This window comes from Mobula hypostoma, chromosome 9 (genome assembly GCF_963921235.1).
Source record: "Mobula hypostoma chromosome 9, sMobHyp1.1, whole genome shotgun sequence".
NCBI classification, from domain to species: Eukaryota; Metazoa; Chordata; class Chondrichthyes; order Myliobatiformes; family Myliobatidae; genus Mobula; species Mobula hypostoma.
Window position 1 is genome coordinate 55,483,426 of NC_086105.1, and position 288,358 is coordinate 55,771,783.

The 288,358-nt window shown below is 41.9% G+C and overlaps 2 protein-coding genes and 1 long non-coding RNA gene across 5 annotated transcripts in view; 2 read left to right on the plus strand and 1 right to left on the minus strand.

Annotated features, from left to right (window-relative positions):
- The first annotated feature begins 18,490 nt into the window (after positions 1 to 18,490).
- On the plus strand, positions 18,491 to 187,243 carry kdm5a (lysine demethylase 5A). Its single transcript, XM_063058334.1, has 28 exons — positions 18,491 to 18,963; positions 32,171 to 32,248; positions 35,214 to 35,336; positions 49,148 to 49,318; positions 50,380 to 50,436; positions 59,062 to 59,173; positions 69,682 to 69,785; positions 73,765 to 73,923; positions 81,093 to 81,212; positions 86,168 to 86,326; positions 100,962 to 101,143; positions 102,945 to 103,107; positions 104,340 to 104,459; positions 106,468 to 106,662; positions 114,341 to 114,522; positions 115,756 to 115,880; positions 120,869 to 121,019; positions 132,741 to 132,855; positions 142,689 to 143,044; positions 145,629 to 145,767; positions 148,757 to 148,936; positions 154,598 to 154,750; positions 156,425 to 156,976; positions 158,960 to 159,103; positions 166,271 to 166,433; positions 172,472 to 172,692; positions 173,977 to 174,372; positions 185,449 to 187,243. The coding sequence occupies exons 1-28, from the start codon at positions 18,817 to 18,819 to the stop codon at positions 185,647 to 185,649; spliced, it is 4,968 nt and encodes a 1,655-aa protein (XP_062914404.1). The 5' UTR covers positions 18,491 to 18,816; the 3' UTR covers positions 185,650 to 187,243.
- Positions 187,244 to 231,426: 44,183 nt separating this feature from the next.
- Positions 231,427 to 288,358, minus strand: part of yaf2 (YY1 associated factor 2) — a 161,475-nt gene continuing 104,543 nt past the window's right edge. For all 3 annotated transcript variants that reach the window (XM_063058336.1, XM_063058335.1, XM_063058337.1), the window contains exons 3-4: positions 241,382 to 241,534; positions 231,427 to 233,198 (exon numbers count right to left, since the gene is read on the minus strand). In XM_063058336.1, the coding sequence (XP_062914406.1) occupies positions 232,955 to 233,198; positions 241,382 to 241,534 (397 nt within the window). In that variant the 3' untranslated portion in view covers positions 231,427 to 232,954. The remainder of the gene's footprint in view (positions 233,199 to 241,381; positions 241,535 to 288,358) is intronic.
- LOC134351741 (uncharacterized) overlaps positions 276,256 to 288,358 on the plus strand; it is a 34,855-nt gene continuing 22,752 nt past the window's right edge. Inside the window, exon 1 of the long non-coding RNA XR_010019247.1 lies at positions 276,256 to 279,010. This is a non-coding gene — a long non-coding RNA (uncharacterized LOC134351741). The remainder of the gene's footprint in view (positions 279,011 to 288,358) is intronic.

Here is a 288,358-nt window from a genome sequence, read left to right on the forward strand (position 1 = left end):
TTTATTCTTGGCCCGAAACGTCGTTTGTACTATTTTCCATAGATACTGCCTGGCCTTCTAGGTCCTCCAGCATTTTGTGTGTGTTGTTATCTGCAGAATCTCTTTTGCTTCTGAGATGTTTTCGTGGTTTTGGAGGATGTGAAAATGTGGTTGGGCTAGCGGCAGCTGACTAAAAGCGGATGTGTTCTTAACAATCCACCTGGTGTTGTTGATCATCTTTGAAAACAGTTTGTTTATGCTTGACATAGATTCGTGATCAGCTCAATTGTCCTTCATCATAATTTAATTTCTACTTGTTAGCTGTTCGCTTAGCTGAACTTTCCCATTTCTCTGTTAATACGTGGGGTCCTAAATGAATGCTTTTCAACTGTATTCACCAAGGAGGAGGACACTGGGGATAGTTCAAGGAGGAGTATATATTTAATCTGGAGCAAATCAATATTAAGGAGGAGAAGGTATTAGATGATGTGGTATGCATAGGGGTTCATAGATCTCACTCCCAGAGCTGAGTGAAATCTATGCCAGGTTGTTATGGGAGCAAAGCAGGAGATAGCTGAGGCTTGACATAGATTTTTAAATTTTCATTAGACACAGGTGAAATAGCAGAAGACTGAGTTAATGTTCAAAGCTCAGGGTAAACTTAGCTATCAAAGTACACATATGTTACCATATACTTGAGATTCATTTTCTTGTAGGCCTTTACTGGAAAACAAAGAAATATGATGGAATTTATGAAAAACTATACACAAAGACTGACAAACAACCATTGTGCAAAAGAAGACAAACTATCCAAATATGAAAAAATACTGAGAATATGAGTTATGAAAAGTCCTTGAAGTGCCAGTCGTAGAATCAGTTCAGAGTTGTGCTGTGTGAAGTTACCCACACTGGTTCAGGACCCTGTTGTTACTTTAATTGAGAAAGGGCAGGTATAAACCAGATAACCATAAGCAGGTGAACTTCATGTCAGTGGTAAGGAAATGATTGGAAAAATCCTAACAGATGGGATTTGCATACATTAGGCAAGGTGGAGCTTTCATCTTGGAGAAGGACACTGGAGATCGGTCAGGAAGAGGTAGGTGGAGAGACAGATTTTGGCCATGCTTTTGAACGATGTGTGGACAGTACAGAAAGATTGACCAGAATATGTACAGTATCGGGATGAAGGATTTCAGTGCGAGGTTAGGCTGCTCATTCTTACGGAAGCAAATAAAATGGTAGATTTGATGGAGATATAGAAGATTACAAGTGAGTTACTGTAGATGGGTTAGACAATAGTTCATTGATCAATTTGGGGGCAAAGGTTAGAAGGGAAATGTGAGGAAATAAAATAGCAGAGGTGGTTATCTGGAATTCACCACCTTTAATGGTGGTGGAAACAATCTGACTTCGGAAAGAAATTAATATGACGCTGGAGAGACTAACTTGCAATGCTACCAGGAAAGAGAAGAAGATGAGACTAATGGCTTTATTATCCTCTGAGCCGGCACAGATTCAGTGGGCCAAATGGCCTCCATCTGTGCTGTAAACGAATATGACTCCATATTGGCACTTGTCCAATGTCAGTATAGGTATGAGGTGTGCAGGGCTGGGGTGGGGGGAGAATAGTGCCGAGGGGCTGTGGAGAGGAGTGGCTGATGTATGCAGTGGTGGTGGGATGGGTTAGTGGGTGGAGGTGTTGATCAGCCTTACGGCTTGGGGGAAGTAACTGTTTTACTTCCCTCTACTGTGCCTACTGTCTTGTTTATTATTTATTGTAGTGCCTGTACTGTTTTGTGCACTTTATGGAGTTCTGGATAGGTCTGTAGTCTAGTGTAGTTTTTGTGTTTTTTCTTATGTAGTTCATTGTAGTTTTTGTATTGTTTCATGTAGCACCATGGTCCTGGAAAACGTTGTCTCATTTTTACTCTGTTCTGTACCAGCAGTTACGGTTGAAATGACAATAAAAAGTGACTTGACGACTTTTGAGCCCAGCAGCTCTGGCGTGGATGCTCTTCCCTGATGGGAGTGAGACAAACAGCCCATGAGCAGATTGGGCTAGAATTTTGTCGATACAGCACGCCTTTTTCCGGCACCTTTCTGAAAATGTGTCCTTGATGGCAGGTAGGCTGGTGCGGGCGATGCATTGGGCATTGTCCACGACATTGCGTACTGCACAGTGATGCAGCATGTCGGGATGCTCACAACCGTGCATACGGAGAAGGTCGTGAGTATTAGTGTGCATAGACCAGCTCTCTTTAGCCTCCTCAGAAAGCAGAGGCATTACTGAGCTTTGGGGGATGTGTTCAGGACCACGGGCAGCTGTGTGTGATGTGCACTCCCAGGAGTTTGAAACCGCTTGCAGTTTCCACTGCTTTAGGCTTACCCTGTCCTCTGATGGAGCTGAGGAGAGCCATTTTGCTTGATGGCAGTTAAACTAACACACCTGATTTCAAAACGTGTCAAAAGCACTGCCACACTTTGAGTTACAAACTCAGTCCTTACTCATGTTAGTCCCTGCTCTGACTCTCTCCTGAACTTAGTGACTCCAACCATTCCAGGTCCCAGACAATGAATTCAAATACCTCTAAGAAAGAATAATATACAACTGAAGTAAAACAAAACCTGGAAAAGGAGGAAATCTGAAACAAAATAGCTAAGTTGCTCAACTACTGTAGGATTTATTACAATTTGAAGGGTCTGATTCTGTGCTTTGGTGCTTTATGACTCCAACTTAATCGGCAATGAGACATTGGATTTCATCAGAAGATAAGGAAATACAGAACCTTCTGAGCGGATTCATCAATTCACATGATGAGGTGCTGTAATTATGCTTGATATCTAGTTGGATAAAGAGGTTTGGTAGCTGTTGGAAGACGGATTGCATTTACTTTGTCAGATGAAGCAAAGCTGCAGCCACTTTGAAGAAGAGGTTCCATATCCAGTGGGAAGATGAAGCATCCAATTTAGGAGCAGCATCCAATTGGAAGATGAAGTGCAATGTTTTATTAAAGACATTAATATTATACTTTATTGAATTGAGAGCTACTGCATCTCATCAGAAGATGCCTTTTATCCTGTCACCTGCTGAATGAAGTTGGAAGAAAGTATTCTTTCTCCAATTGGAAACTGAGGTTCAGATTCTTGTCAGATGGTGAGGCACCGCATCTGATCAGAGAAATAGGTAATGTCAGAAGATGCCTTTTATCCTGTCACCTGCTGAATGAAGTTGGAAGAAAGTATTCTTTCTCCAATTGGAAACTGAGGTTCAGATTCTTGTCAGATGGTGAGGCACCGCATCTGATCAGAGAAATAGGTAATGAATCTGATCATAAAATACATAGCAACACACACAATGCTGGAGGAACTCAATAGATCAGCCAGCATCCGGGGGGCGGGGGGCGGGGGGGGGGGTAATAAACACTCGATATTTCCAGCTGACCTTTCATCAGGACTGGAAGGAAAAGGGGAAGAAGCCGGAATAAGAAGGTGGGGGAGAGGAAGGCGTACAAGTGGTGGGTAACAGGTGAGACCAGATGAGGCGGAAGGTGGGTGGGTGGGGTGAGGGATATGGTGTAAGAAGCTGGAAGGTGATTGGTGGAAGAAGTAAATGGCTGAAGAAGGAATCTGATAGGAGAGGAGAGTAGACCATGAGAAAAGGGAAGGAGGAGGGGCACCAGAGGGAAGTGATGGACAGAAGAGAAAAAGAGAAAGGATAAGAGGAGTGCCAGATGGGAAATTGAAAAAGAGAGAAGGGGAAAGAGGGAATAGTTACCAGAAATCAGAGAAATCAATGGTCATGCCATCAGGTTGGGGGCAACCCAGACAGAATATGAGGTATTAATCCTTCAACCTGAGAGTGGCTTCATGGTGGCTGTAGGGGAGGCCATGGATTGACATTGTGGAGTGAGAATGGGAAGTAAAATGGGTGGTCACTATGTATTTATTAATACATAAATCCATGTCCTATTTATCCAGGAGCTGAGATTCTGTGTTTGCTGTGAACATAAGGTTCTGTATGTGGTCAGAAGAGATTGCTGAATCTCTATGGAGGATAACGTATATGGTCTAGTCAGAGGTACAGCGGCTGTAAGTAGGCTCTGCACTCCTAGGTAGGCAAAGAGGTGTTCTGCCTCCTTGGGAGATGAATTATATTTGAAAAATCCCGCCTCCGGTTGAAAGATCATGTACTGTAGCTTACTCCTATACCTTTGGTCCCACACCAGCAGGTTCAGGAAGTTTTATTACCCTTCAAGTATCAGGCTCCTGAACCAGCATGGATAACGACATTCACCACAATTCTGAACCAACTCTCTGACTTACAGATTCTCTTCAAGGTTTCTTAGCAACTCATGTTCTCAGTATTATTTGTATCCGCGCAGTTTCTCTTCTTTTGCACATTGGTTGTGTGTCAGTTTTGTCTGTTTATGTAAAGTTCTTCATGGAATTCTATTGTCTTTTTTACCTGTAAGTGCCTGCAAGAAAATGTATCTGAAGGTAGTGTCTGAACATTGGTAATAAATTTACTTTGATCTTTGAACTTTAGGAGCTGAGGGGCTGCACCTTGTTGAAGGATAAGGTGCAGTATCTTATCATGAGTGGATAAGGCTTTGCATCCTTTTGGAAGGCAACTGCTGCATGTGATTGGAACATTCCATGACATTTTAACTCGGGAGGTCAGATGCAGCATCACTAGAGAGGGAGTTGCTGTACCTGTGTGGAGGATGAGGGACTGCACCTATTCCAAAGATGGTATCTGGCAGCTGGATGGACGTTGAAGTACAATCACTAGTCAGTAAACAAGTTAGTTTCTGATCAGCAGAGGAGATGCTGCTTGTGGTGTGAGAGTGAGATCCCATTCTTAATTTGGAGATGCGGTGCTGGATCCTCGATGACTAAATGCTTTGTCCAGTTTGGAGGAGTGGCGCACAGTTAACTTATTGGATCTCAGGAAAAGATTTTGGGGCAGCTCAGTGCTACAGCTATTGGAGTTGTTGTCTCACGGTGCCAGGGACCTGGGTTCAAGCCTGACCTCAGTGCAGTCCATGCGGGGGTCTGCAGATTCCTCCTGTGAACACCTGGGTGGCCCGTTTCCTCTGACATCCCCACTGTGGGGGCTGTTGGCCAGTCAGCCACTATAAACTCCCCCGAGTGTCAGTGGTAGGATCTGTGCAGAGTTGATGGGAAAGTGAGGAGATGGTGGGATTAATGTAAACACAAAAGGCAGCATCTCATTGGACAATGAGGGACTCCAGTACATCTATTTTGCAGATGAGGTTCCTTATCCAGACTGCTGCTGGATCACGGCAGAACAGAAAATGCTGCAAAGGACTGGTAGGTTAAATGCCGCTTAGAACGTGAAATGTTTTAGTTGATCAAAAGAAAAGGTAGGCTCCCCGATCTTTACACTTGTGGCTATACCTTCCATTTTCATTGTTTTATGTTTGAACTGTTTTCAATTGCCTTGTCCACGTTGATTTACACCCCACCGCATACATCGCTTCTCTCACCCTCGTCCCCAACCCTACAAGGTCAGCATGATTGTCTTCTTGTTTCTCCATTTCCGATGAAGAGTCCTCCACATGAAATGTTGGGTCTGCTTCTCTCCCCGTTGATACTGAGTGTTCCAACATTCTTTACTTTTATTACATCTCGAGGCATTTATTTATGTTTGTGTCCTACATATCAGGCTTGGCATTATTATCAACACAGCATAAAGTGCTTCAATCACAGCAGTATCTTGTTCAGTCCAAATAGCTTGTACATATCACAGTTCCCTCCATTGGATGAAAAGTGGCTGATATCTTGAGAAATTTTCACTCCAGAATGTTTGAGTCTGTAAGATTTGTCATTGCCAATTTGTCATTAATTTAACTTAATTCAAAATACCTGTTTGGACAAGAACAAATTGCTATAGATATTGGCTAGAGCCAATTATTATCCAGTTGCATCCAGTACCTGGAAGCTATATTGAACAAAGATGATAATGCCCAAAACTGAGAGGCTCCCCCTCTGTATGACTGTGACATGTCCCTCTTGAGAGGACCAGCTTAGCCTCAGCTCTCCACCATCCAGGTACTTTCCTCTGCTCTCGCCAGAGACAGAAGGAGTTTAGCTCAGATAAACATGAGATATTGCATTTGGTAAGAGAAACGAGGGCAGGACTTGCATAGTTAGCAGTAGCACTGGGAAGCTTTGTAGTACCTATAAACACATACACAGTTCCCTGAAAGCGGTGAAGAAGGCTTTTGGCATGCTGGCCTTCAATGAGTACAAATGTTGGGGCATCAAGGACATGCTTGCTTCTTATTACTGCCATCAGGGAGGGGTACAGGAGCCTGAAGACCCACACTCAATGATTCAGGATCAGCTTCGTCCCCTCTGCCATCAGATCTCTGAGCAGTTCATGAATACAGTTTTGTTATTCATTTCTTTCATGCAATTTATTTATTTATTTTTGTGATTGATTTTTAAAAAATGTCTTGCTGCTGGAAAACAACAAATTTCAACGTCATTATGTCAGTGATTAGTCCTGGGTATGACTCTAAACTGCAACCGGTGATGAGGCTCTGATTGGGGACTTTCAGAGCTTTGGGGAAAGTGGAGTTACCCCTTAGTCATTCATTGCTGCTTGGAACGTAAGAGCCCTATATCGAGCAGGAAGATTGGACAATGTGATAAATGAAATGGAAAGACTAAAGATTAACATCATGGGAATTAGCAAAGTTCGTTGAACAGGTGCTGGAACATGTCAGAATAGAAATAAAACACTAGTTTATTCTTGTGGAACATCCCATACTAATGGAGTAGGAATTCTTACGGATGAAAACATGCAAAAAGTGTTTTAGGACATTGGGCAATATCAGAAAGAGTGCTCCTTGTTAGATTCAGAGGACAACCATTTGATTTAGCAATTATACAGGTATATGCACCAACAATAGATGGAACAAATGAGGACATAGATAAATTCTATGAAGAGCTTGAACAAGCAAAGAATGGATGCAAATCTCAAGATATTGTTATTGTCATGGGAGATCTAAATGCTAAAGTAGGACAAGGTGCTGATGGAAATACTATAGGAAAATTTGGACTAGGGGAAAGAAATGAAAGAGGTGAGAAATGGGTAGAATGGTGCAAGATGAATAATCAGGTCATTATGAATACCTACTTTAAAAACCATTCAAGACACTTGTGGACCTGGAAAAGTCCAGGTGATAACACCAGAAATCAAATTGACTTTATTACTATAAACCAAAGATTTAGAAACTCAGTGACTCAATGCAAAACATATCCAAGTGCAGACTGTAATAGTGACCATAACCCAGTAATATATCATGTCAAAGTAAAACTTTAAAAACTAAAGAAACGAAAACCTGAATAATCCCTTGACTACTTGCAATTAATTAAAGAAGAAAACTTAAGACAAAAATTTACAATTGAAGTAAGGAATAGATTTCAAAGTCTAGAAATAGAATCTGTTGAAGATGATAACAATCATGTAGAAATGAAGCTTAACTCTCTAAAGGATGACTTGGTAGAATCAGCAAAAAGAAAAAAGCACAAAGAATAAATGGATGACAGATGAAATCTAAAATCTAATGGAAGAAAGGAGATGGAAGAAAGAAAATCATATAGAATATAAGTCCATAGATAAAAAAGTTAAAAGCTTATGTCAAAAAGCCAAAGAAGAATGGTTAAACCAGGAATGTGAGCAATTAGAAGGAATCCCTATTACTGATCAAAAAGGTTACATCAATAAATCAAGATTATCATTGGTAAAAAGCACCTCTGTTCTTCAGGTGGATGTTTGAAAGCAAAGGACGGTGTCATTATCATGGAAAAAGGTGAAATTATGAATATATGGACTGAGTATATTCAGGAATTGTTTGAAGACGATCAAGGCGAAAAACCAGAAATTAAGAAGAACATTGAAGGTCCAAGCATTTTAAAATCTGAAGTTTGTAATGCAATAAATAAGATGAAGAAAGGAAAGGCAGCAGGTCCTGATGAATTAGTAATAGAACAAATTATTGCCCTTGAAGATTATGGAATTGAACAACTTACTGATTTAATCAATGACATTTATGAGACTAGAATAATACCAGAAGAGATGAAAAAATCAGTATTTATCACTCTTCCTAAAAAAAACCCTCCCCTCTCCACCCATCTCCCCCTCCCTCTCCTCCTCTCTCTGTCTCCTCTCTCTCTTCTCTCCCCTCTCCCCCCCCCCACATCACTTCTAATTGATCTTAACTATTAGCTACATTTATTTCCCAGCGGTATCACTGTTCTTTTCAAAGATATATCTCATTCTTCAGTTATTATTGTGTTTCTCATCATCCCTGTTTTCTTTCCTGCTAATTCAGTTGCTCCTTGAATGGAAGGTACCCTTATACTATGGTTGAGAATTCTGTGGCGCAGGTTGCTTGTATCAGTAAACAGGCCCTTTGAATATTTCAACCCCTCCTCTGTTTTCATTATCTCTTAGCTGTGTTTCTGTCTCTGTTTCCTGTTTCTCAGTTAGCATGTTGCTGGTAGATTAAAGGCAGCCCTTCTGTCTCAGGGTGTCTGTTTCAAGTACAAGTTCAAAGTAAATTTATTGTCAAAATATGTATTTGTCAAGATTCATTTTCTTGCAGGCATTCACAATAGAATAAAAAAATGCAATAAAATCAATTGAAAAAACTATATACAGACAAGATTCTCAAACAACCTATGTGCAAAAGAAGACAAACTGTGCAAATGCTATAAATAAGTAAATAATACGGAGAAAATGAGTTGCGGAGGCACTGACAAGTCTGTCGGTTGTGGAATCAGTTCTGTGTTGCAGTGAGTGACGTTATCCACACTAGCTCAGGAGCCTGATAGTTGAAGGGTAATAACTGTTCCTGAACCTGGAGATGTGGGATCTAAGGTTCCTGTTTCTCCTTCTTGATGGCAGCAGGGAGAAGAGAGCATTGCCTGCATTGTGAGGACAATACTATAGTCCTACATAGACACAAGAAATTCTGCAGATGCTGGAAATCCACAACAAAACACACAAAATGCCAGAGGAACTCAGAAGGTCCGGCAGCATCTATGGAAATAACTAAACAGTCAAAGTTTCAGGCTGGGAAGGGCTAGAGAGGAAAGTATTTAACAGAAGAGGAGAGTGGTCCAGAGGAGATAGGAGAGGAGGAGGGGATCCAGGGATAGGTGATAGTCAGGTGAGAAGAGGTAAGACCCAGAGTGGGGAATAGAAAAAGAGAGGAGTGGGAGGGATTTTTTTTTGCTGGAAGGAGAAATCGATATTTATGCCATCAGGTTGGAGGCGACCCAGACAGAATATAAGGTGTTGCTCCTCTTCCCTGAGGGTGACCTCATCGTGGCACAAGAGGAGGCCATGGACCGACATGCTGGAACGGGAATGGGAATCGAAATTAAAATATTTGGCCACTGGGAAAAAGTGAATGTACAAGTGTAGAACTTTGGCCACTTGCAGGGAAGAGAGCCAGGAGAGAGGTGAGTGGGGAGGGATGAATGGACAAGGGAATCATGAAGGGAGCGATCCTTGCGGAAAGCAGAGAGAAGGGTGTAGGTAAAGATACGTTTGGTGGTGGGGTCCATTTGCAGATGGTGGAAGCTGTGGAGAATGATGTGTTTAATGCAGAGGCTCTTGGGGTGGGAGGTAAGGACAAGAGGAACTCTATCACGGATAAGGTGGCAGGAAGATGGGTTGAGCTTGGATGTTCGGGAAATGTGGGCGGGGGGGTAGATGCGGGTGAGGGCAGCATCAGTGGTGGAAGAAGGGAAACCCCATTCTTTGAAAGAGGAGGACATCTCTGATGTCCTGGAAAGGAAAGCCTCATCCTGGGAACAGATGCGGCAGAGACAAAGGAACTGAGAAAAGGGAATAGCATTTTTACAGGAGACATAGTGGGAAGTATAGTCAAGATAGCCATGTGAGTCAGTAGGTTTATGTTGGGTGACAGTTAGTCTCCAGAGAGATCGTGAAAGGGGAGGGAGGTGTCAGAAATGCATGGTGAATTTAAGGGCGGAGTGGAAGCTGTTCCCAGGGTGCAGCTTTCCTTTCACCCCACCACATCATTCTCCGAACCTCTGCCATCTCCAAAAGGATCCTACCACAAAAGTCCTGACGAAGGGTCTCGACCCGAAATATCGACTGTACTTCTTCCTATAGATGCTGCCTGGCCTGCTGCATTCCACCGGCATTTTGTGTGTGTTGCTTAAAATTCCAGCATCTGCAGATTTTCTCGTGTTTACCTACCACAAAACACATCTTTATCTCCCCCCCCACACCTTTCTGCTTTTCACAGGGATCTCTCCCTCTGTGATTTCCTTATCCATTTGTCCCTCCTCTCTAATCGCCCTCCTAGCACCTGTCTCTTCACCTCCTCCCACACCTCCATTTAGGGCCCTAAACAGTCCCTCCAGGTGAGGTAACATTTCAACTGCGAATCTGCTGGGGTAGTCTGTTGTGTCCAGTGCTCCCGGTGGGGCCTCCTCTACATTGGTGAGACCCGCCGTAAATTGGGGGGACTGCTTCATTGAGCGCCTCCGCTCCAGCTGCCGAAAGTGGAACTTCCCAGTGGCCAAATATGGATTTCTCCTTCTGGTAAAAAAATCTCTCTTTCCCCTCTTCTTCTATTCCCCAGTCTGACTTCTCACCTGCCCCTCGGTCCCCTCCTCCTTCCCTTTCTTCCTTGGTTCACTCTCCTCTCCTATCAGATTCCTTCCTCTCCAGCTCTTTACCTTTCCTACCCACATGCCTTCACCTATCAGCTCCTAACTATCCCCTTTCCCCTCCACCCATCTTTTCATTCTGTCATCTTCCCCCCCCTTTTCAGTCCTGAAGAAGGGTGTCAGCTGAAAACATTACCTGCTTATTCATTTCCATCGACACTGCATTATGCACAGTTCCTTTTCAGCATACTGTATTATTTGCAGTTACCATCATTTACTGTCTCAGGAGATGTGTTTGTGACTACAGCAACAAGCTTTGTTTCTCAATCTTGCACTGTGTTGTAATAACCTTCACAACATTGTTCCTTTGAGGTTACAATTTAGAATACTGAGACACATCAGGTACATCTTAAATTAAACTTACAATTTAAAAATATAATGCTCCTTATTTAAGCCACCATTTTCACTTTCTGGACCAACGCAATACCCTGCATTGTAACAAAATGTTAAAACTATTGCTTCCTCAAGAAAAAGAGCAGGTTGTGGTTTACTTGAGAAAGTCTGTTTGTACACTGTGAAGAAGCTTTGTGGTGATAATAAGCAATATTTTACCCAAAGTCCACAAGAGAAATTCTACACTTATTTTGATGGATTTAAGGACCTGATTTGCTTTGGAACTTTGAATAAGTGAGGATTGTATTCCCTGGAGTGCAAGAGAATGAGGGGAGATCTTACAGAAGTATACACAATTATGAAGGTACTGTAAACACATATAGGCTTTTTCCATTGAGGTGTGTGAGACTAGAACCAGGTGACATGCGTTAAGGGTGAAAGGTGAAATGTTTAACGGGAACATGAGGGGGAACATCTTTACTTGAAGGGTGGTGTGGGTATGGTAAGAGCTACCAGTGGAAGTGGTTTAGTTGTTATGTTTAAGAAAGATTTGGATAGCTACATGAATGGGAGGGTTATGGAAAGCTGTTGTTCATGTGCACATAGTTAGGACTAGGCAGAAGATCAGGCTGGTCTGGACTAGATGGGTCAAGGGTCCTGATTCTGTGCTGTTGTATTCAATGATTCTAAGTAAAAAGAACCTTCACAGCAGATTTTGAATGTCTTCATCAAAGCTGAGTATAGATCATGCTTCTTCAGCAAAGCAGCATTTCCATGTTGTTTCTCCTATCAGAGAGCATGTGTTTGGGCTCTCACTTTTAGGAAACTGTTTTGAATGCTGAAGTATTGGCACTACTGCTTTGGCACACAGATTAGGGAACACTAGTCTGAGCATTCCCATTTGGTCTCTTCTGCTTTCAAACATCAGAATCAGGTTAAATATCACAGGAATACGTCAAGAAACATGTTGTTTTCCAGCAGCAGTACATTGCAATACATAGTAATAAAAACCATAAATTACAGTAATGTGACGGGGTCCTGAATTACCCCTATGAACTGTGGTTTTGAAGAGAGAGAGAGAGAGAGAGTTATTTAACACCGACACCTTGTTAAAAAGAGAGAGAAAGAAAAAGAGAGAGAGGCGAAGACTGCTCACAGTTTGTTTACACTTTTGCAAGTACACTGGCAGCTTCCAAGTTCTTACAGAGAGAGAAAGGAGGAGCTGCTTGATCAACAGTTGGTATTCAGCATGGTGAGATAAATAGAAGGTCAGCTGTTAGACCTACAGACACATGGTTTTGGACACTGAAGGAGCATTTTTGTGCCCACAGAAAAGGTGGGTTTTTGGAGGATCGATCAGTGGCTCTCGCAGTGTGAAGAGGGTGTGACCGGTGGGGAGTTATTTGTGTGTCCAACCCTCGCCTGGGTTGATAATTCCACCCCAGAAGAATGGTCCCCTTTGTTGTGGTCATAGTTGGTGACTTCTAAAGGATTTTGGAGACAATGGGGAGATCGACAGAGTCAGCTCACCTGAAGACTCAAATCTCTCCCTCTCTCTCTCTCCATCACTACTCAACTAAATACCACGAACTGAACTGAACTTTACCCATCATTGTAAGACTGTATTCATTTACCCCTAGATTTGAAGAAGCTTGGTTTTCATATATTTCCACACTTATACATAACTAATCATTGCTAACCTGCTTGATAAATCTGATTTTATATTACTGTATTGCATAGTTACTAAGAAATACCATTAGTTAATAGCAATACCTCTGCTGGTTCTTTAACCCATCACGGGGTACATGACAGTAAGAAGAATACATAAAAATAAATTATTTAAATATTGCAAAAAGGATGAAAAAATACTGAGCAAGTGTTCATGGGTTCATTGTCCATTTAGAAGTCTAATGGCGTAGGGGAAAAACTGTTACTGAAACTTTGAGGGTGTGTCTTCAGGGTCCTGTACCTCCTCCTTGATGGCAGGATTGAGAAGAGGGTGATGGAGGTCCTGAGTGGTGGATGCTGCCTTTTTGAGGCATCGCTCTTTGACAGTGTCCGAGATGCTGGGGAGGCTAGTGTCCCTGAGGGAGCTGGCTGAGTTTACAAGTTTCTGCAGCTTTTTCCAGTCCTGTGCAGTGGCCCCTCCACACCAGGCGACCATGCTGGACTGCTCTCCATGGTATGCCTGTAGAAACTCGTGAGTGTCTTTGGTGACATACCAATGCTCCTCAAACTCCTAATGAAATATAGCCGTTGTTGTTCCTTATTTGTAATTGCTCTGGTACGTTGGGTCCAGGATAGATCTTTGAGATGTTGACACTCAGGAATTTGAAGCTGCTCACCCCTTTCGCTTCTGATCCGTCGAAGTGGACTGATGTGTGCTGAAGCAGGTGAGAACCTCTGACTGCAGCAGTGAGAGATTGAAGATGTCCTTGAACGTGCCAGTCAATTGGTTGGCACAGGTTTTCAGAGCCTTACCAGCTACACTGCCAGGGCCTGACGCCTAGCGAGGGCTGACCCTCTTGAAAGATGTTCTGAGTTCAGTTTCTGAGACAGGGTCACTGAATGCTGCCGGGATTTGCAGAGATTTAGTTTTATTCTTCCTTTCAAAGGTGTTGAGCTCATCTGGGAGTGAAGCATCACAGCCATTCATGATGTTAGGCTTTGCTTTGTAGGAAGGAATGGCCTGCAAACGCTGGCACAGCTGATATGCATCTGATTCCATCTCTAACTTCAATAAGAATTGTTTGTTTGCTCTTAAGACAGTCTTCTGAAGGTTACCTGGACTTCTAGTACAGTTCTTGATCACTGGTCTCGAATGCCATAGATCTAGCCCTCAGCAGACTACAAATCTGGTTCATCTATGACCTGATTTGGATATGTCCGATGTGTTCTCAAAGCCACACACTCATCCACACAGGTTTTGATAAGGTCGGTGACAAACGTGGCACTTTCATTCAGACGCAAAAAAAAAATCCCTGAATATTCCCCGAATACTAAAAGGATGTTGCCTGGATTGGGGAGCATGCCTTAATAGAATAGGTTGAGTGAACTCGGCCTCTTTTCCTTGGAGCGACGGAGGATGAGAGGTGACCTGATAGAGGTGTATAAGATGATGAGAGGCATTGATCGTGTGGATAGTCAGAGGCTTTTTCCCCAGGGCTGAAATGGCTAGCACAAGAGGGCACAGTTTTAAGGTGCTCGGAAGGAGATACAGAGGAGATGTCAGGGGTAAGTTTTTTACGCAGAGAGTGGTGAGTGCGTGGAATGGGCTGCCAGCGACGGCGGTGGAGGCGGATATGATAGGGTCTTTTAAGAGACTGCTGGACAGGTACATGGAGCTCAGAAAAATAGAGGGCTATGGGTAACCCTAGGTAATTTCTAAGGTAAGGACATGTTCGGCACAGCATTGTAGGCCGGAGGGCCTGTACTGTGCTGTAGGTTTTTCTATGTTTCTATTCATAGTTAACTGACTCAAAGCAGTCCTGTAAGTACTCCTCTACCTCCCTTGACCATACCTTCTTGGTCCTCACCACTGGAGCAGTGGTTGCCTATACGTTGGATGTAGAAGTACAGCCAAGTGATTTGGACTTTCCAAAGTGTGGGTGTGGGATGGCAAGGTAAGCATTCTTGATGGTGGTATAACAGTGGTCAAGTATGTTGGCTCCTCTAGTTGCACAAGTGATATGTTGGTCATAATTGTTCAGAGGCTTCTTCCAGCTGGCCTGGTTGAATTCCCCTGCAATGATAGGGAAGGCACCTGGGTGCTCCTCTCTTTGACCACTCCAGATTGAAGGACATTCACACAAGGGCTGTGGGCTTCACAGGCTGAGCTATCATTTAGCAGCCCAACCTTAGTGGCCCTTGAGAAGTAGCTGGTGAGCTCCCTTCTTGAAATATTGTCATTCTGGCCTTGAAAGGGTCATAGGTTCTGGAAGAGTAACTGAAAAAAGAGTTGAGAGCAAGTTGCAAATGTTTATGTTAAATACTTCGGAGGTCAGATTTAACCTGCAGTAATATGCCTGGTTCTGTGCAACACGTTTTGAAACTATCCAGAGGCCTGAGATGCATGTGAGGTAGTCTGGAATTCGGAATGAGGAGCTTAAGTTATCTAATAGTAACAAAAAAGCAAAAAAAAATTGCAGATGTTGAAATCAGCTGAAAATATTATCTGAAGTGTTTACCCCTTTTCTCTTATAACGTCTGCTGTGCTGAGTATTGTGGTGGTATCATGTGTCAAGTGTAAGAACGTGATTGGACAGAGTCAGGAGCATGGCAGAAATGACAATGATCTAGAAAGCATGGCTGTAAGAAATGTGGTTGCTGTTTGCTGTTGTAAATAAAAGTCCTAGTTCTTCTTCTTACAGAATATGGTTTGTTCTTAGTAACCCACGGTACGTGTAAAGAACATAACATGGTGTCAGAAGTCGGTCTGGAAGGATAATACGTTTCCCTAACACAGGAGAAGCGAAGATAATCGAAAAAAAAGACTGTAAACTTTTTCATTGTTTGCTAACAGCTTTAAAAATGAAAGTTTGCAACCCCCATCGACGCTTCAGCTGACTGGAAACGTAGCTGAAAACTGGAAAAGATTTAAACAGCATTTTGAAATTTATTTGTTGGCAATCGGAGCAGATAATAAAATGGAGAAAACAAAAGCTGCAATTCTACTCCATGTGATAGGGGACTATGCAATTGAGGTATATAACCATTTTACTTTTGAAAATGGAGATAATTTGAATCGAAAAGCGATAATGGACAAATTTGACGCATTTTGTATACCCAAGTGCAATGTGACGTATGAATGGTACAATTTTTTCAAATGTCGGCATAGACCTGGTCAACTGATTGATCAATTTGTTACGGAGTTGAGAAACCACAGTAAAAGATGCAAGTTTGCAGAGCTTACAGACTCTCGCATTAAAGACAAAATTGCTTGCGGCATTATGGTCTGAGAGAAAGACTGTTAGAACAAGGTTTGAATTTGGAAAAAGCTGTGGCACTCTGCAAAGCTTCTGAGACCTTGACATCGCAGGCAAAAGAGCTTTTTATCGAGAACAGCTGTGTAGATGCTGTAAAGCGTGAACATATTAGAAAAAATAATGCAGTGGCAACTAAACCGACAGAGAGCAAGATGTCATCTGAAAGAAGAAAACTTTGTGATTGCTGTGGGTGGCAACATCATCTAAAAAAGTGTCCAGCATATTGGAAAATGTGCAACAACTGTGGTAAGAGTAATCATTTTTCATGCTGTTGCAGAAGTAGAAAGGAAATAAAACACGTAAATGCAGTGTTTGAAAATGAACGCGAGGAGTTTTATATAGATGTGCTTTGTGAAAACAAACAAAGTAAGAATGACTGGACTATGCCATTGCAAGTGAACCAAAACATTATTCTGTTTAAATTGGATACTGGAGCACAAGTAAATGTTCTTGCAGAATCTTAGTTTAATGCATTAAAGCCAAGACCAAAGTTACATCAGACAAATATAGAAGTGACTGGGTATTCAGGTGCAGACATTCCAGTTAAAGGAACATGTGTGGCAAAAGTATCACACAAAAATATAATGCATATTCTTTCATTTGTGGTGGTGCCAAAGAATGTACAGTCAATACTGGGTTTATCTGCTTGTGAGAGACTGAATTTGGTGAAAAGAATCTTAGTCCTGGACAGTGACACAGAGTTAGAATACAGTGACTTGATGAAAGAGTATGAAGTCATACAGAGACCAAACCTGCCAGCACAGTACAATACTGATCTGAAGCCAAAGAGTGACAAGAATCAGGATCCAATTGAAGAAGTGAAAGCACAAGTGAAGGAATTGAGAAGTTTTATTGAAATGATGAAGTCTCAGCATAAAAAAGAGATTACACAGTTAATGAATGAATTAGATGAAGAAAGGAAGATTCATATTTCATTATAAATGGAAGTGGAAGGAATTAAGAAAGCTGCAGTACTTGAAGAAGTACAACCCAGATCATACATGGTCCAAACAGAAGAAGGAGCAGTGTTAAGGAATCGCAAAGACCTGAAGAAATAGCCAACTTCAGAGTTTCAGTTAACTGATGCAGACCAGATAAAACATGAAAATAACAACGAAACACAAGAACTGTGTGAACCACTTAGAAGGTCTACTCCTGTTCGTAAACCCCCAGAGAGACTGATAGAGACATGTTAAATTATGTATTTGTTTTGATCAATGTTGCTAATTGTTTTTCTTTTTAAGGAAAGGAAGATGTGGTGATATCACGTGTCACGTGTAAGAACGTGATTGGACAGAGTCGGGAGTATGGCAGAAATGACAGAATGACCTAGAAAGCATGGCTGTAAGAAATGTGGTTGCTGTTTGCTGTTGTCAATATAAGTTCTAGTTCTTCTTCTTACAGAATATGGTTTGTTCTTAGTAACCCACCGTACATATAAATAACACAATGAGTATCTCCAACGTTTTTGTTTGTATTTCATAATATAGTTATTTCTTCTGAGGCCAAAAGGCACTGAAGAAGTTTGAGAGATGAGTGATATGTTTCTGTGGATTCCTGAAAATCCAACACCGTCTATTTGCAGAACAAGCAAATTGAGATCAAAACAACCTGGGTCCTTGTTATTCAAGTGACTGTCACAAAATCCCTTCCTGCAACCAAGCCTCCCCATGTTTAGCATTACATATGATTTCAAAGGAATAAATTAGGAAAAAAACTGCATCCACTAGTCATTGACAAAGAGTCAGAGGGGATTAATAGGAATGTTTTACCGCAATTTGTTTTGATTTAGAATATGCTGTTGAAAAGGTTGAGGTTCCAAAGGGAATTTGAAAAAAAAATTGAAAAACTGCTAACAATTAGGCGGACTCTTGATTCTTGATCCTCCAAAATATTCCGCATGGAATTTAAATTGGAGGTGGCGAAGGGTGGATTTAAGAACGATCTCACCCTGAAACGTCGAATGTTTATTCCTCTCCATTGATGCTACCTGAGCCACTGAGTTCCTCCAAGATTTTATGTGTGTTCCTCTGCGTGTGTAACTACCTGGACCACCCCTTCAGTGGGTGGCCGTGACCAATCAAGTGGTGCATTTCGTGGATGGGCTCTGAAGGTACCAATGGGAAGACACATTCTCAATCAATGAAGGGCTTTGTTTTTGCCAGCGAGTCCAATAGGCATCGAGCAGGTACAGCCAATAACATTGCACCTTTGCGGAGTCGGCCAATCGGCGCAATAACGAGATCTTTAAACCGCACACGGGAGCACAACGCCTGATCCTTCCGCCGTTTTGAAAACATGAACTCTGGTGCCTCAGTGCATGTACCGTAACCGCCATCCCCCCCCGTGGGTTCATCCACACGTCTAACAGGAGTGTGTGTTGCGGCGGTGGGGTTGGGGGGCTAGCGCGCTGGGAGGGAGGCGAGGCGTCGGTGGGACTAATTTTCACGCGGCTGGCTTTGTGTTGGTGAGGCGGCGCGAGGCTCGGTGGAGCTCGGGTCCGCTCGTTCCTTGTCCGCCGCCGTCTTCAGACTGGGCTGGAGGGCAGTCCGGAGGGAGGGACGGAGGAGCGGTCGGCCCGCCTCCTACTCATCCCTGCTCCAGTGTGCGTGTGCGCGGCTGTCGGAGGCCTGGCCGTGCTGAGGGGCGGTGGCGATAGCGGCGGCCGACGCTGGGATTGCCCCGGCCCCCTCCCCCCCCCAGACCCCTAACCCCCCTCCCGGCCCACTCTTTGTGTCCGGATTGCTCGCTCGCTGGCCCCTGTCAGGCCGCAGTCATGTGGGTCTTCTCTGAGTTCATCCCGCCGCCCGAGTGTCCGGTGTTCGAGCCCAGCTGGGAGGAATTCAACGAGCCGCTCGCCTACATCAACAAGATCAGGCCCATCGCCCAGAGGAGCGGTATCTGCAAAATACGCCCGCCTAAGGTGAGCCTCGCTCCCTCCCCCTCCCCTCCCCCTCACCCCCGAAGTTGGGTACAAGTGCTGGGTTGATGTGGTCGGGCCTGGCCTCCTGGTCACGGTCCCCTTCGGTAGGCAGCAGGAGCTGGCCAGTTGGCCCTGTGCTACAGGCACGAACAGCACTAGGCCATTCGGCCCGGAGCCTGCTTCGCCATTCTGCTAGATCATGGTTCATCGCCTGCTGCGGCACCGTTTTTGTGAACCATCCCTTTAACTTCGTCAGTCGCTGTTTTGAATGCAGTCGGTGTCTTAATTCTCTACTGCCGTGGTTAGAGAATTCAAAGGGTTCACAACCCCCATTTCAGTCCTTTACCCCGTATTCTGCGACTGACCCCTAACTTTAGACTGGAGAATTAGCCTCCATGTCTCCATCCTGTTCAGTCCTTGAAAAAAATTGTCTGCTCAATGAAATCACCTCTTATTTTTCAAAACTTCTGGGGAATACAGGCCCGGGCTATTTCAATCTTCCTTCGTGAGGCTGATTTACTATCCTGAGAAACGGGTGTATTTTCACTGCTTGCTTTATCAATAGCCTGTAGGTCATTCTGGGGAATGCATTGTGGGAAGGCAAATGGAGGAGAGTGTTTGAAGGGTAGATGTGTTACCTATCTAAGTCTTGACAAAGAGCTGTGGAAGTTGCCTCCGATGTCAGTGTCCTGGACTCCATGGTCAAAATCATGTTTTAACCAGTGTGAGCATCAAATCTGCACGGTGATAAATGCAGTTTAGATACAATCCATGCTATGGATTCCGAAAAGTAGAGCAAATCAGAAAAGCAAAGAACCATATTCCATGCTGGAAATACTCAGCAAATTGTGCATCTTCTGTGGAGAGAAAAACAGCTGATGTTTCACATTGATGACCTCTCATCATGAGATGCTGCCTGAGCTGCTTATGATTTCTATAATTTTCTATTGTGTAAAAAGCTTCAGCTCCCAGTGCAGCTTTATGGTTTTGAGGGTTACACGTCTATGGCTAAGTTTGAATAGAAGTGTAATGTGATAACTTGGTATTGTTTTGGCGATGATTGTCATGGGTACTGGTGATATTGCTCTGCTGTTTTATGAGTGTGTTGTTGATCAGTCTTTACTAATATTCTTTTACCATTAAAGGAGGAGTTAGCATTCTTCCCTTAGGTTGCTGAAGGAAAATTAGTTTGGCAAGTGCTTTTCAGCTCAAGGTCCCCCTGCCTGGCAGCATTTTCAAAGATGTTCTCTGGAGTGTCTCTGTTGTCACATCCAGAAATGGTTCTATTGCCAAGATTGAACTGTGTATTTTTGATATGAGCTCTCAACAAATAAAATTATCTTCCTTGCCTCCTAAGTCTCCTTATGTGTTGGTTCATGTGAGGAGACCAAGGAGAGATTTTAACAACATTCAAAAAATGCTTTAACACAGTCCTTCAGAGTAATTAAAACATGACATCTTTGTGTGGTTTTGATTTTTTTTTGTGTGTCTGCTTTATTTTATGGAGTTGGGCTTGAATGTTTAAGGTTCTGACTTGGGTGAGAGCTTGATTTACTGGGCAGCAGCATCTCACAGTGGCATGAAAATAGTTTATTAGGATTATTAAGCTGATGCTAGCTCTTTCCAATGAACTATTCGATCTGTACCATCCTCTGCCTTTCCTCAGGGTCTTGCAAATATTCTGATGGACTTGATTCATTGCTTTGAAACAAATTCTCTCATGCCTCCAGTTCAGAATAATCTATGATTTCATTCCTGGGGAAAATTGTACCTGACACTTCCATTGTTCTGTTTTAATTTGAATAAATCTGTTAGTTACTTTTGTAGTGGAAGTAATTTCTGCTTGGGTATTTTGAATCATAAAATTGTTGTGATCATTTGGTCTGAGTCACAATCAAATAATACTGTTTCATTCTATTGCTCTTTTCCAAAAAGCTCTCAAAATTATTTCTGCTCAGATCAAATTCCCCCATTGAAAATTGTTGAAGATTCCTTTTTCTCTGCTCTTGAGTTTATGTCCTGGCATTTGCTTTCTATTATATGCCCTTAGCTAACCAAACTACTTGGGGCACGCCACAATTCCTGGTATCACTTTGCTAAATCTTGTTTGAAAACACTCAAAGGCATTGATATTCTAAGTCAAAAATTGGAAACAATGGTAAAGGAAATTTAAAAAAAAACTCCCCATGCTAGAAATCAGCATAAACAAAAAAATGTTGCAAGTGCTCAGAAGGTCAGATGGCATCTCTGGAAAGGTCAAAATGATAACTCAAGATTTTGTCCAGCCTACAAAGTATTTCCAGCATTCGCTCTGTTTTGAATAGGATGCAGTAGCCCAGATGAAGCCATACCAATAATTTACCAAGGTTTAGCTCAATTTTCTTTGTTTTTCAACTGTCCCTACTAATGAACCCAAACATGCACAAGTTTATTTTTCTAACTCTGCAACATCTGACACCTGGAAATATTTTATCATCCCCCGTGTCCATTTTCCTTGCAACCCACTAAGTGCCATTTAGTTTATTATCCCTCTTTTTCCTGCTGAAAGATATTTTTACTGCATAAAAGAACATCAATCTGTAACCATTTTGTGAACTTATTAACACTCCTGATCTGTTACTATGTTTTTCATTTATTATATTTTTAAATCTTTGTGTCATCTGCAGAATTTAATATTTGGTTTTTTATACCCAAGAACATTTTGGGGATGCTTCTGCCCAGCCTGAAATGGAATTTTCTCCATTGTGCCTCAAGACAGTTTTTATTCACATAGCCATTGTCAATCTCCCTCCCCCCCCCAAATTTTCTGCCAAGTTTTGTGTATTATTAAATGCCTTTTATTGTCACTGCTTCAGTCAAGTTTGTAAAATAGAATTTGCCTTTTAATTCTAAGCAATTATCATTGTGAGATCTCAAGTTTTCTCTGCACTGGGTATTCTGTCAGAGTTCATGCCTTTGAACAGTTCTCCGACATTGTTCTGATGTTTAGGAAGGGTGTGAATAGGTTAGACTATAAATTAGTTAGTAACTCAGACTAATTTGAGATTATCTTTAGAGTTTATGCAGTTATGACAATAACATAAGTGTGTTGAAACAGTTGTGTGGCCTATGACAAGTATAACATTAGATACTGTATTAGATAGGTGTGCATTTGTGCCTTTTCTGACATTTTGCTGACAGCATTGAAAAACATTTGGAATCTGTTCCACCATTCAGATGGCAGGGAGCGTTAGGCTAAAATATTTTGTCTCTTTAAACTTTATTTCTAAAACAGACATCCCTTTTTTAAGTGCTTAAATGAATCACAAACCATTAGACCACACAAAGCCAAGTAACAAGCTGATTTTTGCATTTCCAAACTCCTGTCATAATTCCTGAAAGCCCCTTGTGTGTCTTTTCGTGTAAAGTTCTTGTTCATGTGTTTAAATATCATTCTGGTATGTTTTAGTATCAAAGAATTAAGGCTGAAGTGGGCATTTCGGCTCATCTAGATGAGAGGGATTGGTTAGACACAAATTACTTTACTTTCCTCCATATGCCTACAGACTATGTTTCCCCTCAAGCTCACAGTGACCATTTTCACCACTCCTTCGAGTAGCTTGGAATATATCCACTCTACAAATGTGTTTTTTTTTCTTCTCATGTGAATCTTTGACTTTTGAGCTGTTTGATCTGTGAAAAGACTTTTCTGTTTTTCCTGTCCTAAATTGGTCATAGATTGTACATCTTGTAAATGTCTATTCAACTTTCATAACTGTACCCTGGTAAATCTCATCTGTACCCTCTGGCTCGTCAGATTTTTAAAATCTTGGATGAGAAAGTTCAAAGATTGGTTTATTATCAAAGTATACAACTCTGAAATTCTTATTCTCTGTGAAGACAACAAACTCGGCTTCAGTTGTCAAAACTGATATCTGTTATCACTGCAACCATTTTCAATGTCCTAAGGATATTTCACATATTTCCTAATTGGGCTGAGTGACTAAAACATATTTTAAATTTCAATATAACTTTTTTTTTGCTCAGTACAGAAGGTTTCTCCAAAGATTTATGCTTGTAATTGCATGTTACTGTTGGCTGACCTGGTATAATTTTGTAATTAGTAATTGGTTTATTAATGTCACTCATATTGGAAAAACTATGTTGGCATACCATCCATACAGATTGCTCAATATGTAAGTACATTGAGGGATAAGAATAATGTGGATTATAGTGTTATAGTTACAGAAAATGCAGTAGACAAAGTTGCAAGACTGTGATGTGGTCGATTGAGAGATAAGTTGCTCATCTTTATCATGAGGTCCATTCAAGAGTCTTGTAACTGTGGGTTAGAAGCCTGGTCTCTCTTTTTCAAGATTTCATAGCTTCTCCTTGATGGAAGGTTAGAGAAGTAAAATTTACTGGAGTGGAAGGGGTTATTTGGTTATGCTTTCCCCAGGCGGCTGAAAGTGTAGACAGTCAATGGAGGGGAGGCTGTTTTCCTTGATAGAATGGGCTGTGTACATAACTTTACAATTTCTTGCTGAGTTGGGTAAAGTAGTCGCCGTAGATACTGGGTAAGTGAAGACCATTGCAGAAACGCCAATTTTCTTGGCCTTCTGAGGAGGTTGGTGTGCTGGTATTGCCTTTGCTCAGTAATCTTCAGTTTCTCTTTGCTCTTTTTACCAAAGCTTATAATTTCATGTCATTCAATTTTGTTTTTCAATTAGGTCCTCTCATAGCCCCTTGCTCAAAGGAAAAACACACATGTTTTTCATCCAGTCTCTCATTACTGGAACCTGGTAAATTTTGTCTCTGTGTAATATGGTGATCAAAATTACAATACTCTAGCTATGACTAGTCAGAGCTTTAGTGCTTGGATTTTATAGTCCAACTTTATATTCATGCTCTGACAGATGAAGGTCTGTATCCCAATTGCTTTTATCACTGGCTTGTCTTCCTGTGCTGCTATCTTTGGGGATCTCTGGGCTTGTACTCTGGCTTTTGTACTTTTACTAAGGCTTTTCTGTGGTACTTCCCGGAGTCCTGCCATAAACAGCAACATCAATTTTTGTCTGATCTACAAACTTATTAATTATGTATACTTTATTGTCACCAAACAATTGATACTAGAATGTACAATCATCACAGCGATATTTGATTTTGCGCTTCCTGCTCCCTGGATTACAAATCAATAGTAAATATTAAAAATTTGAATTATAAATTATAAATAGAAAATGGAAAGTAAGGTAGTGCAAAAAAACCCGAGAGGCAGGTCCGGATATTTGGAGGGTATGGCCCAGATCCGGGTCAGGATCCGTTCAGCAGTCTTATCACAGTTGGAAAGAAGCTGTTCCCAAATCTGGCCGTATGAGTCTTTACATTAATGAGCCATATTAATGTAAATTTTATCCTGAGAAGTGCAAAGTGATGCATTTTAAGAAGTTAAACCATGCCAGGACACCTGGGAGGTGTTGTAAAGCAGAGATTTGGGGGTAGAAGTACATAATTACCAGAGAGTGGTGACACAGACAAAATGGCGAAGAAGGCTGATGACATGCTTGCTTTCATCAGTCAGGCACTAAGTTCAAGAATTGGGACAACATGTTACAGCTGTACAAGATGTTGGTGAGACTTCACCTGGAACATTTTGTCCTTCTGGTTGCCATACTGTAGAGGAATATGGCTAAATTAAGAAAAATGGTAATTTTCTTGCACAGAAGGTGGAGGCATGTGTAACAAGCTGACAGAGGAATTGTTAGAGGTAGTTGTAATTAGAATGCTTAAAAGACATAACAGAAGTTTATAGGGAAGGTTTAGAAACAAATGCATGTGCAAGTGGGACCCTGACAAATGCATGTGCAAGTGAGTCAGTCAGGCACCCTGGTTGGCATGGCTAGGACTGGCCAACGGCATGCTGCCATGCTATATGGCTGCAGGAGTCTGGTACATCGTTGGTCACAGGCTTCCAATTACAAAAACAACCCTCCATTCTCATCTCCCTCCACCCCCCGTCACCAAACCAATTTGTCAGCTGGCTGTTGATTCTGTGGACTGCAACGTTCTGTACCAATTTCCCATGTTGGAATTTGTCAAAGGCCTGAATGAAATTTGTATATGAACTACACCACCTTCTACAATATATTTTGTTACTCTTTCAACAAACAATGTGATCAAATACAACCAGATATCCCATCAACAAAGCTCTGCGGATTATGTGTGATGAATTGCTGTATTTTTAAGTGTACATTAATTCTTAGCATTGGAGTATTATTGAATTAGTGGTGTTGTGGTATCTGCACTGGACTTCGAGGCAGTGGTCCTGGGTTTGAATCGGGCTGGCTCTGGGCATGCTTTCTATCTGTGCTAGATTGAGCATCAAGCTGGCAACTCTATCTCATTTAAAAAAAATACATTGCTAGAATAAATGGCTCAGTTGTCCCCCGAAGTGCCGCAAGGCTCAGAAAGGAGCAGCGATATTATCTAATGACTTTGCTGGCACTGAGGTTTGACTCAACAGTGTTTAATTATCTGGATTGTCCCTGCTTCCTTTTTTGAATAAAGATATTACATTTGCTGTCCTCTGGTCATCAGGCATCTCACCTGTCAGGGCCCTGGTGATCTCCCTTCCCCCCACCCCCTCCCCGTTAGTGTGAGTAATATCTCTTTAGTCCTGGTTAATTTCTCCTTTATACCCAACAAAACATAAACATCACCCTTTTTAATGATGCCATACTCTTGAATATCAGCAACTGTGAGTGAATACAAATTGAAAGTATTCATTAAAGTTTTAACCCATGTTTTTCAGCTGTGTAAATAGATTATCCCTTTTGTCCTCAACAAGTCTCACTCTTTGCCTGGTTATCTTATAAACTGCTTTGGGATTATTTCTAACCTTATAATCTCTCTTTGGGCATTCAGCTGGGTCCACGTATTCCACCTCGACCAAGAAAAGTTTATGCATCATATCCGCTGGGAAAACACTAGATCCTTTTTCATCTCTAACCTTCTTTTCCAATGATACTTTGTGGCTATCTTTCATTTCATTCTATACTGACATTATGGTATATGCCATTACAAAAAATAGCCAGACCTTTTTCTATATTTTCTAGTCATTTTTTTCCCAGATCTAATTGCTTATTTTGACTTCCCAGTTTTATTTTCCTTAATGAATCTATGCTCAATGTTCTAGTTCTTTGCCAGTTTAAACCCTCCCCTACAGGAAATTACCTCTGAGTAAGTTGGTCCTGGCCCCACGGAGCCTTTTTTCCCCTATGCAAATCCCACTATTTAGAGTAGATCCAATACACCAGGAAACTAAAACACTCCCTCCTCCATATCCAGCTATGCATTCACTTACATTTTTATTCTCATGGGTGTATGGCACTGGGAGTAATCTGGATATTACTGGTCTGAGGTTGTGTTTTGTAATTATTTCCCAACTGGATTAATCCTGTTTTTTTTATTTAAGAAGCTATATTAGTATTGATATGGACCACTTCATTTGACTGTTCATCTGTTGCCCCGTGATGATACCTTTAACCTTGCCACCAGGGAGGCAGCAAACCATTCTAGATTTCTATCATAGAGATGTTTGCTTCTGTCCAACAATAAAATTCTCAGTAACTTTTGGTCTCTGGCTTTTCTGCTCCCTCCCAGTAAACTGTACTCTAGCTACACACTCCAAGGAAACACTCTATTCAGAACCAAAAAAGCTGATTTCAGTGAGATGCTCTTGGGTCATCTGAAATAACTGCCCTGCTTTTTATCACTCTACCAGTTGCCTATTGTTCTTGCTGCACTCTTGAACAGCTGAAATGTTATAATGCAATACTTGGCCTTGTGGATGAAATGCACTGTCACCAGCTGTTGCTTGGGTCTCTCCATTGAAGACATTGCACCTGTGGTTGTCCAAGATATAGGAAATGAGTTGGCTTTCACATGTAGCATAGGACCTTGCATTCCATGGCTCTGAGTTGCTTGCTATGCTTCCTTTTGCTTTGTACACCCAGCAGACATCAGAATTTTATAAACTAAATTTAAATCCGATCCAATTCTCGTGAATGAATGCTATCAACTTTAATACCCCATTCCTATTCCCCCACTGCTCATTTTCCGTCTCTGTCCTTATTTGAATAATAAGATATCCTGTGTCATCTGCACGTCAAGAAATGTGTTGGGGGAATTTTATTGACGATTTTTATTCTCCCCACAAAAATTCTTCATATTTCAAATTTTGGGTAGTGATATGCGAAATATATAAGGGTGAAATTCTGTAACCCAAATGGTCATAATGCAGAAGTTGACTGTTTCTTGGAGGCAAGAATCATAACTGAACAATCTTCTGTTGGGATGGGAATCTGTTCTTGCCACACTTGTATTCCACATGTCAATTTATGCCTACAACTCAAACTTAGTTTTAATTCCTTCTTGGTTAGGGCCACATCGCTTCCAATCCCCTTTTTATGTTTATTTAGCCAGAGGGTGGTAAATCTGTTGAACTTGTTGCAACAGGCAGCTGTGGAAGCCTGGTCATTTAGGTGTATTTAAGGCATCGCGAAAGGTTATGGAGAGAAGTCAGGAGAATGGGGTTAAGAGGGAAATGGATCAGCCATGATAAAATGGTGGAGTAGACTTGATGGATTGAATGGCTTAATTTTGCTCCTATATCTTGTGCTTGAACGTAGTTTAGACCAAAAAGGCTCTGGCATGTTATTTAAGGCATTGCTTTTCTATGTGATACTGTTTTTGAAACTGAATAATGTGAGAATTTCTTTAAGTATGCTTTCACTTTGAGTTCAAGTAAGACAAATTATGGAAGAAATCTGATAAACCTTCGTATTTGGGTACTGGATTTGCTAATTTCGTGGACTATTTGATGTTCACAGTGATGTACTTTATAATATTTTAATTCACTTTTCTTAGCTATCACACTATTATAATAGATTTCCTATTGAACCATTTATCCTGAAAGAGAGAATGGGAACTGGAGCCAGGATTGATAGCAATACTCTAATGACCTAACTAGAGTTCTATGAAGTTGCAATGTAATTCCATGACTTTTTAAACTGTCTTGATTAATATAGACAAGCATGTCATACACTTTATTTTTACCATGCTTTCAACATTGTGGCCATTTTCAGGGAGCTCAATGAACATTTCCTGGTTTTTCAGGTACAGGTTGTACAGTGGATGGTGTTTGTGGTTTGCTGTATTTTGTGCTCCTTTGCGAGGGAACAGTGCAAAACAATTTTTCAGCTGATGAAATGGGGCAGTGACAAGTGTTAGCAAATGAACAATTGATGTTTATTCTATTGTGACCTTTGTTTCATTGGGCTAGGTGATCAGTCATAAGTCAGTAGGTCACCTAAAATATGCTTTTGTTTTGTTGCAAAGGCAAAATTTGGTGAGAATGTACTTTTGAAGAACAGTAGAAAAAACACATTCCCTTGAAATGGGAAGTATGTAGTCTGCATGTGGTTGATGTTTCATGTGCAAAGCTGCAGTTTGGAGGTTCTAGTCTTGTATACTATAAGTTGTTTATTGCAACAGGCAAGTGAACAAGCGCTGCTGACAGTTAACAAGTAAGGAGAGGTGTTGTAAAAAGGTAAACTAAAATACTAATGAAACTAACAGAATCCTGAACAAAGAAGAATAAAACTTGGAAGTGAAATCAGGAAGCTGTCATTATAAAAAGATGAAAATCTAGGACACCTGAATCACTCAGCATTTTCAAAGGTGACATTTCTAGATTCTTTTCAGGTATTTAGATTGAGGTGCAAGGCAGTATGCTTTAACCAAAGAACACAACGGTCTTGAGTTGAATCATGTTACTAATCTCATGTTGTAATCTCACATTTTGATCACTTTTTGTTATTGATGAATTCCATCTGCTTATTTTTTTTCACAGCCCAGGTATTCTGCTTAAGTCAGCATGAGTCCTCTCCTTCAGTAATAAGACATGTACATCATTGGAGCAGCAGAACACTAGTCAGCTTGAGTGTACGGTTGAGTTTTGTTGCCAAGCATGTTGGCTACTAGCCTTGTGTTATCCTTTTTCTGCTTTAAAAATGAAACTGGGCATTAGGCAGATACTGGTATGTTATCTCAGTTTAATATTTAGTATTTCTGTTGTATCCTCTGTGTTCATTGGATCAATTAGCACAGACAAAATCTTCCATTAGGATTGCATGTTCATACAACTTGGAGGCTGGCTGCTTTCTTTTGAACTGGAGATCTAATACGTCTGGAATTTGTTGGTGGTTTGAGAATAAATTTGCCTGCTTCTGTTTGTATTGCTGTGAGCACTAAGGCTTTTTGCCTGTACATTGAATTTCTTAAAACACAAGATATTCTGCAGATTCTGCAGATTCTGGAAATCTAGAGCAACACTCACAAAATGCTGGAAGAACTCAGCAGTTCAGGCAGCATCAATGGTTGATACTGGGTTTCAGAAATCCCATTTATGGGGGAAAGGTACAGACAGCCTTTGTTGTTTAATGGCTTGGTGGGCTATTTTGATAGTCACTGTAAGATGAGCTGTGTTACTGCAGACTTGAAATCACCTATAAATTATAAAGAACAAATATGGACTTCCTTCCAGAAATGTTTAGTTTATTATCTAATAGCTTTGTAACTTAAGTTAAAATGCATGGATATTTTACAGTTGATATTTAATATAGTTAAAAATAATTTCAAATGGTATTATTTGATTGTGTGGGGTTTGCTTTATTTATAGTGTGCTGTCACATTAAATGAGTTACTTATTGTGACTGTTTTGCCTGTGAATGTTGCATACAATTTACACAACACAAATTCATACAAAGCGTGCAAGATAAATGGAGAGTGATTACAAACGTGTTCAATTGTGCGATAGAGCTATTAGTCTGGGGCACTGAGGATTTCACCATCTTTGGCATTGTGGTGAGGTGACAAATAGTGTTGTCCTGCACACTAATTATATTGTCTATTGTCCACAAGTATCTACCAGAGACAGAATTTTGTTTCTATATAATGCCAAATTATAATAATTATCAGCATGCAATTACCTGTGTGCCCACCCGCCCCCAGCTTCTTAGCTAAATTTCAGCTCTTTATTGTTTCCAGAACTCGACATTCTTCCAATTATAAGCTCTAGTACATTTGTCCGTCTGTTTGAGTGTGCCATAGGGGACTTGGCATTTTCTCTGCAATGTTCTCACTAAAGCCCTCTCCCTTCGTGTGACCATGTTGAGAAAAGCAGTTTTGAAGAGTTCAGTGATTCGCTCCGATGGATTTTTAAAAAATGTTTCTATCTTTCTCGAGACTGTCATTGAAGGATTTAACTAATAAGTATTGTGGTCCTGTGACCTTATTTTTAGTTTGCAGTAGCGTTAATAATGTGACAGTGGAGTGCTTTGGGATCTTGGACTATATTAAAGATGCTATAGGACAAGTCAAATAATATCATATGGCCTCAGTACAGTTTATCTTAAACCATTACGGATTTTGGATCACACATATTTTAAAAATATTCAGATAACATACCACTGAGGTTAGGGAAGTATTATGGAAGGTGTTGGAAGTGGGTGTGCAATTTTAAAGACCTTTTTGCACCACAAAGCTCTAGAAACCGTGAAGTTTTTATTTATATTGTGATATGTAGAGCATGACAATATATACATAATAAACTCTATACAAAGTAATGAGAAAATAACAATTTAAGGTGTTAGTTTTGATGTATAAATATTAACCAGAACTGCAGAGCTAACTCTTTTCAGCATTTGTGTCAAAGGATGATGCCATCTCAGAAAGAAGCATCTCACGTCACACCATTCATTCAACAAGCACTGATCTGTCAGTCAAGATTATCTACTCTGCATTGGGATTCAAGCTTAAGCTGTCTGATTTAGAAAGGAGTGTGCCACTAAGTAGCAACTGACAACTTAATATGGAATGCTGTGTTATTGATTGAATTGCGGAGTTAAGTTTAAGGAACTTGGGGCTCCAGCATGTGCATGTCCCCCTTCCATCAAGGACGCCTTCAAAAGGCTTGCCTAAAGAAGGTGGCGTCCATCATTAAGGATTCCCACCACCCAGGTCATGCTGTCTGCTCTTTACTGCTATTAGGCTACAGGAACCTGAAGATCCACACTCAATGTTCCAGTAACAGCTTCTTCACCTCTGACATCAGATTTCTGAATGCACAATGAATCCATCCACTATTTTTGCTCTCTTTTTGCACTACTGATTCAAAACATTTAATACATATTAATATATTTACTGTAATTTATTGTATATTTTATGTATTGCACTGTATAGCTGCCATAAAACAACAACTTTCCTGACATATGCCGGCGCGCTCAGACACTGACTTCAACAGGTCCAACCAAAGGTGTTATTGTCTGTTGTAAATGTAATTAGTTACGATTGCAAGTCCCTGCTGTGCATTAAGAACTTACAGTACTGTAGGTTTACCAATCAATGAGCTGCTCTTTGGAGAAACTGAAGGAGCTAGACATGGTGCGGACTATGTTGCTGCATGCTACAGAGGGTGTTAGAGTCAGTGTGTGGAGTGGTGTGCAGTCTAACAGTGAGTGATTGTCTTGGTTGCTTTTCTTGTGATTGCGAGGACCTGTTGGACATTGGTATTGTGGAATGCTACAAGTTTGGTTCACTTGTTTATTGGCGGGGTCAATGGTGGGGGAGTTGCGTGCCCTTGGTTGTAGTGAGGTCTTGGCCTCAAGCTGTGGTATCACCTGTTTGCAGCTGCCCTGGAGAGAGGCATCAGAGTTGGTGCTGGAGGTGTTGTGGCATGGCATCAATAGTGGTGGTGTCGGTGCTGCCCTCCAGTATTTGCTTGGCATAGATGAGCTTTATTATGTTGAATTGCAGACAGCTACAATATTCATGGACTCGGGGACTTGGACTAGTTTTTTGTGTGAGTGACTGAATTTTGCAACTATCTTATATGTGCCTTTTGCTATGTATGACTGTTAGTACTGTTTTGTGTACCATGGCCTTAGAGTAATGCTTTTTCATTTGGCTGTATTCATGGATATTCCTATATGGTTGAATGACAATTAAACTTAAACTAGATGTCAGTGATAAGTCTGATTCTGAAATAATATACAGTGAACTTGACAATTGATAAATGCTGAGAATTGAATATTATTATATTTTCTGTTTGGCATTTGAAGATATGTGGTAATTTTTGCTCAAGATTGAAGTTTCAATTCTTGTTTTTCAGGACTGGCAACCGCCTTTTGCTTGTGAGGTGAAAAATTTTCACTTCACACCAAGAATTCAACGACTCAATGAGCTGGAGGTGAGAGGGACTTTGCATTTCTGGGGAAGTCTGAACAGATTGTTGTCGTATAATTTTTTCCTTCACTTAAACGTGTATGTTGCCTGTTCCTTTTCTTCATCTGCTTCTTGTAAGTCAGCTCCATTATTAGGAGCCTCTTTCAGAGAGGGGTGGGGATGGATGCTGGTAAGGTAGACTAGTTCAAAGAGGAGAGAGAATAGTTAACAGCATTAACTCTTGTAACAAAGTTGAATGGTCAGTAAGTAGTTCAGTGGGAGTAGGGGGTCTCTTGGAGAATATGCATTTGTAGAGAGTTTGGGAGCAAGACAGAAGAGAACTAAAGTTTGGGACTACAGCTGTGAAGAACTTGTAAGTTTGCCACAGTGGCCAAGGAGTGAAAATACAGAAATGGGCTATTTAGCCTAGGTGTTTTATGCTGGTATCTATGCTCACACAGCCTCCTATTTCCTCCTTGCACTGAAACATCCCAATATGTTCTCTTGTGCTCATCTTCCTTTCCCATGCTAATCTAGCTTAACCTGAAATATAATTATACAAGTTAGATCAATATTCTTCATAGCTGTGGCTCACATTCTTACCAGTAATGTCATTGAATTATATAGCATGGTTGCAGGATATTTACCCATCTGATGCTGGCTGTGGTTTGTATAGGTAGCAGACCACACAGTTTCATTTGCCTAATCTTTTCCCATGGCCCTGCATAATTGATTCCCTTGAGTACGTAAGTATTTCCTTTCACCACTTGTGGGCAGCAAGTTCCGGATCATCACTATGTAAAATAAGTTCTTTGCATCACTTTGTATCTCTTGTCCAGCCTTCTTAAATGTCCCTAACTCTTGGTATCATCCAGTGCTTTTTATTGATTTCTCAGGCTTTTTGTTCCCATCCTTTTCTGTCATTAAGGTGACAGCGAACCAACTTCTTGAACCACCGAAGTCCGTCTGCTAATAGAGAAAGTTTCTCTTAGCTTCATTTTTGCTCTGCATCTTGATCAAATCATTCAACTTCTTTGATCCAAGGTGTAGCATGTTCCACATGTAATTTGACAGAATATCTTCACTCTTCCAGTTTTGTTCTCCTGTACATCGCCAAATTTACTGTTTCACCATTGGCAGCTACCCTTGAACTGCCAGTGCCATAAGCTTTGGAATTCCTTTCCTTACTTCATCTCTGGCACTTCCCTCATTAAAGTATTCTCTAAAATGTTTCTGCCATGGACCTTTCCAATTTTCTGTATTTTTCTTAATGTGTGGCTTGGAAGCATTTTTTTTTGTTTTTATAACATTTCCTGTGAAGTATGTATCTTAATGCCAAAGATGATAAGAGAAAGTTGTGGCATTAAGATCTTCTGGGTAAAGATGTAGGACTGTCTAGTTGTGGAGTAAAGATGTAGGGTTGTTGAATAACTTTAGCTAAAATGTATGAAGAATACTTCTTATAATACTGTAATCGTGCTTGTTCATATCTAAGCACATTTTCTTTAACGAAAGAAAGTCCAACGTGCATTGGATTTTGCAGGCAGTGTTCTGACTTGGTTTTAAAATCCACTGTTTCAAACTTGATTTAATCTTGTGATCCTGAAGTTTACTCTATTGAATGTGTTTAAAATCTGATTTGTTATGTAAAACTCAGCAGTCATTAAAACACAATTGATGCTTATGGGGGTATTGCAAATTAATAAATGAGTTAATTTTGCTCATTGCTTATAAGGACATTAATGAATACGTTGCTTTGTGGATGGTTAGTACTTTCACAGTCAAGGTGACAGGTTCTTGTATGTTGGGTCATTGAGAAAAGCTTATGAAAAGAGTGGTCCTGTTCATGTTTGCTCTTGTTAACTACTTCTAACCCTGTCAGTTTGAGTGTGTCTTAGTGGCCTGCTCCTATGATTAAGTTCAGCTCAATGAAGGAATTTAGGTTAGAAATTACAGTATTCAGTTTCACAACTGAAACATCAGTAGACTTGAATATTTGGCCTCGCATCCAACATGTTCAGCTGGGGTTTCTGTAGGGTGCCAAAGTCAATATTGAGGTAGAGTGGGAGTCAAAGGAGATGGTGATATGTAGTGAGGTCTATGGAGATTGAATCAGGCACCAGGACTTTACTCCCTTCACTGAAATCCAAAGGGTGGCTTGATCCTCTGTTCCAATGTGTTCCTCTGGCTTCTGGTAATACAAGCTTTGAGTAGTTCCACTGGCAGAAGGATTGGTGGTAAATGATTCTACTCTAGATCTGCAGCTCTGCCTGAATCATTTGAACTATTTCATTCGCAGTGCTCTAAAACTGACTCATAATAAGTCAGCAACAGCACCAGGAACAGGTGGAGAGTAAGAAATGGCAAAGCCCAGATCCCCTCACTGCTTTTGTATTGCATCTGAAGAAAAATATTTTGTGCACACAGTTGCCAGTGGTGGGGTAAAGGAAATTTAGTGTATGCAAGAGGTTGGAATGGGAACACTAGAAATCAGAGTTGTATGTCTGGTTGAAATTGAAGATTGGAGTTGAAAAGCACATGGAATGCTGTTATAAAAAGAAAAAAACATTTTCCACCCGAAAATGAGTGAATATTGCAGTAATTAAATGCTGATTAAAGTAAAATTGACTAACCTTTCAGTTGTTTAATATCCTTCATGTAAGTTGTATGTAGAAAATACAATATTAAAAGTAATGTTGGTAGGAATTGATCTGTCATATAATAGCTGAGTGTTGCATCTTGCTTTGTGTTATGTTATGAACCAACTGACTTTAATGTCCAAAATAATAAACAAAAATGAATAATCTTGTTTCAATTCTTCAACGTAATGATTTCTTTTGTGTTTTTGTCAATTTTAGATTATGCTATATGCTCATGACTTCATAACAAAAATGTTTTCTGGAAATTAATGTAACATTTTAAGGAATGACATGGTATTTAGATTTTCAGTTATATTCTTTACTGAACAATATTATGTTGTATGCTTTCAGGCACAGACCCGGGTGAAGTTGAACTTTCTAGATCATATTTCAAAATTCTGGGAACTGCAGGGATCCACTCTGAAAATCCCACATGTTGAGAGGAAAATGTTGGATTTGTACACACTCAGTAAGGTCAGGCATTCATCCCACTTCAAAGAAATAGTTTGTATTTTTTCTCTGAACTGTCTATATGATTACAGCAAAATTAAAACACTGAAGTTTAGTACCTTGTTCCAACCCACCCATGGCCTTATTTATCCACATAAGGTAGGCTATTTCCCTTAATTCTCATTTGGCCACCTTTGCAACTCATTCTTATTTCCTTCCAGTTTCAGTCCTATTCCAGTGTGACTGCTGACAGACTAAATTTTCTTTGGCACCCTCATGCTATTTTTTTTTTTTTACAATAAGCTGTTTCCACTTGGCTATTTGGCTCGCTCCCCACCCCATTACAAATCCATCATTGATGAGCAAGGAGGTTGAAGTTTACCATGACTAGAAGGGTAGGCAGCATTAAAATTCCTGCAAGTTCAGCTGCGATCTCAAATGTCAGTCAAATTGAGGGGTCCTCACATAAATGCAAGATGGTGTGCGAGGCAGATGAATTGAAGGCAGAATTAAATGTGGAAGTAGATTTTTGGCCAGTATTGAAACATGTCTTAGAGAGGCAGCCCTTGTTGCTTAATGTGCCTAGTTACAGAATTTTCAGATGAGTTTGAGGATAAAAACAGTGGTGAGTGGCAGTAAAAATTAAATAAATAAATTCATAGCTGTCAGAAGGGATGGTCTGTTAGAAATATGCTGGTCTAGAGTTAGGTAAGGAGTTAAATCCTGTTTCTAGGACATCTCCCTTCTATTTCAACTGTTCTTTAATGAAACGGTGCCACATTGATCATCCAGTCCAGGTCCAGTTCTTTTCATCCTCTAACCTGTTGCTGCTGGACTATTGGTTGCCACTGTATCATCTGTTTTCTACTTCACTATGTGTGTGGCATGTTCGTACTCAGTAATTAGCTCACTTGGGTACAGAGGAGAGTGGAATTGATTGGTCCCATTCATTCATAGAAGAACTTCAATCCCTACATGGGGTCTGTGGGCTAATCAATGAGGTTTTTCTCTCTCTAAAACCAATACTCTTAATTTTATGGTAACAATCATTTTCTGTGCATGCTGAGCCAAGTTGCTGTTGGAGATGTCTTGGGGTGGACCCATTCCTCCTTATCTCAGCTTGTCTGTCAATTGTAATTTTATTTTTGTTGAGACCTTGGCTCTTAGAAAAGCAAACTTAGATTCCCTTCCCAAGGAAGGATCCTTGATCCATTCCCTTTTTCACAGATGTTGCATGACTAGTTGTTCTTCCAGCATTTTCTGTACTTGTTCTCAAATTATGCATATTAGTAGTGAAGCTGAGAAGGTGATCTCCTATACCCCATGGTCTAGATACATAGAATAGCACAGGAATAAGCCATTCGTCTCATGATGCCTGTGCCAACCATGATGCAAATTTAAATTATCCCATCTACTTGCACATAGTCCATACTTATCCATTCCCAGCCTCTTAAACATTGCTATTGTATCCACTTGTACCACCTCTCCTGACAGTGCTTTCTACACTTACCTTCTACATTTAAAAAAAAAATAAAAATATGCCTCAAATTCTGTTAGTCCTGACGAAGGGTCTCGGCCTGAAACGTCGACTGCGCCTCTTCCTATAGATGCTGCTTGGCCTGCTGCGTTCACCAGCAACTTTGATGTATGTTGCTTGAATTTCCAGCATCTGCAGAATTCCTGTTGTTTGCCTCAAATTCTGTTTTGCTTTTCCCCTCTCAGCAATAATGGGAGTGCTAGGGGACTCTTCACCTGCCACTTTTCCTTCCTTCCTTCCTTCCTTCCCTATTTCCCATGGCCCACTCTCCTCTCCTATCCGATGCCATCTTCTCCAGCACTTTTCCTTTCACATCCACGTGGTCTTACCTGTCACCTTCTACTTGTCCTCCTTCCCCTTCCCCTTTTTATTCAGATGTCTTCCCCCTTATTTTCCGGTCCTGATGAAGGGTTTTGACTCAAGATGTTGACTGTTTATTCATTTCCATAAATGCTGCCTGACCTGCTGAATTCCTCCAGCATTTTGTAGTATGTAGTTCTAGAAGCTGATGTGTTTATTTTATGGTATCAGTCAATCCTGTATATTGGTTCCTTTAGTTACTCCTTCATTTTGCTTATTTTTCATTATCCTCAGAGGTTCAGAGACCATTAATCACTTCTATGTGGTCACCTTCCATTCTTTAATTCTGTGATGGTTGTTTTAATCCTCTGACTACCACAGTTCAGTAGAAACATTTTCCAAAAAGAGGAAAAAAAAGATTGTGTGACAACTCAGTCTAGAACTCCTTGTGGGACGCAATGCACAGAAGCAGAAAAGGAAACGTGAAAACTTGAGAGCACTACAAAGAGCTGTGGCCTCAAGAAGCATGAAATTAAAATAGTGATTATGATAGCTAAGAAAATGAGTGAGTGATTGGCCAAATAAAACTGAAGGGAAAACCGGTGTTGGTTCATGAGTACACAAAAAGCGAGAGGATAACTAAAAGAGTAGGGCTGGGTGGAGACAAAAAAGGAAGCTAGTGCATAGAGTTTGAAGGTAAGGGTCTTGCTGCATATTCCCAATAATGGGATATGGTGCTCATGTTCTGGTTAAGGAATTCATGTGAATAGCTGGATGGGATAAATGTAGTCAAAGAAGGAAGTATTAAGAAAGCTTAGCATTATTGGAAGTATGTGTTTAAAAAGAAAAAAAAACTGGCTCGAGTTGTTTTACTAAAGAGGACAGGTGAAAATTCCGCTGGGTCTGACTACAATTTTTTAATCTACCCAAATGGTAGGAATGGTGCCAGGATAGGAAGGCTGAACACTATTTAAAAAGAAAGAAAGGACTGATAAACTTGGAACTTCAAAGCTTGTGGGTTTAACTAGTGGTTAAAAGTTACTGGGTTCCATTCCAAGGAGCAGTATGAACCATGCAGAAAAGCAAGAATTAAATCAGGAATGTCAGCATAGTTCCATTAAAGAAGGTCACATCTTATTAACTTTCTGGTAACGAGTATTTGGATTTGAGCAAAGCTTTTGACATGTCTTACAAGCTTGTTTTTTTTTAAATATGGAAATAGCATGGTATCTAAAGGAGAGTGGTAGATGGGGTCCAAAACTCATTTAGTGTTGAGTGACAGAAGGTAGTAGTTCACAATTGCTTTAGTGATTGGAAGATGCTTCCAGAAGCGTTCCACAGAGCTCAGTGCACTATTCCTTGAATATTCTAATCCTTGTTAATGACAAAAAAAATCTGAATTGGAGAGGCTATGATTTTTAAAAAAGTTGCTGATATTGTAAAAATATTGTAAAAAGGTTTTATTGGGAAAATTTATAATTTACTATTACAACAGTACAATTATCCTTCACTTAAGATTAAGCAAGATTGGGAAAGAGAGCTTAACATGACCTTGATAACAGAGGATTGGTTGCGAATTTTGAAGTTGGTTAACTCTTCTTCAATCTGTGCCAGTCACTCTTTAATTCAATTTAAAATTGTACATCGTTACTATTTGACAAAGGAGAGACTGTCTAAAATATTTCCTAATGTTGATAGTCAGCGTGATAGATGTAAAACTGAGATGGCTACATTGACACGTATGTTTTGGTCTTGTTCTGTATTGAAACAGTTTTGGAAATCTATTTTCTCTACAATTTCTAAAGCTTTAAAAATTAATTTACAACCTAATAAATTGACAGTTTTGTTTGGTATAATCCCTCCACATATTCATGGTATTTCTATATCAGACCAACATGTAATTGCATTTGTTACATTATTGGCCAGAAGGGCTATTTTATTGAAATGGAAAGATGCCTCTGCTCCCACTTTGATACAATGGTTCTCTCAGGTGATGCTATGTCTTAGTTTGGGAAAATCAGAAGTCAAACTTTTGATCCTAGATTTGACTTTGAGAAAAGGTGGGGTTCTTTTGCCCACTACTATCATCTGATTTGAGTTAATTAAGATGGTTCCATTCTGATTCTTGTTTAAATGGTTTTGAGTTGGCGATTGATGTTTTTCTTTTATGGAAGCTTGTATGGTGTATAGCTCCGGGTTTGTGCTCCCAGTGGGTTTTTTTTTCGGTTTTTTTGTTAGCAGGGTTTTTTTTTGTTTTTAGTTAGTAGGAGTTCTTTTTTTCCTCCTTTCTTTTTTTCCTCCTTTCTTTTTTTCCTCCTTTCTTTTTTTCCTCCTTTCTTTTTTTCCTCCTTTCTTTTTTTCCTCCTTTCTTTTTTTCCTCCTTTCTTTTTTTCCTCCTTTTTTTCCTCCTTCCTTTTTTTCCTCCTTTCTTTTTTTCTCCTTTCTTTTTTTCTCCTTTCTTTTTTTCTCCTTTCTTTTTTTCTCCTTTCTTTTTTTCTCCTTTCTTTTTTTCTCCTTTCTTTTTTTCTCCTTTCTTTTTTTCTCCCTTTCTTTTTTTCCTCCTTTCTTTTTTTCCTTCCTTTTTTTCCTCTTTTCCTCTTTCCCTTTTTTTCCTCTTTTTCCTCCTCCTCTTCTTTTTTCCTTCTTCCTTCCTTCTCCTTTTTCCTTTTTTTCCTTTCCTCCTTTTTTCCTCCTTTTTTCCTCCTTTTTTCCTCCTTTTTTCCTCCTTTTTTCCTCCTTTTTTCCTCCTTTTTTCCTCCTTTTTTCCTCCTTTTTTCCTCCTTTTTTCCTCCTTTTTTCCTCCTTTTTTTCCTCCTTTTCCTTTCCTTTTCCTCCTTTCCTTTCCTCCTTCTTTCCTCCTTTTTTCCTCCTTTTTTCCTCCTTTCCTTTTCCCCCCCCTTTTCCCCCCTTTTCCCCCTCTTCCCCCCTTTTTTCCTCTTTTTTTCCTCCTTTCTTTTTTTCCTCCTTTCTTTTTTCCCCCCAAAAAATTTAGTTTTAACACTTTATTTTTTCTTATTATTATTGAGATATTAATCGGTTATTTGGTAATTTAGTTCCTTGTACATATTGACATGTTGACCTGATTACTTTAATGCATTTTTTTGTTGATCTTCAGTAATAATTAATAATAAAAAAGATTTTAAAATGAAATGATATTGTAAAAATAAGCTGTTTTTGGCATTGAGGACAAATGTGAGATTGTAGACACATACAAGATTGTCACTTGGGCAGAAAAATGACAAGGGGATTCGTTGTGGATTCATATTTAGAGTACGGAAATGTCAACTATTTATTTCCATCCAAAGATGCTCCCTGACCTGCTGAGTTCCTCCAGCATTTTGTGTGTTGCTTAAAATGTTTCCTTTTGCCCATTCCCAGAATATGCCGTACTCAGGCAAATGATATTGTAAATTTAAGGCAATTGCTTTCATTGGTAGTATATTTCGATCAAGATGCCTAGGGTAATGAGGTTTGGAGCAAAAGATCAGAAGAAAGGATAGGCTGTCCTATTCCTCAAGACCGCCCTACCATTCAATATTGTGGCTGATCTGTTACCACTGCCTTCCGTGCCCTTAATACCTCAGGAATTAATGTATCTCTTCTTTAAATTGCTATAATGCCCTGTTCTCCACAAGAAGACATCCCTATATACTTCAGTTTTAAATGTCCCCTTGCTTGAGATTATCCTACAAGTGGAAACTTCTCAACATTTCCTCCCTGAAGATTTTCTGTTTCAATAAGATTCTTCTGAACTCCAAAGAACACTGATGTAATTTTTTTCTTTAGCTGTTTGAGAGTCAGGAATTTTCAGCTTTATGAAACTCCAGGCTGTATCTGGAGTATTGTATCCAGTTCTGGTTGCTTCATGAAGGATGTGGAGGCTTTCCAGAGGGTGTAGAAGGGGTTTACCAGAATGTGCCTGGATTAGAGAGCATGTTCTGTAAGGAGCAGTTGGGTTGTTTTCTCTAGAATGGGAAAGGCTGATGGAGACCTGATAGAAGTTTATAACATTATAAGAAGTATCATATTTTTCTCAGGGTCAAGATATCTAATACTCGAGGGTATGCATTTAAGGCAAGAGAGGTTAAGTTTAAAGGAGACTTCTGGGTCAAGTTTTTTGACACAGAGCGGTGGGTGCCAGGAATGCTCTTCTAGGGATGGTGGAGGAGGAAAATGCGATAGAAGGATGAAAAGGCTCTTAATTAGGCACGTTAATGTGTATGGAATAGAGGGATGTAGACGTTGTTCAAACAAAAGGGACAAGTTTAATTACCAATTTAATTAGTTCTGCATAACAGCATAGGCTGAAGGGCCTGTTCCTGTGCTGTACTAGCACGTGTTTGTGACAGACAACTTTCTTAACCCAAAAATTAGCCAAGTAATGCTGCCAATCAACACACAAAATGCTGAAGAAACTCAGTAGGCCAGTCTGCATCTAAACAAAAGAGTACAGTCAATCTTTCAGGCCGAGACCCTTCACCTGGACTCACCAGTTCAGTTAGTGTTCAGTAGCTGTTCAGACCAAACATCAGAATGGAGAAATGTGATCTAAGTGACGTTGAGCATAGAATGATTGATGGTGCCAGGTGGGGTAGTTTGAGTATGTCGGAAACTGCTGATCTCCTGGGATTTTCATGCACATCTCTAGAGTTTGCAGAGAACGCTGCAAAAAAAAAAGAAAAACATCCAGTGAGCAGCAGTTCTGTGGGTGAAAACGCCTCGTCAATGAGAGGAGTCAGAGGAGAATGGCCAGACTGGTTTAAGCTGACTGGAAGGTGACTAGCTCAAATAACCTTACATTACAGAACAGCATTTGTGAATGCACAACATGCCGAACCTTGAAGTGAATAGGCTACAGCAGCCGACGACTACACCGGGTACCACTCCTGTACCTAATAATGTGGCTTCTGGGTCTGTATAAATTATACAGTGCAGGTTGGGCTGGGACTGACTTTGTTTGCCTCAAGCCACCTTTGGGACACAGTAGCAGATTTCCTCCCTGATGGGCGTCAGTGAATCAGCTGAATTTAGATCATAAGACTTTTAGACCATTCAGCCCATTGAGTCTCTTCTGCCATTCTATCATGGCTGATCATTATCATTCTTAACAGCATTCCCTTGCCTTCTCCCCTAACTAACAAAGAACTATCAATCTGCTTTAAATGTACTTACTGACTTGGCCTCCACAGCCATCCATGGCAATGAATTCAACAGATTCACCACCCTCTGGCTAAAGAAATTAATTCTCATCTCTGTTCCAAATGATTATCTCTCTATTTTGACGCTGTGCCATCTGGTCCTAGACTCACCCACTATTGGAAGCATCCTCTCCACATCCACTTTGTCTTGGCCTTTTAGCATCCAATAGGCTTCAATGAGATTCTTCCCTCATTCATCTAAACTCCAGCGAGTACAGACCCAGAGCCATCAAATGCTTCTCGTGTGTTTAATTCTTTAATTCCTGGAGTAATTTTTGTGAACCACCTGTGGATCCTCTCCAATGCCAGCACATCTTTCAGGTAAGGGGCCCAAAGCTGCTCACAATACTTTGTGCGGTCTGACCATTGCCTTATAAAGCCTCAGCATCACATCATTGCTTTTATATTCCAGCCCTCTTGAAATAAATGCTAACATTGCATTTGCCTTCCCTATCAACAACTCATCCTGCAAGTTAATCTTGAGGAAATCCGCATGGGACTCCTTTGTACCTCTGATTTTTGAAATTCTCTCAGTTTAGAAAATAGTCTACACTCTTATTCCATCCAACAAAATGCATGACCGTACATTGCCTTCCACTATGTTCCATCTGCCATTTCTTTACCCATTCTCCCAATCTGTCCAAGTACTTCTGCAAACTCCCTGCTTCCTAACACTACCTACCTTTGTATCCTCTGCAAAATTGGCCTCAAAATCATCAATTCATTTGTCCAAATCATTGACATACAGTGACATAGAAGTATTCAGTCCCAATCCTTTGTTCACATAAATTAATATTACAACCAAAGATTTTGATCAATTTAACTGAGAATTTTTATTTGTGAATCACATGCTCCTTTTTTCCCCACAGTAAACCCAAAAACAAGAAATTGTAAAGCATGAAAAAAATTCAAAAACTGAAACATCAGTTCAAAAATATTCATCTCATTCAGTACTTAGTTGAACCACCTCACACAGCTATTACACCCAGTAGTCTTTTTCGGATAAATCTCCATTAGCTTTGCACAACCTTAAGGAGCAAGATTTTCCCATTTCTCCTTGCTAAATTTCTCAAGCTGTACCAGGTTAGTGGGGTAGCAAGTGGTGGGAAGCAATGTTGAGGTCTTGCCAGAGATGCTTGATCAGGTTAAGGTCAGGACTCTGGCTGGGACACTCAAGGACATTAATTTTCTTTTTTTCAAGCTACTCCACTCTGGCAGTGTGCTTTGGGTAGTTGTTCTGTTGAAAGATTAATTGCCTCTCCATCTTAAGCTTCCTGGCAGAGGCTAACAAGTTATTATCCAGGGTCTCTCTGTATTTAGCAGCATTTTTCCTTCCATCAATCTTGTCCAGATTTGTTGCTGAAAAGCATCCCCCCCATAGCATGATGCTACCTCCACCATATTTTACAGGAGGGATGGTATTACCTGGCGATGTACAGTATCAGATATATGCCACATATACTGCTTAGTGCTGAGGCCAAAATGTTCCACTTTCGTCTTATCTAACTATAAGACCTTCTTCCACATCTTTACAGAATCTTCTAAGTGATGCTTTGCAGAGTCTTTATGGGCAAGTATATGCTTTTAACCAGGGCTTCTTCCTTGCCATTTTTTCATAAATACCCTTTTTGTGCAAGGCCTTGGAGATTGTGGAGCCATGAACTTCATCTCCAGTTGCAGCCACTGACTTCTGCAGGTCACTCAGAATGACTGTTGGCTTCACAGTAGCTTCTCTTAGTAGGTAACAGTCTTCTTTGGAAATTAGATTTAGAGGGGTGGTCTGACCTTGGCAGAGTGGCTGTGGTTTCAAATTTTTTCCACTTTTTATGATGGACCGCACTGAGCTCCATGGTATGTTCAGTGCCTTTGAGATGGCCTTGCACTCTTCCCAGATTTGTGCTTCTCTATTATCATTTCACTGACTTGTCTTGAACGGATTTTTGTTTTGGTTTGGTTTGTTGAAAATCTATCATACTGTTGGACTTTATAGAGAGTAGGTACTTATTCTTATGAATTCATTGACAATAGATGATCCCCCAGTTTTCTACATCAACAAATTGGGTGAGTTGGTAGGATAATATACAGTATTGCACCTGATGAAAGTTGGTGTAATATTTACAAAGGGGATGAATACTTTTTCAGTGTCACAATTTTGGTTTTTAATTTTTAGTAAACTGTTCACAGGTTTTTGGAATGTTTCTTTTGATTTGATATGATGCACAGTATTTTGTAGATTAGCTCAAAAATCCTACTTCTATATTTAAAATTTAGAAAGTGTAAAGGTAGTTGTGGGGGCTGAATAGTTTCTGAAGGTACTGGGTAATGTGAAAAGAAATGGGCTCAATTCCGATCCTCCTCGGAGCAGCACTAGTCACCAGCAGCCAATCAGAAAAGGTCTCCTTTATTCCCACACTTTGCCTCCTGCCAATCAGTCAATCTTCTATCCATGCTATTATCTTTCCTGTAATGCCATGGGCTCTTGTTTAGCTGCCTCACCTGGTCGAAGGCCTTCTAGAAATCCAAGAAAACAACATTCACTGACTCTCCTTTGTCTATCATGCCTTTTATTTTCTCAAATAATTCTAATAGTTTTGTCAGACAAGATTGCCCCTTAAGGAAACCATTCTGGCTTTGGCCTTTTTTTTTAACATGCATCTCTCAAGTACACTGAAACTTCATTCTAAATAATGGACTCCAATATCTTCCCAACAAATGAAGTCTGTAATTGGCCTATAATTTCCTATCTTCTGTATCCCTGCATTCCTAGAGTGGAGTGACGTTTGCAATTTTCCACTCCTCTGGAACCATTCTGGAATCTAGTGATCCTTGAAAGATCATTACTGATGCCTCCACAATCTCTTCAGCTACCTCTTTCAGAATCTTATCAGGTAACTCACCTGCTTTCAAACCTTTCAGCTTCCTAAGCACCTTCTCCTTAGTAATAGCAACTACACTAACTTCTGCCCCCTGACAGTCTCGAACATCTGGCACGCTGCTAGTGTCTTCCACAGTAAAGACTGACATAACATACTTGTTCTGTTTGTTCGCCATTCCCCCCCCCCCCACCTCTTGAGAATTATTTTCTAGAGGTTCATTATCCATTCTCGCCTTTCTTTTGCTCTTTATATATCTGAAAAAATTCTTTTGGTATCCTCTTTGATATTATTGGCTAGCTTACCTTCATATTTTATCTTTTCTCTCCTTAATAGTTTTTTTATTATTTGCCTTCTGATTTTTAAAAGCTTCCCTATCCTCTAATGTTCCCACTAATTTTTACTATGTTATATGCCACCTCTTTTGCTTTTATGCTGTTTTTACCCACAGTTGCTTCACCTCCCTTTTGAATGCTTACTTGTCTTTGGGATGCATTTATCTTGCACCTTCTGAATTGCCCCCAGAAACTCTGGTCATTGCTGTTCTGCTGTCATCCCTGCTAGTGTCCCCTTCTGAACAACTTCGGCCAACTCTCTCTCATGCCTCTGTAATTCCCTTTACTCCTCTGTAATACTGATACATCTGTCTTTATCTTCTCCCTCTCAAACTGCAGGGTGAATATCTGATTATGATCGCTGCTTCCCAGGGGTTCCTTTACCTTAAGCTTAATCAAATCTGGTTCATTACACAATCCAGAATTACCTTTCCCCTAGTGGACTCAACCACAAGCTGCTGTAAAAAGCCATCTCATAGGCATTCTACAAATTCCCCCTCTTGCAATCCAGCAGCAACCTATTTTCCAACTCTACCTGCATATTGAAATTGCCCATGACTATCATAATATTGCTCTTATTACATGTCTTTTCTATCTCCCGTTGTAATTTATAACCCACATCCTGGCTGTTGTTCAGGGGCTTGTATATAACACCCATCAGGATCCTTTTACCCTTGCAGTTTCTTAATTCTACCCTCAAGGATTCTATGACTTCAGATCCTAAGTCACCGCTTTCTAAAGATTTGATTTCATTTTTACCAACAGAGCCACCCGCCCCCCCCATGCCTATCTGCCTGTTCTTTTGATACAATGTGTATCATTGGATGCTAAGCTCCCAATGATGATCATCTTTTAGTCATGGCGTCATATCTGCCAATCTTTAACTATGCCTGCATCTGTGGGTTACCGGTGTGATCACTTAGCCACTGTGCTGCCACGCTCTGGAAAATGAGTGTGTTATTAACGTTATAAATCCAGACTGATTAAAAATAGTTTAGGAGGGAAGTTGAGAACAGATCTCTTTAATCGGATTTCTGTAGAAAAATAGGCCATCCAGCTTTTTAAGCCCTCTCTTTCTATTTATTACCATAAGGGTTGATTTATGTGCTTGTGCCATTTTCCAGGGTTATCCCATATTGCCCTTAATGTCCTGTTAGTGAATTCAAAAGGGTCACCACTCACTGAATGATGAAACTGTCTGCTACTTGTGATCAAACCGTTTCTTCTGATCTTTGGCCGATCTGCCAGGAAAACATCCTGCAGCTGCCTCATTAGGCTCTGAGACTTTTAAGTTCAATGAGGTGTCGTTCTTCAGCACTTGAGAATGCAGGCCTATTTTTACCTTGTTTTTCCTCATATGGCAAACTGACCATCTGTGGGATTTGATGAGTAAATCATTGCTGTATTCCCTCAATGGGAAGTTTAATACGGGGCCAAAGCTAAACATGCGTCCAAGTGCTGTTTTGCCAAGGCCCTTAAATCAGTGTCTTTCTTACTCCTGCTGTCTAATCCTCTTGTAATATGAGCTATCAAAACATTTAACTTTATTATCTGAACGTTGGCCTTCAATATCTTGTGCACAAGCACACCAAGAACATCAACACTCGCCAATATCTCAGCATGCAGTGAATACTGTGCTCTTTTTTTTTGTTTTGTACATCAAAATGAATGATCTTACATTATAATTTATTTCATCTGACAGTGTTCTCCCTCACACGCCTCACTTGTCCATAGCTGCCTGAATTCTCTTTATATCCTTCTCCACACTGTAAATCTCACTTAGTGTGGTCATCAAAGTTGGGCATATGATGGCTAGTAGATAATTTGTCACGTGGGTGTAATTGGGAATGCAGACTCTTTGGGCCAGAAAAGCCTATTACCACACTGTATCTTAAAATAAATCCCCTCTGCCAAATGGTTGATACAGATTATGAATAGCTAGGGCCTTAAGTATTGATCCCTATTGTACTCTATTAGTGATGGTCTCCCATCCTGAAATGAATTGATAGGTGGGAACTGATTCAATACATAATTGTGAAAGGGAGTTGTACAGTACTTGTTAAGAAATCCACCTAATTAAGGAGGGGAAAAGTAAGGAGTCACTTGGGAATATGTTTTTCAAAGAGGTGCACAAGATGGTCTTGTCCAATTATTGCTTTACATGTATTGCTTTATATGTTGGAAGAAGTTCGAGTAATTGGAGGCCAAGCTAATAGAATCTATGGGAGTATAGCAATAGATTGAAGCTTCAAAATTCAGAAGGTATGTGAGGGGCAAGTTTCTTTTTACACGTTGTGGGTGCCTGGAATGCGCTGCTCGGGATGGTGGTAGAAGCAGATACATTAGGGTTTTTTAAGAGATATTTAGATAGGCACGTGAATGTGAGGAGAGTGGAAGGATCTGGACATTGTGTAGGCAGAAGGGTTTAATTTAGTTGGCCATTTGACTACAAATTGGGTTGACACAACATTGTGGGCCGAAGAGCTTGTTTCTGTGCTGTATTGTATATTCTGTCTGCTCTGCTCTTGCAATACAAAGGATTAAGAAAGTTAAAGTGTATTGAATTATTGGCATGTATTTCGCGCTTGGCCAAGTTTGTTCAACTCTGGTAAGAGTAGGTAAAATAAATATATGTAAGATAATTTGGCCAAATGGCTGCTTTCTGTGTGGTAAGTTTCAATGATTCCATGAATAATAAAAAATCATAGGTTGTAAGTATGATAACCGAAAGTAGAATCAGGATGGACAAACTTGGGGGTTATGAGTCCTTCTGACTGCACCTCTTAGGTAATGATCTGCAAGGCCACTTAACTCTATAGGTGGAAAAACTAGTCCTTGTAAATTGGAGCTACAGTTAAAATATTCAGATAGCATTGAATGTTTTATGCAATTAATGAGATCTGCAATAAATTGCCATATTAACTGGCACTGCATTGTGAGCAGGTGCTGAAACCTAGGTTTTCTGAGCACAGAACTTGGGTCTAATTTGCAGTCGTCTTGTCTCTTGTGACTTAGGAACCTCATTACTGATGCATTATGGAAATGGACTTTGTTTAATTTAGACCATAAGATTTAGGAGCAGAAGTAGGCCATTTGGCCCATTGAGTCTGCTCCACCATTCAATCGTGGGCTGATCCAATTCTTCCAGTTATCCCCACTCTCCTCCCTTCACCCCATACCCTTTGATGCCCTGGCTAATCAAGAACCTATCTATCTTTGCCTTAAATACACCCAATGACTTGGTCTCCACAGCCGCTCATGGCAACAAATTCCACAGATTTACCACCCTCTAAACTAAAGTAATTTCTCCACATCTCAGTTCTAAACGGGCATCCTTCAATCCTGATGTTGTGCCCTCTTGTCCTAGAATCCTCTACCATGGGAAATAACTTTGCCATATCTAATCTATTCAGGCCTTTTAACATTTGGAATGTTTCTATGAGATCCTTCCTCATTCTCCTCAACTCCAGAGAAAACAGCCCAAGAGCTGCCAGGCGTTCCTCATGTGGTAACCCTTTCATTCCTGGATTCATCTTGATTGATTTTGTTTTTGCATTAATATATTAACAAAGGCTGTAATTTCCTCCTCTAGGTTGTTGCAAGTGAGGGTGGATTTGACCTGGTGTGTAAAGAAAAAAAATGGGCTAAAGTGGCCAACCGGATGAACTACCCCCAAGGAAAGGGCATCGGCTCACTTTTACGATCCCACTATGAGAGGATTTTATATCCATACGAATTGTTTCAGTCAGGTGCCAGTCTACTGGTAAGATCAATCAACATAAAATTTGCTGACTTAATTACACAATACTAGTAAGATGTTTCTCCAGAGCTTGTGATGTGGATGTTTTTATTGGAGGCTATCAAATCTTTATTAAATTGCAGTTAATAGTGAGATTTTCAACTCTGTTCTTGAATGGATAGTACTTAGGCATTGAAGGTTCAGTAGAAAATATTTTCTCAGCCTCCAATTTTAGAATTTAATATTCTCATCAAATCAGTTTCTATTGTGAATTTGCCATTATCCTTTTGTTCTTCTTAGATCTCTGCAATTCTGTTTTTTACTTATTGCTATATTCTTTGTTCTTCTGTAAATGACTTAAGTCCCAAAATCTAATGGCTTTTGTACACTGACTGTTCAGTTTGTAAAATAAGAATGGCTTTCCTTTTGGATGATATAATGCAGGATAAGGGGGAAGCAAGGCTTCTGGGAATAGGAATGAGGAGGCAGGCATGTTAGCTAGTATGCGTTCTTTTGTTGATGATCCTGATTGAGTCAAATGAGTGTCATTGTGGGGTGAGGGACATAATGAGGGGAATTCTTGGTGGGGGAGGGGAGACAGGAGCAAGAAGGATCAGAGGTTAACAAAAAGGGTGAGATGTCAGGGAGGTGAGAAAGTTAGAGCAAGTGATGAGGGAAAGGGAGGGAGCAAGGTTTAGAGAAGTGGCAAGTTAAGACTGTGCTTGGATAGAAGAAGAGATGGGTGATGGCGTGATTGAATGTAGTGAGGGTATGTTCCACTAGCCTCAGTGCTATCATTCTTGTGGTTGAGTAAATAGGTGGTGAGGTCATTGTTCTGACAATATAGTTTCTGGTTATTATCCTGGAAGTGGTAGGCATGTCAGCTGCTTCTCCTGCAACATGCAGTACATTCCCAGCAGATATGTGTATTCAAATATGTTCACTTAAAAAAACAGTGCAGCTACCTAATTGTTTAAGATCCTGAACAATTCTGCAATCATTCCCAAATGTGTTGGTACCATGATATTGAGTATCTCGTGCTTTGTTTATATTTAATTAGCTCTACTATTATTTGTTGCCTTTAGACTCCTGGAAATGCATCTGTGCGAATCTTCCCTGACTCTGTGAAAACCTTGAATCAGGTTAGTAAGCTGCTTCAGTGCATGGTCTGTCCCTGTTGAGTGCTGAATTGTTAAAGCACTCTTGGTCCTCCAATCCAAACATTCACAGCTCTACGTTAGTTCTAAAGTGGCTGCTAGGGCTAAGTAGCATGAATCCCTGTCCTTGGCTTTTATTTAAACCCTTTGTGCATTTTTATGTCACACTTGCGAGGGGCCACTCCAATCACTATCCCAGTGGTAGTAAATACCTGCTGGTGCCCTCACAGCAGAGAGTTGCCCACAACACTGGGGCAATGCGGCTTGAAGGTTGGTGTTAACTGGGTTGTGCTGAGATATGGGGTTCAGGGTTCAACCCAGTTGGTTGAATGCAAGCCATTGTTGGAAACTGGCAGCATTTGATCTCTATGTTGATGTGCTGCAGGGATTCCGCAGTCTCAATACCTCCTGTCAACCAGACTTCAGATTTCCCAATAGAAATGAGCTCAACAGTGGTTGTTGCCCATTGAATGTGAACCGAAGAGAAATCTTTGAGCTAGGGAGAGCTGTGCTGCCAAATGAAGCAATGGGATGACAATAGCTTTCTTGTCCAACGGTCGGCGATGAAGGAGACCATATGGTTTGGGTAGTCAATCAACAGGTAGCAGGTCCTTGAAGGTGGTCCCCAGCCTCAGGCCCTTTGTCCTGGTGCTGTATGACTGCACCACTTTCCCCTGTCTTCACAGACAGCCTTTCTACACCAGGCTGTGGGGTGATTCTCCCCAGGTTTCTGGACAAGATGGGAATTCATCCCAGGTTCCTACCAGAGCATCGGGGAGGGCAAGAATTTGCATGCAGTTTTCACCATTGCTATTAGTTGTGCACTTCTTAGTTAAAGTAAATATTATTAATAGTTACTCCTTTCAGAGCTGATTCTAGTTGCGCTCTCATTCCTGATAATGCATCCTGTGCACTAGGTGACAAACCAATGTATCTTTTCCTCAGCCTTATTATCCCCTGCTTTGCACCCCTGTTTAATTGTACATTTTTAATATCTGAACCATTTACTGATTATTGTCCAGATTTCTAGCTTAAATTCTCTGGAAGCTGTTGATACAGGCTATGTTTTGGTTTTGTCTTTCTGTAATGCCTCTCATTGTGGAAAATATTAAACTAATTTTTGTTGTGGTGAAGGAGGTGGCTACAGAAAGGTTGAATTATTCTTGATGGCGCAGTGACATAACTGGGAAGTTCTCTTGCCCGATAATTTCAATGACCCGTGTTCACTCTTGACCTCCGGTATGTCTGAAGTTTGCATGTTCTCTCTGACCAAGTGGGTTTCCTTCAGGTGCTCTGATTTCCTCCCACATCTCAAAGATGTGCAGGTCACTAGTCCTGATTAGTCACTGTGAGTTGTCCTTGGTGTGTAGGCAAGTGCTAGAATCTGGGAGAGTTGATGGAAATGAAGTAGAATGAAATGGGATGACTGTAAAGGGTATGTGAAGGTCGAAGCAGTCTCAATTACCATGCTGCAAGGCTCTATTTCAAAGTTTTATCTATTCCCTTGTCAGGAAGAGCTGGTTTTAAGATAATAGTGCTATTATATGAATGTAGAAAATTGGGGTTTAGGGAAGGAACTTTGACTTCATTTTGGATACAAGAACTGTAGAAAACAATGTTTCATAACAATCTTCTGAACTGTCTTCAGAAAAGATTTTATTCACTTCAACTACAATAAATATAATTTATCTAATCTGTCAGTAACTCGGGCTCATTACTTGGCTAATTTTACAAGTTTATCATGCGTGTATCTTGAGCTTGGAAACCTTGGGGATACATCCCAGAAACCTATTAAACAGCCAGACATACTCAGAACCATGTGCTTACAGCTGATGTTTTAAACTCTTCCAAACATCATTGCTGCTTATGTCTAGTCCCACTGGAAAGGTAGATCATGAGAGGTGGGAAACCAGTGGTATACAATCTTTAACATGACATTCAGTATTAGATGAGCAAAATCTTTTTCCAGCTGAATATTAAAAATGCTGAACCCATTGATTTAACTAGCCTACTTACCAACCCACTTTTCTCCTGTCACAAATGAGCTGAACTGAATCTGACTCCACTATTTTGGCATTATTACTCATTTTTTTTCAAAATTGACTATTTGGTCCTTTGAGTTGATACCAGCTCCTGGTGCATTCCCATCAGCCTGGTCCCCCCTCTTTTAATTTCTGTAACATATTTTCTCTTGCATTCCCATTAGCTACCTCAATTTTCTCTTCATCTCAGCTGCCAACAATTTTATAACCCAGCTGCAGTGGAGTATATATCGTGGCCAACAACCTGTTGCCTTGGGAGATGTGAGTGGAGAATCCAAAGGAAGCCCACATGGTTACTCCACACAGACTGTACTGGAGATCATGATTGAAGCAAAGTCATTGGAACTGTGAAGCATTGACTCTGTTAGTGCACTACTCTGACACCTGAGTTAGGAATAATCACAAATCAGCATCAACAAAGGCTTCCTGTTTTTTTACGTTGTCGTATTTTGTCCATGATTCAGTTTATCTGCTGCTGGTGCTCTTGCCCATCCTTAATTACTTCTAGACATGACTATTTCAGTGCTGCTCCCCGTTATTCTAAGTAACCAAAATGTCAGTGACTAAATGCTCATTGTTTATCTTTGTTGATGAACTTGCATTACCTTGGATAAATTGACATCATTTCAAGATTTGGATCTCTACTTTTGGATTCATTAGAAATCTGGTTCTGCCTTGTCCCTCCCTCTGTATTTCATCTAGCCTCATCATTGAGAGAGTCCCCCTTTTCCTTTGATCATCTCTGAATTGGGGTCCTGTGGTTAAAACATCTCCACCCAAATGGTTTCATTTGTTCAATTACGGTTCGTCTTAGATGGCCTGACTCATTTCCCAAAACCCAATCTAGGAAGGCCGTCACATTTTTTGGGCCAGAATTGCTCTAACCAAGGAACCGCTGAGCACTCTTCAGAAATGCCTCTGCTTCTTTTTCTCTTATACCATTATTCCATTCTGTATTTACTTACCTCTAACCAATATTCTATTTTTAGCATTTCTTGGCAATTTCCTATAGATTTTCTCCTCTATCATTTCTACTAGTTATGACCTACAGGAGAGTAATTATATTCGGAAGGCACCGCTGGAGCTACTCAGCAAGCTAAGCAGTATCTGTGGAGGCAGAGGGACATCCAGTGTTTCGCGATGAGAAACCTGTGTTGGGACTGAGGGTGTAGATGGAAGATTGATGGTATAAAAAGATGAGAGGGAGTCTTGAGACAGGCTGTTAGATGATGGGTGGAATCAAGTGAGATGGGAGAGGGAGAAGGCAGAGACAGAAGCTGGAAGGTTATTACGGATGGATGTTGAGCTGATAGAACTAGGTGGGGGAAGGGGTAGGCCAATGGAGAAGAAATTCAAGGGGGTAAGTGTGAAGTCAATGGGCAGATGGAATCAAGTGGGGAAGAGTAACAACTTGGGTATTGGGGACAGAGTAAACAAAAGGGTGAAAGAACACAAGGTTAGTCTGAAATGGAAAAATTTAATGTCATACCTCAGTTATAGGTTACCAGTGCAGAATATGAAGTAGCGTTGTTGCACAATAAGAAAACTTTGCCTCCTATTACCAAGCCAATTTTGAACCAACTTTGCCAACAAACCTTGGATCAAATAGGCTCTAACCATTTGGATCAGTTTCCCATCTGAGTCCTGGTCAAAAGCCTTATGGCAGTCCATGTAAACAACATCAATCACACTATTATCACCAATATATTTTGTTAAGAGTTTGAAAAAATTACATCAAATTGTTCAGGCTGTGTTCCAATTCTACTCTGGTTTTCATCAAGATCATACCAATCTTATCAGAAGATGTATAACATTTTGCTTTTTCCAAGGTTCTTTAAAGAAAATCCATCTCTTCGTTTAAATCCAGTGCTTGTTTAAACTTCCTGTGACTTTTTCTGCTGGGCCTCGTAGCTTGTTGCTGGTGCTCAGCTTGCTAGGTTTTATTTTTGCTTGCAGCTCCAAATCTCAAAATAAACTTTGTTCAACAGCCTGTGTGTTATATGCTCCCATGCTATCTGCAACTGAAATACTTCAGTTTTTTCCCCAATTTTTTTTTGTTTACATGTATTCCCAAAAAATGCTCGTATATTTTTGAGAAATCTGCTTTCACTTGATGGCATTTGGGACAAATTGATAGTATTGTCGCTCTCTGTGTCCTCTTCCTCCTCATCACATGTCCCTTACCTCCGTTCTCATCCCAGTCGTCATAGAAACATAGAAAATAGGTTCAGGAATAGGCCATTCGGCCCTTTGAGCCTGCACCACCATTCAGTACGATCATGGCTGATCATCCAACTCAGAACCCTGTACCTGCCTTCTCTCCATACCCCCGATCCCTTTAGCTACAAGGGCCATATCTAACTCCCTCTTAAATATAGCCAATGAACTGGCCTCAGCTGTTTCCTTTGGCAGAGAATTCCACAGATTCACCACTTTGTGTGAAGAAGTTTTTCCTCATCTCGGTCCTAAAGGGCTTCCCCTTTATCCTCAAATTGTGACCCCTCGTTCTGGACTTCCCCAACATCGGGAGCAATCTTCCTATATCTAGCCTGTCCAATCCCTTTAGAATCTTATACGTTTCAATAAGATCCCCCCTCAATCTTCTAAATTCCAGAGAGTATAAGCCTAGCTGATCCAGTCATGCCTGTCTACACCAATTTCATTGCCTACATTAGACCCTTCTCCCCCCTCTCGGGGGGGGGGAAAACTTGCCCTCAGATCTTTTAAATTTCTCCCTTCTTGATTTAAACCTGAGCCTTGTAGATCTTTGCTCCCTTGCCCTTTGGGGAAAAAGTCTGGATATTCTACCCTATCCATGCCCCTCATGATTTTATAAACCCCTCTCCTCTCAGACACCTACACCCAGCCTGTCCAATCTTTTATTGTTGGTAAAGCCCTCCAATCAGGACATTCTAAGCCAGCAAGATTAGCTTCTGGATCTGCTAAGGCAAATTGCAGATGACTATAGCACACATGCAGTGTAAGGACCATATATTTCTGATGCATTCAGGGCTTTTGTTTCCAGCCTCTGAATCAGATTCTGTACACTGAATTTTATCAAAATGAACAATTATTATTCCTGAGGATAATATTTCAAGTCTCCAATCTGAAAAGCATGTCATTTAATTTTGATGTGGCACTATCCCTTTAGTCTTATCTACAATCCTGCCTGCTAAATAATTTAGCAATTTATTGAATGCACTCTGAAAGTCTATTTGAACATCAGCTGTACTGCTTTCATTACCTCTCCCTCTGCACTCCATCCAAGTCTTATTGATACCTGATTTTCTCTTAACAAGCACTTTATCTCAATTTCTTCCAAATGATAACTTATCTTGTGTAGGATTATGATCTCTTAAGGTTTTTCCACCAGTGACATCTGTTCTATCATTCCTAGATTTTTCATTGAACAAAGATGGAATCTTTGCAGTCTTGAAGCTAATTGGCACCATTTCTATATTTCAGTTTGGAAAGGTTATGGCTAGAGACTCTATCATTTCCATTTTTGTTTACCTGGCAAAATTGGATGCATTTGATCTGGAATGGATCACATTGCGCTTCTTTCAGTTCTGAAGAGTATATGGTCAATTTGCTTAATCTGGTCTTGAAACAATTTCTGTCTCCCAGCTACAACTCTGGAATCGGTCTGGTGCTCCTTTGTGCACTCTCTCCATCACAAGTGTATCATTCCTTACAATATTCCAGTTATGGTCACACTGAAGTCTGATTAATATTTCAAGAGAGATGACTTTACTCTTGCACATGCATTCTTTTGCCACTTGTTATTCTAACTGCTGCAGAAGCGTATTATCCTTGTAATTAATGTAAAAGGCACTGTAAACACCAACACTATAAGACCAGGAGCAGATTTAGGCCATTTGGCCATTGAGTCTGCTGCACCATTGCTGATTTATTATTCTTGTCAGTCCAGTTCTCCTGCCTTTTCCCCGTAACCTTTGATGCTCTGGCTAATCAAGAACCTATCAACCTCTGCTTTAAAGATAGCTTTAAAGATTCCACAGCAGTCTGCAATGAATTCCATAAATTCATTACCCTCTGGCTAAAGAAGTTCCTCCTCATTTGCATTCTAAATGGACATCCTTCTAGTCTGAGGTTGTGCCCTCTGGTCCTGGATTCCCTCACTATAGGAAACATCCTCTCCGCATCCACTCTATCTAGGCTTTTTAATAGTTGATAGGTGTCAGTGAGATCCTCAACCCCCTCGTGCTTCTAAACTCCAGCAAGTACAGACCCAGAGCTATCAAGTGCTCTGCATAGGTTAACTTATTCATTTCTGGAATAATTCTCATGAACCTTTTCTAGACCCCTCTAATGCCAGCACATCTTTTAGATAAGAGGCCCAAAAATGCTCTCAATACTCTTGAGGTCTCATCAGTGCTTTATAGAACTTTATTAGCATTACATCATTTCATATTCTAGTCCTCTCAAAATGAATGCTGACATTGCATTTGTCTTCCTTACCACTGACTCAACCTGCAAATTAACACCCAAAGAATTCTGCGCAAAGACTCCCGATTCCCTTTGCAATTCTGATTTTTGAATTTTCTCCATGTTTAGAAATAATCTCAGCTTTTATTCCTTCTACCAAAGTGCATGGCGATACACCTCCAATTTACCACTTTGTCCATTCGTCCAATCTGTCTAACTCTTTCTGCCGACCTGCAGCTTCCTCAACACTACCTACCCCTTCACCTATCTTATTTTTGTCCACAAACTAGACTACAAAGACATCCATTCCGATGCCTAAATCATTGACATATAACAAGAAAAGCAGCAGTCCCAACAGTGACCCCTGCTGAACACCACTAGTCATCAACAGCCAATCAGGAAAAGGCCCCCTTTATTCCCACCATTTGCCTCCTGCCGGTTGGCCAATCTTCTGTCCATGCTATTATCTTCCCTGTAATACCATGGGCTCTTAATCTTGTTAAGCAGCCCCATGTGCGAAACCTTATCAAAGGCCTACTGAAAATCCAAGTAAACAACATCCACTGACTCTTTGTCTATCCTATTTGTTATTTCTCCAAAGAATTCCAACAGATCTGCCAGGCAAGATTTTTCCCTTAAGGAAACCATACTGAATTTGGCCTATTTTATCATGTGCCTCCAAGTACCCCGAAACTTCATCCTTAAAAAATGGACTCCATCTTCCCAACCACTAGTCAGGCTAACAGGCCTATAATTTCTTTTCTTGGATCATTTCTCATTTTTAGCAATATGTTCCATTCTGTCACCCACTCAGTTGGCCTGTTTTTGCATCATTCTCACAATTCAGTCTTACTGCCCAGTTGTTTCTCTGCATTTGCATTTTCCTTGTTTTCTTTTGTATTGTGATGTAATTATTTATCTAGAGCCTCCTGCTCAATTTCTCTTTAATATAAATTACCTGTTCTCATTCAGTGACCTCTTTTGACTGGATTGCCTTTTGTCCTCATAGATCTGTATGTAGTCAGCATACTAATTATTTATTTGACTGTTCAGTTATTACAGCTGGTAGCACTAGATAACAGATTTTGTTTCCTGAATACCTTTGCGTGTATCTTAAGGATTTTGGGCTGCAGATCATGAAAATCGCCATGAAATTTCCCTTACACGTACCATTTATTTGAAATTGCCTATATTTGTTATTTCAATTCATAATTCAAGTCAGGAATAACTGATGCCAAGATTAAGTAAGGCATTTTTTGTTGGTCTACAAATCGAACAGAATATCAACAGGCAATTCGAAGAACTTCTAGTAGGACCAGAAAAAAATTGCATGGAAGGCATTGAAGGATGTTGAAATTTTTTTTGGGAACTACAGGGCACCAAACTACAACATGTCACTAAAGATTCATTGTCTGCATTCCCATATAGACTTCTTTCCTGCAAATGTCGGCACTGTCAGTGATGAGCGTGGTGAAAGGTTTCATCAGGAATTGAACTCATGGAAATGCAGTATCAGGGAACTGGAATCCATTGAAAATAGAGGACTATGTGGTAGGAAAATTCTAGGCAGTTTCTAGGATAGGTTACACGGTTGGCACAACATTGTGGCCGAAGGGCCTGTAATGTGCTGTAGATTTCTTGCGCTTTTATGATTATTGTTGGACATTTAAGCGAGAAGTCTCAGACCCTGGGTACAAATGAAAATCATCAACAGTACGCTTTTAGCTCAGTTGAACTATTGCAAAGCATCAGGATCATTATGCAATAAAATGCATTATATTCAGTAAAAGTATATTTCTTCTTTCTCCAAATTCCTAAGTGATACATATAGTCTGAAGTTATATTTGTGTTCAGCTTCAAACGGTCTATCATAAACAAAAAAAAATTCTGAGTAAGCAACACTTTCAGGAAAAAATTGTTGTCCAGTGTAATTTTTGTTTCCTTTCTGCCTTATCTGATGCCTCATCAACTGCAAGTAATTTGATAAGTCCATGGCTTTTAATTATCAAATACTGTAACAATATCTACGTAATAAACATATCTGCATTGGTAACTGCAGCTCACTATTGATATTTTTCTTTCTTTGGTTCAAAAAAATCAGCAATATCTTTTCTTACAGGGTGATTCTTCTGAAGATGATTTTGCCAAAAACCCAGAGCTGAGGAAGCTTCAGATCTTTGGTGCTGGTCCCAAAATGTTGGGCCTCGGACTCAGGATGAAGGATAGAGAGGGTAAGAGAAATAAGGTGGAGATGATGTGCTGGGCCTTAAAATAGTGTTCTCTAGCTGCATCATTTCAAAAGTATGGCTTAATGGATTATGTTTTGAATACAGTACTTTCATTTGAGTAGCTTTTGGAAGTTGAGCAGCAATGTTACATGTGTTGCCATGGAGTATTATACACTCTGGACCCTTTGTTAGGTACTGCCTGTTTTTAATAAAGTGGCCACTAGGTGTGTATTCGTGGCCTTCTGCTGTAGGCAATCCACTTCAAGGTTCAATGTTTTGTGCTTTCAGAAATGCTCTTCTGCACAACACTGTTGTGTTATTTGAGTTACTGTCTCCTTCCTGTCAGCTTAAATCAGTCTGGCCATTCTCCTCTGTCCTCTCACATTAACAAGGCATTTTCGCCCACAGAACTACCACTCACTAGATTTTATTTTTATCTTTCGCACTATTCTCTATAAACTCTTGAGTCTATTGTGCAAAGAAATCCCAGGAGATCGGCAGTTTCTGAGATGCTCAAACCACCCTGTCTGCCACAGCAATCATTACATGGTCAAAGTCACTTGGATCATTTTTTCCTCAATCTGATGTTTGGTCTAAACACCAACTGAACTTCTTGGTCATATCTGCATGCTTTTATGCATTGAGTTGCTGCCACATGATTGGATAATTAGAAATTTGCATTGTTGATATACATTGAGTGTATATCATAATGCATTATGTTTGGTTTGGCTAGTGATTAGGAAGCTTGATAGATAATTCTTACATATTTAAAGACTATGCTTTTAATGTTCAGTTGTTTATTTTATATTAAGTGTTGTTCAGTACATTGTGTATGGATGGATCTACGTGCCATTCCAGTACAAGAATGCAACACTATTGACGGCATGGCTGATAAGTGTGGTCGATGTGTCCTTGTGTTTGGTGGAATGAATAACTGGAACGCTGTTGCGGAGAAACCCAAATCGTCTAAGCATGAGGGTTTGTTTACTGCTGTACTCCTGAAGTTCAGTTTTGGTTGTCTGATGATGCACTTGATTTGCAACAAGTAAAAATTTGAGAAGGCCTATTAGATCTATCTATCTGTTTTACCCTAATATTCTTGCCGCTGTGTCCTTTTATGCAAAAGAAATCCCCCTAGTGATCTTTTTACTTTGTTGTGACTCATTAAAGCCAGACATTTCTCTTCCAATATTTTTATTAGTTTCTACATAGAAGAATACAGAGTACAAGAAAGTATATATAAAAGGTCAAAAAAAACTACCAATTACATTATGCCTATTCATAATAACAATCTCATTACCCTGTATTCATGTAGATTAGTCAAAGTTATATTGAAATACAGTTTTTTATTACAAAAGAAGAGTCTAACCCCTACCAAGACCGAAGCTGTTTATTAATGAGGAAAAAAAGGTAAAATACCTTCTCATATAATAAAAATTAATAATAGCCGACATCTAAATTTAAACAATGAATTGAGAGTTTTGAAAGTTTTGAAAAAAATTCAGAAAGGTCTCCACAATGTTTGAAAGTCTTGGTGAGATTCAGAAATTGAACAACGAATCTTCTCTAAATCTAAGCATGACATAACCATTGAGCATGAGTAGGAGGAGAAACGTCTTTCCATTTAAACAAAAGCGCCCTCCTAGCTATAAGAGAACTAAAGGCCAAAATTTGTAAATCAGATGTCTTCAGCTTGATATCTTGTCCTGCAACAATACCGAATAGGCCGTCAGAGGATTAAGCTTAAAATTGACTTTGAAAAGTAAAGAAAAAGTTTGAAAACCTTCCTTCCAATATTTTTCAAGACACGGACAAGTCCAAAACATATGAATTAATGAAGCTCCTCCATTATTACACCTGTCACCGTAGGGAGATGTATCAGAATAAAAACGAGATAGCTTATCTTTAGTCATATGGGCTCTATGTACCACCTTAAATTGTATGAGGGAATGGCGAGCATATAGCGATGAAGTATGAACCAGTTAAAAAATTTCATTCCAAATTTCCTCAGATATTGATGTCTGTAAATCTTATTCCCAGAGATTCTTAATTTTGTCTAAGTGAACATTCCTTGTCTCCAGTAACATACCATAAATATTAGATATTGACCCATTATGAAAAGGTGTCAAATTAAAAATTACGTCTAGTAAGTTTTTAATCTGAGTTTATAGGAAATGTGCATAATTGAGATCTTAGAAAGTCTCTGATTTGTAGATATCTAAAAAAGTAAGTTTTGGGTAAGCTATATTTAGTTGACAATTGCTCAAATGAGAAAAGATTTCCTCCAACAAACAGATCCCAAAAACATTTAATACCCAACCTGTCCCATTCTTTAAAAACTAAATCAGTCATGGAGGGTTTAAAAAAAAAATTAGAATAAATGGGACTAGAAAGGAAAAATCTCAATAAACCAAATTGTTTTCTAAATTGTATCCAGCTCCTCAGAGTATGTTTAACTATTAAATTATCAGTTAGTTTACTTACAAATAAAGGAAGTGAGGATCCAAGAAGAGAAATAATAGAAAATTTATTAACAGAGTTAGCTTCTAAAGAAACCCATACTGGACAGTCTACACGATTAATACAATATAGCCAAAATGTAAGATATCGTATATTAACTGCCCAATAATAAAACCTAAAATTAGGTAAGGCTAAACCTCCAGACTTTTTAGGTTTTTGAAGATGAACTTTATTTAAACGAGGACGTTTATTTTTCCATATATAGGAGGATAAAATAGATTCAAAAGAGTCAAAAAAGGATTTAGGAATAAAAACTGGTAAAGCCTGAAAAAGATATAAATTTAGGTAGTATATTCATTTTCATAGAATTAATTCGTCCAATCAACGATATTGAAAGAGATGACCAATTTAATAATCTTTTTTACATGGTTCAATAAAGTAAGAAAGTTTTCTTTAAACAGGTGTTTGTAATTCTCAGTGATTGTTACACCCAAATAAGTAAATTGATTCCTTACAATTTTAAAAGGGAGATTAGTATTAATTGATACCAAACTATTTAAAGGAAATAATTCACTCTTATGTAGGTTCAATTTATATCCTGAAAACTGGCTAAAACGGGAGAATAAAGGAAGTACGCAAGGTAATGAGGTCTCAACATTAGAGATAAAAAGCAATATATCATCAGCGTAAAGCGATATTTTGTGGGTGATACCTCTCCCTAAAATACCACGGATATCATTAGATTCTTGAAAAGCAATGGCAAGGGGTTCTAAAGTTAGATCGAAAAGGACTCAATGGACATCCTTGTCTAGTTCCGCGGTGAAGTTTAAAGGGTTTGGAATTTTGAAAATTAGTAAGAACCCGAGCAGAAGGAGATAGGTAAAGTAATTTAATCCATTGAATAAAATCTGGTCCAAAATTAAATTTTTCTAAGGTTTTAAATAAATAATTCCATTCAATCCGATCAAAGGCCTTCTCAGCATTTAAGGATATCACACATTCCGATATCTCCTGAGAAGGAGAGTAAGTAACATTTAATACACGGCGTATATTAAAATGGGAATGTCAGTTTTTAATAAATCCAGTCTAGTTATCAGAAGTAATAGAAGGTAAAATATTTTCAATCCTATGAACCAGAACTTTAGAAAGAATTTTAGTATCAACATTGAGTAATGAAATTGGCGTATATGAAGAGCATTCAGTTGGATCCTTGTTCTTTCTTAGGATAAGCGAAGTAGAAGCTTCATAAAAAGATTGAGGCAAACTACCCAATTTGAAAGAATCCAAAAAGACTAAGTGTAACCACGGTATAATTAATGAAGAAAAAGCCTTGTAAAATTCTCCAGAAAATCCATCTGGACCTGGAGCCTTCCCCGAGTGTAATGAACGTATAGCCTCGGCGATTTCCTCATAAGAAATAGGTTGATCCATCTGTTTGCAATTATCTGCAGAAAGTGCAGGCATATTTAATTGATCTAGAAAATTATTCATTACAGTATTATCTTTAGGGGAATCAGAACTATAAAGTTTAGAGTAGAATTCTCTAAAGGTATCATTTACACCCTGTCCTCGTTATATGCAGGGGATATGTTCCTCGCAGTTGACGCATAATGTGAATAATTATTTAAATGGAGAAAATAGAGATGTGTTCCAGAGGGCTTCCTAAATATGTTTTATCTGTAATTTATTCACATTTTCATACCAATACGACATAAAAGCAGTACCACAAGGCAACATTCATATTATATTTCATCAATTTCAGGTAATATTCAATGTAATAAATCATAGAAAGTTAACATACTAGGGTGTACAGTACTCTCCAACAGTGGCAGGTGTGTTCGCTCTGGGAGATGAGTGGTTGTTGTAGTGTCAGGCAGCTTTACATGGATAAGGTGGATGGTTGTGGTCGTCAGGATCATATCAAGCACAGCAAGGGGTGAAGGAAGACTTTCAGAACTCTCAGAACTGCCGGCAGCAGGAGATGACACAGGTTTGAAGAAAGTGGTGAGGGTTGTTTGCTTGGCAGCATTTTGTTTTTCAGCATAAATTTGCTTGTAGGGAAGAAGGGTTGATGGCAGGGAACGACTGAAATACTGACTCCGTTCTAAACTTGGGTCCGTGTCCATCGACATTTGTTCCAAGTGTTCCGACTTCCACCATTCCCTCACCGTTGGTAAACTCCCGGGATTTTCAAAATCGTCTGTTGCTTGCAGCATCTGAGAGATAGTTCGCCGTTTGAAAAAAAAAGCCTTGAATGTGGATCACACCTTGGTCGAGTGGTTGAATCAGCGATGTTGTGTTAGGCGGCAGGAAATGCACTGTTATGTTAGAAACATAGAAAATAGGTGCAGGAGTAGGCCATTCGGCCCTTCGAGCCTGCATCGCCATTTATTATGATCATGGCTGATCATCCAACTCAGAACCCCGCCCCAGCCTTCCCTCCATACCCCCTGACCCCTGTAGCCACAAGGGCCATATCTAACTCCCTCTTAAACATAGCCAATGAACTGGCCTCAACAGTTTGCTGTGGCAGAGAATTCCACAGATTCACCACTCTCTGTGTGAAGAAGTTTTTCCTAATCTCGGTCCTAAAAGGCTTCCCCTCTATCCTCAAACTGTGACCCCTCGGTCTGGACCTCCCCAACATCGGGAACAATCTTCCTGCATCTAGCCTGTCCAATCCCTTTAGGATCTTATACGTTTCAATCAGATCCCCCCTCAATCTTCTAAATTCCAACGAGTGCAAGCCCAGTTCATCCAGTCTTTCTTCATATGAAAGACCTGCCATCCCAGGAATCAATCCGGTGAACCTTCTTTGTACTCCCTCTATGTCAAAGATGTCTTTCCTCAGATTAGGGGACCAAAACTGCACACAATACTCCAGGTGTGGTCTCACCAAGGCCTTGTACAACTGCAGTAGTACCTCCCTGCTCCTGTACTCGAATCCTCTCGCTATAAGTGCCAGCATACCATTCGCCTTTTTCACCGCCTGCTGTACCTGCATGCCCACTTTCAATGACTGGTGTATAATGACACCCAGGTCTCGTTGCACCTCCCCTTTTCCTAATCGGCCACCATTCAGATAATAATCTGTTTTCCTATTTTTGCCACCAAAGTGGATAACTTCACATTTATCCACATTAAATTGCATCTGCCTTGAGTTTGCCCACTCACCCAACCTATCCAAGTCACCCTGCATCCTCTTAGCATCCTCCTCACAGCTAACACTGCCACCCAGCTTCGTGTCATCCGCAAACTTGGAGATGCTGCATTTAATTCCCTCATCCAAGTCATTAATATATATTGTAAGGATGAATGCTGTCCAAATGCTTAGGATGGGCTGGCGCATAGTCAAGCAACGAAAGAACTTTAAAGGCAAGATTCTGTTCCCGACAGTAGCGTCCCAGAGCTGTGTTACTTTCAGCTGATGCCGCTCTGTTTATAATTTCCAACTTTTTTTCCCCCAAGTGTTAAAGTGGTTCTCTGCCACTTGGCTGATGGCCCAGTACTTGACATCGGATGCTTAGGAGGAATAGTTAAATATTTCAAGCACAAAATCACTGCAGTAGGTAAAACCAATAAATGTTTAAGAGCGCAAGATCGCACATCCACACCTTGCCAAAACCAATGCGAGACTGGCGGGAGTGAGACTGTGAGGCAGGCGCACCTGACTTGTATTGGCGGGAAAGTAGTGCTCCTCACATAACTGGGTTTTGGATGCATATAAGGAGACGTAGGTAAAAATTGGTTCCTCACATAACTGTGAAACCGCATTGTCTGAAGACGCATATAACAAGGATAGGGTGTATTTCAGAGTAATCAGTTGTCCTGTCACTATTAGTTTTGCATATTTCTTTAATTTGTAATTTAACTACAGAAGTTTTTAATTGGTTGGCCAATACTTTGCCTGATTTATCACCGTAAATGTAAAATTGAGTTTTATCTTTAAGAAGTTGTGTTTCAATTGAATATGTTAACAGAAGATCATATTTAGTTTTAACTTCAACACATCTTTTATATAAAACAGGATCTGGAGCTATAGCATATTTTTGATTTAATTGTTTCAATTGATTGGCTAATTCAATTTTTTCTTTATTAGCTTTATTCTTAACACGCACAGTATAAGAAATAATTTGTCCTCTAATATAGGCATTGAAAGTATCCCATACAATAAGATTAGAAGTCTCTTCCTTTTTATTCTCTTCAAAAAACAAAATAATATGCTTCTCTAAAAATTTAAAAAATTCCTTATCAGATAGCAAAGTTGTATTAAAACGGCAAAATCTGTTGGTTTGAGGAAGACCAGAGAGTTTACAGATAGAAATACAGGAGCATGATCTGAAATAGCAATCTCTTTATATTCACAGGAACAAACTGATGAAATCGTTTGACTATTGATTTAAAAAAAAATCAATCCTGGAATATGTATGATGAACATGGGAAAAAACGAATACTCCCTATCTAAAGGATGTAAAAAAAAACAAAAAAAAACGCCAAACATCAACTATACCACACTTCAATAAAAAGGATTGAATAAACAAAGCTGATTTATTAAGAGACGCTGGTTTAGAAGATGATCTGTCTAAAATTGGGTATAGCCAACAGTTAAAATCTCCTCCCATCACCAAGGAATAAAGATTCAGATCTGGTAAAAACGGGGGGGGAAAAAACGCTCAAAGAATCTTGGATCATCTACACGTACATTTGGGGCATACACATTGGCAACTACTATTAATTTATTATCTAGTTTTCCTGAAACTGTAACAAAACGTCCATTAGTATCAGGCACTACTTTATGTTGGCCAAAGGAGAGTGTATTATCTATAAGAATTGAAACTCCTCTAGATTTGGCCTGAAAAGAAGAATGAAAGCAAAGTCCATTCCAAAAGCTTAAAAAACGTAGATTATCACATTTGTGTATGTGAGTTTCTTGTTTAAAAAAAAATAATAGGGACCTTAAATTTCTTAATATAAGCAAAAATCTTATTACGTTTAACAGGGTGATTTAACCCTTTTACGTTAAAACTGAGTAAATTAATAGGTTGATCCATTTTTAATATTATTTAAAGGAAGGGTTAAAATGTAAGTTAAAAACCAAGCCATAAACCTTGAGAAATGGTAACCAAGCAACAAGTTGGCTAAAAATTCGAATACAGCTTCTGGGGTAAGAAAAAACCATACCCCCGCCCACCTCCCAAAGAAAGAAAGCCGACCAATAGAAAGTCGGCATCTACAACTACGGACAACCCCCCCCAAAAAATCCTGGTGATCGCTCCAATTAGTTTCAAGGTTAGTTATATTCCAACCTAGACTAAACAATACCCAAACAAGAGATCCAATTCTCGTATTATCAAAAATACAGTATTAAAAAAATATGAAAGGAAATTAGTTACAAAGGTTTACCAAAAGTAGAAGATACAATTATTCATACAGATAGACATTAAACATTAATCTTCGTGGAGAAACAGACTAAGCAGTTAGCCTTCAAATTTAAAAAATCTTTGTGCTTCAGCATTCAAACAAAACAATTGGAAGGATCCATCTTTAATGAGATACTCAGTCAAACTGGGTAGCCAAGGGACAGGTTAAAACACTTATTTAAAAAAAAATTCCAACAGAGCTTGTTTAAACTTAGCACGTTCTTCCATAACCTCAAGCGAAAAATCTTCGAGAATCTTAATATTCCACCCTATAATCAATCATGCCCCTTTGACAGGATTTGTGAATTAAAAGTTTCTCATTTCATCTTGTGTCTTCATGTAAGGAGAAACTAAACAGCCAGCCTTCGGATTTAGCCTTCGGATTTTAAAAACTTTTGTGCTTCAACAGTTGAGCGGAACTATTCGAAAGAACTATTTTAAGTGTGATTCTGAGTTGGGCTCGGTAGCGAAGGGAAGGCTTGAAACCCTTATTAAAAAGTTCGGACATAACATCTTTGAATTTGACACATTCCTGCATAACCTCAGGTGAATAATCTTCGACAACTCTAACCTTGCGACCATTATAGTCAATCATGCCTTTTTGACGAGATTCGCGAATTAAGAGTTCCTTTGTTTTAAATTCCTGAAAACAGATTGTTACTGATCTTGGTCTCTGACTGTTAGAAGGTCTAAACGCAGGAGATCTGTGAACTCGATCGATCATAGGCACAGAGGTCAAAATCTCCAGAAATAATTCTTGCAAAAAACTCCATAGGGTGATTACCTTCGATTAATTCTTTGAGACCCAGAACCCGTAGGTTGTTTCTTCTACTTCTGTTTTCTAGGTTGATAGTCTTCTGTCTTAACTTTTCGTGGAACTTTGATTGTTTTTCACAAAGCTTCTGCAATTCATCCACTTTCGTTTCCAGAGCCAACAACATTTCCTCATTATTTTTAATACGTTTATTATGTTCATTAAGAGTTTGCTGAACAGAATCCAATTTACCCTGTAATTGCTTAAATTCAGTGCTGAATTGTTGAAACTTCTTGGAGGCTTCTCATGTATGACTTTGCAGCAAATCTATAACAGAATCCAAAGAGGCAGAAAAATCATCCTTGGTACCTCTGGCACTCCTTCCAGCCATAATGAAAGAATATCACACTTAAAAAAGAAGTTTCAAGACAGGTTGGAAATAGTAAGATAATTAGAGCTGGAGCAATGGCAATTGCTGTTATTTCATCAGCCACCACCAGGAAATCCAGACATTTCTATTTAAGCTTGTATCTTATTTTTAGTAATTGAATCTGTTAGTATAGGTTGTTCTGTCCTTTGGATGGACATGACCTCTGACTGCATCTTCAACTCTCCTTGATATTTTTGAGCAGCAGAGTACACGTTAAAAACTCAGTGTGCTATTTTAATTGATGAATGACATTTACTGGTTGCTGCCTCCTGTTGCCTCTGGATCTTAGCAGTTACTTGTTTGCTTATCATCCACTTTTGATACTGTATGGTAATTTGTTTTCAGCCTGTCAAGTGTCGATGTGTGAGCCCTGACTCTTAGAAACAGGTTCACTGAAATTTTCAGGTTATTCACAGGTATTTGTGGGCTTGGGTGGTGGAAAAATGGCTAACTTCAGTTTTGGAAGCGTTGTTAATTTTCTTTCTATTTACTAATTATGTTAACAATTTCCGCAGAATGTTTCAACTCTGAGCTTGTTCTACATCTGCGTTCATCAGTGATGTAGTATGGCAGCTTAATTTTATATACGTTATGTAATTGATAAGTAATCCTGTTCCTATATCAACTGCAGGATATTATACTGTTAAATTTGCTATATTTGCCTTGGAACTACTTCCACTCATAATTAATTTTTGAAATTGCTACTTTTAACAGTAATCAAGTGGTCAGTATGTCAAGAGTGGAAACATTAGTTTTGTTTCTCATAATAGATTGTGGACTGGCCTGCTAAATACTTCCAGTTCTTTGTAACAGCCAAACTTGAGTACCTTTGAACCCAATCCCAGACCAAGCTCATTCTTGCCTGATGTACATACATTCAAGTGCAGGTACAGGTTTCTACAGAGTGATCTGTCAGTGGAGTTTCTTTACAGACAGACATGTATTGCTAAACCAGTCTCTTTGGCCCACTGTTTCCATGCTAACCATTAAGTGCTATGTCCTGTGATGTGGGTGATAATGGTCATTGACCATGATTGTTCTTGACAAATTTTTCTACAGAAATGGTTTGCCATTGCCATCTTCTGGGCAATGCCTTTACAAGAGACTGTCTGCCTGCCTGGCATCAGTAGTTGCAGAACATATGACCATCCACCATCTCTTTCCATGGCTTTTCATGACCCTGGTTGGTGAGGTGGGGTTAAGCAGGTACTGTACCTTGCCCAAGGGTGAGTTGTAGGCTTGCAGAGGGAAGGAGCACCTTGTACCTCCTTTGTTAGAGGAGCATCTGTACCCCACCACCCAGATTCAAATATATTAAACCTAATTATCCATAGCCTTTGCCCAAGATGATGTTCAGCAGATACAGACATAAAGATTTTGTCTGCATTTATGGTACAGAAATGAAGATTTTATTTTAATTTTCTTATTGGGTGGATTTTCATTTCAGATGAAGAGTTCTCAGTGAAATCAATGGGACATAAGAAGAGTGCAGAATCACAATTGCCTCGCATGCAGATGAGACAGCGGAAAGGAGCATTGGCTGTAAACTTCGTAAGTTTTTACAGATGCTGTCCTTTTGCAGTGTTTTAAAACTTATTACTACAGTAAAACTGATCCTGCATTTAGTTGTTTAGAAAACATGGTGGTTTGGAAACTGGCTTGTTCATTCATCTGGATTATCAGCTGGGAGTACAGAATGTAAACCAACTTTCTCACTCCCAAATAAGGGACAAAAGTAGCAGTCAAATACAGGGCACTTGTGTTTACCCCGAGAAAGACTACCATGACCATGAAGCCTTGCACGGGCACCTGTGTGCGCATGTGTCTACATGCCAATTTTTTTTCCCCTACAAGTCGGTTTTGGCTTAATCTTTCCGATTCTGTTAAGTGAAACTCCACTGTACATACATTATTTCTACTTTATATAGGCTATGTATTTATCATATCATTCCTGTTTTTACTATATGTTAGTGTTATTTTAGTTTTTTTGTGTCATTTGGTATGATTTGGTAGGTTATTTTTTGGGTCTGGGAACGCTCAAAAAGTTTTCCCATATAAATTAACGGCAATTGCTTCTTCGCTTTGCGCCATTTCGGCTTACAAACGGTTTCATAGGAACGCTCTGCCTTAGTGGGGGAAATATGGGACAAGAGCGGTCCCGTATGGGACAAACCAATTTAGCCCAATATATGGGATGTCCCGGCTAATACGGGACAGTTGGCAACCCTATGTTCACGTTCAACAGTGCGTAACAGGGAATGAGGACAGGTGCAGCTGACTCATATCATTTCATATCGCCAAATCATATCACTTCCGCATGACCCGATAGCACATGCTTTGCGGTCCCTTACCAGTCCGTGGCCCGGTGGTTGGGGACCACTGTCTTAAATATTACTTGAATCTTAGTATTACTTAGTTAATATATGTCTGTACTACAGATCCAAAACTAGCTGGACCACTGGAGTTGTCAGTCCACTGAATGCCATCTGGAGGGTTTCAGCTGCACTAGGAAAGAGAGAAAACAGTTTAGTCTTAAGTTGCAGGGGATGGGGTAGGAATGGATCGGATAAAATTGTCTTATAGCATGAGATCAGTGTTGCTGTAGAGATGAGCTATTAATGAAGCAATTTGGTTTGCAGGTTATTGAGGCTAGTTAAAGAGAGCAAGAGAATACAATAAAAGAACATAAGCTATAAAATGATCTATAAGAAATGCTCAGCAGAACAGGAGGATGGGATACCACGAATGGAGAAAGATAAACTAAGCCAATATTACAGACAGACAACCTATAGAATAGGGGTTCCCATGTCTACGGACCCCTTGGTTAATGGTAGGGGTCCATGGCATAAAAAAGGCTGGGAACTTCTGCTACAGAATAACTGGCCAAAGACGCAAAGCAAGTTATCTGAATGTTTGTCCGAGACAAGATGGAGTTGTATCTTAAGCCTGTAACCCTTGTTATATCTGCAGAAGGCCACTTACAGGTAAATCAGAGCATGAGTGGAGTACAGACTTGAAGTGGTAGGCAACAGGATAGTCAAGGTTGCCCCTGTGTACTGAATGCAGATGCTCTGTCTTGCAGTTGTACAATTGCATTTGATTTCTCAAGTGCAGGAGAGACTACATTGTTAACACTGAATGCGTTAGACTAATTTAGAAGTGAAAAGATGTATCGCCTGTAAGGACTGTTTAGTTCCCTGGATGGTGGAAAAATAGGAAAAGGACAGTGGTTGCATGGGAAAATGCTAGAATAAACAGGGTGTTTGGTGGAGACAGAAGGGTCACGGATTGGTCCCTTTGAAATGTTGGGTGGAGATACCAGGGGAACATTGTCTGGTGATGGAATCTCGTTGAATGTAGTGGAAATTGGAAGGGATCTGTTGAGTGAAGAGGCTGGTGTAGTGGACGGTGAGAACCTTGAATTCTTTTCTCCCTCTGTTCAGAGGGAAATAGATGAGACCAGAAATGGGGGACGTAGATGATTTATGATCAAGGGCTCTTCTAACTATGCTAGAAGGGGTGTCATGGTTCGTGAAAAAAGAAGATAGCTCAAAGGCATGTGTGTAGAAAGTCTTAACAATCTGGTGGATGTGGCGGAGATACATCTCCATCATGTAATTGATAAAGTGAAATGGAGTCCTTGTCCAAGGCAGAGTGGAAGGAAGTATTGTTTATGCTGCCTGACCTGCTGAGTTTTCCAGAGTTTTGTGTTTTTATTTCAGCTCTGCAGTATGTGCAGTTTTTTATTTTCAAACTTTGTCCTTTGCCATTTTCCTTTTTGTCTATTCCAGTTGCAGTTCCTGAAGTAAGTGCTGCAGAATAATTTTAAGAGGCTGCCAGGCCTGCGGGAGATGAATTGCATGACTAAAAGCAGTTAAATCTGGGTTTTAATTGCACTATTAGATTATAGAACACCAGTATTCTTAGTCCACAGCTATATGCCTGTCTTTAATTTTGAATGGTTCAGTAAAATACTTCGCTGTAATGACCTTTAATAATATTTATAATTCTTGTATCCAGATCCTTACTTCGGATGCATGTCTGACCCATCTGCCTGACCCTGCCCTGTCCCCTTCCCCACCTTGTCTTTCTAGCCCTGCCTTACCCTGTCTCTCAGGTCAATTGATTGTACTGTTATTTTTTTTTCTAAACTCGGATGTTGCCTGACTTGATGTTTCAAGCAGTTTTTATTTCTACCTCAGATTTCCATCATTTGTGCAATTTTTTGCTCTTAATTTGGACTTTGTTTAGCATCACTGAATTCTGTTGTAGTTACTCAATAACACCCAATTATACTTCTGATGTTTGTCGTAGGTTTTTACTGTTTTGTAAAGTATTTAAATTGTAAGTCATTCAAAACAAATTTATTTTGAGAGAAATGAGATTAGTGATATAGAAAAGACTGCAAATGTTGGAAAGCTGAAATAAAATCTCAACATGCTAGAAATACTCAGTGGATCAAGCATCATCTGTGGAGAGAAATAATTAATTCCTCAGGTTGATGACTGGATGAAACATTTATTGAGAGAGGTAGCAACAGGCTCTTGTGGTCCAATGAGCCCATGCTGCCCAGTTGCTCCAATGTGACCAGTTAGCGTACTGACCCATACATCTTCAGAATATGGGAGGAAACTGCAGCACCTGGAGGAAACCCATGCAGTTATGGGGAGAATATACAAACTCCTTACTGACCGTGGTAGAATTGAACCTGGATCATGATAGCATTGTGCTAACCGCTACTCTACCGTGCCACCTAAATGAAAATACAGTTGCAGGTGGCCGTGAGAAAGTTTATAATGAATCTGTTTGTCGCTGAAAGTTATCATTGTCATGTTCAGTATATTCTAAGCCAGAGTATGAAAGTGGTGGGATTCAGACCTTTTCCCAGTTAAAAAACCAATAAGCAAAAACATGGAAGTCACACCCAAGCAAGTATCAATAGGATTGCAATAAGCAGACCCTTAAGGACTTTATATTAAGAATAAAGCTTAAGCTGGTGTTTTGACCGTGGGTGCCATTTAAGTGTGCTAATTTAATCTACACTGATACTTGATGGAAAAAAGTGCAGGGGATTGGCTGAAAAAGTAAATGTTTGATGCAGCCTTTCTGCTCAATTATAGTTCTCAATTTTCTAAGGCCTTTTAATGTTAAGGCATTGATGTTTCTATTTGGATCTTGAGTTTTGAGGAGGATCATTGCATTTTTACCACACTTATCTGATGTGTTTTATTGATCATATGAAGACCAGCTACTCGTCTTACTTACAGGCTGATCAATATGTTGCTTGAAGTAGCTGGCTTGTGTACATTTCAATAATTCTATTCACTTGTTGTTTCTGGATATTTACAAGTGGAATGAAGCTATTTTCCTAATTTTAGCGCTGGTTCTTCCATTTTTTTCACGTTGCCAGGTTGGGTCAATTAATTCGTTTTCTAAAGATACAAAAATGCAAAAGTTATCTGAATGTTTCTTCAGAATGTGGTTAGCTTATAAGTATTCACATTCACTAGTACCTATCCATCTCTTGCAGATTGACTTGTATGTTTGCCTTGTATGTGCACGTGGCGATGACGAAGACCGTTTACTTTTATGTGATGGATGTGATGACAGTTACCACACTTTTTGTCTCATTCCCCCCCTCATGGATGTGCCGAAGGGAGATTGGAGATGTCCCAAGTGTGTGGCTGAGGTAAGGAACTAATGTAGTTTAATATTTTCTTAAATATTCTTTTTGCAACTGGTTTGAAGAGATGCAGCTTTTGTTGAATGGGGGTTGGAATTTAATATCGGGTCAAAGATTAGATTTTGGCTCTAAGATCGATATTGAAATTTCTTTCGTATATGGATTAGGTCTAGCAGTTACTGTAGGATATTTTTCTATTATTCCTCGCACCCCCCCTGCCCCCCCCCCCAACCTCTGTTTACCTACTCTGAAGTTGCCAGCTCCTAATGTTGTCTGGTTTCAAAGATGCCACTGGGTTTAAGGTTAAGGCAGAGCATGGACAGTGAAGACTGCTCCTGTTTGCATGGAATAAACTTGGTGACTTCTTAATCTAAACCTAAGATTTTAGAATATACAGTACAGTATCTTCAGCACATTGTTGTGCCGGACCTTTTAACCAACTTCTAGATTGCCAGTGAAAGTGGAGTTGGAACTTAACATTCTAGTTTCAATTTAATTTAATTCTGTTAACCTGAGTTAAATTTGGGTTAAGTATGAATGGATGTTTTCTCTGAACTTTAGCCAAGATGTGACTGAACAGCAGAGGGAAGAATTTAATATTGACAGATGAGATCTTGATCAAGCAACATGGAACTTCACTCATGACAAACCTGAACTTTATTGCACAACACAAAGGGAGTTTTATGTATGGTTGGATATGCATTTATTGGAGCAATGTTGGGAATTTTATTCAGGAATAGTTGTACTTGATGGAGCAGCATGAAGAGCTATCACACGGGTTGATAACATTTGGAGTGACATGGGTAATATTCACATCAGATAATGGAGAAATTATACTTCATGCCATTGCAGCCCTGTGCATTGATAGTCTGACAGCTTCCTTTGTTTTAGCAATAGTGCATCTAATGTAGAAAATGTAATTGGATATGGAGATGTCAAAACTTTCCAAAGAAAATTCATGTTTGTAAAGAACAGAATGCATTGCCTCACTGCACCATGCCATCTCCAGTGATGCTTTGTAATAAGTCCCACTGCTGTGATCTTTCAATATAACAATGTAAATCGCATTGATCTACTTCTCTTTTGTCACCTCTTCAATTCTCTTCTGTCACAGATCACAACAGAGTGCAAGAATAATGCTCCTAACTCAATTGTAATTGGTATAGAATGCAAAATGAAGCCTAATTTTGCAGTGTCTCTGAATGGTTGCAACATTCAAGCAGTCTGTTCTGGTATTTTAATAAGACGCGTCAGCACTGAGAACAAGAACTGGGCCTCGGCAACAACCAGTTCTGGAAAGACTTACCTATGCGGAATGATTGCTGAGAAAGATCCAGATGTAAACACTGCCTGTCAACTAAATAAGTTTAGCTGATGAAAGTCAATAATATTCAGCAAAAATTGGAATTACAGGCAGTTCCCAGGTTATGAAGAAGTTCTGTTCCTAAGTCCGTCTTTAAGTCTGATTTGTATGCAAGTCAGAACAAGTACATCTGGTATTATTTAGCGTCAGATGTTTCGTCATTTTCGTCAAATGTTTGTCTTAGTATATAGTATATATTTTACCTTTCTATGCATATAAAACACTTAAGAAACGTATGTATTTCAATAATTAAACCACTGTGTTGCTTAGTAATAATTGTAGCTTTCATCGGGGCAGGGCCTTTCACGTGCTCCGTTATTCTCACCTTATCCTTCAGAATTGTTCCGATCATTGACCAACTGTAGCCTAACGCTTTTCCAATGACCAATGGCGTTTCACCTCTTTCCAATCACTTTATTTTTTCCACTTTGTTTTCAATCGTGATCGTTTTCTGTCAACTGAACAATAACACTGCGGCAGCCGCGGGTGGCGGGTCCTGAGGTCCACCTGCACTGAGACAGATTAAATGGGACAAGTGGGGGCGGTGCTGATTGGAAAAATGGGGGGGAGGGGGTCAGGGTGAATCTTGCTAAGAAAAATTTCAGCCAAATACAAAGTTACACACTCAACATGGTGTTAATGGCAACTTGATCGGACTTAAAATGGCAGACGGTGTTCTCCTTCCTCGAGCTGACGAATTTTTAATATAATAGGCTTTATGGCAGGCCGTTCGTAAGTACAAGTTGTTCGTAAGTTGGATGTTTGTAACTCAGGGAATAACTGTATTGCGTTCTGGGCCCTTGTGTGGTAGGAGTAGTTTATGCATAAAATGGATTGTAATTCCAAGGCTAACATCAGATAAAAGGTATTAAACTATACACAACTAACATGGCAACCCAGTGATTTGGGGAGCCACATGGTTAACATGATGCTATTACAGCTCAGGCATCAGTGTTCAAAGTTTAATTCCAGGTCCTCTTTTTAAAAAAAAGTTAGTATGTTCTTCCTGTATGCATGTAAGTTTCCTCCCAAAGTCTGAGGGTTAATAGATTAATTGGTCATTGTAAATTATCCTGTGATTATGCTAGGGTGAAAAAGGGTTAGTGGTTGGTGCAGCTCAATGGGCCAGAAGGGCCTCTTCCATGCTGTATCTCTAAATAACTAAAATAATTTTGCCAGGTTCTGTTTTAATTATTGTAATCAGCCTTCCTTGTATTTAAGACCTTAATTTCTGAACCATCTATAGCAATCTGGAAACTTGAAGAATTATGATCACGTTCCTCAAAATACTGGTTTTATTTATCCATCCAAAACAGTTTTGCGTCCTTTTCCTCAAATCAGTGCTTTATCCTTGCTAATTAGTTAAAACTTTTCTCAGCACCCTGTTTCTTCCTCCCCAAACCATCCTTAAGAGTGGCAGAAGCTTTGTGTGTCTGGTACAATCTCTCAACGTAATCATGTACATTTTGTTTATTATGTGGCTCAACTGTCTTAACAGTTGTTTAATACTTGAGTTTCTTTAATTCTGAGCCAGTAGGAACTTTACCCCATTTTGTCTGTTGCTTTTCATCTTTCCTGCTAAAATGTATCATTGAACACAATGACAGCTTAAAAAATGTCATTCATCTGTCTACTTAACTTTATTTCTCTGAGGTTCCCAGGTGTAGTTGTTATTTAATTAGTAGTTTAATATTATTTGTATATTCAAGTCCAGGTTGTTATTTTATCAGAAAGACTGCTGATACATGCATCAACCTCTGGAGGACACTCCTGCACCTCTCCATTCTGGAAAAACAATTATTTGTGTGAACAAACTGTTGAATGCAACACTGCTATAGTCTTTTGGCTCCAGTGAGCTATCTGACAGCACTGTTCCTGCCAGTTGGCTTCCTTCACTGTTACACTTGCTCTCCCTCACTGTCTTTCCCACATTTGGTTCCAGGCAACTCATTCCCTGTTGGTTCTTCAATGCTGTTCCCATCAACTATGCCCCATTTACTGTCTGAAATACACAGCTCCAGGAAATCATTTCCATATAACTGTCAACCTCCACAGGATCTCTGAGGGTTTATGCCTCTTTTTCTGCTCACTCACTGTTTTCTCAGTCATTTCCCACTGACTTTTTCTATCCTTTCTCTCACTTTACCTTCATGCTGCCTGCCCTTCAGTCTTTTTCTATCCAATGTTATATGCTGGTTTCCCCCTTCTGTTTTTCTTCTTTATGTTGTTCCAACTCTCATAATTGCTCTACTGCTACCTGCAGCCTACTCCCCCACCACTTTCTTTGATCCATCAGTTTTCCTTGTTGCCTCGTCTGCAGTGCTTTGAAGCAAGATTTATGAATGATATTCATGTATTAGGAGCTGTTTTGGGAAGGATGATGCCTAGAATGGCCGAGTTGTCTTATGAGTTAAGGTTGACCCTGTATTGCTGGAGTTTAGAAGATGGAGAGGATTGATTGAAACATGAGATTCTGAGGGGTCATGCAGAAATTCTTTCCTCTTGAAATCTAGAACAAAATGTAATTGTTAAAATAAGGGGCTGCCTAAGACATAAGGCAAATCTTTTTTTGGGCTTAGGAGTTTTTAATAATGTCCCTTTGAGTCCATGCAAACATCCTTCCTCACTCTCCCACTCCCCTCTCCCCAAATTAAAAAAAGATTAAAATAATTGGCACATTTCTTTTGGGGGTGGAGGTAGGGTGAGATTTAAGGTTGCAGAAAGCTTCCATATAAAAAGATAACTGTGAATAGGTCTTGCTGTTCTGTATGTAGTAATCTGTGCATCTTTGTTGTGTGTGTTACTTTGAGATGGTTATCTGAATACACACTTGAAGGATTAATACAAATATACACAAGGACAATGTTTTGCCATATCGTTGTGTAGTGCCCTGGTTAAGATTTCTACTGCTGTGTTGTGAGGTATTTTCTTTAAGCAGTTTCTGTAAAAGCAGTGTGTCCTGCTGGCAAGAGTGTTTTGGTTCCGCCAAAGTTAAGGAGCTATGTTGTCCAACTTAGGAATGTTGTGTCAGCCAATCAGGCTTGTGGGATGGGTGAGAAGGTTCTGGAGAGCTGGGCGGGAAGGGATTTCTGAAGGACAGTGGTTTAGTTTGGAGTTTTCTGGCAGGAGTTGCGGGGAGAAGAGCACCGGCGAAGACGCCTAGAGGATCCCATCCGAAGGAGAGACCCTATTTCAAGGAGTACTTCGTGAGATGAAGGATTCCTAGAAGGGAAGTTCTACACGTGGTTGGTGATGAGAGTTCACACCATGAGTAAAGTGATACACCCAGCTACTGCTGAAATGAGCTCCAACGTTTGTGTACATTTAGACTGGTTTAACTGTAATTGGCCCTTTTGAAATTTTTCTTTCTCTGTTAACTGATAAAGTTGAAAATTGGTAAATATACTTTCATAACTTTATGTTGGTGTACGATCTGTAGTTTTTGGGCTACTGATACCTGTGTTTGGCCAGTATTTACACAGCAATCGCTCACTCAAATCGAAGTTCCTTTAATCGGACCATCCCATCATTCCTGTTTGATTGAATCCCAATTCATACCAGCCCTAAATGTTTATTGCTTATGGAAGATGGTCGCCTCACCGCTGAGTCATATGGCTGTTAACAGAGTTCGCTTATGAGCTATGTTGGTGTACGAGTCCCGGTGAGAGGGTTACAATTGCTAACCCTGCGGGAGAGAAAATTATGGTTTATTTTGTGAATATCAATTGCTTCTTCAACAATAGATCCTGCTGCCTTTTCTTTGTTGCAATTTATGTGAGAGTTTATGCACATTTTTTATTATAATTTCAGGCTCCCTGCCTTGGCAGGGCTGGGGAATCCTGAAATTTTGAACATCAAGAATCCCAAGTCTGCCAAATGTATAACAGACTCAGCAGAGGCAACTAACTACTTGCAACAAATGCTTGCTAGCTTTACCACAGAAGCCTTTATGGGCAGTGTTACTAACATGAAGTATTTTTGGCAATCTTTGAGCCTGTTAACTTTTGGGGTTCAAATGTACTTGATATTTGTACAGTCTAGGCACTGATGTTTGTAATTGCTATCTCAAGGCTTAGTGACCTTCATAGATTTTGGCTTTCATTGTCCCAAAATAGAACTTGTGGGAGAGAGTGTGGGTTGTCTTAAATGTCATAAAAATCAAAATGCTTGTGCCCCACATACTACCTTTCATTCTCTCATGCTGAATTGAGCCATAGTCTTTATGGATTCTGTCACTTGAGCTTCTCCTTTCATCCTTCAGAAAGTTTATCTCATTTATTTGGTAGCAGTACAGTTTTTTCTTTCAATTCTGGCAGTAGTCCTAGAGTCAGTCATTTCAACAAATACTACTTCAATTTTGATCTCTATGGAAGCATGCCATGTGGTAAAGAGGCTGTGCTGGTTTGCATTTTGGAGATCATTTTTCATGCAGTTAATAAGTTCTTATTTCCTTCTCCACATCCTTAATCTGAAAAACATGAACAGAACAAAAGAAACCTCCCCCCCGCACCACCACTTCATGATCCTATTTCCTCCCAACTTTCTGTTACTTAGTATGGTGATTTGGGCTTGCTCTTCAAGCTTTAATACTGAGTTAGCAGAGTTGGGCATCAAGTGTCATCCAGGTGAAACCTGACCATTTGGAGTTGTAATTGGTCAGCGCATGCTACCAAATAGGTCATTAGGCTCTCAGCCTTTTCACTGATTGGGGTTCCTGAGAATTACACAGTACCCTTTTGTGGATTGATTGAGATTTTGATGCTTGGCAGCTTTGATTAATCGTTTATGAACAGTTTGGTCTCTTGTTTAATGATAAATATGAAGGGAAGTTGTCCAGATTGAAATATGACACAAAAAGACAAGCAATCTCTTGTATAAATCTCTCAGTATTGTTAACTTGTAGATTGAGTTTGCTGGTGCTGATTAACGTTATAGATAACCCTATTATTTTGAAATAGATGTTAAATATTAAGTAATCATGACTTGTCTTGATGTGCTATTTTTTTGCTCATGTACATTGATTCTTTGCATAATTTTTGAAATGAATTGTATACAAACTATTTCAGGGTAATTATCTTTATATCGATCAGACAGACAAATAATAACACTCAATTAAACACAAGCAGTGAGTGTCTCATCGGTGGGTAATGGTCCCCAGCAAATTGTTAGGTTTCTATGTTGGTCGTGTACGGTTGACTATCTTTTGTTGATGTTAACCTTGGAATTATATCGTTATGTAAAAATTACCCTTGCCGCACAAGGATGCAGAGCACAATACTTTGTGCTTTCGCTGCACATTGTTGACTTGCACAAGCCAACCTTAGTTAGTTGACAGGCTGCATTTACTGCTTCTGATTATCCTTGATCTTTTAAAGCAATCATTCCTCATTGCTAACTCTTTTGAGAACAGGTTGTTTCTGAGGCCCTTCTCTTGTGCCTTATTCAAACATATGTTTCAACATATAGTTATAGATCACAATAAAAATGTCAAAAATGTGCTTATCTTTAGAAGTAAGGTTAATGTCATTAGATTTTATCTTCTAAGATCCCAGGACATTAGATATACTCTATGATCCCAAGATATTGTCTTGAGTTTGGATCTCTGCTGCTCGTCATTTTATGGTCAGATATAGTGCAACTTTATAAAGAATTGTCTTCAGATATATATATTTGGACGTAAGGGGTAAAAGTATCTGAAGTGAATATAAACTGTCTTTTGAAGTTTTACTGGATTTCTTTTCTCCACTCCTCTCTCCCCACTACCCCCCCCCTCCACCCCCCACCTGCACATCTCTCTTCTCTGCAATCACAGGCATGCAGTAAGCCACCAGAGGCATTTGGCTTTGAGCAGGCAGTCAGGGAGTACACTCTCCAGAGCTTTGGTGAGATGGCAGATAACTTCAAGTCAGATTACTTCAACATGCCAGTACATGTAAGTATGTTTGCTAACGCTTAACTGCTTCTGGTGTGGAATCAGTTCAATCAGATCAGGATTGTTTTGTGTGTTATAAGCAAACTCAAAATCTTCCCACAGCACATTGCTGTTATTCTTAGTAGAATAAGATAATTATGATTTATTAATACTTAACTAAGTGCAAACTAGCATATAGATTAGAAATAAAAATTTTAATGCTGATATATAGACCAAGTCCCTATTATGGACAAATGAACTATTTCCTCCTCATTCTCTTGTTGAGCATAGGCTGTATTAGTACTTCTAGGCCAATACCACTGTGCTTGAGCAAGGAATTTAGGAAAGGAACCACTGAATTAATTTATAGAGCCAAGGAGCACTACACCACAGAAATAGGCTCTTCGGCTGATCTAGTCTGTGCTGACCTATTTTTCTGCCCAGTCCCATCTACCTGTACCTAGATTATAGCCCTCCATATGCCTCTCATCTATTTTAAACTTAAATGTTATTAAAACCACATCCAGCACCTCTGCTAGCAGCTCATTCTACACTTGCACCATCCTCTGGGTAAAGAAGTTCCCCCTTGGGTTCCCCTTAAATATCTCACGTTTCACTTTAAACCTATGACATCTTGGTCTGGTCCCCCCCAGCCTAAGGGGGGAAAACCTGCAAGTATATACCCTGTCTGTGCGCCTCATAATTTCTGAGATTTCCCTTCATTCTTCAACACTCGCCTAACCTATTCAACCTTTAGCTATAACTCAGGTTCTCAATTCCTGCCAACATCCTTGTGAATTTAATCTACACTCTTTCAATTTTAGTTATTTGTTTTGTATATAATTAATTCATTCTTCCCCTCCCTTAGTTCCCAAATCTACAAAATTCCATGTGGAAACAGTATGACCTTGAAGTCTTGGGTTTAAAAGCACTACTAACACGGGCACAGTTAAAGATGCTGAAAAATAATTGAAATTATTAGTAAAAGGGATTTTCAATTCAGAGCAAAAGCTCTTCAAATTTCTTTGGCTTTTGCAAAGCTTCACTCCTCGCACCACTTTATATGTCTCTGTGCAGCCAGTAGGAGCACCTTCATAGAAACAGATTGTGTCAGGATTGATGGTGCAGAAAGTAAATGCATGTTTGTATGTACTGCAGCTATTGAGAAATGGAAGGGTTGACTCGACACCAGGTAGAAAATGGCTCAAGGTGCAAGTTCTCTAATATAAGACTGAGCAAATTAAGCAGTATCTGTGGAGAGCTGATGTTTAATCATTTCTGATGAAAGGTCATGCCTCTGAAATATGAACTGTTTTGCTCTCTACAGCATCTGTGAATCTGCTGGATATTTCTCGCAGTTTCTGTTCTAACCCTGTTTCCAGTAATTGTAGTGTTACTGTCTCAGATTTTCCCGAATTCTGATCTGCATTGCAGAAATGATGACATTTCCCATGGGGAATGGAAGGAGGTAGGCATGAGGTTGGTTTAGATTTAATTAAACCAGTAAATAGTAACTGAGTATGTCTAAAGTGGCCTTATTTTTTCAGTCATGTGTTCAAGCTATGTGTGTTCTGGATGGCAATAATGTTTTTGTGGAGACTTTCTGATTCTTGTATTTGCTAGTTAAACCTACACTGTAGTTTTAAGCTGTATAATTCAAGTGTGTAGTAAAGATCGATTTTATCATAGAAATAGAAAATGGGGAAATAAACAATCAATGGTTTGGGTTAATGACCCTTCAGTACAAAAAGCCAACAATAATGTATGATCGTATGATCCATGATAGGATATTTTATAAATGCTTTCTGATTATTTTTAATTGGAGAAGAATGTCAGCTTATCAAACGAAGTATTCCATGGGACTTTTAATTATCGAAACAAGTTTGTAGATCTTAATATTTCAAAATTCTGCTTCAAGTACTCCTCCAGGTGGTAAATTTGTTGCAGTCTTTGCTGAGATGTCCATCACACAGTGTCACTGCCAGGCTTCTTTGCAGCTGCGTTTATCGCTCTCTTTTTGTAAATTCTCTCCTCATCGTCCCTCTGTGCCCTCGGTACATATTGTGCCCATCTATCTTTTTGCCCCTTGTGAACACTGTTTAGTCACTCTGCCTTACCTGTATGCCTCCAAAACTTCAACCCATCATAAGTACAATGTACAAACATGGCCCTTTACCTTTGATATTCTCAAGCACACTGTACCTCCCATTGTCTCTTCCCCCACCCCCCCCCACTGTATCAATCATTGTATGCCTGTGGCCACATGTAGTAATTGAGATCTTTCTATTTCAATCCACCATGGGATTGGAGGTGTATGGAGGACTATTGTTCAGGTGCAGGTTGATGGGACTAGGCAGAATAATATGACTTTGATACCCTGAAGCCTTTGTCGTGGCAACGGAGACTGAGTAGATGATTACATCCCCCCCCCCCACCCCCACCAACCAAAGGATGCTGCACTTTATCACTCCAGGCTTCCTGCCTTATGGAGATTTCACATTCTCTGTGTGAGCACCTGGGTTCTTTCTCTGAGTGCATCCCAAGGACATGCTGGTTGGTATGTTAATTGGATATTCTAAATTGTCCCTAACGTGCAGGTGGAGATGGAGAGTCAAGGTGAAGTTGAAGGGTGTGTGTGAGAGACTAGATTATAACGAAACAAGTGGAGAACAGGGACTGATGTGATTACTCTGGGAACCAACAGAGATTCAAAGCAAGTTGCCATTTGGCTCCATGTCAAGAACAAATACAAGGATGTTTGTGGTCATGTAGATTTGGAGCCATGTGTTGTGCTGTTCTAATTCTTCCGCCACGGTGTTGATGTTGGGAATTTCTATGGGGTTGGAAGGAGAAATTGTGAAGGATGGGAGAGTTCTCCCATTCAGTATCTGTAGTAACCGCAGAAATATCATTGTATGGTGTTTCTGAGGAGAAATAATGGAAAAATTCTGGTCTGTATCTTTGAAATGGAACTCTGTCAGTTCAAAGTAATTGCTTTGTCATTTGGATCTATAAATTTCTAAATGCACTGGTGGGTGGAATATTTGTTTTTGGCACTTTGCGGCTCTATTTCAGAAGAGATCTTTAATCTTTTTGTTAATCTATTTGTAAACTTCCTAGGTTAAGTTTAGAAAACTTGGTCTCTAAGGTGGTGGTGGTGAGGGTGTGGGGTTGGTAAAGATAACGTGTATGGCAAGGCAAAAATTTGATGTACAAGGCAAAAAGAAACTCTACATGTTCAGACTTTTCACTAACATGATTTAGAGAGAATTAAAACAGAACATTTTCCATGGTCAGAAAGGGGTTGAGTCTTGGCTAGTGGAGAAGTGCTTTGGTACGTTTGTAATAATTCAAATTCAATTTCAGTTACAATTAAGTTCACATTTAGTTTGGCAGAGTTCAAAAATTGGGCAAGATAAGGGGGAAGAGATGTAAAAGGGACCCAGGAGGTAACTTCTTTACACAGATGGTATTGAGTACCTGGAATGAACTGCCAGAGGATGTAGTTGATACAGTTACAGCATTTAAGAGGTATTTGGAGGGCAGAGGCTTGCAGACAACTGAATTTAGAAGGATGAAGGGGTATTTCATTGAAACCTTTGGAATGTTTAAAGACGTAGACAGAGTAGATATGGAAAGGATGGGAGAGTCTAGGACAAGAGGGCACAGCCTCAGGGTAGAGGGGTGTCTATTTAAAACAGGGATGCGGAGAAATTTCTTCAGCCAGAGGGTGGTGAATTTATGGAATCTGTTACTACAGGCAGCTGTGGAGGCCTGGTCTTTGGTTGTATTTAAGTCTGAGATTGATGGTTCTTGATTGGACATGGCATCAAAGGTTATGGAGAGAAGTCCGGGGAGTGGGGCTGAGGAGGGGAAGAAAAGGATCAGCCATGATTGAATTTCAATTGGCCTAATGGCCTAATTCTGCTCCTATGTCTTACAGTCTGTGGTCTAACTAGGAGGATACTGTGGTCAGCGTGGACTGATGGGCCAAAAGACTTGTTTCTGTGCTGTATTACTCTGTGCAAAGTACAGGATATTTTAAAGGTTTTGTATAGGGATTTGAGTCTATTAAATCATCATTGCTGTCAAATCACTTGGACTAATGAAGTCGAAGAGCATTTTCAAACAAATTCTGCTGTCAAACACAAATCCACAAGTAGGTTCTTTGCAGTTTAAATTGGCTTACTGTTTGGTATCCATCTGAGTGTTGTTATTCTTGAACATCTCTACTTGATTTACATGGCTAGATGTATCAATACCTGGTAACGAAGAGTATGATTTATTAATCTGACCGTTCTTTGTCTCACCACCAAGAAGCTGTGCTTCACTAATATCTATCACATGCACCTTTACCTTCTTGATGTCAGACATCCTCAGAACCACATGTGCATCCTGTCCATCTCTGCTGACTGTCCCTCCCAGCAATCCATCTCAGCATATGTTACTCCATCCCTTATCACATCTCCTTTGCTTGATCTTCATCTTTCCTCTTACAATAGCCTCTCTCGTGTGTGTTGTACCTAGTCCTCTTAACTCCCTGATGGGTACATACCCTCCCTGTGTAGTCTTTGAGTCAGTCAGTCACTCCTAGATTCGCCTCCCATCTACACTGAGACCATGCACCTCATCATCTTTGAGCATAGATGTCTTCCTGCAGCCACCAAGTAGGCCTTTCCTTTCCTTCCCAGTTCTCCTCAGCATTTTGTACTTGCAAACCCTGAAACGCGTTACTCTTACTAATGTCATTATTCTGTCCTTTCCCTACCCACAATGTTTTGTGTTGTTCCCTCCATTATTTCTGTCATTCTCATCATTTCTCCTTTCTTTGTCACCCGGAATGTGTGTCGCACAGCTTGGTTTGCTCTTGCTTCTGACCTACTGCCTGCTCACTCTGATCCAGGCACTGTCTTGCTCTGACCCTGTTGTGCTCCTTCACTCTGGCCTTATGCTTGTCTTTCTCCCTTCTTATGCAGATGGTCCCAACAGAGCTAGTGGAGAAGGAATTCTGGCGACTTGTCAGTAGCATTGAGGAGGATGTTATTGTGGAGTATGGTGCTGACATCACATCAAAGGAATTTGGCAGTGGATTCCCAGTCAAGGAGACCAAAAGGAGGCTGCTTCCTGAAGAGGAGGTGAGACTTTGTTGTTCTTCCACTTTCTCCATTTGCATCACATTAACAAATATCAACTTCCCAAAAGAAAAAATGCACCTCCAGAACAAGATTGAATTGTGCTGATTTCTTCAGTGCTGTGTTGGAGAAACAATTCAACCTGGAGTACCTTTCAGTTGCTACTGTCTCCAAATTGCACCTCACCAATTGTGAAATGTTCTGAGCATTTGCCATTTGTTGCAGAAGCACACATGGTATAATTCAGTTTGCATACATTGTCAACATAAATCAAAGCTCCCGTCTCCATTATGTAACAACTTTTAGTGCATTATGCACAAGGCTACCCAAATTCCTTTGAACATTAGCATCTTGCGGGGATCTCTCACCATTTAAAAAATACTTCGCTTTCTTTTGTTTTGATATGCTTGATCACAGTAATATTCCATTTATCCTGTCCTTCCCCAGTAACTGAGGCTGTTTAAATCTCCCTGAAGCCTTTTTATGTCTTTCTCAAACCCACATTGCTATCTAGCTTTGTATCTTCAGCAGACTTGGAGATATTATATCTGTTCAGCTCATCTGAACCATTGATATAGAATGTTAACAATTGGTGACCCAGGATTCATCTATGCAGCACTTGGTTGCTCATAGCCTTCCAACCCAAGAAAATAATTTTTCTATTTTTCTCTATATCCATTAACTAATCTTCAATCCATCTCTATATGTTACCAACAGTTATGTGCCTTTGTGTTGAATAATCTGTGCAACATCGTATCAGAGATCTTCTGAATATCCAGATAGGAATGCTATCTACTCTCCTAGTTAAAATCTCAGAAAGCATTTAAATAGATTTGTCAGACTTTATGGAAATTTAATTTCCATTTCATTTGATACTATCAAGTCTTTTGTTCCCATTCCTTAAATCAGAAATTTGGAAGTTGATAAACTTCTGTTCACTCCGTTGTCACATACTTCATAGATTATCAGGCCCAGGGGATTCATTGCAAGTTCAGTACCATTAATTTCACCAATACCAGTTTTCACTATTTCTAATTTCTTTAAGCACCATCTTTACCCCATACCTTAGTGCTGACATTTTTGGGAGGGTTTCCCATACGGACAGGAACAAGGTGGTTGTTTAACTTTTCTGTCATTTCTCTATTCCCAATATAATTTCTCCTGTATGCCTGTAAGGGATCCAAATCAACTCTTGTTTGTTCTGTTTTTTGTACAGGTCTATGTAAGCTCTTATTTGCTGCCTTGATATTGTATTTAGTGTCTATTTCCTTATCAATGCCTTGGAGGTTCTTTGCCGAATTCAGAATTTTTTCCATACTCATAGGCATACTGTTTTGGCAATGTAAGAGTTTGTTCCTTTATTTGAATACTGTCCTAATTCCTGTAAGTCATAGCTGGACTATTTTTCCTTTTGCAATATAAGGCTTAATATTTCTTGTAAACCATATTACAACTCCAGGATGGTATATTGTCATGCTTGCAGAGAACTCTGAAGATTACTAGCCAGTGTTCATCTTTTTGTATTTCAAAATCAGACATTTATAACACGGGTAATTGTTCAATGAACCCTAATGGTTGGACAACTACCAAGCCCACCTTCCAGCAGTTTATCTATAGACCTATATGTCATGGCCCTTCAGGTCCAGTACTGTGCAAAAGTCTTGGGTTTCTGTGGCAGAGGAGTGTGGGGTGGGGGTGGGGGGGTGGCATGGGTGTAGACACACCCAGCCCTGAGATGCCAGGCAATGTTATTTGATTCCAAGCAATTGGTTTATTGATCATTACAGAATGTTTCTCTGGTGCTTCCCGCTCTCTCCACTCTCCCTTCCCTTTTCACAACCATGATTTCCCTTTCCTGCCTTCTTCCCACTCTCAGTCCACAATGGAGCCATTTCAGAAGCAAGTTTATAATCACTTACATATGTCATGAATTTTTTTTGTGGCAGCAATACAGTGCAATGCATAAAATTACAGTACTGTACAAAAGTCTTGGTCCCCCTCCCCCTCCCCCTCCCCCTCCCCCTCCCCCTCCCCCTCCCCCTCCCCCTCCCCCTCCCCCTCCCCCTCCCCCTCCCCCTCCCCCTCCCCCTCCCCCTCCCCCTCCCCCTCCCCCTCCCCCTCCCCCTCCCCCTCCCCCTCCCCCTCCCCCTCCCCCTCCCGTGTATACTCTAGTATTTTCAAAATATGCCACCACTATCTTGTACGGCTGTGAGTTCAAGATCCCCCGACCTTTCCATCTTTCTACTGCATCTATTAATTTAAATGTTCCCCTGAATTTTGACCTATTTTAAGGGAAATAAAAGTCTCCTATTTAGTCCATTTGTGTGCTTCATAATTTTATGCACCTCCATTGTCTCCTTTCTCTGTTCCAAAGAAAGCATTCCCATCATTTCTAACTTGCTGTCATAGCTAAAGCTGCAGACTCTAGATACCTGAAGCAGAAAATATTGGAATCTATTGAACAGCAAGATATTGAAAGCTACAAGCCAATTGCTGATTATTAGGATGAATACTGATGGATACGCGATGGTCAGTCAGGAAATGTATGCTGAAGAGCCTGTAGGGCTGGGTGACTAAGATTTTATGGTTCTCAACAGGTCAAGCAGCATCTGTGAAGAGGGGAGAAAAAAAAGAGATCAATGACTTATCAGAATAAGGAAAAGTTTGAAAGTTAGCGTACCTTACTCTGCGGAACAGGAGGAGGAATGGAGGGAATAAAGGTATTGTCTGTGGATGCGGGAGTCCATGGAAAGGGGATTATATTGACAAACAAGAAAATTTGCAGATCCTGGCCAAAAGTGTTGGTGTGTTGTTAGTAAGTTTGCAGGTGCCACAAAAATATGTTGGGGTTACTGACAGTGAAGATAGTTAGCAGGATTTACAGTGGGATCTTGATCATCTGGGTAAGTGTGCTGAGGAATGACAAATTTAGATAAGTGGGAGGTATTTCATTTTTGGATGACAGCTAAGTGTATAATTTTCACAGTGAATGATGGGTCCTAAAAGAGTGTTGCAGGACGGGGCGCTTGAAGTACTTTTCCTTGAAAATGGTGGTGTAGTGTGGTGAAGTCCATCTTTAGCATGCTGACCTTCAGTCAGGGTATTGAGTATTGAAGTTGGGAGATTATGTTGCAGATGTACAAAGCATGGGTATGGCCACATTTGGAATATTGTGTTTAGTTTTGGTCACCCTGCTTTCAGAAAGATGCTGTTAAACTGGAAGGAGTGTCGAGATTTAAGAGGAAGCTGCTGGGATTCTAGGGACTGAGTTATGGAGAGAGGTTGAGCAGGTTGGGACTTTATTGATTGGCATGAGAGGTGAGCTGAAAAGGTGCATAAATTTATGAGAGGTGTAGATAGGAAAAATGTGCAGCTTTTTCCCAGGGTTGGTGAATCCAGAACTAGAGGGCATAGGTTTAATGTGAAAGGGGAGAGATTTAATGGGAACTTTGGACAACTTTTTCACCAAAGAAAGTGGACAGTGTATAGAATGAGCTGCCAGAGGAAGTGATCAAGGTAGGCATATTAACAATATTTAAGTCGTCTTTGGACAGGTATGTGGATAGGAAAGGTTGAAAGGGATGTGAACCAAACACAGGAAAATGAGACTAGTTTAAATGGGAATATTGGTTGTCATGGACCAGTTGGGCCAAAGGGCCCAGTTCAGTGCTGTACGACTCTATTGATTACTGCCCTGTCTTGGAGGAAATGTAAATTGAGGAAAATGGTTGATAAGAGAAGTGGATAGAAATGATGCTGGAATTTGCGATAACCTGTAAATCTGAAACATTCGCAGGCTGGGCAGCATCTATGGAAAGTGAACTTCTTGAGTTAACATAAATGTTGATGACCTTGCATCAGGCACTGACTTTCTCTGACAGCTGCAGTTTTCCAATCTTGCCTGCCCACTATAAATCTCAGCAGGTCTGGCAGCTTTTATGGTGAGAGAAACAGGTTGATTATCTATTGTCAGAACTAAAAGATTAAATCTTTTTCTGTGTGTAAGACTCTGCCTGGCCTACTATCTCCAACATTTCTATTTTTATTTTGGGTTTCCATTATTTGCAGTTCCTTGCTACTTGATCCTCTCCAATTCTATTACATTCACCCTTCAGTTCAGCAACCAGAAATAAATGCTGGGTTTTAATAGTTGTCTAACTAGCATTGTATATTATTCCAGAACAGCGCCTCTGCTCTTGTTAGAGTAGAGGTTTGTTCTGAAACAATATGCAATACTAGTCAGACAACAATGTACGGTGATATTAATGACCATTGCCATTGATCAGAAGGAAAATATCTGCTTGCCTTTTTAACCACCTTATTCACCTTTCTGGCTGCATTTAAAAATCTGCTTATGTATATATAGGCTCTTCCCCCAGGTAATAGATACGTTTCATTTTTACAGACTTCCATAAGTCAGTTTTGCCCATAAGGTGGAAGACATGGAACAAACACTGGGTCAAGTCCTGACCCCTTTGAGCTCCATGATCACAGCTATTCAGTGACAAACATGCATAGCCATTACTATTAGCTTCCTGCCATTAGTTTAGTTTTGAATCCAATTTGCCACTTTCTTGGATCCCATTGGATCACTTTTTTAACCAGACAGCCACATTGTGTGTCAAAAGTCTTTAGTCCATTTTCAATTGATTTTTGTCAGTCTTCCTAATCAAACAATTCAATCATTAGGCATGATCTTTGATTTACAAAAGTCAATCCTTGGCTATCCCTGACTAGCAAGTGCCTTTATGAATTGAGGTATATGAATTATACTGTTCCTTGCAAAAATTTTCAAAAATTTTCTTGTGATGGAAGTTAAATTTCTGGCTCAAAAGTTTTGCTTTATTCTTGCGATCTATTTTGAAGGACGGTGCAATGTTGGCAGTCCTTCACACCTTTCACTACATTCCTCTATTCAGAGAGGATTAAAAAATGTCAGGCAGAGCCCCTTTGTTTCCTCCCTTGCTGCTCTTGGTGGTCTGGGTTTGGATATTTATTAGCTTTCAAAGTACTAAGGACCATTAAACTTGCTAATATGTTTGTTTTCCAGTGGGCTATATCTTAGCCAGTCCCATCCTTTTACTTCCTGAGAACAGGTAACTTGAGCCCCTTCATTTGTCATCTTGAATGTCTCCCAGTTCTCTGAGGTTGACTTGCTTTCAGGTGACTGTTTCCACTCCAATTCAGCCAAATCCAGAGTCCCCTTTCCCTTTTACCACACACTATAAAGTTTTTCTGGAATGCAATTGAAGATTCATGTGCCCTCAATGCTTTTTACTAGCTGTTGCCCATTAATAGCAATTGAAATAACTCAAACTACTCTTGTATTTTTGCATTTAACAGAACTTTGCAAACCAATGTGCTTTTTCTGTCACCCAGCAGCATGATTGCTGTTTTTGTTGTTCAGTCAACCATGTAGCCTCATGAAATAACATTCCCTTTCACACCTGTGTTTCTTGAACTAATTGTCATCCCCCCTCCTTTTTAATTCCTTTATCCATCTTGTCTAAAAACATTATAAACAGAATATGGAGCTTGCCTCTCTTTAAGCCATGTTTTAGAAACAGCTGAAATATTATATCCACAATTGTCTCAGCTCAACTGCTGTACTTAGTAAACTGCTTGCATACCACTAAGTATACCCAGACCATTTTGTCTTGTTTACCAGCTTTTGAAAACGAGTAAGTTTCAAAGAGCAAACAGTAATTTTTTTTGTAATTTATTTTTTATTGAATTTCATCATCTAACATTTCCATAAGATGTATTTCAGATACTGTACATAATATGTCATATAATATCTGAGGTATACACATATAGAAAGGAGAGGAAAGAAAGAATAATCGAAAGAAGAAAACTATGTACAGAGTAGGGAGTGATCTTTTTTTTTAAACAACATAGTCATTGACTTGTGAGAATAAAATCAGGTCTATGAGGTGTTATGTAGTTAAACCATTTTTTCCAGTATGAATAAAATTGTTCCAACTTATGATTAACAGATGCTGTTATCTTCTCCATTTTGTAAATGTCCATTGTAATTTCCATCCATACATTTAAAGTTGGGCTCTCCTGTGATAACCATTTCCTGGTAAGGGTCTTTTTACCAGCCATCAATATTTATCTCTTTTCAACCATTCTTGAGGTATATACCCAAAATATATGGTCTTACTCTCTAAGGGTATTTCACATTTAAAGATGTCTTGTAGGACATTATGTATCCCACTCCAATAGTCTTTGATCATGGGGCATTCCCAGAAAATATGATAGTTGCATTTTGATTTCCACAATTTCTCCAGCAAGCAGGGGGGTTACTATCATAATGGGATTTCTGAGAGTGTGTAATAAAATACCTTATCAAGTTTTTCCACCTGAATTCCTTCCATTTCTGTGAACTGGTACACTTCCATTGATACCTCTATATTATTGTCCAGTCTTCCTCAGATATTATTATCCCTCCTTCCTTCTCCCATTTTGTTTTAATGTATGAAGTCGAATGTGTCTTAAGATTTGACAAACCCTTATACACGCTTGAAATTATTCTACTACCGCTGTCTGAATTATATGCTTTTCTAAATAGTTCTATCAGACATGTACTTGCCTTGGTTACGTTTTTAACTGTCCTATTAACATACTGTCGCATCAGTAAATACCGGTAAAAGTCTTGTTTTTCTATTTGTTTCTCTTTGAGCATTTCAAAACTGAACAATGTTCCTTCTTTCATTATATTGCAAATAGCTGTTATTCCTTTAGCTGTCCGGTCCTTAAATCTAGCATCCAGTTTATTTGGCGTAAAATCCAAGTCATATGCACACCATTTAAGAATTGCAATGTCTCTCTAGTTTATATTCTTTTATAATAGTTTTCCATATTTTAAGAGTCCATTTCACCCATGGGTTGTCAGTATTATTTATGTAACTTTGTAGGTTGTTATCACCCCCAAAATTGCCTGTATGGGGGTGGAAAGTATCCTCTCCTCAATGTTTTTCCATTGAGTGTCATGTGATGGGTTCCACCAGCATATCACGGCTCTCAACTGTGCTGCAAAATAGTAATCTCTAAGAGAAGGTAGACCCCATCCCCTTTTTCCTTGGCTAATTGCAAAGTTTTGAGATGAACCCTAGGCTTTTTACCATGCCATATATATTTTGATAGCATCTTGTTCCTTTCATTGAATTGATTTTGGTTAATCTCTGTTGGTAGGGTCTGAAAGAGATATAGTAGTCTGAGCAGTATATTCATTTTAATAGATTCAATCCTTGAACTGAGACCAAGAAAAGGAATTGGGTTCCATCTTGTTATATTTTCCTTAATTTTTTATATATAGGCTGATAGTTACATTCTGATAATTTTGCCAAATCTTTTAGCATAATGATACCCAAATATTTGATGGACTCTGAGCAAGCAGTATTCTATATCCATTTCTGTTTTCCTCCTGTTTGAGTTCTTTATTCAGCTTTTCATCCCCAGTCAAGCTGATTTTTAACCTTTAACCTTTCTGAGCTATAAACCATTTGGCTTGTATTGATCCATTTTCCCCAGTTAGCATTCTTTCTCTAGCTTGCTAAAATCTTGTGGAGGAAACCATACATGAATTAAACTCTGCTGTATTAATGATTTGAGTCTCAGATAACTAGTTCTAGCTGGCCACATAAATAACCATATAACCAACACTCCACGAAGTTTGTTTGTCATTATCAGTATCAATGATGCAGGTGGAAAGAAGGATGAGGTCCTACAGGCAGAGCTAGAGAGATTGAAAGCAGGGCCTCTATGATAATTTCCAGATTACTGCCTTCCATGTACCACTAAGTATAAAAGTAGAAAGCTAGTGCAAATTAACATGGTCAAATGGATCCCAGTTCCTTCCAGAGGGAAGGTTTCAGACACCTGGGACTGATTCTGGGAAAAGTGGGACCTGCAAAACTCTGGTTAGACGGTAGATCAAAAGAGTGCTAGAAAAGAACCTGGATCTTACTCAATTCATGCTAACCATCAACTACTCTTTTGTATTCATCCCATTTTAAGCAATTGGCCTGTAGTTTTCTCTGTCATGGCAATTAAGTATTCTAGATATTTCTTGAATGTGAATGTGTGCCTCTGCAAGCTTGTGTTCAAGATCCTAACCACTATCTTCAGATCTGCTCTCAACCACTTAACCCTTGTTGACTCTTGTTTTGGACACATGCTATAGGGAAGAGTTTCTTGTTATCCATCCTAATTATGCTCCTCAACTTTGAATGTCTCAATCATCTTCAGCCTCTTCCACAAACCATTCTCTATTCATCATTGAACCACTCAGCCAGTGCACCACCCTGCTGAAATTCCTCCCTAGTGCAATCACAACCTTCTAAAACCATCTGACAAAACCATGGACAAAAGGTGAGGCAGTGGAATTGACCTAAATTGTCCATTTTTGGCTGGTACAATGACAATATTATATGCTGGTGGTTTATATTCTCCTATATTGCTCAGTACTATTACTGAATTAGTGTTAAACTTCAATTTTTAAAAATTTAGATACAAGTCTAAATCAAGAATCTATGGCCCCATACTGAAGAAGCAGACATTGTTATTTAAATTTAATGGAAAACCAATTAGAGTAAATGCAAGGGCTTTTGACTAATTCTTAAGTGACCTATAAGAATATAATTAAATTTAAAGCACTTGATGTTAAACCAATGTATCTGCATGGATCTTTATTGTGATCTCTTTCCAAGTAGGCGATCAGCATCAAGAGAATTTGTTCTAGATTTTTTAAGCAATTGTGTAGGAGAGTGCAGGATGTAAAGGATAGCTGAGTAAGTTAATAGTTAACATTCAAAGTAGTCATTTGTTTAGTTAGTCTTGTCTCCAAGGTGCAGCCACAGAGTGTCACATCTGGTTGCTGACTCCCACTGGTGCGTGCAGGAGATCATGTGCCCAGTGTTTGCATATTCTGATGATAGTCTTAAAGGTGTCCGCCACTTGTCCAAAAATACATTTTTCAATTAGTTGTAACTTTCCTCCTTTTTAAAAAAAAATCAATTCACAAGGTACAAGAAGAGTCTGAAGATATGACATTATACTTTTATGTTTTATGTATGATATTACAGTAAATTCTGGTGTATAAGCGGCCCCCCCCCCCCCATTTTCAAGGTTAAAAAAGTGACTTTTTCATGTTACCTTTGTATAAGCCGACCCCTTTTGTAGAGGTTTTGGATCAGGGAGGGAAGTTTTGGATTAGGTTCCCAATGGTAAAGAATCCTCTGAAATGTAACCCCCGTGAAACCATTTAGCACCCATCGTAATCTTGTTAAAACATAACACCGGGTGGTGGGATCAGTACGTGTACTCAGTATTGAGTTTGCGACCACCATGTACAAAAGATTAAAATGAATGCGATATGATGCTGGCTTCAAGCTGAAGGTTGTTGATTTTGCTAAAGGAACGAATAATTCTGCAGCTGCTAAAAAGTTTAGTGTAAACGAGAAACTAGTGATAGTGGAGAAAGGCAGAGGACATGCTGAGGGCAGTGCCAAATCAAAATGTTTAAACCACAGGAAAACATTGCCAGTGGCCAGAACTGGAAGGAAAAGGTTTTAGAGTGGGTGAATCACCAGCGATCATCTGGATGTATTGTTACCAGAGAAATGATTCGAGTTCAAGCATTGAAATGGGCTGAAAAACACCGTGAGGTTAGCAAAAATTTCAAAGCTATGCGAAGTCGGTGCACCCAATTTATGAGTAGACGTGATCTTGTGTTGAGACAAAAAACAAAGATTGCTCAGAAGTTGCCGAGCGACCTTGAGAATAAGATTACGGCCTTCCAATCATTTGTAATCAAGCATCGAAAGGCACATTCTTACCCGCTCTCACTGATTGGTAACTTGGATGAGACGCCAACGTTCTTTGATTTTGCTGGCAACCGCACTGTCAATCAGAAGGAGGAGAAAACAGACCTTGTCAAAACAACTGGACACGAGAAGCAACATTTTACTGTCGTGTTAATGTGTATGGCTGATGGGACCAAACTACCACCGATGGTTAGAGGAAAACATTCCCAAAGAAAGAAAAGTTCCCACTGGGTATTGTTTACATTCAAGAACATGGCTGGATGGACGAAGCAGGTTGCTTGAAGTGGGTTAAAGAGGTGTGGCATCGATGTCCCGAAGGTTTCAGGAAGGAAAAGTCTGGGACATATTTAAAGCGCACTTGTCAGGTGAGATAAAAGCAGCACTGAAAGCTGAAAATATGGACATTGCAGTCATCCCCGGTGGTTTGATGTCCGTGCTCTAGCCACGAGATGTGATTTTAAATAAACCATTCAAAGAATTCGTGCGCTGAAGAATGGGACGCGATTCTCGGAGAGTCAGATAATGAAGGGTGTGAGAGTTTCAAGCTCTGAACGTTTGACGACAACAGTGTGTACAAGTAAATTGAGAAACAGAATGTTTTGTATCTTTTTCTTTTGTGTAGATTTCATAAGCATTTGTATTTTCTTTTGTATCTGACTCAAACAGCCAATAAATACGACCTGCCTTCTGTGTATTCGTTTTTCCAAACTTGGTACCCTCTGTATAAGCCGACCCCCTAATTTTAGGACCAAAATTTAGGGCCAAGTTCTCAGTTTATACACCAGAATTTACGGTAGTTTAATAATGAGTCCACATTCTCAGTGGTGAGCATGGTTTAATCAAGGCTATCTTAACTTTCTCAAACTATAAAATGTTGCAAATTTCTGGGCAAGTATTTTACTCCTGTCCCATAGTTTTCAAGATGTTAGAGAAAATCTCTTTATGTACATTATCAAGAAATTTCTTCAAACAAATCTGAAATTAGACTTTTTGCTGTTGTGTTAGGCAGTCAGTTTAGCCATAACTTTGGAAAAACTTGTTTTCTATTGTTGGCAGGAGTTGATTTGATTTTTTTTTAAGTATGAAGAAATTGAAATTTGTAACTGTATTTGTATCTTTTTCATCAATTTTTTAAAAAAAATTGCCCACTAGCTCTGCATATTAAAATTTAATAAGTAAAAAGTGGAGTTAGCCACAGCTCTATGCTAGTCACTTTTACTTTGCATTTTAATTTAAGTAAATATAGTTGCAAGAGAAAGTTTATGAACCTAGTTTTCTGCATTAATTACTCATAAAATGTGATCTGGTCTTCATCTGAATCACAATAATAGAGAAACACGATCTGCCTAGCTGAATAACACACAGACAATTGTACTTTTCAATTCTTTCCTGAACATATTGTTCAATCATTCACATTCCAGGCTGGAAAAAGTATATAATCCCATGTATTTAATAACTGGTAAAACCTCCTTTAGCAGCAATAACCTCCACCAAACTTTTCCTGTAGCTGCTGATCACACTTGCACAATGGTTAGGAGGAATTTTAGACCATTCCTCCATACTAAACTGTTTCAGTTCATCATTATTTCTGGGATGTCTTGCATGAACAGCCTCTTCAGGGAATGCCACACGTTCTCAATTGGGCTAAGGGCTGGATTCTGACTTGGCCATTCCAAAACACTAATTTTCTTCTTTTAAAACCATTCAGTTGATCTACTCTTGTAAAATGTCTTGATACAATTTTGAATTCAATGTTCCCTCAATGATGGCAAGCTGTCCAGGCCCTGAGGTAGCAAAGCAGTCCCAAACCATGATGCTTCTTCCACTATGCTTCACGGTTGGGATGAGGTTTTGGTGTTGGTGTGCAGTTCCCTCTTTGCTCCAAACATAGTGGTGTGCATTTCTGTCAAAAAATTCAACTTTTGTCTTAACTATCCACAAAACATTGTCCCAGAAGCATTGAGGAATATCCAGGCGGTCTTTTGCAAACTTGAGACGTTCGGCAATGTTTGTTTTGGAGAGCAATGGTTTCTTCCGGTGGTGTCTTTCCATGAACACAATTCTTGTTTAGTGTTTTTCTTATAGTGGACACATGTACAGAGACATTAGCAAGTTCTAGAGTTTTCTACAGGTCTGCTGTTACCCTTGGGTTCTTTTTCACCTCCTTCAGCATTGTATGTTGTGCTCTTTGTGTGATCTTTGCAGAATACCCACTTCTAGTGAGAGTAGCAACAGTTCTGAATTTCCTCCGTTTGAGACAGTGTCTCTTCCTGTGGACTGACGAGCACTCAGGTTGTTAGAAATACTCTTGTAGCCTTTTCCAGCTTTATGCATCTACAATTCTTCTAAGGTCCTCTGAAAGTTGTTTTGATCAAGGCTAAGTGCACATAAACAATTTTCTTAAGAAGAGCAGGCTCTGTCAGTAACCTGAATTAGTGTCTCTATAGGACAGGGCACCTCTCCAACCCACCCCTGCAATCTTGTATCATTGATTGGAACACCTGACTCCAAATAGCTATTGTCACAGGCATTACCCCAGAGGTTCACGTACTTCTTTGAACCAAGACTGTGATTGTTTAAATGGTGTACTCGGTATTGACAAGAAGTACAATTGTTTGTGTGTTATTAGATTAGTCAGATTGTGTTTGTCTATTATTGTGACTTGGGTGAAGATCAGACCAAATTTTATGAATAATTAATGCAGAAAACTAGGTAATTACAAAGGGTTCACAAACTACTTCTTGCAACTGTATATACGAAATCAACCCAGAATTGAAGCATTAACTTTAAAGATAGACTTGCGGCTTCTACTTCCCTTTCACCATGAATCACAGACAGCACCAGAGATCCTGTTTCAGATCCGGCGTCCATCCTAAAGTTTTGGGATGCAGTATATTCCAGTTAATTGGGCCATCGGCTAATCGGGGCAACCACTTTTTTGGGGCAACTCTTACAGAACAACAAATTGATAAAATAGCTAGATTTCCCTTTGTTTATTCGGGACACCATGCTGCTTAATTTGGGCAGGAGACTGTTGGTGAACAGCTTCTAACTGGTGACAGTCGTGTGCAGTTGTATGGCTGTTACCCACTACACTATGGTGAGAGTGAACAGTTGTGTGTTTTTTATAAGTAGTGAAGTGATTTTTGTCACTGGTGGGAAGTAAGCACCAAGACAATTCAGAACTGATTTGCTCACTGTGGTTTCAAGCATTCAGGCTTGAAGATGCCACAAGTGGCCGGGAATGAAAATGAAATGATTTCACAACATCAATTTAGGAGCCATGAAGAATTTAAAGTATCAACAATCATCTTGAATCATGAAAGTGAAGATTTGGAGGACGCAGTTGTTGATAGTGTATGAAGGTTATTTCTACTAGGCGTCTGCGCTGATTTTGTTCACTCCATACACTGCATGAATTCCTCTAGCTATTAGGAAATAATACAAGTTTTATAGGATTATAGTGCTATTGGTAGTGTTCTAATTTGTTCTGTATTACATTTAAGTACATAGTTTGTTGCTCAGTTTGTCTCTTTTTACCTTTTTAACTATTTCCAAAAAACTTCGGCTAATGAGGCAGCTGCTGTATTGGGCCAAAATGTACTGGTCGCGATGTGTCCCAATTAACCGATACCCATTGTATTTGGAAGCACATGATAAAATAGGCCCAAGTCAACATGGTTTCTTTAAGAAAAGATCTTGCTTGATGAAGCTGTTGGAATTCTGAGGAAATAACAGACAGGATAGGCAAAGGAGAGTCAGTGGATGTTGTTTACTTGGATTTTCAGAAGGCCTTTGACAAGCTGCTGCAAATGAGTCTGCTTAACAAGATACGAGCCCATGTTAATTCAGGAAAGGTACTGGCTTGGGTAGAAGGTTGATTGATTGACAGATGGCAAAGAGTGGGAATAAGTGGGGCCTTTTCTGGTTAGTGGTATTGGCATCTGTATTGGGACCACTTCTTTCCATGTTACATGTTAATCATCTGCATGGTGGAATTGATGGCTTTGTGGCCAAGTTGGTGAATGATACAAGGAGGTACAGGTGATTTTGAGGAAAAGGTCTGTAGGAAGACAAACAGGTTGGGAGAATGGGCAAAGAAATGACAGATAGAATACAGCATAGGGAAGTGTATAGTCATGAGCTTTGGTAGGAAGAATAAAGATGCAGGCCATTAACTCCCAATGATTGCACAGTGAGAAACTGGCGCAAATGGCTGGTACCTAGCTGAATTGTCGATAATATTGGCTTTGTCCCTCCATCCTCTCGTGACCTACATGAAGGTTTGCTGGCACTTTACAGCTGTAAGTGCTGACAGGTGGTTTGGATTCAAACTTTTTTTTAAGTTCCTTACTGCTTCACAGACAAGGATTACAGTTTTATTTGCTTAGCTGGTTGAAGATGTCACTGGGAGATGTCTACTGCAGCATTCAATGGAAATTAAAATCCCGAAAAGAGTCTTGCTTGGGTAATGGAGAGTAACCCAGATAAATAGTTTTAACTTGTGCTCCTACATCAATGCGTTCTGCTTTTTTTTTCCTGCTATATTCATGTTATAACTTGATAGTGATAAAATAACTTTGCAGATTGTATTTAACCACAACCACATGGCAGCTAGAAAAGGATTAACAATTTTTACTTTTTGTCCCCCATTTATTCGCCCTTTTTCTGCCCGCCACTATAACCAACCCACTTCTCTTTCACCCTCCACTTCTCTTCCTATTCCTTCCTTCTGACCTCTCCACATTCTCTCTGCACCTACCTCTTCTCCATCTAACCCTTTGGTTTTATAATGCTTGCTATCTAAGGAATATGCTAATTCTGGTTGGAACTTGAACAACATGCCGGTCTTGGAGCAGTCCGTATTGACACACATCAACGCTGACATCTCTGGAATGAAGGTCCCTTGGCTCTACGTGGGGATGTGCTTCTCTTCATTCTGCTGGCATATCGAAGACCACTGGAGCTACTCTATTAACTTTCTGCACTGGTTTGTAAATATTTTGGTTATGGTCTATTGGATTGTATGATTTTTCTTCAAATCAGTCCATAATTTAATAAGTTTAAGTGCAGGCATTAAAAATGTAACATCGGATATTATACCGGCCAGAGTTAGCATCCCAAAGATATTTGTTATTGTCATGTTCTGATAGACACTTGAGTGATGTATTCATTGTACACAAATTAACTTGTGTGCAAGTTTTGCTGTTGAATCATACTAAGTAACGTCCTTCAGCTGTAGTTGTTCATGCCTGTCTAAGTTAGTTTTTAATTCCCAACCCTGGAGAAAAGTCTATGTGCATTGACCCATGGTTTCAGAATAAAGGATTGCCAACTTGTGTCACAGATGATGAGGAATTTCTTTATGAAGGTAATGCTTGTCTGGAATTCTCTATTTCACAGAGTTGTGGAACTCTTCACTAAAAATATCCAACACCTATTTTAGAATTGGAGTGGAATCAAATGTTAAGGGTATGGCTTGGAAAGTGGAGATAAGGCCATCATCTTATCCTGTGAGAGAGGCCATATGTTGGTATTGGTTTATTACTGTCACATGTACTGAGATACAGTGAAAAGCTTGTCTTGCATACTGTTCATGCAGATTAAATCATTACACAATGCATTGAACTAGAATTTGGTGCAACATGTACTGTTTATTTTGTTTTTGGCATTTTTTTTTCCTGATATCTTTTTAATATCTTTTAGTAAGCCATTTAATCACTGCTATACAGGCTTTTTCTTGTGTGGCAAACCAGTCTGCAGTACTAATATGGGATTTGATACTTTACAGAGTAGCAGTGGTGCTGATAAGAGAAACTGCACTGGCTTGTATTGTTGTGACCACACCAGTCCAAGTGGAGAGAATTCCAGCATCCTTGTACTTGAACCAAATTAGTGTAATTCTCTTGCCTAATAATTGCATGGAGCAATATATTTTGGAAAAAAATGTGCCTGCTTCAACTATGTAGATGTAATCTTTTCCAACATGAAGAAGTGCATTTCCGCCAGGCATTCTATCCAAGAATAGGTCCAAGGAACAATTGAGTTCATGGGTTGAGTCAGTGACAGTCATTAACCTATGAGAGCCATGATGTGTGAGAGCTTGAATAGTTTGGATATCAAGGATAGGTAAATTATCTGAGGGATGGGATGAACTCACAAAGAGCTAGAATCATAGCAGTTTAATTATGATGTCTCAAGAATTAACATCAGATGTTCATGCATTTTGTACCTACCAAAAAAATCCCTGTTTCTATTTTCTTGTGTGTTGCATTGTAATATTAACACAGAACGATTGTGGTAGGATTGTATGGCATAAGAAAGGTGCCTCAGTCAGCTGTTTGAAAGAGTGATGCAGTTTCTTTCACTCTTACTCTCTGATTATTGCCATGCAAGTTCCTCCCTCCCAAGTATTTATCTAATTTCCTCTTCAAGGTACTCTGAGTTGCATTCCAGATCTCTGATCATGGCACAAAGAATATTCTTATCGTACCTCTGATCTTTCGGCCTTGAACTTAAATCTGTGTCCTCTCATTTCTGATCCCATTATCTCCCAGCCCTATGGTGGAAACAGTGAAGTTTTGAAACTTGTTATGTGGAATGTTACATTATCTGTTTGGTGCATTTACCCTGCTTTTTCATTGAACCACGTGCTGTTTCTATTTTTTTTTGAAGCATTGTGTTTTTGTAGAGGGGTTTGTGGTTATTGCTAAAACTGTGTAAGTTGAGATAGTTAAGTTTTTTTATGATATGAAGCTGAAAAGAATGTACATTTTGTGACTATTTCACAGGGGTGAACCAAAGACATGGTATGGGGTACCTGGATATGCGGCTGAACAACTTGAGCTTGTCATGAGGAAGCTGGCTCCAGAGCTCTTCCATTCTCAGCCAGATCTACTGCATCAGCTAGTGACCATCATGAATCCTAATATTTTGATGGAGCACGGTGTTCCAGTATGTTTTTCCTCATCTCTTTCCAATTTGCTCAGCTGCTGAAATTGAGTTTTTGCTGCAAGAAATTAGAAGTTGTTCTGCATTTCTTGTTAAGCTCTGCAGCATGGAAAAGCTGCTGTCAATAGCAAGTAACCAACTTGTCAATTTTATTCTTTAAAACTAAATAGCTTATAGTAATGAAATTCTCCAAATATTTGTAAATGAAAACAGAAAATGACCTGTAGCTTAATTTATTAATGCATGATGCTGTATAATGATTTTTATACATGTAATTTTCCCCCCACAGTATCTTGTGAGTTTTCAGAACCTGTTGGGCATTTAACCAGTGTGAACATAGACTGTGAAACTTGGGTGCATAGTAATCTTATCCATTTGTCTTGTCTGTTCCTGCCTTCACCGTCCAAATGTAAGCGCAGACTGCTTAGATAGAGCCATTGGAGAGTTCTTAGAAATTCTTCCTTAATGGCAGAGTTGGTAGCATCATTTTTTTGTAACCAAATTATGTAGAATTGATGGTCTGTTACATAAGAACACAAGGAATAAGAGCAGGAGAAAGACTTCTGGTCTTTTGACCCTCCTGGTTTCCTTCTAATCCCTTAATTTTCAGGAATTTTTTGTGAACAACTCAAAGGCTGTAACTCCAGAACCCTTTGTGGTAGAGAATTTTCAAGGTTCATCCCTTTCTATAATAAGAAAATTCTCCTTGCATCAGTCCTACATGCCCTACCCCTCTGTCTGAGACTGTAACCTGGTTTGCTCAGCTAGTGGAAGCATCTTCTCTGCAGACCCTGTTGAGCCCAATCAGAATATCTTAGGTCACAGTGAGATCATTTTCTTTCTTTTGTTTGAGAATACAAACTATCCTCTTTAAAAGCAAATCAGTATTTCCTAAACTGGTCTGGTGATTCTTCGTTTTCTCTCTTTCTCTCCTCTTTCCCCTCCCCCCCCCCAAAGGTAAGTATATCTATTTTTAAAAAGGAACCAAAGCGCTTAACGAAGTACTCAAAGTGCAAACTTACCAAGGTTTTACATAATTGCATTAAGACATCTTTGTTCCTATTTGTAAATCCTGTCATTATAAAGGTCAGCATACCATTTCATTTTCTAATCACTTGTTGCATGCCGGTGCTCAGTGACTTATTAATATTCACTTTGTTGACCTCTAGTTGACAGAAGTAGACCAAAGTTTTGATTACATCTTCAATCATTTTTTGTTGTTTCCTCATTCTCAGGTGTTCCGAACAAATCAATGTGCTGGTGAATTTGTGGTTACTTTCCCAAGAGCTTATCACAGTGGATTCAACCAGGGATACAACTTTGCAGAAGCAGTGAATTTCTGTACTGCAGACTGGGTATGTCTTGCCACTAAAAACTTCCAGTGAATCAGAATTTCAGGTATTTGTGTGATATTTTCCACATTTTGTAGTAGTGGAAATAAAGATGTGTGTTGAGTAGAATTTTCCAAGATGCCATAGTTCTGTGAAATTCACAATTGCAGGATGTAGAACCCAATGATGTGTGATTTTGGAGGATAGCCTGCAGATTTTTCTAAGGCAACTGCTGTCATTGTTTTTATTTGTGGTCATGATTGGGAAGATGGTGTCCAAGTGGTTTAGGCTGAGTACTTTGTAGATGCTGTGCACACTAGCATAGTGAAAGGAGTAGATGATTTTATTTGGATGGCAGTAAAGCAGACTTCTTGCTCCTGATTATTATCTTGAACATTGTTGGAGCCATTTTCATCCAGATGACAGAAAATGTGTTGGAGAATGAAATAATGAATTAGAGGATTTCTAGCTTTGGACCTGCTATTATTAGGTGGTTGGCAGGGGATTGACATGATACATTGTTTGTGAAATTGCTTAGCTCCATTGCAAGGAGTTTTGATGTTTGTATGTAGCTCTGTATTGTATGGCCTCTTTCTTTTGCTGAATCCACTATTCCCGTGTGCTGTTTTACATTCCTCATTGAACCAGGTCGCCAGGCAGCAGTAATGAGTGAATTGCCAGGCCGATTGTTGCCTGATGGCGTATCTGAGTATGTTGGGTTGCAGGCACCCTTTCTCCACAGATGAGTTCCCAAATTGACCAGAAATCAGGAACAAAAACTGCAGAGTAATAAGGCAGAGCTCCCACTAGGAGCCAGCACATTATGATAGGTAGTTAGGTGTACCTAAGTTTGGTGTGATGTCCAGTGTTGCAGCAGCAAATTCCACGTTGCTGTAATTGTTTTTATTGCTGCAATGGATCTTTCACATGCATTCTTCTGCAACATTAACCTGCAAAGGCTGCCTGCTGAGCCTGTGAATGGTTAAGCCAGGTGCTAGTGCAACAGTGCCTTTCAGGTGAATGGGAGATGACAAGTTCTTGAGGGAAAGTTAAGTGGTTACTTTTATACATTTAAATTACTTCATTTATTACATTGATTTTCTGTTAATGTATGGCTTAAAAGTTAATGTATGTATTAAAAGTGAAAAATGTTTGTTTTTATCTTTGAACTTATCTAAGTATTAGTCAGTGCTTTTAAATGTCAAAGATACTGATATTTTTGGCAGCCCATGAGTCCGAGGGAGTGGAAAGTCTCCAATTGTCAAAGTGCTTCAGCCAGTCCCGTGGTGGAGTGCTGAGAACTGGGCTTCCAGTGGAATACTGCTCAGGACACCAAGCTGGAGAAGGGTCAGGTTGGGCAGCAGAACATCTGTGTTTGGATTAGATTGTGGAAGGAATTCACTGAGAGGTCACTTTATCTACCGTATCCAGCTTAATTACATGCTTTAATCTGCTGGTTCACTTTACAACATCATCAAAACACACACCATCCACTCTTATCGTAATAACTCAGAGCATAATGTAGTTTGCCCTATAACTGCACAATACCAACCCCGATCCCAGTTCATCTGACCCTAAACAAACATGGGTATAACAACATACTCTTAATACCTCATTGTTCAAAGAGCACATGCCCTTCTTTACCTCTTGACCCGTTCCTGTCACTGCCTTGGGTAATGGAAATCTCCAGCTGAATCATGCGGAAAGTGAGGTGCATCAGTGAAGGAATGGAAGAGGTGCTGCACACTTTACCTTGAAGGATATAGTGCACATTTCTAGAATCAGTGAATTTGTTCCATTATCACTAATCATCGCTCCTCCATAAATGGTCTGTGGTCTAATAACATTTCCAAATTGTGTTTTGGAACTGGGCATCTTCTGAGAAGGTTGCTTTGCTGTATTGTAAGGGATACCATCTTATGCCCGTAAATGGTGCTGTCTTTGAAGTCATAAATAGTAGAACTGGGAGCACATTATTGATTGGTGGACTGTCACTTTCTGGAATTTATTCCTCAGTTTAATTGATTTTTAGCTCCCCATGGGTCGGCAATGTGTCAGCCATTATCGGCGCCTGCACCGTTACTGTGTGTTTTCACATGAAGAGCTGATCTGCAAGATGGCAGCTGATCCAGAGGGTTTGGATGTTGAGCTGGCTGCTGCTGTCTACAAAGAGATGCTGACCATGATTGAGGAAGAGAGACAACTGAGGAAGACCGTCTTCCAAGTGGTATGCATGCATTTGTAGAATAAAGCTGTAGTGGTGGCCTGTTTGGCAATTGTGCTCGTTCTGGCTCTTTGAAAATAGTGTCTAATTAGTTATAATTTTCTCCAGTTCCCCTTGCTGCCCCCATCTTTCCCCATAATGTTACAGATGATTTTTCCCTGAATTATTTACTTGTATTCCTTTGGATTCATTTCAATCATGGAAATCCAAACATTTCACTTTTTGCTCACGTCAAATCTTTGTCTTCTGGTCGTGATGCAGATGGAAACAACTTATCCAAATCAAAGCCATCAAATGCCTTAATAAATCTCTACTTAGCTGCTTCTGCTCAGAGGAAGGCCTTTCTAAATTTCCCCCTGTCCCCACACAGGACCATTTATCAAAAGCCTTGACATCCTGTTTAAATTGTACATAATACATCATTTGGAGCTATAATCGTTGGTTTATAAAGCATTGACTTCCCTTGTCTGGCTTTGAATTCTGTTCATATCCCCTCATTTCCTTTGGCATAATTGTTACATTGGTTCACAAATGTATTGTTGCAAGAAAAGGTTTGTGACCCCTTTGCAATTACCTGGTTTTCTACATTAATTACTCAAAGTGTGGTCTGATCTTCAGAGTCAAAATAATAGACAAACGCAATCTGCCTAAACTAATAATACACAAATAATTGCATTTTTCATGTCTTTATTGAACAAATTGTTTAATCATTCACAGTCCAGGCTGGAAAATATGTGTGAACCCTTGTACTAAACAACTGGTAGAACCTCTTTAAGCAGCAATAACCTGCACCAAAATGTTTTCTGTAGTTGCTGATCAGACTTGCACAACAGCAAGGAGGAATTTTAGACCATTTCTCCATACAAAACTGATGAACTGAAGCAATATTTCTGGGATACATTTCTTATTTTTAAACCAATGTGTTGATTTACGCACATGCTTTGAAAAATCCTTGCATGCATCATCCTCAACAGACTGATTCCAACAGTGTCAGAAGAGAACCTTCCCGAGTTGCAATGCGACTTTCGTCCCGAATGCAGCACTGTCAACACAATCCTCGCAGTGAGGCAGATACAGGAGAAGTGCCTGGAACAGAACATGACAATTATACTCTGTCTTCATTGATCTGATGAAGGCGTTTGACACGGTCAACAGAAATGCGCTGTGGATCATCCTTAGAAAGCTTGGCTGCCCGCAGAAATTCACTACACTCATCCGCCTGCTCCACGATGGCATGACAGTAGAAGTGTTCTCAGATGGTTCCCCATCTGAGACTTTCAACATCTCAAATGGCGTGAAGCAAGGGTGCGTTCTAGCACCAGTGTTCTTCAACCTCTTCTTCACCCAAATGCTGAAGCATGCTGTTAAGGACCTAGATCTGGGTATTTACATAAGATATTGCCTAGACGGATCGATTTTTGACCTGAGACGCCTTGCTGCAAAGACCAAAACGTTGAGGCTCATCACTGAAGCCCTGTTTGCTGAAGACTGTGTCCTCATGGCCCACCAGGAGAGCCACCTGCAGACGATTGTCGACAAGTTCTCCACAGCCTCAAAGCTGTTCGGCCTGACAATCAGCCTCGGTAAGACAGAAGTTCTCCTACAACCTGCACCAAACAGTCACCCTCCTCAGCCATGCATCACCGACGGCACTGTCCTGAAGAATGTGGAGAGCTTCAAGTATCTAGGAAGCACCATCTCCAGTGACAGATCCCTTGACAAAGAGATCGTAGCAAGGATTCAGAAAGCCAGCCTGGCACTCGGGAAACTCCGTGTCAAAGTTCTGGAGCACAAGGACATTCAGCTTTCATCTAAGCTCAAGGTGTACAAGGCTGTGGTCCTCACCTCTCTCCTGTACGGCTGCGAAACCTGGACCCTGTACCGCAGGCACATCAAACAGCTGGAGCAGTTTCACATGCGCTCTCTGCGGTCGATCATGAGGATTCGATGGCAGGACCGAATCACCAACTAGGAAGTCCTTGACAGCCAACAGCACAAGCATTGAGGCAAGGATCCTCCAGGCCCAGCTACGCTGGACTGGTCATGTAATCCGGATGGGTGAAACAAGAATCCCCAGGCAGCTGCTGTACGGTGAGCTTCAGCATGGCAGTCGCAATCAGGGCTGCCCCAAAAAAAGATTCAAAGACAATCTGAAATCGTACATCAAATGGGCAGACCTCCAGCCTCGACAACTTGAGGAGTCTGCAGCTGACAGGGCTGTGTGGCGCGGCCCGACCGGAAAAGCTGCATCTGACTTTGAGACATGACCGAAATCAGCGCCTTGCAGCAGCATGAGACCGACGCCACAAAGCTGTGTATGCACCTGTTCTAACAACCGCCATTCCATGTCCAGCCTGCAACCGCATGTGTGTTTTGGCCTTCGGCCTCCGAAACCACATGTGTATCCACAGATGACCGCACAAAGTTTAGTCTTCCCCGGACCCCGAGAGACAACCACCTTGTTGCATCATTCAACTTCTATTAAGCTCAGGTGACAGACCACTAACGTGACATTCTGCTGTAAAATGTCTTGATACAATTTTGAACTCATTGTTTCCTCAACAATTACAAGCTTTGTAAGCCCCAAGGCAGCAAAGTAGCCCCGATCATGATGCTCCTTCCACCATGCTGAAATTAGGTTGAGGTGTTGGTGTGTAGTGTCCCTTTCCCTCCAAATATAGTGATGTGGATTTCTGCCAAAAAGTTCAACTTTTGTCTCATCTATCTACGTAACATTGTCCCAGAAACATTGTGGAACATCCAGGTGATCTTTTGAAAACATGAGACATGCAACAGTATTTTTTTGGACAGCAGTAGTTTCCTCTGTGGTATATTTCCATGTATACCATTCTTCAGTGTTTTTCTTATAGTGGACACATGAACAGAAACTTTAGTAAGTTCGAGAGATTTCTGCAGATCTTCTGCTGTTACCCTTAGTTTTTTTTTCACCTCCTTCAGCATTGTATGTTGTGCTCTTGGTGTGATCTTTGCAGGATGCTCACTCCTAGGGAGAGTAGCAGCAGTATTGAATTCCTTCATTTGTAGACAGTTTCTCTTACTGTGGACTGATGAACACTCAGGTCTTTAGAATGTAGCTTTTTCCAGCTTGATGAATCTCTACATTTCTTCTAAGGTCCTCCTGAAAGTTGTTTTGATTGAGACATGGAGCACATAAACAGATCGATCTTGAGAAGAGCAGGCTCTGTTAGTAACCTGACTTTGTGTGTCTTTTTATAGGGTAGGGTACCTCTACAACTCACCCCTCCAATCTCATCTTATTGATTGGAACACCTGACTCCAAATAGCTTTTGTAGAAGGCATTACCCCAGAGGTGCAAATACTACCTTGAATCTGGACTGTTCAAAGTCCAGTAATATTGTACTTATTAATGACAAGAAGTAAAAATTGTTTGTGTGTTATTAGTTTAGGCACATTGTGTTTGTCTATTATTGTGACGTGGATGAAAATCAGACCACATTTTGAGTAATTAATGCAGAAAACTAGGTAATTGCAAAGGGTTCTCTAATTTTTTCTTGCAACTATAGCTCATCACCAGTTTCTCAAGGGCAATTAAGAATTCTGGAATAACAGAGCACTGAAATGGTCTTTTGGTCTAACTTGTCCATACTGATAGTGATCGTGATATATTATTTGCATGCAACAGACTTTGGCCTCTAAATCTTTCCTATCTAAATACAGTAATTCCCAAATGGATCCAGTGCTTTCCGGGCATATATGATGAATAAACTCTTCTTGGGCTTCCTGCCGGGTGCTGATATCAATTTTAACCAACATTTCAATAACAGACTTTGCTATCTTCATCAGGGATGATGCCTAAGCATGTCTAGTCCGGTGGTATATATCACCGTCGTCCATCCCTCCTGATTGGTTAGTCCTCACCCAATCAGGTATCCATGTCCTACCTTGTTTACGATCAAATTCCAGTTCTTACTCAGAGCGAGACCTTCGTCTGTGTTAGTTCTTTTTCTCCAGTGTGACTTCAATGGCTTCCTTCACCAGGTGATCTCAAAAGCCATTGGAGTAGCACAGTGGTTTGTGTCGTTGAAGTCAATTCTATGGCCATTGTTCTACTGTGCAGCGCCAATGGAGGAGAAACCTCTCCTGTCCTGCCTTCACCAGTCTTCCATATTGCCATCTTAAAAATTATAATTAAATTTAGTGAGACAGGATTTCAAATACCGAAAACTCAATGCTGCTGAAAGGTAAGGAGATTATCAAAAATGTAAAAGCAAAATTGAAAGCAATTGGAAAGCGGAAAAGGTTATGTAAAATGCAGGCAAGCAAAATCAAAATCGGAAGTCTATAATGAGCAAGAGGTAACTGAGGTAAGGGACGAGTCTTACAAGACCTGGAAGTTAGCTGAGGCAGAAAATTTGGGTAGAGTTCTTAATATTTTGTATCTGTAAATGGTTGTGTTTGATGATGGGATAAAAATAGTAAAAGAGATGATTAAAAGGGTTAAATGCTCTGAAAGTGTATAGATCACCAGGACCTGATAATGTATATGCATCGCTGTTTTAAAAAAAGACCAAGACAGGAAATGGAGAGCCTCATTTAATCATTTTTTTTATCAGTCCTTCTGTAGGAGTGGAGCTGGAAGACTGATGACATTATACTGCTCTTTTTAAATGGGAGAAGTGTTAAACTGAATAATTGCAGGCCAGTTAATTTAGTGTCAGGGATGTAAAAATGATGAGAATCAATTCTGAGGATAGTGTATATCTTTATTTAGAAAATTTATTGATAAGGCTAGCATGTTGGATTTATTTTAATGTCATCTCTAATTAAATCAGTTGAATTTTCTTTATGGGGTCACTGAGTGCAATGTATTTGATGTTAACTGCATGGATTTCAGTAAAGCCTTTGTCAAGGTCCATGTGGAAAACAAAATGTAGAATCCAATGGAGAGTGATAAATTTGATCCGGCCTTTTCTTTCTTTATTCTGTTCCCTTTTATCTCTTCCATTTAAATCTCCTCCAGACAGATGATGTGCAGTTAACAAGCCTTAACCACCCTTTCTAGCTGGCACCATTGCAATCATTCATCCTTTCTTTGTATCCATCCTATTACTACTACCTTTGGAATTTAAAGTAACCTCGTTCCTCACCGTTGATTTTCTCCCTCCACAGCTGTGCTTGATCTGCTGAGTTTCCAGCAATTTCGGCATTTATTTTAAGATTTGCGTATCTTCTTATACCAAATTTGGGATGGGGGTGGCACAGGGTGAGGGGTAGGTGTTGCCAGAAGAGTGAAAACAGAGACTACACATCCTGTTTCAATAAAGTTACAAAGATAGATCTGGATAGACCAATTACTTTCTCAACAACTCTTGGGTAATATTTGAAGTAATGTTAGGGAAAATTTGGATTGATGAAAAACAATGTAATAGCATTTATCAAAGCTGATAATGTTTTTGGATTATGTAACTTGTGAGGTTAACAAAGGGAATGTATTTCGCAATACATTTTATTGGTGAGCAAAATTGAAGCTCCAAGGATAAATAGGCTATTAGTGGTGTGGGATAGAACTTGGCTTGCAGTCAGTTCTAATTGTCTGTTTTTCAGACTGGAGGATGGTAATTGATCGTTCTTCTCAGGGATTGGAATTGAGATAACTACTTTCATAATGTGACTTGTACACAGCTGTATAGGGTAAAAAAAATTTCCAAAATTCCGGGTGAAACAAAAATCTGGTGAACTGTACCAAGTGTAGGATTGGGCTGCAAGAGGATATTGATATACTGACAAAATAATTAAACCAGTGGAAGGTGAATTTAAGTATAGTGAAGTATTAAGTGAAATAAAGATTGTAGACAGTGGAAATGGGAAATAGAACATAGAAATCTACAGCACATTACAGGCCCTTTGGCCCACGATGTTGTGCCGACCATGTAACCTATTCTAGAAACTGCCTAGAATTTCCCTAGCACATAGCCCTCTATTTTTGTAAGTTACATGTACCTATCTAAGAGGCTCTTAAAAAGATGTATCCGCTTCCACCACCACTACTGGCAGTGCATTCCACGCACCTACCACTCTCTGAAAAATTTACTCCTGGCATCCCCTTGGTACTTATTTCCAAGCACCTTAAAGCTATGCCCCCTTGTGTTAGCCATTTCAGCCCTGGGAAAAAGCCTCTGTCTATCCACAAGGACAATGTTCCTCATCATCTTGTATAGGTCTATCAGGTCACCTTTCGTCCGCCGTCGCTCCAAGAAGCAAAGACCATGTTTACTCAACCTATTCTCGTAAGATATGCCTTCCAATCCAGGCAACATCCTTGTAAATCTCCTCTGCACTCTATAGTATCCACATCCTTCCTGTTCTGAGGTGACCAGAACTGATCACAGTACTGCAAGTGGGGTCTGACCAAGGTCTTGTATAGCTCTAACATTACCTCACGGCTCTTGAACTGAATCCCACGGTTGATGAATGCCAACACACCATAGGCCTTCTTAACAACAGTCAACCTGCACAGCAGCTTTGAGGGTCTTTTGGACACAGATTCCAAGATCTCTCAGGTCCTCCACTCTGCCGAGAGTCTTGCCATTAATAATATATCCTGAATATATTAAATGAAAACAGGAATGCTGGAAGCACTGTGTGTCAGGCATATGTGGACAGGGAAACATTTAATAGTTCAAGATCAATGAATTTTTATTAGAACTCAGCTGTAAGTAATCAAGCCACATGAATGTGCTTCTAAAGGTGGCAATTATACTTTAAAAATAAGAGGTATACAAATCAAAGCTGGTAAGAGATCAAGAATATTCGGACTAAATTAGTTTATTATTGGCACTTTCATCGATATACGATGAAAAGCTTTTGTTTGCATGCCATCCAGTGATCATTCCCTACACATGTACATCAAGGTAGTACATTAACACAGTGTGGAATGAATTTTTTGAAATAAATAATGCCATTATAAATGATGCATTTAAAGGAAGTGTAACATCAGAGATCTGAGGTTGTATGTGCACAAGTTCATGAAGGCACTGGGCAACCTTGACATGAAGGAAACTCAAACTGATTCTTGGCTTGATGTAATAAATATGTAGTGTGTGGAAAGCAAAAAGCTTTGCTGAATCTTCATAATGCATTTGTTTCATCACAGCTGGAGAATTTTGTCTAATTCAGATGACAAGGCATGTCAAGAATGACCCCAGGGCTAAAGTTACTGAGATATTAGAAGCTGGCAATCTTGTCCCTTAAAATGAAAATTAAGAGTTTAATAAGAGATTAGATGTAAATTATGTTAAGGAGCTTTTGGCAACTGACAAAAGAATCGAAGAGGTGCTGGAGGGAATTTGTGTCTTGTATAGTAATCCCTGAAATATATTGCTTGAAAGAGTTGTGGAAATTTGTTCATCAGGTTTTGCAAGGAAATTTGATTAAAAACCTGTGAAGGTAGAAAACTGCAGGGCTATGGGGACAAGAGTAGGATAATGAGACTGGGAACCTTATTCAAAGAGTGTAATGTGCCAAATGGCCTTCACCTGTGGATAATTGAATTCTATTGCTGTCATAGTATTTGATGTTTTTATGTGTGCCGTCCACAAAGATTTGTTTATCATGCTCCCAAAAAGTTTGTTGTCTTGTTCTCACTTTCTTGTGATTAGAGCTGCAACATTTAATAAATAATGTTTTTGTGTAATTACAGGGTGTAGTTGATTCTGAACAGGAGGCATTTGAGTTGTTGCCTGATGATGAACGGCAGTGCGAGACATGTAAGACAACCTGTTTCTTGTCTGCTGTTACGTGCATCTGTGACCCCAGTAGGCTCGTGTGCCTTTATCATGTTAAAGATCTTTGCAACTGCCCAATGAAAAAACGCTGTCTCAGGTAAGATGGATAATTTTAACATAACTATTTATTTTAACATAACTAATAAATATACCAAGAAAGCTTCTGGCACATTTTATCAACTACTGAAATTTTTTCAGAAAATTTCCTCTTGTAAGTTATACGCACTTTAATTATGAAGAATCTTTAGTGGCTGTAAGGTTGTATGATAAGTGGCACAAAACCGATATTGGATTTGTGGTACAGTAATATATTTATTGATTAGGAAAAAAATTGTAGTTTGGAGATGGATTAATTTCAGAAAAAATGTTTTTACCTGAATTAAAAAGACTCCCAAGGGTTATAGAACTCAATAATTGGTAGCTTCAGAAAATTTTATTTAAAGCTTGAAGTTCCCAATCGGCTTGGCTGTGATGTTACAAAATAATCTCAAAAGAAAGAAATTTCATTGCTATGTAAGCATTTTACTTTGTTCACAATCTTAAACTGGCTTTTGTCCTAAAGATAAAAGGCTAATCATAGATGCAGTTCAGGAGTCCTCACTGAAGGTGTAATTTTTCTGTCCTTTTGTATGGATGCCATCTTGTTGGCTTTGTGTACAACAAATATATTTCTGGAGCTAAATACAGACAGTTCATTGGAAGGAGGTAGGTTTTACTGTAAGCATTCATCCCTTGATGCAGATAATTTGGATATGTAGCCAGCTGCTCCCAGTTTTAAAATCATACTTGTCAATCAGTGTAGATAAGTAGTAGCATCCCCTTGCTAGTTAATTACACATGCACACCTTGGACGATTTAGCCCACTGTCGTACTCTCTCTACACTCACATCTGTGTGAGTAAGCACAGCTGAAAGGCCAGCAACAAATTTGCCAATTGTTGGTAGAATCTCAGATGATGAGTGGCTTATCAGGCTGGTTGAGTGCTGTTGCAACAGCAGCCTTGCACTCATTGTCAGCAAGACCAGTGAATTGGTTTCTAGCAATCGAGTGTTGGAGTTGGTGTAATCTTTGTCCACATTGGTTTTGGATTAAAATACATAAGTTGAATTTAGGTTGTAGGAATATTTTTTGATTGCATTAAAGGAGGTTTGATGAAAATAAGGTGGGGTACAAGTCTTGAAGACACAGATATTTCACATGTATCAGCATGGTAACTGATAGAAGTAGTTCAATGTCGAAATATGTGAGATGATAAATTTCAGGAATAAAGCTGAGTGAGAATTTACACACAGCTACTGATGCTGAAGGTTTTACCTCTCATCAAAACTAGGTACCGTTACACACTGGATGAGCTACCTTCTATGCTTTATGGTGTGAAAGAGCGAGCCCAGTCTTATGATACCTGGGTGAGTAAAGTGAGAGAAGCCTTGGAAGCGGAACTTAATCACAAGAAAGGTGTGTACTTTTAACTAGTTTTTTCCTTCATCTTGCCGCCTTTCCCACCTCCACACATATATTGTCCCTTTACGAATTGTTGTGCTGCATTTTTCTGGTGAAATTCAAATTCATGAAATCTGACCAACATGGCTTTCTCAAATATGGATAGTCTTTAGCAAAAAAAAAACCAGGCAATTAAAAATCTATGATAGTCTAAAGTGATCAAAATTAATAAATTTTCAAGGTAAATGCTGTTGTCCTTGATGAGGAAGGATATTTATGAAACATCTGATGACTATGGAACGCTTGACAGCAGTTACATGGTAGTAACTGGACCGGTAGGAATGCGCCATTGGATTAGGAATGCTTCAAATATGTTAAAATCAACAAGGATTGGTAAAGCCAGCACATAAACTGCTAGGGAAATGGATGCTGACCATACCTCAGAACAGAAACCCCATGGAAGATGGTACAATGAGATGAAATAGTCTGCATGATTACACAGAATTTGTTAACATCAAGAAGCTTTGCTGTTAAATGCCTGAGCTCACCTTACAAGATCCACGAAGGGGACCAGCTTGTACGGAATGGACATTTTACGGAGGCATTGTAAAGGATAAGGTGCTTCCATGAAGTTTTCCTCCCACGTGCATAATCGGCTTTAAAAACATTCTCAATGAAATCCATGTACTTAAAAGGCCACGTCACTTTTTTCTGAGAAGGGAAATCATTAAAGTCCAGAAAACTAATTACTCCCACTGATATCAGTTGATGGCATATCTTTATTCAATTTGAGTCACATTAATAATGACTTGAGTCCTACAAATCCCGTACATCTCTATGATGAGCAAGGATCCATGAGAAATTGGACTTGCAATGTACTTAACAGAACAGAATTCTGTGCTGTTGTAAGAATGGAATACAACTAATGAACTTGGGACCCTTATTTTTATAGTGTGTGATTGCTGGGACTGGGGCTTGGTTATAAATAGCTCAGGGAATATTGTTCAGTCGTTATAGTAATATATAGAGCGGGGTGTCAAACTCATTTTAGGTCACGGGCCGGATTGGGCAAAATGCGACTTCATGCGGGCCGGATCAATTGTGCGTGCGTGCTGCTCCCACAGCTTTCGTTGCCTTCGTTTTTTCAACCTGCTCTCATGCGTCTCAGTCTCTGCTATAACTACAAAGTGTTTCACTTTACGAATTTAGTTTCTTATGAAAAAGATTGCCTAGCAAGCATTATTTTTATGATTGGTAGTAACTTACAGTCGCAGGCTACAAGAAAGTTGTGATGAGAGAGAAAAAAACGATGCTATTTTGGCTAAGATTGTTTTGAGAGCCACACCCTTTCCATTAATAAACCATTTGAAGTCGAAAATTAGCAGACAGAAATGTAGACCTAACAAAACAAATTGTAAATGTAGGCTATACAACTGCACCTAATTTTTATTAGCCTGCTTCCAGCAATCGAAAAGACAATGAACACAGTTAGCCTCTAGTTTTTATTGAAGTGATCACATTTACAATAATAGAAGTCAGAAAATGAATCACAATATTATGGTACTCAGTATTTCATAATGCATTTTGCTTACATGTTGCAGTGCATCGAACAGTGTCACTCATTTTTCACTTGCTGCTTCCAGACACCTGACATCTCTTGGCTTTAACCAGCCTGTTTCTGGGCAGTTGTGGTTTTCATAATGTCATTTAGGTGTCAGTGTGTCAGCTGTGAGCGCAGTTTGGATTTGTTAATGTTCATTATGGAGAACGTCTATGTTGTCCCAAACATGCAAAGGATCTTTGAGGCAAAGTCTGTCATCTTGGGGTACATCAGTCCCAGGTGTTGATAGAATGAGTCCAGACCCACAGTCTCAAATTTATATTTCAAAGCCAAGTTACGATGAATTTCAGTTAATTCCATTTGGAGTTCCTCGGCACATCTGATGCTGCGTTGACAACTAACAGCGAGCAAAATAGTGAGAATTCCTTCTTGAGCTGAGTGAAGACTTGGAAACGATTCTGAAACTCACTTTTCAGCCGTGATATTTTGTCCTTGTACCTGTCCATGTTGTCATTTGTTCCCATGAGTGGCACACACAGACTGCAAAGAGGGGAAATGAGCTGTGTTGCTCCGGGATAGTTGCATCTCCCACAGCCTGATTTAATTTGAAAGGTATGAATGCTGTCATAGTATTCTGTATAGGTTTGTTGTGGCCTTGCATGTTGACATTAAGCACATTTAAGTGCTCTGTTATATCCACCAAAAATCATGAAGCCAGTCTGGGTCATCCAACTCCGCCACTGGCTTCCCTTTCTTGTTCATGAATAGTCCAATTTCCACACGTAACTGAAAAAAAATGTTTGAGCACAACCCCTCTGCTCAACCAGCAGATTTCAGTGTGGTAGGGTAGGCCATGTCCAGTATTACGTTCAGACAAAAGAGTGTCAAATTGCTGATGGTTGAGTCCCTTGGCTCTAATAAAATTAACCGTTTTGATGACTACATCCATGACATTGTCCATGCTACTGCTACATAATGCCTCTTGGTGTATAATACAATGAAAATTCCAGAATTCCTGCTCCGGATTCTCTGTCTGAACTTTCTGAGTTTCTCAACAATATCTGCCTTTTACCCTGACCATAGATGGTGCACCATCTGTTGCCACGCTGACAGCGTGACTCCAGTCAACCCCCGGTCTGTCCAAGGTCTCGATGAGGCTGGAGAAAACGTTCGCCATTGTGTTTGTCATGGGCACCATCTCCACAAACTTCTCGGTGACGGTCAAAAATGCATCAACACCATGAATAAATATTCCCAATTGAGCTACATCAGTCACTTCGGTGCTCTCATCAATTGCAATAGAGAAGACAATAAATGACTTCACTTTGTCTTTTAATTGACTGTTCAAATGTCCTGCAAGGTCCCCGATTCTCTGCCACAGTATTTCTTGACAAGCTGATATTACCAAAAGCCTGTCTCTTCTCAGGGCACACCAACTCAGCGGCCTTCAGCATGCATGCTTTGATGAATTCCCCCTCTGAGTATGGCTTCGACACAGTAGCTATTTTGTTGGCAATAATATAGCTGGCCTTGACAGCTCCATCGTGAGTCGCTCGACTTTTGGTGAACACTGCTGTTTTTTCAGAGCTGCTTCAAGCTCGTTTACCTTTTGCATTCTGTGTCATCCTGCGTACTTGTCATATTTTTCTCCGTGTGACGTCTCATAGTGTCGTTTGATATTGTACTTTTTTGCCATAGCCACTTGTGAGCATATCAGACACACAGGTTTGCCATTGACCTCACAGAAGAAAAAAACTATCTTTCCAATTATTGAATATCCGACCTTCGATGTCAACTTTTCTTGGAAAACATTTTGAACCACAGCAGCAAACAGTCTCACCCTTGCTACAGGTGTTACTTACCTGAGTACTCTGTGTTTATACTGTGACGACGTAAGTGGGGCCCTAGTAGTCCTCAGTGCAGGGTGGTAGGTGCTTATGCACAGCGGGTGGTTAACTGCCGCCTATTGTTTTCTAAGTGCACACAACAAGCTGCCGGTACAGCAGGCGGCACAGACAGCGGTGGGAGAGAGAGTGGCTGCCGTACAGATGCATAATAAATGGTCGTGAATATACTTTTTTTTCCCCCAAATCATCCCGCGGGCCAGAAGTTTGGCACCCCTGATATAGAGGGAGAAAGTAGAGTGATGCAGTTAGTGACACTGAAATGAGTGTATCCTCATGGGTAGGGGAGCATTTATAATATTCCGAAGTCAGTGGTATTTACAGTCTGTTTGCCATTATCTCAGCAGTGTTTGTTAGGAAACTATAGAATTATCTGAAGGGAACAGTCATTTCTCCCCATAACAGGTTCTTCTCTTCCCCCCTGCCCTGCAGCACTATTGTGGTAAATCTCTTCTGCATATCAACTATTGTATTATTTTGTATTATTATTCTGGATTTCTTTGTCATGAAAGGCATTAAGACCTTTAAAAATAATTATGTAAGCAATTTTAATGAGGATTTTGAACTGCTAATGCCAGTATCTTGAAAAAGTTGCAAACATTCTCCTCAGATTTCTGCACCACCCTGACAAATACCACTAACCCTAGGGCAAACAGACTGTAAATGCCACTGACATGGTCATAGAACACAATAGGACAGAAGCAGGCTCTTCAGCGGAACCATTAATCTACCTAGTTCCACCTAGACCATAGCCCTCCATATCCGTCACATCCATGTACCTATCCAAATTTCTCTTGTAATGAAATCGATCCCACATCACCACTTGTGTTGGCAGCTTGTTCTACACTCTCACTACCCTCTGAGAAGTTTCCCCTCATTTTCTCCTTAAACTTTCACCTTTCACCCTTAACCCATGACCTCCACTTGCATCATCCAACTTCAGTGGAAAAAGCCTGCTTGCACTTACCTTAACGCTGTTAATGTTGAGATCCATGAATTTATCAAGTGCAGCTGATTGTGCCTCACTTATTGCAATACAATTTTGTTTCCTAATTCCCATGAGATAGAAATGTTTAAGGCAACGTGGTAGAGTTGAACGTAACTATAGATGACATCTATGTTGGTCATTCAGGTTACAAATCACTACTTGAGATAGAAATGAAAATTCATTATCAGAATTTATTTTGGGGGAGAGAAAAGTAAACAATTCAGCACAATTTTCTTTCAACTTTCATTTCTTGAGACGTGCGCAGGTGATGCACTCACATTACAGATTATTATAATATAACCCTTCTACCTGGAGTGCAATCAACCCTCCCACTACCTGAGCCAATAATTCATGGGTTGCTAGTGTATAAATGAGGTTTATATTGTTACAATTTAGAAATTAGTTAAGTTTGCTTGTGAGACTTGTCACAGTTCTGGAAGATGTCTGACTGCCTCAAGCATAACCAAGGCTCTTGTGGTTTCACCAGCAGTTGGTGACTGGCATTTTCTGTGGAGTTGAAATCCTAACATGTAATCTTGCTTCTGACCAGATCTTTCTGAACTGAAAGCTCGGCTGGAAGAAGCAGAAGAGAAGAAATTCCCTGAGAATGACCTGCTGCGACAGCTCCGGGCTGCTGTCAAAGAAGCAGAAACTTGTGCTTCTATCGCCCAATTACTCGTCAGCAGAAAGCAGCGCAGCAGGTAAGTAGCCTGAAACTAAGAGCAGCTATTAATTGGGCCAGGTAATGGAAGTTTTAACAAATGGCAATATTTAATGAACACACTGAAGCTCCATTGTAATGCTGATTTGAGAACATGATGTTTAACTTGGTAGTCCAATGTTGCACAGAGCAAGTAATTACTTGAATTCGATTTTGGATACGGCAGAGGGACAGAAGTATTAGAAATAATAAACAAGGATATTCTGAATATTTACCAGCCAATTCCATTGGAGATGAAACACAACATACTGTGAATAGCAAGGATGCTAGGAGAGAGGGAATTTCTATTCTGGTTTGGTGACCTTTCATCATACTTGGTTCAAATGTGAGCAGGCAAGATAGTGCAGGAGTTCTCTGATCCAATTGCACTCTCCAGTGAGGTGGTGAGGTACAGATAGTGGTAGGAGAATGGCTAATCAAGTGATTTTGCAGCATGGGAAGGGAGGGAAAAGAGTAAATGAGCAATGCTGATCAGGGATTCAGTAGAGAGACAGACAGGTGGGTGTGTTGCTCCATTGGTGCCATGGACAAGTATATCACTAAACAGCTTTCGATTGTCCTTAAAGAGCATAGTGAACAGTCAAGAGGTTTGTGGTTCAATCAGTACCAATGACATAAGCCTAGAAAGTGATGCATTTCTGCAGGCAGAGATTATGGAGCTAGGGAAGGTTAAAGAACTGAACCTCAAATGTGCTTATCATAGGATATTGCTTCATTGCCGTCAAGGGAAACAGGAAGTTAAAACAGATGAGTGTATGGCTAGACTGGTGTTTCAGGAGAGAGGACTTTAGATTACTGAGATATTTGAACCAATTCTCAAAGTTCAAAGTAAATTTATTATCAGAGTACATGTTTGTCACCACATACAACCCTGAGATTCATTTTCTTGTGGGCATACTCAGTAAATCCAATAACCATAATAGAATCAATGAAAGACAACACTGACGAACGAATTTGAGGCATGTGGGACCTGTATAAATTGGCATGTTGCATCTCCAGCAGGGACAGGGCCAATATCCTTATAGAAGGCTTTACCATTACTGCTGGGGAGGATTTAAACCAGCTTGGTCAGGGGATGGAACCTCAGAGGGAATCCTGGAACAAGGTAAACAAAATGTGAAGGGATAAAAACAGTGTAAATGAAATAAAGGAACAGCAAAAGTAAAGTGGACCAATGGTGGGCAGAGGGTCAGTACAGAAAATGGCAAATTAGTGATGCTTTATTTGTATCACTGCAGCTTTTGCAGTGGCAAATAAATTAATGATGCCAAGGTATGCATGCTGATATGATGTCATTCCCTTCCTGGAAATACAGCTGTAGGAAAACCAAAGCCAGGAGATGGGTATAACAGCACAGTATTTAATATTTGGGAAGAATAGACAAAAAGGAAATGATGTGGCACTGTTAATTTTTATTTATTGAAATACAGTGCAGAATAGACCCTTCTCACCACTCGGCAATCCCCCGATTTAACCCTTGCCTAATCACGGGACAATGAGTAATTAACCTACCAAATAGTGTGCCTTTGGACTTGGGAGGAAACCGGAGAACCTGGAGGAAACGCGCAGTCATGGGAAGAATCATGCAGTCGTGAAAATATAATCTTGGCACCAATAAATTATGATGTAGAATTGGAACCAATTTAGATTGATCTAAGAAATAGTAAAGAAAACACTGGTGGTTGTTGCATATGGACCACTAGATAATAGTTATAATATTGAGTGCTGCATAAATGAGGAAATCGGTGTGTGTAACACAGGTAATATACTGATGTGCACAAAATGCTGGCAGAGCTCAGCACATCAGGCAGCACAAATAAAGTAAATCCATGGAAGGGAACGAGCAGTCAATGTTTTGGGCTGACTCTCAATCAGGACTGGAAAGGAAGAGAGAAGAAGCCTCAATAAGAAGGTGGAGGGAGGGGAAGGTGAAAGATGATGGGTAAATCCAAGTGAGGGGGAAGGTAGGTGGGTGGAGGAGGGAGGTGAAGTGAGAAACTGGGAGGTGATGGGTGGAAGAAGTAAAGGGCTAAAGGAGGAATCTGATAGGAGATGAGTAAACCATGGAAAAAAAGGGAAGGAGGAGTGATACCAGAGGAAGGTGATGGGCAGGTAAGGGAAAGAAGGGGTAAAAGGGGATCGAGAGTGAGGAATTGAAAAAGAGAAGTGGAAAGGGGAGGACTTGCCCTATGATAGAGAAGTAGATGTTCGTGCTGTCAAGTTGGAGTCCATCCAGATGGAATATGAGATGTTAGTCTTCTAACCTGAGAGTTGCCTCATCGTGGCCAAGAGGCCATGGACTGGCATATCGGAATGTGAATGAAAGATAGTAATGTAGTAATTATGTGACTCTTCAATACCCATTTAGACTGGACAAATCAAATTTGCTGCAAAAAGATGCAAGTCAGAGCATGAATGTAGATTGGTGAGAAACTGAAAAACAGAGTTATTATAAGTGCATAAAGTGGAAATGACCAGTGAAAGCAAATGTTGGAACCCATGATAGAGGCAGGAGAAATTACAAGGAAATGGTAGAACAAGTTGCAGACCTTCTGCCTCAGTTCCACAGACCTAGTTTCATCTCTGAAGATGAAGATTAGCTTATTTGTCTATGTACATCGAAACGTGCAGTGAATTGCGTTGTGTGTGTCAATGACTAACACAGTCCAAGGATGTACTGAGGACAGCCCCCAAATGTCAACGTACTAACTGTAACCCATGCATCTTTAGAATGTGGGAAGAAACCCATACAGTCATAGGGAGAATGTATAAGCTCCTTACAGACAGTGATTTGAATTGAACCCCCATGTTGTGATCACTGGTGCTGTAAAATGTTATGCTAACTGCTATGCTGCCATGCAGCTCTATCTGCCACAGTAGCGTAGCAGTTAGTCTGATGCTATTAGGGGCTTGGTACGTTTTGGAGTTTGGAGTTCAATTCCGCCATCATCTTTAAAGAAGCTGCGTGTCCTCCCTGTGGAATGCGAGGTTTTTTCCCAAGAGTTCCATTTTCCTCCCACAGTCCAAGGATGTACTGGGTAGGTTAATTGGTCATTGTAATTTGTCCTGTGATAAGGTTTGGGTTAATTGGGGGGTTGCTGGAGCGGTGTGGCTCGAAGGGTTGGAAGAGCCTACTCCATGCTGTTTGGCTAAGTAAATAAAACCTGTAGTGCTGTTGCTTGGAGTTTGCAATGATAGCATGGGTTTCTTTGGAGAGCTTCACTTTCCTCCTGCATCCCAGTTTGGCAGGTTAAATGGTCACTGTAAATGATCTTGAGTGTGTAGGTGGTAGATAAGAATCTGAGTGGAGTTGGTAGGTATGTGGGGAAAATAAAATAGGATTGATGGAAATGGATACTTATGATTGGCAAGGATTCAGTAGGCCAAAGGGCCATGTGATTCCTTGAATAACCCTCAGATGAGGTTGTTAGACTGACAAGGGCAAAAGACTTCAGTTCATTGTCACTGCAGACAAAGTTAGTGAGTCCAAAATTAATAAATCACAGGCTGAGTCTTCTGTAAATGATGGGTATAAACTCCCTTTTGCGCTTAGACTGAGGATAAGGCAAATGTTTTGGGCACATGGGATGTTGATGCAACTGGTGACGAATGTTGAATAGAGCAAATGAATCTGTCCTATGAAACAGGTCACAGCTGGTTTCTCTAATTAAACTGAACTATAGATGAGAGCAAACGGGTGGAAATTTATAACAAAACTTAATTAACCCACTGTTGACAAATGGACAACCCCTCTGGATTGCTTTACATGATGTAAAGAGACCACAGACTTTTTCACAAAACAATTAACTACAATGGGAAAATGGGGAGAAGTGACTGGTACTTCCTTAGTGCTGGAGGCTTGGATGGGATAGAATTTGGTGTATCTGGGAGGATTTCTTAAAATAGTATGTGGATTTTGCTGTGTTGGGAAACAAGCCTGACCAAGTGGTCAAAATTTCGGTGAGGGTGCCTCTTGGGAACCTTAACTGTAATTCCATAAGCTTATGTTACTGGATAAGGATAAGACCATTTCTCAAGAGAAAATATAAAATTGTGGAAAGGTGAATAACAAGCGTGTTAGACAGGAATTGGGAAAAGTAGATTGAAGTCAACAGTTTAAGGGTAAGTCGCAAAGGAGAGGGCATACAAGAAAACAAAAATTAGTGGAAAGACAGAAGATTGGGAAGTTTTTAAAACCTTACAAAAGGAAACCAAGAAGGTTATTAAGAAGGAAAAGATTAACTATGAAAGGAAGCTAGCAAATAATATCAAAGAGGATACTAAAAGCTTTTTCAAGTATATAAAGAGTAAAAGACAGGTGGGAGTAGATATAGGACCAATAGAAAATGATGCTGGAGAAATTGTAATGGGAGATGGCAGAGGAACTGAACGAGTATTTTGCATCAGTCTTCACTGAGGAAGACATCAGCAGTATACTAGACACTCAAGGGTGGCAGGGAAGAGAAGTGTGCGCAGTCACAATTACGACAGAGAAAGTACTCAGGAAGCTGAATAGTCTAAAGGTAGATAAATCTCCCGGACCAGATGGAATGCACCCTCGTGTTCTGAAGGAAGTAGCTGTGAGGATTGCGGAGGCATTAGCGATGATCTTTCAAAAGTTGATAGATTCTGGCATGGTTCCGGAGGACTGGAAGATTGCAAATGTCACTCCGCTATTTAAGAAGGGGGCAAGGAAGCAAAAAGGAAATTATAGACCTGTTAGCTTGACATCGATGGTTGAGAAGTTGTTGGAGTCGATTGTCAAGGATGAGGTTACAGAGTACCTGGAGGCATATGACAAGATAGGCAGAACTCAGCATGGATTCCTTTAAAGGAAAATCCTGCCTAACAAACCTATTACAATTTTTTGAGGAAATTACCAGTAGGCTAGACAAGAGAGATGCAGTGGATGTTGTATATTTGGATTTTCAGAAGGCCTTTGACAAGGTGCCACACATGAGGCTACTTAACAAGATAAGAGCCCATGGAATTACAGGAAAGTTACATACGTGGATAGAGCGTTGGCTGATTGGCAGGAAACAGAGTGGGAATAAAGGGATCCTATTCTGGTTAGCTGTCGGTTACCAGTGGTGTTCCACAGGGGTCTGTGTTGGGGCTGCTTCTTTTTACATTGTACATCAACGATTTGGATTATGGAATAGATGGCTTTGTGGCTAAGTTTGCTGACAATATGAAGATAGGTGGAGGGACCGGTAGTGCTGAGGAAACAGTCTGCAGAGAGACTTGGATAGATTGGAAGAATGGGCAGAGAAGTGGCAAATGAAGTACAATGTTGGACAGTGTATGGTTATGCACTTCAGCTGAAGAAATAAACGGGCAGACTATTATTTAAATGGGGAAAGAATTCAAAGAGATGCAACAGGACTTGGGAGTCCTCGTACAGGATACCCTTAAAGTTAACCTCCAGGTTGAGTCAGTAGTGAAGAAGGCGAATGCAATGTTGGCATTCATTTCTAGAGGAATAGAATATAGGAGCAGGGATGTGATGTTGAGGCTCTATAAGGCGCTGGTGAGACCTCACTTGTGGAGTACTGTGGGCAGTTTTGGTCTCCTTATTTAAGAAAGGATGTGCTGACGTTGGAGAGGGTACAGAGAAGATTCACTAGAATGACTCTGGGAATGAGAGGGTTAACATTATGAGGAACGTTTGTCTGCTCTTGGACTGTATTCCTTGGAGTTTAGAAGAATGAGGGGAGACCTCATAGAAACATTTTGTATTTGAAAGGCATGGACAGAGTGGATGTGGCAAAGTTGTTTCCCATGATGGGGGAGTCTAGTACGAGAGGGCATGACTTAAGGATTGAAAGGCGTCCATTCAGAACAGAAATGCGAAGAAACTTTTTTAGTCAGAGGGTGGTGAATCTATGGAATTTGTTGCCACAGGCAGCAGTGGAGGCCAAGTCATTGGGTGTATTTAAGGCAGAGAGGATAGGTATTTGAGTAACCAGGGCATCAAAGGTTATGGTGAGAATGTGGGGGAGTGGGACTAGATGGGAGAATGGATCAGCTCATGATAAAATGGCGGAGCAGACTTGATGGGCCAAATGGCCGATTTCTGCTCCTTTGTCTTAAAATGGTCTTATGGTCTAAATTCATTCAAGAACTTCTATAGATGTATCATGGAGAGCATTCTGACAGGCTGCGTCACTGTCTGGTATGGCGGGGGGAAGTAGTGGCTACTGCACAGGATTGAAAGAAGCTGCAGAGGGTTGTAAATTTAGTTGGCATCATCTTGGGTACCAGCCTACAAAGTATCCAAGATATCTTCAAGGAGCTGTATCTTAGAAAGGTAGCGACCATTATTAAGGACCTCCAAAATCCAGGGCATGCCCTTTTCTCACTGTTACCATCAGGTAGAAGGTACAGAAGCCTGAAGGCACACACTCAGCGATTCAGGAATAGCTTCTTCCCCTCTGCCATCTAATTCTAAAATGGGCATTGAACCTGTGAACGCTACCCCACTTTTTAAATATATTATTTGTTTTTTTTTTGCATGATTTTTAATCTATTCAATATATGTATATTGTAATTGATTTACTCTTATTAGTATTTTTCCTTCTATATTATGGATTGCATTGAATAGTTGCTGCTAAGTAAGCAAATGTCAGGAAACGTGCTGGTGATAATAAACCTGATTCTGATTTTGACCAGTGATGTTCTGCAAGAATCGGTGCTGGGACTTGTCATTTATTTATGTATTGTGTGTGTATGTGCAAGTGTGAGGTGGTACATTTTGGGAGGTCAAATGCAAGAGTGTGCTGCAGGTGTCATGATCCTCAAGAGATGTACAGAGGGATTTTGAGATGCAAATCCTTAGCTTCTCTGAAAGAATCAACACAAGTGGATAGATTTGTAAAGAAGGTATATGGCTTGTCTTCCTTCATTCGTTGGGGTATTGAGAATAAAAGCTATGTTGCAGATGTATAAAACTTCGGTTAGGCCACAGCTGGATTATTGTGTGCAGTTCTGATTGCCACATGGGACAGAGTTGGAGGCTTTGGAATAGATGCAGAAGAGGATCACCAGGAACTTGGCTAGATTGGGGTGTATTAGCTACAAGGAAAGGTTAGACAATTTGGATTGTTTTCTCTGGAGCACTGGAAGTTGAGGGTTGGTTTGAGGCATAGGGAAGTTAGATGGTGAAGAGTTTTTTTCACTAGGGTAGAAATATCAAATACAAGAAGCATAGGTTTTAGGTGAGAGGGAGCGTGTTTTGCGGAGATTATAGAGAGTTAAATGGATTTGTTAGAATGTGATAGCAACTATAGCTTTTTTTTTAGAGACTTTATGGTCAGCGCAGACATAATGGGCTGAAGGGCCTGTTCTTGTGTTGTACTTTTCTGTTTTCTATGTGACAGCTTTAAGAAGATCTGGTCACAAGAGGAAATGTGATTTCTAAAAACAAGCCTGTTAAAGTACAAATGACTTTTAGAGGACTGTGATTTAGGTTGTTGATTAGATCTGATGAATGTTTTGTTATGATTAGGTCCTGAATCCAGGGTCAAAGTCTGAGATGAATTTTGGGATTGGTCAAAAATAAACAGTTACAAGTGCTAGGGATTGGTTCAGAAAATGTTCATCTGAAAATCATTACTTTGTGACTGTCTAATTCAAATCCCATTCTACGTTGCTGAGGATATAATAGTTACTACATGAGTTGTAATTTTTAAGTCATCCTGGCATTGTTCCTTGATGACTTCCGTGCATAAGCTAGAATAAACATTCCAAAAGAGGGTGTGACTTTCAACTGATAACTGCAGGGTACTGGTGGGGATTAGTAATAGCACAGAACTCCCTAATCTACTGATGGGCATTCTTTACTTTATGATACCATTAATTGGCGTGAACACTGACACTCCTTGAGGAGAAGTCACGTCTTCATTCTGAGGGCACATTCCTCCATATTTGGTGGCACAAATGCTGTACCAAATAGGATAGAATAAAAACACAATCATAAGTGTACGAGATTCTGCAGATGCTGGAAAATTTCAGCAACGCACGCAAAATGCTGGGTGAACTCAGCAAGTCTGGCATCATCTATGGAGGGGAATAAACAATCTATCACAGCCTGAAATGTCAACTATTTATTAACCTCCATATGTACAGCTTGACTTGCAATATTTCCTCCCAATATTTTGTGTGTTGATATAAACACAAATGCATGTCAGGCAACACCACTGTGAACAATGGTCAACAATCTGAAACTTGGTCAACTGAAAAATGGTCAACAATCTGGAACTTGAACTTAGCAGTGCCTGCAACTATTGTGGCCAGGCCTGCGTAAAGCATCTTCTGTTTTCTTTTCAAGTTTCCATCATCTGCAGTATTTTTTCTTTCCCATTAGATGACGAGTTGATTGGACATCTACCTAAGTATCCATTTTGTGCTTTAGGGCATCAGCTTCAGCAGAATTGTATTACTGTATGATCCTGCATGTTATTTCTCACTTTGCCAGCAATGTTAAGCAAAGGGAACAAACTTGCTTGAATGAGGAATGTAAAAATGTCAGAGGCAGCACTGACTTTCCTCAAGGAAGAAATTGAACTTCCAGCCAGAAGTTCTAAGTGGGTAATTTACCTTGATTTCTGCCTGAGCTAGCCACAATGTTTTCAGTCAGACAAGTACTCTCTATGTGACATAAATAAACAGCCAGGAGCACTGAACACAGCAAAGCCTATGAAAACTGACAACATCCAGCTATAGTAAAGTGTTCTGCTCAGTTAGCTGTGTCTCAATCCAAGCTATTCCATTACAGTTCCAACAGTGACATTAACACAATAATGTGAAAAACTGCCAATATATCTTATCTGCAAAAAGCAAATACACAAATTATTGCCAGTTAGTCTACTGTGTGCCACCTGTAAAATAATTAAAGATTCATCAGCATTACCAGCAACATCCTGCTAGTTCATGCCCAGTTTGTTTTCTCCTGGACCATTTAGCTCTTGTATGTCATTACCAAACAGGAATCAAAGATCTGAGTTTTGGAGATAAATTGAGAATGACTGTTCTTGACATCAGGGCACTATTTGACCAAGTGAGGCATGAAAGAATGGAAAACAAATAAAATTGAAGATGCTGAAATATGAAAATAGAACAATTGCTGGGAGAATTCAGCCAAACAATCAGCATGTGGAAAGAAAAAAAATCAATCACCATTTCAGAGCAAACACGAGGAATTTCAGAGTAATGGCCTATAAAGTATAGAAGAGTACAGTATAGGAGCAGGGCCTTCTGCCCATAGTGTCAGTGCCAACCATAGTACCAAATTAAAGTAAAACCACATGTCTGTATATTGTGTATATCCCTCCACTCCCTACATGCTCATGTGCCTATCTAACTTCCTCTTCAACGTTGCCATCATCACCTCCATAAGCATGCTCCACCATTCAATCATGACTGATATTTCTAACCCCATTCTCTTACCATTTCTCCTTAGCCCTCTTACTAATAAAGAACCTATCAATCTTTGGCGTAAGTTTACCCAATGACTTGTCCTCCATAGCCCTCTATGGCAATGAATTCCACAGATTCTCCACTATCTAGCTGAAAAAAATTCCTCCTCATCTTATTTTCCTTTATTTTGGGGGTGGGATGGAGATGTGTCTCTACCAAAGGAGGTGTAAGGCATTCCTTCCCTCCGCTAGGCTGCAGGCCATCCTTGGGCAAGATGTAATGCCTGCTTAGCCACTGCCACCCACTCCTTACCCCCCTGGATCAAGGTCACGTGAAGCCATGGGAGCAGATGGTGGATGGCCATATGAGCAGCTGGTGCATATCACAAGTCCTGGTTATGCAACCACTGACACCAGGCAGAAAGTCTGCCGTAGAGACACTGCCCAGAAGAAGGCAATGGCAAACCACTTCTGTTTATAAATAAATACTGTAAATTGTCAAGAACAATTGTGGTCGAAGATCATAGTTGCCCACACCATATGATATGGCACATAATGATGATGATCACTTTATTCTGAGGACGTGTCCTTGGATCCAAGGCTCTTCTTGTGGGAACGTTCCCTCCTAAGTCCACTCTATTTAGGGTTTTCAGTATTTCAGTGAAGTCTTTCCCCATCCTTCTGAACTCTATTGAGAACAGGCACTGAGGCAATATTCCATATATGGTCTGCAGAACTCAGTCCAGGTAGATCTTTGCTTTTAGTTGTAGCCCTCTCAAAATAAATCTTGACATTGCATTTGCTTTCTTTGCTACTGACTTAACCTGCAAGTTAATCTTAAGGGAATGCTGAACCAGGACTTCAAAGTCCTGTTGCACTTCTGATTTCTGCATTCTCTCCCTATTTAGTAAATAGTACAGTCGGCCCTCCTCATCCGCGAGTTCTGCATGCGCGAATTCAACCAACCACGAATCAAGAAAACCCGGAAGTGCTCTTCCAGCACTTGCTGTTCGAGCATGTACAGACTTTTTTTTGTCATTATTCACTAAACAATGCAGTGTAACAACTATTTTACATAGCATTTACATTGTATTAGGTATTATAAGTAATCTAGAGATGATTTGAAGTATATGGGAGGATGTGCGTAGGTTATCGTGGATTGGGATCGAAAAAAACTGGAAGTTCTCTTACTAAGTAAGTCGGAACAGGTACATCCGGTATTATTTAGCGTCAGTTAGTCAAACGTTTGTCTTAGCATATAGTATATATTTTACCTTTCTGTGCATATAAAATACTTAAGAAATGTATGTTTCAGCGCCGGGCTCGGGAACGGAAGTTACTGAGTTCGATCCAATGACAGATCGTTCCCGAGATCGATCCAGTGACAGATCGCTCCCGAGTGTGCTGACCATCCCTGCCGGGTTGATGTGAAGGATCAAAAATCCAAAACCCAATAATTAAACCATTGCGTTGCTTAGTAATAATTGTAGCTTTAATTGGGCAGGGCCTTTCTCATTTTATCCTTTAAAATTGTACCGATCGTTGACCGACTGTAGCCTAACGCTTTTCCAATGACCGATGACGTTTCATCTCTTTCTGATCGCTTTATTGTTTGCACTTTATTTTAAATCGTGATCATGATTATTTTCGTGAACAGAACTTCTGTGGATTCAGAGCTCTGCCGCCAGGTCCTAATGTCCACCGCACTGAGACAGGTTAAATAAGGTCTGGGGTTCCGCTGGGTCCTAAGGTCCACCGTATTGAGACAGGTTGAATAAGGGACTTGAGCATCCGCATTTTTTGGTATCCGCGAGGGGTCCCGGAACCAATCCCTCGTGGATAAGGAGGGCCGACTGTATACACCTTTATTCTTTCTCCCAAAAGGCAGAACTCCACTCTTCCTTGCACTAAATTCTATCTGACACTTTACCCATTCTTTAAACCTGTCCAAATCATATAGACAGTTTGTTCAAGTTTTATGAACCTTCGGGAGATATTCAGATTCATTTAATACATGATGTTAGCACATATTAAATTTCTCAGCTTGATCTGAGTCCTGTCAGTCCCAACTTGTCTTGCTGCCTGATGTCATTACTGTTCTTACCAGTGCAACCTGTAGATAAGAGCTTTGACATGTAACAATAATTTGGGGTTCAAAAGCTTAAAGGTCAAAATATGAGTTTTGTGTGAAATGTTTACAAGCTACAAACCTTTCAAATAAATCATAATATAATATAAACTTTTGGTAATATCCTCTTTTTTTTTCTTCTGTTGTTGCGGTTTAGACCTAAACCAGAAGGTGGAAAAACTCGAACAAAGCTTACTGTTCATGAGTTGAAAGCATTTGTGCACCAGTTGTACAGCCTGCCTTGTGTCATCAGCCAAACTCGACTGGTTAAGGTAAGCATTTAATGAAGGCAAGTGTCCCTATGTCATATCTGACTCCAGGTATAATAATCTTGCAATTTATTTATGAATAATTTGGAACAACATACTAATCCAACCCCAATCTGCCAAGCTTCACTTTAGATAGAGTGTATTTTAATATCTTTTCGGATCTTAAAATTCACAGGACAAGAAGCAACAAAGTGTGCAAGCTAGCCAAAAGTATTTTTGAAATTAATCACTTGAGTTTTTCTGCAAGTTTCAGTGTGCTTTCAAGCGAATTGTATTTAAACCTGTTTCAGCTGTTTCCATTCAGAATTAGAAGAGAGGATACTGAAAGAGTTCACAGCTAATTCATGGTTTGAGATGTGTTGAGAATTCAGATTACTAGGGTAATTCTCTGCAGTGCTTTTACCTAGCTTGAGTTGTTAGCTTTGTACCACTTGTGTGATGGGCAAATGAACAGTCCAGCAGTATGCATCTGCAATTGGTGCTTCAAACAGCAGTGCGGATCTTGTGGTTTGAACTTCATATTTTGGGGGTTATCATTAAATTGAACAATAAAGATATTAGAGAGGGTCAATCTTGATGGCATTTGGAAGGAAATTTGTACCAACCAGATCTTATTTCTGCCTTGTGGTTAAAAATCTATCTTTGACAGATCCACTCTTCAATATTCTCTTCCCCCTTGTGTAAGCAAACAAGCTCATCCTGCTTCTCTTCTTTGCATGACTCTGTTACTTGAAATTTCTCATGTTTCTTGGTTAATTTCTTACTGATTTCCCTACAGCCACAGATTCATTCTGAGCTTTTTCTCAGTGGTCTCTGATTCCACTGAAACGTTAATTATTCTTCACTTTTTGCTGTTCCCCAGCTCTTGGCTCCCCTTTGTGTCTCTAAGCCTACTTGTTGTGTAACTGAGCTTGTCTATTCCTCGGCAGCACATGATACAGTAGTTTCAACATAGCCAAGTTCCCCTAGGGTGATGAATGACAAATAACAATTGCAGAGCCAAATAAATCACAATTAGCTAAGATCAGTAAGTCAGGAAGTTATGTTGCAGTTGTATTAAACTTAGGTTGGACCGTATTTGGAGTGTTTGCAGTTCTGGCTGCATTACAGGAAGGATGTGGAGGTTTTGGATTAGAGAATTCACTGTAAGGAGAGGTTGGTAGAGATTTGTCAGTCTTTAGCCTAGACATCCCACCTCCCCCGGAAGTTCTGGGAGTCTTCCGCATAGTGATAGCGGCTCCCTGACGCCTGCAAATTATGTACAATATCCCGAAAATTGATTTTTTTTTTTTTTTTTTGAGAAGGAGAGGGAGATTGGACTCTCTTTGTGCTCAGTAGACCTATCAATTTTCTCTGTGAGCGGGCTTTACAGTTGACCTTAAAAATAATGACAGTGTTGCTGGCTGCACTGTTTGCAACAGTGACATTTCTATTGCCCATGGTGGGTTAAAATGTAAAAGACATGTTGAGGTGAGTTTAACAGATGTCATTCGTTCATTAGCATAGCTAGTATTATTTAAACTAGCTGGCTAGCTGCTAAGGAGCTACTGTGTTGATGTCCTACGTTAGGGGTCGCCAACCCGTCGATTGCGATCGACTGGTCGATCTTTGAGACTTTCACAGTAGATCCCGAAGAAAAATCAAAAATAAATACACAAATACTGTTGTAATGTGAGCATTATAAAAGTAAGTAATACTAATTAGGATACTAATAAGTAATACTAATTAAAAGCTGGTTCTAAAGAGAGATTGTTTCCAGGTTGCGGGGGTTTAGTTCCGTTCTTTCTGCCGAGTGCGCATATGTGTAGTTCCCCTGCCATGCACCACGTTTTCAGCATAGCCCGTGCTGCATCAAAGTGACCAATCAGATTAGTTAAGAGTACAGACTGTCGCAAATATCAATATGCGGCAGTGTCCCCAACCTCTGAGCCGCGAAACATGCAGGGGTGCAGCGGTAGTCGGGACGCACCCAGCACACCTTTAAGAAAAAAAAAAAGCCGAAATAAACCAGCTAATTAATTAGGTGCGGCACGTGAATGTCGGCCCAGATCAGAGGCGACACAATTGGCAATCGCTCATGATATCCTGATAGCATTGTGGAGGCTCCATGAAGGAAGGTGAAAACATACAAATTCCATCCAGAATGGGAAGCGGAATTTCTATTTACCTTGGGGAAAGACAAGTGTGTATGTATGTTGTGCCACCAAACACAAGCACTGACTAAAAGAAGGAATCTGGAGCGGCACCACAATACCAACCACCAGGAATTTAGACACCTACCCCCCAAAGAGCGCAATTCATGCCTGGAAAGTTGAGCTGAAATTGGGTTGAAGGCCCAGCAAACGTTTTCCACAAAACATGCTGCTCAAAATAAGGCTGCTGTTGAAGCATCATTTCGTGTAAGTCACCTTTTGGCTAAACACAAAGAAGCCTTTTACAGATGACGATTTATTGAAGGAAGCAATGGTCATTACAGCAGAGACTGTTTTTAATGACTTTAAAAGCAAAAACAGCATCACAACCGCAGTACATAACATACCGCTTGGTCCTGCAACAGTGACAAGGAGGGTAGAGTCACCGTCAGAGGACGTGAATATTTTTCACTACAGTTCGATGAATCCCTGGATGTAATGCAAACAGCTCAGTTTGTTGTATTTGTCAGAATGGCTTTCCAGGACTTTACAGCAAAGGAGGACTTCCTCACTCTTTTGCAATTAAAGGAAAGAACGTGAGGTGAGGATATTTACAATGAGTTTAAAAAAATATGTCCGTGAAAATGACATCCCCATTCATAAACTGGTGGCAATTACTTCTGATGCAATGCGCAGTGTGTGCGTTAGTTTTATTGCACTAAAAGTCAGTGCCTACTTCGGGTCAACTTACCTATGTGAAATTGCATTTTCACAGGTGAAAATTGTTAAATCTAAGTACAGGAGCTGACTTATTGACAGACATCTCACGTGTTGCCAACTGTCTCACTCCCAAATAAGGGGCAGAAGTAGCAGTCAAATCCTGGGACATTTGTGTTTACTCCGAGAAAGACTACCATGACCATGAAGCTTTGCGTGGGCACCTGTGTGCGCATGCGCGTACGTGCCGATTTTTTTTTTACCCCACGAATCGGTTTTGGCTTGGTTTTCATCATTATTTCTACATTATATAGGCTGTGTATTTATCATATCATTCCTGCTTTTACTATATGTTAGTGTTATTTTAGGTTTCATGTGTTATTTGGTAGGTTATTTTTTTTTGGGTCTAGGAACGCTCAAAATTTTTTTTCCATATAAATTGCTTCTTTGGCGTAAAGCATTTCAGCACGAACGGTTTAATAGGCACGCTCTACCTTAGCGGGGGGAATACGTGACATTTGGCAACCCTACACCTCACAGACTGACTCAGACTGGCTGTCTGTAGTTGTGAGCCAAATTTCACAGAACTAGCAGAAAGTATTCAGCCCCAGTCATCACACTGAGTGCAACAGTCAATATTTATTCATTTATTTTTCGTGTTGAAATGAAATTAAATAATGAAACTTAGAATTAAAGGTGTGAAGTGTTGTAATATTCTTAAAGCAAGACAGCTATGGCCTGTTTGATATGCTGGTTAGTGTTTTCTTGTTTGAATTAATTTGAAAGTTTGACAAAAGTATTTTGTGTAATTCAAATACAATTCGCCCAAATAAAAGGCCTCAAATTGGAAGTACAATCTGAGCTGTTTTTTCTCTAAATGATTTAGTAGGTGGATCTTGCTTTTCACTGAGGTCGAGGGAGGGGACCTTGGACTGATAGTTGGTGATTGATGGTTGGTGACCACTATCCTACGTGATGAGGCCAAACTCCCTGTAGACTTAAAGTTGTAATAGAATAAAAAACGACTCCATGATATAATATAATATAAGTACATATTTAATGTCACATTTTCTGCATATACCCAACTTGGTTTACAGATTAGACAAAATCACTAAACAAAGTATTACATACACCCTTGGAGCTCGACCGGGGAGGGGATGCTACCTCCCTGAAATGAGTTTTTGCAGGGTGGGATGTCTGTTAGCCCCATTGTTCTCTGTAGCACTATTTCTTTACTAATGCTTATTTCCTTCAGTCCCTTCATCACTCTGAAATTTCGGTTTTTTAACATGGCTGGGAGGTTGTTGTGTTTTCTTAAGTTTGAACCAAAGTTTGTCTGCCATTTCTTTGTTCTCATCATAACTGCCCCAATTTCTGATAATAGAGGTCACACTTGCTTATACTAACCTTTGTCTTTTCATATTTATAGATGTTTTTACTGTCAGATTTTGCTTCCTGCAACCTTATTCTCAATTCCAACTTCACTCCCATTAATTTATCTTTGTTCCTCTTTGCTGATTTCCGAACTGCTCCTGATCTTCAATCTTGGTACTTTGTCTAGCAATTCTTTTTGTCTCCTCATTCTATTTAATACAGTCTTTAATTTCCTTATAAGCTATGGTTTAACACTTTCTTGACTTGTATACTTGATGAGAATATTGTAATTCACCATCTAAATAAAAAATTCCGATAGTTACGGTTGCTATGTCATATTGGGTTCGGCAGAATGAGTATGATTTAACTGTCCTCCTCCTGAATTGTTAATTCTTTCTGTAAATTCTCAGATTGTATGTCACAATCCCTTTTTATTTTTAATATCAGTGAGTAAATATGATTTTTTAATACTGCAAATTTGTTCTTAATCTATTTGTCCTCAGTCTTTAAGATAATTATGTGAAATGTTTCAATACCTGTCTTTGCCTATCTACTGGCAAACTTTTCAAACTAATATCTCAAGGATTTCTTAAATCAGGAATCTTTGTATACATTATACTGGTCATTTATAGTCCTATACGTGACTTCCTGTGTAGAGGTATGGGAAAATACGTACAAAACAAATACAAACTTAATTTTTCTACTCCAAAAGAAAGTCATTTGAATTGTAAATAAGACAAGTTATTATAAGCCAACCAATCCACTACTTATTCAACTAAACACTTTAAAATTCAGAGATTCTGTAGATTTTTAAATAATACAAATTATGTATAAGAGTAAAATATGGACAGCTACCACAAAGTACCCAAGGTTTTTAAAACGAGAGAAAGTCAACATGATTTGAGAGGAACATGTACATTTCAAAAACAAAGGATAAGAACAAATGTAAAAAATCATTGTATTTCAGTCAGGGGCTGAATCTATGGAACAGTTGAAGTGAGAATTTAAAAACATGCACCACACTTAAGTTTAAAAAATTATTTAAAAATAATTTAATGAATAAATATAAAATACATGACTTGAGACGAATGTGAGTAATGTAAATGATACTTGGAATTGGATTTTGTGTTAAAAGATTATGAAATTTTTTGTTTTGATGTGATAATTAATGCGAAATATGTTGTTGTATAAGTAAGAGGGGTAGGCATAATAAGCTGTAGCTTCATTCTACACCCTTGCAGTCTGTTTTAAAGAATATCTATGTTTTTTGTTGTAATTTTGTCCTATGAAATCATGGTTATGAAATCATCGTTGAAAATGATACCTTTTGTTATGTTCGTACTGACCGAAATAAATTTCATTCATTCATTCATTCAAAGCAGGAAAATTAACAAGGAGTATCTCCATTGCTTTCGTGCTGCTGTGACTTCCTGCATCCACTGACAATATGGTTTATAATATGTTATCAGCATTTTTCTAAAGACACTTTAATATGTTTTGATTACTACTTGTACAACTAATATAAGGCTCTGAAGTCCATAAATGTCTCCAAATTCAGAAGGAAAAGCTTGCTACTTGTGACTTTCAGGTACCACAAAACAAGTGTACTACATGTTTACAGTGCGGAAACATGCCATTCAGTTAGTGTGCCAAGCCTGCTCCTCTTTATTTAAATTCATTTTCGAATTTTATATTCCATTTCTCCTCATGCTATCCAGCCTTCCCTCGGATTCACCTTTAATTATCTGTGGTTGTGAGCCTCACATTCTTATGGGGTGGGGGGGGGGTTCCTGAGGGGCCTGCAGCCTGAGCAGAACAGTGCCTCCCAAAGAGGCAAGGGGTGTTGAGCGAAATCCCTCTGACCCCACCACCTATAGTGATGTTGTAGAGCCACACACTACGCAGCTAGTCTCATCTACCCATGTTTCACCCCTGCAATTCTCAGCTGATGCTTCATAAAACATTGGTGAGCCTGTATTTGCAATATTCCAGTTTTGGGACCCATATCTAAGAAATGATGCGCTGGCGAGGGTTCAGAGAAGGTTATGAGAATGATCCTGGAAATAAAAGTGTTGACATATACAGTATGAGGGGTGTTTGATGCCATTATGCTTGTCCTCGCTGGAGGTTAGAAGAGTAACAGGGAATCTTACAGTAACCTATCAAATATTGAAAAGCCTAGATAGGGGGTATGTGCAGAGGATGTTTAGGACTAGGACCAGAGGACACGGCTTTAGAATAGAAGGACATCTATTTAAGAATAGAGATGCGGAAAAAAAATTCTTCAACTTGAAGATGGGGAGTCTGTGGAATTCATTGCTACAATCTTGCTGTGGAGGCTAAGTCAATGGGTATATTTAAAGAGCAAGTTGATAGTTTCTTGATTATTTAAAAACGCAAACAACAGGAATTCTGCAGATGCTGGAAATTCAAGCAACACACATAAAAGTTGCTGGTGAACACAGTTCACCAGTTTCTTGATTAGTAATGTTGTGAAACATTACAGGGAGAAGGTAGGAGTACGGGTTTCCCCCACCATCCGAAGGTAGAGCATTCCTATGAAACGGTTTGTAAGCCGAAATGTTGTAAAGCGAAGAAGCAATTACCATTTATTCATATGGGAAAATTCTGTGAGCGTTCGCAGACCCAAAACTAACCTACCAAATCATGCCAAATAACATACAAAACCTAAAATAACAGTAACATATAGTAAAAGCAGGAATGATATAAATACACAGCCTATATAAAGTAGAAATACTTTTCCACAATCATTACTGAACTGTTCTCCGTAGCGAAAATATCGCGCAAGCGCTGTCGATAGAAAATCTCACGCAAGCGCTGTTGGCAAAAACACGGCACAAGTGCTCTCCAGTAATCTTTAAGCTATGAAGCTGCCAAATCTTACCAAATAACACGTAAAAATACACAGCCTATATAAAGTAGAAATAGTGTACGTACAGTGTAGTATCACTTACTGGAATCGGGAAGACAGCACCAAGCACACGTATGATGGTGTGTTAGACTGAGTCGTCGCGGGTTGGGTGGTGCAGTGGCCCCCACCCTCCAGGCCGCCGACCGATACATTGCCGCGAAGCATGCAGGGGTGCAGCGGTAGCCGGGAGGCACACAGCACATCTTTAAGAAAAAAGCTGAAACAAACATGCTAATTAATTAGGTGCTGCCGGGCATGTAATTGTCGACCCAGATCAGTGGCGATTTCCGATTGCATCGTCTCTGATCTGGGCCGACAATTACGTGTCGGGCGGCACCTAATTAATTAGCATGTTTATTTCGGATTTTTTCTTAAAGATGTGCTGTGTGCCTCCCGGCTACCGTTGCATTCTCTGCGAATTGGTATCTGTCCATGACCTGGAGGTTGGGGTGGTGGGACACTGGGGTGTCGTCTGTTTCCATTAGAGCAGACAGCTCATCTTCTCCTATGACTGCTCGCCTCGATGTCAAAGGTCGTGGTTTGTCGTCTGCTGTGGCTGATATGGAAGGCTTGCTTGACTGCTGAGCCTCGCGTATTTTTCTATCACACAATTCTTTGTAAAGACTCAAACCATCCTGCAAATATCCCCTAAACCGATGTACCCGTTCAAAATTAAAGCCGTACTTTATCATTACTCATTCGATTTCGATTGTTACCCTTTTTTCTTCCAATTGCATCAGCTCTTCATCTGTCAGTTCTTGGTCATGGGATGCCAAAACCCCTTCAACATCATCTTTGTCAGCTTCCACAGCCAAACTCCTTACTTCGTTCACCACGATCGAAACACTTAATTAATGTCTAGTTTTACGCTAAGTGTAACACCCTTATGAGCTCTTTTAGGCTTTTCCAATACCATAGAACTCATCTTGCAAACGGCTGCTCACAGGCATGTGTTAAAGCAATGCCGTTCCGAATCTGGGGGAGAGCGGCTGCTCGGGGCGCGCGCTGCCTTTTTTTGCGCGCTGATTTTTTTTTATCATGCGCTGCTTTTTTTTCGTAACAGTGAAAACACCTTCTGAAAGTGAAAACAGGGTACTAATGTAAGTCTTTCGTAACAGTGAGGTTTTGTAAAGCGAACGTTCGAAAAGTGGGAGACAGCTGTATGGGGTTGCAACAGAAAATAAATCGACCATAATCAAATGGTAGAGCAGACTTGATGGGCTGAATACTCTAATTCTTCTGCTATGTCTTACAGTCTCTGATAGTGAGATGGAAAGACTCGGACTCTGATTTTGATTTATTCATTACATGTACGTTGAAACATACAATGAAATGTATTGTTTGTGTTAACAACCAATGCTTAGGAATTTCTTGCCAAGCAAACTGGCACCAATATAGGTAGTCTCCAGGGGAATGTAGGTAGGACAATCACTCAGGATGTAAGATTTTATTGTAGTGAAGTATAATGTAAGGTCTTTATTACAACCAGAGAAGAGAACGGAGAAGTAGTAGGGTAACAAGTCATATGGCAGAACAAAGGGACTGTTGAATGTATGTCTGCAAATCCTTAAATAATTTTAGCAACATACATCAAAGTTGCTGGTGAACGCAGCAGGCCAAGCAGCATCTATAGGAAGAGGAGAGGTCGACGTTTCAGGCTGCTTGGCCTGCTGCGTTCACCAGCAACTTTGATGTATGTTGCTTGAATTTCCAGCATCTGCAGAATTCCTGTTGTTTGCGCTTAAATAATTTTAAGTGATTTCTTCTTTAATAAGTGTAGAATACGTGTAAGGCAGTTAAACCATAGTTGAGTACAATGCTAGTTAGTACTTTGACATACTGTAGCTTAACTTTGAGTTTAGTTTGGAAGAGTGCAGGAACTGAAGGTGTTAACATTTTAATTTTTATTTGTTTAACTTCAGAGATTTTCATCAGGTTCAGAGTGAAAGTTCAACATGGAAGTGTCAAATAATCAATTAGGTAATGTGTTTGAATTCAGAATCAGGTTTAATATTACTGGCATATATTGTGAAATGTTGTTTTGCAACAGCAGTATAGTGCAATATACAGTAAAAAAAAACTATAAATTACAAAAATCTTATTTTGTATATAAGCTCTTGTTGAAGTCTTTCCCTGCCCTGTCTTTATACACTCCAAAGCATGTTAGATAGGAAATAAAGCTGCATAATAAACAAATTCACAGGCTGCAGTGCATTAAGTGTGACTTTGTATCTGAAACATTCCCTTGGTCTTCCACCGATCAGTCATTGTCATTGTTTCCTTCACCCTGTCCTCTTTGCAATGTAAAATAAGCTTGATTTCTAAGTTTATCCAGCTTTAATGAAATGTTAACAATGTAAAACATTGGTTGTGATCTTGTTTCCACATATTCTGTCTGACTTGCTTAAATACTTACAGCATTTTCTGTTTTTAGGTTTTTAAAAATTATAAAACGCCTTCCCTCCTCGCACTTAATTCAGAGTGAGTGTTGTCACTTGCCAGTCAGTGCAGGGAGAGTTGTTTCTGTGATGAGACTTGTTGAAATAGCATGCTTACTTGCCCATGCTGCAGTTTACATACAGGACGCCTGTTCACCCTTCTGGTTTAGTAATCTTGCAGTGAAAACAAGATTATGGATAATGAAAAGTTAAATATTAATGAATCCTTTTATTTCATGTTAGGAACTGCTGGACAGTGTTGAAGAATTCAATGAACGAGGCAAGGAGGCTTTATCAGATAAAATTCCTGATTCCTCTAAGTTGCAACTGTTAATAGAACTGGGTTCTGAATTGGACGTGGAGTTGCAAGAACTACCCAAGCTGAAACAACATCTCCAGCAGGCTCGTTGGCTTGATGAAGTTAACCTCACCCTGTCAGACCCTGATAGAGTCACACTGGACACAATGAAGAAGCTTATAGACTCTGGCATTGCTCTGGCACCTCATCCTGCAGTGGAAAAGGCAATGGCTAATTTACAGGAGCTCTTGACAGTATCTGAACGGTGGGAAGAGAAGGCCAAGGTCTGTCTACAAGCCAGGTATGAAATGATGTGTTCAGGCTATTGATCTGGTTTTGAAATTTAAACATACTGCAGAGCTGAGCATATTCCCTGTGGATATTTGAACATTCTTGTTATAATTGATTACAGGTTGCATTATTTATTTAGAGTCATACAGCAGGGACACAGGCCTTTCAGCCCAACTAGTCCATGCTGATTTAGATGCTAGTGCCAATTGTCCATAACCACCTAAGCCTTTACAATTGATATAGCTTGGGAAAGGCCAGCATTTTAAAAGAATTAAATATCATTGTTACTTCCATACATGCATTGAAATTCAATAAGAAGTCTACACGTGTTTCTGATTATATTAAAATAGTTCCACCTCATTGAGATCATTACATTCTTGAGCTGTATTTCTTCCTCATAAATTGGGGTTCAGAAACTTATCTTTCTTTGTTCCTGGATCAGTAGGATGTTCACTACAAATACATATTGAATCTTATCTTTAGATTAAGATTCTATACAGTTCTTAACTATTATTAAATATTGAAGCTCAACTGGAATGCAATGTCCGATTGTGGGCATTGTCCTTCCAGAAGAATGAGATGGGCTAAGAAACTGTGCTGAGGAAATCTTACAGAATCATATAGAATTTACAATACCCAAAATATACTTGGGGCCATGGTGCCCAAACTATAGTGTCAAACTATTATCTTTATTTATTCTGTATTTATTCAGTTCTTTGAATTTGTTCCTCACCTGCCATGGTGAAATTTCCAATATTCCAAAGCTCTTGCAGGTATTTCAAAAACTTGCCACAAGCTGCCATATCTGCATTAACTGTAAACTGCTTTATCAAGCTGCAACAGGAAATATGGAAATACTCAGCCGGTCAGGCAGCAACTGTGGAGGGGAAACCAAATTAAAATTTAGGGTCAATGACATTTTATCAAAACCCAAAGTCTTGAGTTCCGAACTTTGCGGTGCCCCATTGGAAACAGTCTTAAAACACTCATCACTCTTTATACTGTGTCCTGCCGTTGAGCTAATTTTAGATCTAGTTTGTCACTTTCTTCAATTCTATATACCTTTATTTTTTGGGTAGCCCTATCATACTAGACCTCGTGAAAAGCCTCGCAGACATCCACATAGACAGTCAAACTAACCGCCTTTACTTATCCTCTTTGTTATACCCTCAAAATTTAAAATTAAATATGTTAAGGGTAACTTAAGAAACATGTACTTGATTCACTTCTATCTTTCTAAATGAATGGTTTGACTGTTCTGTAACTACTCACTTTATCTCTTCTATTTTAAATTATGATACAACAGTAGAAGTGCTTCAGTCCTCTTGAGCTCGACTCCAGTAGCTTGGAATGACTGAAAAATGATTAGTGCCTCTTCCATGCTTTTTCATAACCAAATAGATATTCCACCCGGCTTGGTGATTTATCCATTTTCAAACATGCTAAAACCTTTGAAACTTTCTGCTATGTTGATCATATTTCTTGCATTTTACACATTATTTTGATTGTTTTCAATATCAGCATCGCCCTCCACCTGCAAGGTGGTTATGTAAAACCCTGTTTGAACCCTTTACCTGTGCACATCAGTTACTTTTTTAGTTCCTACTATTTCCTTATTCTCTTGCTTCTTGTTAAGTATTAGAACAAGACCTCATTTGCAGGCAGAGTCAGAAAGATGGGATTGCTCTTCCAAAAGAAGGGCAATTAGGCAGAGCCAGGTTTTGTCAGGGAGAAACTGCAGTAGCAGAAGAGTCAGTACTGAAGGACTCTGGTTCGAGCCAATTAGTAAAATAGACACATGAGAAGGAAATATTTTTACTTTTACACAGTTGATAGTTAAAAATCAGTACCTTCAGTGGTGATGGAAGGTGACTCAGTAATTATATTCAAAGGGGAAATTGAATAAATTACAGTAATGAGCTTTTGCAGGATTATGGGAAAATGGCCAGGGATTGGGAATGCTTGTCTCTCAAAGATGCAGGACAGGAACAGTGAGCCACATGACAGTCATTTGCATCGTAACATTTAATGTTTGTGACTGTTACACAAGTCAGCGACTTGTTTTAAGTTTTGATTTTATTTTTTTTGCATTCGATCATCTTTGGCTTATGCGCAGGATGGAGGGGAGCTGGGGGACTTTGGGGTTCTTATGTTTATCTGTTCATTCTTTGGGGGACTTCCCTGTTTTCGTGGATGTTTGTGAAGTAAAAGCATTTCAGGATGTATATTGTATACATTTCTCTGACATTAAATTGAAGAATTTTTTTTAAAAAAAGGAACAGTGATAAGCTGTTTTGCTGTTTGTGCTTGTTCCATCATCATTCAGTATGATCATGAATCTATTGATAAGCTAAAATATACCGGTCTCTCTTTTAAATTGACTTTGTGAATGTTTCCTTCAAAGCTCTCCTAGTATCTGGGTGAAGATATCAGGCTATAATGGCAAAGGTTATAAAACTTTGATCTTGTTAATCACAGTGACATTTGTGTTTCTGAGATTATTGAAGTCAGTTTTACTTCTGAGATATTTTGCTTTGGTGGATAAACTGAATTCCGTTTAAGCTAGCTGTAGTAACACTTTATTTTGTTTGTAGGCCGAGACATGGTATGGCAACACTGGATGGTATTATAAATGAGGCAAAGAATATTCCTGCATATCTGCCGAATGTCCTGGTTCTTAAGGAAGCTCTCCAGAAAGCCAAAGACTGGATGGCAAAAGTGGAAGTTATACAGGCAGGTTTGAAGAATTTGAATTAGTAGAAACTGACCATTTTAAGTGTACAGGCTTTTGCCACCTTAATAGAAGATTACTTCTCTCTTGTTCCCTGTTCCCTGGTCTAACCAGAGGGCAGACAGTTCACCATATCCATAATTATCTGTTTTGTGCAAATGAATTGCCTTTCAAGCCCAGAATGACTATCTGATTTGAATTTGTTTCTTTTGCCTGACTGTGAATGTGTATTTGGTCTCCCCCTGCTGCTTTTCATGTACACAGGATACACAGACTTCTTAAATTGTTAGGAAGCAAGTGGTATATTTTCATCAACCAAGCTGCAAGACACATAATTTTCCGTGGTAAAATGAATCTGCAGTCAGTGTTAAAATTGATTCTTTATAAAAGGATTACAATCTGACTAATGCCTGCAGGATTTGATCATTTGCTTTGACATCAATGTTTCTATTGTGTAAGCAGGATTAGTGAAATGTAATTATAGCTTCAGCTATTTTGCAAATTCTTTTAAAGTTTAAGTATCTTTAATGTGAAAATTGGATCTGTGGTATAATATTTATAAGCTACTTCTCACCTTTTCCATTATAAGAGCTTTCTGATTGGTACCTCAAAACACAAGCTAACTTTATAAACTTTTCTGTTTGGCTTTTGTGATGGATACTGCAGAGTTTAAGGAGGAATAAGGCACTGATATCATGAATGGACTAATTCAATCTGGGAGTGTCTTTGAAAAGGGGACAACAGCTAGTTTCAAGACCATGTTGCATATATTTGCCAGGTAGTGAAAGTGAGATGGTAGCATTTCAAGTGTTTCAGTGGATTGAATCCAATACAGATGTTCATGAAAATTGTCTGACTGCAATGCTGTAGTGGATAGGAAAGGCAGAAGTTTTCTTAAGGGCTCGTACTTCAGATATGAAAACTATTATGGTGCTTGATGTGAATATATATAAGGGTCAATAGTTCAATGGAAAACAGTGCAATATAGGGTCACAAGAGAATGGACAGGACATGAAGCAAAATAGAGCTTGTAGAGAAAGCTGCTCGGGGGAATTGGGATTATAGGTAATGGGAAGTTTAGGAAACAGTTGAAGCAGCTGAATGTGCTTTTAATCTGAGTTATGAGGAAGGTCCTCACATTTGATTTTGGAGCTATAGCAGGAAGAGTGTTTAAGGAAATAGTCAACAAGCAAGTAAAGAAGTTGAGACATTTGTCATTCTTGGGGCAAACAGCAGCAGTGAATGGCTTTGGCAGAAAAAGAAGTTTGCTGGGAAGTGCTTGTTCAGCCAGATCTGATGGTAAATAATTAGGATGACCTGATGGAGATCATTTTAAAATGATTTTTAAAGTTGATCAATTGCTTACAGAGAAAATGTTTCAACATGGAGGAAAACATAACTAGAAACCATTATTATAGGAGAATCATCAAGAAATCACTTGGGGAATTTAGGAAAATCTGTGTGTAGTGCGAATATAACCTTTGTACCAGCTAGGTAATGGCTGAAGTGAATAGCATAGATGCCTTTTAAGGGGGGGGGGGGCTAAACAAGTATGAGAAAGATGGAAATAGAGGATTACAATAAAACTTTTAGGTAAGGAAACTTGGAAGGAGGCATTAGTAAAACCCGAAGGTTGTTACATTTATTTTTTTCTTTTTAACAAATCCTTTTCCATGTCCTTAAATTGATATAGGAAACGAAACAAACAGAGCAGTTTTAAAAAATTTTAATCTGTTGTGTCATTTGGTTTTCAATATTTGTACATTTCCGTCATATGGTAGGTTAATTGGTCGTTGTAAATTGTCCAGTGATTAGGCTAAAATTAAATTGAGAGTTGCTGGGTGACACGGCTCGAAGGACCAGGAGGGCCTATTCTGCGCTGTATCTCAATAAATAAAGCAGCTGTGTAGAGGATGTGCTCGGGTTTGTACCCCTTGTGCTTGAGGCAATGATATGGCAAAAGGGAATAGTTTTTATTGCAGAAATCAAAAAATTCAATACAGTATTTTTGAGGATTAGAATGGCCGCAGGATTGTGGAGATTATCTTGAACATGGGTACATTGATGTGAACGGAAAGTTTAGAGCAAAGTGTATAAATTAATATAGAGAAAAGTGAACTGCATTGTAGTTTGAAATCAGCAAGTATTTGTTTAATGCAGCAGGTAATGGATCTCCAGAGGAAAATTTAACCTGGAGTAGTGTATAAAGAGTTTCAGGTAACTAAAGGTGGGACTGGAAGAATAAGCAGGATATGAACATAAGAAATAGAAATGTGAGTAGGCTACTTGGCCCTAATACTTGCTCCATTATTCAATCAGATTGTGACAGATCTTTTACTTCAGTAAACCATACACCTTAATTGCCTTGATACCTTCTGCATAAATGATCATTAGAAATTATTAATATTATGATCTTTCATTGATCCCGCTGCTCACAGCCCTACAGCCTCTTCTAATTTATCCTTCTGGTCTAATCCAATCCTCTGCACATGCCAGTCTGACTCTCAATGCCAAATATCTTAGTGTTCAATAACCATTTTATTGAAAGCCTTCAGATAGATAAATGACTTGATTATGCTGGTTAATGGAAGGGAATGCCTGTTGGATATTATAAAACATATTAGAACATAGGCCTTGTGGATATTGTAAAATACATTAGAACGTGCAACTGGACAACACAGGAACAGACCCTGTGGCCCACAATGTCTGTGCCGAGTGTGGTGCCAAATTAGATTCATCACTTTAACCTGTTCTTGTCCTTCTGTTCTCTACATATTCAAGCGCCTATATAAAAGCCAATTGAACACCACGTTAAAAGGTACAAACTGTGTTGCCTAATACTTTAATAAGAAAATTACTTTCGTCTGAGTTGTTTTACAATAGAACCTTTATCCAACTTCTCTTTAGTCTCCTATAATAGCTGTAGCCTTGTCCTGCAGGCGTAGAAGTGTTTTTTTGTAAAGCTGCCTTACTATTATATTTTTGATGCAGAAGGGATCTTGCAATGCATATCTGGATCAGCTGGAAAGTCTGTTAGCAAAAGGTCGCCCCATCCCAGTACGGCTTGATCCCCTTCCTCAAGTGGAGTCCCAAGTAACTGCTGCTCGTGCCTGGAGAGAACGAACTGCTAGAACCTTCTTGAAGAAGAACTCTACCTACACATTATTACAGGTAAAACTTGGAAAACAATCTTCATCATCTTGGATCTGCCTGGATTAGAGAGCATGTCTTGTGAGGAGTGAAGGAGGATGAGAGGCTTATAAAATGGTAAGAAGCATAAATTGAGTAGACACCCAGAAACTTTCTCCCAGGGTTCAAATGGCTGATATGAGAGCATAATTTTAATGTGATTGGAGGAAAGCATAGAGGGAAATCAGACAGTGGTGAATGCATGGAGCATGCTGCCAGAGCTGGTAGTAGACACAGATATGTTAGGAACATTTAAGAGACTCTTAATATAGATAGAAAAATGGAGTGTTATGTAGGAGGAAGGAGTTAGATTGATCGTAGAATTTGGCATGACACCATTGGCTAAAGGGCTGTAGTGTTCTGTATTCTTCCCTGCACCCAGGAATTATGACTTTAAGCACATTTGTAGAAGCTTGTAAATAAGATGTACATAATCAATGGACTGAAGATCAAAATTGTCGTACTTGGCATTCTCAATTTAAATTGCAGATGGAAGGACTCAGCATTTATAGACAAGGTTGCAGATGGGAGTGGAAGTCAGGGTGAGTCACCAGAAGAGTGGAGAAATCAGAGTGGGAACATCAGGAAGCTGGGAAGAGTATTGGGATAATTGGTGTGGAGATTGGAGAGAGTATCTTTGGGCAACTGATTGGCAGAGGAAAGGGAAGAACTTGTTGGGTGGGTGATTAATGGGATGAGTTGGAGGGTGAAGATATTGTCAACATACTGGTGTAGGATCAGCAATGACAGAATATTAAGAGTACATGGGCTTGCTCAGCTGGTGATGCAGGCCCAAACTCATCAGTTAAGATGTGATTTGGTTTACAAAGCCTTTCGTATAAAAGTTCCATTTGATGGTAGCCTCTATGCACTAATAGATCAGAGCCTGACAAGTACACAAAGTCCAGCCCATCAGACCTTTTCACTGACCTATTAATGGTCTTCCATATACAAAACCTTAGATATCCCGTTATCACTGATAGGAAAGGAAGACTGAGTTAGGGTGTGCTTTTAGTTTATCAGTGACCCATGCATTTAGAAAGAAAACTGGAGATCGGTAGAGTTGCACTTGGGAGGCTAGTTAGATTGTGTGTGCTTGCCCAATTATGGGGTAGAGAACATCAGGGAAATTGGATGTACTAAATCCAAACAGTGGAATTTGTGCACAAGGCTGATGACTTTGAAATTGGTGCACCAGTGAAAATTTTAGTTGAACAATAACATGCATGGAGACTGTAGATTGAATCCTGGCTTAATTGAAAATTAATAGTCTGAGAAAATCATTGGTGAAGTTAAAGTCCAAGGCTGCATGTGTGACCATCATTCAACTAAGATCTTCATGGTTAAAACTTCAGAACATGAGAGGTGGAAGTTTATGATGAGGAACACAAAAGTTGACAGTTATGGTCCCAATTTGTAGGCTTTCTGGTTTGAGATTTGTAATGACATTTCTTTTGGTTTGGCGCAGGTGGAAATACAAGTTTTATTCAGTATAGCAGAATGGCCTTGCTCAAGCAGATGTGAGAAAGTTCTGAGTCATTGGTGACTTGATGTAAATCAGATAGGCAAGCAGGGATGAAAGTTGTTCAGACAGATGTAGGAGTTGATGTATGTGGCAAGATAGGAAGTTGAAAATGAGGGAATGGAGTGACAAAGTAAGAGGCTTGAATATTCACAGCCTGCAAAGCTTAGAGCTTAAAGGGAATGTAGTGATAATGTTGCCATGAAAAAAACTGCAGATGTAAGATAAGTTGTAAGAAATAACAAGTCAACACTTCATGATAGATTTTTCTTGGGGACCACAATAGGAATTTGTTACAACTTTATTAATGCATTCTAAATGCTTGCTTATTGAGATAGATTTTCTGGTAATTGTGGTTGGATTACATTGTTTTGGTTAATTTTTAATGTTATAAATTCCTCCAGTGAGGGAATGAAGTGATAAGGTACAAGACTTAAGTATTCACAGGCTGCAAAGCTTGGAGAGCTTAAAGGGAATGTGGTGATAATGTTACAATGAAAAAAGTTGTAGGTGTAAGATGTTTTGTAAGGGAAATTTGTGTTAAGTTTTGATGCATTTTCAACTGCTCAGCTGATCCTTTAACAATTCTCTTAAAGGCAATTACTTTTCTGCTTCTGTAAGTTACCAAATATCTTCGCTGTTCTGCCTTTGAACAGAAATCAGAGAAAGGCGTAGAGCAGACATGGAAGCAGAGCTTGCCTCCTATGAAGTGATTTGGATAGTCCACTTCAGCTGTGAGATTTACAGGAAGCTGCCTGCCACACCTCCAACAATGCCCTTGGGTCAGCTGCAGGGTCATCAACCAGGGACCACTATTCATTGATGTTTCACTGGTACATCTGGTGGCAGAGCAGCGGCAGGGATGTCTCCCTGCCACCCCTGCAGCTTTCAGTGGAGTTAGTCGGTCCCCCAATTTGTGTCCTTCCTCCTTAGCCACAGCCAAAATTTACCCTTTCCTGCCTCTTCAGTCAATTCTGTGGTGGCCCTCATGAGCATCGCTTCAATCGCTGCCATATCACGGAGTAACCCTGTCGTTGGAGTGCCAATGAAGCCTCGGCATCCTACTTACACAGGGTAGATGATGGTCCTCCAGCCTGCTTCCTTACACTTAGCTTCCAGGTCTGAGTACTTAAGCCTCTTCAGTTCATGGGCAGCCTCCACTCCTTCCTCCCATGGGATGGTTAACTCAATGAGGACGATTGTTTTGGTGGCCATGGACCATAGTTCTATGTCTGGGCAGAGAGATGTGGTAGTGAATTCTATGGGAAACTGTAGCTGTCTGCTGAGTTCTGCATTTATGTTCCACTCCTTGCCTATGGAGAGGAGTCCTGAAGGAGCAGGTGAATTTAGTGCACTTCCCAGCCTTAAATGGAATAAGTTGCCGTCCCACTGGGGAAAGGCTGCTTCTCACATCCTGCCTACAGGTCTCTAGGAAGTCTATCAGCCTCTTTAGGACCCGGTTATGCCACTATTTGTCGTGCCCTTGTGACAGCGCAGGTCTTGCATTTTGCCAGGATGTGTTGGAGGTTTTGGGGGCAAGGCCAGGTTTCATAGGTTGCCCTGATGAGGAAGCTGAGTCTAGCTTGTAGGACCTTCCACAAGTCAGACCAGTTGAATGACTTGTTGATGGTACCTTCCCATGTTGTCCATCTTCACTGGTGGCCACGGCTTTCACCCTGTAGTGCTCTTGCTCTGTCATTATCACCTACATTACCATGGCTTTCCTCTCTTTCTGTGAGGCCTCAGACCAGAATTGTTCTGCCTTCCCCCAGTCAAGTCGTGCATTTTCAGCTTGGACTCTGCTGACAACCTCTTGGTGTTGCAACCTGCTGATGGCCTGGTCTACTTCAGCTTGTGCTCTCCATTTATGGCAGGTATGGATTGGGGCATTGGCACTCCTCGCCAGCAGGCTATGGACTCCTTCAGCTCAATGGCTATGGTTTTCTGCTGCTTGTACCCCAGCCTAATGGATCTTAATGGCAGTTGCAACATGTTCTTTCCAAAGAGGCTGGTAACCAAGAAACACCAAGGTAGCCCCAGGCATTTCCAGATGTATGTGGGCTATCCTATCCATTCTATTTGCTGTTGAAGGAATTTTACACTTTCAGGGGCCATATCACCCTTTGGTACAGTGTGAACTAGTAACATCACACTTTATACTTTTGAGTAGTTGGCTTTGGTCAACCCTGGCCAGTGCCTCTGTGAACTGATTCTGTGCTACTTTTCCCATCTGCCTATCAGAGAGCTCTGCGGCGTACTGCCTCCCAAGGCTCTGTCAGGCCAACAATGGGATTTCCTTATCCCCTACAACAAAAGTGATGTTGTCGTTTTTGACTCATTTCAAAAGCATCTGCTTTGTGGCTTGATCTTCATCCAGCCTCTTCAGTAGCTGCTTTGTGTATGCAGCCATCTGAAGAATGCTTGTGGCATCCATGTGTAGCTTCTCAGTAGAGGAAGCTTCTGTCCTGACTCTAGCTTTATCCCACGAACCACATGCTCCAATAAGGATGATCTCGAAGGCTGCCACAAACAAGATGGCAGAGATGGAATGCCCCATTGTAATGCCTACTTCGAGCTGCTGCCACCCTGTTGTAAAGTCTTAAAAAGAAACCCATCTGGAGGTCACTGAAGTAATTGGAAACCAGGGCTGTAATGCAGTTGGGAATGTAAAAATTCCCATCGCAAAGTTGATGAGCAAATGAGGTACTTAAGGGCCCTTGTGTGCTTTCTAAAGCTTGGTGATTAGAAGGAGAAAGGATGGTGCAGGCAAAACATGAATGGATATAAAAGGGAAAACAGAATCATTAACTACAGTTGTTGTTTGAAAAGAGAAAGCTAAGAATCAGGTCTGAAATTGAACTTGTACTTTGTCTCAAAGGCTATGAAGTATACAATTTCAAAGATGAGGCATTTGTTTCCTATAGGGTGAACTTCACTTTTATCACCCCATAAAACGTTCCAGAGATCTGAGTGGGAGTGAAATAGATTTAAAATAATGGGTATCTGGAAACTTGTGCTTTCAGACCAAACAAAATATTCTTGGTGTGGTGTGAATCCATTGTATGTGGAGAGTTCTGGGGAGGAAGGGGACCCTCCTCTGTAACAGCAGGTAGATGGAGAAGGGGTGAGTGCAGATATGTGAAGGTCACATGTTATCTACTCTATTGTGGATGGATGCAGAGTAACAGTTTCAAAATGCTGGCCCAGTCCTGATAAAGGGCCTCACCCTGAAACATTGATTGTTTATTCCTTTCCATTGAGTCTGTCTGACCTGCTGAATATCCAGTATCTGCAGAAGCCAGTGTGTTTAGGCATGCTGTAAGTTCTGATAGGGAAGTTGCCATCATTGCGCCCCATGTAATAGTGACATAGAAACTGGGTGAATGGAATCCAGTTCCTATGGGATGTGGTTATGTAGTTGGATGAACTGTGGAGTAATTTTACGATGCTTTCCTATATAAAGGAAGATGGGTAGTTTAGTATTAGCATTGTGCTCAGATAAGTGGGATGTTGTAATTTACACTTTGAAGCAAGAACTGAAGTCGGTACCCAGAGACTGATCAATGTACTGGAAAAGATGTGGGGGAAGGTATCAGAGAGGATATGGTATAAAGAATATTCTGTATATTTCACAAAAATAGCATATAGATTATCATGGCAACACCTTGGAGGGAGTAGAGTTACTGTTCACTTGACAGGCAGGAAATGGTGGGAACTAATTGAGGGGACCTCTGTTCTTGGAAGAAGGAGGGGTTAATGCATTGGAGGAGCATGTTGTTGAAATGCACTGGATGTCAATGCTGACAAAAAAAGGATGAGACAGCCTTAAACAACCACTTTAATAGTTTCCACTTTCCTTGCCCTGTGCAAATAATCAACTCTCTGTGCTCTTCCTGGCTTAATTTAACTGCACTTTTGAGACAACAGAATGTAAGCCTGATTTGTAAAGATCAGATTAATCAAAAGGATTCAGGAAGCATTTGGCAGATAAGTAAGCTATGGTTATAGTAGAATTAATAATGGAAATATATGTAAATATTTTTAAAAATCAGTCTTATGATGGAACAACAAATTGGAATTAATTTTTTTCATCTCAGAATATGATTGCTAATCCACTTTAGGTGCTGAGTCCCAGGACAAATATCGGAATATACAGTAGTGGGAAGAATAAACGGAAAAAAATGAAAGCATTAGTGAAAGACAGAGAGCTAGATTTGGAAAGCATAAGTGACTTGGAAGAGGTGACTGAACAATCCAGTGATCCAAATGCAGTTGTAAGTATTGAGCATCTTGGTTTTCTGAACTTCCAGCCTTCATTGGAATAATTGTATATTTAAAATAATTAAATTGTTTCAAATAATTAATATCTTGTAAGTAACCAGGCTTTTTAGTGGAATGAGAAATGACATTCAACTTGACAAGCCCCGACTGTTCACGCAGGCATGCACAAGCTTCACCTCAGTCCAATCCAGTAGCACTGAAGAAGCTCATCACCACCAGTATAAGGCGGCCACATTTGTGACTTCACCATCGACCACTTTAAGCAGTTATTCCCTCCACCAATCTGCTGCTTCAAATGTTAACAAAATGCTCCATAATTACTTAGGCTGACAATGCCTCTCAAACTCACAATCTCTAATCAAGGAGGACTGAGCATTGGTCATATGGAACACTGTGTCATATTTCTTTCCAAGTCACTCATCATCCTGACTTGGAAATATATCCTTCATCCTACATTGTTGGTGGGTGTAAATCCTGGAAACCTTTGCCCAACAACATTAAGAGAATGCTTTCACCTGAATGACTGCATTGGTTCAAGTAAGTGGCTCATTGCCTTCTCAAGAGCGATTTGAAGTGAGCAACATGTTCTGGCTATGTTAATGATGCTGATGTCCTAAAAATAATTTGAAAGCATAGCTGATAACTTTTTTTTTACCTGACCTAATAACAATCGCGCTTCTTGTAGACAGTATCTATTTTCACAACCATCAGTTTTGGTTTCTACAATTCATTCTGATTACCAATTTTCCATTGTGTTCAACAGACTGGAAGAATTTTGGAATGAGTTATTCAGTAAAAGGAAACCAAAAAGTAAAAAGAAAAATTGAAGATGTTTTAAGATGAGTATCATTCAATGGAATGATTAATGTACAGTGAAGCAGCTGCTTCCTTTACTGTCACACTTCAGCTGCAGTTTATTCTGGTTCTCCACTGTCTCCAGAAACTCAAAATGGAGAATAGTTTGAAGTGAAAATAAATATTTTAATTCAGTATTTATCCTGGATACCTTTAAGTGGAACAGTAGCTTCACATTATAATGAAATTACATGGAGGTAGATCCATTCAGTCCGCACACTGTCCAGCTGCTGTATTTTTCAGTGTATCATCTTGATGCAAATGGTGGATCTCATCAGTGCAGTCATTTTAGCCCTATATAGTTGAAAAAGACTGAGATCATTATGTACGAAGTAGAATTGAAATTGCCTGTACTCATGGAAGAAGATTTGACATCTGAGTTTTTAAAATTGGTAATACTACCAAGTTGAAGTTCATACTCAGCAGGCTGTTAACATACTCAATGAAAACATTATGATAAAATGTTCACTTGACTCATTGTGAACTGCCAAAAGAAAATTACAGTTGACTAAAATATTTAAAATTGCTTAACTACTAGATAAGACATAACTCCCATTTATACACAATAAATCATTGGACTAGTGAATGTAACAGCTCAATGTTATTTGCTGTTTTTGAAGGTATTGTGCAACTGCAATTTACTGTAATTGATGTTTTATTGAGGGTTGGTGTGGTCTTCATGAGCACACTGATCATTCCACATTGATACCCTGTTGAGATTTAAATGTCATTCAGTGTTTTTGTCCCAAGCATTACTGTTTTGATTTGCAATTTAAGTGACGTATAATTAAATAGTGTTAATTTATCTTCAGATTGCAAGCTTTCGAGTAATGGAACAGAAAGAATGTGAAGCCATGCATTCTTTGAGGGCAGCAAATTTAGCTAAAATGACATTGGTGGACCGTATCGAAGAGGTGAAGTTCTGTGTATGTCGGAAGATAGCCAGTGGGTTTATGCTTCAGTGTGAACTTTGTAAAGACTGGTTTCACAGCACTTGCGTTACACTTCCAAAAACTGGTACACAGAAGAAAGGACTAGGTTGGCAAACTAAGGAAGTGAAGTTCTTGTGTCCATTGTGCATGCGATCCCGACGACCAAGACTTGAGACCATCTTGTCGCTCCTCGTTTCCCTTCAGAAGCTTTCAGTTCGTTTGCCAGAAGGAGATGCCTTGCAATGCCTGACAGAGAGAGCAATGAGTTGGCAAGACCGAGCTAGACAAGCCCTAGCTACAGAGGAACTGTCTTCTGCACTTGCCAAGTTGTCTGTACTAAGCCAACGCATGGTGGAGCAGGCAGCTAGGGAAAAGACAGAGAAGATTATTAGTGCTGAATTACAAAAGGCAGCAGCTAATCCAGATTTACAGGTAAGACCATCATCAAAAGCATTGGAAGAGTTGTGCGTTGAGAATAACTACAATAGTGGAAAACTAATCTTAAAAGAAGGAGAGAATGATATATTCAAGGTCCCAGGCCCCAGCTTTCCTGCACATAATGTGGTCCAAATCTATTATTATTATATATTGAAAGGTTAGCTTGTATACCAAGAAGTAGAATTGTTCATATTTATCTCAGCAGTTCACACTGGTTACATCATGTCACTAGAAAATATTCATGACTTTTATAGAGGTATTAACTGTAGCTGTTGAGATCTGAATTGATAATCAGTGTTCTGACAAAGGGTTGTTGCCCTGAAGCATTAAGTGATTGCCTCTGCATGATTGCTGCATGACCTCCTCAGTATTTCTAGCACCTCATGTTGTTATTTTGGATATCCAGCATCTGCAGCTTTTTTGCTTTTCAATTGAGGAAAAAACGGCCAATATATTAAGTAACACTGTGTCTTCAAAGGATAAACTTCAGAAAGTAGTAAAGAACAGCTGATCTTGAGATGTGCAGCTGAAAGATTTGCATGTTGATAGATTAATTAGCCACATAGTTACCCATAATGTATGGGTGAGTGGTAAAATCTGGAGATGATTGGGAATGAATGGGAATAAAGCAAGATCAATGTAATTGGGTGTTTGATGAGCAGCATGGGTGGTGGCTGAAAGCTAAGTTTCTGACTATCAATGAACCCTTCTCCCATAATATCGTCAGTGATATTTTCTAATCTTTGAGGAGCCTGCTCAGTGAACTGCACTGCACCGTAGCTGGTGCACCTTGCTGTTCTGCTGGAGGAGAGAGTGAATATTTTGTGTGATGGATGCCAGTCCAGTAAGCTACTTTGCTTTTGTTGTTGCCATGTTTCCTGAAAGTTGTTGGAATCATGCTCATTCATGCAAACAAAGGGTGTTCCATTGCAATCTATATTTTTTCTCAAGATATTCTTCACAAGATTTGTCTCCCTACGAATAAAAAAAATGATTTGCTCATTTCAAAGACCAACTAGATCTCTGTTAAGGGGAAAATTTCTGCTTCAGCCAGAATTTTGTATGTTTCAATGAGACCTAAAGCCTAAATACGGGCTTAATCAATTTCTGCTTGTATGATCTTCCTGCCTTCCCAGAATCAGCCTGATGAACATTTGTTATATTACCTCTGTGACAAGTGTATCTTTTGGGTAAGGAGAACACCTGCACACAGCTCTCCAGGAGTTGTTTCATCAAGGCTCTGTATAATGGTTATAAGACTTTTACTCAAAACGCCTCCCTGTGAAAGCTAATTTGCTGTTTGCTTTAACTGCACGTTAACCCTCTGCTTCATGGCTTTGGTAGAGTTGGAAATATTTCGCCCCGTGCTGAGCTTCTTGTATCATTGCTTGCCTTCATGCATCATGTTCTTTCATCTTATGTTGCCTGCTACAAACCCTGCTTCGTCATACCTATAGAATCTCTTGATTAAATGGTTCAGTGCCATTTCCAATTGTCCTCCAACCTCCATCCTTCATAAACTTCAACTAGTTCAACTTTGCTGCCTGAACCACACTGGCTCCCATCAGGCATACTTCCAACTTAAAATTACTTTCCTAGTATTCACATCCTTCCATCGGTCCTCCAGCCAACCCTACAAAACGACATCATTCTCTCATGTTCAGTTATACTACCTCTCTGTTGGCAGCTGTGTGCATGGAAGTATTCCAGTTGTCACTTTCACCGTTCCTCTGAGACATTCCCAGAGTCTGTCTCTGAGCAAATTCCTTCACATCAGTCCAAAGTTGCTATTTCAATCACTGCTAAATCTCATCTGGTTAGTGATATTTTGAAGTACTTTGGGATATTTTACTCTGTTAAAAGGCATATACAAATCAAGTTGGTTACTTTGCAGGGAAGTATCTGATGGTAGAGGTAGTCCAAATTTTCTCTGTAAAGTGATATTTGATTAAGCTGTTGAATTTAATCTCTTCACAGGAACATTTACAGAGTGTTCAGCAGTCTGCCTTCAGCAGGGCCATGGGGAATCTGGCATCCTCACCCAGAAAATCTCTTGATTTAGATGAGGAGGAAACAGACTCTGATGATGATGTCAGGGAAGCATATTGCTATGAGAAAAAAGTGAGTAATTTTTATGTAGATCTTCTCTTCAGAGAGATTCGTCGTAAGTCTAAAATATTTCTCCTGGGTGAATTTGTACATTGTTCACTTATTATACATTTTTTTTTTTAAATTTTATTTTTATTTGGATAAGGAATTCACAATTATCATGTATTTTTTTCACACATATAACCTTTTCCACTGCTTTCATTCACGCTGTTCTTCCTGAGAATAACAGGTAATCCGTATTACTTCCATTTAGTTTTATTGTAACTTCTAAAGGGATGAGGGTGGAATGGTTACAAAGAGTATTGAATGATAAAGAGATTTGAATGATTGAGTGATCAATGGAGATCTGCAAAGGTAATTTGAAGACGGTCTGGACTTGAGGACCATAAGAAGGGTAACTGATGCTGGGGCTCCATGGATGACTCAAGATAATACACTGGGTGAAGAACTCTTTGATAGTGTTCTCCTGAAGACATATTAATCAATATATAACAATCCCTAGGAGTGTACAATTCAGGACTGGAGCTTTGGAATGGAACTCTTTGGTGGGAGAAGTAGCAGTAGGAGAAATTTTGGAGGTTGTAAGCATTTAGCATGGACATAGTTGAGAGTACAGTAACCCAGGAGTCAAAGTTTGCAATTGGGGTCAGGCCATTTTTGATCAGTCGAAGCAAAACTAAATTACAAGCAAGTAATTGTTTGCAGTGAGCGAGGAGAGAACAATATATATGCAGAACAAATGTGTTCTCTATCTAAAAAACGTTCCCAACAGCGAAAACAAAAGAGGGTGAAATTTGAAAGAAAATTGGAGAGGCACAGAATGATGCAGTTATTGGTTCAATATGATAAAGGCTTCATTAATAAAACAAAAGTCTCAGATTTGTTAGTGACCAAGAAAGGTAAAAGGGATTGTGGACGTGGAGAATACTGGAATACTTCCAAGTAGATGCGTTGTCTTCTGTTTTCACAAAATGGGAGGACAGTAATTAAAGCTGAGGAGAAAATGTGAATAATTGAAAATGATAGTTAAATGAATTTTAAGATATCCATCACCTGTAGAAGTAGATAAGTTGGTAGGGCAAGATCTGTCTGCTATAAGAAGCAAGAATGGAAAAAAGAAATCTTTGTATTTAAGTCCTGTTTGGCCACTTTTGGTAGCTAAAGAACCAATACCTTTGTTTAATAAGGGAGAAAGTGATGTTCTAGATAGGTCACACTGGAGGCAGACAAGTTATTGAAAGGAGCGCATGTTCTCATTACCCTGAGGGTAGCAGAGTTAGATAAGGTATCTTAAAAAAGTATTTACTGACTGAGGCATAGTATGCAAAAGTAAGGATTTGTGTTGGAATTGTATAAGACGATAGACTTACAGCTGCACTACAAGAAGCATGTGATAGTGAAGAGGTAGATTAGGAAAATGTTACTTGAACGTCAGATGGCATGGGGGGGTTAGGGAGATGTATTAATGTCTGGGGCAGCAGGGTAGGGGATAAGTTTGTAAACAGATATCCAGAGACTTTACAGCATAAAAGCATGAGGGAACATATAGCAAAAAATAGTGGGAAGGTAGAGGATTGGGAAGCTTTTTAAAAACCAACAGAAGGCAAGTTTTTTAAAAAAAAAAAAGCCCTAAGCAGAGAAAAGATGAAATATGGAGGTAAGATAGCCAATAGTTTGAAGGAGAATGCAATTTTTTTCCCCAACGTGTATATTGGACCATTGGGAAATGACGCTGGAGAGGTAGTAAAGTGGGGGTGGTCAAAGAACTGGTGGACAAACTTGAGTATTTTGTGTTAGTCTTCACCATGAAAGACACTAGCAGAATGCCGGATGTTCAAGAGTGTTGGGGGCAGAAGTGCATGCAGTTGCCATTACTAAGAAGCTGCTGCTGGGGAGCAGAAAGGTCTGAAGGGTAGATAAGTCACCTGGACCAGATAGATGACAATCCAGGGTTCTGAAAGAGATAGCTGAAGAGATTGTGGAGACATTAGAATTGACCTTTCAAGAATCACTGGACTCTAGAATGCTTACTGTGGTATGAAAATTTGCAAATGTCATCCCACTCTTTAAAAAGGGAGGGAGGCAGAAGAAAGGAAATTGTAGACCAGTTAGACTGGCTTCAGTGGTTGGAAAGATGTTGGAGTGTATTTTTAAGGATGAGGTTTTGGGGTACTTGAGGCACATGATGTAATGGGTCGTAGTCAGCAGGGAAAATCTTGCCTGAGAAATCTGTTGAAACTCTTTGGAGAAATAACAGACAGCATTGTCAAAGGAGAGTCAGTGAATGTTGCTTACATAGATTTTCAGAAGGCATTTGTCAAGATGTTGCACATGAGGCTGCTTAACAAGATAAGAGCCCATGGTATTACAGGAAAGATACTAGCATACATAGGTGAGTGGCTGACTGGAAGGCGGAGAATGGGAATAAAGGGAACATGTTCTGATTGGTTGCCGGTTACTAGTGGTGTGCCAAAGGGGTTGGTATTGGGACCGCTTCTTTTCATCTTATATGTCAGTGATTTGGATGAAGGGATCGATGGCTTAGTGCCCATGTTTACAGACAATACGAAGGTAGGTGGAGGGGCTGGAAGTGTTGAGGAAGTGGGGTGTCTGCAGGAGGAATGAGGCACATTGGGGGAATGGGCAAAGAAATGGTAGATGGAATATAGTGCAGGGAAGTGCATGGTCATGCTCTTTGGCAGAAGGAATAAAGGCATGGACTATTTTCTAATGGGGAGAAAATTCAAAAATTTGAGGTGCGAAGGGACTTGGGAGTCTTTGTGTAGGATTCCTTGAAGGTAAACTTACAGGTTGAGTCAGTGGTAAGGAAGGCAAATGCAATGTTAGCATTCATTTCGAGAGGACTAGAATACAAAAGCCAGGATGTAATGCTGAGGCTTTATAAGTCATTGTGAGCAGTTTTGGACCCCTGAATCTAAGAAAATATGAGCTGGCGTGGGAGAAGGTTCAGAGGAAGTTCACTGGAATGACCCCAGAATGAGTGACTCTGGGCCTGTACTTGAGTTTAGAAGAATGGGGGGGGGGCAGGGGGGGGAATCTCATTGAAACTCGTTGAATATTGAAAGGCCTAGGCAGAGTGGAAATGGAGAGAATGATACCTATAGTGCGGGAATCTAGGGTCAGAGGGATTAGCCTCAGAAATGAGAGACATTCATTTATTGCAGAGATGAGAAGGAATGGTTTTATTCAGAGGGTGGTGAATGTGTGGAATTCTTTGCCACAGACAGCTGTGCAGGCCAAGTCATAGGGTATATTTAAGCTGGAGGATGATAGGTTCTTGAGTAACGAGGGCATCATAGGTTATGGGGAGAAGGGGAGAAGGCAGGGGAGTGGGTTTGAGAGTGATATTAAATCAGCCATAATGGAATAGTGGAGCAAACTCAATGGGCTGAATAACTATTTCTGCTCATTTGTCTTATAGTCTTATGGACTTGGATTATGTTAAAATTTACTATTTGAGGAAAAAGTTGAAATAAAAAGCTTGGTAATGTTGGTTGTGAAGTGAACAGGATGTTGTAAAAAAAACAATTGTGACTCAGTAATGGAATTCAGGAAACCTTTTTTAAAAAAACCTTGTCTATATGTGATCTCTGTTTTCTGTGGTGAATGAGCAGATGAATTGAAAGGACATTTAAGAATAGATAATGATAGCCTTGTTTTATGATTTCACATTCCATGAACAGAAAACAAAAATATTAACAAAAATTTAATTGAAGTGTAATTTCAGAGGTCTGGGCAAGTTTTAACAGAAAACACCTTTTATCCCTAGCAACACACACAAAGTGCTGGAGGAACTCAGCAGGTCAGCGTATATGAAAATGAATAAACAGTTGAAGTTTTGCGCCAAGACCCTTCATCACAACTGGAAAGGGAAGTTGAAGACACCAGGATAAAAACATGAGGGGGAGAGGGGAAGGAGGATAGCTAAAAGGTGATAAGTGAAGCCAGATGAGTGAGAAAGGTAAAGGGCTGGAGAAGGAGGAATCTGATGGGGAAGGAAAGTGGACCTTCGGAGAAAGGGAATGTAGAGGTTGGATGCAAAGTTGATAAAATTGAGATCAGCATGGGTGCTTAAAGCAGCACCAATGTAGTCAGTGTAGTGCAGTAAGAGTTGGGGAACATTACTACAGGAGACTTGGAATATGGACTGCTTCACGTACCCAACAAAAAGGCAGGCAAAGCTGGACCCTTGGGAGTGCCCATGGGTACTTGTTGAGTTTGGATAAAGTGGGAAGAGCCAAAGGAGAAATTGTTGAGGGTGAGGACAATTTCTGCCAGACCAAAGAGAGTGGTGCTGGAGAAGAACTGGTTGGGTCTCTTGTCAAGAAAGTAGCAGAGAGCTGTAATGCCTTCGTATGAGGGATAGAAGTGTATAGGGACTGGGTATCCATGGTGAAAATGAGGTGGTCAGGGCCAGGTAATTGAACGTTGAGATTGAGAGCATGTGAAATGTCATGGATGTAGGTGGGAAGGGACTGAATCATGGGATAGAATAGAGTATGTGGACACCAGTTCAGTCGGGCAGGATCAGGCAGAGACAGTGGACCTACCCAGATAGTCAGGTTTGTGACCTTGGGTAGGAGGTAGAAATAAGCAGTGCGGGGTAAGGGAACTGAGTTTGGTGGCAGTGGATGGGAGATCTCCAGATTTGATGAGGTTAGTGATGCTGTGGGAGACAGTGGCCTGATGGTGCTTTTAATCCCTTTTTGATAATTAATAAATAGGAAACATAGATTTAAGGTAGTTTGTGAAACGATTAGTGAAAAGTTTGAGGGAAGTTATTTCACTTAATGTTAGTTGTGGGTCTGGAACTCACTGTTTGAAAGAGTGGTGAAGGCAGAAAATCCAGTCCCATTTACAAAGTATTTGAAGTTCACAACTAACAAAAGGTGAAAAGTGGAATGAGTCAGTTTTTTTATTTTGAACAGCTTTCATGCATATGGAAGTGTCCTGAACTTTAAATTTCACTGATTCTTTTGATAGTCACACAATTCAACAATGATGCAGATTTTTGTTTAGCGTTAATCAGAAAAATATCATTTTGGAAATATAGATTTGTAAAATTAAGAAGGCCAATAATAGAGGTAAATTTTGTGATGAAGGAATGGGGAAAGTTGAAGGTATTTGTTGATGGTATATAGGAACTTGAAAAATGCTAGAGTTTAACACAATTGTATATGGAAGTTACAGGTTCCTTGAAGGATTTTGTGCTCAGGATTCATTGCATTACTTCAGATGTAGTCTTACTATGGTTCTCTGTAGCAGTAGTGAAACATCGGCATCCTTTTGAGCAACCTGTTGTCTAGTTTCAATGTCAGCCTTCTGTCAGCATGATGTGAAGTGATACATTGGCCATTTTGGAATATTCAGAGAAGCTGCTTCTTAATAGGATTGTAAGTCTTCAGAGGGCTGTAGTAGGTACCTAATTATTGATTGTATTCAACTTCAGATTGATAAATTTCTGTAGAGAAAACTAAGGTTGGACAGATTAGTGGATTTGAAATTTTGGATTGGCGTAAAAGGCAAAGCCTTTGCAGTTTTTGCCCCAGCTTCAATTTCCTATATGTTCTAGCCCTCATTACATCTTGTCCAAACCCACTGGAATCAAAATTTATTCTGATTCTGTACTAGCCATCCTTGAAAGACTGTTTTGTATTGTTGCACTGTCCTAATCTGAAAGTTCTGTAGCTGAGTTCACTTCCTTGTATTATATTTAAAAATTCAAAGTAAATTTATTATCTAAGTGCATATATCACCTGCTGGCATTCACAATAAATACAAAAATCATAGAATCATTGAAAGACTACACCCAATAAAATGGACAAATGACCAATATGCAAAAGACAAACTCTGCAAATACAAAGTGAGAAAAAAGAATAATAATAGAGATGAGATGAAGAGTCCCTGGAAGTGAGTCCATAGGTTGTAGTAACAGTTTCGTGATTGGGTGAGTGAAGTTATCCCCTCTGGTTCAAGAGTCTGATGGTTGAGGGATAATAAGTGTTCCTGAACCGGGTGGTGAGGACCCTTGATGTTGGATGCTTCTTTCCTGCGACAGCACTCCATGTGGGTGTGCTCAGTGGTGGGGAAGGCTTTACCCATGATGTACTGGGCTGTATCTACTAGATTTTTGTAGACTTTTTCCATTCATGAACATTGGTGTTTCCGTACCAGTCCATGATGCAACCAGTCAATATACACTCCACCACACATCTATAGAAGTTTGTTAAAGTTTTAGATGGTCTGCTGAATCTTAGCAAACTTGTAGGAAAGTAGAGTTTGCTGTATTGATCTCTTTGTAATGGCACATACGTGCAAGGCCTAGTGCATTTCCTCTGAAATAGTAACACTGAGGAATTTAAAGTTGCTGATTCTCTCCACCTCCAATCCCCCGATGAGAATTGTCTCATGGACTTCTAGTTTCCTCCTGAAGTTAATCATCAACCCCTTGGTCTTGCTGACATTGAATGAGAGGTTGTTGATGTGACACCACTCAGCCAGATTTTCAATCTCCCTCCTATATGCTAATTTGTCACCACTTCTGTTTCAGCCAACGTCAGTGGTGTCAGCAAACTTAAAAATGGCATTGGAGTTGTGCTTACCTCACAGTCATAAGTATAAAGCAAGTAGAGCAGGAGGCTAAACACAGCCTTGAGGTGCACCTGTGCTGATGGTGATTGTGGAGGAAATGCTGTTGCCAATCTGAACTGACTGGGGTCTGCAAGTGAAGAAATAATAGGATCCAGTTGCACAAGGTGGCATTGAGGTCTAGGTCTTGAAGCTTATTGAATTTTTAAGGGGTTGATGGTATTGAATGCTGAACTGAAATCAGTGAAGAGCATCCTGATGTCTGCATCTTCGCTGTCCAGGTGTTCTATGGTTGAGTGAAGAGCCAGAGATGGCATCTGCTGTTGGCATTGCATGAAATTTAATGTTGCTATGCAAGATATTTTAGTAGTTCTGTACAAAAGCAACTCTACACTTCCAATTTGAAGTTACTTAACACTCTCCTTTGTATCATGATTTTAATTCCTCATTCTGTGTTACTCATGCTGAATTTGTATTATGTTCTTTGATCCATTTTGTAACAAGCAATGAATAACATGTGATTTAGGTTGCATTGGTCTCAAACTGTGAAAGTTGTCTTTTGTTTGCCAGGATGGTGCAAGCAGCGTGTCCTCTGGTAGCATGGAGCCAAACCTGTTCTGTGATGAAGAAATTCCGATAAAAGCAGAGGAAGTGGTGTCACATGTATGGCCAGCTGCACCTTCTTTCTGTGCAGAACATGCTTATTCTTCAGCATCAAAGTCCTGTTCACAAGGTCAGTCTGGTACTTCTCTACAGTGTCTTCTTTCTCACTCTTCTCTCTTGTAGCTTTGGAGTACTATCTCCAACTATTGGTGGCTCTGTCTAAGATATCCCACTGCCCTAATCTTTCCCTCTAACCTACCTGTTTTGTTTTCCTTTTTAAAGTGATAATTTTTGATTTTCAGAGATATTTTTGAATTGTTATTGAGTTATGCCATAGAAGGAAGCCACTCAATGGGACTCTTAACAAAAGAATAAAAGCAGAAAGCAACCTGATTTTTACGCACTGGAGAAACTGGTTTTCAAGATGTTCCATGAGAGCTATATCACGCCGAGAGGGAAGGTGGGACATTGATCTGGAATCTTACATTGGGCCTCACTGTGAGAGGCTAAAGAGGCAGCAGGGTAGAAGTGGGAAGAAGACCTGAAGTAGCATGACAACAAGGATATCTGAGGTTACTGTCAAAAATAGAGGACTTCTGCAAAGCAGTCACCCAATCTGTGTTTTGTTTTCTAATGTTGATCACTCCCAATTAAACCGTTATTTTTATCCTATCCTGTAAATTATTTCCCCTCAAATGCCAGTCACTGTCCTTTCATAACCCTGATTGTGTCTGCTTACCCCACCCTTGCTGGTAATACATTCCAGATCATAACTACTACCTGCATGAAAGGTTTTCTTTGCATCACTTTTGTGTCCTGTACGTGAAATGGGAACAGCAGCAGTTTTTTTTTCACAATCATCTTGCATTGGATTCCGTCATCTCTGGGACAATTCTAATAAATCCTAATGGCAGCTTATCTGTTTGGAGGAGGTGTAAATGGAAGAGAGAAAGAACAAAATGACACAATGGAATTGTGAAATAGAGCACAGTAGTTGCTAGATATATGACAAGGGAGAATGGTAGTAAATCTTTTTTTTTGTGTCCTCTCTGCAGCCTCTCTAATGTATCTTTGGATTTTACTCTTAAAACTCACCAAACAGAAAATACCATATATCTGCAATTCAAACAGGTGTAGCGTTGATTTCTATGTGACCAATTATTATCTATAATCCTTCTGGACTCTTGTATCTTTCAGTTATGAAGTGTGCAAAATAGTGTATTATAATTAATAGGACCGAGAGTAATTGCACCGGACATCAATTTTTTTCTGAAAGTGTTGATTCGTCAGAGTTTTTCTTTGTTTATGATAGACCACTTGAAGCTGAACACAAACATAATTTCAGACTACTTGTATCATGTAGGAATTTGGAGAAACAAGAAATTTACTTTTATTGAATATAATGCATTTGATTGAATGGTGCTTGCACTTTGCAATAGGTCAGCTAAGCTAAAATGTTCTATTGATTATTTTCAGTTGAGTTTGAGGCTGAGGCTTCTCACTTAAGTGTCCAACAATAATCTGCCAACATTGGTGGATTCTCATTGCTCTGATAGTGTTTTTCTATGACTGCAATGTCCTGGTGAAACCTTTCACCATGCTCGTCACTGACAGTGCCAAGGTTTGCAGGGAAGAAGTCCAAATGGGAACGCAGAAAATGAACCTTTCATGACATGTTGAACTTCATGGTTTTGTCTGCTTGATGCATATTTTCAACCAGCTGAATGTAGTTTGATGCTCTGTAGTTGCCAAGAACATTTTCAACAAAATCCTTGAATGCCTTCCATGAGATTTTCTCCAGTCCCACTAGAAGTTCTTCAGATTGCCTGTTACCGATGACTGGTTTGATTTGTGGACCAACAAAAAGCCTTCCCTAATCTGGGCATCAGGTATTATGACTTGAATTATGAATTGAAATAACAAATGCAAGCGATTTAAAAAGAAATGGTGTGTGATAGGGAAATTTCATGGCGATTTTTCATGATCAGCACCCCAAAATCGATAAGATCCACCAAAAAGTATTCAGGAAGCAAAATCTTTGTTGTCCAGAGTTATTTATCTGCTCTCACTTCTCGTTTTACAAATCTCCATTCCGTTCTCCACTCGTCTTGACTCTTAATCTTTCTTTTCCCTAATTTCCCTTTCCCAAATTTCCCCTTCCCTAAAATAAAATTGACAAAGAGCTATCTCTGCCTATTTTGACTTTCTCCCAACATAATGAATGGACATAAAGCTGTAAAATATCTATTTCCTACTGATGAGCATTTGATATGCACCCATTGAACATTTGTTTTCATCTCTTAAATCTTCTGGTCAATGGTAACCCCAATCACGGTGATAGTGGGGGACTCAGTTGCTCTTAAGCCATGTCAGTGATATTTGATTAGATCGATCTTGTTGGTGATGTTGCCTGATATGTGCTCCTGAGGACATTGTTCCGAGGAACATCTGCACCAATATTGTAGAGCTGGCGTGATTGACATCCAACAGACAACCACTTGAGCAGTATGATAAACCAGTGGACAGATTTTTGTCTGAAGTCCATTGGCCCCAGTTTACCAAGGTATGGCACTCAGTGAACTGATGCAGTCAGTTAAAATCAAGGGGAGGGCAGCCACAGTTTGGAATTTGGCTCTTGAGTCAATATTTTGAGCTTGGCTCTGGCCAAATTGAACATCAGTAAACTGGATATTGGTGAGCAAGAATCGATTCATAGCTGTTCCTGCCACTTCTCTGATAGTAGAGTGAATGACTACTGCTTTCAAGTAACTTTAGAAACAGAAGCTGTCATACATTTTTTAAACCAAGATACCGAGCAAATCCAATGAGTAAATGTACCTTCGAGCCATATCAAATGGCAGAGCAGTCTCCGTGGGCCAAATGGCCTCATTCTGTTCCTGTGTGTTATAGTCTTAAGTTGCCCAGGAACAGTTAATGGGGCTGAATGTTATTATGTGTCCATAGCTGGATCAGGGTTTTCACAAATTGCAGCCAGGCAAAGCTTCAAGGTGCCATCTGTGCACCAGGGTAGCTTGACTGATAGTTGCCATCCTGCATGGGGTTTGTCCATATGTTCTGCAGCAGATTGAAATTTAGTTTTTGGGTCAATACACAGTGCTTATTTGTAAAGATATGTCCTGACCAGATTTTCCTCCAAGATTCTAAGAGGAAATGGAGCAGTAATGATCCAGATTTGATTTGCCTTGTCAAATAAACAAGCAGAACATACTTGGGTAATTTCCCACATTGTATTCAGAATTGAAACTGGATTATCTTGAGTCTTGTGACAGTAATACAGGGCTGGTGAGACTAAAAGTGGAGTGTTGGTTGCATCAAAGGGAAACCTCATCCCTGCATCTGTCTCATCACTAAGAATTTTGTGTTCCAATGAGAATATCTCTAAATATGCAAAATAAGCTTGTTACCCCCCCCCCCACCCAAGTTCCAGTAATGGAACAGTGCGGTTGGAAGTAGAGAGAGTTCTGCAATACAAAATTTTTGCACTTCGTTGGTCATATTGTTTGACCCCATAGCCTTTGGAATTCTAGTGCTTGCAGCTTTTTCAGGGCACAGCAAGTGAATTAACTAACTGAAGACCAGCTTCTGTGATGAGTCCTTAGGAGGACGCCAGGGTGAACCCTTCATGTGGCTTTCTCATAGAAGATGGCTGTAAATACTTGAGCCTTTTGCACTTGTGTGCTGAGCTCTGGTGTTGTTGAGGAAGATCATTTTGGAATACCCTTGTCCTTAAATGTCTGCCCTAATCATGACCAGTTGTGACAGAACCAAAGAACTTTGATCTGATATGCTGTTCATAGGACTGTTTAGCTCTGTGCATTATTGTCCTTCTGCTCTTTTACAGGCAGGTTTCCCCTTTTTCTACTTTTACTCATTGGTATGTTTTTTTTTAGTTACTGCTAGCACTGTGCCTGGCATGCCTTCTGCACTCATGAGTATGATTGGAATCTGGATTGACAGTGGGAGAAATGCTGGGCCATAAGATCACAGATTATGCTGGAGTACAGTTCTGCTGCAGCTAATGGCCAGTGGATTATGGATCCTAAGATGATGAGATCTGTTCTGTTTTAAGTCATTTTCCAAAATAATATGAATGGTGTTGATGATATGAAGATGGAACTTGATCTCTGCACAGGCAATGAAGTGGCTCTCTTTTAACACTTCATGCACAGGCACATTTGTGATGAGTAAGGACAAAGCTAGGGTAGATGGTAGGGACAAAGTCGGGATGGTTGTCCTTCATCTTGATTCCTTCACTACACATCAAAGCCAGTTTGTCAACAGTGTTGTTTGGAACGTGGCCAGATTAGTTGGTGTTGCTGTTGGTGGGCCATTCTTGATGATGGATGTCAGATAAAAGATGAGGGCACATAATTTTGAGGTTAATATATTTCCATAGATCTAGAAATAATGTTGTTCTGACCTCACTAAACAAGTTTCATTCTGCAATGCTTGTGATTTCTTACTACTGGAAAGGACGTTTCAGGCCATCATCAGCTTATTGACAGTAGCATATGGAAAGAAGTTTCTTGCAGTCTGTGTTCACAAAACAAAGTTATTTTACCAGTCTGCTCTTGCGTTACTTCACCACATTACTGCAGTGAAGGCTGACAGCGAGACCTTGGAAAAGATGAGCCATTTCCCATATTTTGGGAGTCGCCTTATGGATGACAAGACTTGCCAGTGTCCTTCGTGTGCCTCACCATTCTTGACTGTTTAAGGAAAAGATGTTTGATAATTAAGACCTCAAATCTGGTACAATGCTAGTTATCCATCAGCAATTTTTTTTTGTCCTTTACTATGCCTTATGACTTGGACTACTTTAGACCTCAAGGCACAGCAGAGGTACCACGCATTGCATCTCCACAAAATCATCCTCAGACAAATGGACAGGTATCAGTCTCATAAGTCAACTTTACCAGTATTGATTACATGCAGTCAGCTCCATTGGGCAGACCACGTCATTCACATGTCCAACACCAGACTCTTCACGCAGTTGATACCAAGCTGCCTCGTTAAAACCATCAAGGATTGGAGGAAAAGAATCAAGGATGTCCCAGAAATATCCTTGGGTGTGGAAAATGCAACATTTTCTACTGACCAGTGGAAAACCCGAGCTCATGACCACTCAGAGCAAAGGAGGAGCTTTGAAGGTGGTACAGACGGACTCGGGTCTAGATGTTGGGAGCATGCAGAAACCCAGTGTAAATGATTGTGGATTACATCACTTCACCAGTCAGCCACCATGCCCATTCTGTCAGTCACCTTCTTTCTCACTTGTGATAGATTTACAGTTCCTATATTGTTTTGTTTGATATACAAAAACCAACAAAATGGAGTAGAAGAAAGTTGTTTGATCTCAGTAGAATGTAAGAGAGAAGCTTAACATTGATAAAGGATTAATTATAGCTATCAGAAAACAATTAGGATTTCAGTGTTGTTTATAGGTTGGCACGTTCAAGTGCCACGGTTCTTTGGCATTTTTCTTACAATTCCTGAAGCACTAAAGTATTAATTTCAATTTCAGCGGCAGAATAGTTCTCACTCTCCAATGCCAGTTCATTCTTTTGTAGATAAAGCCTAAAGCTTCTCACAGTGCTCCAAATATGATCTGACCAATGTCTTATAAAGCCTGGGCATTACGTCCTTGCTTTTATTACTGGTGGTTCAGAGTCTAGGACCAGGGGGTCTAGCCTTATTATGGAAGGATGTCCCTTTAGAACAGAGATTAGATGAACTTGTTTAACTATAGGGTAGCGAATTCGTGGAATTTTTTGCCATAGATGGCAGTGGAGGCCAAGTCAGGTCACTGAGTGTATTTAAAGGGAGGTTGATAGGTTCTTGATTAGTAAGGGTGTCAAAGATAAAAGCATGGTCAATTGCACTTTATGAGGGATTAACAGATTAAATTTTGGGTATTGAGGTGATTATGGGTGTGGTGTCAAGGTTGTAAAGGGCAGGATCTTGGGAATGACAGGCAGTGGTGCATGAGCTTGAGGGTTACTGCAGTTTTCAGATTATCAAATATTTCTGATTCAGGCAGCAGCTCTCTACTGTTGATATGTTTATTATCAAGTCAGTGTAGTTCATATGCAGCTAATCGACTACAGGGCTGATAGATACCACTTTCTAACCTGCTCATTCTCCCAGGTTCTGGAACTCCTCGGAAGCAGCCCCGTAAGACACCACTGGTGCCACGCAGCTTGGAACCACCTGTGCTGGAGCTATCACACAGTGCAAAAGTTCAGCTGGAGGAGTTAATGATGGTGGGAGATCTTCTGGAAGTGTCCCTGGATGAGACACAGCATATTTGGAGAATACTGCAGGCTACACACCTTCCTGCTGAGGACAGATTTCTGCAGATAGTGGAGGTATCACAAATTTCATTCTAGACTCCCTTCTCATTATCTTCAAGTTACGTTTGTCATTTGTCATGTATATAATGTATATAGAAATGCGACATTTCTCTGAACCAGAGTAAAGCACAGTAGTACACATAACACACAATAACTTAAGGTGAGGATAAAATCTACAGATGAATCACATATAAATAATAAACTGAAGTGCATAAATTAAATACTGTAAGGTACGGAACAAATTAATCAGTGACACTTCAAATCTGATGCAGCAGGAGTTCAAAAGCCTAATGGCCTGAGGGAAGAAACTGTTTCCCATCCTTACTGTTCTTTTTATGCACCAGATTGTCCTGCCTGATGGTAGAAAATCAGAGGATGGTGGGTGGGATTCTTAAAAATACTAAGGGCCCTGCGTTCGCAGTGCTCCTGATAAATGTTCCTATGGATGGTAGGGAGACCCCTCTGATTCTCTAAGCTGTTCTCACAGTCCGTTGTAGAGACTTCTGTTCTGATGCTGAGCTCTCCCATACCAGATGGAGATGCAACTTGTCAGGATACTCTCAATGGTGCTTTTGTAAAATGCAGTTAAGATGGGGGTGGGGAGCCTGAGTTGCCTCAATCTTCTTAGGAAGTGGAGGCACTACTGTGCTGTCTTGTTCAGGGAGGTGATATTAAGGGATCAGTTGAGGTCATCCGTGATGTGAACTCCCAGGAACTTGGTGGACTGAACCCCCTCTAAATTGGTGCACTTAATTCTCTCGAAAGAGGAGCCATGTATTTTCAGAGGGCGGTTGTTTATCTGTACCTTCCTGAAGTCCACAATGGTTTCCTTGGTCTTTTCCACGTTCAGGCTTAGGTTGTTCTTCTCGCACCAATTCAGCAGCCCCTCTTCTTCCTCTCTGTACTCGGTCTTGTCATCATTGTTGATGAGGCCGACCACTGTTGTATTATCCGCAAATTTGATAACACAGTTTGAACTAAATCCTGCAACAACTTCTTTTATGATCATTAGTTAATCGTTAGTTAATCTTGTTTTACAATATCAGAGAAAGATATTCAAACCTCTGAGGATAAAATACAAATAGTGAGAAGGTGTCCACCATCATCAGCTTTGATGTCTCAACACCAAAGAGCGTACTTGAAGATAACCTGATAGAAAATGTTTGATAATAATGAGGAAAACAAGCCTATTTCAAGAATTTAAATAATATTCCAGTTTGAGCAAGGGAAAATATTGTCTCCTAGTTCTTCTGGCTAATATTTTCAGTGATTCTTCTGATGATTACTGCTTTATTTCAGGATGATGGCCCAGAGGAAAAAGCCATCCGAATTAAAGTCAAGGATTCTTCTGAGAAAAAGCGAAAGCGGAAACTGGAAAAAACTGAACTGATCTTGGGCGAGAGCAAGAAGTTAAAGGAGCTTAGAAAGTTTGACAAGCCCAAAAAGAAAAAGCTAAAGCTGAACCCCGAGAAAACAAAGGAACAGAGCAAACTAGTGAAGAAATTGGGCAAAGAAGAAAAGGACAGAGAGAAGAAGAGAAAAGAGAAGTCCAAAGAGAATACAGAGAAAACCTTAGAAAAGAAAGAAAAGAAACTGATTTTACCAGCTCGAGAGGATTGGTCTGCAGCAGAGGAGTCGGAGGATGAAAATGCAGTTTGTGCTGCTTTGCATTGTCAGCGTCCCTGTGGAGAAGAGGTTAGCAGTCATATTGCACTAATGGTGATGATTAGGACTAGCAGGTTTATTGTTCATAATGGAGTAAACCTGGTATCTGAATGGATTAATAGTTTAAAGAGAGAACCAGTAAAGTTAATTGTAAGATTTGTTCTTAGTTTTTAATCCAAAGTGGAAAAATTGAGTCATTTGGAGTTTAAATTATTTTTTAATTTGCATAAAAATTACCAAAATGGTAGCAGTGCAGTTGGGGCAATGGTATTACAACTCGGAGTTCAATTCCAGCATTATCTGTAAGAAACTTTTTACATTCTTCCTGTGTGCACGTGGGTTTCCTCCTTCAGTCCAATGATGTACTAGTTAGTAGGTTAATTGGTCATTGTAAATTGTACTGTGATTAGGCTAGAGTTAAATAGGTGGGTCAGAAGGACTTCTTCCATGCTGTATCTCTAAATTAATAAATTATCATCAGACTCTTAAATATAACCAGCTTGCCTCAATCCACTGAGGAATTCTACTTGTTTCAGAGACATACTTTAATGAAATGCTCACTTTTCAGTTCTGCAGGAAATAAAACCTAAATTGATTTTGCAACCTGAACTGTACAGTCCTGACATAATTGTGGTAGACAGTTTAACAGTAGATGAGAGGAGGTGGTGGTAGCTGCAGAAACATCCCCACACTCACCAATGTCATGGCCTGGAATGTCAGTGCTGAAGACAAGGCTGAATCTTTTACACAATCAGCAGTCAGAGCTGAGAGGATGATTTAGACTCCCCCATTACAAAAGCCATCCTTCAGCTGATTTACACAAAATGCTGGAAGAATGCAGCAAGTGAGGCAGTATTTGTGGAGAGGCATAAACAGTCAATGTTTGAGCTAGACCCTTCATGGGCCTGATGAAGGGTCTTTGCCTGAAATGTCAACTGTTTATTCCCCAACATAGATGCTGCCTGACTTGCTAAGTTCCTCTAGCATTTTGTGTATGTTCAAGATTTCCAGAATTTACAGAATCTCTTGTGTGTAGAACCACACATAATTTAATTCGTTCTGTGTGATGTCAAGAAACAAAAACTCAATACAGCAAAGGATATGGCTGTGGACTCATCCCGACCATAGTCCTAACATTTTGTGTTCCAGAGCTAGACCCCTGTCTTGGCTAAATTGTTCTTACAAAGCTGAAACATTGGCAACATGGTGGATTGCCCAAGTATGTGCTGTCCACACAAATCAGGAAAATAACAAAATATAACTAATTATCTTCAGCAAATGAATGGACAGTGTTAACTTGGGTAATACTTGGTCACTAGTAATCTGCTCACCCATGTCCAGTTTAGCTTTAAGCAGGGTGTCTCAGCTCCAAATGTAGACTGGAGAGCTGAATCCCAGAGGAGAGTGATATCATCATGGCAGTTAAACAATTGTGGTAATAAGAACATTGAATTCTTTGGAAAGCTGGTTAGTGGCATCAAGGGGACAAACATTCCAATGGTTGTAGGCAGGCCTACCTTCAAGATTCAGATTGATTTATCATACGTACATTGAAACGTGCAGTGAAGTGCATCGTTTGTGTTAACAACCAGTGCACCCTGGGATGTTTGGGGGGGGGGTACAATCAGCAAGTGTCGCCACACATTCCAGCGACAACATAACATGCCCTCAGTGCTCAGCAGAACAACACAGAACACAGCAAAACAAGCCCTGTTTTCCCCACTATCTCCCACCCACACATATATACAGTCCTCCAATCCCGGGGCAGGCTGTCTTGGCCTCCAGCCTGCAGCTGACTTGAATTCGCAGGTATTGGGCTTGGACTTCTGCAGCAGACTCGCAAACAATTACTGTACTAGGGACGGGATATAGTAAGGATTTGTTCATTATTTACTCATAATCCTGCAAACTTCACTCCTTGGATTCCTTTTCACTTTATAGTACCTCTTTTGTGGCAAAGGAATCCAAGGCACCCTGGCATAGTGATGGTTACAGTAGTTATGGTTGTTTTTGGTCAATTGTCCCACCCTCAGGACTTACGGATGGTCTGCTATGCTGAATCATATTCAGCTACTTTCTTCCATATTAAGGTTAGAAGTGGCAATGTTTGCGCAATATTCAGTTTTTTTTGCAGCTCTGATGTAAGTGAAGGGAGTACTTCATGCATCTAAATGAAGATAGCATACAGTGTGATCAGTGGTAAAAACAAAAGGGTACTGGAAACTATCCTGAGAGTGTAAGAGTACAAAAAACAAATCTACTGATCATTTAGTTGAACCAAAGAGCTGGGGAATTCATAGAAGTAAGTTCAGATTAAATATAAATAAGTCACTTAATAGTAATATATGAAGTATATGTTTGTGGATGCAAATGCAAGTGAAAACCAGCTGATTACAGGGGGAGGAAAGATGAAGGAAATAAAGGTGGCAAATATAAGAAATCCAGAACTATTTTGTACGCATGAAAGCAGGAAAGGTTTATAAGAGAGGTGTGGTCCATGAGAGACCAAGGAGAAAATCCAGTGAGGACAGAGCGTGGCTGACGTATTGGAAATTTATCAAGGGAGAGAATGCTGCTGGGGTCTCAGCGGAGGAAGATGTAGTTTACAATTTGTATTTGCAAAATATCACTAGAAATTATACTAAAAGATAGTTGCACTTAAACTAAATAAATCATCTGGTCCGGGTGACGTGGTTGTAAGGGTGGTAACAGCAGAGGCCATGGCTGTGTTCAATGGTTCTATTTAATATCAGAGAATGTATACAGTGTACAACATGAAATTCTCACTCTCCACAGACATCCTCAAAACAGAAGGAAAAAGCCCAAAGAATGAATGACAGAAAAAAGTAAGAACCTCAAAGCCCCCTATCACCTCCCACACACAAGCAGCATCAACTCTCCCCCTCCCACTTCCCCCACTGCATTGGCATTTCCACCACCGACCATGCAAGCAACAGCAAAGCCCCCAAAGAGAGACGATGGTCTACAGTACATCAAAAAACTTAACTGTTCACGCCAACATTTCAACCTCTCTCTGTGTCTCTGTCTGTCTGTCTGTCTGTCTCTCGACAGATATCACTCCTTCCACGTGAGATGGGAGACAAACAGTCATTATTTCAGTGTTACAGTGACAATTTCATACATTCAGTGAACTCCACAATATTTGTAGATTCAGGGATGATGTTGAAGATGGGAAAACTGCAATATTACCACTTCATTCAAATAAGAATGCATAGATAAACACATAATTACTGACTGGATTGTTTAACTTGCTGATAGGGAAAGTCCTCAAATGTGCTGAATTAGCAGTCATGTGGGCAATTGGGGATTGTTTCATTCTTTTTTTAGTTAAAGGCAAATTATATTTAACTTGATTATACCCAGGAAAATAGGCTGTGTCGTCCACACCTTTGTGCTAAAATGAAAAATTCATCCTACTTTTTCCTGTCACACCTCCAGCAACGTTTTTGCTTTGATTCCCACTAACTATACAATTAACAGCAGCCATTTAATTTATCAACCCACGAGTCTTTAGGACACGAGTGGAAATCAGATCAACCTAGAGGAACCCTAACCAACGACAAGTCAGCTGAAGTCAGGACCAACCTGAATCTCTGCAGCTGCGAGGCAGCAGAACTAACAGCTGCACTGCTCTGAGTTGCAGAATTGTGGGCATAATTCTTACTTCCCTTCCTCAATGCAATTTTGTCAGACCCCAGAACTTGGGGTCCAGGGCAAATTTTCCAAAACAACAGGTAAATCAAACAGTATAGTTGACAGTAAGTAGATCAGCTGGTAGAATCTGCACATACACTCAGTGTATTCGGTACAGCAGTGGGATCTGGTGTTGTCTTCTGCTGTTGTAGCCCATCCACTTCAAGGTTCAATGTGTTGTGCATTCAGAGATGCTGTTCTGCACACAACTGTTGTAAATTGTATTTATTTGAGTTACTGTCGCCTTCCTGTCAGCTTGAACTAGTCTGGCCATTCTCCTCTGACCTCATTAACAAGTCATTTTTGCCTACAGAACTGTCCCTTACTAGATGTTTTTTCTTGTTTTTTGCACCATTCTCTGAAAACTCTTGAGATTGTATGTGAAAATCCCAGACCAGCAGTTTTTGAGGTACTCAAACCACCCTGTCTGACACCAACAATCATTCCACAGTCAGTCACTTAGATCACATTTCTTTCCCATTCTGATGTTTGGTCTGAACAGCAACTGAACCTCTTGACCATGTCTTCATGCTTTTATGCAATGAGTTGCTGCCACATGATTGGCTGATATTTGTACTATTAAAGTGGCCACTGAGTGTAGGTAGCTGATGAAATTTAACGCTGAGACTGTAAAGTGTTACATTTTAGTGAAGACATAACTGAAGGAGGCACAAATACAGATCTGGGAGAGTTTATTTTTTCCAAAAGGAAACTGGCTAGATAGCTGAGGAACTAGTTAAAGGAGGGGGGGGGGGTTGTAGACCAATTGGATTGTTTAACATAGACAGGGTCAGAATCAACAGTTCAAATGGCCTCCTGCCATGCTGTACCCATTCTGAAATGATGTGAAATAAGATTCAGTCATACAGTCAGGGAGATGCGGTTTAGAAGCAGGCCCTTCAGCTCAACTGAGTCCATCAACTGCCAGTTGATCCTGTGGTGACTCCCCTCTTGACACCCAAAGATTTTTTCATTATTTAGAAACACAAATCAGGAATGCGATGTATCCATGAAGCTCCAACAATGCTAAAGATGCTTTACACCATTCAAGGCAAAGCAGCCAACTTGATTGGTACCTGTTCCATCTCACTAAAATTCAGGCCTTCTACGACCATCTCACTGTGGCTGCAGGATGTCCGAAGTCTTCCAAAATCCGTCATACTTGGCCAATGAGGACTAGTGAAAAATTTGAGATCTATGTGGTTTGGTAATAATACTAAGGAACCTCATTTTAAAATGTCATAAGAAAAATAAACTAAATATATATCATTATCACGTCAGCTAAGGGCACAAACTGACAACCCATGACAACAGATGCTGCTAGAAGCAGTGATGGGATCCATACTGGAGTGTGGATTCTCAATGTGCAGTAAAGCACTGAGGGAGACTATGGCAAAATGAGCCTGTTGGTGCATACATATTGACATTATGGGTACTTAATGGTCTGCATAGATGGGCTAGGTCAAAGGGCCTGTTTCTGTGCTGTTTGACTCAATAACAGTCATTATTAGCTTCCAGGTTGTCCTTTCTGAATTGTACCTCGTTGGTGTATAAAAATCAAGACAAATTCTGTTCAATGACTGAAGGCATTTCAAGGCATGTGGCTTTCCTAATTAAAATTTGCCAGATGAGAGCAGCCTCATTTCTGATCATCAGCTGATTTGTTGGTCTTTGAGGCACAGCATGTTCCCTTCCATCTGGGCCAGCTTAAAGACATGCTTTTGTAATTTTAAATATAAATTCTCTCTCTCTCTCTCCCCCTCACCCTGTCTTGACTGTCACAGAGAGAGGGGGAGAGAGAGACACACACTTCGAAGAGCTCAGAAGCCACTGGCCTAGGCAACTCCAATGTCACCTCTCAGATCTGCATAGATGAGTTGTATCTATTTCTTTGTTGTATAACTGTGACTCAAGTTCGGTAACCTCAACAGAAAGATCTTTCCCCACCCCACCCCCACTCTTTGGCTTCCATCCAGGCTGCACTCTGTCCAGACAAAATTATTGTGGCTCCTAGAGTGAGTACACAAGCAAAGGATTGCAGGTGTTGCAAAGTGCAGGGCTGCAGGACATGCCCAGCAGTTTGGGCTGTGCTAATGAAGAGTGAAGAACTGAACCAAATGGATGACCTGCCCATTTCTGATTTTTAAAAAAAATGGGAGCAATTATCTGGGCTTGCAGAATTGATTCTGGAAGGGTATAGGTCCTGAAGCTCCTCTAAAATTCTGTAGGAGTAGCTTCACCAGAAAGACCATAGTGGTTCAAAGAGGCAGCTGTGAACATTTTGTCTATGATAGTTAGGAATGTGGCCTTACCAGCAAAATTGCATCCTGAGAAATGGGTATGTGTACTGCGCAAAGATTATTTTCTCCCATTGCCTCATTCACTCATGTTAACGCTGCTCCCTCTCCCATTCCCTCACTTGCCATCCTTTTCCTACCACTGCCTCAGCACCGTTCCCAGTTTCAGCCTTTTCCCTCTTCCCTCTTGAAGAGCCAATGAGTTGCTATTTGTTACTACTCTCTCCTTAAAGTTTCAAACCCTCTGACACTGGAAGCAATGCACGGTGCAAGTTGTTGAAATTGCTTCATTATCACTTCTCATGAGGAGAATGTGGGTCTTTTGGTAATGAATGTTTACACACACAACCCGGACCTTTGGAACACCTGTGGTTATTATGTATAATAAAGTAAGAGATATTGGTATGAATATGCCATGGTCCATTCAACATGAACTGCTCTTAATGCTTATAACTAAGTCAGCTCAACCTTGTTACTCTTTCCCAATATCTCAAATACAGTAGTATATAAAATCTAATGATTGGAAACTCAAAGTCAAGTGAAGAAGTTTCTCCTCAGTCTAGTTTTAAATGATCAGTGGTTTTGAGACCAACTTCCATCTCTGAACTCTTTCTGTTGGAAACAGCCACTCAGCATCCAAAGCCATGTCTTTACAAAGTTTTATACATTTCAAGAGAATATTGACAGTTCTCAATTGCCATGAGGGTAACTGCCTAATCTCAGGAATTACAACCCAATCTAGTGTACTGCATTCTGTGCTCACAATGTGGTCTCTTTGATGAGACTGAATACAGATTAGATATAACTCCCTTGCAGAGCCGTTGTGTTCAATTTGCAGATACATCCCTGGGCTTCTCTGTTGCCTGGCATTTTAATTCTTCATCCATTCCCACTCTCTCGTGTTTATGCCCAAAGTAAACTTGAGGAACAGAACCTTCTAATAAGTCTGGACATGTAGCATTCTGGATTCAATATCAAGCTCTTGCAGCTTCTGGCAGTTTGCCTTCTCTGTCTCTTCATAGCTGGTCAGGTCATCTTTATCAGATCAGTTTATCTCTATTAGCATAACCTGACCTGCTGAGCATATCCCATAGCCTTGTATTTCACAGCTCTTGCATTTCTTTTGAGTTCTCATTCTGTGCCATCATAGTTTTTATCCCCAAAACAACCAGGTTCTCCCTCCCTACCTGTCCCTATTGACCTAGATGGCAGTTTATCTCCAGAACAGCCCTGTTCCACCCTGTTGGAGATATTCCCTTTGTTCTAACCACTATACCCAACATCCCTGGAATTTGATGCTAACTTGTTTTCTCTTCCAATTCTGATAAATGATCTTTGGCTTTAATCATTAACTCCACTTTTTTCTATGGATGCTGCTTGCCCTACTGAATGGCTCCTGCTTTTCTGATTTATTTTAGATTGTCAGCATCTTCGGTTTTCCCTGTTATAATTTGCTCTTCAGTTTTTCCCAGTTAGATTTCAGTGGGGTTAAAAGGCCACTTTGAAGATATGATGTATCTGTAATATTTTAGGTCTCCTAGCATGTCCTCCTCTTCCAGATGTTGGTGATTTTTCTTTTTAAGCATAGCTCCTTGACATTGAACTTCAGAAGGGATAGCATAGACTCTCGAGGGCTTGTTTTTTCATTGGCATGTGTCCTTTTTGATTGGTCAGTCAGGAGTGGTGGTGAGGCTGGACCAGATTGATGGCATTTCATGGAACCATGTGCACATTAAGGACAGTTACAGCTGAGAACTTCAATGAACTGTTCCTTCCAAGGGAGTTTATTGCCTCTGGCCTTAAGTTTACTTCTATTCTTGCCCCTCAGTAGGGTAGGGACCTGGCTGTATGAACAGTACATGATCTTGACAGCAGGAAGGGCTGATACCACTCACTGCCAGCATTGCTGAGTCTCTTGTGCTATTTGCACCAATGTCTATTCTTTAAATTGTGACTTTTTTGCTGGATCTCAGCTTTTGGTGCCTAATAAAGTTTTTCTTAGAGATGTGATGGAGCTTCCAATTCAGGAATGTTCTGTGTTTGAGGTTAACTAGCTCCTAGATTTACTGATTATTTTCTTCAATCCAGCCCTAGTTCTTGGTTGATAAACCAAAACTTCTCAGGTGCCAATTAATTTGGACTTCAGGACAGTCCTTAGATGGGGAACTCTAGCCCCTTATGCTGGGAGACAACAGATGACCTAGAAGGAAGTGTCTGACAAGATTTGGTAGTCCTTGATAGCTTTGATACTTTATTGCAGCAATGTTTCTCTTCTCTGTAATAAGGCCATATTGTGTCTTCCCCCCCCGCAACTGTCCTACTACCAAGACCTTATTGTAGTTTCTGACATTTTTCCATTTAATAATGCAGGCCTTTAGTTGCATGCTTCATTATGTTTGAATAGTAGGATGAATTTGCTGCCCACCAGTTCTAAAAGCTGGAATACTTCTCTTATTCCTTTCATCTTTTTTTCTAAATCTGTAGGATTTAGACCATAGAGTACTGGGAATGTCAGATTTTAGTTCCATCTAATTTTTCCCAGTATGTATTCCTTGCCAGTCTTTAATCCTCCATAATTTGTTATTTGTCTCCTATTGTGAAGAAAAGCACTGAATATTTGTTCAGTGTCTCTGCCATTTCCGAATTCCCCACTATGATTTATCTTATTTCTGACTCGGAAGATATCCTTATTAATCTCTCCTATCTGCATGGAATGGCTCACATCTGATCTTCTACTTGTTGGTTTACTTGCATTCTATTTGCTTCTTCCTAGTCCTCAACTTCACTGTTTTAGGCAAAGTTTGAAGCCTGCTTCTGTTGATTCATCAGTTCTGTTAACTCCTTTTCAGTGAGTTTTTACTTGTCACTGGGTAATTTATTTATTGAGAATTTTTATCCCTTTAAATGATTCCCTGGTATCGTGTCTTTTTAGTTTCCTAGTATACCTCAGCCAGTCTGCACACTTAACACTTTTCAGTCTGCTTAATGTTCTAGCTTTGCACAAGCACGTGGTCAAATTTTTCCCGCAGAATTTGAATTTCTTGCTGCAAGGTTACTAATTAACCCTATTTCATTATGAATACCAAATATCCTTGTGCATTCCAAGAAACTAGCCCTGATCTACTTCTGCCAATTTTGTTTGACTTGTACTTAGTGGCCTTTTTCTTGTCTTTGGTATATTTATTCTATTTTCTACTTCATTACTTCTCCACCAGACATCCCTCCTACTCATACACCATTTAGGCTTGGAAATGTAGCAGTGGTACTTCATTGTCACAGAGTCAAAATCCCGAAACTCTCTTCTCAACAGGAAGGCAGTTCACCACCATCTCTGCATAAGAATGGGCAGTAAATACCAATAAATAAAATCAAAGAAAATTGTGAATATGAACAGAAAATGCTGCAAAAACTCAACAGGCCGCTGACCCAAAATGACACCTGACTGCATTGTAGCTTCCGCAAAGAGCAGGCATCCAAAGACAACAATTTGTATCCTTGTAGCGACATGGCTGAAATCTTATTGTCATAGTCATACTTTATTGATCCCCGGGGGAAATTGGTTTTTGTTACAGTTGCACCATAAATAATTAAATAGTAATAAAACCATAAATAGTTAAATAGTAATATGTAAATTATGCCAGGAAATAAGTCCAGGACCAGCCTATTGGCTCAGGATGTCTGACCCTCCAAGGGAGGAGTTGTAAAGTTTGATGGCCACAGGCAGGAATGACCTCCTATGATGCTCTGTGTTGCATCTTGGAGGAATGAGTCTCTGGCTGAATGTACTCCTGTGCCCAACCAGTACATTATGTAGTAGATGGGAGACATTGACCAAGATGGCATGCAACTTGGACAGCATCCTCTTTTCAGACACCACCGTGAGAGAGTCCAGTTCCATCCCCACAACATCACTGGCTTTACTAATGAGTTTGTTGATTCTGTTGGTGTCTGCTACCCTCAGCCTGCTGCCCCAGCACACAACAGCAAACATGATCGCACTGGCCACCACAGACTCAGCATCGTCCGGCAGATGTTAAAGGACCTCAATCTCCTCAGGAAATAGAGACGGCTCTGACCAAGTACACCCAGTTTAGTCCTGGAGAATCTTCGTCACATTGGCCTACGATTCAGTGTACAAGGAATGTCCCATATTCAAACGGAAAATAGTCTGTCCCTTACCTCACAAAATTTCTTCACTGCTTTGTACCAAAATGAGCAGCACCAAGACTTTCTCTCTGTCACATACAGAAAAGTACAGCTAGTATTTTTTTCTCAACAACTAAGTGAGAAATGGTTTGCTCAGAAAGCTGACCCTTATTTTGAAATACAAGGTAGGTAACCCTTGTTTCTGTGGCCGCCTTGATCAGAAATATCCCAGCTTTGGGTGCTTCATGTCCTCTCGAATGATAGGTGCTGCTGTGAAGTAAGTGCCACTCCATCCACTGAGTCCAGGTGCTTTCCTGTGCTTCTGCCTTTAAGGCAATGCGAGAGTGCTGGGTCTTTCAGGAATGCCTGCTATTCTGTATACTACACAAGGTAGCCTGAGGACATTAGCACATTCCACAACTTTTCCCGAACTTTTAAAGACAGAATTGAGACTTGTAATAGTATCTAAAACCCAAAAACAAATAAATGAATTTTTATCTCATTGTTTAATAAAATGAATGTCATGTTTGTTTAATTAATTCACTTGATTTATTTGAGACCAATTTAAGTAGTGGGCTGCTGCTATTCCCCCTCTGCACTTAAAGTACACCATAAATCAGCTCTCATCCACTTTTAAAATGCAGTCAGTTAATAAAGTGACAAGTGAATTAAATGTTTTCACTTGGTAGTAGATCTGTTGTATTATTTTTAAACTGATTTGTACTAGGCATTGTAAATGTCTCTTTTGTTGCAATAGGTTTTATCTGTTGTGGGCAAGTTGCTTTTATCAGTCTCAATCCTGTCCAGAATTTTTGAACCATCTGCCTGAATTAATTACCCCTTAATGGCTTTGCTCCTGTTGAAGTTAATTGGCAGCACCGCTTGCGGATTGTGTGACAGAAACTTCGAGCTTTCACAGTAACATTTCTTGGGTCTTTGTGTGCTGCAGGTTGACTGGGTGCAGTGCGATGGAGGCTGTGATGAATGGTTCCATCAGGTCTGTGTGGGTGTCTCATCTGAGATGGCAGAGAACGAGGATTACATCTGTACCACATGTGCCAGGCAAGTGCCTCCTGGCATCAGAACAGCTGAGCTGGCTGGAACGTATACAGGCACGTCGTTCTTGGAAGATTCAAAGGACAGCAGCTAGTCCATGCCTTTTACAGGAAGGACTTTCAAGCTTTCAGATTGAAACAAGACTCCAGTCAGAACTGACATGAACAGAAATCCCTCGCAGCCTGCCTTTTTAATGAGGGAAACAGAACATGTGGTTAAGATTGGGGTCGTAAAACTGCAGTCAGAAACATCTTGTACACTACATAGTGCTTGGAAAATGCCTGTTTGGATTTGGGGGATCTGAGGGAGTGAAATGAGGAGAGGAGTAGTTGCAAGAAGAGGGGAGTTGAAATAGTGGGGGGAGCCACAGAGACTTCTATAATACATCCCCATCAGGCATGCACAAGTTCATCTCCAGCTCAAGCAAGAAGACAAGAATTTAATTAGTTTCAAGTCCTCCTTTGTTAACTATTTTTAATTATATTTGGACTTTGAATTTTTCATACTTTGAGCTTTAAAGCAGGCCCTTTATTTAAAAGTGTAGGACGTCTCGCAGTTTAGTGTTGGCAGCTCTTAATGACTGTAAATGTCTCTTCTGTACATCTTGGGCTTTGTATTGGGTAACCAAGTAGATATTATACGTACAGAGAGCCCTTGTTGAACAAGGGACCAACAATACCTCGAAGTAGTTCACAGGTGAGATCACAGTTAATGGCATACATGCACCAATTATGCCTTCTGACCCAGCTAAACTAAAGAGGACAAACACATTCTTCCTAATTTCAGTGATTTTAAGTATTTATGCTTGTTTTGCTGTAAAATACTAAGCTGTAAAACTTTGTGTCAATGTTGCCCTGTTTTTATTTATCAATTTTTCCATATGAATTTATTTGGCAGGGTGGAGAATATCAGTTTTTCTGCTGATGTAATGTGTAGCAGGATATAACCTCTATCCAAGTCTGAGGATTAATCACTTGTTGCAATTTAAAACTAATACAGCAACTATAAAACTGGTGCGGTTCCATGTTTAGTTATGAAGTTGTTTTCTGAAAATGGGAAGAACAGAATGTACATCATACTTGAACGCGTTGACCAGATGCCTCCATATTGTTGCTGAGAGGTTTAACATTTTGAATGTAGAATTTTCTTCCATGTGTTTTTTGTCTCCATTTATTCAAATTAAAGGGAGACTTATGCTTTTGTACACCTAACAAGTTCCAGTTTAATGCTAGACCGAGTGCTTGTGGCAATACTGGTTGACATCTTATCTCCTTCATTCCCATTTAACATATCCAACTCCATTTATTTGCTTATCATGAAGCATGGGAAGCAGAACAACATTATCTTCTGTTGAAGTAAAAATCAAAAAATAACTTGAAACTCTTATGGTTAAGTTGCTGCTCATTCAATTCAGTTCAGTTTCTGTCAAAATTCTACAGCGTGACTTCAGAGAACTCGGAAGAAGGCTGAAAAGCAGGGTGGTTATCTGTGGTTTGCTTCCAGTTCCTCGTGCTGAAGTGGGCATGAACAGGGAGATAATGGATCTGAATGTGTGGCTGAGGAACTGGTGCAGGAAGCAAGGATTCACATTCTTGGACCACTGGGGTATGTTTCGCGGTAAGGATGAATTGTACAAAAGGGATGGGTTGCACCTCAATAAGCGGGGCACCAGCATTCTGGCAACATACATCAAAGTTGCTGGTGAACGCAGCAGGCCAGGCAGCATCTATAGGAAGAGGCGCAGTCGACGTTTCAGGCCGAGACCCTTCGTCAGGACTAACTGAAGGAAGAGTGAGTAAGGGATTTGAAAGCTGGAGGGGGAGGGGGAGATGCAAAATGATAGGAGAAGACAGGAGGGGGAGGGATGGAGCCGAGAGCTGGACAGGTGATAGGCAGAAGGGGATACGAGAGGATCATGGGACAGGAGGTCCGGGAAGAAAGACGGGGGGGGGGGTGACCCAGAGGATGGGCAAGAGGTTTATTCAGAGGGACAGAGGGAGAAAAAGGAGAGTGAGAGTGTCCAGTCCCTATATACTTCCATCCCCCATCAGGAAGGTCTCAAAGCTCTACGCTTCTTTTTGGATTCCAGACCTAATCAGTTCCCCTCTACCACCACTCTGCTCCGTCTAGCAGAATTAGTCCTTACTCTTAATAATTTCTCCTTTTGCTCCTCCCATTTCCTCCGAACTAAAGGTGTAGCTATGGGCACCTGTATGGGTCCTAGCTATGCCTGCCTTTTTGTTGGGTTTGTGGAACAATCTATGTTCCGTGCCTATTCTGGTATCTGTCCCCCACTTTTCCTTCGCTACATCGACGACTGCATTGGCGCTGCTTCCTGCACGCATGCAGAACTCGTTAACTTTATTAACTTTGCCTCCAACTTTCACCCTGCCCTCAAGTTTACCTGGTCCATTTCCGACACCTCCCTCCCCTTTCTAGATCTTTCTGTCTCTGTCTCTGGAGACAGCTTATCCACTGATGTCTACTATAAGCCTACTGACTCTCACAACTATCTGGACTATTCCTCTTCTCACCCTGTCTCTTGCAAAAACGCCATCCCCTTCTCGCAATTCCTCCGTCTCCGCCGCATCTGCTCTCAGGATGAGGCTTTTCATTCTAGGACGAGGGAGATGTCTTCATTTTTTAAAGAAAGGGGCTTCCCTTCCTCCACTATCAACTCTGCTCTTAAACGCATCTCCCCCATTTCACGTACATCTGCTCTCACTCCATCCTCCCACCACCCCACTAGGAATAGGGTTCCCCTGGTCCTCACCTACCACCCCACCAGCCTCCGGGTCCAACATATTATTCTCCGTAACTTCCGCCACCTCCAATGGGATCCCACCACTAAGCATATCTTTCCCTCCCCGCCTCTCTCTGCATTCCGCAGGGATCGCTCCCTACACAACTCCCTTGTCCATTCATCCCCCCCATCCCTCCCCACTGATCTCCCTCCTGGCACTTATCCGTGTAAGCGGAACAAGTGCTACACATGCCCTTACACTTCCTCCCTTACCACCATTCAGGGCCCCAAACAGTCCTTCCAGGTGAGGCATCACTTCACCTGTGAGTCGACTGGGGTGATATACTGCGTCCGGTGCTCCCGATGTGGCCTTTTATATATTGGTGAGACCCGACGCAGACTGGGAGACCGCTTTGCTGAACATCTACGCTCTGTCCGCCAGAGAAAGCAGGATCTCCCAGTGGCCACACATTTTAATTCCACATCCCATTCCCATTCTGACATGTCTATCCACGGCCTCCTCTACTGTAAAGATGAAGCCACACTCAGGTTGGAGGAACAACACCTTATATTCCGTCTGGGTAGGCTCCAACCTGATGGCATGAACATTGACTTCTCTAACTTCTGCTAGGCCCCACCTCCCCCTCGTACCCCATCTGTTACTCTTTAATGCACACATTCTTTCTCTCACTCTCCTTTTTCTCCCTCTGTCCCTCTGAATATACCTCTTGCCCATCCTCTGGGTCACCCCCCCCCCCGGTCTTTCTTCCCGGACCTCCTGTCCCATGATCCTCTCGTATCCCCTTCTGCCTATCACCTGTCCAGCTCTGGGCTCCATCCCTCCCCCTCCTGTCTTCTCCTATCATTTTGCATCTCCCCCTCCCCCTCCAGCTTTCAAATCCCTTACTCACTCTTCCTTCAGTTAGTCCTGACGAAGGGTCTCGGCCTGAAACGTCGACTGTGCCTCTTCCTATAGATGCTGCCTGGCCTGCTGCGTTCACCAGCAACTTTGATGTATGTTGCTTGAATTTCCAGCATCTGCAGAATTCCTGTTGTTAGCATTCTGGCAGGCAGGTTTGCCTCTGCAACATGGGTGTGTTTAAACTAAGTAGTGATGGGGAGGGGACGAACTGGAAACATAAGGGAGATAAAGGGAAAGTGAGAATAAGAAAAGTTAAGAAAGACAACAGAATCAATGGAGCAGAAAGCTCAAGAAGGGATCGTACAGTATGGCCAAATGAAATAGGAACTGATATGGGAGGTGAGGGGAGTAATGAATTAAAAGTATTGTATATGGATGCACAGAGTATAAGAAATAAAGTGGACGAGCTTGAGGCACAGTTGGAAATTGGCAAGTATGATGTCGTGGGAATAACAGAGACATGGCTTCAAGTGGACAGGGCCTGGGAAATGAATATTCAAGGGTATACGTCCTATCGAAAGGACAGACTGATGGGCAGTGGGGGTGGGGTGGCTCTATTGGTGAGGAATGATATTCAGTCCCTTGCGAGGGGGGGGACATAGAATCAGGAGACGTAGAGTCAGTATGGATAGAACTGAGAAATTCTAAGGGTAGAAAGACCCTAATGGGAGTTATCTACCAGTACCATATCTACAGTAGTCTGGATGTAGGGTGTAGGTTGAATCAAGAGTTAAAATTGGCATGTCGCAAAGGTAATGCTACAGTTGTTATGGGGGATTTCAACATGCAGGTAGACTGGAGGAATCAGGTTGGTACTGGACCCCAAGAAAGGGAGTTTGTGGAGTCCCTCCGAGGTGGATTCTTAGAACAGCTTGTACTGGAGCCTACCAGAGAAAACGCAATTCTAGATTTAATGTTGTGCAATGAACCGGATTTGATCAGGGACCTCGAGGTAAAGGAGCCATTAGGAGGTAGTGACCATAGTATGATAATTTTTAATCTACAATTTGAGAGGGAGAAGGGAAACTCGGAAGTGTCAGTATTACAGTTGAACAAAGGGAACTATGGTGCTATGAGGGATGAGCTGGCCAAAGTTCAATGGAACAATACATAGTCATAGTCATACTTTGTTTATCCCGGGGGAAATTGGTTTTCATTACAGTTGCACCATAAATAATAGTAATAAAACCATAAATAGTTAAATAGTAATATGTAAACTATGCCATGAAATAAGTCCAGGACCAGCTTATTGGCTCAGGGTGTCTGATCCTCCAAGGGAGGAGTTGTAAAGTATGATGGCCACAGGCAGGAATGACTTCCTGTGACGCTCTGTGTTGCATCTCGGTGGAATGAGTCTCTGGCTGAATGTACTCCTGTGCCCAACCAGTCCATTATGTAGTGGATGGGAGACATTGTCCAAGATGGCATGCAACTTGGACAGCATCCTCTTTTCAGACACCACCGTCAGAGAGTCCAGTTCCATCCCCACAACATCACTGTCCTTACAAATGAGTTTCTTGATTCTGTTGGTGTCTGCTACCCTCAGCCTGCTGCCCCAGCACACAACAGCAAATATGATAGCACTGGCCACCACAGACTCATAGAACATCCTCAGCATCGTCCAGCAGATGTTAAAAGACCTCAGTCTGCTCAGGAAATAGAGACGGCTCTGACCCTTCTTGTAGACAGCCTCAGTGTTCTTTGACCAGTCCAGTTTATTGTCAATTCATATCCCCAGGTACAATTATGGGTAATCCTCCACCATGTCCACACTGACCTCCTGGATGGAAACAGGGGTCACCGGTACCTTAGCTCTCCTCAGGTCTACCACCAGCTCCTTAGTCTTTTTCACATTAAGCTGCAGATAATTCTACTCACACCATGTGACAAAGTTTCCTACCGTAGCCCTGTACTCAGCCTCATCTCCCTTGCCTCCCTAGCAGGGATGACAGTGGAACAGCAATGGCAAGTGTTTCTGGGAATAATGCAGAAGGTGCAAGATCAGTTCATTCCAAAGAGGAAGAAAGATCTTAAGGGGAGGCCGTGGCTGACAAGGGAAGTAATGGACAGTATAAAAATAAAAAAGAAGTATAACACAGCAAAGACGAGTGGGAAGCCGGAGGATTGGGAAACTTTTAAAGAGCAACAGAAGGTAACTAAAAACACGGAGAAAAAATGAGGTACGAAGGTAAACTAGCCAAGAATATAAAGGAGGATAGTAAAAGCTTCTTTAAGTATGTGAAAAGGAAAAAAAAAATAGTTGAGACCAAAATTGGGCCCTTGAAGACAGAAACGGGTGAATTTATTATGGGGAACAAGGAAATGGCAGACGAGTTGAATAGGTACTTTGGATCTGTCTTCACTAGGGAAGAAACAAACAATCTCCCAGATGTAATAGTGGCCAAAGGACCTAGGGTAATGGATGAACTGAAGGAAATTTATATTAGGCAGGAAATGGTATTGGGTCTGAAGGCTGATAAGTCCCTGGGACCTAATGGTCTGCATCCCAGGGTACTTAAGGAGGTGGCTTTAGAAATTGTGGAGGCATTTGTTCTATATATTCAGGATCAGTTCCTGTGGATTGGAGGGTGGCTAATGTTGTCCCTCTCCAAGAAGGGAGGAAGAGAGAAAACAGGGAATTATAGACCAGTTAACCTGACGTCGGTGGTGGGAAAGATGCTGGAGTCAATTATAAAAGATGAAATTACGACACATCTGGATAACAGTAACAGGATCGGTCTGAGTCAGCATGGATTTACGAAGGGGAAATCGTGCTTGACTAATCTTCTGGAATTTTTTGAGGATGTAACTATGAAAATGGACAAGGGAGAGCCAGTGGATGTAGTGTACCTGGACTTTCAGAAAGCCTTTGATAAAGTCCCACATAGGAGATTAGTGGGCAAAGTTAGGGCACATGGTATTGGGGGCAGAGTACTGACATGGATTGAAAATTAGCTGGCTGACAGAAAACAAACAGTAGCGATTAACGGCTCCCTTTCGGATCGGCAGGCGGTGACTAGTGAGGTACCGCAGGGTTCAGTTGCTGGGACCGCAGCTGTTTACAATATAAATGATTTAGATGAGGGAATTAAAAGTAACATTAGCAAATTTGCCGATGACACAAAGCTGGGTGGCAGTGTGAAATGTGAGGAGGATGTTATGAGAATGCAGGGTGACTTGGACAGGTTGGGTGAGTGGGCAGATGCAGTTTAATGTGGATAAATGTGAGGTTATCCACTTTTGTGATATGAACAGGAAGGCAGATTATTATCTAAATGGAGTCAAGTTAGGAAAAGGGGAAGTACAACGAGATCTAGGTGCTCTTGTACAGCAGGCAGTGAAGAAAGCTAATGCCATGCTGGCCTTCATAACAAGGGGAATTGAGTATAAGAGCAAAGAGGTCCTTTTGCAGTTGTACAGGGCCCTGGTGAGACCACACCTGGAGTACTGTATGCAGTTTTGGTCTCCAAATTTGAGGAAGGACATTCTTGCTATTGAGGGAGTGAGCGTAGGTTCACAAGGTTAATTTCCAGGATGGCGGGACTATCATATGTTGAAAGATTGGAGCAACTGGGCTTGTATACTCTGGAATTTAGAAGGCTGAGAGGGGATCTTATTGAAACATACAAGATCATTAAGGGATTGGATACGCTGGAGGCAGGAAGCATGTTCCCGCTGATGGGTGAGTCCAGAACCAGAGGCCAAAGTTTAAGAATAAGGGATAGGCCATTTAGAACGGAGTTGAGGAAAAACTTTTTCACCCAGAGAGTGGTGGATATATGGAATGCTCTGCCCCAGAAGGCAGTGGAGGCCAAGTCTCTGGATGCTTTCAAGAAAGGGATGGATAGAGCTCTTAAAGATAGTGGAATCAAAGGCTATGGGGATAAGGCAGGAACTGGATATTGATTGTTGATGATCACAGTGAATGGTGGTGCTAGCTTGAAGGGCCGAATGGCCTATTCTTGCATCTATTGTCTAAAATAGTATTCTGAACTTTTGCATGTAATCTGTTTAATCATGTCCAAATACACAAGGGATATTCATTAATCTTTCACTTCTGAACTACTTAAAGTCTGTTTCAGATAAATGAGGTGCATATATTCTCCCCAACAGTATCTCTAAACAGAATGCACATGTGAGATCACATTTAATGTCATAAACCAGTGTCTGTTTGGATTTGACTGATTTTCCTTCCTGGGTGGGTTGAATCTCCAAATTTATTTGTTGGATCTGTGATGAAGTATTTGTTTCGAATGTTTGTAACAACTTTATTTTGGACCAGAGATACCACAGCTGAGTAAAGCATACATTCAGGTTTCAACCTCATCCAAGTGGTATCATTGAGGGAGTGTTAGATTGGCAGATCAGAGTTAACTTCTGTCTACCAAAGTACACCCTTGTACCTGATATGTGGTGAAACAATGGTTAAACAAATTAACAGGCAACTTTTTTAAAAAACGAATTAACAGCCAACAGTCATTTTTATAAATGATCTGGATGAGGAAGTGGAGTGATGGGTTAGTAAATTTGCTGATGACAGAAAATTTGGGGGTGTTGTGGATGGTGTGGAGGGCTGTCGGAGGTTACAGCGGGACATCGATAGGATGCAAAGCTAGGCTGAGAAATGGCAGATGGAGTTCAACCCAGATAAATGTGAGGTGGTTCATTTTGGTAGGTCAAATATGATGGCAGAATATAGTATTAATGGGAAGACTTTTGGCAGTGTGGAGGATCAGAGGGATCTTGGGGTCTGAGTCCATAGGACACTCAAAGCAGCTGTGCAGGTTGACTGTGTGGTTGAAAAGGCATACAGTGTAATGACCTTCATCAACCGTGGGATTGAGTTTAAGAGCAGAGAGGTAATGTTACACCTATATCGGACCCTGGTCAGACACCACTTCACTACAGGAAGGATGTGGAAACCATAGAAAGGGTGCAGAGGAGATTTACAAGGATGTTACCAGGTTTGGGGAACATGCCTTATGAGAATAGGTTGAGTGAACTTGGCCTTTTCTCCTTGGAGCGACGGAGGTCGAGAGGTGACCTGACAGAGGTGTATAAGATGATGAGAGGCATTGATTACGTGGATAGCCAGAAGGTTTTTCCCAGGGCTGAAGTGGCTAGCATGAGAGGGCACAGTTTTAAGGTGTTTGGAAATAGTTACAGAGGAGATGTCGGGTAAGTTTTTTACGCAGAGAGTGGTGAGTGCGTGGAATGGACTGCCGGCGATGGTGGTGGAGGTGGATACAATAGGGTCTTTTAAGAGACTCTTGGATAGGTACATGGAGCTTAGAAAAATGGAGGGCTATGGGTAACCGTAGGTAATTTCTAAAGTAAGTACATGTTTGGCACAGCATTGTGGATCAAAGGGCCTGTATTGTGCTGTAGGTTTTCTTTGTTTCTAACTAGATCTTCCATGAGCTTTTCATGAAACACTGTTAACTATGTGAACACATAATACAGACATCTGGCTCTTGGGTGTGCTCCACTTTTCAGTAAGATTTTAACGATATCAACTCAGCCTCAGCATTTCCCACCCTGATTCCCATAACCTTATGGTTCAAATACCATTCCCAGCCTTGGAGATATTTAATGAATTGGAATATATAGCTGTCTTGGGTATAGAATTCTAAAAAATTTGTTACCCCCTGAGGAAAACCTTCTAAATTCACTCTTTAGTAGTTGACCTAAACGAAGATTTCACAAGACTTTTAGCTGGGGTTTGATGGAGATTTTTGTTACTTAGCCTTTGAGTTGATATGAAAGTTGAGGTTCTTCCCCCTGCCCCCCCCCCCACTGGTGTTTTGGAGAATAAAACCTCCAATGCAGTTTGGGCCCTCTTACTGACTCTGGTCTGTGCTGTGACTGCTGACTTTATGAACCTTAAATCCCTAACAAGCCAAGGCAAAGTTAGCACCATGTGATCTCTAAATTGAAAAGTCTCTGTAGTCTTGTTTGCTGGCCACAGCATGATATCTAAATTATGGAACCTTGATGTTCTCTTTTGACAGAGAGCAGTGTGTGATCTGTGATTCAGCTTTTGCTGCCTTCGTGCATGTGTGTTCTCTGAACTGAATTGTTTCAGCCCGAGGTATTCTCAGAACCTGGCACCCTGTGTACCAGGTATCTGAATTAGATAATGTAAGAATTATGCACCTTTTAAAGTGTATGGTGTCAGTGCCATGTACTCAGTGCATTTTTGACCATCATGGTACTGTGATTAGTCTGAATTGTTGAGCTGAACACAGAACAGCCTTTGAAGTCGGAATTCATCAGAACATTCTTTGAACTTGATAATCATTGCTTTCCCTGAACTGGATAGCTTTAGCACTGTGCATTTCCTGAGCTTGATGTCATCAGTGGTCACTGCAGTTTTTGAACAGGGAAGCCTCAGTGCAGTTTATAATCTGAACGAGGCGGTCTTGAAGTTGTTATTCCTGTGCTCTGGCAGATGGCCTTGGTGCAGTGGGTTCTCTGACACCAGATCTCAGTGCCAAGTAATTTCTGAGCCTCAGTATTAGGCTCAGACCCTAACCCTAAAGTTATCCAAACAGCCTGGGCCAATTTTTCTGTCAAATTTTGTACCTGTCAGGTGATCACTGAGAAACCTTTTCCCATAACGCAGACAGGTAAGACCGGATGGTTATGACCATAATACCATAAGACAATAGCAGAATTATGCCATTTGGGCCATCGACTCTGCTCTGCCGTTCCATCGTGGTTACTTTATTAACCCTTCCAACCAGATTCTCCTGGCTTCTCCATCTCTCCCCATAAAGTGAGGGGTTAGAGGCTATCTGAGGGGCAAGGTGTGTTGCAGTCTGGAATACTCTGCCTGAGGTGATGTTAGAGGCAGAATCTCCCTCAACATTTGAGGTCTCTGAGCACTTTAATTGCCAAGGCACAGAGGCTGCACACCATGTGCTATGATATCAAACAGCGATTATGCACATCTGCTACGTGACGGCCACATTTGTATGTTATCTTAGCTCGGTTGCCACAGAACTTTGCAGTCTGTGAACTTCATGAGCTGCATTGTGTGTTCTCTGAACTGGACAGTTTTCAGTTTTTCTTCTCTTGTCTTGACAGCCACAAAATGATGCAATGTGAGCCTGATGACCCAGACCATGTGTTCTGTGTAGATGATGACTGCTGTTCCGTGCATGCTCTGAACATGAGTGACTGTATTGTTCATTGCTTGAAATTATCAACTGCCGTATACAATGAGTTCGTGAGCGTGATCTTCTCTGCATTCCTGTCACTTGATGTAGTGCACAATTCTGCCCTTTGATCTTGGTGCCCCATGTTGTACCTTCCCTGACTGTGCTGTAATTCACCAAATGTGATCATCTGATTACTTCTCATGTTCTCAGAATTTGTCTGTTATATGGACTTGTCAGTATGAACTGGGCAGCCTGTGATGCTCACTCCACAAATTTAACAGTTTTGGTTTTATGTGCTTGTAATTGGATGTTGTTAGCTGTGTTACATGCTGTCTGATAAAATTGTGCATTGGGTACCAGATACTGTGGTACCAGGCTGTCTGTTCCCATCCTTGCCTGTGCTTGTTATGTTTGTTGAACTTGACAGCATGATTACTTTAATATTTTGTCGTCTTTTAACTTGATAGCAAGCAAATTGCTCATTGTGTGATATTCTTGCAACTTGTGCTTTGAATTTAGTACGCTTGGGTAGCACTCTCCAGGCCTGGCAGTCCACACTGGCTGCTCTGAGTCTGGGGTCTAGCATTGAGCTCAGGGACTTGCTTGGGGGAGGGGCTTGTTTATTCCTGGTGTTAGATTTTCTTAGCTTTTAGTTTTCACCCACTGGTTTTTGAGAAGTTGGTTGTTGCACAGTTAGTTCAGTAACTAGTACAACTGATTAACTGAAACCTGCCCACTGCGAATGGTGGTACCAGGAAAGATAAACCTCTGTGCTTTTGCTAAGTACAACTGTAGAGTGGAGTGCGTAGTGTCTGCACTTTGAGCATTTCAGCAGTTCAGTGTAAACTTTTCCACAGCTCAGGCATATGGAATATGGGTAGTTCAGAAGGATTCCCATGCCCTCGGCTGGGACAAGTCATCAGCTGGAGGAGCTCAGTCTCTTGAGTGTTGGAGCTTGAGCGGCAGCTGGTGTATTTCAGGGAATGGTCTTTCTCCAGCTGAAAGTGGCAAGAAAAAATTGAGATTGAAAGGCAGAAAAAACAATAGCCAGAAAATGTACATAGGTGGTGTCCAGCAGTTCTTAATATGTATCTAAATTTCAAGAGTATAGTGATTGACTGATGAGTGCAGGAGTGAAGTTGAGCTAGTCCACTCCCCATGAACTCCGGCACACCTCAAGGATGTGTGCTTAGCCCACTGCTCTACTCTTTCTACATCCATGACTGTGGTGCTAGGCACAGCTCAAATGCCATCTGTAAATTTGCTGATGACACAACTATTGGCAGAACTTCAGATGGTTATGAGGAGGTGTGAGTGAGGAAGTAGATCATCAGGTTGAGTAGTGTCGCAGCAATAACCTTGCACTCAATACCAGTAAGACCAAGGAATTGATTGTGGACTTCAGGAAGGGTAAGTCAAGGTAACACACACCAGTCCTCATCAAGGGATCAGAAGTGGAAAGAGTGAGCAGTTACAAGTCCTGGTTGTAAATATCTCAGAATCTATCCTGGGCACAACATATTGATGCAATTACAAAGAAGGCATGATGGCTTTATTTCATCAGGAGTCTGAGAAGAGTTGATATGTCGCCAAAGATGCTTGCAAATTTCTGCAGATAGACATTTGAGAGCATTCTATGCGGTTGCATCACCGTCTAGTATGGAGGGGTGTCAGCACAGGATGGGGAAAAGCTGCAGAAAGTTGTTAACTCAGCCGGTTGCACCATGTGCATTAATCTCCTCAGCATCCAGGAAACCCTCAAAAGGCGATGCCTCATAAAGGTGGTATCCATCATTCATGACCCCCATCACCCAGGACATCCTCTCTTCTCCTTGATGCAATTGGAGCCTGAAGAGAGAGGCTCAGTGTTTTGCAACAGTTTCTTCCCCTCTGCCATTAAAATTTATTTTTTTGTTAGGTGTTTGAGGAGATTTGCTTTGTCACCTAAAACACTCAAACTTCTACAGATGTACCATGGACAGCATTCTGACAGGCTGCATCACCATCTAGTATGTGGGGGAGGGGGGAATGCTACTGCACAAGATCCAAAGCTACAGCAAGTTATAAAATACTTTTCATTCAACTCCTGTGATTTTTCTTTTTTCAAAAGGATAAACCCCTTAACCCCTGGTAACCAGCTGGGAGAACATCTAATTATAACCTGAATGCTGTATTGCTCCTACCTCACTGTAATTTTGACATCTCCCCCCCCCCATCCCTTGATTAGGTTTAGATTTAGATTATGAGGACACGCAGTCCTCTTTTATTGTCATTTAGTAATGCATGCATTATCAGGCATCCATTTAATGTCTGTGCTTACACTAACTTTTGAGTTTCAAACATTCATAACCCTCTGAGAGGACTGTTGCTTCTTCATTTTTCAACAGAAATCCCTTGTTTTAGATTCTCCCACGTGAGGAAACATCCTCTCCACATCCACCCTGTCAAACTCCTCAATCTTATATCTCTGAGTCAGATCACCTCTTGCAAGACTTCTGGCCCAATAAGCCCATGCTGCTCAATAACACCCTTGTGACCAATAAATGTACTAATGAGCAAGTCTTCTGAAACGTGGGAGGAAAGCACATTCGGAGGAAACCCATGCTGTCACAGGGAGAATGTACAAACTTACAGCGGGTGGCATGAATTGAACCTGGGACACTGGCACTGTCATAGTGCTATGACACTGTGCCATCCCATTGCAGATTAATATCCTAACCATATTTCATACTCATTCATTTAAACTGCAACAAGAACATTATTCCTGTTAACTTTGTGCGAATTCTGTATTTAGGGAATTTGAGAACTGGAATCCATGGGACAGCAGAAACTTGCTTAGAAAAAGCTGACTAATCAAGGACATTAAACATGTAATTGTTATGGGAAGGTTACATTTGCCAGATCTGAGTGCTTTGGTCTTGTATTGAGAGAGGTAATAAATTAGCCATGATGGAGCAGACTGGGTGGACCAAATGTTTTAATCCTGCTTCTCTGTCTTATGGTCTAATAATTGAGGGCTACGTGTTTGGTGTCATCCATGGATTTTAACAAGACATTTAACTGGTTAAAAGCCTAAGGGGAAATGGCAGACTTGGTCCAAATTGGCTCAATGGCACGAGGCAAAAATTAACCGTTCGGTGTTTCTATGACTGGAACACTGAACAAGCAGGTTCCATAGACTCTGCAGTCAGTCCTTTGTCTTTCTGTAATGTATCCATTGGACTTCAATGTAGGTGGCATAATGCAATAGGCCATGTAAATTAGGTCTAGAAACTTCAAGGAAGATTGGATAAGCTAGTGTTTTCTTTAGAATAGATGATCAGAAGGGACTTGGATCTAAATGAATAAAACTGAGGGGCTGAAAGAGGAATAACATATTTCCTTTGGCAAGCATGGAGTCACAGAGTTAGGTTTTGGCCTCTTTCTCTCCGGGTCTTTTGTTATCCATAGACTGGGGGGTGGAGAGGAAAACATTTTCAGAGTGGTGGAGAGTGGGATCAGGAACCTGCCAGGAAGGGAATAGGAGGCAGACACCAGGCCACATTGAAACCAGTTCAGATGTGTACCTCTAGAGCTGTGAATCCAGTGCTGTAAGGTGGGGTTAGGCTGGAAAACCTCATCGCCACGGCCACAGTGGCCTGAATGGCAGCCTCTGCCCTCTGCATTTTCTATGATTCTCTGAGCTCATTGGGCTTGGTGATTGCTGTCAATTGAACTTGATGGTCATGGTCATGTATGTGTTCTTCATATGATGGCTTCAGATTCAGTCTTCTCTGAGCCTAGTGCTTTGTGCCCCCTGAGCCCGATAGCCTGTGCTGTGTCCTCACAATGTGAAAACCTTTTAGATGCTTCTATCGGACCAAGAGTATCAGAGCATTTTGCTGGCTGAGGTCTACTCAGAGCCTGCCAGAGGGAGGGATGTAGGAGTGTGAAGACCACAGGCTGCATGTCTGGGCTGTGGTCTTAGTTTAGGGCGATCCATGTCTCTCCCTCTCTGCCGAATGCATGCTCAATAGTCCTGTTCCTGCAACTGCTGAAGCTGTACGTCATCTTGTCCACGTTTAATGGTGTCTGCTGAACTCCATTTCTGTAAATACACAGGTGAAATTACCTTGTCACTGGATCACGTTGTAAATCTCTGTCCACATTCCACTAGGGCTGCTGAATACAAGTGGTAACTATCCCTGCCTTTTGTCTCTGCCTGCATTGTCCTCATGTCTTCCTCTCCCTGCATCTGCTGACCTCATGCTATAAATTTTCCCGGTAAAGGTTTCAATGCACCTGCTGATGTAAATATTTCTATACATGTCTCAGTATGTGCCTGCAGAGCACGAGTGTAAATCTCCATTTCTGTGTGTCTGGTTGCATTTGGTTAACTCACTATGTAAAATTCGCTTTCCAGAACAGTCTGTGTGACTGCTGAATGCAAGTAAGTCTTTGTGAAAATGCCACACTGCTGTTCAGAGGTATGTGTATGTCTCACGAATCTGCTGAACTGATGGTGTTGGTATCCTGCCATCTGTCTCCCAGTTTCTGTGTCCATCTGCCAATCATTCTCACTGCTTCTCCTGGCCTCTCAAACCATATTTCCTTGATAAAGTTTCACCTCATTTATGGAGCTTAACATAAATTACCCCTCTGTATATCACTCTGCCTGCAGGGCTTGTGCTGCTTGTCTGTGTCTAATGAACTTGTGCTCCAAGCATCCTGCATCTCGTCTGCTGAATTTGGGCTGTAAATCTCCAAGTCAATGTCTCAACACACTTGCTAAATTTAGAGTGTTTACAAAATCTAACAGGACCAATTTTGTTCCTGAATACTTTCAGATCTAGAGTCTGAGCAAACTAGGCAACATCCATAGTCATCTTGTTCCAATTTGCAAACTCCAGTGCAACCATATTGTTACCTTCTGTTAAGGAAAAATTAGACATCTACATAACCTTCAGTGACCCTTAATAGTGCTATGACCTCTTGCAGCCGCCTGAAAGAGCAGTGCTTTCATCACATTTCAACAAGTATGTGGCTGCTGATGGAAGAACTATAGATCTGATGCTGGTAAATGGCACAGTTCCTGTGTCAATAAACTTTCTAATCTGTAGCCAAGTCAAAACTTGGATCAAACTAAGGTACAAGTATGGAGCTGGTACCTGGTATCAGATGTTAAGGTTGTGAACTTGAATACCGTACCACCTTGTGCTGTGCTCTGAACTGTCATACAAAACTTGTTGATGCACAGTTGGGTATAAGATTGCAGGTTATCCCTAGAATCCTACATATGAATGTAATGCAATATGTTGTACATTTGTTAAAGTTCTAATTTGAGGTGTACAAAACAGTCCCCTTGTGAATGGTTAAAATCCAAAGGGATTCAATTTCAAGTCAGTGGTAGAAAGATTAGAGGGCAGAAACTTGTTCACCTCAAGACAGTCAGGGTCTGGATCTCTTTCTCCTGATCTTTTTTTAAACAAACGTATGTGAATGTTTGGAAGAACTGTGGCCATCAATGGCTCTGGGTTAATTGTGCATAGCTCGTTTGACTGGCGCACAGAGGTGAAAGGCCAAATAGCCACCTTGCTTCCTGTTTCATAAATGCAACATGTTTACAATATTCCACAAAACAACACCAGCAGCAGCAACAACAAAACAAGCCCCTTTCCTACCCTCCCACCAAAGTCTTTCCTAAGTCCCATCTTGGGTCCCGGATACTCAGATTCGCAGACATTAGGCCTCTCAGCCTCTGGACGATGCACCCCTGGGGCTTTGACATATGGGTCTCTACCTCCAGACTTGTTGACTTCAGGCTTTATCTGCAAACTCGCTGAGCTCTGGGTTACAATCTGACTGTGCCCTCTTGACTTCACTGACCCCTGGGATTTGCTGATCATGGGTTTGAGCTTCATGCCTTGATTTCTTGACTCACATGGACCTCCACCCCTGCTGAGCTGGGTGGGGAGAGGGTGTGGGTCACTGGTCCTCGTGCCTCCTTCGGGCTATTGCCTCTGGACTTGCTAACTTTGATCTTCAGCCTTTCGGCTTCTACCTCTGGACTCGCAAATCTCTGGACTTTGATCTTTAGTTAGTTACTCACTCCCTCTTCATCTAGCACATCCACCATCAGGGCCAGTGGATCTCTGCTGGATTTCCTCTATGGTGTGTGCCCTGTAGATGAAGAGATCAAAACTATAGACACCCATCTTACCTACAGCCCATAGATACAAACAAGCTTTTGGGAGACCACTGGGATGGATTTCCTGACTGCTGTTTGGGAACTTGATTCATGGTCACATTGTTGGGTTAGGAACAGTTCACAGGGATGGAAACTTGCCATCACTTGTGAAGGATCTGTACTTCAGTTGCAGTCTTGCCAAGGCCATTAGCAATATCAACCTGTACTGTAATCAAAATCTTTCAAAGGCTAATATACCATTTATCTTCCTCAGTGGCTTTGAACATCAATCCACCACCAACTCTCATTAAATAATATGTCACACTTCTGACATATTCACCAAGATGGCTGACTTCACATTTTACCATGTTATATTCTATCTGGCCTTTTCACCCAGTCTGCTTGTCCACATCTCCTTGAAATCCCTCAATATCCTCCTACTTTCCATCCCACCTCTAGTATCAGCAGCAGACTTGGAAATGAAAATTAATCCCCTCAGCTAAAGCACTGCTATACATCAGAACAAGCATTGAGTCCTGCAACCAGTGGCTTTGAATTTACCCAAGGATCAACTTTATTTGCTGTATACACTTACATGTATTAGGAATTTGCTGTGGTGTGCTGGTCAGGGCACGACTTGCAACAAAAAAAAACATTGAACAATTATAACTGTATAAGGAGGATTGGCATTTTCCATCTAGTTATTAATTCTCTACCCAACACAGCACATTACCCACGATTCCAAATTGTTCCATCCTGTTGTCCAACCTCCTATATGGAACTTTATCAAAAGTCTATCAAAATCCTTATTTGGCTCACCACAGCTGTTCTTCTAGTTCCATCTTCAGCATCCAGTCAATTTGTCAAGTCCAAATACCTTTCATCAATTATCAATCCTATTATTTCTTTTCAAGGTGTTCTGATATAAGCACCTTCCTTCCAAATATTGTTAGGCTGAAATCTTGGAATGTTCTTCATTTTCATATTGTATTTCTTTGTTTTACTGTGAATGTGTGTAAGAAAATGAATCTGTCACAATATACGTACAGTGGTGCTAGAAAGATTGTGAACCCTTTAGAATTTCCTCCGTTTCTGCATAAATGTGACCTAAAATGTGATCAGATCTTCACACAAGTCCTAAAACTAGATAAAGGGAACCCAATTAAATAAATAACAGAAAAACATTATACTTCATTAATTTCAGAAAAATGATCCAATATTACATGTATTTGTTGGAAAAAGTACGTGAACTCCAGGACTATCAGTTTAAAGGGGAAATTCATCAGGTATCAATGGGATGGCAACTAGGTGTGAGTGTGGGAGGCCCTGCCCTAGTTAAAGAACGTAAACCTGGATCTTCACCGTCAAAGTCTGATCTTCACCACACAGGGTTTTGGAAGTGTTCCATGCCTCGATCAAAGGAGATTTCTGAGAACCTCAGAAAAAAGGTTGTTGATGCTCACAGGGCTAGAAAAGGATACAAATCCACCAATCCAGAGACAGGCAGATGGTGTACAAATGGAGGAAATTCAACACCATTGTTACTCTCCCTAGGACTGGTAGACCAACAAAAATCACTCCAAGAGCAAGGTGTGTAATATTCCAGGAGATCACAAGGAACCTCATGGTAACATCTAAGGAGCTACAAGCCTCTCTTGCATTGGCTAATGTCAGTGTTCATGAGCCTACTATCAGGCAAACACTGAACAACACTGGTGTGCATGGCTGGATTGCAAGGAGAAAGCCACTACTCTTCAAGAATAACTTTGCTGTCAATCTAAAGTTTGCTAAAGACCATGTGGATAAGCCAGAAGGCTGTTGGAAGAATGTTCTGTAGACAGATAAGTCCAATATAGTCTTTTCCTGCTTAAGTGGGAAGCATTGTTTGGCAAAGAGAAGACGCTGCATTCCAGCATAAGAACTTCATCCCATCTGTGAAACATGATGGTAGCAGTGTCATAGTTTGGGCCTGCTTTGCTGCCTTGAAACCAGGACAGCTTGCCATTATTGAATAACTATGAATTCTCCAAATTCTACGGGATATTGTCAGGGTATTTGTCTGTGAACTGAAGCTCAAGAGAAAGTGGGTCATGCAGCAAGGCAACAACTCTAAGCACACAAGTCAGTCTACCAAACAATGGTTAAAGCAGAAGAAACTTCACATTCTGGAATAGCCAAGTTAAAGTCCTGACCTTAATCCTATAGAAATGTTGAGGAAGGACCTGAGTAAGCAGTTCATGCAAGGAAGCCCACCAACATCCCAGAGTTGAAGAAGTTTTGTAAGGAGGAATGGTCCAAAATTCCTCCAAGCCAATGTGCAAGACTGATCAACGGTTACCAGAAATGTTTGGTTGAAGTTATTGCAGTATAAGGGGTTCACACCAGTTACTGAATGCAAAAGTTCACACACTTTTTCCAACAAATGCATGTAACGTTGGATCATTTTTCTCAATAAGTAAATTAAAAAGTATGCAACACACAAATGCTGGAGGAACTCAACAGGCCAAGCAACATCTATGGAAAAGAGTACAGTCGACATTTTGGGCCGAGACCCTTTAGCAGGACTGGAGAAAAAAAGATGAGTAGGTATAAAAGGTGGGAGGGAGAAAGGGAAGGATAAACACAAGGTGATAGGTGAAACCAGGAGAGGGAGGAGAGAAGTTGAGCTGCGAAGTTGATTGGCGAAAGAGATACAGGGCTGGAGAGGGAGGAATCCAATAGGAGAGGACAGAAGGCCATGGAAGAAGGAAAAGGGGGAGAAGCACCAGAGGGAGGTGTTGGATCAGCAAGGAAATAATGTAAGAGAGGGAATCGGGGATCATTACCAGAAGTTTGTGAAATCATTCACACCATCAGGTTGGAAGCAACCCAGATGGAATATAAGGTGTTGTTCCTCCAGCCTGAGTGTGGCCTCATTGTGATAGTAGCAGATGCCATGGATTGACATATCAGAATGGGAAATGGAATTAAAATAGGTGGCCACCAGGAGATCCTGCTTCATCTGGTGTACGGAGCATAGGTGCTCGGCGAAGCAGTCTCCCAATCTATATCGGGTCTTGCTGATACAGTATACAGGAGGCCACACCAGACACAAAATATCATCCCAACAGATTAACAGGTGAAGTCTCACCTCACTTAGAAGGGCTGTTTGGGGCCCTGATTGGTAGTGAGGGAGGTGGTGTAGGGGCAGGTGTAGCACTTGTTTCACTTGCGAGGATAAGTGCCAGGAGGGAGATAAGTTAAGAGGGATAACTGGATATGCAGATCATGTAGGGAGTGATTCCTGCAGAAAGTAGAACGGGGGAGGGGGGGGAGACATGCTTGGTTGTGGGATCCCGTTGGAGATGGCAGAAGTTACGGAGAATTATGTGCTCGACACAGAGACTGGTGGGGTGGTAAGTTAGAGGACAAGAGGAACCCTATCCCTAGTAGGGTGGAAGGAGGATTGGGTAAGGGTAGATGTGCATAAAATGGAAGGGATATGGTGGAGGAACAGAAACCTCTTTCTTTGAAGGAGGAGGACGTCTCCTTTGTTCTAGAATGAAAAGCCTCCCCCTCAGAGCTGATGCAGAGGAGACGGAGGAATTGAGAGAAGGGGGTGGCGTTTTTAAAAGTAACAGGGTAGGAAGAGGTATAGTCCAGGTAGCTGTGAGAGTCCATGGGTTTGTAATAGACTTCAGTAGATAGGCTGTCTCCAGAGATAGAGACAGAGAGATTGAGAAAGGGGAGGGAAGTATCGGAAATGGTCCAGGTAAATTTGAGGGTAGGGTGGAAGTTGGAGGCAAAGTTGAAGTCTACGAGCTCTGCATGGGTGCAGGAGGCAGTGCCAATGCAGTCATCGATGTAGTATAGTTAAAGTGGAGGACGGCCACCAGTGAGGGTTTGGAACACAGGCTGTTCCATGTAGACCACTTTGCCGAGCACCTACGCTCCATCCGCCAGAGGGAGTGGGATCTCCCAGTGGCCACCCATTTTAATTCCACTTCCCAATCTCATTACGATATGTCATCTGTCACTATGAGGCCGCACTCAGGTTGGAGGAACATCTTGTATTCCTTCTGATTAGCCTCCAACATGATGGCATGAACATTGATTTCTCAAACTTCTGGCAATGCCTCCCCCTTTCACCATTCCCCCTCTCACCTTATCTGCTTGTCTGCCCACCAGGAGATCCTGCTTCATCTTGTGCTCCTCCGCCCTTTTTCTTTCTCCAAATGGCCTTCTGTCCTCTCCTACTAGATTACCCTTTCTCCAGCCCTGTAATCTCTTTCACCAACTTCCCAGCTCTTTACTTCACCCCTCCTCTCAGTTTTACCTCTCACCTTGTGTTTCTCCCTCTTCACCCCCCCACCACCCCTTTAAATCTACTCTTTTCCCCCAGTCCTGCTGAAGGGTCTCAGCCTGAAATGCTGACTCTACACTTTTCCATAGATGCTGCCTGACCTGTTGAGTTCCTCCAGCATTTTGTGTGTATTGCTTTGATTTGAATTGAATTGACTTTTTAACTTGCATCCTTCCTATACATGAGTAAAAATCTTTTACTGTTTCCTGGATGGTAGCAGCTGGAACAGTTTGTGGTTGGGGTGACTCGGGTCCCTAATGATCCTTCGGGCCCTTTTTACACACCTGTCTTTGTAAATGTCCTGAATAGTGGGAAGTTCACATCTACAGATGCGCTGGGCTGTCCGCACCACTCTCTGCAGAGTCCTGCGATTGAGGTAAGTACAGTTCCCGTACCAGGCAGTGATGCAGCCAGTCAGGATGCTCTCAATTGTGCCTCTGGAGATTTCCTGTGTCTACAAATTTTCTCTTGTTTAAGAAGTGGAAAAAGTATAATGTTTTGTGTTATTTGTTGAATTGGGTTCTCTTTATCTAGTTTTAGGACTTGTGTGAAGATCTGATCACATTTTAGGTCACATTTATGTAGAATTAGATAATTCTAATGGGTTCACCAACTTCCTAGCACCACTGTACTCGGATAATAAATTTATACTGATCTTTAATCTCTCTCCCACCTTTCTCACATAGTGGGTCACACATACCTGTCTGCCCTGAAATTCAGAAAAGAAGTTCAAAATGTGAAGTACCAAGAAACAATGAAATATTGTAAAATGATTAAATCACTGGTGAAGTAAGAGAAGTAAGATAGTGATGCATAGAGTGCCAGAGATTGTGAATGAGTCGGACAAAAACATGCAGATTGCAGATTTCTCTATGAATTTCACTGGGAGGCAAAATAAAGGACGTATTAAGAAATAGGCAGAGAGAGAGAGAATCAAACTTAAAGGGCATTTGCAAAGGAGTGAAGAATATTCTTTAGCAAACAGAGTGATTAAAGGAAAAGAAGTTGGGACATTGAAGTTGAAAAAGGTGTTGATGAGGCCAAATTTGGAGTATTATGTGCAGTTCTGGTCACCTGCCTTTAGGAAAGAGATCAATAAAACTGAAAGAGTACAGAGGAAATTTACAAGGATGTTGTTAGGACTTGAGGACCTGAGTTATAGGGAAAAGTTGAACAGGTTAGAGCTTTCTTCCCTAGAGCGTAGGAGAATGAGGGGAGATCAGAGAGAGGTGTTGTGTATTTAATATATCAGTAATATTTGAGTAATATTGTAAATATATTGCAACAGACAAAATGCTGGAAAACTCAGCAGGTGAGTCAGCATCTATGGAAATGAATAGTTGACATTTTGCCCAAGATCCACCTTCAAGAACAAATATATTGTTTAAGCATTTTTTGTTCATATAATTCATTACAGGTTATATGTAAAAGTATGTGCATAGCATACATCAAAGTGCCACCATGTCACGTGTGTACCTTGCTTAAAGTAAAAACAAAGCTAAATGTACCCGAGTTATTTCCCAGCTCCGTGTTTTTCTTTTAATTAGTTTTGATGTTTTGGAGGTACAAAACATAACAGTGGTGACAAAGAAGTTTTAAACAAACCTGAGGCAACCACCTATCTGTTGAAGTGCAGTAAGTACTAAGTGATAATCATAAATTAAAAAACGCAGAAATGGCTGGCTACATCAGTAGTTAGATACGTTTGATTGCACAAGAGACAACTGGAATATGAGCAAATTAAACTGTATTTTGAAGCAAATGAAATAGCCAATGAGAAACAAGTGGCGGTTTTGTTGAGTGCATTGGGTGGAAAAGCAGTTTACTTAGAAGTTTGACTATTCCAACGAAACTAGCTGATATTATGAAAGTAATGTAGGAACATTTAGACCCAATATTATTGTTAATTGCAGAATGATTTAAGTTTCATAAGCAAACTCAAAAGGAAGGGGAATCCATTTCAGCTCCCGAGACTGAATTGAAGAGATTGAGTATTGTCAGTTCAGTGATATGCTTAATAATGTACTGGGAGATCATTTGGATTGTGGAATCTTAAAAGAAAGCATTCAAAAACAAGTCTTATCTGAAGTATAATTTACACATGAAAGAGCAGTTGAAATAGCTGTATCAATGGAAACGGCAGACAGATGTAATTGAGTTGCAGTCAGGAATGAAACTGAGCGTGAGCAAAATTGCAACACCCAAATAGAAACCTGCCTGCTGAGCAAATTGTGGTACTGTTGTGACATGATGAAATTTATATCAGAGAAATACAACAACCAACAAGCCACATAGGGGTTGTATGTAGTAAAAACAGGAGGGCTAGCATTGTGTGGATGTGATTGGCTAATCCATCCACAATTTGCATGCCACATCTCTTGCAAAAGTCTATTGTGAGTGAATTAGATTAGATTATGAGGGCACTCAGTCCTCGTTTATTGTCATTTAGTAATGCATGCATTAAAAATGATACAATGTTCCTCCGGTATGATATCACAGAAATACAAGACAGACCAAGACTAAAACTGACAAAAACCACATAATTATAACATATAGTTACAGCAGTGCAAAGCAATACCGTAATTTGATAAGAGCAAACCATGGGGACGGTAAAAAAAAAGTCTCAAAGTCCCGATAGCCCTAACATCTCACGCAGACGGTAGAAGGAAGAAACTCTCCCTGCCATGAGCTTCCAGCGTTGCAAACTTGCTGATGCAGCTTCCTGGAAGCACCCGACCACAATGTTAAGGGATGGCATTGTAAAATTTATCAAGGATGAACTGGTGGTAAACCAAAATGCCACAATGTCTTGCAAAGCCTGTCCAGTTCCTTATACTATCCGTGATAAAGTATCCAGTGAGTTAGGTTACATAGAGGCTGTAGGAATTCTTTCCAAGGCTGAGTGGGCAATAACAGTGGTCCCAGTAGCCAAGAGGACTGGGTCTGTCAGGATCTGTGGTGATTTTAAGGTTACCATCAAATCAGTACTGAAAGCATATCAATACCTGCTGCTCAGATTAGAGGAAAACTTTTAAGTTTGTCCAGGACCGATTCCTGTCGCAGTATGTGGACAGGCCGACTACGGGGAATGCCATACTAGGTCTAGTACTAGGTAATGAACCGGGTCAGGTCACAGATCTCTCAGTGGGTGAGCGTCTGGGGGACAGTGACCACCGCTCCCTGGCCTTTAGCATTATCATGGAAAAGGATAGAATCAGAGAGGACAGGAAAATTTTTAATTGGGGAAGGGAAAATTATGAGGCTATAAGGCTAGAACTTGCGGGTGTGAAATGGGATGTTTTTGCAGGGAAATGTACTACGGACATGTGGTTTTAACGTAAACAACAGGAATTCTGCAGATGCTGGAAATTCAAGCAACATACATCAAAGTTGCTGGTGAACGCAGCAGGCCAAGCAGCATCTATAGGAAGAGGCGCAGTCGACGTTTCAGGCCGAGACCCTTCGTCAGGACTAACTGAAGGAAGAATGAGTAAGGGATTTGAAAGCTGGAGGGGGAGGGGGAGATGCAAAATGATAGGAGAAGACAGGAGGGGGAGGGATAGAGCCGAGAGCTGGACAGGTGATAGGCAAAAGGGGATACGAGAGGATCATGGGACAGGAGGCCTAGGGAGAAAGACGGGGGGGGGTGACCCAGAGGATGGGCAAGAAGTATATTCAGAGGGACAGAGGGAGAAAAAGGAGAGTGAGAGAAAGAATGTGTGCATAAAAAGGAGTAACAGCTGGGGTACGAGGGGGAGGTGGGGCCTAGCGGAAGTTAGAGAAGTCAATGTTCATGCCATCAGGTTGGAGGCTACCCAGACGGAATATAAGGTGTTGTTCCTCCAACCTGAGCGTAGCTTCATCTTTACAGTAGAGGAGGCCGTGGATAGACATGTCAGAATGGGAATGGGATGTGGAATTAAAATGTGTGGCCACTGGGAGATCCTGCTTTCTCTGGCGGACAGAGCGTAGATGTTCAGCAAAGCGGTCTCCCAGTCTGCGTCGGGTCTCACCAATATATAAAAGGCCACATCGGGAGCACCGGACGCAATATATCACCCCAGTCGACTCACAGGTGAAGTGATGCCTCACCTGGAAGGACTGTTTGGGGCCCTGAATGGTGGTAAGGGAGGAAGTGTAAGGGCATGTGTAGCACTTGTTCCGCTTACACGGATAAGTGCCAGGAGGGAGATCAGTGGGGAGGGATGGGGGGGACGAATGGACAAGGGAGTTGTGTAGGGAGCGATCCCTGCGGAATGCAGAGAGAGGGGGGGAGGGAAAGATGTGCTTAGTGGTGGGATCCCGTTGGAGGTGGCGGAAGTTACGGAGAATAATATGTTGGACCCGGAGGCTGGTGGGGTGGTAGGTGAGGACCAGGGGAACCCTATTCCTAGTGGGGTGGTGGGAGGATGGAGTGAGAGCAGATGTACGTGAAATGGAGGAGATGCGTTTAAGAGCAGAGTTGATAGTGGAGGAAGGGAAGCCCCTTTCTTTAAAAAATGAAGACATCTCCCTCGTCCTAGAATGAAAAGCCTCATCCTGAGAGCAGATGCGGCGGAGACGGAGGAATTGCGAGAAGGGGATGGCGTTTTTGGTCGATGTTTAGAGATCTCTTGCAGGATGTTAGGGATAAATTTGTCCCGGTGAGGAAGATAAAGATTGGTAGGGTGAAGGAACCATGGCTGACAAGTGAGGTGGAAAATCTAGTCAGGTGGAAGAAGGCAGCATACATGAGGTTTAGGAAGCAAGGATCAGATAGGTCTATTGAGGAATATAGGGAAGCAAGAAAGGAGCTTAAGAAGGGGCTGAGAAGAGCAAGAAGGGGGTATGAGAAGGCCTTGGCGAGTAGGGTAAAGGGAAACCCCAAGGCATTCTTCAATTATGTGAAGAAGAAAAGGATGACAGGAGTGAAGGTAGGAGTGAAAGTAGGACTGATTAGAGATAAAGGTGGGAAGATGTACCTGGAGGCTGTGGAAGTGAGCGAGGTCCTCAATGAATACTTCTCTTCGGTATTCACCAATGAGAGGGAACTTGATGATGGTGAGGATAATATGAGTGAGATTGATGTTCTGGAGCATGTTAATATTAAGGGAGAGGAAGTGTTGGAGTTGTTAAAATACTTTAGGATGGATAAGTCCCTGGGGCCTGACAGAATATTCCCCAGGCTGCTTCATGAGGTAAGGGAAGAGATTGCTGAGCCTCTGGCTAGGATCTTTATGTCCTCATTGTCCATGGGCATGGTACCGGAGGATTGGAGGGAGGTGAATGTTGTCCTCTTGTTCAAAAAAGGTAGTAGGGATAGTCTGGGTAATTATAGACCAGTGAGCCTGATGTCTGTGGTGGGAACGCTGTTGGAAAAGATTCTTAGAGATAGGATCTATGGGCATTTAGAGAATCATGGTCTGATCAGGGACAGTCAGCATGGCTTTGTGAAGGGCAAATCGTGTCTAACAAGCCTGATAGAGTTCTTTGAGGAGGTGACCAGGCATATAGATGAGGGTAGTACAGTGGGTGTGATCTACATGGAATTTAGTAAGGCATTTGACAAGGTTCCACACAGTAGGCTTATTCAGAAAGTCAGAAGGCATGGGATCCAGGGAAGTTTGGCCAGGTGGATTCAGGATTGGCTTGCCTGCAGAAGACAGAGGGTGGTGGTGGAGGGAGTGCATTCAGATTGGAGGATTGTGACTAGTGGTGTCCCACAAGGATCTGTTCTGGGACCTCTACTTTTCGTGATTTTTATTAACAACCTGGATGTGGGGGTTGGCAAATTTGCAGACGACACAAAGGTTGGTGGTGTTGTAGATAGTGTAGAGAATTGTTGAAGATTGCAGAGAGACATTGATAGGATGCAGAAGTGGGTTGAGAAGTGGCAGATGGAGTTCAACCCGGAGAAGTGTGAGGTGGTACACTTTGGAAGGACAAAATCCAAGGCAGAGTACAAAGTAAATGGCAGGATACTTGGTAGTGTGGAGGAGCAGAGGGATCTGGGGGTACATGTCCACAGATCCCTGAAAGTTGCCTCACAGGTAGATAGAGTAGTTAAGAAAGCTTATGGGGTGTTAGCTTTCATAAGTCGAGGGATAGAGTTTAAGAGTTGTGATGTAATGATGCAGCTCTATAAAACTCTGGTTAGGCCACACTTGGAGTATTGTGTCCAGTTCTGGTTGCCTCACTATAGGAAGGATGTGGAAGCATTGGAAAGGGTACAGAGGAGATGTACCAGGATGCTGCCTGGTTTAGAGAGTATGCATTATGATCAGAGATTAAAGGAGCTAGGGCTTTACTCTTTGGAGAGAAGGAGGATGAGAGGAGACATGATAGAGGTGTACAAGATAATAAGAGGAATAGATAGAGTGGATAGCCAGCACCTCTTCCCCAGGGCACCACTGCTCAATACAAGAGGACATGGCTTTAAGGTAAGGGGTGGGAAGTTCAAGGGGGATATTAGAGGGAAGTTTTTTACTCAGAGAGTGGTTGGTGCGTGGAATGCACTGCCTGAGTCAGTGGTGGAGGCAGTTACACTAGTGAAGTTTAAGAGACTACTAGACAGGTATATAGAGGAATTTAAGGTGGGGGGTTATATGGGAGGCAGGGTTTGAGGGTTGGCACAACATTGTGGGCCGAAGGGCCTGTAATGTGCTGTACTATTCTATGGTCTATGTTCTATAAAACACTTCAGCAAAGTGGCCTTAGCTGAGGCTACCTACAGACGGAGATGGAAAAAAGAGTCCAAAGTGTTTCTCACCAGAAACACTCAAAGGGTTTTATCATTATAATAGGCTTTTTTTTGTAGTAGCATCTTCACTTGTAATCTGGAAGAAAGCAATGGAACAGGAGCTGCAAGGCTGCCCAGGCACTTAGTGTTAACTGGGTGACATCATTGTCATTGTGAGGATTATAAGGAATATCTCCAGATTCTGAAGATAGAGGTGCTAAAAAATTAGATTATGAGCTCAACGTGGTGCAACAAGTGCGAAGTCTTAAAAACATGCATCACTTACTGTGGTCACGCTATTGACACACAAGGATTACACAAGTGTCCTGAGAAAATTTGAGCAGTGGCGGATGCCCCAAGGTCAGAGAATATGTCACATTTGTGGTCCTTTATAGGATCTGTCAATGACTACAACAGGATCCTGCCAACCTGGCTACTGTGCGCCACTCCTTGAACTCACTACTACAGATCAGGAAGAAGTGGCAATGGACAAGGCGGTGAGAGGTGGCTTTCGTAAAGGAACAGGAAATGGTGACATCCAGCACTGTACTCGCACATTATGATCCACGTTATCCAGTGAAGTTTGGCGTGCACTGTTTGGGATGCCACGTCCAGAGCTGTCAGAACCACTTCTTGCAGTTCCAGAGTCATCTCTACAACCACCAATGAGTCCCCAGAACCTGAGATTGATTCACAGCTGTAAGTCTCAACTGCCAAGAAAACTGTATTTCTTGACGAGAATAAGAAATCCTCCACAAGTAATTAAATCTTTAGACCTGAATGGGACAATTTAAAATTTACTCTGCTCTGGATGTCTTTATAGCAGTATTATATAGTATACTGTGTGCATATATTTGAGTAATATTCCAAGTGTATTGTTTAAGCATTCTTTGTTATTTAGATAATTCATTATGTGTTATATGTAGAAGTACGTGCATGGGCATGTGTCATTACGCCACTGCCATATGTGTGCGCCTCGATTAAAGTAAAAACTAAACATGCGTGTTATCTCCTGGCTCTTTTTCTTTTAACTAGTTATGATTTGCTGTTATAATTTTATATACTTTTTTGTTTTATAAAGGGTATAGAAAAGGTAAACACAAGCAGGATTTTTCCACTGAGACCAGAACTGGAGGTTTCGGGTGGAAAGTAAAACATTTAAGGAGAACTTCACTTGGAGGGCGGTGAGACTGCCAGTGGAAGTGGTAGATGCAGGGGCAGTTCAGATAAGTACATAGATGGGAGGGGTATGGTCCATGTGCAGGTCAATTGTACTGAATAGAATCATGGTTTGGCATGAACTAGATGGACCAAATGCCATTTCTGTGCTCTCTGATGCTATTCACTCATAGCTTGACACACCAGACAGCCAGCCACTCTAGTGTTGTTTGGTTGACGTTGAGCAGGTCAGTGTCAGCATCAGCTAAATCAGGTGAGAGTGGACAGTTGCGCAGAACGTGTTCAATGTTCTGCATCCTTTTGCCACACTCACAGGATTCGCTGGTCTTTAAACCCCACTTCACCATATTGTCTCCCGTCCTACAAACTCCCGCTCTCGCTCTGTTGAGAGTGCACCACTTCCGTCTGACAAACACAAATCTATAGTAATGAGCACAGCAAACATCCAAGCTGGCACAAAGAACTTCTGAAAGTTGAAACAAAACACATAAATATCATCTCGGTCTACAAAACCCCTAATAACCCATTCATGTGTAAACCTAACCTAGATCTCCAGGACAAAATGTACCTCATTATTGGTGACTTTAATAGCCATAGCACCAACTGGGGATACGAAGTTGACGATGCAAATGGAGAAGAAGTTGTATCATGGGCTCTAAACAACAGCCTTGAGCTACTATACAAGCCAAAGGACACCCCTACCTTCACAAGAGCCAGATGGAGAAAAGGATACAACCCAGACCTTGCCTTTGTTACCTCGGCAAGCTCTAACCTCTTCATATGAACAGTCCTCCAACATATACCCAAATCCCAACATTGTCCAGTCTAGGTAGAATCCCTTCCAGTTCTGAGACCTGTACCATCAAAGTACCTACCAGGATTTAACCTGAGAAAAATGAATTGGACATCTGATGCTATGAAAAAGATACACTCACATCAAGTGGTTGTGTGTGGAAGCAGATTCAATTTTGCATTTTCAGAAGGATTTGTAGCACTGTGGGGAGATGGGACTTGTTGGTTCTGTGAAAACATAGCTACAATAGTGAGAGAGAAAAACAAAACTGAGTAAGACAGAAATACTGAAGGATAAATACTGCCTCTGTACAAGGAAGTACCTGGGTAGGGAGGCAGTGATACACAGTGGCATGTTAATAAACACCTGATCCCCCTCTACTTGCACTACTCCGTATTTCAATGAGGCACAGAATATTATAGCACCATAATAAAGAGAATCACATTATGTAAAAGGTAGAGAGAGTGGAGAGAGACAGAACTATTGAGAGAAAAACATAGAAATGACAAGATAAGTCTAATACAGGCAAAGGAAAGACTGAGGACAATAATGTTATACAGTCTTTGGCCATTATATTAGGTACAGTTGTACCCCTTGTTCATACAAATATCTAATCAACCAAACCTGTGGCAGCAACTCAATGCATAAAGGGTATACATCAGCAGTTGATATCAGTGGTGAAGGCCTTGCGCACATCAGAACCATAGAACACTACAGCACAGAAAACAGGCCATTCGGCCCTTCTAGTCTGTGCCAAAACTGTATTCTGCTAGTCTCATTGACCTGCACCCAGTCCATTACCCTCCAGACCTCTCCCATCCATGTAGGGAGAGAGATTTTTAAAAAAAAAGGTTTTGTGGGATTTTGGATTTCTTTCGGCTGCACAGTCATGATTCATTAGCAAAGGCAAATAAAAATAAGACTGGGACAAGAGGAATCACTGTTGTTTCAGTGGTCTGGGATTAGAATGACAAGGCTTTGGCTCAGACTTCAGCGAGGTAAGTATCTGGTGAGTTTCTTCTTTTTCATTCTTCATCTGTTAGTGCATAGTTCAGCAGTGAGAGTGGCTCCAGGGGCTGTGTTGTGTTCTTTGTTTGAGATGTGGGAATTCTGGAACACCTGCAGCCTCCCCGATAACCACATCAGAGCTGCAGCTCCTCAGAGAACGTGTTAAGGAATTGGGCTGCAGCTTGATGGCCTTCAGATCATACAGGAAACTGAAGATGATAGGAGCTACAGGGAGGTAGTCACCCCTAAGTTACAGGAGGCAGGTAAATGGGTGACTGTTAGGAGAGGGATGGGAAATGGGCAGCCAATGTAAAGTACCCCTATGGCTGTTCCAGTCAATAATAAATGTACCATTTTGGATACTGTTGAGAGGATTGATGATCTGGGTGAGCTGCAGCGACTGGGTCTCTGGCATTGTAGCTCAGAAGAGAATAGGTTAGAAGAGGACTGCAACGATGATGATCCCTGAACCTCTCACTCATGGAAAAGAATAGTGACAATAGCATTAAAACTGCAATAGGCCACAAGGAAGAAAACACCAAAAAACTGAAGGAAACTAATATACAGTCCAATAATAACATAAATCTCAGAATATCAGAAACATTTTTTGTTTGAATACAAGGAGAGCGGTCCTTTCATGAAGAGTGACCACCAAGCCGGGTCCAAATGTACCAATCCATCTGCTGTCGTCATCCTGGTGGCCGTCTCCCCATTCACTTCGATGCGTCACTCTTCCTTGCACCTTCATGACCACACGCCTTGGCTCTGGTCTTTTCCACGAGTCAGCAAGTGTTCTCAGTCCTTTTCGGCCCCTCATCCCCATCTGTAATTGCAAATGTCTCCACTCTTCAAGAAGAAAGGGAGGCAGAAGGAAGTGAATTCTATGCCTGTTAGTCTGACCTCAGTGGTCGGGGGGATGTTGGGAAGTGTTTTTGGGGTACTTGGAGGCACGTGATAAAATAGATCAAAGTCAGCATAGTCTCCAGGGAAAATCTTGGAACTCTTTGAGGAAATAACAAGCAGGATAGAAAAAGGAGAATCAGTGGTGTTGTGTACTTGCATTTTCAGAAGGCCTTTGACAAGGTGCTCAACAAGCCATGGGCCCTTGGTATTACAGGAGAGATACGAGTACCAGCACAGATAGCAGATTGGCTTACTGGCAGGAAGCAAACGGCAGTGATAAAGGGAGCCTTTCCTGATTGTCTGCCAGTAATTAGTGGTGTTCTGCAGGGGTCAGTGTCGGGACCACTTTTTATATTGAATATCAATGATTCAGATGACTGAGTTGTTGGCTTTGTGCATTATACGAAGATGGGTGCAGGGGCAGATAGTTTTGAGGTGGAGGCTACAGAAGGACTTGGATTAGGAGAACGGGCAAAGATGTGGCAAATGGAATACATTGTTGGGAAGAAATACAAGTGTAGACTGTTTCCTAAATGGAGAGAAAATTAAAAAATCTGAGGTGTAAAGAGACTGGTGAGTCCTGGTACAGGATTCCCTAAAGCTTAATTTTCAGATTGAGATGGCGGTGAGGATGGTAAATGCAGGTTGAGATGGCGGTGAGGAAGGTAAATGCAGGTTGAGACAGCGGTGAGGACGGTAAATGCAGGTTGAGATGGTGGTGAAGAAGGTAAATGCAGGTTGAGACGGTGGTGAGGAAAGTAAATGCAGGTTGAGACGGCGGCGAGGACGGTAAATGCAGGTCGAGACGGCGGCGAGGAAGGTAAATGCAGGTCGAGACGGCGGCGAGGACGGTAAATGCAGGTTGAGACGGCGGCGAGGACGGTAAATGCAGGTTGAGACGGCGGCGAGGACGGTAAATGCAGGTTGAGACGGCGGCGAGGACGGTAAATGCAGGTTGAGATGGTGGTGAAGAAGGTAAATGCAGGTCGAGACGGCGGTGAGGACGGTAAATGCAGGTTGAGATGGCGGCGAGGACGGTAAATGCAGGTTGAGACGGCGGTGAGGACGGTAAATGCAGGTTGAGATGGCGGTGAGGAAGGTAAATGCAGGTCGAGACGGCGGCGAGGAAGGTAAATGCAGGTCGAGACGGCGGCGAGGAAGGTAAATGCAGGTCGAGACGGCGGTGAGGACGGTAAATGCAGGTCGAGACGGTGGTGAGGAAGGTAAATGCAGGTCGAGACGGCGGCGAGGACGGTAAATGCAGGTCGAGACGGCGGCGAGGACGGTAAATGCAGGTCGAGACGGCGGCGAGGACGGTAAATGCAGGTCGAGACGGCGGCGAGGAAGGTAAATGCAGGTCGAGACGGCGGCGAGGACGGTAAACGCAGGTCGAGACGGCGGCGAGGAAGGTAAATGCAGGTCGAGACGGCGGCGAGGAAGGTAAATGCAGGTCGAGACGGCGGCGAGGACGGTAAATGCAGGTCGAGACGGTGGTGAGGACGGTAAATGCAGGTTGAGACGGCGGCGAGGACGGTAAACGCAGGTTGAGACGGCGGTGAGGACGGTAAACGCAGGTTGAGACGGCGTGAGGACGGTAAACGCAGGTTGACACGGCGGCGAGGACGGTAAACGCAGGTTGACACGGCGGCGAGGAAGGTAAATGCAGGTTGAGACGGCGGCGAGGAAGGTAAACGCAGGTTGAGACGGCGGCGAGGAAGGTAAACGCAGGTTGAGACGGCGGCGAGGAAGGTAAATGCAGGTTGAGATGGTAGTGAGGAAGGCAAATGCAATGTTAACATTTATTTCACGAGGACTAGAATATAAAAACAAGGTCACAATGTTGAAGCTGTACAAGGCAGTGATGAGGCCTCACTTGGAGTATTGAGAGCAGTTTTGGGCCCCTTATTTAAGAAAGGATTTACTGAATCAGAGAGGGTTCGGAGGAGATTCATCAGAATGTTTCTGGGAATGAATGGCTCATTGTATGAGGAGCGATTGATGATTCTGAGCCTTTACTTGCTGGAGTTTCTAAGAATGGGAGGGGTGATCTCATTGAAACCTATCAAATACTGAAAAGCCTACATTGAGTGGCTGTGGAGAAGATGTTTGCTGTGGTGGGAGAATCTAGGACCAGACAGCACAACATCACAATAGAAGGATGCCTATTTAGCATGGAGATGAGGTGGAATGTCTTTTGCCAGAGGATGGTGAATCTGTGGAACTCATTCCCACAGGCGGCTGTGTGGAGGCAAGGTCACTGGGCGTACTTAAGGTGGGGATTTATTGGTTCTGAATTATTGAGGAAATGAAAGGTTTATGGGGAGAAGGTAGGAGAAGGGGGTTGAGAGGGAATGGATCAGAAATGGCAGAGCTCTGGCCTACTGCCTCTATTTCTTATGGTCTTGTGTTCAGGAAGTCCATTCAGACCAAATATTAAAATGGCAAAGAAATGTGATCTTAGTGACTTGGGTGCCAGTCAGGGAAATTTTCAGGCACAAGGGTCTCTGGAGTTTACAGAAAATGGTGTGAAAAACAAAAAAAAACATCCAGTGCCAGCTGGTCTTTGGGTGGAAATGCCTTGTTAATGTGAGAGATCAGAGGAAAATGGCTACACTGGTTCAAGCTGACAGGAAGGTGACAGTGACTCAAACAACCACGTGTTATAACAAGTGCTGTGCAGAAGAACATCCTTGGATGCAGAACACATTGAACCTTGAGGTGGATGGGCTGAGGCAGCAGTAGACTGTGAACATACACTGAGTGGCCACTTTATGTGCATTGAGATACAGAGGCCATGGAAATTAGAAATATTCACCGGGCAAAAGATCTGGAAAACAAACACTGAACCAAGTACCCAGCTTGTGAGAGCGGGAGATACAGACAGAAGAAATTAAACAGACACTAACAGGGATGTACACAGGTTTAGAGAGAGTAAGATATTGCAATAATAAGGAAATAGTGCTAAAAGGAGGAAAATACATAAAATAAGCAAGAAATGTGCTCAGATATAGAGAGTGAATACAAATACAGTGCCTATAGAAAGTATTCAACCCCCTTGGAAGTTCTCATATTTTATTGTTTTACAACAATTAATCTCAGTGGATTTAATTTGATTTTTTGACACTGATCAATAGAAAAGACTCTCAAAGTGAAATGAAGTTTCTACAAATTGGTCTAAATTTATTACAATTATTAAACACAAAATAATTGATTGCATAATTACTCACCCCCTTTCAAGTCAGTGTTTAGTAGATGCACCTTTGGCAGCAATTACAGCCTTGAATTGAATTGACTTTATTTCTTACATCCCTCACATACACGATGAGTAAAAATCTTTACGTTACATCTCTGTCTAAATATGCAATGTGCAATCATTGTAATTTATCATCATTTATAATAAATAGAACAGTCAATGTAATACAGAGTACATTCAAGTCAGCGTGAGTTCATCAGTCTGATGGCCTGGTGGAAGAAGCTGTCCCGGAGCCTGTTGGTCCTGGCTTTCATGCTGCAGTACCATTTCCCGGATGGTAGCAGCTGGAATAGATTGTGGTTGGGGTGACTCAGGTCCCCAATGATCCTTCGGGCCCTTTTTACACACCTGTCCTTGTGAGTGTCCTGAATCATGGGAAGTTCACAACTACAGATGTGCTAGGCTGCCTGCACCTCTCTCTGCAGAGTCCTGCGATTAAGGGAGGTACAGTTCCCATACCAGGCAGTGATGCAGCCAGTCAGGATGCTCTCAATTGTGCCCTTATATAAAGTTCTTAGGATTTGGGGGCCCATACCAAACTTCCTCGACCGTCTGAGGTGAAAGAGGTGCTGGTGTGCACAGACCACGTGAAGTCCTTGGTGATGTGGATGCCGAGGAACTTGAAGCTGTTTACCTTCTCAACCCCAGATCCATTGATGTCAATAGGGGTTAGCCCATCTCCATTCCTCCTGTAATCCACAACCAGCTCCTTTGTTTTTGCGATATTGAGGGAGAGGTTATTTTCTTGACACCACTGTGTCTGAGAAATGACTTCTTCCCTGTAGGCCACCTCGTTATTGTTTGAGATTAGGCCAATCAATGTAGTGTTGGCAAATTTAATTAGCAGATTGGAGCTGTGGGCGGTGACACAGTCATGGGTATACAGGGAGTAAAGGAAGAGACTCAGTACGCAGCCCTGAGGGGCTCCTGTATTGAGAGACAGAGGGTTGGAAGTGAGGGAGCCCACTCTTACAACCTGCCGGCGATCTGACGAGAAGCCCAGGATCCAGCTGCACAAGGCAGGGTCAAGGCCGAGGTCTCTGGGCTTCTTGTTAAGCCTGGATGGTTACCAGCTTTGCACATCTGGACACTGCAATTTTTCCCATTTCTTTACAAAACTGCTCAAGCTCTGTTAGATTGCCTGGGGATTGTGAGTGAACAGCCTTTTTCAAGTCCAGCCACAAATGCTCAATTGGATTGAGGTCAGGACTCTGACTGGGCCACTCCAGGACATTAACTTTGTTCTTTGTAAGTTATTCCTGTGTAGCATTGGCTTTATGCTAGGGGGCATTTTTGCTGGAAAATAAATCTTTTCCCAACTTGCAGTTCTCCTGCAGAATGTATCAGGATTTCCCTGTATTTTGCTGCATTGATGTTACCCGCTACCTTCACAAGCCTTCCAGGGCCTGCTGCTGTGATGACCCCCACAGCATGATACAGCCACCACCATGCTTCATGGTAGGGATGGTGTGCTGTGTTTGACCTACACCAAACATAGAGTTTCGTCTGATGGCCAAAAAGCTCAATTTTGGTTTCTTCAGACCAATATGCCTTCTAGCTGACTTCAGAGTCTCCCTCATGCCTCCTGGCAAACGCTAGCTGAGATTTCATGTGATCTTTTTTATTCAAACAGAGGCTTTCTCTTTGGCACTCTGCTGTCTCAGCCACTGAAGCTTGTAATTCCTGCAGAGTTGGTGGCCTCCCTCACTGGTCCCCTTCTTGCACTGTCACTCAGTTTTTGAAGACGGCCTGCTCTAGGCAGATTTACAGCTGTGCCATATTCTTTCCATTTCTTGAGGATTGACTTAACTGAACTCCAAGGGATATTCAGTGACTTGGGAATTTTCTTGTACTCCTGACTTGTGCTTTTCAATAACCTTTTCCCAGAGTGGTTCTTTTGTCATCATGATGTAGTTTGTGCCAGGATACTGACTCACCAGCAGCTGGATCTTCCAGATACTGGTGTATTTTTACTACAATCAATTGAAACACCATGACTGCGCACAGGTGATCTCCATTTAACTAATTATTATGTGATTTCTAAAACCAATTGGCAGCACCAGTGATGATTTGCTGTGTCATATTAAAGTGGGTGAATACTTATGCAACCAATTATTGAATTGAATTGACTTCATTATTCACATCTTTCATATACATGGAGTAAAAATCTTCCCATTACATCTCCATGTAAATGTGCAATTTATAATAAATAGTATGTACAACAATAATAACATAGAACTACACTTGTGTCAGCATGAATTAATCAGTCTGATGGCCTGGTGGAAGAAGCTGTCCTGGAGCCTGTTGGTCCTGGCTTTTATACTGCAGGGCCGCTTCCCGGATGGTAGCAGCTGGAACAGTTTGTGGCTGGGGTGGCTCAGGTCCCCAATGATCCTTTGGGCCTTTTTTTTTTTACACACCTGTCTTTGTAAATGTCCTGAATAGTGGGAAGTTCACATCTACAGATGTGCTCGGCTGTCCACACCACTCTCTGCAGAGTCCTGCGATTGAGGAAAGTGCAGTTCCCAAACCAGGCAGTGATGCAGCCAGTCAGGATGCTCTCAATTATGCCCCTGTAGAAAGTTCTTGGGATTTGGGGGGCCCATACCAAATTTCTTCAACTGTCTGAGGGGTAAGAGGCACTCTTGTTGCTTTTTCACCACACAGCTGGTATGTACAGACCACGTGAGATCCTTGGTGATGTTTATGCCGAGGAATTTAAAGCTGTTTACCCTCTCAACCCCAGATTCATTGATATCAATAGGGGCTAGCCTGTCCCCATTCCTCCTGTAGTTCACAACCAGATCCTTTGTTTTTGCGACATTGAGGGAGAGGTTGTTTTCTTGACACCACTGTGTCAGGGTGATGACTTCTTCTCTGTAGGCTGCCTCATTATTATTTGAGATTAGGCCAATTAGTTTTATATTCATAATTAATTTAGGTCTATTTGTAGAGCTCGGTTTTCACTTTGACATGATAGTCTTTTTCTGTTGATCAGTATCAAAAAAAAAGTGAATTGAATCCACTGTGATTCAATGTTGTAAAATAATAAAACATGAAAACTTCCAAGGGAGGTGAATACTTGTAATAGGCACTGTATACGTAAGTAAAGAGAAAATCATGATATACCATGTACACTGAGGGTTAATATAGAGAAAGCCTACAAAAAGGGAGTGGATACGGCCCAGTCCATCACAGGTAAAGTCCTCCCCACCATTAAGGATATCTATATGGAGCATTGTTGCAAGAGAGCAGCATCCATCATCAGGGACCTGACCCTCACCACCCAGACCATGCTCTCTTCTTGCTGCTACCATCAGGAAGGTGGTACAGACTCTTGAACAGTAAGGAGAACTTCACTTGCCCCCATCACTAAAATGTTCCCACAATCTCAGGACTCACCTTCAAGGACTCTTCATCTCGTGTTCTTGATATTTATTATCATGTTTTTTTTACCCCCCTCCCCTCTTTCTTTTTGTATTTGCACAGTTTGTTGTATATTTTTGCATATTGGCTGGTGTTTGTCCTGTTGAGTGTCATCTTGTATTGATTCTATTGTGTTTCTTGTATTCACTGTGAATGCCTGCAAAAAAATGAATCTCAGGGTTGAATATGGTGACATGTATGTACTTTGTTAATAAATTTACTTTGAACTTTGAAAGGTGCTGAGAGAGGGGGAAGAGACAAAGTGAAGCATGGAGTGGAAAAGTTACACTGCAGTTGGAGGGAGAGAAATGGACAGAGACAGGTTACACCAGAGAGTGAGAGAGAAATACAGAGCGAATGAAGCAGCCAGGAATTGTAAGGCCTAGGCAGAGTGCGTGTGGAGAGGATGTTCCTGTAGTGGAGGAGTCTAAGACCAGAGCGCACAGCCTCAGGTTAGAAGAACGTCTTTAGAACAGAGTTGTGGAGTAGTTTCTTTAGCCAGAGGGTGGTGAATCTGTGGAATTCATGGCCATAAGTGGCTGTGGAGACCAAGTCATTAGGCATATTTAAAGCAGAAGCTGATAGTTCTTGATTAGTAAGGGCGTCAACAGTTACGAAGAGCAGGCAGGAAGATGGGGTCGAGACTGATACTGGAGCAGACTCAATGGGCCAAACGCCCTAATTCTACTTCTATGTCTTAACAAATGCAAGTGGAGGAGTCAATCGTTGCCTTTTTCATTCATATTTCAATTTTGATCATCTCTATTTAGTTTTCCCTGGAATGCATTCCATTCCACATTTCCTACCTCATTTTTCTCTCCCTCTCCTTCCCTACATCACATTATGAATTCTGCAAAAGAATACAAGTTTATTGTCCAATCTAAAATTGCCTCACCTGTCAATACTGACTCACCTGTCATGGCCTTGCCTGTCGATGGCACCTAGCAGAAGATTGAAGGGCGGGGGTTTGGTGTGTCCTGAGTTTAGAGCTCCCCCAACTACCTGTTGTTCTATTACAAACCTGCCTTGTGCAGGACATCAAATCCACAACTTAAAAATAAATATTTAGTTCTTTATCTTGAGGACTCTCCTTGCTTCCTGCTAACCTTCACTCACACTCCCATTCTAGACCACAACTTCCATGTGTTCTGTACTCCTACAATTAATCCCTGGTTGTCCAGTGTTTAAGTCCCCCTCACCCTCTTCCCTTTTGCTTGTTACATACACCTGTTGGGGTGCATTCTCCAGTTACCTTCTAAGGTAACCGTAGCCTTCAGCCAGGAGCAGGTATCATCAGGTGGTTCCCAACCTTCACCGAGTGTTTCGACCCTTAACCACGACACTCTCCAGTTGGTGGGCCGGCAGTGGTGGCCAAATCACTGCCCATCTGCTCCTGGCTTCCAGCTCCCCTTCTCTCGCCTACTCCAAATCCAGCAAGAGGCTCATCCTGCCTCTTGCCCCATCCTACGAGCTGCTTGTTTTTTGCTCCTCTTGTCCAGTCCTGACAACAACCGCCATGCTGATTTGGCTGGGAAACCTCTGCAGCTGAGACCACAGGGAACAACCATGCCTGCCATCCCTTGTCTTTGTACTCCTGCACTAAAGGCTGGTACTTCAAGGCCTTTCTCTTGTGGCCCTCTTCCCATCCCTCCTCCCACGGCACAGTCAGCTCAACCAGAACTATTTTCTTGTCTTCAGTTGACGACAGTACAATGTCCGGGCGTAGGTTTGTGTACACCACATCTGGGAACTGCAACCTCCTTCCCACATCGACCCTCATCTCCCAGGACGTGGCCGTTAGCAGCAGATTGGGCTTTGGTTATTTGGTTACAAAAGGTCTGGCTCCCTCTTTGATGAAGGTGATGGCCTTCCTCAAATCTGTCTCACAGCTCAGAAGCAGGCCGCCTGCTCTGTTGAATCATGTGTCAGGCATGCTATTACACTGATCACATTGTATTCACCCTTCCATTCTCATCAACTCCACCCAGATCCTTCTGCTCACCTACACCACAGGTAGCTATGGTGACCACTTGATCTAACAACCTACACCCCTTTGGGAGGGTGGGGGGAACCCATATGATCATGGGGGAGAATAACTAAACTCCACACAGGATCAAATGGAGGTGTGAGGCAGTGTCTCTACCAGCTGTGACACTTTGCTCTGGACTCTTGCGTTCTTGCTCCTTTATTACCTCTCCCCTCCACTGCTGGCCTTTGAGTACCCGGTTTCTGCCTCTGCCTCTGCCTCTGCCCTGCTCCCACTCTGTGACTCCACTTAAAAGTATTGCTCCTGTGTGAAAGTAGACTCCCAATAGACCAACACTACAGCAAAGTCCAGCTATCAGAACCACATCCACAAGTTAAACTGAGAACACTTCTATGCATCAAAAAGTAACATTCTTCATTGTGGTGATCCCTTTTGCAGAAAGAGGTTTAATTCTTTATTCACGTCAAATTCTGTTCAAATCTTTTTGAAAGTGTTATTGGATTTATACTCTGATTACCAGTGGGCTTCCTGTTGTCTAAAATGAAACAGAACTAAACTTGGTTTAGTGCCAAAGAATGGATCGCCAGTGCCTGTTAGGACGAGGAGGTAGAGTGGGATCTGCTCATTCAAAAAAGTTTAAAGGAAGTTTTATTGTCGGAGTACATACATGTCACCATATACAACTCTGAGATTTGTTTCCTGGTGGGCATACTCAGCAAATCTGTAGAATAGTAACCATAACAGGATCTAAGAAAGATCAACCAGAATGCAGAAGACAAACTGTGCAAATGCAAACATAAATGAAGAACAAGAACATGAGATAATGAGCCCTTAAAGTTGGTTGTGGGAGTGGATGGGCAAGTGAATACTGTACCATCAAACCTGCAGCAGGAGTCTGGAGGACTGACCTCCACCTTACTGAGGCCCAGCGACAACTCTCAGACACCTCTTCTTATTTACTTCTCGAACAGGATCCAACTGAGGAGTACCAGGTTATTGTCTCCCACACCACGGCTGACCATATCAGATCTGGGGATCTCCCATCCACTGCCACCAATCTCATTGTTCCCATACCCCACACCTCCCACTGCTACCTCCAACCCAAGATCCACAAACCTGTCTGTCCAGGTTGACCTATTGTTTCAGCTTGTTCCTGCCTGACTACACACCTGCATACCTCAACTCTGTTTTATCCCCCCCCCCGGTTCTCTAACTTCCTACCTACATCCATGACCCTTCCCATGCCCTGGATCTTTTCAATGATTTCAAGTTCCCTGGCCCCAAGCATTTTATTTTCACTATTGATGTCCAGTCCCTATACACCTCCATCCTCCACCAGGAAGGCCTCAAAGCTCCCTGTTTTTTTACTGGACACCAGACCCAAGCAGTTCCACTCCACCACCATGCTCCTCCGCCTAGAAGAACTTGTCCTTATTCTCAATAATTTCTCCTTTGGCTCCTCTCGCTTCCTTCAAATAAAAGGTGTAGCCACAGGCACTCGCATGGGTCCCAGCTATGCCTGCCTTTTTGTTGGCTATGTGGTACAGTCTACGTTCCAAGCCTACACTGATGTCACTTCCCCACTTTTCCTATGTTACATCCGTGACTGCATTGGTGCTGCTTCCTTCACCCATGCCTAGTTAGTTGATTTCATCAACTTTGCCTCCAACTTCCACCTTGCCCTCAATTTACCTGGTCCATTTCTGTCTGATACCTCCCTCCACTCTCTTGATCTCCCTAGCTCTATCTCTGGAGACAGCTTATCTACTGATGTCTATTACAAACCCACTGACTCTCACAGCTACCTGGATTATACCTCTTCCCAAGCCTGTTACTTGCAGAATTGCCATCCCCTTCTCTCAACTCCTCCATCTCTGCTGCATCTGCTTGCAGGAGGAGGCTTTTCATTCCAGAATGAAGGAGATGTTGTCCTTCTTCAAAGAAAGGGGCTTCCCTTCCTCCACCATCAACCCTGCCCTTAACTACATCTCTTCCATCTTGTGCATGTCAACCCTCAGCCCATCCTCCTGCCCTCCCATTAGGGATAGGGTCCTCTTGTCCCCACCTACCACCCCTCCATAATTCCCCCCATCTCCAGCGGGATTTCACCACCTAAGCACATCTTTCCTCCCCGCCCCACTTCCTGCTTTCCACAGGGATTGCTCCCTACATGACTCCCTTGTCCATTTGTCCTTCCCCACCGACCTCCCTCTTGGCACTTATCTTTGCAAGCAGAACAAGTGCTACACCTGCTCCTACACTTCCTTCCCCACTACTATTCAGGGCCCTAAACAGTCCTTCTAGGTGAGGCGACACCTGTGAGTCTGTTGGGGTCACCTATTGTATCCGGTGCTCCCAGTGTGGCCCCTTGTATACTGGTGAGATACGATGTAGATTGGGAGACCGCTTCACCGAGCACCTACGCTCTGTACACCAGAAAAGCGGAATCTCCCAGTGGCGACTCAGTTTAATTCCACTTCCCATTCCCATATGTCAATCCATGGCCTTCTCCACTGTCGTGATGAGGCAACACTCAAGTTGAAGGAGGAACATCGATTTCTCAAACTTCCAGTAATGCCCACCCTCCCTCCTTGTCAATTACCTATTCCCCTTTCCCCCTCTCACCTCATCTCCTTGCCAGCCCATCACCTCCCTCTACTGCTCCTCCTTTTTCTTTCTTCCACAGCCTTCTGTCCTCTCCTATTGGATCCCCCTTCTCCACCCTGTATCTCTTTCACCAATCAACTTCACAGCTTTTTATTTCACCCCTCCCCCTCCTAGTTTCACCTATCACCTGTGTTTCTTCCTCCCTTCCCTTCTAACTCTGACTAATCTTTCTTTTCTCCAGTCCTGCTGAAGTGTCTCGTCCTGAAAAGTTGGCTGTTTACTCTTTTTCATAGATGGTGCCTGGCCTGCTGAGTTCCTCCAGCACTTTGTGTGTGTTGCTTGGATTTCCAGCATCTGCAGATTTTCTCTTGGAAGTGAGTGTCGTTATCCCCTTTATGTTCACGAACTTGATGGTTGTGGGGTTGTAACTGTTCTTGAAGTCCACCAAGTTCAGGAATGCAATTTTGCAGTAACTTTAACAGATAATTGCTCCGCAGTGTTTAGCAAAGGGCCAAGGATGTAAGTGGATGGAGAGTAAAAAGCCTGGGTCATAAAGATTGAAGAGGAGGGAACATTAGACACAAGTACTCAGCCAGCACAGACAGCTGAAGTCTATAGATGCTGCACTGGGCAGAAAGTGCAGGAGGAATGCCCCAGGTACTGGCTTCATCTACTACATGCCTTCAGGAGGAGAAGATGGCAGAGTTTTCCCTTTTAAATTCAGGCAGGGAGAGAGAAGGACTGAGGACTGACGCTGACACAAACAAAAGGCAGGGGAGCTTTAGCTGAACCCAAGTGTACAGAGGGTGGAGTAACAGGAGGTTACCAAGAAACAGATGGATTAGGGTCGCAATGCAGAAAAACTGATGCCAAAGTGTAGACAAATCTTTGCAATGAAGGCAAACCTCTACAGATGTGTAGTGGAGAGCGTATTGACTGGCTGCATCACAGCCTGATATGAAAACACCAATGCCTGTGAATGGAAAATCCTACAAAGGGTAGTGGATTTGGACAGTACATCATGGGTGAAGTCCTCCCAACATAGAGCATGAAAAGCTGTGATAGGAAAGCAGAGACTCTCAGTACCCGGGACATGCTCTCTTCTCACTGCTGCCAGCAGGAGAAAGTACAAGACCCTCAGTCTTCACACCACCAGGTTCAAGAACAGTTACCATCCAGTCTTTTGATCAAAAGGGGATATCTACGCTCACCTGCCCATCTACTGAGATGTTCCTACAACCAATGATCTGTTGTTAAGAACTCTCTATCTTGTTATTTCATGTTCTCGTTACTTACTGCTATCTATTTATATCTGCCGATCACTGGTTGATCTTTCATTGATCTTATTATCATTACCATTCTGTAGATTTGCTGAGTGTGCTCACAAGAAAAAGAATCTGAGGGTTGTATATGGTGATATATATATACACTTCGATAACAAAAATTACTTTGGCATCAGCACTCATCCCAGCCTAGTCCAAGTGAAGGACGGCCCCTTTGCCAAGATATATATGGGGTCAGCAGCAATCACGACTTTGAGATTCACAAGGTTGTTCAGTGAATGTGCAAGGGACAGGTGGGAAGAGAAAGCACTGGTTGAAATGCTCAGACTGCAAAGGCACACGGAAGAATGGAATCAGCTTCTGCCCCAGATCATCTGAGGATGGAGAATGTGAGAACGACAGTGGATCTTCACTAGGCACAGTCCCATTCATGACCAGTTATGATCGGCTCATGGCTCTGCTATGTGCAAAGGTGGGCAGTGATTGGCAAAGTGCAGCCAGGATCCATGATGTTGCCAGTGCAACAAGAAGCAGGTCCTGACACAAACTGTGAGGCAAAATTGAGTTAAGTAAAAGGTAGCTACCCAGCAATACTTCGAGAGTGGCTGTCCAGAAGGTGAGTCAGTCAGAGTTACAGAATTGTATAACTACTATGTACGTACTTCGGAATCTCCTGGGAACTGGAGGTGCAACCGGCTTCACAAAGTGTATCCCATTGGAACAGATAGGTTTCTCATAGACAGCCAAAGCTGCTATCCGACGGCTCCCAGCCCAGCAGCACAGTTCCGGAGAATGTTAACTGTTGTCGAGTGTTTCCTGCAGATTCAGTTTTTATTATAAAAGTGAAATGGCCATTGTTACTTACCTGCATTCCTCCTTGAAGTAACGTCTGTGGTGTCTGAAAGGAGACTTGCAGGGCTCTGGGGAGATGGGCTTTATTGGGGCTCGCTGGGTTGGTCACAGTTTGAGCTCAATGGAATGAATGGTACTGTTCTGTGAATAAAGAGCTTCAACAATGAGAGCACGAGAGAGGGAATGAGAGAGAGAGAGAATGAGCGAGAACGAGAGACAGAGAGAGAACGAGAGAGAGAACACGAGAGAGAGAGAACGAGAGAGTGAGAACAAGAGCGAGAGATGGGGAGGGGTGTGGGGAGGTGGGGGAGGGAGAGGGGTGACAGGGATGAAGAGGGGTGATAGGTATGGGGAGGGGAAAGAGAGGTGGGGGAGCAGGGGAAAGGAGTGACAATCTGTTGACATTCTGCTTACTGTAAGCAACAAGTGTTTTAATCGTTGAGGTTAAAAGTATTTCAATTCTTTCTGATTATCACCATTCTCCACTTTTAAAAACAGATACTGGCCTTGTATAATTCAAATATCTTTTAATTGTGAGTTGCTTTTCCGATAAAATCAAATATATACCAAACACTACACATATCAGCATGAACACCGAGTTTTTCCTGAAAGGATATAAAAATCTCATCATGTAAAACAATCTATAATTTGATATCCGTATCAAAGACCTACACCTGAAAATACAATCTACGCCACTCATTGCCTCTCAGATTGGACAGGTGTCTGACATCACACATCATCTGCTTGGCCTTCCTTACTCTATCACCCACTAACTCTTATTATTTAATTTTACTTTTCAAACAAAGGCAGTTGCCTACTGGAAAGAGATGCAATTTAAGATTAAACTTAAGAATTAGTTAAATTTTTATCTGCTGCAACATTTTCATTTTTCTGATCACTGTGAGGTATTTTCCTTGTATCGTTTCTATAAGGAGAGATGCATAAAAGGTCTGGGTTGAAAAACAGTACTAATTAAGCTTCAGAGAGCAAATCCAACAAATTTTAGTTAATCTTTCAGCCACCTTTATGAATGTTTCAACACAGAGCTCTCCAGAGAGCCTTGGTTTTGGCAGTAACAGTTCCCACAGAAGGCAGAAGTAATCGAGCTCCCAAGGTAGAATGTAATCTTGCATATTTTTTTATTACAACAATACGTATAAATACTGTCGCAAATTCAAAACATCAGCAAAACACTTTAATTGAAGTTTTCAGAACTGGCAACATCATCATAAACTATTCCCACACATTTCATAAAACTACTTTTAGACATACTAAGCATCTAGTTATTAGCATTTTTCTTGTTTTGCTTTGCCTTCTGTGTGAGGCAGCGAGCACCCAGCTGAGAGGAACTGCGTGAAGCACATGGTGACGTATGTTACGCACCTGTGCCCCTCCCCAGTTGGACATGGCGTCAAAACGACTGCCCTCTTAAATGCGGCAGCAACTCGATTCTTTAACTGAGTGGCTGCCCTTAAGTAGCATGGACTGTAACCTCAGTCAACCCTGGTCAATTAGCCCAGCACCACATCGTGAAACTGTAAGTTACTGCAATGAATGACAGAGGGTGTTTATAATGCCGTGGTTTTTAATGGCTAAGTGATTTTTCCCCCATCCAAATAACAAGTGTTGGAAAGCAAGATGTTGGCAAGAATTTATAGAAATGTTTTTGAGAATGTTTTTCCTATTTGCTCACACCAAGAACAAGCAGGTGCACTTAACCAGGCAAACCATTTCCAGACATTGTTTAGTTGCTGAAACAGTCGACTGTCAATTGACTTCTGAATGCCAGAAGCCAAGTATTTCAGAATTCAGTCCTTAAACACATCACATAGGCAGCCCAATCTAAGGTATAGAAAATTACACTCAAAAACATGCCACAGTGCAGGAGTTCCAGATTGGTTGCGGAATTATTTAAAAAAAAAAGCACTGAAAACTGAACTGAAGGCAGGCCGACTTGCCCACTGAAACGTTGAGTGCCCAGGACTGAACTGGTAGAGATGCTGTCCACTGAACCATTGAGCGCAGGAGTGGTGAAGAGCAGGTCAGCGGGTGCTTTAGTGGGATTCACCATTGACTGATCCGTCACCCCTAGGCGACGATGACCGGGACAAGCCTTTCTCTGTGTTGTCAGAGCTCGAACTGCTCAGGCTGTGCTGCTCGGCCGTGGAGCTGGAGGTCGCGGTGGCCGCCGGCGCCGACCTCACTTTCTCCTTAAAGTCCGTGATAATGACGGTCAGATCGCCCACAGTCACTTCCAAATGCTGTGCACTGCTCCGGTCCACGTTTTTTAACCTTGGCCTAGGGAAGGGGAGCAGAGGCAAAGTGAAACGGGGAGAAACAGACAGCCCACACTCCTGCAACCTCTCGTGGGTCAGAATCACGTTCATTGTACCTGACACAAGTCGTCAGATTTGTTGTTTTGTGGCAGCAGTACAGTGCAGGCATAACAAATTACCACAGGTTGCAATAAGAAACAAATGCAAAACTCTGATGTCAGAGGGGAAGAAGTTAGTCCTAAAATGTTAACTGTGGGACTTCAGCCTCCTCGCTGATGGTAGGAATGAGAGGAGGGCATGTCTCGGGTGGTGAGGGTAATTAATGATGGATACCACCTTTGGAAGATGTTTATTTGCACAGTTTCTCTTCTTTTACACATTGGTTGTTTGTCAGTATCTACGTATAGTTTTTTTGTAAATTCTATTTTATTTCTTTATTTCCCTCTAAATGCTTTCGAGAAAATGAATCTCAAGATAGAACATGGTAACATACATGCACTTTGACAATAAATTTACTTGGAATTTCCTATTGTAATGTTCTAATCTCTCTGAAGAACCTGAGTCAGGAGAAGATGGAACATCATTCAACTCCCCCATCTCAGCAACTCATACTGGGCTGGACTAGGAGATGACATTGCCCATGCATCTGTTAACTAACTCCACTTCCCTTCTGTATGTCATTCCTGTCCTTGCACACAGTCAGTGCAGCTCCCACGATGAGGCTCGCAGAAACTCGACACACACCACATCATTACAGACTCACTGCTCTTTCACCACCCAGGACCCAGCCTATCCCTGCTGTTGGGCAGGTTACGCTCAAGCCCTCAGACCACTCCCAATGTCAAACTGAAATAGTACAAGCACAAACATCCTGCTTCAGATGCAGATGAGGTACCTCTGAGAAATTGGAATTTCACTGATGATCACAGTGTTCATCGAGATCCTCAACTCCTGACACACTGTAGCACTCTGTTCCCACAAGTCCAGACGAGATCTGGCTTCAGAAGTTAGATTGGCAATGATTTATTTCATTTCTGATAAAAGCCTAACCATCTGCCCTGGCATTCCTAGACAGGACCATTGTGAAATCCTGCATTTTGGGACAACAGCTTTGAATGCGGCTTGGAAAGAGGCCACTTGTCCAAACTCACCGAGATTTCCTTCCAAGCTGGCCCCATTTGTTTCTGTTCCACTCATATCTGTCTAAGCCCTTTTCATCCATTTCAACTTGTCCAAATGACCAAAAAACTGAATGAATGAATGACATGAAACTACAAGAGCAGGAACCAAAAATGGAACACCCTACCAGGGCTGGGGGGAGAAGCTGATACATTGGGGATATTTAAGAAATGTTCAGATAGGCACATGGATGAAAGAAAAATGTTGAGCTATGTGAGAGCGTGGGGTGAGATTGATAGTGCAGGTTAATAGGTCTGTACTGAAGGGTCACAACTGTACTGTACTGCTCCATAAGAGCATAAGACATAGGAGCCGACAGGCTATTCAGCCCATCGAGTCTGATCTGCCATTCCATCATGGCTAAAATATCATCCCTCTCAACCCCATTCTCCTGTCTTCTCCCTCACTAATCAAGAACCTATCGACCTCCGTTTTAATATATCCAGTGACCTAGCTTCCAAAGCATTTGTGGCATTGAATTCCACAGATCTACCACTCCTCTGGCTAAGGAAATTCCTCCTCATCTCTGTTCTAAAGGGACGCCCTTCTATTCTGAGGCTGTGTCCTCTGGGCCTAGACTCCCCCACTACTTGAAACATCCACTCTATCTAGTCTTTTCAATATTCGATAGGCTTCAATGAGATCCCCCCTCGTTCTTCTAAACTCCAGCAAGTACAGGCCCAAAGCCATCAAACACTCTTCATGCATTAACCCTTTCATTACTGGGATGTCACAGTCTTCACTCACACAAACAGTTTAGGAAGGCCGCTCACCAACACTTACAAGCACAGTTTGGGATGGAAAATATATGTTGACTTTACCAATGGGTCTGACATCTCGAGGAAGGAAGTTTTTTTAAAAAACCTGCATCTGGATTAAAGAGGTTGACAAAAGGCCGTGATTCTGGAGACACAGAGCAATTCCAGAACAACGCAAAGCTCGATGGCGGCAGGAGCTCAGGAAGTGTGGCTTTACGGGATCGCTGGGACTGTGAGAAACCTTCCCCTTAGCACTCAGCTCTTTTTAAGAGGAGTTTCACCAGGATGTTGCCAGGATTGGAGGACTTTCAGAATTGGAAGTCAGGAAGTCAAGTCCCGTTGGCTGGAGCTGAGTCCACAAATCTCTGTCATCTGCGGGGAAGGTCGAAGGTCAGTGTCTGCAGGCCCGAGTTCGAATTCACTGGAAATTGGAAGCCTATCCTAGTGTTAAAGGGGTGTGTATTTGTGTGGGTGAGAGGGAGGAATGGGGCTAGTTTTACTCTTTTTCCTACCAGCATGTTAACTTCGCAACCACAGGAAAGAATATATTAGAGCTGGTCCATACAACTTTTGTGGAGCCTACAAGGCTGCCCCCATCCTCACCTCAGACCACACATCCACTTTGCTAATCTCTGCATACAGACCACTGGTTAAACGAGTCAAACCAGCTAAAAAGGAGATCAGGACCGGGCCAGAAGGTGCCACCACAGTGTGGCAAGACTGGTTTGTGAAAAAAAAACGACTGGACCATATTTGGGGAGGTGACTTCCTATGATCGTCACGTCAACACTGATGAACATGAGGGATCGGTGACTGGCTACACAGGAAAATGTACTGAAGGCGTTAAAGAAGAGGGCAAAGCTTAGTTAAGATGGTGCTAAACGGCGACTACTTTGCTCGCATCTTCGGAAACAGCTCTATTTCCATCTTTGATATCTTTATTTTACCCTTTCAGGGTTCTTTTGAAGACCCTGACCTGGAGTCACACACTAACTTCAGATCTTTGCGGGAATGAGACCCGCTGTCGGGATTTCAAGACTGGCCGTTATTCGACATGCTAAGGATGTGGCCTAAGAGCTTAGCTCACCTTTGGAGTTCCAAAGACCTCGTGGCTCTGGAGACGCGGGGGCGGGGGCAGGAATCGGAGGTCGGTGTCTGGGCAGGAGATCGGTCTGTCATGGGCGATGGAAGATCTGAGCTGTGTGCCCAGAGACCAGAGATCTTCGGGCACACAGCTTGGAAAAAGCAACGCAATGGTCTTTTAACATCGTAAACGAGCGAGTTGTTTGTTATGCATCCCCTCTCGCTGTGAAATGGAGACACCTTTTTTCCCTTATTAGGGAGGGAGAGAGCCTGTGGTATGCTGAATACCAGGTGAACGAGTAATCTTTGGGTACTGCAAGTCTGTGTCTTCGCTGTTGCTTTGCTGCACAATTGAGTGCTTGGTGGGGGTGCCGATGCTTTTTTTTGCTGGTGGGGAGAGATCGTTGCTTTGCTGCTGCTTACACATGGGAGGGGGGAGCTGTGGGGTTCTAACATTTAACTGTCATTCATTCTTTGGGGCACCCCTCTGTTTTGGTGGACGGCTGTGAAGAAAAAGCATTTCAGATGTATATTGTACACATTCCTCTGACATTAAGAGTACCTTTGAAACCGTGATTAAACACTACACAAACCAGAAATCATGGCAGAATACAGAGGATGACACTACGGTCAGCAAGAGCCCTGCTTTCACGTGCCATCAGAAAGGCAAAGCGCGAGTACTCACAGAAAACCCAGAGACATGCACCATACATAGCAAGGTATACAAACCATAACACACTCCAAATCTCCCCTGTGACAACTCCCTTCCTGATGGGCTGAATGCCGTCTATGCATGATCTGATGCACAGAAACATAGAAAATAGGTGCAGGAGTAGGCCATTCGGCCCTTCGAGCCTGCACCATTTATTATGATCATGGCTGATCATCCAACTCAGAACCCCGCCCCAGCCTTCCCTCCATACCCCCGACCCCCGTAAATGACATAACATCGTGGAAAGCCCCTGCTCCCTCTGAGGAACAGACCACAGCTGAAGTGAGGAGGATCCTAGCAAAGCTGCAGGGCTGGACAATGTACCTGGTCAGGTGCTGAAGGACAATATGGATCAGCTAACAGAGGTCTTAGGGGGACATCTTTAATGTCTCTTTGCAACTGCAGGGCTTCAAGGCAGCCAATATCATTCCAGTGCCCAAGAGAGTGACAGGAACACCATCGGCTCTGAACACTTAACAGCCAGTGGCACTGACTTCAACAATCATGAAGTGCTTTGAGCAGCTGGTAATGGATCATATAAAATTCCACCTTCCAGCTCGCCTACTGCTCAAACCGGTGCACTGATGATGTCATAGCCTTGGCCATCCACCCGGTCCTGTCCCGTCTAGAAAATAATGCCTCATTTGCCAAATTGATATTTATCAACTTCAGCTTGGTGTTTAACACAATGATCCCTCAGAGGATGGTGGGTAAACTATCCTCACTGGGACTCAACATCCCTCTCCATAGCTGGGTCTTGGACTTGGACAGAAAGACCCCAGTCAGTCCCAGTTGGCTGCAACATCTCAGGCTCCATCACCGCCTCCCCCCCACCCCCCTACCCCTCCAGGGCTGTGTTCTCAGCCCGCTTCTATTCATGCTGCTGACTCACAACCGCACTATCAGACCAGCTCAAGCAACATCATTGTTCGTTTGTTCGTCCATCAGACAACGATGAGAACTGCTCCAGCCATCTGTGATTTCCAGAGGCTTGACTGGTCTGTGGCCTGAGAGGCCAATTCACCCTCAAAACGTGGACAAGAGATGGCAGTCACATTGGGCTAGGGTCGCTGGCTCGGGCTTTCCTGGCTAGCCCATGTTTCTCTGCTGCAATTGTCCTTTCTGCCTCATGTGTCACTGTACCCTTATGGAGGGAGGAGCGTTACTCAACCTGATTCTGGGCGATATATTCCCATGTGTCTGAGATGATGCCAAAGGCTTCCAGGGTGTCTTTATAGCTCTTTCATTGGCCTCCACGGGAATGCTTTCCTTTTTGTAGTTCACCGTAAAGCAGTCTCCTAGGCAGCTGATGGTCTGGCACCGAGTTACGTGGCCAGATGGTGTAGATAGTGCGCTGGCCCGTCTTGCTAAGTACCTTGGTGCCAGGGATTCTGCCTTGCCACTTCATGTTGAGGAGTTTTCTGAGGCAGACTTTGTGGAAATGGTTTATTTACTTGGCATGCCACTGGTTCACAGTCCATGTTTCGCAGGTGTAAAACAGAGTGGGAAGTTATATGGCCCTATATAGCTTCAGGTTCATCTCTAGACTTTTTGCTTCTTCTGTTGCAGGTGTTGCTATAAAGTCTGTCAAAGGCCACACTTGCTTTGGCGATCCTGGCATTTACTTCATCATAAATGACAATGTTCTGGGATGGTGTGCTGCCAAGATACATAAACCTGTTCACTGGGTGAAATCTTTGACCATTCATTGTGGTGTTTGGCTCAATGTATGATTTCCCTGCAACTGGCTGAAGTAGATGATCATCATGGTTGGCTTCATCAGCGACAATGATGAGTTGGTATACAGAGAGGAGGTAGAGAGGCTTGTCAAATGGTGTGAGGTCAAAAACCAGAGTCTGAATGTAGACAAGATCAGTGTGTGATCTTCAGGAAGGCAGAGGTTGACTACTCTCCATTGCACATTAATGGCTCTGCCATGGACAGAGTGAAAAGCACAAAGTTCCTTGGTGTGCACATAACAGATGATCTAATCTGGACCCACAACACCACCTTATTAATCAAGCAGGTGGAATAGCACAGCAACTACACTTTCTGAGGAGACTGAGGTGTGCAAGACTCCCCGCACCCTTTCTAACACATTCTCCAGGAGCCCCATCGAGAGTGTCCTGTCGGCTACATCATGCTGTGGTACGGAAGCTGCAAGGCATCGGACTGCAAGACCCGACAGGGGACAGTGAAAACCACCAAGAGGATCACCAGGGTCTCCCTCCCCCATTTGTGACGTTTACCAGGAGTGTTGCAGATGAAGGGCCCAAAGCATTGTAGAGGATCTCTACTACCCATCTCACAATCTCTTTGACCCACTACCATCAGGAATGGGGTACAGGAGCGTCAGGATTAGGACTGCCGGACTGGGCAACAGCTTCTTCCATCAGGCTCTGAACTAATGAACCCTGCCACCACCCAGGTCTCATCAGCAGGACAGTGCCCTGTTTTTACCGCACTGTACAGTTTATTGTTCATCTGTGCTGCGCAACACATACACTTCAAATGACATTTTCGTTACTTATTTGTGGTAACATTTTGTTTTATGTGCTGTGTGTGATACATGTTCTGTGGGTGCACTGTGGTTCAGAGGAACGATGTTTCATTTGGTTGTGTATATGTACAGTCAGATGACAATAAAGTTGAATTTGAACTTACTGTGTTATGTGCAGGTCTGCAGAATGCTATGTTGGTATCGGAATGTGTAGGCTGAATTTGAGACTCTGCCCCCAGCACACCCTTTTGACGTATACGCGAGAAATAAACTTAACTCTTGAAAGGAAAGATGGGATGGGCTGGGCTTGTTCTCTCTGGAGTGAAGGAGGCTGAAGGGATTGTGAGAGCACGTGAGGCCCAGACAGATAGTCAAAATCTCTCTCTCATGGCTGGGATATCAAAAACAAGGGTGTAGGTTCAAGGGTGAGAGGAAGACAATGGGAAGGGGATCGCAGAGCAAATCTTGCCCCCACCTCCACAGAGTGAGACAGCACCTGGAACTCACTGTCTGATGAGGTGGTGCTATCAGATATGGTTTAAGACAGCGGTCCCCAACCACCGGGCCGCAAAGCATGTGCTACCCCCAGTGAGGAGACGATATGATTTGGCGATATGAGTCAGCTGCACCTTTCCTCATTCCCTGTCACGCCCACTGTTGAACTTGAACGCACGCGAGGTCATCAGTGACCCAAGACGCAAATGACCCAAGATGTGCAAAGGAATGGGTCCATGACCCATTTGTGAATGTCCCCGGTGAATCATCCATGTCAGCGCAGGAGAAAGATCAACTCCTTGAGCTTGCAGATGACGGCAGGCTGAAAAGTATGTTTGGCATAACATCTCTGCCAGCATTCTGGATCAAAGTCAAGGCTGAATATCCTGAGATAGCCACAAAAGCACTGAAAACGCTGCTTCCATTTCCAACATATTTCTGTGAAGCAGAGTTTTCTGCAATGAATGCAACGAAAACTAAATTGCGGAATAGACTGGACATAAGGAACCCCCTTCGAGTATCGCTGTCTCTCATCACCCCTCGATGGGACTGTCTTGTTGCAGGGAAACAAGCCCAGGGCTCCCACTGATTCAGCGATATTGGTGTGTTGCAATGATTTTATATGTTCATACGGGGAAAACATGCACTGTGTGTTTAATATCCAAACGTTACTTAAAATGTTATGATGCTATTGACTAATAAGTGACTTATAATTCAGTGGTCCCCAACCTCCGGGCTGCAAAGAATACAGCGGTGGCCGGAACGCACCCAGCACATCTTTAAGAAAAAAGCCAAAATAAACAAGCTAATTAATTAGGTGCCACCCGTCATGTGAATGTCGTCATGTAATTGCTGATTACGTTGCCTCCGATCTGGGCTGACATTTATGTGCTGGGCAGCAATTAGCTTGTTTATTTCGGCTTTTTTCTTAAAGATGTGCTGGGTGCGTTCTGGCTACCGCTGTACCGCTGCATTCTTCACGGCCTGGAGGTTTGGAACCACTGTTATAATTGACTTATCACTATATTCATACGAGGAAAATATGCGCTGTGTTTAATATTAAATTTGTTAGATGAACCCCTTTAGAAATGAAATTGAGTGTATTAACCACTTATAAGTGACTTATCACCTATATTCTGGTCGTGATTAACACCCACTCCGCACTCCCCCCCCCCCCCCCCATCAGCCAGTCTGCAAGAATATTGTCAATATTAAACCGGTCTGCAGTGCAAAAAAGGTTGGGGACCCCTGGTTTAAGAGGCATAGAAGGGCATGGACCCAATGCAGCCAGCTCGGAAGTGGTGTACATGGCCAGAAATTTCAGTGTGGACATGGGACAAAGGACCTGTTTGTGTGCTGTGTGAGTCTTGCCCTATAGTACAAGAATTACTCATGGTTAACATATGTGCAACGAGACTCCACTTTCATTAAAGTGAAGAATACCTGTTTCCGGCTCAATATTGATCTGAAAGCTTTACCTTATTTTCTTGTGACTTTTCTTTTTACTGACAACTTCTTTCTCCGTTTTCTCCTTCTCTCCCTTGTCCTTTTTCTCTTTCTTTGGTTGCGTGGGAGATGCAAATTGTTGGGTTACTTGCTGGGCAACCAACTGAGACACTGGGCGAGGCTTCCTACAGTCAACACAGGATATTACACAATTATATAGCCAGCAGTCAGTGTTAATAGATCACCTGTTTCTGCAACACTGTAACTGGATATCTAAGACCTGAAGCACAGGATAGTTTAACACAAGATGTGGCCAAAGGTTTGTGGCAATTGGCAGCAACATCCCCCTGCCCCACATCTCTGCCTCTGTCCCATTCGCTGCTTCCCTGCTCCCTGTGGACACTGTGATCCCACTCACCCAACAACACTCATCCCCGCCATCTGTCTCCAACCTGTTCTTGTCCCAACTCTTGCAGCACCTACCCACCCCTCACTTTCCCAGTTCCCCGCCAACAAGCCCGAGTGCTGGTGCCTGCAAAAACAAAATGAATCAGGGCTGACTCCACAACAAAACATGCCATCATTTAATTTTACCCTCTTTGCATGAAAGAAATGCACAGACAAGTCAGCACACAAACAGGTACAAACATACAAATAGACATATAGGCATTAATAATAGCAGCAAGAGACAGATAGACATACAGGCATTATTAATAGCTGCTTCTAATTCATAGGTCTGATCTGCATGCCATTAACCCCTGGTTATCAGGAGCACCATGATTCTGACCCTGGCAATCAGAATCAACTTTATTATCACCGACAAACACTCAGTGACCACTTTATTCGGTACCTCAAGTACTTAATAAAGTGGGCACTGAGTACGTGCTGGTTGTCTTCTGCTGCTGTAGCCCACCCACTTCAATGCCTGATGTGTTCTGCATTCAGAGCTACTCTTCTGCACACCACCGTTGTAACATCTAGTTATTTGAGTTGCTGTTACCTTCCTGTCAGCTTGAATCAGTCTGGCCAATGTCCTCTGCCGTCTCTCATTAACAAGATGATTCCGCCCACAGAACTGGACTTTTGTGTTTGTCGCACCATTCCCTGTACACTCTGGAAGCTGTTGTGCATGGAAGTTCCGGGAGATCAATACTCAAAACAACCCGCCCAGCACCAACAATCATTCCACAGTCAGTCACTTAGGTAACATTTTTTTCACCATTCTGATGTTTGGTTTGAACAACTGAACTTCTTGACCACGTCTGCGTGCTTTTGCGCATTGAGTTGCTGCCACATGATTGGCTGATCAGATATTTGCATTAACGAGCACGTGCTCAGGCCACTGAGTGGATGTCATGAAATTTGCTGTTTTGCAGCAGCGGTACAGTGCTGTACTTCATAGATACTATAAATTATAATAAGAAATAGATTAAAAAATTAAATAAGCAGTGCAAAAAGAGTGAAAAAATAGAGGTATTAGATTACGAGGACACTCAGTCCTCTTTTATTGTCATCTAGTAATGCATGCATTAAGAAATGATACAATGTTTTTCCAGAATGATATCATGAAAACACATGACAAACGACTGAAAAACTGACAAAAACCAGATAATTATAACATATAGTTACAACAGCGCAAAGCAATACCGTAATTTGATAAGAACAGACCATGGGCACGGTAAAAAGTTTCAAAGTCTCTTGAAAGTCCCATCATCTCACGCAGACGGTGAACCTCTAACAACGCAAACTTGCCGATGCAGCATCCTGGAAGCATCCGACCACAGTCCGACTCCGTGTCTCTGACCAGCTCTCCGACACCGAGCACCATCTCTGCCGAGTGCTTCAACCCTGGCCCCGGCAACAGGCAGTAGGCAAAGCTGAGGATTTGGGGCCTTCGTCTCCGGAGATTCTTGATCGCACTGTAGCAGCAGCAGCGAAGCAGGCATTTCAGAAGTTACTCCAGGTGTTCCTCCGTGCTTCTCACGTCTGTCTCCATCAAATCCAGATTGTGCACGGCCCCCTAGTTACACATACGATATTCATTCGGAACGGCCGCGCGCGTTGCATTGCGCCACCATCTTCTCCTCCCTCCTTTGTTCATGGGTTCACTGTTAGTGTCTGTCTGATGGCGGAGAGGAAGAAGCTGTTCCTAAAACATTCAGTGTGGGTCTTCAGGCTGCTGTTTCTCCTCTCCGATGGTCGTAATGAGAAGAGGGCATGTCCTGGGTGGCGAAGGTCCCAGTGATGGATGCCACCTTTCTGAGGTATTGCCTTTTGATGACGTCTTTATGGTGGGGAGGTTAGTGCCAATGATGGAGATTACAGCCCTGTGCAGCTTTTAACAAGCATTACCTCTCAGTACCCACACAAAGGTACACGGCTGGTCTGTGCAGTGTTGCCATAAGACCATTAGACATAGGAGCAGAATTATGCCGGTCAGTCCACCGAGTCTGTTCCGCCATTTCACCGTGGCTGATCCATTTCCCTCTCAGCCCCATTCTCTCGCCTTCTTCCTGTAACCTTTCATACCCTGACTCTCAAGAACTCATCAGCCTCTGCCTTAAATACACCCTATGACCTGGCACTTGTAGCAACAAATTCCATAGATTCACCACCCTCTGGCAAAAGAAATTCCTCCTCATCTCCACTCTAAATGGACGTCCCTCTATTCCAAAGGCGTGCCCTCTGATCCTCGACTCCCCTTGGAAACGTTCTCTCCACATCCACTCTATGGAGGCCTTTCAATAGATTTCCGTGAGGTTACCCCTCATTCTTCTAAATTCCCGTGAGTGAAGACTCAGAGCCATCAATCGCCTCTTATATGATAAGCCTTTCATTCCTGGAATCGTTCTCGTTAACCTCCTCTGAACCCTCTCCAAATTTACCAAGAAACAACATTAACAACACCAGCACTATAGTAATGAATGCAAACGCATAACATTTGCCCCAATCCCCCTGTACAAATGCGTCATGAAGGCTGCTACATTATTGCATTACTAACCTAGTGCTCCTGCATTCTTGCGAGCTGTTAGCAAAGTCTGTGACGCCTTTGACAAATGTATGGCAATAAAGGCAAGTGCCAGGTGGACAGAAAGGAGGCCGCGTCCTCGCGGAGGGAAGGAAAGGTGGATGGATTCCTCAGCAAGCCCGGTGGGTACAGGTTTAAGAAGGCTGTAAAAATAGCAGACTGAACACTCTGGGGAGAGAATTTAAACACAACAACACTTGGTAAAGCTCAGAGCACTGCACATTGTGGAAGCAAGATGGAGATGCAGGAAAGATGGCAGGAGGATCGCACTTAGCACTGGCAGGGACGTTTATCATTTTTATTTACCTGGAAGAGGACGGAGTGACTAATGAAAGTCTTTAAACTTGCAAAGGGGTTCGATAAAGAAAAAAATACCCATTTCTGGGGGAGATGGGTACTGAAAGACTCTGATCATCTAGTCCCCAACCATTCAGAAATCTTCCATGGTTTGGCATCTGGCTCACCCACAGTTTTCACTCCAATAACCCCAGTTCCCACACTCTCTCCAAACTCACCTGGCGCCCCCTTTTCAAATTACTGGGGTCACTGAAATATCACTGTATAACATCTCTTTTAGAAATAAATTCAAAAGTTGTGCGGGAGTATTAACAATAAAGCATCCAACAGATGAGGTGGAGCAGCCGGATTTTAACCAAGATTTACTGTACTACGTGCCGTAAATTCCAGGAAAGCACAGGAGATTCTGGTCTGCTGGACCAAGGAATAAATCAGGCCAACAGCAACGTGCCTGTGAATCCACAACTCCGCTGGAGGCTGGATCCTGGGGTTAGAGGACCATGCATCTGGGTGGTTAGTGGGGAGGGAGGAACAAGGATTCTTTAGCTGTAGTTGTTTTGTCCCTGGTTGTGCTGGGTGTTGTTCTGCCGAGCATCGTGGGCGACCTGTATTGTGCCGAGCATCGTGGGCGATCTGCGTTGTGCCGAGCATCGTGGGTGATCTGTGTTGGTGCCAAGCATCGTGGGTGATCTGTGTTGTGTCGAGCATCGTGGGCGATCTGTGTTGTGCCGAGCATCGTGGGCGATCTGTGTTGTGCCCAGCATCGTGGGCGACCCCCTGTATTGTGCCGAGCATCATGGGCGATCTGTGTGATGCCGAGCATCGTGGACGACCTGTGTTGTGCCCAGCATCGTGGGCGACCTGTGTTGTGCCCAGCATCGTGGGCGATCTGCGTTGTGCCCAGCATCGTGGGTGATCTGTGTTGTGCCCAGCATCGTGGGCGACCTGTGTTGTGCCCAGCATTGTGGGCGACCTGTGTTGTGCCCAGCATCGTGGGCGATCTGTGTTGTGCCCAGCATCGTGGGTGATCTGTGTTGTGCCCAGCATCGTGGGCGATCTGTGTTGTGCCCAGCATCGTGGGTGATCTGTGTTGTGCCCAGCATCGTGGGCGACCCCCTGTATTGTGCCGAGCATCATGGGCGATCTGTGTGATGCCGAGCATCGTGGACGACCTGTGTTGTGCCCAGCATCGTGGGCGACCTGTGTTGTGCCCAGCATCGTGGGCGATCTGCGTTGTGCCCAGCATCGTGGGCGACCTGTGTTGTGCCCAGCATCGTGGGCGACCTGCGTTGGTGCCGAGCATCGTGGGCGATCTGCGATGGTGCCGAGCATCGTAGGCGATCTGCATTGGTGCCGAGCATCGTGGGCGACCCCCTGCGTTGGTGCCGAGCATCGTGGGCGACCCCCTGCGTTGGTGCCGAGCATCGTGGGCAATCTGTGTTGGTGCCAGAATATGTGGCGGCACTTGTGGGCTGCGCCCATCACATTGTTGGGGCTGGTTTTTATTGCGAACAGCACCTTTCACTGGATGTGATAAATAAATCTGAATCTGAAAGTGCATCCAGGTAGAATCAGGAAGGTCGGGAAAAGGAGAAGAAGGAGACACAAACACCAGAGATTCTGCAGATGCTGGGAACTCACAAAATTCTGAAGGAACCCAGCAGGTCAGGCAGCATCTATGGAGAGGGTTAAACAGTTTAGATTGAAGGAGCAACACCTCCAACTTAATGGCATGAACATCAATTTCTCCAACTTCTAGTAATTTCTATCCCCTCGCCCTTCCTCAATTTAATAATTCCCCATTCTGGCTCTACTCTCTCCCCTTCTCATCTGCCCATCACCTCCCTCTGATTCCCCTCCTCCTACATCCACTCTTTTCTCCCATCATATTCTCCTTCTTCAGCCTTTTGCTTCCATCTATCACCTGCCAGCTTCTCTCTTCACCTCCCCAGCAACCCATCTTCCCACTCACCTGGTCTCAACTATCACCTGCCAGCTTCTCTCTTCACCTTCCCAGGAGCCCATCTTCTTGCTCACCTGGTCTCAACCATCACCTGCCAGCCTGTACTCCTTCCTCTCCCCCCAACCTACTTCTTCTGGTTTCTGGCCCCTTCCTACCCAGTCCCGTTGAAAGGACTTGGTTCGAAACATTCCCCTCCATAAAGGCTGCCTGACTTAACTGAGTGCCTCCAGCATTTAGTATGTGTTGCAGAAGGAAAGGTGACAGGCCTTGATGGGGCGGTGTGGAGATGACCTCTGTGCTACACAAGCGCAGTCAGTCAAACATTCTGCAAATGCTACATAATCCCGTTGTGGCAGGACTACTGAATTGCCAAGCCCGTTAACATTGCTGTAAACCTTACTGCCACTGCATTAGTGTACAGTCACAGGAGTGCGATCACTTGAGTTGAGTAAGTTGTTCTCCTCAGGGTTGTCTACTGGTGGGATCTCAGCTGGCCGGAGAGGCCGACTGGGGATCCACATATTCTGAGGGGCGCTCAGAACGCAAAATCCTGCCCACTTCGCCACGAGACTTAATCCGGAAAGTTAGGATGAAGTCCTTTGAAGGAGAATGCTTGTACACAACTTTGTTTAACGTGGGGAGGCTGATGCACGTGTGGTGACCACACGGGTATTGACAAACAGATCGGGGTCAGGGTCCAGTGGCACGGAACACAAGATGACAGGACGGCCCTTCTCTGCTGCAGCCTTCCTCCACTTTCACTGCTGTTGTGATGTGTCACCATCTCCCGTCAGCTCCCACTGTCGAGGTCTTGGTTGGATTGCTCTTTTTCCCGGAGCCTCCCCCTTAACCTCACCACCATGAGAGACCCTACCAGGAGCTGAGCGCCAGACGGCTAAACGCTGGGCAGCATCACTCTCGGGATCACAGCAACTCCATCATGGTAAGTGACGGTCCTCAGAGAAGGTAGAGCACCAGTAAGAAACTAAACATGCTGTTTCTCTCTGGGTTGCTGCCTCCTTCTCTACACCCACAGCTCCAGCACAGTTTCGCTAATTTTCCACCCAAAACAAATCACCCCTTGTGTTTGGAATTATGCTTCTCTCCCAGTGGTATTTAAGATTTTCCAGGTGGAATTTAAAAGAGAAAGAAAATGACCAAAAGCTGCATGGAGAAATTACTGAGACTCTTTTTCCAGCCTTTAAATTCCAGCAGTTTGAAGATCTATTATGACTAAAATAATAAATTTTGATAGCCACAGATAAACATCCCAATAACTTAACCCATTAAGAGTGCTATTTGACTCATTTGCTTTTTTTGACACTTAATCTCCTGCCTTCCACACAACCACAGACAACTCTTTCATATTTATCCACTGTGCTCATTAAACTGGGTGGCGAGGTGGAGATACGTCTCTACCAAAGGAGGTGTAAGACACTCTTTCCTTCTGCTAGCCTGTAGGGCAAGATGTAGTACCTGCTTAGTGCCCCCCCCCACCCTCATCAGGGTCACGTGAAGCACGGAAGCAGGTGGTGGATGATTGTATGAGCAGCTCGTGCAGATCACAAGTCCTGGTTATGCAACCACTGACGCCAGGCAGACAATCTCCAAAGAGTATTGATAATGGTCCATATTGTAAAGACTCAGCCCAGAAGAAAGCAATGGCAAACTAGTTCTGTAGAAAAATTTGCCAAGAATAATCATGGTTATGGGACCATGATCACCTATGTCATACGATATGGCACATGATGATGATGATGCCATATGGCATGGCACATAATGATGATGTCATATGGCATGGCACATAATGGTGACAATGATGCTGCTGCCTGCTAAACAATAGCCTCACCGAGAGCAACGCAGGAGACTGCAGATGTTGAAGTTGTACAATACGTTGGTGAGGCCTAATTTGATCATCAACTCGGTGAAAGACGCTCTTTGGTCTGCCCGAAACTTAGTGGTCTACCAGCACATGGAGATGCCCGTGACTGAATGCTGCTGACTGGCTCATTTTCGCCTGCAGGAGTACGTGCTGAGGGATGCACTCAAGCTTGGTGCGGCCACCGCGGAGGCCCGCTGGGGAAGGACCACAGTTTAATGCGGGATGGTTTTTTGAACCAACATGTCGAGGAACCAACTAGAGAGCAGGCTATTCTGGACTGGGTTTTGAGCAATGAGGAAGGGTTAATTAGCGATCTTGTCGTGAGAGGCCCCTTGGGTAAGAGTGACCATAATATGGTGGAATTCTTCATTAACATGGAGAGTGACATAGTTAATTCAGAAACAAAGGTTCTGAACTTAAAGAGGGGTAACTTTGAAGGTATGAGACGTGAATTAGCTAAGATAGACTGGCAAATGACACTTAAAGGATTGACGGTGGATATGCAATGGCAAGCATTTAAAGGTTGCATGGATGAATTACAACAATTGTTCATCCCAGTTTGGCAAAAGAATAAATCAAGGAAGGTAGTGCACCCGTGGCTGACAAGAGAAATTAGGGATAGTATCAATTCCAAAGAAGTAGCATACAAATTAGCCAGAGAAAGTGGCTCACCTGAGGACTGGGAGAAATTCAGAGTTCAGCAGAGGAGGACAAAGGGCTTAATTAGGAAGGGGAAAAAAGATTATGAGAGAAAACTGGCAGAGAACATAAAAACGGACTGTAAAAGCTTTTATAGATATGTAAAAAGGAAAAGACTGATAAAGACAAATGTAGGTCCCCTGCAGACAGAAACAGGTGAATTGATTATGGGGAGCAAGGACGTGGCAGACCAATTGAATAATTACTTTGGTTCTGTCTTCACTAAGGAGGACATAAATAATCTTCCAGAAATAGTAAGGGACAGAGGGTCCAGTGAGATGGAGGAACTGAGTGTAATACATGTTAGTAGGGAAGTGGTGTTAGGTAAATTGAAGGGATTGAAGGCAGATAAATCCCCAGGGCCAGATGGTCTGCATCCTAGAGTGCTTAAGGAGGTAGCCCAAGAAATAGTGGATGCATTAGTGATAATTTTTCAAAACTCATTAGATTCTGGACTAGTTCCTGAGGATTGGAGGGTGGCTAATGTAACCCCACTTTTTAAAAAAGGAGGGAGAGAGAAACCGGGGAATTATAGGCCGGTTAGCCTAACGTCGGTGGTGGGGAAACTGCTGGAGTCAGTTATCAAGGATGTGATAACAGCACATTTGGAAAGCGGTGAAATGATCGGACAAAGTCAGCATGGATTTGTGAAAGGAAAATCATGTCTGACGAATCTCATAGAATTTTTTGAGGATGTAACTAGTAGAGTGGATAGGGGAGAACCAGTGGATGTGGTATATTTGGATTTTCAAAAGGCTTTTGACAAGGTCCCACACAGGAGATTAGTGTGCAAACTTAAAGCACACGGTATTGGGGGTAAGGTATTGGTGTGGGTGGAGAATTGGTTAGCAGACAGGAAGCAAAGAGTGGGAATAAACGGGACCTTTTCAGAATGGCAGGTGGTGACTAGTGGGGTACCGCAAGGCTCAGTGCTGGGACCCCAGTTGTTTACAATATATATTAATGACTTGGATGAGGGAATTAAATGCAGCATCTCCAAGTTTGCGGATGACACGAAGCTGGGTGGCAGTGTTAGCAGTGAGGAGGATGCTAAGAGGATGCAGGGTGACTTGGATAGGTTGGGTGAGTGGGCAAACTCATGGCAGATGCAATTTAATGTGGATAAATGTGAAGTTATCCACTTTGGTGGCAAAAATAGGAAAACAGATTGTTATCTGAATGGTGGCCGATTAGGAAAAGGGGAGGTGCAACGAGACCTGGGTGTCATTATACACCAGTCATTGAAAGTGGGCATGCAGGTACAGCAGGCGGTGAAAAAGGCGAACGGTATGCTGGCATTTATAGCGAGAGGATTCGAGTACAGGAGCAGGAAGGTACTACTGCAGTTGTACAAGGCCTTGGTGAGACCACACCTGGAGTATTGTGTGCAGTTTTGGTCCCCTAATCTGAGGAAAGACATCTTTGCCATAGAGGGAGTAAACATCTTTCATTTGTATATGGACTGAGAGTCAACGCATAATTTTATTGTAAATAACTTCATTTATTGAATAAGGACTCAGAGTCAACAATTTTTTTATGTAAATAACTTTATTTTGCAATATTTCTGAATAAAGTATGTTTGGAGAAAAAAAAATTGTAGTATTGTGTACAGTTTTGGTTCCCCACCTGCAGGAAAGATGATTGAAATGTTGTTAGGACTTGAGGACCTGAGTTATAGGGGAAGGTTAAATAGGTTAGGGCTTTATTCCATGGAGTGTAGGAGACTGAGGGGAGATTTGATTTGATAGAGGCATACAAAATTATGAGAGGTATAGATCGGAGGATGCATGCAGGCTTTCCCCCTCGGGCTGGGCGAGACTAGAACTAGAGGTCATGCGTTTCGGATGAAAGGTGAAATGTTTAAGGGGAACTTGAGGGAAACTTCTTCACTCAGAGGGTGGTGCGAATGTAGAGCAAGCTGCCAGCAGAAGCGATGGGTGTGGGTTAAATTTCAACATTTAAGGGAAGCTTGGATAAGTACTTGGATGGGAGACGTATGGAGGGCTATGGCACAGGTGGTGATAGGTGGGTCGACGCAGAATAATAATTTGACATGGACTAGGGGAACTGATGGGCCTGTTTCTCTGCTGCAGTTGTCTATGACCAAGTACTGGATGGTGCTTGGGAGGTGCTACAGTCTGTGAATTTCGGTCTGTAGCTGATGTTCAAAAGTCTAATGATGAAAACGGCAGCATAATACTGAAATTGGAAAGCCATTATGTCAGAGGCATTCAACCGATATATTATCCCTAAGCATGTGAAAACAGAAGTCCAATTCATTCACTCCTTTCCACTGTAATCCACCACGCCACAGGTGACATAGTGAGGATTTCAGGTTTGTGAGAGACCAAACAACAAGCAGCTCTCTGGGAAACTGCAGGATCACATTTCCAGCTCATTAAAATGTCAACCCCAAGATCTACGAACACAGGAGATGCAGAAAATCCAGAGCCACACGCACAATGGAGGAACTCAGCAGTTGAGGCAAGAGGGGAATAAACAGTTGACATTTCAGGCCGAGACTCTTCTTCAGGACTGAGAAAGGAAGGAGAAAGAAGCCAGAATAAGGAGGTGGGGGAGGGGAAGGAGTACCAGCTGACAGGTAAAAGGTGAGACCAGGTGACGGGGAAGGTGGGTAGGGGGGGGAGGGAGGGAGGAGGAGGTGATGAAGTGAGAAGCCGGGAGGGGATACGGTGAAAAGGTAAAGGCCTAAAGAAGAAGGATGGAATAGAGGAGGAGAGTGAACTGAGGGAGAAAGGGAAGGAGGTGGGGAACCAGAGGGAGATGATGGGCAGGTGAAGAAGGATGAGGGGGGAAACCAGAATAGGGAATGGAAAAATAGAGAAGAGGGAGTGGGAGAAATTACCAGAAGTTGGAGAAATCTATGTTCATGCTGTCAGCTTGAGGTGTTGCTTCTCCAACCTGAGTTAGAGAAATCAATAATCATATTGAGATTGATATCGATAGGTGAAACCTCAACTGGTCTCAACTACACTTGCAAACTTGTACTCCTTCCTCTTACCCACCAACTTACTCTGGCTTCTGTCCGTTTCCTTTCCAGTCCTGGTGAAGGGTCTCAGCATGAAATATCAACTGTTTATTGCTGTTGTCTGATCTACTGAGTTCCTCTGTGCAACCCTTAAGAGCCATGCTCGTACCCGGATCACTAATCCGGTAGCCGCGCTGATCTTCCAAAGGGTTCTGTTGATTCATTCCACATCACTTACAGTTCTTATGGCATTGTGTCTCTAAACCAGCTGAAGCTAGATTCCTGAGACTGCAGAATCTAACCAAGGGTAGCATTTCCCTCATCGGGGCTGCCGCCTGTGCGCGATGTTACCCTGAAGCCTGGTCTCTCTCAGGTCGGCAAGAAAGACCCCACTACACAACTTCAAGAAAATGCTCACTCTCCCCCCAGCACCACTGACACATGATCTGGTCACCAGCGCACTGCAGTGCATGGAATCTTATGGCATGCTACGTGCCTGCCATCTACCTCATTCCATGTAGAGAGGCTGAGTGACTTCACCAAGATCCAAGTGTATCACCTCTGCTTTTCTCAGAGGCCCTAACACCTCTGGTCTCTCCACACTCATGACTGTATGGCTAGGCACAGCTCAAACGCCATCTATGAATTCACCGATGACACCACTGCTGTTGTCAGAATTGCAGACAAGGCAGCGGCGGCGTACGGGAGTGGTGTCGCAGCAACAACCTTGCACTCAATGTCAGCGAGACCAAGGAATTGATGGTGGACTTCAGGGAGGGGAAGTCGAGGGAACTCACACCAGTCCTCGTCAAGGGATTGGCAGTGGAAAGGCTGAGCAGCTTCAAGTTCCTGAATGTCAACATCTCGAAACTTCTATCCTGGGCACAACATTTTGATGCAATCGCCACGAAGTCACACCAGTGATTACTTCATTAGCAGACTCAGGAGATTTGGTATGACACCAGAGAGTCTCGGAAATTTCGACAGACGTACGGTGGAGAGCATTCTGACTGGTTGCGTCACTGTCTGGTGTGGAGGCGCCAAGGTGCAGGATTGAAGGAGGACGCAGAGGGTTGTAAGCTCAGCCAGTCCCATCATAGACACAATGCTCCCTGCCATCGAGGACATCTTCAACAGGTAAGGCCTTTAGAAGGCAGCGTCCATCACTGAGAACCATCCAAGACAAGCTCTCTTCTCATTACTACCATCAGAGAGAAGACCCACACTCAGTTATTCTTTTTAGGAAAGGCTTCTTCCCCTCTGTCATTAGATTTCTGAATAGTCCATCAGCCCATGAACACTAACTCACTATTCCTCTTTGGCACTATTTATTAATCTGTCATAACTTAAAGTAATTTTTACTTCTTGCACTGTACTGCTGCCACAAAACAACAAATTTCACGCCACATGTCAGCAATAATTAACCGGGTTTCGATTTTGTTAGGAGAAGCAAAGTCTCATGTTCTCTGCAAAAGGATGATTTCACTTCTTATTCAAGCAATGTAAATAGGGTTTGTATCGTTGGCTAATCAAGATAAACCAATTATTTTAAATCAATACCCAAGGAAACCGCATTTTATGTTTTCTTGAGAGACAGTGCGAAATAGGCCCTTCCAGCCTTTGCGCTGCGTCGCCTAGCAACGCCTCAGTTTAACCCTAGCCTGATCACGGGACAACTTACAATGACCAATTAACCTACCAACCAGTACGCCTTTGGACTGTGGGAGGAAACCGGAGCACCTGGAGGAAACCCACTTGGTCACAGGGGGAAATGTACAGGCAGCAGTGGGAAATGAGCCCAGGTCGTTGGTACTGTAAAGCGTTGTGCTAACCACTACACTACCGTGCCAATTTGACAGGGGGTGATGGTTTGTTCTGTGAACCTGACTGAGTCGTCTTTAAAGCTGTTTGCGTCAGTGACCCAGCACACTCAGGACTAGTGTCTCTGATGTACGGTACAGCATGGACTCGAGTTCCAGTCAGAAGCTGTCCTCCGGACCGCTGGACATTCTGATAGCAGGGGGAGGAGAAGATGGCGCGACGCAGCGCACAGCGGCCACTCCGGTGATGAACATCTGTTATTTGTCAAGTAGGGTGCAGTACACAATCCTGATTTGATGGAGACAGACGTGAGAACACGGAGGAACATCTGGAGAAACTTCTGAAATGCCTGTTTCGCTGCCGCTGCTACTGTGTGATCCAGAATCTCCGGAGGGGAAGGCCCCGAATCCTCGGCTTTGCTTGTTGCTCGGCAGCCGGGGCGGGGTTGAAGCGCTCAGCAGAGATGGTGCTCGGGGTCAGAGGGCTGGTCGGAGGCTCGGAGTTTTCGGATGGATTCAGAGTTGGCTGCGGTCGGGTGCTTCCAATGCATTGGCAGTTGTCGGCACCTGGAGGTTTATGGCTAGGAGAGTTTCTCCCTTCTGCCACCTGCTATTGGGACTATCGAGAGTTGATTGGAACTTTGAGACCTTTTTTTTTTACTGTTCCCATAGTCTGCTCTTTATCAAATTATGTATTGCTTTGCACTGTTTTAACTATATGTTATAATTATGTGGTCTTGTCAGTGTTAGTCTTTGGTTTGTCCTTTTTTTTTGTAATATCACTCTGGAGGAACATTGTATCATTTCTGAATGCATGCATTTCTAAATGACAATAAATGAGGACTGAGTGTCCTCATAATCTAATCTAAAAAATCTAAAGGGGTATATGGGGTGTCAGGGAGGGGTAGCACCTCTGGTGGGGGAGCATGTCGCGACCTTTTTAGGGCGGTTAGTCCACCTTTGGTCCCCACCTGGCACTCAGCTCTCACCTGTGGCTCCCCGTAGCTGTTTGCATGCGACAGCGGCCACACCCCGGGCAACGGCTTCGACAAGCCGGCTAAACCAGGTGAGGGTAGCCGACGGGTCTCAAACCCTCGGTGTGATAGGGAGTTGTCTATCCCAGCATGTGAAGACAGACTCCGGCGGATTGAGCGGACGAGACCAATGGAAGGTCCAATGGTCAAGAAGGCAGTCTCTGCAAGTGTCGTGGAACGTGTAGAGCAGGACAAGACACAGAAGACGTCCTGGTCATCCACTGCGCCTAGTCCCATCTCCAGCCATCTCGATTCTTGTCTTGCCACTGGATCCAAATGGAAATTGGGAAGAGAGAGTGAGGCTGACGCGGCGCAACTCTTCCTCACTTAAATCCAAATCACGTGCTAGTCTCGACACCATCATAATGGTGTCGAGGTCCTCATCGACGTCAACGATGGACGAACAACAACAATCTAAAAACCAGGGATGGATGCAGCAACCACCAGTTTATCAACTGAGTTTGCCCCCGAGCTGTAACCTGTGATGACGGGTGCAGGCATGGTAAATCGTTTTCTCGGAAAGCAGTGCGGAGGAGGAGCAACAATAGATGGAAGGAAGGTTTGAAGAAAGAGAAAGTTCACAGCTTCCTCTTAGCCCAGTTACTAGGGTGACAGACGAGAGTGATGACGGAGTAAGAGAAGGAAAAGGAAGTAAAGGACAGCACAGTGGCAGAGCTGAACTGCACACTCAGGAACATTTTGTGAGGGAGTATAAACGATATTTAACAATGTACGAATATTATAAAAAGAGTAACGACCTTTAATAAAACCCGTTTGGTCTTCCGAAATAATAGAAGGAAGTACTTTTTCTAGTCTATTTGCTAATAACTTAGAAAAAACTTTAGAATCAACATTTAATAAAGATATTGGTCTATAAGATGCACATTGAGCAGGATCTTTATCCTTCTTTAGTATTAGAGAAATTGATGCTCTATTAAAAGATTCAGGAAGTTTACCAAGTTTCAGAGAAGCCTCAAAAACCCTACAGAGCCAAGGAATCAATAAAGAAGCAAAACATTTATAAAATTCAACGGTAAACCCATCCGGGCCAGGAGCTTTCCCCAGATTCATAGAAAAAATAACATTCTTAATCTCATCCATTGTAATGGAAGTATCTAATAAAGAAGACATATCCTGTGAAATCTGAGGGAAGTCTAACTTATCTAAAAAATCATTCATATATTTAGAATCTCGAGGAGACTCTGATTGATATAAAGAAGAATAAAAATCACAAAAGGTTTGATTAATCCCCACATGATCCAGTATCAATCGATCATTTTGGTTATAAATCTGATTGATTTGAGATTTAACATAATTAGATTTCAATTGATTAGCCAGCAGCTTGCCAATTTTGTCACTGTGAACATAAAAGTCACTTCTTGTTTTCTTTAATTGGTTTACAATCGAGGACGAGAGTAGTAAACTGTGTTCCATTTGAAGTTCAGTTCTTTGTTTGTATAACTCCTCAGAAGGAGCCATAACATATTTCTTATCAATTTCTTTAATCTTGTCCACAATTGCCATCTCCTCCTGCTTCTGTTTCTTCCTCAAAGCAGCGGAATACGAAATAATCTGACCCCGAATATAGGCTTTAAAAGTGTCCCAAAGAGTGTTAACCGAAATATCTTCTGTATGGTTAATTGTAAAAAAAAGCTCAATCTGTTCATTCATAAAATTAACAAAGTCCGAGTCCTGAAGCAACAGCGAATTAAAATGCCATTGTCTATTATTTGGTATATTGGCCATAATTTTAATAGAAAGCTTAAGTGGAGCATGATCCGAAATGGTTATAGAATCATAATCACATTTAATCACTGAAGGAATAAGACGAGAATCAATAAAAAAATAATCAATTCTTGAATAGGAATGATGAACATGTGAAAAAAAGGAAAAATCTTTTTCCTGAGGATGCAGAAAACGCCAAATGTCCGTCGACCCAGAATCAGAAAGGAAAAAATTAATCAAATTTGCAGATTTATTAGGTAAGGTCCGTAAAGGAGCCGAACGGTCCAAAGCTGGAGACAAACAGGTATTAAGATCTCCGCCCCAGATCAATGAAAACTCGTTCAAATTCAGAAACTGATTAAACAATGATTTATAAAATTCCGGACAATCCATATTAGGAGCATAAACATTAACCAAAACTACTTTTTTATTAAATAGTAAACCACTAACCAATAAAAATCTACCATTCGGATCAGAAATAATATCCTGTTGTATAAAAGTAACTGAGGAATCAATAAAAATAGAGACGCCTCGAATCTTAGCATTGGAGTTCGAATGAAATTGTTGTCCCTTCCAGAATTTGAAAAAACGTAGTCTGTCCCCCCTCCGTACATGGGTCTCTTGTAAAAATAAAATTTGTGCTTTAAGTCTCCGGAACACTTTAAAAACTTTTTTCCTTTTAATAGGATGATTAAGACTGTTAGTATTCCAGGAGACAAAATTAATAATAGACTCCATAAATCCTAAAGTCAACCCACAACAAGGAGGATTGACGATAGGCGCGACCCACAAACCCGGAGAGGAAACAGAACATACGAAAGATACCGGGAAAAAGGACGCAACCAGTACTTCAATAATGTATATAGCCCAAAGAGAAACAAACTAAAATGTGAAGCCTCTCCCACCACCCCCCGCCCCAAGACCCCAAGGCAAAATCTAAAGCAGACCCGCCCGAAAGAAGCAAGCGCTAAAACTACCCCCATGACTTCCGGTATACGCTCCCTAAAAAAAAAGGTATAAATATGAAAAAGATCAGCTAATTGTAAAACAGTAAAAAAAGTAAAAAAAAAGGTAGCTCAATTAAAATACACACACAACAGAACAAAAGCCAGAAAATATATATTAAAAAAAAACCACAATAAACCCCAAATCCATGAATAAACACAGCAACAAAAAAAAAATAAGATTATTGACATAAAGTGGTTATAAAAAGCAAAACAAAAACAGAAGTTCACAGCTTCCTCTTAGCCCAGTTACTAGGGTGACAGACGAGAGTGATGACGGAGTAAGAGAAGGAAAAGGAAGTAAAGGACAGCATAGTGGCAGAGCTGAACTGCAGCCACCTCGCACTGCCAGAGGCCCCAGTCCAATCCTCACCATGTCTGTGTGGAGTTTGCACGCTCTCCCTGACACCATGCGTGTTTACTCCTGGTGCTCCAGTTTTCTCCCACATCCCAAAAGAGCAAAGGGTTAATTGACCACTGTAAATTGCCCCCAGACTCAGCCAGCTCAATCACGGGCGCAACCTTTCCCACCATTGAGAACATCTTCAAAAGGCAGACAGAGTCCATCATTAGGAAACCCTCATCCCCGGAACATGCCTTCTACTCGTTACTACCATCAGGGAGGAGATACAAAGCCCAAAGACGCACGCTCAACCATTCAGAAACAGCTTCTTCCCCTCTGTCATCAGATTTCTGAACACATGAACACACAGTTCAAGTTTCAAAGCAGATTTATCAAAGTATGTACGTTACCTTGAGATTCAGTTACAGGGAAAAAAGAAATTCAATAGGACTTTTCTGAAAAATTATACGAAAACAGACAAGGACAGACAAACAAGCAATCTGCAAAAGGAAGGCAAAGTATTTAATTAAAAATTATACTGAGAACACAAGTTGCAAAGAGTGCTTGTGAGTGAGTCTATAGGTCATAGAATCAGTCCAGAGTTGAGTTGAGTGAAGTTATCCGTGTTGGTTCAGGAGCCTGATGGTTGAAGGCTAATAACTGTTCCTGAACCTGATGGAGTGTGACCCAAGGTTTGTGTACCTCTTTTGCGCTATTTATGTAATGTAGTGATTGCTTTGTGTGCCACAAAACAACAAAGTTCACCACGCATCAGTGATAATAAACTTGATGCGGTACTGATAATGTGCGCAGGTGAGTGCCAGAATCTAAGAGTTGCGGTGAAAATTTTAAAAATGAGATTAAATTAGGTTTGTTGTAAACGGGTGGTTGAAGCCAACATGAACTTGGAGAGCCAAAGGACCCATTTCCATCCTGCATTGCGACTGTCTGGGAGGATGTAGAAGGGAGCCACAAGCTCTTCTCCAGACATACAGCACCTCCAATCAGCTGCCGCAAGCCTCAACGCAGCAAGAATTCTTCAATTCTTTATTAAGTTCCAGTTCAACTCTGCAAAAATGGGCTGCAACTTTGATTGCATTCTCTACCTAAAGCATCGAAACCCCGGGAAATTTGCTGAGCTATAAAAATGTAATTATCATTGACTTATGCAACTGAAACCGGCGTCTGGAGTATGATCCCAGGGGCTGGAGAAGTACTAATATTTTTATTTACTGCTGTATCTTAAAGTATTTTATTGCCTTGGTTAGTTTATCCAGCCTTCAGTAAGTGAGCATGGAGAAACCACAAGATGTTATCACTGCATATAAAAGAAAGCATAGGATTGTGTTAGTATTTCCAGTGATCCCTGGAAGCGTCAGAAAGTGCAGGAGATCATATTTACATACAATGTCTGCAGAGAATGCCTGGGTTTTCCAGTATCTAAAGGACGTGTGGAGGAGAATGTTAAGTATAGTCTAGCCCTCCACCACAGTGCTTGTACGTTTGCAGGCAGACTTGTGAAATTCAGCAGTATTTTGCAGAGAATCCCCTGTGTGTGTCAGCAACTGTATCCTGTTTCTCACTATTTCTGCATACGTACTTACTGATCCATCACAGGCACAGGCCTCCTGTCATCAAGGACATCGTCAGAAAGCAGTGTCACAACAAAACAGCATCCATCACTGAGGACCCTCACCCCCCCAGGACATGCCCTCTTCTCATTACCAGCGTCTGGGAGGAGGTACAGAAGCCTGAAGACAACGTTTTAGGAACAGCTTCTTTCCCTCTGCCATCAGATTTCTTAATGGCCCATGAATCCGTGAACACTACCTCACCGTTCCTCTTTAGCACTATTCATTATTGTAATTTATAGTCAGGAGAAAATGCGCAGGTACGGGAAATCAAAGTAACACACACACACTCACTCTGCTGGAGGACTTAAGCAGTCCTGACAAAGGGGGAAATGTTGACTGTTTACTCTTTTCCATAGATGCTGCCTGGCTTGCTGAGTTCCTCCAGCAGTTTGTGTGTATTACTGTAATTTATAATAATTTTTTATGCCTTGCATTGTACTGTTGCCACAAAACAAAAAAAATCGCAACTTTGCCTGGGTTAAGAAACCCTTCCTCCGCTGAAGACATTCTTAAAACATAGATGTCCGATGTAAAATCCTGATAAACCCCTACAGACAATTCTGTCCCTACAGCACTATTGTTTGAACACTGGGGAACTGATTGCCACTTGTACAGACCAGCTGCCCTGTTCACCCCAAGACTAGTGTAGTTTTGAAAGTAAAATGCATAACCTTTTATCAAAGTGACATCGGAATGCCCTCAACAGATTCAGAGTTTTTAAGGTAAAGTGGCACAGAATATCTTTTGCTTTTCCTCCGAGTTACCTTAGCTCTGAACTCATAATTAGGTCACCCATGTTAACATTTGCGCCCTAACAGTGCAATATATAATATGTCAGTGAACTGCAGAAGCTGCAAATCTGACATTAAACAGAAAGTGCTGGATGCACTTGGCAGGTCAGGCAATATCTGTGGAAAGAGAAGAACAGTGAATGTATCAGGGCATAACATGCTCTTTATGTGAGCCAGTCAAAGCACCTTTGAACTGAAATGTCCACTCCTTCTACCTCCGCAGATGCTGCCTGGCATGCTGTGTGTTTCCAGCCCTTTCTATTTCATTAGGCAATAAGTAAACTCACCGAATTATCCATTTCTGAAGATTAAATGCCTGTGCCAAGTGACCACTTGCTCGACTAAAAATGACAGCCAACAGCAACGGACAATACAGCCCCACATTTGCAGTTAAATATATGGATTTCAATGATAACTTGCTTTTAAGTAGCTCACATACCGCTGTGTGTCATGTATTATTCATGCACATCTCTTCTGCTGCATAAATTCACACTGCCCCAGATATCAGGAGTTTGATTTTTCACAGTATTTTGAATAATAACTGTTATGGATTATTGCTGGCCATTAAATACTGATGTTGACTCCTCTGCCAATATCACAGAAAGGGATTTGCTCAGGCCAGCTCTCTGCATAAACATCGGTCAGTGCATGCCCCACATTACCTTCATGAGTGGTTCACAGAATGGTTACAGGATTTCGCTGTCTGGTCTGTGCAAGAGAGATTAGCTTTATTTGTCACTCGGGAATCGAAGCACACAGTGAACTGCATGGTTTACATTAAGTCAAATCAGCGAGGGTTGTGCTGCGCAGCCCGCAAACAGCAGCATGCTTCTGGTACCAATACAGCATGCCCCCATCCCACTAAGCTGAACCATCCGTCACTGAAATGGGGGAGGAACTGGAGCACCTGGACGAAGCCTGTGCAGTCACGGGGAGAGCGTATAAACAACGGGGAGAACCGAACCCCGGACTTACAGCTTGTCTAGTAAAGTGTTGTGGTAATCGCTATGCTACCATGCCCCCAGTTCTACATCACTGTGCCGCCAGATTGGGAACAATACAGTGTGTCCTGACCCCCTGCTCTTTCCTTTCAGCCACTTGTCTACCCCACTCCCCCCGAATCTGCCTCCGTACTGGTCCCAGAAGAGTGTTCCAAAGATACCAGCATCACCTTGTATCACTTCTGGTTGCCTCCCTCACTGCCCATTTAAAGTAAACTCTGAAACTGTAAACAATGTCCTGGGGGTTGTGAACTACTAAAAATAATGTCTTTTCTTGTCTCTTTTTAAAACAATTCCTCTAACAACAGAGACCCCCTCTGCCCTCAGGCTCTACAGATGCTTGCAGACATTGCCCACTACCACCAGTTCTTCAGGTTCCTGATGCCAATCCACCGCTCCCATGGGGTCGAGGCAGGAACATTCACGCCATGACCCTGCTAATCGGAAAGGAGACCAATCCTGACATTACGCGCCAGACTGAGTGGTCCAGTGGGTGGTAAAAGGATAAAACCTCAGCCCACTGGAAATCATGAAAACCGTTAGCCACAACATCGAAGGCTTCAGCCACAGTAAAGCAGAAATCCTGGCAAACTTAAAACTGGACATCTTGTGCATACAAGAAACTCATAGGCTGAACAACCAGCCCTATGTGCCAGGAATGCACTGGGCTATTGACACCCTTAGTCAAACTTATGGAAGTGCAATCTTTGTTAAAGATACATTTATAGTAATGAATATCCAAGCTGGCTCAACTCAATGGAACTTCTGAAAGTTGAAACAAAACTAAATATCATCTCGGTCTACAAACCTTCTAATGAACCATTCATGTGGTCACCTAACCTAGATCTCCAGGACAAAATGTACCTCATTATTGGTGACTTTAATAGCAATAACACCAACTGGGGATACGAAGATGACAATACAAATGGAGAAGAAGTTGCATCATGGGCTCTAAACAACAGCTACTATACGAGTCAAAGGACACTCCTACCTTCACAAGTGCCAGATGGAGAAAAGGATACAACCCAGACCTTGCCTTTGTTACCTCGGCAAGCTCCAACCTCTTCACACGAACAGTCGTCCAACATACACCCAAATCCCAACATTGTCCAGTCTAGGTAGAATCCCTTCCAGTTCTGAGACCTGTACCATCAAAGTACCTACCAAGATTTAACCTGAGAAAAGCGAATTGGACAGCTTTTGCAGAATCCCTTGATCAACTTATCGATACCATACCACCAGAACCTGATCATTATGATGAATTTGTCCGACTAATCTGGAAAGTAGCACAGCAGAACATACCTAGAGGCTGCAGAACAAAATATATTCAGGAATTGACTAGTGATATCAAGCAAAGTTATGATGACTATGTCAACTTATACGACCAAGACCCGTTTGGTCAAGACACAATTGAAATGGGAGAGTCAGTTCTGTCCCTACTGAGCCAAGAGAAACAACAGCGTTGGCAGGGACTGATAGAAAACACAAACATGACCAAGAACAGTAAGAAGGCATGGGCAACTGTTCAGAAACTCAACTCAGACAATAGACCACTACAGAGAATTGCTGCCGTAACACCCAATCAGGTTGCCCACCAACTGATACTAAATGGTCCACCAAATAACACGGAACGGAGGCAGAAGAAAAAGCAACATCAGGAGATGCAGTCAGCTCTCTCAAACGGGAATAACAACTTCCCACCTCTCACCCTAGGAGAATGAAAGGATGAAGTATCACAGCTAAAATTCAACAAAGCTGCTGGCATAGATGGGATTCTTAATGAATTCCTGAAACATCCTGGATTTAAAGCACTCCACTGGCTTCTGTCCCTTTTTAACTGTTGCCTAAGATCATTAAAGGTACCTAAAAAGTGGAGAAGAGCAAAGTTGTTGGTCTCCTAAAACCCAATAAAGACCCCAACATTCCTAAAAACTACAGACTGATTTCCTTCCTCTGCACCCTCTATAAACTCTATGAGAGACTCATACTGAAAAGAATATCCCTCTTAGTTGAAGATCTTCTAACACCAGACCAAGCTGGGTTCAGGCCAGGCTGCTCTTGCTGTAGTCAAGTCCTGAACTTAACCCAGTATATTGAGGATGGCTTTGAAATGCGACAAATTACAGGGGCAGTATTCATTGACTTAACAGCAGCATACGACACTGTGAATCACAGAGGCCTTCTACTGAAATTATCTAAAATGTTAAAAGAATGAAACCACAGTCAAAGTAATAAGAAGCCTCCTAGAAAACGGTAGATTTTATGTAGAAATAAATGGAATTAAGAGTAGGTGGCATCCATAAAAGAACAGACTACCACAGCGATCAGTCCTGGCACCTCTACTATTTAATGTTTACGCAAATGACCAACCAACCTTTCCTAACACACACAGGTTTATCTATGCAGACAACCTATGCATAGCAACACAAGCTAACTCCATCCAAGAAGCTGAAATACGACTTACAGCAGTCCTCGAAGCAATGAAGCAATATTATGAAAAATGGTCTCTGGACCCAAATCCATCAAAAATTCAAGTGTGTGCATTCCACCTGAGGAATCGAGAAGCAGCTCGGAAACTCAAGATCTTCTGGTGTGGGAAGGAGCTCGAACACCATCCGACTCCAATTTACCTGGGTGTGACACTGGATAGGACGCTCTCATTTGCCACCCACATCCAAAAACTCCAAGGGAAAGTTGGCTCTTGCAATTCTCTCTTGAAAAAAATTAGCAGGCACGAAATGGGGAACTAATGCTCACACACTTAGAACAACTGCCCTAGTGCTCTGCTCTGCACCTGCAGAATACTGTGCACCTGTGTGGGGCAGATCAGCTCATACGAAGAAAATAGACCCATTGCTTAACGAGCCCTGCCGAATAATCACGGGCACACTGCGCCCCACACCCGCTAACATCATTTACAGACTTGCAGGCATTGCTCCCCCAGAGATCCGAAGAACACACTACAACAAAAATTGAAAAAGGTAAACAGAACTCGGATCCACGGCACCCACTACATCATCATGTGTCAGTTTCAACTGCCTAAAATCGAAGAAAAACCTTGCTACAGTAGAGGAACTACTGCACGGAACATCCCCCCAAACATACAAGATTGACCTCTGGCAACAAACAGAAGCCAGAATCCCATCAAACAATACAGTGCAAGACCCCACAGAAACGTTACCAGACGGGGCACTGCTTGTCAGACGGAAGTGGTGCACTCTCAACAGATCGGGAGCGGGAGTTTGTAGGACGGGAGACAATATGGTGAAGTGGGGTTTAAAGACCAGCGAATCCTGTGAGTGTGGCAAAAGGGTGCAGAACATTGAACACGTTCTGCGCAACTGTCCACTCTCACCTGATTTAGCTGACACTGACCTGCTCAACGTCAACCAAACAACACTAGAGTGGCTGGCTGTCTGGTGTGACAAGCCATGATGATAACCACTCCCATTCAAACATACCTCTTTGTAAAGTGTTTGACAACAATAATGACGCAATTCTACTTGTACACTCAAGAAATTCTGCAGATGCTGGAAATCCAGAGCAACACACACAAAATGCTGGAGAATCTCAGTTCAAGCAGCATCTATGGAAAAGAGTAAACAGTCAATGTTATGGGCCAAGAACCTTCTTCAGAACTTGAAAGGGGGAAGGCGCCAGAATAAAATGGTGGGGAGGGGGAGGAGGATAGCGCGAAGGTGATAGGTGAAGCCAAGTGGGTGGGGAAGGCAAAGCACTGGAGAGGAAGGAAACTGATAGGAGAGGAGTGTGGACCGTGGGAGAAATGGAAGAAAGGCACTAGGGGGAGGTGATAGGTAGGTGAGAAGAAGTGGTAAGAGACCAGAGTGGGAATAGAAGTAGGAAGGGGGAGGGAAAATATTTTTTACCAGAAGGGGAAATCAATATTCCTGCCATCAGGTTGGAGGCTATGCAGACAGAACATGTGGTGCTGCTCCTCCACCCTGAGGGTGGCAAAACAGCGGTCATGGGCCAGCATGTTGGAATGGGAATGAGGAAAGGAATTAAAACGGTTGGCCAGCAGGAAATTCCACTCTTGACACATGAAGCAGAGGTGCTCGAAAAAGCAGTCCTCCAATTTACATCGGAGGCTGCATCAGGAGCACCAGATACAGTAGACGGCCCTCACAACAGGTTCGCAGGTGAAGTGTTGCCTCACCTGGAAGGACTGTTTGGGGCCCTGAATGGAGGTGAGAGAGGAGTGAATGGGTAGGTGTAGCATTTCAGTCACTTGCAAGAGTGGAGGAATAAATGAACAAGGGAGTCTCAGAGGGAGGGACCTCTGCAGAAACCATACAGTGGGTGTGTGGAGGGCAAGATGTGTCGGGAGTGGTTCGGAATGCCACATTGACAGATGGGCTAAGCCAGGAGAGGGTAGTCAGTGGGCCTCGTACCCAGGTGAGATAGGGACATGCCTTTCCTAGTGTGTCAGCTCTAGCGAACCAGGGCAACAGTGAGATCCAAGGCTGGGAAGGTGGTCCTGTAATTCCTTGTGAGAGTAAGGGGCATGACAAGGTGTAGAACTAGTCATAGTCATCCACTGCAACCAAGGAAGACCTACTGATTCAAAGAGAAAAAGGACCTCTCTCAGCACAAAAATTCTCAATCTCCCAAACCCAGCCCATCTTCACTGAGTCTGTGCGATCAGCAGCTGGCTTCTGGCTCCACGGGGCCCATACTTTAATCATACTTTTACATGAAAACCTGCACTAACTTGTCCACATTAACCTCAGCAATACCAGCCAGCAGCACACACTGAATCACAGGCACCTGTACCTTCCTGCCCACCCTCCACCAGTGGGACAGCACACTGTAACCCAAGTGCTCTGCCAGGAACACCCCCCTCCCCCCTGGAATTTCTGCCCTTCAGTTCCAAGGCGGCTTTCCAGACTTTTCTGCAAAATGTTTAGCTGAGCGACTAATCTTCACTTGGCTTAGAGTCTTGCCCTTCCTGATTTCTACTTGTGAAGTTCCTGGAATGTTTCCCACATTAAAAGACATCAATGTCAGTTTAGCTTCCTCTTTGTGACTGTGCGTGGTAAAGTGAGCCAACCTCGCTGAGCAATAGGGCTGCTTTGCAGGGAAGCTGCTCACCGGGATGCAGGCCAGGAGGAGGAAGAAATCACAGTTCTGGACAGCTTCAAAGAGATAAAGCTAATGACAAAGTGTCCCGAAGAAAGAGGTTATTCCAACGCGGGAGAAGGTTGCTGAGCCAATGAAGGGGGCTGGAAGGAGGAACAAAAGCTGTAACCGTGGGTGGGGTGGGGTGGGGGTTGTCTGTCAAAAGACTGGGCCGTGTGCAGGGCCCTGCACCGAGAGGTCTGTATTACTGGTTAAATGGTACAGATTGGTGAGAGATTGAGAGAGCTCCTGAGGGGGAGGAAGGACACTGAAGGGGAAACAGCAGGGGAGATCAAACCTATTCAAACCACACAGAAGTGCACCTGGTCACAGCTAATCTGTCTGCGGGAGGAGAAAAGATTAAAAACACAGACAAATAATCCACCATCGAGGACATCTTCAAAACGCGGAGTCTCAAGAAGCGGTATCTAACATTAGGGACCCTCACCGCCCAGGACAAACCCTCCCTTCAAGATTCAGATTCATGTATCGCAGGTACATTGAAACATACACCGAAGTGTGCTGTTTGCACTAACAACCAACATACTCGAGGGTGTGCTGAGGGCAGCCTACGTGTTACCCCCACATTCCAGTGTCTACTCACAATGCTCAGCAGAACAACATAGAACACAATCAACGATAAAACCACCTGCAGGGAGGCACAGGAGTCTGAAGCCATCTCTGCCGTTAGATCTCCGACTGGCCCATGACCCCATGGACACAATCTTGTTGGTCCTTTTGGCACTATTTTGTGACTGGGTCATTTTTATATCTTTGTACTGTACCACTGTTGTGAAATCTGTTGTTTGGAGGCAGCAGTACACTGCAAGATATAAAAATAGCTCAAGTTTAAATAAAGTGGTTCAATGACAAATTTCACATCGTCCATCAGCAGCAATACATCAGATTCTCATTCAGGTGCCAAAACTGTGAGATCAGAACGATACAGGGGCTAGAAATCAGAGTGAACGTGGGAGATGACAGGTAGGTGGACAGTTCCAACAAAAACACAAAAGAGGTGTTAGTGAGTTCAGTGTCGAACCTCGAGGCCAGCAAGTGTGCAGTCACAAGATGAGATGCTGCCTTTCAGGGTACTTTGGACATCGTTGGAATCGTGCAAGGCTGCCAAACATAGAGGGGCCAGAATGGAAGCACAGTGGAGGATTAAAGTAACAGGATATTGGAAGCTCAGTGTGGACCCTGCAGGGAGTAGCCATAACCCAGCAGGTGTTTAGCTTCCCCAGCGTAGAGAAGTCAGAATCAGGTTTATTATCACTGAATGTCATGCATATTTGAGTAATATTGTGTGTGTGTGTATATTATATGTAAAATAAATAAATACACACACACACACATATATATATACATACATACACACAAGTTTGATTAAGCATCCTTGTTCATTTAAATAATTAATTACAGGTTACATGTAAAATATTTTAATGCTACCATGTGTTATGTGCACACATTGCATAAAGTAAAGATGAAGCTAGACCTGCATTCCTGGATTCTCCTGTCTTCCTTTGAATTAATTTAATGTTTTGTGGTTACAAAACATAACACTGGCATATGCTATGAAATTTGTTGTTTTGAATCAGCTGCACATTTGCAGGACATAAAAAAATAGCGTAAGTTACAAAGATAATTAAGTGGCAAAAAGAAATAGCGAGGTTGTGTTCACAGACATGGTGCACTGAACTGGATGTCAGAGGCCCATTTCGACTCAGTTTTCTGCTGAGTCCCATCTAGCCACAGCCAGACCATAGCACTCTGCACCCCTCCCATCCATGTACCCAGCCAAACCACAGCCAGACCATAGCCCTCTGCACCCCTCCCATCCATGTACCCAGCCAAACCACAGCCAGACCATAGCCCTCTGCACCCCTCCCTTCCATGTACCCAGCTAAACCACAGCCAGACCATAGCCCTCTGTACCCCTCCCATCCATGTACCCAGCCAAACCACAGCCAGACCATAGCCCTCTGTACCCCTCCCATCCATGTACCCAGCCAAACCACAGCCAGACCATAGCCCTCTGCACCCCTCCCTTCCATGTACCCAGCCAAACCACAGCCAGACCATAGCCCTCTGCATCCCTCCCTTCCATGTACCCAGCTAAACCACAGCCAGACCATAGCCCTCTGTACCCCTCCCATCCATGTACCCAGCCAAACCACAGCCAGACCATAGCCCTCTGCACCCCTCCCTTCCATGTACCCAGCTAAACCACAGCCAGACCATAGCCCTCTGTACCCCTCCCTTCCATGTACCCAGCCAAACCACAGCCAGACCATAGCCCTCTGCACCCCTCCCTTCCATGTACCCAGCCAAACCACAGCCAGACCATAGCCCTCTGTACCCCTCCCATCCATGTACCCAGCCAAACCACAGCCAGACCATAGCCCTCTGCACCCCTCCCTTCCATGTACCCAGCCAAACCACAGCCAGACCATAGCCCTCTGTACCCCTCCCATCCATGTACCCAGCCAAACCACAGCCAGACCATAGCCCTCTGTACCCCTCCCATCCATGTACCCAGCCAAACCACAGCCAGACCATAGCCCTCTGCACCCCTCCCTTCCATGTACCCAGCCAAACCACAGCCAGACCATAGCCCTCTGCACCCCTCCTTTCCATGTACCCAGCCAAACCACAGCCAGACCATAGCCCTCTGTACCCCTCCCATCCATGTACCCAGCCAAACCACAGCCAGACCATAGCCCTCTGCACCCCTCCCTTCCATGTACCCAGCCAAACCACAGCCAGACCATAGCCCTCTGCATCCCTCCCTTCCATGTACCCAGCTAAACCACAGCCAGACCATAGCCCTCTGTACCCCTCCCATCCATGTACCCAGCCAAACCACAGCCAGACCATAGCCCTCTGCACCCCTCCTTTCCATGTACCCAGCCAAACCACAGCCAGACCATAGCCCTCTGCACCCCTCCTTTCCATGTACCCAGCCAAACCACAGCCAGACCATAGCCCTCTGTACCCCTCCCTTCCATGTACCCAGCCAAACCACAGCCAGACCATAGCCCTCTGCACCCCTCCCTTCCATGTACCCAGCCAAACCTCTCTGAAATGTTGAAACTGAACCTGCATCCACCACTTCTGCTGGCAGCTTGATCCACACTCGCTCCACCCTCTGAGCGAAGAAACTCTCCCCCTCAGGCTCTGCTTTAAATTTCTTTCACCTTAAACACGCGACCCCTCGTTCTAGTCTCATCCAACCTGACAGGGAAAAGTCCACATGCATTCACCCCATCTATGCCACTCAGCATTGTGTACACCTCAATAATATCTCCATTTATTCTCCAGGGAATGAAGTCCAAACTGATCCAACCTTTTCCAAAAACTCAGGTCCTCAAGACCCTGTTGCTAAGGAACATCAGCCAGGATTACTGCTCCTCAGGAGGTGCCGTGGAAGGTTTATTTGATTTATTTAAAAATACAGCACATTAACAGGCCAACAAGCCCACACTGCCAAATTATACCCCTGCGACCAACTAACCCACACCGCCAAATTATACCCATGTGACTAACTAACCCATAGGTCTTTGGAATGTGGGAGGAATCCAGAGCACCTGGGGAAAAGCCATGTGCTCACGCGGAGAACGTACAGATAGCAGCGGGAATTGAACCCCAGTCACTGGTGCTGTTATAGCGTTACGCTATTGACCCGCCCCCAATGGTTTCAGAATTGAACAACTTGCTGACGATCAGTACCCGTGTCCCTGTCTGGAGGACACAAGGTGCCAGAGAATGAGACGGTGTCAGGAGCACGAGGGGAACGAGAGTGTCAGGCGAAGGGGAAGAGCCGGAAACTCTGCCTGTGACGAATAATCACCTTAGGTCTACGTAACCCTGCAGTCTGCTCAAACACACATACAGGTTTTGGGCTGCAGCACTTAAATAAACACTTAGAAAATTGCAATTAGATGACAGAAATTAAACAGTTTGCTTGGAGCCCTGCCCAACGTTTCTCCCTCAACAAGTGGCGATGCATGTCATTACCATTCCTGGAACGTGTCCCAAACTAAAACAGCTGGCACATTTCCCTAAATAACAGTCGCTCAACTTGAATATAATCCACTGATTGCAAAGGGCTTTGAGCAAGATGTCATAAGGTGTTACATAAATAACGGCTTTGCTTTCTTCCACATTATAAATAGAGGCATCAATTTCTATTCCACAAGCAGTGCCGGGGAACTGTGCTGCAAACAGAAACTGCAAATGTTCAGTGTACCAGGGTACATGTCCAGGGCAAAGCAGGGGGCAGGAAAACCACTACCCACCCTGCACAGTGGGCAGGAAAACCACAACCCACCCTGCAAACTGCCTTTTCCAAAAGCACTACAGGGGTATTAAAACAAAACCTTCACGACATCTTAAAAGTTTCCTCCCCCCAGGAGGTTATTCTGATCAACCATTCTAGTTAGCACCTCACCCATGCGTCTATCACCACGGCAACATAAACATTTTTAACCACATTTTATAATGCTGTTTCCATTGTACATACATGCTACTATTAAGGTATTTATACACACTTTATCCTAAATCCGTACTTTAACCTCTAACTTTATTTTTTTATATATAATTCTTTATAATTGTTGAGTGCTGGGACAGGTGGCAGAGGAGTGCCAAGGGTGGGGGTGTGGCATGGGTACAGACACACCCATCCCTGAGACACCAGGCAGGGTCATTTGATTCCGAACAATTGGTTTATTGATCATTACAGAATGTCTCTCTGGTGCTTCCCTCTCTCGCTTTTCCCTACCATGACTCCCCTCTCCCTGCTCCCTTGCCTTGCTCAGTCCACAATAGAGACCCATATCAGAATCAGGTTTATCATCACTCACATACGTCATGACTTCTTTTTTTGTGGCAGCTGTACAGTACAATACATAAAATTACTACAGTGCTGTGCAAGGGCCTTAGCCACCCTAGCTATGTATCTATGCCTAAGCCTCGCACACAGTACTGTATGTCTATGTTATGATATACTACCTTAAGATTCATTTCCTTGCAGGAATTTACAGGAAAAATACAATAGAATTTACAAAAAAACTACACCGTCCACAAACAAAAACTAACACCCGATTTGCAAAAGAACACACACTCGCAAATAAATAATACTGAGAATATTGGCAGCAAAGAATCCTTGAGATTAAGGTGTCGGACACAGGATCAGCTCAGTGTTGAGGTGGTTGAAATGGCTGTAAGGTAGAAATTGGTCCTGAATCTGCTTGTGTGGGACCGAAGACTCCTGCACTCTCCCTCCTGATGGTAGTAGGGAGAAGAGAGTGTGACCAGAATGTTGGTGAGGGGGGAGAGGGGGGAGAGGGGGGAGAGGGGGGAGAGGGGGGAGAGGGGGAGAGGGGGGAGAGGGGGGAGAGGGGGGAGCTTCTTTGATGACAGACGCTGCTTCCTTGTGGCAGTGCTCCTTGCAAATGTGCTCAATGGTGGGGAGTCTGACATACGCCTGAAATTTATTGTTTTGTGGTAGCAGTACACATCAAGGTATGAAAACTACCACTACTAAATTACAAAAGAATTGTTAAAAAAAAGACAAAAATTACATTAAAATTTATAATGACTAAACAGCGCAATAGAGAAATATTGAGGTAGTGCTGCCGGTGGTGGTGTGGCGGGGGGGGGGGGGGCGGTGGAGGGGAGCTGTTCCAAAAACATGGACTGCAGGCCTTCGCGCTCCTGTACGTCCTCCTGGTAGTGGGCATGTCCCAGACAACGAGGGCCCCTCACGATGGATGCCGTCTTCTTGGGATAAAACCCTTCATGGAATCTCGCCTGCACCTTGTCCAGCCCATGGCATCCTCCTACAGTATGGAGACCAGACCAGAACAGAACAGAACTCTCCTACGGAGGACCAACCATGTGTCAAAACTGTTCCTTCTCCTGTCTCGGAGCTTGACGTGAATTATGAAGAACAATAAAATCTGGGTCCAAGCAGTGAGTTGGATTTTCAGGGAGGAAGGGATCTGCCCACCCGTGACTTATTCAACGAGTAGATGTGAACTCACAACAAATGCTGGTGATATTTAACCTGATTCTGAACCACAACAGCTGGCTACAGTATAAACGGCTGAATGTCAAGACGACCGGTTACATCAGAACAAAATACTGCAGCAGCTGGAAATCCGAAATTTAAAGAGAAATACACAAGGTTGTGCTGGAGGCACTCAGTAGATCCAGCAGTTCCTGTGGAGAGAAACAGAGTTAACATCTCATTCGGGGCCCGTTCGTCAGGACAACTCAGATAAAGAGACTCTTCATTGAAACACCAAGTATTTCTCGAGCTGCCTAGTTCCCACACTTCCTGTATTTATTTGGTTACATCTGAGACTCCGCTGGAGCAAGAGTTGATGGTCAGAGTCACACAGTCATGGCATACAATAATAACTCCAAAGACGTGGCCTACAATACGGTCCACCCACATCTTCGTGCTGCCTGCAAGCTTTTGCCATACTTGCATCCAAACTCAAAGGAAATTAACCCAGCCCCACTATTTAATGCCTTTAACCGCAGCATCATTCCGGACAAGTGCTGCCATTCCCACTATAGGGTCAGTGAGCTGGTTGCCCAGTCTTGTCCATGCCAGACCCCTAAATCAGTGCTTTCTGAAGGTAAGTGTTCCGTGGGCAACTAAAGGTCTCGGCAGTCCATTCACTGGCTCAGTACCGTCATCATTCATCAAAGTGTTTTAAAGCACTTGTGAAAATTTAAAACAAAAGCTGTTAAGTTTGTTAGAAACACATAAAATTATGAAGGGAATAGATAAGATAGAGGCAGGAAAGTTGTTTCCACTGGTAGGTGAGACTAAAACCAGGGGACATAGCCTCAAGATTCGGGGGAGTAGATTTAGGATGGAGATGAGGAGGAACTGCTTTTCCCAGAGAGTAGTGAATATGTGTAATTCTCTGCCCAATGAAGCAGTGGAAGCTATCTCAGTAATCGTATTTAAGACCAGGTTGGATAAATTTTTGCATAGTGAATTAAGGGTTATGGGGAAAAGGCAGGTAGATGGAGATGAGTCCATGGTCAGATCAGCCATGATCTTATTGAATGGTGGAGCAGGCTCGACAGGCCAGATGGCCGACTCCTGCTCCTATTTCCTGTGTTCTTATAAATCAGTCAGTCAGTGGGTGCTGTCCCAAATCTGGGGTTGGCGGCTATGCACCTCCATTTTCTTCGATCTTGCAACAGCACCGAGTACAGCCTCTCCTCCAGTTGTTTTCGCTGGCCGCCTTGGCACCGCCTGCCACCACCCCCGCCGAACTCGAGCCCGAGGCCGTGTCGGCCTCCAGCTGCAGCCGCTTCTTTGAGCTCGGCCCTTCCTTAGGCGGAGGCCTTGGGCAGGTCCAGGTACACGGTGGAGGAGCCGGCCCAAGTCACTGACCACTCAACCACGGCCCCCAGCCGAGCGCCTGCCCCCACCAAATCTCTCCAAGCATCCGGTGCCCAACCGAAAACCATGGTCGAGTGGCCGGCGACTAAACTTATAAGTAGGCTTGTTTAAAAAAAATTAAAAAAACAGTAAATTGACTTAAAAACTATAATATCCTGAAACCTAAAAATTTCATGTGAAACAAGGTTAAATCAGAAACCAACTTTTCTGACCAGTTCCATCTCAAACGTACATCCCCTACACTTTGGCTAGGCACAACACCAAGTGCCATTGATAAATTTGATGATGACATCACTGTTATTGGCAGTCAGATGGTGACGAGAAGGCGTACAGGAGCGAGACAGATCAGCTGGTTGAGTGGTGTTGCAACAACAACCTTGCGCTAGTGTCAGCAAGACCAAGGAATTGACTGAGGACTTCAGGTAAGGAAAATTGCATCGCACTGCTGCGGAAAAATAACAATAAAACTGCCCCTGATTCTGATGTTGGGAAAACACACGCCGGTCATCACTGAGGGGGTCAGCAGTAGAAAGAGTGAGCAACTGGGTGCCAACATCTCAGAGGATCTACCCTGGGCCCAACATACCGATATTCTCTTGAAGCAGGCAGGCCAGTGGCAATTATTCATCAGGAGATTTGCTTTGTCAATATTTATATTGTTGTACCCTGGAGAGCATTCTGACTGGTTGCATCACCGCCAGGTACAGAGTCTCCAATGCACAGGATCAAAAGAGACCAGAGAGGGTTATAGCCTCAGCCACCCTGCCATCATGGGCACAACCATCCCCACCACCAAAAACATCTTCTAAGCATGATGCCTCAAGAAGGAGGCATCCCTCATTAAGGACCATCATCTGGGACACGTCATCTTCTCATGGGGAGGAGGTGGGAAGACCCACACTCAATGATTCAGGAAGAACTTCCTCCCCTCCACCATCAGATTTCTGAACAGTTCATGAATGCTACCTTGTTGTATTTTGTACAATTTATTTATTTTTGTAAATTATAGGTTTTTTATGACTTACACTGTACTGTAGCTGTGAAAACCGCATACCTGATTCTGACCCACAGAGCTTGGAACCAGCCCCTTCAGCCCAACTCATTCATGCTGACCAAGCATCCCAGTTAAACAAATCTCATGTGCCTATATTATCTGTGCTGTTGTACATACTATAAATTGTACATTCAGACGAAGACGCAACGCAAAGACTTTTTTACTCCTCATGTATATGAAGGATGTAAGAAATAAAGTCAATTTAATTCAACCCACATCCACCTGAACCTTTTCAACCTGTACCTGTCCAAATTTCTTTCAATCACTATAATGACAATCTGCTCATTCTATGTATCTACCACCTCTTGCCCCTTTCACTTTAAACCTATGTATTCAAGTTTTAGACACCCCCACCGGGGGGTAAAAATCCTCGGCCACTCACCTTTATGACTCCTGTCCCACAGGGTTCCTCCAGCAGTCTGGTTTTTGGTTAAGATTACAGCATCTGTAGTCTCCCTCACATTGCCACCTTATCCATGTCCCTCGTGATTTTCAAAACTTCCATAAGTTTACCCCTCAGCCTCCTTCACTCCAGGGAAAGCAGTCCTAGCCCGTCCAGTCTTTCCTTACAACTCAAGGTCTCCAATGCTGGCAATATCCTTTGAATTTTTTCCCGCACTCTCTCTAGCTTCACAACTTTTCTTATAGTACAGTGACCATAACTGCATGCAATATTCCAGTACAGTCTCACCAACATCTTGTTCAGCTGTAAGTAACTTGGTGTTCAAACTCTTGTACTGAATGCCCAGACTAAAGGCAAGGAAGCTACAACCTTCATAAAATGCTGGAGGAACTCAGCAGGCCAGGCAGCATCTCTGGAAAAGAGTACCGTCAATGTTAGCCCGAAATGTTGAATGCAGTCCTGCCGAAGGATTTCAGCCCGAAATGTTGACTGTTTACTCTTTTCCGTAGACGCTGCCTGGCCTGCTGAGCTCCGCCAGCACTTTGTGTGTGTTGCTTGGATTTCCAGCATCTGCAGATTTCCTCTTGTTTGTGAAGCTATAAAGTTCTTCACCACACTGTTGCATTTATTGTTGATAAACTGCAGGAAGGTATTAGCACTGCATAGATTCTCCATCAAATGAATAAAAAGGCAAAAGCTTGACACACTGGATCAAACTGGAGGATGTGCACTGCATATTACAGAATGAATTGACTGAATGGCATAAAAACACACTGTCTCAATACATGTGACAATGTTAAATCAATATTCAAGTTTAATTATCATTCAACCATACATGTATATAGCCAAATGAAACAGTGTTCCTCTGGGGCCAATGTGCAAAACACATTACCAACAGCACATTGCACAAATAGCACATATGGTTAAGATTTCAGAAAAACTTAGTCACAAAGAAAAAAAATAACATAGCCCAAGTCCCTGAGTGGCCCAGCTTGTTTTTCCACTGAGTGAACACCAGAGGGCAGTACTGACAGGAAGGGACAACCCCAACCCAAGTATGGATTCCAGTGTGACTCACACAGGCTCTCCCACACTGCCTCATTGTCTCCTCTGTTGGTTGGCTGCAATAGGCGACCCGCGGCCTAATTCTTCGTCCTAATGATATAGAGCACTACAGCACAGAAACAGACCCTTCAGCCCATCCAGTGTGTGCCAAACTGTTATTCTATGTATTCCCATTGAGCCGCAGTTGGATCATTTCAATGACAAGTTATCTGGATCCACCATGGCCAGCTTGACGTAGGTAAGAAAATTATATTATAGTAATTATTTGTCAGCAATTTTAGAAATAATCATCAGTCACATTAACCACAAAGGAATAACCCCTTCCTTGCTCTTGACTGTGGCTGCACAAAATTTCAATTGGAATGCACTGTCAGTGGCTCACTCGTCCAAAAGCAGCACATGGCACGGCGATGTGTTCACGTGTATCATGAGGGCAAGAGTTCCGAATCTGCACTCGCCCACTTCATTGCCCCAAGCACCAAGAGAGGTGGACAGGTAAGACGCGCCTGGTGCAGTGAGGAATGAGAGCTGGTCAAAGCGACGAGTGGGGCTGAGAGAGCCGGGTGAGAGGCAGAGAGACTCCAGTGCACATGAAGACGCACATTGGAAGTGTTCTGTCAGTCTGGACATCATTGAGAAACTAGGCTTTTTGGCTGCACAGCTCTGGTCACCCAGCAGCCTGTGCTGAGGTGAAACGTGTCGTGTGTTTAGCTCCCGTCCTAATTCTGGGACAGCAGGGAGCCTGAGGGATACCTTGACCATCCTCCGAGCCCCTCCGAGTGAACACAGACCAGTTCCGTGTTGCCCAGCTGATTCATGAACCCTGGAATGATTGTGACAGCCGGAAGACAGAGGCCTCCACCAACCAACAGGCAAGGATCAACTTTGTCATTTAGGAATTTGTTGTGGCGTGTTGGCACAATGTAAAAACATTCAATTATAAAAAAGAAAGCATTATATAAAAATGTGCTGGAAGTTAAAGTACAGACATGGAATAACATGCCTGAATACCAGTGTGTATTTACAACGTAAACAGCATTATAAAATGAGGTTTAAAGTGTTTACAGTGCAGTGACTGACGTAACAGATAAAGAGGGGTGGGGGCTAGCCAGAATGGCTGATCACATTAACTGCTTGGGGAAAGACACTTGTAAGATACTTTATACTTTATTGTCACCAAACAATTGATACTAGAATGTACAATCATCACAGCGATATTTGATTCTGCGCTTCCCGCTCCCTGGATTACAAATATTAAATATATTAAAAATAGTAAAAATTAGTAAATATAAAAATTTAAATTATAAATCATAAATAGAAAATAGAAAAATGGAAAGTAAGGTAGTACAAAAAAACTCAGAGGCAGGCCTGGATATTTGGAGGGTACGGCCTAGATCCGGGTCAGGATCCGTTCAGCAGTCTTAACACAGTTGGAAAGAAGCTGTTCCCAAATCTGGCCGTACGAGTCTTCAAGCTTCTGAGCCTTCTCCCGGAGGGAAGGGGGATGAAAAGTGTCTTGGCTGAGTGGGTCGTGTTCTTGATTATCCTGGCAGCACTGTTCCAACAGCGTGCGGTGAAAAGTGAGTCCAAGGACGGAAGATTGGGGTTTGTGTGATGTGCTGTGCCGTGTTCACGATCTTCTGCAGCTTCTTTTGGTCTTGGACAGGACAATTTCTATACCGTGAAATGAAGTGAAGATGGCGTGAAGTGTTCGTTTTAATCACCCTATAGTGCTTTCTGGAAGGGAGCTTTGTAAAAGGCAGTTTGTTGGGTGAGTAATGATTTTTCCTGCCCACCTCTATGTCCTGGACACATACAATTCCTCCCAGTGGTTGGGGTTACACCAAAGGCAGGTTCTAGAACTGAAGGCACAGCAAAGTAGCCAGGATCTAATCACTTTAAGTGTGGCGGTGACCTTGCGTTGTTGTTGCAATGTACAATGTTAAAGTTGCTTGACGTACAGAAGCATCAATCGCACAGCAGTGAAAGTTAAAGCCACTGCCTTGGCTCCAGGGAGTATATTATAATCATGTCCCTTCCTACCATGTGGCGAGGCATGGTTCAGATGCCAACTATAAATTTGTTGATGACACAACTATTATTGGCAGAATTTCAGATGGTGACGGGGTGGTGTACAGGAGCAAGATAGATCAGCTGATTGAGTGATATCACAACAACAACCTTGAGCTCAATGTCAGTAAGACCAAGAAATTGATTGTGGACTTCAGGAAGGTGAAGTCGAGGGAACATACACCAGTCCTCGGGGATTTGCAGTGGAAAGGAGGAACAGTTTCAAGTTCCTGGGCATCCAGAACTCGAGGGCACAGCCTCAAAATTGAGGGGCGACCCTCTAGAACAGAGGTAAGGCGGAATTTTTTTAGCCAGAGAGTAGTGAATCTGTGGAATGCTCTACTGCAGACTACGGTGAAGGCCGAGCCTGTGTGTATATTTAAGGCAGAAGTTGATAGTTTCCTGATCGGTCGGGGCATCAAAGGATATGGCGAGAAGGCAGGAATATGGGGTTGAGTGGGACCCGGGATCAGCCATGATGGTATTGCGGAGCAGACTCGATGGGCTGAATGGCCTAATTCTGCTCCCATGTCTTATGGTCAACATCTCTGAGGGTCTGGCCTAGGCCCAACATACTGATGCAATTACAAAGAAGGCACGACAGCAGCTATATTTCATTAGGAGTTTGAGGAGACGTGGTATGCCTCCAAAGAAACTCGCAAATTTCTACAGATGTACCATGGTTAATTGGTACCCATTTTAACTGGTTGCATCACCATCTAGTGTGGAGGGGCCACTGCACAGGATCGGAAAAAGCTGCAGAAAGTTGTAAACTCAGCCAGCTCCATCATGGGCACTAGCCTCCCCGGCATCGAAGGCATCTTCAAAAAGGTGATGCCTCAAAAAGGTGGCATTCATGAAGGACCCCCTTCACCCAGGACATGCCCTCTTCTCATTGCTACCATCAGCGAGGAGGCACGTGAGCCTGAAGCCACACACTGATGGTTTTAGGAACAGCTTTTTCCCCTCTGCCGTTAGATTTCTGTAGGGACAATGAACCCATGTACACTACCTCACTACGCTTTGCTCTTTTTGTTTGCACTATTTAATTCGTTATAGAATATATTTTGCATTGCAATTTAGAGTATCTTTGTGAATTGCACTGTACTGCTGCTGCAAAACAACAAATTTCATGACATATGCCAGTGATATTAAACCTGATTCTGACTTTTACCTAAAGCTTAAAGTTTGCACAACTGTGTATCAAAGCAAATAGCTTCTTTGACAACACCAGCAACCTCTTGTGTTACTGCCATTCGGGAAATCTATACTTACAGAATTCACAAGTTACTGCCGAAACTTGAGATATGGAATAAAATTCAGTCTGACAGAACTTATATGGGAATTTAAAAAAACTATATCATGCAATTGCCCCTAAACCCAAACACCTGTTTCATGACGAATAAGAGTATACAGATTCACGCTACAGACATGGAACACAGAAAGCTACAGCACATTACAGGCCCTTCAGCCCACAATATTGTGTCAACCATGTAACCTACTCTAGAAACTGCCTAGCATTTCCCTACCACATTGCCCTCTATTTTTCTAAGCTCAAGGTACCTATCTAAGAGTCTATAAGACCCTATTGTATCCGCTTCCACCACTGTTGCTGGCAGTGTAATCTACACACCCACCACTCTCTGTGTGGAAAAACCTGTCTCTGACATCCCCCTTGTACCTATTTCCAAGCACCTTAAAACTATCCTCCCTCATGTTAGCCATTTCAGCCCTGGGAAAAAGCCTCTGGCTAGCTACACGATCAATGCCTCTCATCATTTTATACAGCTCTATCAGGTCATCTCTCATCCTCTGTCGCTCCAAGGAGAAAAGGTCAAGTTCACTCAACCTATTCTCATAAGGCACGCTCTCCAATCCAGGCAACATTGTTGTAAATTCCCTCTGCACACTCTCTGTAGTGTCCACATCCTTCCTGTAGTGAGGTGACCAGCCTCCTGTTTCACTGGAATGTAATTCCGCTACAATACAGGTGGCCACCAGTATCTAACAAACAGTTTGCAAATCACTCACCAACAGCTGCAACATTTCCTAGTGCACGCTCAGTTTAAATCTTAAGATATTTTCTGTCAATGTATTTTAAAAAAAACTCACTAAACAATTCCCAGCTGACTGGAAGGAAGCAAGACCTTGAACAAGGAGTTATTTGACATTCCTCTGGTGTACATGACGGACACCAGTGAGTCAAGTGAATCTGCTTTCCTGTCACACGCAGTAACCGCTGAATGAGAGCAGTTCCACACAAAACCTTTGCGGTTAGAGGGAGCGCTCTGGCCAAGACTGGAAAAGCTTCCACCCAGTTTCACCTCGTCCACCAAGAAAATTGTTGAGGGAAGTTCACAGAGGCAAGAAGTCAAAACACACAAAAGGCATGTGACTCTTTAACTGGGAAGACAGAACACTGCAGAGGAGGAGTGGGGAAGGGAAAAGTATATGGTAAAACGCGACGCTTTTCCCACACAGATTTCACTCCAGTAACAATGGCTCATTCATTATGTGCCTTGTCATGACGTGGGGAATCATGGTCCTTCCGTGACCACGATTGTCTAGGTAAATTTTCAACAGAAGTGGCTTCCCATTGCCCTTTTCTGGGCAGTGTCTTTACCATACAGGCAACTCCAGCCATTATCAATACGTTTCAGAGACTGGCTGGTGTCAGTGATCACATAACCAGGACTTGGTATGCACACCAGCTGCTCATATAACCATCCATGCTCCCATGGCTTCATGTGACCCTGATCGGGGGACTAAGCACAAGGGTGACCTGCAGCCCAGCGGAGGGAAGGAGTGCCTTACACCTCCTTTGGTAGAGGCACTTCTCCATACCGCCACCCAAATATAACACACACATAACACTGGAGGTCAGGCAGCATGTATGCAGAGGAGACTGATGAAGGGTCTCGGCCTAAAACATTGGTTCTTTATTCTTCCCCATGGATGCTGCCTGGCCTGCTGAGTTCCTAGAGCATTTTGTGTGTGTTGCTTGGATTTCCAGCACCTGCAGAAACCTCCTGTACTTTTGTCAAATATATAGGCATCTGTTTGTCTCATGAGACCATGGATTTGCGCCTTGAAAAGTTTCCAGGGCGCAGGCCTGGGCAAGGTTGTATGGAAGACCAGCAGTTGCCCATGCTGCAAGTCTCCCCTCTCCACGCCATCGATATTGTAAAAGGGAAGGGCATTAGGACCCATACAGCTTGGCACCAGTATCGTCGCAGAGCAATGTGTGGTTAAGTGCCTTGCTCAAGGACACACACGCTGCCTCAGCCAAGGCTTGAACTAGCGACCTTCAAATCACTAGATGAACACCTCAACCACTTGGCCAAATATAACGCTACTGTTTTAAGGCCAACTCGCACAAAATGAGCAACTAAAACAAATCTCAGTCAACATCCTGGCTTTCAAAGCAGGAGACTCCCAAAGCGCAAGCCCCCTCTGACTGACTGGCTGGCAAGTCCCGCTGGGGTGCAATTACAATTTTGCTACCTTCCATTATTTGGGGACCACGTTCCCTCTTGCACAGGATTTTTCCATTTTGAGACAGATGGAATGGGGAAGGAACGTCCATTCTGCACTCACCTTGTGAGCTGAACATCAACGACAACACTTGGCTGCTCTGCTCAACGTTCCAGAATAACTGATAGCCTTAAGGACAAGGTTCCATTCCTCTACAAATGTTTCCCAAATGCTTTGGCATTCATCAGCAGTTATAAATTAATTGCTGGAATTACTGCCCACTGCACTTAAAGATAGTGCTGAAGCTATAATTCAGGACTGACACAGCGGTGAATGTGTCGGCAGGATGCCTTTTACGTCAATTCCATCGCTAGCAGAGAGAAAGCAGCCTTCATGTATGGAGTATCCACCCGTTCCAATAGTGTAGCAGTTTAACGGTGCTTGTGTGCAGGGCCATCCTGGACCGTACACCCGGTGGCCATTTTAACAAGTACACCTGCTTGTTAATGCAAGTATCTTATCAGCCAGTCATTTGGCAGCAAGTCAATGCATACAAACATGCAGATATGGTCCAAAGGTTCAGTTGCTGTTCAGATCAAACAGCGGGGTAGAAATGTTGATCTAAGTGACTTTGACTACGGAATGCAAACAAGAGGAATTCTGCAGATGCTGGAAATTCAAGCAACACACACAAAGTTGCTGGTGAACGCAGCAGGCCAGGCAGCATCAATAGGAAGAGGTACAGTCAATGTTTCGGGCCGAGACCCCTCATCAGGACTAACTGAAAGAAGAGCTAGTAAGAGATTTGAAAGTGGGAGGGGGAGGGGGGAGATCCGAAATGATAGGAGAAGACAGGAGAGGGAGGGATGGAGCTAAGAGCTGGAAAGTTGATTGGTAAAAGGGATACAAGGCCGGAGAAGGGAGAGGATCATGGGACGGGAGGCTTAGGGAGAAAGAAAGTGGGAGGGGAGTGCCAGAGGAAGATGGAGAGTAGGCAAGGAGTGATTGTGAGAGGAACAAGAGAAAAAAAGAGGGGGAAAAGGGGGAAATAAATAAATAAGGGATGGGGTAAGAATGGGGGAGGGGCATTAACGGAAGTTAGAGAAGTCAATGTTCATGCCATCAGGTTGGAGGCTATCTAGACGGGATATAAGGTGTTGTTCCTCCAACCTGAGTGTGGCTTCATCTTGACAGTAGAGGAGGCCGTGGATAGACATATCAGAATGGGAATGGGACATGGAATTAAAATGTGTGGCCACTGGGAGATCCTGCTTTCACTGGCGGACAGAGCGTAGGTGTTCAGCGAAGCGATCTCCCAGTCTGCGTCGGGTCTCACCAATATATAGAAGGCCACATCGGGAGCACCAGACACAGTATGTCACTACTATATATATTGTATAGTATATTGACTACGGAATGATTGTTGGTGACAAACAGGGTGGTTTGAGGAACTCAAACTGCTGATCTCCTGGGATTTTCAGCCACAATAGTCTCTAGAGCTCATGGAGAATGGTGTGACAAATAAAAAGAAAACATCCAGTGTGCGGCGGTTCTGTGGGTGAAAAGCCTTGTTAATGAGAGAGATCAGCGGAGAATGGCCCAGACTGGTTCAAGCTGACAGGAAGGCAACAGTAATTCAAATAGCCACGTGTTACAACAGTGAAGTGCAGAAGAGCATCTCCAAATGCACAACGTGTTGAACCTTGAAGTGGATGGGCTACAAGCAGCAGAATGTCACGGACATACACTCAGTGGCCACTGCATTAGGTACCTCCTGTACCTAACAAAGTGGCCACTGAGTGCACATCCTCAACTCACATTTTAAACTCAAGTCAAAGGCACCTCTGGGAAAACAAAAAAAAACAAACTTCATTTTCTCCTGGAGATTTGCAGTCATGCCTGCTTTTTACAACGAGCTTCAATATTTGGAAACCTTTTTCAGTGGGTGTCAGATACACAGAACATATAGCTCAAAGTAAATTTATTATCAAAATAGGTATATGTCACTATAAATTACCCTAAGGTTCATTTCCATTCAGGCATTCACAGTAGAATAAGAAATACAATAGAATCAATGAAAAACTACACACAGAGACTGACAAAACAATCAACGTGCAAAACACAAACTGGAAATACAACATGATGGAATGGCAGAGCAGACTCGATGGACTGAATGGCCTAATTCTGCTCCTATGTCTTATAGTCCCATTGTAAACTGTATTTCTGTCCTGTCGATGTTAACAGTCAACCTTTCACCTCCTTACTTATCAAGTATCTATCCACCTCTGCTTTAAAATATTCGAAGACTCCATTTCCATCACTCTCTTCGCCCCTGAGGTTATTCTATGTGAAGTCCTTAAATTGTCCTTATAAACTGTGCTCCATTGTAAACCTGCCAAAATCTTGCTCCTTCATTCATAGGAGTTCTGTCAGTTTGATATTAGATTCTTGAGGTTTGTTTTGCTTCCCGATATTGGAGTGCTTAACAATACAGTCACGTGGTGAGCAGACCAACAACAAACTGCTCATCTCTCTGACTTATTAGTATTTAGTTTTTTTTTGTTTTTTTGGGGGGGGTTTTCTTTGCATTTTTTTTCTTTTTCTTTTTTTTTCTCTATGATTAACTATATTAAGAGTTTGGAAGTCTATTACACCTGTATTACGGTATTTGAAATCTTTTTTGTACATGTTTATCAACAATAAGATTATTCCAATCTCTGTATCAATACTGTTATTGTTTATAATTTTGGAAAATAAATAAAAAGATTTAAAAAGAAAGGAAATACAACCAACAAACTAACAAAGTAACTAGCTAACAAATTAACACTGAGAATTTCAGTTGTAGAGGCTTTGAAAGTGAGTCCAGATGTTGTGGAATCAGTTCAGTGTTGAGGTGAGTGAAGTTATCCACCCTGGTTTAGGAGCCTGATCTTTGTAAGGTAATGACTGTTCCTGAACCTGGTGGCATTGGAACTAAGGCGTCTGTATCTCCTGCCCAATGGAAGCATGAAGGAGAGAGCATGGCCTGGGTGATGGAGATCCTTGATGATGGATGCTGCTTTCTTACAGCAGTGCTTCTTGTAGGTGTGCTCAATGGTGGGGAAAAGCTGTACAGCTTCAAGCTAATTCCATATCCCAGCACTGGGCCCGTAGCCCATTACACTCTTGTCATCCACACACCTGTGCACATACTTCTAAAAGTACCTGACATACCTGCCTCAACAACTTCCTCTCTGGCAGCGGGTTCTGCATATCTACCACCTGCTGGGCAAAAAATAAAATCACCCCTCACACCCCTTTTTTCCTCTAACCTTAAAACTATCCCTCCGGGTTTCGATTCCCCAGTCTGGAAAAAAGACTGTTTACCTCATTGACGCCCCTTGTGATCTTATACATCTTATGAATAAAGTGTAGAACATAAATATAAAGAATAAATAGAGACAGAAAGAGAGGGAGGGGAGAGGGAGAGGTATGGAGACAGACAGACAGACATGAAGGTACATTTTCTCTCTAAGGCTCATGATTCTTTGGAACTCTCCCCGGCTAACATGTCTCTTGGCAGACACTTATTCCAGCACTGTAAGGAGAATAAGTCAGAGAGATGAGTGGTTTGTTGTTGGTCTGCTCACCACGTGATTGTATTGTTAAGAAATCCAATATCAGGAAGCAAAACAAATCTCAGGAATCTAATATAAAACTGACAGAACTCCTATGAGTGAAGGAGCAAGATTCTGGCAGGTTTACAATGGAGCACAGTTTGTAAGGACAATTTAAGGACTTCAAATAGAATAACCTCAGGGGCGAAGAGAGTAATGGAAACGGAGTCTTCGAATATTTTAAACCAGAGGTGGATAGATACTTGATCAATAAGGAGGTGAAAGGTTAAGTGTTAACATTGACAGGACAAAAATACGGTTTACAATGAGACCATAAGACATAGGAGCAGAAATAGGCCATTCGGTCCATCAAGTCTGCTCTGCCATTCCATCATGGCTGATTTATTATTTCTCTCAACCCCATTCTCCTGCTTTCTCTCCATAACCTTTGACACCCTTACTAATCAAGAACCTATTAACCTCTGCTTTAAGTATGCCCAGTGACTTGACCTGCACAGCTGTCTGTGGCAATGAATTCCACAGACCCTCTGGCTGAAGAAACTTCCCCCTTTCTCTGTTCTAAAGGGATGTCCTTCCATTTTGAGCTCGTGCCTCAGAATAACATCAGCCACAGTTGGACTTGTATCCGCTCCTGTAGTCAGTTCACCACTTTAGTGGAATTAATCTGCTGTTTTCACATCCAGAATATTTTGCTTTACTGCATTTTGTACATCAGAAAATGATTCAAATTCAATTTTTACCTTTTACAGCATAGATCTATCCCATCTTCTGCCTTACCATGCTTGTCTTGTTCATCTTAAATTCTTTCATGCTTTAAGTACTTTTTAAACATTAATTATCCTTTTTAAAAATAATTTCCACTACTAAATTAGCTCAAGAAGCATAGAGCACCACAGCATAGAAATACTGCAGGCCTTTGGCCCATCCAGTTCTTGCCTAGTCCCATCGGCCTGCATGTGGGCCATAGCCTTCCATACCTCTCCCATCCAATTATCTATTCAAACTTCTCTCAAATGTTCAAATCAAACTCACACCCAGTACTTCCATTGGCAGCTTGTTCCACACTCACCACCGAGGGAAGAAATTCTCCCTCAGGTTCTCCTTAAATATTTCACCTTTCACCCTTAACCCACGTCCTCAAGTTCTAGTCTCACTCAACCTGAGGGGCAAAATCTATTTGCATTTAACCTATCTATACCCCTCATAATTGTCCTTAAGATTGTTGCAATCTGTTATCTCTGGACATGGTCGATCTTGTGAGAGGAACACACTTCACATGCATTACTGAATTAACTGGGGGCAGTGACGGGGTGGGGTGACACTGAATCTCCAGCAACACTTAACTTAACCCATGCAAACAGATGCAAAATAAAGACAGGTGTAAATTTAAAGCAGGAAAGTTGAACCTTACTTTGAGACAAAGCCTGATGGCTAGGCCTCAAAACATTCTACTCCCCAATGATCAAAATAAAGCCAAGTGACGAGGTCTAAAATACCATAACACTCAGAATTACATGCCTCTCATGATCTTGGTCCACAGATTAAACACAAGCTGGGCAGTTTCCATGCTCAGTGTGACAGCTCATTTGCTTAAGAGTTCACTGTTTCTCATGAACTGAACACAGCACTGGTTTCCAGCTCATCCAAAAGGATAATAGAGAGAAATGCACCAAAGCTCCTCCACCCCCCCCCCCACCAATTGGATCTCACCGACTCTTCCCTCTCCCCACCACCTTATTCTGGCTTCTGTCCCCTTCCTTTCCAATCCCCTTGAAGGGCCTCGGCCCGAAATGTCGACCGTTTATTCTTTTCCATAGATGCTGCCTGACCTGCTGAGTTCCTGCAGCATTTTGTGAGTGTTGGCTCTGGATTTCCAGCATCTGCAGAATCTCTCGTGTTTATGATGGAACATCAGCTCTCTGAACCACCCCCCCAGCCCTCCCACCAACATGCAGCAGAGCAGGAAAAGGAAAGCTGATCGCAGCAGAACGTCGACTGTTTATACTCTTTCCCATAGATAATGCTGGAGGAACTCAGCAGGTCAGACAGCTTGTGTGTTGCTCTCAGAAGCTAACAGGTCTCCCGGCAGACACTTACTCCAGTGCTCAAAGGAGACTAAGTCAGAGAGATGAGCGGTTTGTTGTTGGTCTGCTCACCACCTAACTGTATTGTTAAGCACTCCAATATCGGGAAGCAAAACAAACCTCAGGAATCTAAGGTACACCTGATAGAACTCCTATGAGTGAAGGAGCAAGATTTTGGCAGGTTTACAACAGAGCACAGTTTGTAAGGACAATTTAAGGATTTCAATTAGAATAACCTCAGGGGCGAAGGCAGATTCCAGTGGAAGTTCTTCTAAATTTAGTAGCAGTTTTCAAACCACAAGAGCTGTTCCAGTTAGAATGTTCATCACCAAAAATGTGCTTATAAGTTGCAAGTCACCTTCACAGCCAGGTGAATGACGAGTTGCTCCGGTTGCCATATGGGTGAAGGTACGCCCAAGTTTGAGAGGCGACTGAAGCTGGAAATGGTGTTTCCTGGACCAGGG

Excerpts from the sequence above, each read along its gene's own strand:
- kdm5a (XM_063058334.1), top strand. The coding sequence starts at position 18,817 with ATGTGGGTCTTCTCTGAGTTCATCCCGCCGCCCGAGTGTCCGGTGTTC. Across the intron at positions 18,964-32,170 it reads GCAAAATACGCCCGCCTAAG|GACTGGCAACCGCCTTTTGC; the intron begins GTGAGCCTCGCT and ends CTTGTTTTTCAG. Across the intron at positions 101,144-102,944 it reads TCTATTAACTTTCTGCACTG|GGGTGAACCAAAGACATGGT; the intron begins GTTTGTAAATAT and ends ACTATTTCACAG.